Source organism: Protopterus annectens, chromosome 4.part1 (assembly GCF_019279795.1).
Source record: "Protopterus annectens isolate FY-2018-M chromosome 4.part1, PAN1.0, whole genome shotgun sequence".
Lineage (NCBI taxonomy): Eukaryota > Metazoa > Chordata > Ceratodontiformes > Protopteridae > Protopterus > Protopterus annectens.
Genome location: NC_056734.1, coordinates 224,487,290 through 224,775,647, shown reverse-complemented (window position 1 = coordinate 224,775,647; position 288,358 = coordinate 224,487,290).

Genomic DNA, 288,358 nt, shown 5'->3' with positions numbered 1-288,358 from the left:
GTTAACTATTTGCAGTCTATATTCTATTGCAGCCAGGTTATATGGTCAGTTTGGAGGTTGGATAGGAGAAGATAACATTTTGGCTCCTACTTAAGGTACTGATTTAAGATAAACTAATAAACGTAGATAGAAAAAATTGACAAAAGCAAAACACAACATAAATAGTAAATACTATAAGACCAGCCTTAGATGTGCAATGATGTACCCCTGCTTAACTCTTTGATTTATATACATATAACTGGGATAGGGAGTCCAAATAGGATACCGAGTGCCAGGCATTTATAAGCTACCATAGTCCATAAGGGACATGGGTGCAAGGACTGGTGAAATTTTCCTATTCCCCATACTCTGGTTCAGGTTGAGCTTAAATTGGCTAATTGATGAACTCAGCTTTACGTGGATGGGAAACCTGTTCCATAGCAGGGGTAGTCTCTGTGACACATATCTGTCTCCCCAGCATGTTCTGTTTAAGTCAAGGGCACAATTCTTGCCCTTAGATCTTGTATTTCTTGACCTGCTTGACTTACAAACATGCAGGCGATTCATAAATGTGGAGCTTGCTGATGCCTTGTAAGCTGGGCATAGATCACCCCTCAGCAATCTGTAGGAGACTAAGTAGAGGGAACGAGTTTTAAGGTGCTCTGTAAGTCAGGTTTGTTAGGCCTCATATTCTTTTTGTAAGGAACTCCAGAGGTCGCTATAGTTGCTGCTTATGCCTGGTCAGTACATATTGAACGGAGCATTGTACTTTATGATTGGTCTGATAAGGGCAGAGTATAGTGTGATGATGACCACCTTGGACCTAGATGCCATTCCCATACTTATAAGCTGTGAAACATAAATGGATTTTCTTATCACTGTGGCCACATGGTGGTCAAAGGTAAGGCTACTGTCTTTGCACTTACCCAGATCCCTGATTACTGGCTCAACTTTTAGCAGCATATTGCTAACATGGTAATTAGCCAGGATTAAATACTGAACAACAAAGAGCAAAAAATGAATATTGTATAATACAAAAAAATCATGCAAAAATTATACAAAACATTTCTATGAGGAAAGAGGAAAAAGCAAATAGCACAATGAATTATCTTTGTAAGATCCTTAATTTAAGAACACAAGACAAGGAGCACAAGTCATTTAGTCCAGGGACATTATAGGCATTTGACATAGTGGCTCACATAAGTCTAATTTCAGGGTAAAGGGTCCCCCCCTAGGATCTTGTTCAATCTGATATATTGCCCTAAAAGTGAAGTTATGCTCAGGTGATCAAGAACATGCTTGGCTAACGCATTTTCTAACTTAGATTTTCTAATACTATGCATATATTCATAGAATCTGTCCCTGAATCTATGATCAGTCTTACTGATATAGAAACAGGGACACTGTCTGCAGCTCGCCAGGTACACCACTCCTTTGGATGCACAATTAATTCTTTTGTTTATGAAATATTTTCTATTCCTGATGATGAAGGCATTGCCAACCTCCATGTGTCTACAGTGGTTACAACTCTCACATTTGTACATACCTGGAGCTCTTACTACTGGGGTCATATGTCTTTCTAACAGACTTTTAAGACTAAAACCTCTTCTATAAACAATTCAAGGTTTTGACTCAACAATAGCACCCAAATGTTCATCTGAACTGAGTAAATTCCAGTTTTTGTGCAAAATTTGTCTAATACTAGAGGCATCCAAACTGAATCTAGTGATGAAAGCCACTTTAAATGAATTAGGCCTATCAAGTTTGTTTTGCTCACTGAAAAATGATGTGGTGTTACTAAGTCCTGATCGTAATGTTAAAATTGGTTTAAATACACCTTTCGATCTCTTATACTGTACTTCACATATCAATTCATTCAATAATTGGAGAGGGTACCCTCGCTTCAAGAGCATGTCGTATAGAGTTTGACGTTCCATAATGAAATCATTATCATCAGGCATCATGCCGGCCACTCTCACGAGCTGGTCCTTGACGACTGATCTCTTCTGCTGGTGTGGGTGACTACTGGTGTAATGAAGGAATGAGTTGATATAAGTATGCTTTCTATGAATTTTTGCTTTGAAAGCCCTATTCACCCTATCCTTATACAGGTCTACTTCTAGACAAGATATATTTTTTGTGCCTAAATGGTAAGCGAAGGATAGGAATTGTGTTGTACCATTCAAATAGTCAATACATTTGGGAATAATATCCAAGTCCCGTTGAAACATAATAAACATGTCATCCAGATATCTAGTGTAGTAGACAATGTTGTCCCTGAACGTGTTGTTAAAGACAAAATGCTGCTCCCAATGGGCCATCACAAGTTTGGCAAAGCTTGTCCCACAAGGAGAGCCCATTGCAACACTAGTCTTTTGCAAGAAGTACCTCCAAATAATTATTAGTTAGAATCAAGTCCAAAAATTCATGCACAAGTTTGATATCCCTCACAGTACTGCCCTTATCCAGCATAAAACTAGACACCCATTCAATAGCTGTGTCCACACGTATTACCGTATAAATGTCTTTCACATTGATAGTCAAGAATACAATATGGTCCCTGTATTCAAGACTACTGATGCTGTTTAGGAAGGACCAAGAATATTTACATATATGGTTCACCCGTTCGACTAATTTTTTTAGGACTGCGTCTACGTATTTTGCTATGGGATAAGTGATAGAATTTCTCCTGTTCACAGTAGGGTGCAAAGGGGAGGGGGGTCCTCGAGATTTTTATGGATCTTCGGGATTCCAAAAATAATCGGTGTAAGTGGGGCAGGCAAATAATTGTACAAATCAAGGGAAATTCTGGATTGCTATAAACAAGTCATTCAGAAAAACCTTCACTTTCTGCTGAGCATTGTTTACCTCATTTAATGATGCTGACACATAACTATCTGTATTAAGTAATTTAAGCATACGGTCCTTGTAGTCAAGCTCATCAAAAAATACAAGGCCACCTCCTTTGTCAGGCTTAACTACTCGTACATTTTGAAGGTGTAAAGAATTCAATGTATTCCAATCATTCTCATTGAAATTCAAAGATTTACTAGATAAAACTGATCTATGACTATCTAATACATTACGTAAATCTAATTCACATACACGTTCCAAAGTTAGCAAGACAGAAGATAAAGGTGGATTAAAGGAACTCAACACACTATACTCTCTAGTTACCACTGGTTGATTTCTAAACATGCTTTCTAAATTTAATTTCCATATAAACAGTTTCAAATCCACTATTGTCCTTGATATAATCGCCCTTTGATCAGGTACAAATGTCAAACCCTTAGCGAGTAGATCAGCTAAAGGTGTGTTCACAACAATCTTAGAATAGTTAAAAATCTTAAAATCATGATCACTGTTAAAAGTAATTATATCCTTGGAAGGTTTAGAAAAATCAGCTACGTTATGACTAGCTGGGTACATAGTTACCTCTGGGTTGGGTTGTTGCCCCTCGGGCCATTGGAGTTCAATACTCGCGGGTTGCTCGTCGAATTGCTCTGAAAACAGCCTCCCTTGCAAAAATGTTGAGCTCTATTGTTGTAGTTGGCTTCCCAGTTGAGGGGGCAATTGAAACTGCAGCTAGAGATTGTTTACTTCAGTGAGTGTTAACAGTGGCTCCAGGTACTGAAAGGTTTAAGATCCTGGCACTTTCCAACAGGATTAGTGTGTAACTCTGCATTCCATCACAAGCTAATTTCCCTATTTGATAAGCAAGGTCTTGAGCTTATAGAAATGTTCATAAAACACTATTCTACTATCATAGAAACTCCAAATGAGGAGATTAGTATATTGGACATGAATATTAAGAATGATCGTGATTTCATTAGATGCAAGTTTGAATATGAACGCATATTCACTAGTATCACTGGACAAATAGCTAAATTCAAGTTAACTAAAAACAAAAAGCTTGGATGTGATAGTCTTGATTATGGTAAGGGCACTGCCTGCCTGAAGCCTCCACCCACACAGGAGCGACTCGATCCCTCGCCTCCTCCCATAGCAATGAACATCATCAAGCCCCTGATAGGCTGCATGATCAGTCTCTGCGACACAGCTTTGCAGAAGCAGTAGGAGACATGGGTGAGCAATATTTAGAGAGTACTAGCTGGAATGGCTGGCTGAGAAATTATAATAATAATAATAATAATAATAATAATAAAAATCCGATGAAGAATGTCAACAGCAATGCGAATGAAGGGAATATTAACCAGGACAATCACTCCCCCCAACTGGGAAGCCAACTACAACAATAGAGCTCAGAATTTTTGCAAGGGAGGCCATTTTCAGAGCAATTTGATGAGCAACCCACGAGTATTGAATGCCAATGGCCCAAGAGGCAACAACCCAACCCAGAGGTAACTGTGGACCCAGCTAGTCATAACCTAGCTGTTTTTTCTAACCCTGCCAAGGATATAATTACTTTTAACATTGATCATGATTTTAAGATTTTTAACTATTCTAGTATTGTTGTGGACAGACCTTTAGCTGATCTACTCACTAAGTGATTGACATTTGTACCTGATCAAAGGGCGATTATATCAAGGATAATAGTGGATTTGAAACTGTTTATATGGAAATTAAATTTAGAAAGCATGTTTAGAAATCAACCAGTGGTAACTAGAGAGTATAGTGTGTTGAGTTCCTTTAATCCACCTTTATCTTCTGTCTTGCTAACTTTTGAATGTGTATGTAAATTAGATTTACGTAATAAATTAGATAGTAATAGATCAGTTTTATCTAGTAAATCTTTGAATTTCAATGAGAATGATTGGAATACACTGAATTCTTTACACCTTCAAAATGTACGAGTAGTTAAGCCTGACAAAGGAGGTGACCTTGTATTTTATGATGAGTTTGACTACAAGGACCGTATGCTTAAATTGCTCAATACAGATAGTTATGTATCAGCATCATTAAATGAGGTATACAAGGCTCAGCAGAAAGTGAAGGTTTTTCTGAATGACTTGTTTATAGAATCCAGAATTTCCCTTGATTTGTACAATTATTTGCCTTGTTTAGCCCCATTTACACCGATTATTTTTGGAATCCCGAAGGTCCATAAAAATCTAGAGGACCCCCCCCCCTCTTGTGACCTATTGTGAACGGGTGAAATTCTACCACTTACCCATAGTGAAATAGGTAGACACAGTCCTAAAAAAATTAGTCGAACAGCTGGACCATATATGTAAAGATTCTTGGTACTTTGGACCATATTGTTTTCTTGACTATCGATGTAAAGGACCTTTAGATGGTAATACCTGTGGACACAGGCATTGAATGAGTGCCTAGTTTTATGCTGGATAAGGGCAGTACTGTGAGGGATATCAAACTTGTGCATGAATTTTTGGACTTGATTCTAACTAATAATTATTTCATGTTTGAAGGAAGGTACTTCTTGCAAAAGAGAGGTGTTGCAATGGGCTCTCCTTGTGGGGAAAGATTTGCCAAACTTGTGATGGCCCACTGGGAGCAGCATTTTGTCTTTAACAACACATTCAGGACAACATTGTCTACTACACTAGATATCTGGATGACATGTTTATTATGTTTCAACGGGACTTGGATATTATTCCCAAATGTATTGACTATTTGAATGGTACAACACAATTCCTATCCTACGCTTACCATTTAGGCACAAAAAATATATCTTGTCTAGATGTAGACCTGTATAAGGATAGGGTGAGCAGGGCTTTCAAAGCAAGAATACATAGAAAGCATACTTACATCAACTCATTCCTTCATTACACCAGTAGTCACCCACACCAGCAGAAGAGATCAGTCATCAAGGGCCAGCTCGTGAGAGTGGCCTGCATGGTGTCTGACGATAATGATTTCATTATGGAATGTCAAACTCTATATGACATGTTCTTGAAGAGAGAGTACCCTCATCAATTATTGGATTAATTGATATGTGAAGTGCAGTATAAGAGATTGAAAGGTGTTTTTAAACCAATTTTACCATTACGATCAGGACTTAGTAACACCACATAATTTTTCAGTGAGCAAAACCAACTTGATAGGCCTATTTCATTTAAAGTGACATTCATCACTACATTCAGTTTGGATGCCTCTAGTATTAGACAAATCTTGTACAAAAACTGGAATTTACTCAGTTCAGATGAACATTTGTGTGCTATTGTTGAGTCAAAAATTTGAATTGTTTATAGAAGATGTTTTAATCTTAAAAGTCTGTTAGAAAGATGTAAGACCCCAGTAGTAAGAGCTCCAGGTATGTACAAATGTGAGAGTTGTAACTACTGTAGACACATGGAGGTTGGCAATACCTTCACCATCAGGAATAGAAAATATATCATAAACAAAAGATTTAATTGTGCATCCAAAGGAATGGTGTACCTGGTGAGCTGCAGACAGCGTCCCTGTTTCTACATCAGTAAGACCGATCGTAGATTCAGGGACAGAATCTATGAACATATGTATAGTATCAGAAAATCTAAGTCAGAAAATGTTTTAGCCAAGCATGTTTTTGATCACCCCTAGCATAACTTCACTTTTAGGGCAATTGATCAGATTGAACAAGATCCTAGGACGGGACCCTTTACCCTGAAATTGGAGTTATGTGAGCTACTATGGCAAATAAAATTGAATGCCTTTAACGCCCCAGGACTAAATGACTTGTGCTCCTTGGCTTGTGTTCTTAAATTAAGGATCTTACAAAGATAATTCATTGTGCTATTTGCTTTTTCCTCTTTCCTTATTGAAATTTTTTGTATAATTTTTGCATGATTTTTTTGTATTAAACAATATTCATTTTTTTGCTCTTTATTGTTCAGTATTTAATTATGATCACTGTTTTACAATGATTTTAACATTAGCCTTTTTACTAACATAATGTATATAATTTAAGAGACCAAGTTTATAAAAGGTTTTACAAAGTTATTAATATTATATTTTTTAGTAGTAATGCTTTAGCGTTTTTATGTTGATAGCCTATACCTGCTATAGTCAACCTGGTTTCGTATAGCATACTTTCCATTTGAGGTGGACTACTCCTTTTAGATTTTTAATTTATGTAGTCATGTGATAAATCTTAATGTAGTTTAAAATGGTTGTATTTTGTTCTTTTGGTTGTCTGAAGAAGTCTTGCTCATTGAAGCAAGATGAAAGTGCTTACAATTACAGTCTTTTGTAATAAACCTCTTTTTAGAACTTGTGTGCTGCTAGTGGCCTTTTTGCCGTATTTTGTACTAACTTTTTCCACTAGTCTGAGTGTCAGTTAGCCAGGATGGCTGACTTCCCAAAGGGCACAATTATGCATTTCTTAGTATTTGGTTTGAGATCATGGTTTGGCACCATTTTAGTCAGCGATAGCACTTCGTGAAGATTATTAGTGTTGGCAGGAAAGTTGAAGATAAACCCCAGCTTGCAATCATCTGAAAACTTAGTCAGCCCTAAACCTTCAGTGTTTTCTGAAACTTCTGAGAAATAGATGCCAAAAATCAGTGGGCCCAGTAATGAGCTCTGGGGGACTCCCCCTAGTAATTTACCTTGTACTGGAGGTGGTCTCACCGCTTTTGACCTTCTGGGTCCTATTATTGAGCTGGCTGGCTACCCTGCAGGTGATGAAAGGGTTTATACTTAATTTAGTGAGCTTGTCTGTAATGCCTGAGTGGGTTATTGGATCAAAAGGCTGGGCCAGGTTGAGGTAAACTGTGTGCACATTCTTGCCCTCATCCATGACTTTAGTGACACTCAAAGAAGTCTACCAAATTTAATAGGCAAGATCTTCTTTTAACAAAGCCAATCTGTGATGGGTTCAGTGTTTTCAGGTTATCTAGGTCCTCATTTATTATGTTCACAATGATAATTTCCATGGCCTTACACATGAGGCTTGTCAAATGTATGGGCCTGTAGTTAACCCTGGATCAGAGGTTAGATTTCCTTTGTGTGGGATAAATGAGTGTAGCCATCTTTCATTCCTTGGGGACAAAACCTGACTGTAGGCTCCAGTTGAAAATTGATTCAAGTAGGCCACAGAGGTCATGTATCATGCTATTTAGTAAGTATCCTGGGATGTTAGTGGGGCTCATAGATGGAGTATTTTTCACCTTGGAAAGAGCATTGAAGACCTGTTTCCTAGTAATGATCGGGGGTGTTGTAGTATGTTGTATATCTTTTGGATTATTGGGGTAGTGGGGGAGAAATTTGAGATGAACCTGTCAGCCAGAAGGTTGGCAATGGCTTCTTTTTAAGTGTGGGTTATGCCATTTACAATAAGTTCTGTACATTGTTGCATATTTCTCTTTGGGTTTACGGACATAGCTGTAAAAAGCTTTGTGGTTATCCTTTGCCTCATAAGCTATTTTTTCTTCAAATGTAGCCTTTGAAGTACTAATTAACCCTCTTAGCTGCCTATTTAGATTGGTCAGAAACTTTTTAATATGTTGGGCTTTTCTTCTCTTACACTTGCCCAAGATTTATTTCTTTGATTATATAACTAATTGATATTATGATTCACCGGGTCTATATTGCGAACGCGAAAAACTGTATGAGCTAATACGAAAACATCAACACCTATTGCGCGAAGTATGGAAATCCTGAATATACAAAACCGCAAATTCTGAAATGTCGAATTGTTTTGGTTGGCCCATCTCCGGTATGGCTTCGTAAGGTAAGTGTGCGATAGATAGGACTTTTGTGTTAGGATTTGGGTTAAGGTAAGTGTATAGATAGGTAATGTATGTAAGGTTTAGTGTAGTGTTAGAAGTAAGGTTATTTTAAGTGTATGTATGTGCATTGTTTATTTTGTTTGGGTGTATGTCTGTAGGAGAAGTGTGCAGCAGTTATGGACCTTAGGGTTAGGGAGGGGTTAAGGATAGTGCATAGATAGTTGTGTATGTGGGGTTTAGTGTAGTGTTGGAGGTAGAGTTTTGTTAAATGCATTTATGTGGATTATTTATTTTGTTTGGGTGTATGTGTATAGGAGACATGTGCGGTAGTTACAGACCTTAGGGTTAGGGAGGGGTTAATGATAGTGCATAGTTAGTTGTGTATGTGGGGTTTAGTGTAGAGTTAGAGGTAGGGTTTTGGTGCTTTACCTTAGGTTAGAAGTAGGGTTTGGTTAGTGTATGTGTGTGGTTTATTTATTTTCTTTGGGTAGGTAGTGTGTAGCGGGTGGTGGGGTTGGCCGAATATGACAGTTCTATATTTTTTTTTTCGTGGTTTAGTGCGTTCAGGATTTCCGTGGTTCGCGATATAGGTGTTGATGTTTAGGTATTCGGGAATAGGGTTTTTTGCTTTGGTAATATAGACCCGATTCACCAGGGTTGCTTGTCATTTGAGTTTGTTCTACTCTTAATATGGGTGGATATAGCTCACTTTATACAGCTATCAAAATGTCTGTACAGGGACTTTATAAATAAGCTAGGGTGTTTACTGGATTTGGGGTTGCTTGCAATTTAGTCAAGATGTCACTTAGTGGAGAGATGTTAGCTTTTTAATATTTCCTCAAAGTTTTTGGTTTCATTGGGTCCCTGGATTTAATTTTTATTTCAAGCAATACTGCCTTATGGCCAGATCTGATGTGCTCCGCCATGTTTGTGAGTACAAGGTCAAAGATATTTATACCCCTGGTAGGAGACCAAATGTTCCAGGATGCTGCTATTAACAATGTTTAGGAATTGCTATGCTTGTGCATTACAAGTAGTATATGATTCCCAATATATAGAAGGGTATTTGAGATCCCCCATGAAGATTGTATGGGGTTGAACTGTAAGGGACTCTAGTACATTGAGATAGCTGGTATGGATTTCCGGGGACATGTAGGTGAGACTAAGAGAAGTTTCTCTACTAGAATCAAGGAACACATTAGAAATATTCAGAATAATGTTAAGGACAGTCCTTTGGCAGTTCATTATAATGAATTTTATAAGACAATCTATTTAATTTAGGGGTCACTATTCTGGAACAACTAGTATTTAGGGATGGGAATGATATGTTAATTAAAAGATGGTTGCAGTATAAGGAAAGTATTTTTATTATTGAAATTTAGCTCTATTCCTAATGGTTTGAATCAGGTTTGTAAATGGACATTTTTTCTTAATCAATTGTTGAAGCATTTGTTAATTTGATTAGCTGATTATATTTAACCAATTGTGTTATTTAATGTCTGATTATTTGTGAACTGTATCCACCCTGGAAGGCTTGAGAGCCAAATCTCTAGCAGAATAAACATGCTGGTGTGAACTAGAGTCATTTCTTCTTCATATTATTTTTTTGTTTCATTATTATGTTCAATGTTGCTTGTTCCCCATGAATGAGACACCTTGAATGTTATGAGGAGATACTGATGGTGCTTCTTGTACCCAATGCAGTATGAATGACTATGTGGCTATTCCTGCCATTGGGATTGTTCCAGAACAAATTACTGATGGTCTTCTGCATGGTTATAAACAATCGGGAGACGCATGCTTTAATAACATATTTGCTTCTTTTGTGCCTTCATGATTATTGGAACTAACAGTGAAGCATCAAAAATTATGTGATGAACTTGAAAAGTGTCTGTATTCAGAGACCTGGTTGTATTTTAATGTTATTATATTGCAAAAATATTTGGAGTTTAATTTAATGCCATATGGCCTCAGAGCTTTTACATCTCCTACAGCTTTGTTTGATGTTAGCAATGCTGATGAAGTAAGACTTTCTAAATGATGGATTGCTGCTGCCCATCAATGTGCTTTGGAATGGGTCCATATTTTGATTGAATGTGATATTGTTAAAGTTCAATCAGTGTCATAATTTGGGACCTACATTCACATTTAAAAGCAGAACTTGGACAGACTGCTTTTTGTCTACTAAATTATATGAACTTCAAACTAAAATCAAGAAGTTTGAAGATAAATTAGAGGCTCAGAAGGAAAAGAAACTTTAAAGGGATAGCCATTGTTTTGCTTCCAAAGAGGGTTTTTTATGGTGGAAAGATCGACCAGTAAGTATCATGCTGTTATGTCAGATGTACTGGATTATTTGGATGCTGTGTTTTCTGCGGGGATTTTCATTTCCATTGTTTTAAGCTCTGCAGGAAGCTTCCTTTATTGTATTATTTTTTATTGTTAAAAGTGTTGGTAATTTTATTCACACGGACTCTGATTCTTATTCTAGTTGTGACTCTTTTGAGTCCACTTCTTGGAGTTCTTCCCATAGAGTTTCAGTGGTTAAGAGTATAGCAACTTTGGCTAATCATAGGTGTACCAATGGGTCTACTAATTTCAACAACAAGAGGACTTGAACAGTAATGCTCCACATTATGGTTTTCAAAGTAGTGACAATAATTTTTGCCATTTTGGGCACACGAGAGGATATGAACAATATGAATAGAGATGTGGTTATTTTCGGCAGAACAGGAAAAGTCAAAGGAAAACTGTATCCTTTGCTCAGCAGATAGAAACTGACATTGAACTTCCTATTGTTTCAGAATTTTCACATTCCTCTTTCAGGTAACTGAATTTAATGACAGCTTGGTTGTTATTTCTGGTGTTTCCCTTTCTACAATGAATTGGCTGTTTTAAATTTGGAACTTAAATTTGTAATTACACTACATCTGCAGTTATACAAATGTAGAATATATTGTTTTAAGCTCTGCAGGAAGCTTCCTTTATTGTATTATTTTTCTATTGTTAAAAGTGTTGGCAATTTTATTCACACGGACTCTGATTCTTATTCTAGTTGTGACTCTTTTGAGTTATTTTATTCTTGCTGTGATGAAAGATTTGTACAAAATGCATATTCATTGCTTGATACCAGTATCCTTTCTAGTTACAGGAAATTTATTCCACCTTTTGTTAATGAATTTATTAAAGCATTTTCTATTTCTGTAAATAGTGAAATAGATGGCTTATTTTCCTTGATTCAGACACATGGAAAAATATTAAATGCAACATGAGTAAAGAACAGTGACAGGCACTTTGAAATGTTAGCAAAAATCCTAATTTGTTTAATAAACTCTGATAAAGGGAAGAAAGTAGTCGTTATGAATATTTATCAATATTATCAAATTTGTTTTGACCATTTAAATGTATCCTCAGTGTATGAATGTACTTTCTTTGAGGTTTACAAACAAATGCTAGACTCATTTTTGTTATTGTTAAGTAAAGGTCAGCAGCTTGGATATTTTACCCAAGTAGATGTAGAAAAAAAAATGTTTAATTCTTATCCTTAGTTGGCTATTTTCATTGTATGCCTAAAATTTATAAAGATCTTGTTAATCCCCCTGGAAGACCTATAATTTCTAGCAGAGATATTCTTTTTTAGCTGGCTATTTTCATTGTTTGCCTAAAATTTATAAAGATCTTGTTAATCCCCCTGGAAGACCTATAATTTCTAGCAGAGGTATTCTTTTTTAGCTGGCTATTTTAATTGTTTGCCTAAAATTTATAAAGATCTTGTTAATCCCTCTGGAAGACCTATAATTTCTAGCAGGGATACTGTTTTTTTTTTTAAATTTAAGTAAAGTTATTAGTAATATTCTTAATAAGACCATTGTTTAGTTGCCATTGTATGTTTGGGATACCACCCTTTTGCACAAGTTATCTGGTTTGAGATGAGAGCAAAACACTTGTTGGTTAACTTGATGTGGTAAGGTTGTATACCACCATAGAATATCAGTTTGGTATTGAAGCTAGTATTTATCATTTGGATGATACACCTTTTATTTTGTATTTGCTTGAATTATTGGATGTTGTCTTATTAATATATATTTTTAATTTGGTGGTAGAGTTTATAGATATTGAATGTCACAGCCATGGCGGCTTCTTTTGCCCCTGCTTATGCCTATTTGTTTATGGGTTTGTTTGTGAAAGAATATATTTATTGTTCTTTTTTTACTCAACAGGTTCTGTATTATTTTTGATTTATTGATTATTTAATTTGCATTTGTTATGGTGATTCTAGACAAACTTTGGATTTTATTGGTCACCTTACAAACAATTGTTTTGGTTTGGATTCTACTTTTGATAGTAATTTTTCTGTTATTAACTATTTGGATGTTTTTTTGACAAGAATTCCTAGTGAGCTATTTGGGTCTATATTATGATATTGCACACTCAGAAGAGTGAATGACACATAATCGACCCCATGTAAGCAAAAGCTTACAGCATCAAAACCTCAGAACAGTGATTTTTTTTCCCTTGGAAAAAAAATCGCTGTTCCGACATAAAAAAAAAAAAAAACTCTAAAACATTACATAATGTGGGAGGCTTTGGCCCCCACACCCTATATTTTGCCTTTTCACACTTTTCAGTTCGACAAAGCCGCATTCGACAACCTGTGTCTGCAACAGCGTAATAGGGAACCAGCTATTCAGTACTAAGATTTACAAAACAAAACAAAGAAAAAAAAAACTAATAGCTTTTTGAATAATCCATTTGGGTCTAGTTTTCACCTGGACCATCTTATGTCTTCTCTTCCCAAAGGAGAATTTCTTCAAGAGATTATGCTGTAACTGAGCGAACATATTAAATGAAACATATCAATTGATTAATATGTTTGTTGAGAGGGGTTATAATGGAGAAGAAGCTTTCTCATCTTATTTACAAGCCTCTTATATGTCTAGAGAAAAGTTGTTATGAATGCAAGTGAAGAATAATCAAGTAACATCTTACAATAATAAATATGAGACAGATAAGAAACATATTATTTGTGTTATGAGATATATTCTCTTCTCAGATGAAACGGTGGCTATTTTTAAAAGGAACCAGAATATTTTAATGATGGCTTCCACTTTGAAAAAGATTTTTGTGTAAAGTTCCTCTTGTGTCTTTTTACAGCGCTGAGAATACTGATAAATACACCATCATCCTTCATTTTTTTTATTTTTGTTGCTAGGCTTTGTCTTGTTCATGTACTCTTGATTTACTTTTCTGATGTTGAGTTTGCACACACTCACTTCCAGTTATGTGCTTTGTCATGCACACTCTTTGTTTACATCATGTACATAGATATGACTCTGTGGTTGCTTAACAACATCACCACAAGCATGTTCTGTGAACTCAAAGTAAGGCTGCTCATCATGGTATGTGTTTTGGCTGCATGCATATTTGGTTAGCAATACTGCTCATCTTGCTAACACAGTTGTGTTAGCTTGAGTGCAAGGTGGACACAATGTTAATGAATTACAGAAGATGTCTAGGTGGCATAGTTTCTAACATGTGAAATGTTGTTACTGAAAAGTCAGGGGGAAATGTAATTCTGGATTTTCTGTATTATAATGCATTACAATTTTTTATAAGGTTTTAATGATATTGCTGCAGTCAAATGCATGACTATCCAATGAGCTGAGTGTTTTCTATTGTAAAATATGTACAATTGCATTATCTTAGAAACTGCTAAAGAAAATGATTAGTCAGACTAGGATGCTGGGTTCATAAACGTTCAACCTCTTAGTGCAAGAATCAGGGACAAAGACAAAATAATGGGGAGGGGGATAAAATTAGGGTATATTTTAAAAATTGTTACAAATTTACAAAGTTGTTAGAATAATAGGTTTTGCTTTGGGATGCATTTTCTGAAGGACATGAAGTTTGAAACTCAAATGTCTGTCATTATTTATTGACTGTCACCTCAATGGTTTGCTAAAAAACACAAATTTTATGAGGAACAGACCAAAAATATGTAGCAAAATCTGGACATTCTGTGAAATTCTGGAAAGTTGAGAAGTATGCTATATAAGGAGTGACTTAGGTCCACACTGGTATGCAGAAACTGTATAATATCTTACAATTTGCCCCAATGAGGTACAGAACTTAGTGCCTTCAAAAAAAAAAAAAAAACAGGCCCAAGGATTTAATAAAATCCATGTAGGCATAGTGTAAATCCTACAAGAAATGAACCATGGTTGTGTATGCAGTACAGCCACAGTAGTGCTCCATGCATATTAATGAAGCCATGTTACTGAGGGGGAGCCATGTAACATGGTTATTGAATCAGTGTAGAGAATGTGTTACTGTGTCTGGAGATGAGTAACACACCCCCTGCACTGTCATATATAATAAAAGGTTTATTGTGTGTGTGTGTGTGTGTGTGTGTGTGTGTGTGTGTGTGTGTGTGTGTGTGTGTGTGTGTGTGTGTTTCCATGGCACAGCGCACAGCAATGGACATGTGCCAGACATCTAATAATAGAAACTGGAAACATTTAATTATGAAACCAAATATCAGGTTTAAGCATAGCTGAGCGGGTTTGCACTGTGCTGCGGTGCTCAGCGGTGTTTAAGCATAGTTGAGAGATATATGTAAAAGTATCACAGGAGTCTACATGGCCACATAGCCAAATGGTTAGAGTGACAGCCTTATGTGCAGTAGGTGCAGGATTCAAGTACAGAGACAGGTTAGTTTGTAAATACACATTATGAGAATAATGTTAAATCCCGATTACATTTTGCATGATTACACAGACAGGCTATTAAATTTACTTTGCAAATACACATTTATGGGAAATACTACTATACCTTGATTGAGTTTTGTATGAATACACAGATAGGTTATTAGTCATTTATGTTGCAAATACACATTATAAGAAGAATGTTTAAACCCTTGATTGCATATTGTACGTATGCACAGACATGTTAGTAAGCATTTATGTGGCAAATACACAATTATGAGATATATTTTTAAATCCTGCTTTGCTGTGCTCAGCTAAGCTCTGCTAAGCACAGCTAAGCCTTGCCAAGCACTGCTTAAACAAGGAATGTTTTAGCTGTGCTTAGCTGTTTTTTTGTATTGCTAAGCAGTGGAAAGCACTGCTCAGCAATGTCTGTTGAAGCACTGCTGAGCCCTCCTAAGTTGGATTGTGCACTACTAAGCATTGTTAAGCATTGCCAGTTAAAGCACTGCTCAGCTAAGCTCAATGGGTTTGTGAAGTGCTAATCAATGTGCTGCATTTTTAAAAATTGCCCAATGGTGGTAAAGGGTGAGAAAACAGGCTTAAGTGCAAAAGGTGGGAATACAGCAGAAGTAATTGGAGTCTGAACTTGGCAGAAACTATGGCAGGTGTTGGTGAGGGTGTGTGCTTCCATGAGCAGTGTTGTGGCATTCTGGAGTGCAGGGTCATAGTGGACTCCTCATTAAATACCATGATGTCTGTCTGCTGCAGAGCTAGTACCACAGATCGGAGTACAAGGTGGAGGCCTGGGACCAGCTGGCATGCAAGCTCACCAGTGCAATTGGTATGCCTCACACAGGTGAGCAGGTGCATCATCATTATGAAGACCTGAAGCATCAGAAGGGGGATCACTTGGCCACCTGGGTCCAAGATGCTGGGTGTGGGAATGCCCCACATGTTTGTAAGTACTGTTTGCATCATTTTACCAACATCTAATCTGACTGTGTGATAGACAGGTATGCATAACAGTGTGTATCTCTCCCTACAGCTGCAGAGGAGAGAGCTCACAACCTAGAGGCCAATGTAGTGTGCCTGGCCAGGTTGCTCCATAAGTGTGATGAGTACAGGTGTATCTTGCAATCTATAGTCATGTAAGCAAGAAAGAGTAATGTATTAACTGCTATTAGTTATATGACAGTTTTGATTGTACTGCAATGAATGTGGTCATAGTCCTGGACTAAAATAAGTGAGTAATGCCATGTACAGTTAAATAAAGATGAAAGCATGAAACCTGATAATGTTAAGGAAATAAAGTTTCTACTGCATTAATTGTAGAATTACATCTGTATTGCAATAACTGCATTATAGGCATTGTTCTTCATAAAAAATGAAATGAAAAATATCAGGAGAAAACAAACAAGTTTAAATTTAAAGTACAAAAATTATATTAAGTTAAAAAGCTATTAAGTTTATGCAAATCTGTCTTTCTTTGTGAACTTATTAGCGTTATTTTTTTGTGTTGTTTTAAAATTTGTTTTTATTATCTTGCTGTATTTTCCTCTTCTTCGTTTTTGGTGCATTTCGGAAGTTCCTGCTGTTTGTGGTTATTGTTCTTCATAAAGACTGGAAAAATATACCAATCACTGCATGGAGTCACCCCTAATAAAGATGTTTTGTGCAAGTGTGTACTTTGGGCTGTTGGTCATGAAATTGAGTATTATATCAGCTGTGAACTAAAAACACAAAGAATACCACTAAGTGACTGACAGTTAGTTAATAAAGAGTGTTCTGCTAAACTCTAGATGTGGAGCTGTACTACAAGATATAATGCATTATGATATTTGTTCTGCACTAAGATCTGAAGCAATAATAGGAACTCCCAAGGTATATTGTGCATATCAGGATTGTCTTGTGTTAACCATTGCATTTCAGCAAAATGCATTCCTGCTCTTATGTACACTGCTGCAGGCAAGTATGAAACTGTAATAGCTGTACACTGCAAATATACCATCTGCAACTGTATATGTGTCAGGTAGCCAACTCATCACTCTGATATGGTTTGTACACATAACAGATATTTCCACCCATAATTGCTACATTGTCTACACCTGCATTCCATGTATTAATGCACAGTTCACCTACTATCTCTATCATGCATGAATTTCATGCATGTGTGTTCATGTGTCACTGTAGTCTTGTATAACACTCTACCTCTATTACCAGGTCTTATTTTGTTACCAGTTGAGCTCTAGGCACATTATCAGTCAATCAATATGCAGCAGTGGCTCAGTTTGATAAATGCCTAATGTGATGTACATTTTGTCACACACAGACCAGGGCTTGCATCCAGTGACAATTACTACTAAATATTATTCAATCAGTTATGTATTATTAACAGATGTTCTCCCCACTGGAATGACAGGTAAATAAATGGCTGTAGTAGCCGTTAGAATGGGTTAAACATTTCTGTGTTCAGATGTACCAGAGTGTTAACTGCATTGTTCAACAATGTTATAAGACATCAGAAAATAAAGTCAAAAATAGCAATACTAATAAAAGTTAATACAATAAATAAAATGTGTAATCTTGGTATGGCTGTATGGCTGGTGTATCTGTGAATGTTTGCTGGTAGTCTAACCCCATGCCTGCCAAGGATGGCATGTTAGTCATAAACTCTCTGTACTGTGCACAATACATGTCTCTCAAGTGTCATGCTCTCACAGACTGTGATCACTGTTGCCTAATCCCATGGTCATGGATTTATCATTAACATGATTTATGTCAGTAGCACAGTCATACTACATCAGTCCACGGTACACCTTGGTAGTCATATATGTCCCCCTGACATGTAATAGTCCCCTGTAGTTGTATACCTGTAGTTGTTACAGTTTGGCCCATACTGTCCCATATGGATAGCTTGAAAGGTATGTATGTGCTACAGAAGTTATAGGGCACTTGTATACATAAATTAAGGGCAGACCTGTAGAGTATATAGGAGTACTGTTGCAAACAATACAGCCTATACTGGTATTAATGAAATGCATTTCTCTCTCTCCCCCACCCCTTATTTGCATCATACTTTTTTATTGCTATGCATCAGTTATGGTTTACTGTTAACATATGTTGTTCTCAAAATGTTTTTTTGGGCCTTGTGTTTTATTATTGTTATGTATTACAATGGTTGCATACTAACATACCTTGTTGAATTACCTATGTTGTTGGCCTTATGCCGTAACTGTTACTGGCATGCTATTACTACATTGACCGTTGTCTCACTTCTTGTTGTGTTCCATATGCTATGCAATGTCATGTTACTGGGTTATTTGCAACATTCTGGCATGCTTTTATAACTAACTAAATGTTCTGTTCATTACTAACCTCTGCACTTTGAAATATCTGAACACCATAGCTTGACTGGGTAAGCCAGTTCCTGACAATATGCCTATCCTACCTCAGCTGGCTGTGGCACTGGGTCCCAGCAAGTCTGGGACCCAAGCTGGTGGTGCCCCCTCCACTGGCCCTGCACCACCTATGGGTGGAAGTGCCTAAGAGGATGGGGCCTGTCCCCCATAGGGCATGCATGGAAGGGGGGTTGTCACTCAGGCACAGCTATTGGTGATGGTGAGCAGGATCATGCATCATGGCTACAAGGATCACCTGTGCCCGATTGAGGGCAGACTCACTAATCTGGAGGGGCAAGGTGGCCCTACCACACAGCCTGAAGCACAGCCACCTTTGGGGCAGTAAATGAGCAGTGTAGACTGCGCATGGGTGGGAAACTCAGTCTTACTGCTGCTGTCTGGGGGCACATTACTCTCTGATTCCAAAACACCATTCCCATCCAAGGCGTTTATCTCCTCATGTGTCACACGCCAACCTTGTAATCCTGTCTTGTTTGTCTTGTCTGTTTGCAAATGCAACCTCTCCAACTTTACTTACCTCCCCACACGTACCTATATCCCTTCCCCAACATTCCACTCTCTTTTAAAAAAAAAAGGGCATCTGTCCCACACAAAAAAATTGCCCCATACACAGCTCTCCATTTTGCACCCGCATCCACTGGACACAGTCAATTATTATAATAATGAATGCACACGATTATGTTGCCCTCACCAGTCTCTTTGGAGTGTGAGGCTCCAAATTCCAAATTCTCTACAACCCCCACAGCTGTTGCTGTACAAGAAATGAAGAGCTATGGTCCTTTCCTACACCTGTCCTGCACATCCCTACCTGCCTTTCAGTATGTTTTCCCACTGCTTGCCCCCAATTCACCACTTTCCTATCACCCCTTTTTTCTTTTCTTTTTTTTTTTTTTAATTAGAGTGGGTTTAAGTGGAGCTAAGTGGAACGCCACCCAAACCCACTTAAAACTGCCTTGATCACCTTCTCCATTTCTGACACTTTTAGGCACATCTGCAAAATAATCACCCATGCCAACTGTTGAACCCAGGACCCTGTTAACTACAGCATAGTGTATTAGACCACTAGGCCACTCACCTTTGCAGCAACATAGACGTTTCCATAACCATGTCCTGATTGCCAATGACACATTGCTTGTAAATATAATGTGGAAATTGACAGTGTACTTGGCACTGTAATGCAGACACCAAACCAGTAAACAGCCAAATAAATAATGATGGATGTACGTGAGGCCTGGGATAGCAGGTATAGCTGTCAACTGCACAGATTGTTGCAGAATTTCCATAGTTGTGCTGCCTACTTTTGGCATATTTTTCACAAAACCTATTCTGTGTTCTGAAGTATTGGCAAGTCAGTACACATTGAGGTTAGGAAATTATGAGAGACAGTTCAGTGTCACACATCATACCCATCCCACCACAGCTCAGTTTGTTAAACTCTTAACATGCTGTACATTTTGCCACCGACAGTCCTGGGTTTGAATCCAATGTGTTGCACTTCTATGACATGCTTGTGAATACAACAAATTATGACTGTCCTGCAGTTTTAAGCAGAGCAGGTTGCTGCTACTGCATTCACTGCTACCCATGTTAGCACATCAAAGGCCTGTAGGTAGGGATACACTGCACAAATCTGAATAGTCTTTCTAAATGTCACCTGTCACTCTCTGAATGGCACTTTTACATAACATATGTACCTTAAGCACATACCTCACCTGGACTGTTATGGTTGCTCTCACTCTGGCTCTGCTGTAACAACAGAGCTGACACTGCTCCCTCATTGATGCATACATCTTGCGGTCCTCCATTGTGTTCACACTTTCCAGTATAGCCCCTGGGCAAAACACAGCAGCTGCGGTCTGCAACATGTGCAGCAGTATGTTCAGCTACCTGCTACAGACCTACCAAAGCTCACAACCCCCTAGAAAAAGGGATCCACCCAACACCCATACATAAAGGGGTGGGGGTCAAAGGTCAAGTGACAGGAACATGTGTCACAGTCTTAGTCTACAAACATAAACAGCTGATAGGCCAGCAGCTACTGTAACATCATGCACATTCTGATGCTTATGACATATGACACTCACATCTGTCTTCCTCCTTACTAACCTCAACCAACATTGTTTAACACTGAACTGCCACATAATCAGAATGTCATTTCACAATGGCCAAACACAGCATGCAAAACTGTGGCCATATCACATAAATCCCAACAGTGGACAGTATTTTTACCTACCCTCTGCAATGCTGTAGTCTTCACACCTCAATAATGTCCATCTCACAAACTAGGAAAGGGGCCAAGGCCTACATGAAGGCCTTAAATATAGCACTGATGTGCCATGCCATTGGCTAAAGAAAGTGCAAAACAGCTGTTCTCGATGAAATTAGCAAGTCTGAGCCATGGACTGGTGTACGAGCAATCATCTGTTAATGACCATTACCTACAAGAGGCAAGCAGCTGTCTATGGTAAACAAGTCTGTGACTTTCTTTACCAAGACAGAATGCAATTTCAGAAGCATTTTTCTTCAGGATTTCTGCACAAAAAGAGTTTGGCACTCTTCCAGCTATGTAATAGAAGTCCCCATTTAATGGCATGCAGATCTGAGGATGCAGTTATGGGAAATAGGGATTACAACAGTAGGCTTGTAGTACATCTCTAGGACTGACAAGTTAGTGATAGTATACTGTCCAGCACCTACAGGCATGCCTTTCAACTCTGCCTGCTGTGAAAGGCATACCTGTAGGTTCATAGGTTCATAGGCTGGTACTAGGCTATTGGCCCTAGGGCCTATACAAGCCTAGCCATAACAATTCCCTGGATATTTCTTCCCACAATATGTACTTCTCTGGACCCCTGTCTAGCAGGGTGACTGACATGATCCCAGGGGTGAATTTCCTATCTCCCATCCAATCGTCAAGGTTCCTTTTGAAGAGAGCCAAGGAGGTGCTCTGCTTGACATGTATGAGCAGTCTATTCCAGAGTATGTGGCATCTCTGGGTCAGGAACCTATCTCTCCAGCATGTTTTGTTCATTGTGATGACAAGGTTCAGATCCCTGGAGTGTGTGGCTCTGAGGGATTGGGATTTCTTTAAGTGGAGCATGTCCAACAGCTCAGGGTTTGACATGGCCTTATATGTTAAGCAGAGATCGCCTCTGAGTAAACGATATGCCACAGAGTATAGCTGGAGTTTTTTAGACAGTCAGCATATGGTATCTGCTTTAGGCCTGCGATTCTTTTAGTGAGGTATTTCTGTGGCCTTTCCAGCTGTTGCAGATATCTTGTGAGGTACATACCAAATGAGACATTATACTCTATAATGGGTCTAATGAGGAATGAGTACAGTGGGACAATGACATCCTTTTTTCTGGATGAAAATCCCTTAGTGATGAGGTGTGCCACATAGAAGGATTTCCTGACTGTTGTGGCGATATGGTAATCAAAGGTGAGACCACTGTCCACCTGTGTCCTTAAGTCTCTGATCACACTTTCAATGTTTAGTGTACTGCCACCTATGTGGTAATTCATGGGTACATGTTTTTTCCAAAGGAGATAACTATACATGTCTTGGTATTAAGCTTGACCCCATGGCTCTGGAAATAAGCATCTGTTTCTGTAAGGCCCTTTGAGAGAATATCCACATCATTTGGGGATTCAATAATGCCTCCCAGTTTGCAGTCATCTGTGAACATTGTTAGCCAGAGTCCCTTAATGTTGGCCTGTACGTCAGAGAAGTAGATACCAAACAAGAGTAGTCCGAGGACTGAACCCTGAGGTACTCCACTTGTCACTTGTCTGGAGTTGGATTTGGAGTCGGCTACATTTACAGTCTGGGTTCTGTCAGTAAGCCAGTTGGCAACCCATCGAGTGATGTAGGGATTTATGCCCAGCTTAGTAAGTTTATCTAAGATTCCAGAGTGGGGGATGGTGTTGAAGGCCTCGGCGAGGTTTAGATAGGCTGTGTGGACCACCTTACCCTCATTCACAGCTCTGGAGACTGATTCAAAGAAGTCTATAAGGCTCAAAAGACAAGATCAGCCCTTCATGAACCCAAACTAGTTGGGGTCCAGTGTTTGAAGGTTGCCAATGTCTTTTTTTAGTTCAACTTGAAACCATTGAATGTTCAGAACATCGAAGTTCTAATCATCGAGACCAGAACATCGATGTTCAGAACATTGAAGGTTCAAAGTGGAAGTGCCCGGTAAGTAAAAATGGTAATTTTTGGGTGTACATGCAGGGCAGCAAGGTGCCCTGCATGTTGTGTGTGTGTGTGTGTGCCATCTGAGTGTTGCATTGCAGGTAGGGTATGGGAAATCTCCCGTTTAGCGCTACCGCATATAGTGGTAAACGGGAGATTTCCCTTACCCCACTGTAGTGCGATCTTGGAGTTGGAATATTAAAGTAGGGGGGTGTGGGGGGCACAGCCCCCCACATGGGGGGTGCAGGGGGGCAAAGCCCCCTCCATAAAATAGTTTTTGAATGTTTATTTCTTTTTCTGTGGTTCACTTTGAACCTTCGATGTTCTGAACATAAATGTTCTGGTCTCGATGATTAGAACTTCAATGTTCTGAACATTCGATGGTTTCAAGTGGAACCCTTTTTTTATAAGTTCCATGATAATACGTTCCATGCCCTTGCAGATCAGGCTCATCAGACTGATGGGATGGTAAATCCCAGGATCCAAGATGGATCCCCCCTTGTGGAGTGGGATAACTGTAGCTGTGTGTCACTCAGTGGGCATGAAGCCTGTGGTGAGGCTATGATTAAACATGCCACTTAGGTGAGGTATCAGTTCATTTTGTAGTTCATGTAGTACACAGCTCAGGATGTCATCTGGACCATGGATGCTGTATTCTTAGATTTGGAGAGTGCAGTTTCTACCTGTGTGGCCATGACTACCAGAATTTGGCAATCTTTTGGTATTAAGATGGGCCCTTTAGGGGGTGAGAGGGGGGTGAAGTTGGCACTAAATCGATCTGCCAAAATATTGGCAATATCCTTGGGATCAGTATATTTAATGCCATTCTGTTGTAGCACAGAGCAGGTCTGAGCATTGCCATTTAGATTCTTGACATAGGTATAGAATGCCTTGTGGTTGTCTTTGGAATCTTTGGCAATTTTATTTTCATAACTAGCTTTGGAGGATTTTATGAGGGATCTCAGCTTCTTACTGAGGCTGGTAAGGGAGTTTTTTTGCATCCTGGGAATTTCCTCTTTTCTGCAACAGTTTCTTCCTTCTGTTGTATAGTTTGTTTATATCAGGGGAGCACAAGTTTGGCTTCCTTTTTTTGGAGGAGAACATCTTGGTTTTATTTTGGATGGCATGATTCATGCACGAATGGATGTGCTTGTACAGTGCCTTAGTGTGAGATTCAGCAGTCGAACTTTCAGATCCTGTCTGCATGGGTGTCATGAAGTTTGTCACTTCTGACTTGAGTAGCATGAAGTTGGCTTTGGAGAAGTTTTTTTACGGAGGTTTTCTTACTGTGGGGTGGGGATGGGATGTGGATGTCAAGGGTGATTTGTTTATGGTCAGACCTGACCAATGAGGGGGTGACTACTGGTGTGGAGCATGTATCTCCTATGTTGGTAATGATCAGGTCTAGGATATTGGAGCCCCTGGTGGGGCAATGGATTAGTTGATCCAGGGCATTGGAATTTATGAATTACAAGAACCGTTGGGAAAAGGTGTTGGTACCCGAGTAGTTTTTCCAGTTAATGGCAGGGTAGTTGAAATCACCCAGTATTAGGGTGTTTGGTGGTATCCTTATATTTTCCAGTATGTAGAAAGGTGTAGTGAGAATCTTGGGGCATGGTGGTGGATCTGTAGCAAGCTACAATTTGGATTGTAGTCTTAAATAGTGTTAGTTGTACCTGGAGAATTTCAGATGCATTGTGTTGGGCAACTGGCCTGGAGGTGTAAATATCCTTGGTGAATATGGACACTCATCCACCTTTAGTGTTTCGGTCTTGATTTTGTGGCCAAAATGTGTGGTAAGAGTTGTAGCCTGGTATTGAAGGGTTGATCTCTGGACCCTTGAACCAGGTCTCAGTTACTACACAGATATTGATGTTCTCCATTTTTAGGAGTGCCTCGAGGGAGTGCATTTTGAAGTTTAGACTTCTAGCGTTGAGTAGCATTACCTTCAGATTTTGCATGCTTGTATCTGTTACAGTGGTGGTTTTATCCTTTGAACCTTGCCTAAAAAAGGCTCTATAGCGGTGTCATGAGCTTTAGCCAGTAACCTGAATCCCAGCGGTGACATGTGCAGACCATCTCTGGCAAAGCATCATGGTTTGTCGATCATGTCTTCCCAGGCAGACAGATACTGGATTCCCTTTGAATGTCACCAGAAGCTTAGCCAATTGTTGAAGTCAATCATTTTGTCCTTATACTGTGGTATCATTCTGAGCAAAGGCAGGATGCTACTCAGGGCTAGGGTCACACCTGCCTGGGCCACATGATCCGAGAACTCTTTCATGTCTCTTTTCATGTAGTCCATGGAGGTACGTCTCAAGTCATTCACTCCAACATGGACAATGACAGAGTCGTATTTGTACTTGTTGCAGAGTGACTTGAGTGCATGGGTTATGTGGCAGATCCTGGAACCCGAGAGGCAGCTGACTGTAATTTTCTCCTTGTTCAGCCTGGTGAGTGAGACATCAGTCTGCCTGACTATAGAGTCACCTATGACTAAAGTGTTGGGTACATTGTCTTGCCTTAGGGGCTTTTGCTGAGTGGCAAACTGGTGTTGTGAGCTATGTGTCACTTTGGTTGTGACTGGTGTTTGTTTGCATTTCAGCTTCTGAGGTCCTTGTTGCTTGGGCAGGTTAATGTTAAGGGCCTCTGCATATGTGGGTTTAGTGTTGCTATGTGTGGGTTTTGATGGTGTGGGTTTTGAAGGGCTATGAGTTGCTTGAGGTGTAGTGCAGGTGTTAACCTTCTCCTCTTGACTGCCTAGCACAGACTTGGCCGGAGTGAGCTTTGCTTCCAATTTGGCTATGTAAGTGCATCTCTCGCAGGTTGTAGTGTTGGGTAGTAGGAGGAGAGGTTTGTTTGTGTACATGAGGCAGTTGCTGCATTGCCCCAGTATGCCCAGATTCACCAGGTGGACAGGAGAAATCACCAGAAGCTGACCCTTGGACATGCCTGTTTAGGTGCTTTTTTTGTAAAGTACAAGAGCTGTTTTCCCTTACCTTTGCAAGGTACTTTGCAATTATAGGCTGTTTAGTGCATATGATTAATTTCTCCTTATTGACAAGGAGAGTTGAGTGCTTGTATCAGTTTCAGGCTTCCTAGTGCTTTCCAGCAGGTTCTAGAGCAAGTGCTAGTCACAGGGGGTTCAGATTTTAGTGCTACTATTGAGAAACCAGCTAGTTCTAAGGGAAAAGTTAAAGAGCATTCTTTCTGGCACCTGGAATAGTTTAACTGTAGCCACGCGCTGCTGAACGATGTGAAAAATGCACAAACCCATATGTTTTTAAGCCAGAAAGCTGAAAGGGATAAAAATCAGCCCAAAAAGACTAATACAATTACAATTTCAGTGCTGGAAACCAATCTGCTAGTGTTAGATAGGCAGTACAATACTCACCACTCACCACTCCAGCAGTAGGACTTCCCTCTACCACAGCAAGGTCTGGATAGCTCTGAACACAGAAAATAAAGTCCTGAGACAAGCAAAGCCTGGGATCTGGACTATACTGTCTAGGAAAGGTGGAGAACGAGCAAACAAGACAGTATTTTTATTTTTTTATTTTTTGGTTAAAACAGGCTAAACAATGCAATAATGCAGTAAATAAACACAGAAAAGGCTAATACACTTGAGTGCATAGTCCTAAACTGTAAATGCAATTAAAACTCTACCAAATTAGCAATTTAAATCTTTTTAAATGAAGCAAGGCAAGTGCACAACTGAAAAATGATTTAAGAAGCAGAAATACAGTAGAATAAGTCACTAGTCTGCATATACAGAGAAGACTATATATACAGAAAAGCAGCTAAAACGCACAAACAATTCAGATGCAGTGCAACCTAGATTATTTGAGTTGTAGCAATATTAATGCAAATACAGTTTTAATAAATGCACTAAAATATACTCTATATTTCCAAAATGTTTGAGAAGCACAGTCAGAACACAAGGAGATTCAGGCAAATTATGTTTTACTTTTTTTTTTTTAAGAAAGGGAGAAAGGAGGAACAGAAGGCCTTCTCAGATGTTCTCTCTGTATTAAGTAGAATGAGCTAATGACACTAGACTGGGGGAAGTGTCCCAGATCAAGTTTACAGTAGGAGCGAGCAACTGCAAAGCCACCCAGTATAACAACAAGACATCAACAGGGAGGGAGTGTGGGGACCAATACTAAAGCTATTAGCCTACACTCTTTTAGACAGTAAACACTACATAAATCTTTATGACAGCAGTGAGCCACAAAATGAAAGTTTTTAACAAGATAAAGGAGCAAAGAGACTCTACAGAATGCTTTTAACTGCAAACAAATCAGTTACCCGTGCAGATTAGTTAATAGCAATAAAATACAGTAAAAAGTATGCAGCAGGCAATAAAAAGTGCTATATATAAATTGCTAGAAGAAATAACCAGTATAAATAAGTCAAAAAAACAGGATACTTATATATCTCAGATCATAGTTGTAGTCAACGCCCCTCCTCCATTCTGCTCAGTGTGTATAGACCCTGCTGTTTAGCTGTTTAGCACCTACAGGCATGCCTTTTATCTCTGCCTGCTGTGACGTTGATCACAGCTCTGGCACTCTCAGTCCCTCCTACAATGGTCGGCTCCTGTATAAATCCTACTGGATTATCTGTGAAATACCATGATGTCTGTCTGCTGCAGAGCTAGTACCACAGATCGGAGTACAAGTTGGAATCCTGGGACCAGCTTGCATGCAAGCTCACCAGTGCAATTGGTATGCCTCACACAGGTGAGCAGGTGCATCATCATTATGAAGACTTGAAGCATCAGAAGGGGGATCACTTGGCCACCTGGGTCCAAGATGCTGGGAGTGAAAATGCCCCACATGTTTGTAAGTACTGTTTGCATTGTTTTACCAACACCTAATCTGACTGTGTGATAGACAGGTATGCATAACGGTGTGCTTCTCTCCCTTCAGCTGCAGAGGAGAGAGCTCGCACCCTAGAGGCCCATGTCGGGTGCCTGGCCAGGTTGCTCCATAACTGTGGTGAGTACAGGTGTATCTTGCAATCTATAGTCATGTAAGCAAGAAAGAGTAATGTATTAACTGCTATTAGTTATGTGACAGTTTTGATTGTACTGCAATGAATGTGGTCATAGTCCTGGACTGAAATAAGTGAGTAATGCCACGTACAGTTAAATAAAGATGAAAGCATGAAACCTGATAATGTTAAGGAAATAAAGTTTCTACTGCATTAATTGTGGAATTACGTCTGTATTGCAATAACTGCATTATAGGCACTGTTCTTCATAAAGACTGGAAAAATATACCAATCATTGCATGGAGTCACCCCTAATAAAGATATTTTGTGCAAGTGTGTACTTTGGGCTGTTGGTCATGAAATCGAGTATTACATCAGCTGTGAACTAAAAACACAAAGAATACCACTAAGTGACTGGCGGTTAGCTAATAAAGAGTGTTCTGCTAAACTCTAGATGTGGAGCTGTACTACAAGATATAATGCATTATGATATTTGTTCTGCACTAAAATCTGAAGCAATAATAGGAACTCCCAAGGTATATTGTGTATATCAGGATTGTCTTGTGTTAACCATTGCATTTCAGCAAAATGCATTCCTGCTCTTAGGTACACTGCTGCAGGCAAGTATGAAACTGTAATAGCTGTACACTGCAAATATACCATCTGCAACTGTATATGTGTCAGGTAGCCAACTCATCACTCCGATATGGTTTGTACACATAACAGATATTTCCACCCATTATTGCTACATTGTCTACACCTGCATTCCATGTATTAATGCACAGTTCACCTACTATCTCTATCATGCATGAATTTCATGCATGTGTGTTCAAGTGTCACTGCAGTCTTGTATAACACTCTACCTCTATTACCAGGTCTTATTTTTTTACCAGTTGAGCTCTAAGCACATTATCAATCAATCAATATGCAGCAGTGGCTCAGTTTGATAAATGCCTAATGTGATGTACATTCTGTCACACACAGACCAGGGTTTGAATCCAGTGACAATTACTACTAAATAATATTCAATCAATTATGTATTATTAACAGATGTTCTCCCCACTGGAATTACATGTAAATAAATGGCTGTAGTAGCCGTCAGAATGGGTTATACATTTCTGTGTTCAGATGTACCAGAGTGTTAACTGCATTGCTCAGCAATGTTATAAGACATCAGAAAATAAAGTCAAAAATAACAATACTAATAAAAGTTAATACAATAAATAAAATGTGTAATCTTGGTATGTCTGTATGCCTGGTGTATCTGTGAATGTTTGCTGGTAGTCTAACCCCATGCCTGCCAAGGATGGCATGTTAGTCATAAACTCTCTGTACTGTGCACAATACATGTCTCTCAAGTGTCATGCTCTCATGGACTGTGATCACTGTTGCCTAATCCCATGGTCATGGATTTATCATTAACATGATTTATGTCAGTAGCACAGTCACACTACATCAGTCCACAGTACACCTTGGTAGTCATGTATGTCCCCCTGACATGTAATAGTCCCCTGTAGTTGTGTACCTGTAGGTGTTACAGCTTGGCCCATACTGTCCCATATGGATAGCTTGAGAGGTATGTACATGCAACAGAAGTTCTAGGGCACTTGTATACATAAATTAAGGGCAGACCTGTAGAGTATATAGGAGTACTGTTGCAAACAATACAGCCTATACTGGTATTAATGAAATGTATTTCTCTTTCTCCCCCACCCCTTATTTTCATCATAATTTTTTATTGCTATGCATCAGTTATGGTTTACTGTTAACATATGTTGTTCTCAAAATGTTTTGTTGGGCCTTGTGATTTATTATTGTTATGTATTACAATGGTTGCATACTAAAATACCTTGTTGAATTACCTATGTTGTTGGCCTTATGCTGTAACTGTTACTGGCATGCTATTACTACACTGACCATTGTCTCACTAATTGTTGTGTTCCATATGCTATGCAATGTTATGTTACTGGGTTATTTGCAACATTCTGGCATGCTGTTATAACTAACTAAATGTTCTGTTCATTACTAACCTCTGCACTTTGAAATATCTCAACACCATAGCTTGACTGGGTAAGCCAGTTCCTGACAATATGCCTATCCTACCTCAGCTGGCTGTGGCACTGGGTCCCAGCAAGTCTGGGACCCAAGCTGGTCGTGTCCCCTCCACTGGCCCTGCACCACCTATGGGTGGAACCGCCTCAGGGGATGGGGCCTGTCCCCCCCAAGGCATGCATGGAAGGGAGGTTGTCACTCAGGCACAGCTACTGGTGATGGTGAGCAGGATCATGCATCATGGCTACAAGGATCACCTGTGCCAGATTGAGGGCAGACACACCAACCTGGAGGGGCAAGGTGGCCCTACCACCCAGCCCCCAGCACAGCCACCTTTGGTGCAGTAAATGAGCAGTGTTGACTGCCCATGGGTGGAAAGCTCAGTCTTACTGCTGCTGTCTGGGGGCACAATACTCTCTGATTCCAAAACACCATCCCCATCCAAGGTGTATACCTCCTCATGTGTCACACACCACCCTTATATGCTGTCTTGTTTGTCTTGTCTGTTTGCAAATGCAACCTCTCCTACTTTACTTACCTCCCCACACATACCTATATCCCTTCCCCAACATTCCACTCTCTCTTTAAAAAAAAGGGCATCTGTCCCACACAAAAAAATTGCCCCATACACAGCTCTCTATTTTGCACCTGCATCCACTGGACACAATCAATTATTACAATAATTAATGCACACAATTATGTTGCCCTCACGAGTCTCTTTGGAGTGTGAGGCTCCAAATTCCAAATTCTCTACAACCCCCACAGCTGTTGCTGTCCAATAAATGAAGAGCTATGTTCCTTTCCTACACCTGTCCTGCACATCCCTACCTGCCTTTCAGTATGTTTTCCCCCTGCATGCCCCCAATTCACCACTTTCCTATCACCCCTTTTTTTCTTTTCTTTTTTTTTAATTAGAGTGGGTTTAAGTGGAGATAAGTGGCGCCACTCAAACCCACTTAAAACTGCCTTGATCACCTTCTCTGTTTATGACACTGTTAGGCACATCTGCAAAATAATCACCCCTGCCAACTGTTGAGCCCAGAACCCTGTCAACTACAGAATAGTGCATTAGCCCACTATGCCACTCACCTTTGCAGCAAAGTAGATGTTTCCATAAATATGTCCTGATTGCCAATGACACATTGCTTGTAAATATAATGTGAAAATTGACAGTATACTTGGCACTGTAGTGCAGACACCAAACAAGTACACAGCCAAATAAATAATGATGGATGTACGTGAGGCCTGGGATAGCAGGTATAGCTGTCAACTGCCCAGACTGTTGCAGAATTTCCATAGTTGCGGAGCCTACTTTTGGCATATTTTTCACAAAACCTATTCTGTGTGCTGAAGTATTGGCAAGTCAGTACAAATTGAGGTTAGAAAATTATGACAGACAGTTCAGCGTCACACGTCATACCCATCCCATGACACATGCTTATGCGAATCCTATGTAATAGACTGTATGCATGGACATATATCTTGCAAATGCATGTGCTGTAGTATTGACTCAGTAGCTCAGTTTGTTAAACTTTTAACATGCTGTACATTTTGCCACCCACAGTCCTGGGTTTGAATCCAATGTGTTGCACTTCTATGACATGCTTGTGAATACAACAAATTATGACTGAGTCCTGCAGTTTTAAGCAAAGCAGGTTGCTGCTACTGCATTCACTGCATCCCATGTTAGCACATCAAAGGCCTGTAGGTAGGGACACACTGCACAAATCTGTATAGTCTTTCTAAATGTCACCTGCCACTCTCTGCAATAATGCAGTAAATAAACACAGAAAAGGCTAACACACTTGAGTGCATAGTCCTAAACTGTAAATGCAATTAAAACTCTACCAAATTAGCAATTTAAATCTTTTTAAATGAAGCAAGGCAAGTTCACAACTGAAAAATGATTTAAGAAGCAGTAATACAGTAGAATAAGTAACTAGTCTACATATACAGAGAAGTCTATATATACAGAAAAGCAGGTAAAACACACAAACAATTCAGATGCAGTGCAACCTAGAGCATTTGCGTTGTAGCAATATTAATGCAAATACAGTTTTAATAAATGCATTAAAATATACTCTATATTTCCAAAATGTTTGAGAAGCACAGTCAGAACACAAGGAGATTCAGGCAAATTATTTTTTCCTTTTTTTTTCTTTTAAGAAAGGGAGAAAGGAGGAACAGAAGGCCTTCTCAGATGTTCTCTCTGTATTAGGTAGAATGAGCTAATGACACTAGACCAGGAGAAATGTCCCAGATCAAGTTTACAGTAGGGGAGAGCAACTGCAAAGCCACCAAGTATAACAACAAGACACCAACAGGGAGGGAATGTGGGGACCAATACTAAAGCTATTTGCCTACACTTATTTAGACAGTAAACACTACAGAAATATTTATGACAACAGTGAGCCACAAAATGAAAATTTTTAAACAGATAAAGGAGCAAAGAGACTCTACAGAATGCTTTTAACTGCAAACAAATCAGTTACACATGCAGATTAGTTAAGAACAATAAAATACAGTAAAATGTATACAGCAGGCAATAAAAAGTGCCATATATAAATTGCTAGAAGCAGTAACCAGTATAAATAAGCCAAAAAAAAATGATACTTATATATCTCAGATCAGAGTTGTAGTCAATGCCCCTCCTCCACTCTACTCAGTGTGTATAGACAGAAATTTTCTCAAAGTTAGGGCTTAAATACCAGAAGATACAACCTTAGACAACTTAAAAAAAAAAAAAAAAAAAAAAAAAAAGCACAAAATAACCAGCCCCCTCTAGCCAGCAGCCAATCAACTCAATCCAGCCACAAAGGTAAGGAAAGGTTTCGGCTAATTCAAGATGGCCTGTTCATATTCTTAGAACAATCACTACAAAAACAAACAGGCCCAGAGCCAGCAAATCTGAACTGGGACAATACTAAAGCTATTAGCCTACACTCTTTTAGACAGTAAACACTACATAAATCTTTATGACAGCAGTGAGCCACAAAATGAAAGTTTTTAAACAGATTAAGGAACAAAGAGACTCTACAGAATGCTTTTAACTGCAAACAAATCAGTTACCCGTACAGATTAGTTAATAGCAATAAAATACAGTAAAAAGTATGCAGCAGGCAATAAAAAGTGCTATATATAAATTGCTAGAAGAAATAACCAGTATAAATAAGCCAAAAAACAGGATACTTATATATCACAGGTCAGAGTTGTAGTCAACACCTCTCCTCCACTCTGCTCAGTGTGTATAGACCCTGCTGTTTAGCTGTCTAGCACCTACAGGCATGCCTTTTATCTCTGCCTGCTGTGACGTAGATCACAGCTCTGGCCGTCTCAGTCCCTCCTACAATGGTCGGCTCCTGTATAAATCCTACTGGATTATCTGTTAGACAATAATGACAGTAAATAATGGTAGACACAGCTGGCATATCACATGATGTACTGTCATTCAGCTCTTCTCATTCTGTGAATGTCACACAGGAATAGTTCAAACATTGTACAGGTGTCCCTGACTGTCCCTGATGTACTCTGGCTAAGTCACTGTTTAGTCGGCATTTGTATCTCATCACTTAAGAGCTATGGCCAGCATACCTGGTGAACCCTACAGCAGGACTTCAGGTCATAGCATGTAGTAGTGTGGGGACACAGGCCTGACCTTAGTGACAGAGTGTATACATTGATCATACAAATTAAGGGGATGAATACAGTAACAAATATTACTGTAGCATAACTGTTTTCTGAGGGTTCTGGCATGTGACAGCCAGATTCTCCACATTCTAAGATCAACCATTAAGTATTGTCCAACCATTTGCCAGACATCCACATGTTTCTGGCAAAGGGTCCACATATATCAGGCACATGTACACATTTCACAAACATCTGTGTATTGCAGAAGTCGGACACCTACACAGAAGATACCCTACAGCATGTTTGCAGTGCTGTCTGTCATTGCGTCACACAGATATTACTGGACTGTCCCCATATATTTGTAGTAACACTCACCTATCTGTCAGACAGTGACTGTATGGCATGGTACTGAGATGTTGCCCATAGGGGACACAGTAGATGGAATTGATGGGAGTGGAGACATAGAAAATACTCTGTCACAACACACAGGGACATAACTGGTATTGCCACTACATTGCTGATAGCCACATACATACTGTGTGGATAGATGGAGGGGTATGATGTGGGAGATAGCAGAGGATAGTGCAGGCCAATGTGAATGTGCAGGGTATGTAGCTTGTGGCGAGCAATGTATATGGTCCTGTGATGTGTTCTCCTCTTCTTGTTTGTCAGAAAGGATGTGTATAGGGAGGCACCCCCCCCCCTTTTCAGCTGTGGAAAATTATGTGATCCTGGATGGCCTCAGACTGCATCACAACATAATGATGTCCAGGAGTCACCAGAATTGTGAGCAACATGCTGTCCTGCCGGCTGACCTTGTCACAGCAGTAAAACAAGTAGGGCTACAGGAAAGAAGCTATGAGCAGGTCCAACATTGGGTGACAGATATGATAAATGCTGCACGGCAAAGGGCCACTGCTGTGACCAGGGACCATGCTGCCACCCATGGAGGGCCTGCAACAGAACAACCACTCTCAGCCACAAAGGAATTCCTGGTGAACCTGGGAACAACCGCAGCTCCCAAGCATCATCACTCTATACATTGTGGAGGTGGGTGCCACAGCTTCCACAGCAGAGGAGTGTCCAGGTAAGCCTCCTGCGTTCATCACTGTAATACTGTATCAGTCATTGTGACAGCCTCTGCATACCAGTACACAAATGTCAGGTCAATCTGCATTTGGGGGAGGGTTTGTTTGTAATGCACATTTGTGCACACATACTCAAAATGTCAGAAATGTGGGCAGTATCACATTTCCTACTCTACATGTTGATATACGCTCATACTATCCTTGTTGTTTTTGCTGACAATACCTCTCCTTCACATTCCCATAGATATGTCAGGTGTGGACGGATTCCAACATCTTGTAGGTGGTGAGTGTGAAACTGTTTTTGTATGGATCATATATACCCTAAGAATGTTGAGGAGTGCCATTTTGCTGTAGACACAACTGATATGCTTAGCCAGAGTATAATACTTGTATTTTCAGTTTCACTGGGGTTAACTGAAGTGCATTGAATTGATAATCACAGTAGTGTATTTTCAGGAGCTGTAATGTATTTTCACTTAGTTTTGTGAAGGTCTATGCAGTCTGCTATACTGGGGCAATAGTATGGTCAAGATGGGTGCACTGTGTTTTAGGTGTAGGTCTATCACATACACTGACATATCGCTTATCTCACAGGTGTATGGTAGTGGCAACATTAACAGAACATAACTGCAGTGCATGTTATAAAGGGCCTGTCTTGTCTGTGTATGTTGTAGTCTGCTTGTATATTTTGCATGGGGTCAGAAATACAATGTGGTATGTGTAATGCAGTCATGATACCTCACCTGTATGTGTATGTGGATCACCAGACATAATAGTGCAGGTATTAATGTACTTGTGTTGTCTTCCTCTTCACAGGTGACCATGGGGGTTGGAGTGTGTCCCCCTCACAACCTGCTGTCAGTGTCTCATCAGACTCTGATGATGATGGTTGCCATAGTGAGGCACAGGTGGGGTTATTGGGGGCTCAGTCTGTCCCATGGGTTGACATCTCACTTCCTCCTGCATTGTCTCCGCACACAGTCAGTATGCCCACACATACCCAGTCCCCTGAGGCCCCAGATATTGGACGGTCAGAGTGTGGCAGCATCGAACAGGAGAATGTGGCAACTATGGCATCAGTAAGTGTAGATACTAGCCATAGCTGACAAAGTCCCACACAGGCAGATTGACAAGGTTGCTCAAAGTAGGACTGCTGCCCATCCACCACCTGCCACAGGCGTCACATCATGAGTCACTCGATGCATGTTTCAGTCCATTATAGGGGCACAAACACATTCCAAATGCAACACCAGATGGATGCTCAGGATCATGGATGCATCACTGCCTGACATCTGTAACTCCCTCCACCACATTTGTGATGCCATGCAGCATTTCACTGATGTAGTGGACAGACGGTGGAGTGAGACATTGTCAGTCCTTGACAGCACATTGTGCTAGAACATGTGGTGGGAGTAGGGAGTTGGACCATGTGGTCATGCACACTCACGCTCCCATAGAGGGAGTACCTCCAGCACTACAGATGGGAAGGTGCGGTCCACACCATGACATTACAGGCCATGGGCACATGGTCCTGGGTGGTCCTGTGAGGGACACGGATACAGCATACACCAGTCACCATCAGCAACTAGTACCGCATCTGACCCTGGGCATGGTGGTGCCAGTGCCACTCCTGGCAGAGTCAGTTCCCATGCTCATAGCTGAAGTCAGTGAACTGTCCATTCTGCCATATACAGTCCACTGCTGTCCAACATACATACGTGTAGGGCTAGGACTTGACATGACTGTGTACACGCACATACTCAAACATCACTCTCACATACATGTCACCAACAGACACACACAACACCTTTTCATGGCCCAGCTTACCAGCACCCCTTCCTGACTCGCACACACACAATCTCAACTGTTTGGCATAGCCTAGGCCTCTGGCACCCCCAACACCACACCCTATGCATGTGATGATACCTGTGCCACATCTCTGACATGCAAATATGGGTCTGATGCAGTACACATCAAAGTATTTGTACGTTTGTTACATGATGTTAGATTGGTGTTAGTGTTGCAGATTGACAAGTGTCTCTCAGACCTTTGTATGTTTCGACCTGGTGGCAATACAGCGGCTGAGGATGGCATGGTAGCAAAGCAGAAATATGACATCAGCAAGGTACAGCTGTATATGTGTATGGTTACCTAGGTAAGTATGTATAGAACAGTGTGTCAGGGGCATTGGGAGCAGGCAGCATAATCCTGCATGCATACCTCGTGGCAAGGCATGCTATCCTTGATACGTGTCACCTGGGTGTTCTGTACCTACAAATGTAGCCTTAAAATGTGCAATCATTGCACAAAGACACACTGCTTCAAGGGGATATATTTGCACGCCCACACACATAGTTGCCCTTTTTGAGATTAGAACCCCTACCTATCTATTAGTATATAGTATAACACTAAGAACTTATCGCACATGCCACAAAGCTTATGTGCTTTGAAAGTGTCTGCCAGTGCTGTTAAGGTGGATGATATCAGCAGGCCCTGTAAAGGAGGCCAATGGCGGGGTTGACAGGTAGACACAAGGCCTTAAAATGAATAACAATTGCACACAGATAGGTGAGACAGGCACACTGCTGCAAGGGGATATATTTACAAACACACACACACACACACACACACACACACACACACACACACACACACACACACACACAACTGCCCTTTCTGAAATTAGAATCCCGACCTATCTAGAAGTATATACTACAGCACTAAGTACTTATGGCATGTGCCACAGACCTTATGTATATTGAGAGCATCTGCCAGTGCTGTTAAGATGGATGACATCAGCAGCTATTGACAAGGAGACCACTGTTGTGGAGGACGCTAGTCACAGGACCATAAAATGATAGACCATTGCACAAACATATGCCTGAAGGGCACGTCTGTATTACTGCATAGGAAATATCGACATACATACACACAAGGTGGCTGATGTCAGATTAGAACCCCTATGTACCTACTATTACACACTACAGCTCACAGTACTAGTTGCACGTGCCACCATTTACATGTGGTGTACAAATTGCTGCAGCACTACATCACTCTACACCTTTATGTGGCTTTATATATCTATCTGTTACCACTAAATATATATATATATATATATATATATATATATATATATATATATATATATATATATATATATATATATATATATATATATATATATATATATATATATATATATATATATATATATACACATACACATATACACACACACACACACACACACACACACACACACACACACACACACACACACACACACACACACACATATATATATATATATATATATATATATATATATATATATATATATATATATATATAGATACATATATATATATATATATACACATATACATAGACAGATATATGCCACATACTGATAGATAAGGGTAATCATGTCTGAGGGCAATAGGGAGAGACAGATACATATACATAGGTGTCTGTATACACAGGGATATATATACATCTCTGTTCTTTAGGAAGATGAGGCACCAGACAGGAATTAGCTAAGTGTAGAAGCATGCCCAGTGTGAACATCAGTACTTCCAAGGTGACTCCAGGCTAGACCTACCTGTACTCCAGTCAGGGATTTTGTGTGCTACAGCCAATTGTCTGCTGCACCTGATTCAGCAGTCCAGCACCTCTCTGATATTGCATCCAAGAGATTCCCTGGCTGTGAACTGCACGTGATATCTGAGTCATACCTAGGGTTTGTTAAGACTGTAATAGACTGTACAGGGTTTTGCATCATACATCTGGTCTGTTTTACATAGCATTGTGATTTTCTGGTACATCACTGGCAAATCATTATAGACTGACATTAGGAACTGATGAGAGACATTTGAGGTACTGACTCCATACACAGCAGGGAACTCATGCTACTGCACAACCTGTTATCCTCTGCACTTTTTATATTCATCTGTCCATTAATTCATCCTTCTGCTTATATGTGGGCCTATGTCCCACTCCTGTTCATGGCTTTGTCCATATTTCCTGCTCTAAGTAGTTTTAGGTTTGCTGTGACTGAGGTACATGATGTAACCCACACACAGGGTTACAGACTTCACACCTCTGACTGTACATGTTTAACAGGATATCCAGCATTCTGCCCCATATGTCTGCTCTACTCCTCAGATAGTTGTGCATTTTGGGTCATATATTACTACATGGTGCCCACTGACTTGTTGTAGGTACTGACGCAGTTATGTGATGGCCTTTCCATCCTGCTGTTACTCTGACTTGTTACAACCTGCTGTAATACTAGCCACCTTTTAGGTTACTCAGAACATGTGTAATTCCCATAGCTGTGGCTCCCTGTCCCTCCATTGTCTCTGGCTTTCTCCAGCTTTCTTGCAGTAACAAATATTGACATATTGGCAGTCTGTGGGACTCCTACCATAGGAGTACCTCACATGCAAAATTGCAGATACAGCCAGCTTTGAACCATGATCACTATCAACTATGCTAATGTGCTTAGCCCAATAAGCCACACCAGCCATCAGAAAGTGAAGTTTAATTCCTGACACTATCAACATCAGACAGACATACACTTTCACCACTGCATATTGAGGAAATAGAACATGTTGCCAGGTTGTTTAGGACATCCCTGGGATTGTGTATTCTGCTGCTATAACCTTGCAAACATACTGTTACTGCAGTTGTATGGGAACATGGCTGTGTTGGGGTAGGGGACTCTAGCATTGATAGCCATGCTTCTGTCCTATGACCCCGCTGTTTTGCATTTTCCTCACATACTGCAGTGCGTTTTCCTGCCTTGTGGGGCAACCAGGATTGGACAATGAGTTCCTGTTGTCCCACACAGATATTAGTTCTCTGCAGGTAGCCCAGTAGCCCACACTGTTATCTTGCATACATGCAGCAGGTCCATACATATGCTACCATAGTCCAGTACCCCAAACATTTGTTATGAAGAAGAGTGACCTACCTTGTGAATGTACCAGTTGAGATAACAGTGCTTCAGCGCTGACTCTGTCTGATGCACACAGTACACAGCCTGTACACAGTAAGGTACAGGTTGTGTGGTGTAGCTGACATCCTTTTACTATGTATGTAAGTCAGACTGAGGTGTCGGTCTCTAGGACCTAGGTTGTCAGTGCATGTGCCATGTGTTGCCTCTTTGTCAAGGCCAGGGAATACTGCGCATGCCTTCATCTGCCTGAAGTGACAGGATCAGTGGGTTCCTCCTCTGAGTCCACCTGTGGGTGTGGCTGTGAGGACCTTGGCACTAGTGGGGGGCTGTGTGTCACTTCCCCATGATGATTATGCCGCAGCTGTTTCCGCAGGATCATATTGTGTAGCATGGCATAAACTGTGAACATCTGTGCACATGTGGCTGGAGAATACTGCAGGGCTCTACCAGATATATCGAGGAAGCGGAACTGTGACTTGAGCAGCCCAAACACATGATCTATGATGTTCCTAGTTTGTGCATGTGCCTCATTATGGCATTCTTCAGTAGGTGTGTGGGCATTTCTCATGGGTGTCATCATCCATGGTTCCAGTACGTAGCCAGCATCCACCAGTAGATGGCCATATGGGATGTCCCCCCTGGCAAACATGTGGTACAGCTGTGATGCATGCTAGATATGGGAGTCATGATAACTGCCATGGCTACCAGTACACACACACTTACAATAATGCCCTGGCCATTGCACATGACCTGCCAGTTGATGGAGTGATACCCCTTGTGGTTGATGTAGACTCTACCCTCCTCACCAGGCGGTGCTTTGATGTGGACATGAGTGCAGTCTATGGCACCCAGTACCTCAGGGAAGTGTGCTACATGGTGGAAGAGATGCATACTGCTGGCCCTCTCCTCAGGGATGTGGGGTAAATAAATGTTCTCACTGGCATGTGTTTTCATGGCAGCCAGGAACTGGTGGAGAACCTTGCATGCAGATGCCTGTGAGACTCCCATCATGTCCCCAGCTGGTCTTTGAAAAGCACCTGAGCTAGTATTCTAAGGGCTACACATACCTTTGTTTCCACTGGGATGGGTTCCCCTCTGTTGGCTTAGGGTTTGAGTTGAGGGTGAAAAAGCTCAGTGTGTTCTTGTAGTATGTCCCTGTATACCCTGTGGTGCTCTACAATCTCCAGCTCATGTAGCTCCTGGAAAGGTACCCTGGGCCTGAACACTCTTCTCCTTCCCAGTCTAGGCCTATTGTCAGCAGCAGCACCAGCACTGACCTCACCATCTAGCACATACAGATGTAGCAGAGCAACAGCAGCCCCTAGCATTCTGTCAGTTAAAATTCACAAGTCTGTACTCCAATGGTGTAGAGTATGTGGGAAAAATCAGATTGTAAGGTGTATGCATTCTTTATAGTGGTGTGCTGCAGATGCAGCCTGTGTGATTGGCTTACTATGATGCATTCCACCTGCCAGGTATATCATTGAGGGGTTTGAATGGCCCAGTGTCAGTGGAACAGGGCTTAATAGTAATTTATGCATGATTGTTTTCCCAAGCTATTTAAATGGCTTCCTTGCTAAACACTGTGGCACTGCACACATACCCGCAGCACTGGTGTAAACATTGCTTAGCAGTTTGTTCACAGACCCATGCACAGACACACTCAGCATAGCTTAAGAAAGCTAAAACATGCTCCCCGCAGCTCAACAAAGCTTAGCAGCACTAGACAACCCCTCCCCCCTGCTCAGCTGAGCTGAGTGGTGCACAAACGGGTGGCTCTGAGCTCCAATCTGCATAAACTTAAAGTGACACACCCCCTTTTTATGTCAGCTACCTGTTCTGCTGACACAAACACAGTTCTGGGGCTACACAGGTTTTATCTGCTGACACAGTGGCCCATTTTTGCTATTCAGTAACCCCAGCTCATTTGCATACAGATCCTTGTACATAACCTGGATACATCACTATTCTAGGGCCTGCCTCCTTAGCAACCACTGAAATCTGCCATTATACATACTGAATGCAGGGCCCTATAATGCATTATTCTCACATATGTCTTATTTTTAGTTTTTAAACATCGTAATATTTTTTTTTTTTGCATAATGTCATGTTTTCACATTGCTGCACGCCATGCAAATATAATATGGGCATAAAAAATACATTATTTTATATTATTTTGCATTAGTTTTTGGACTCACAGGGCATAGTTTTGCACATATCTATACCTACTATGACAATTCTCACATTCTAATTGGACTTTTACAGCCTCTGTTCAATTTTTACATTTCTGTACATGGACATTTTCCTCTACATTTCTAACACCAACACGGGTTCTGCAGGGATACCTGTCTACTTCTTGGATCACAAAACACCCTTATTTGCATGCATTTCACCTGCGTATGAGGTGATTTGCATGCCACATACACTTCCATGTCCACAAACTCATACATGCCCCTCTGCTCTTTTTACTGGATCGCACAGCTGCTAGATTCCGTGTTAACTCTGTGCCACTTTGCCTACACGGAAAATCCATCCATGTAGGCTTTATTGATTCCCCCAGTCTTAATTCCTTCAAGAAAACTTGACAGAAATTTAAAACTAATTGATGATTTAACCATTAAGCACTGCACTGGATTAAATAATTCTGTTAGTAGATTATATTCACCTGCATTTTCCTCAAAGCTGTAAAAGTAATGTTTATACTATTTTGAGCCACCACATATCTACATCTTAGATATGTGAAAAATCATCCTTAAATCTGACAGAATGGTTTCTATCTAATTGTGTTCACAATTCTTACTTCTTTGAAGATACAGGGACATTTATACTGGATGCATTCCTCATAGTGCAAGAAAAATATTACATCCTACATTTGAAGAGTGATCCGGCAACTAAGAGACTTCTCTAAATGAACAAAAATATTTAGTTCCATAAGTTCCAGGAGACCATATCAAAGAATTCTTATGAAGATGTGAGACACTGAACCTAACTTATTAGCCATATCTTAGCAACTGCTATGTATAACTTCTGATTATAAACTAAGAGGCTGATTGTTTTAGACCAATTCAGCTAAGATTCTGCAACTAAAATAATATTTGTCTAGTTGGTGACAGTACTTGGAATGAAACCCAGTGAAAGAAAATGAAAAATTGGGATATTTCAATGACTGTCATTATGTTTGTCTAAACATGACATATCACTATCTACAAGCAGACTGGTCTAGATTTTTTTCCTTTGGACATATTATGCCAGCAATAAGATTTTCTGATGCCTTTCCAGATAGAAAAAAAGCCAAACCAACTGTTGCGTTTAATGGGAACTACTACGAACATACAAGGTAAATCCACCAATATGCTGAAGACCTCTGTGTCTTGGAATAAACCACACAGCTCCTCTATTTGCTCTAATCAAACCAGCGGCGCCAGCAAAATACAACCATAAAATGACGTTGAGAACTCGAACAGTTGAAATGAATCCAAAAGTAGTTGTAAAAAACGTTTTAATATATTAAGCAATTAATCCATAAAAGGTTAAGTGCTTTCACTTGTATAACAACAAGCTTCTTCAGAACACTGAAGTTAAACCAAATAATCCTTTAAATAACTTTTTTGGTGCCAATACAATTCATACTTATCCAATTAGTTTAAAGTCATACACACTATATTTCAAGCGCAGAAACAATTCCTTATAATGATTGCTGTTAATACATACATATTTAAAATTGAAGCATAAAAAATAATAATAAGAATACTAAAAACAACCCAACTACTCTAATCAATAAAACCATATTAGTGAGATGTTGTCCAAATGAAATATAATAAATGACAATAAGAACACTGTTACCCCACCTGACCTTAATGATTTTATATCTATCAAGCCACTTTTGGCTCTGAAATGATATGTAACATATTATGTTTATTACAATTTATTGTAGCATGGTAACAGTGTTCTTATTGTCAGTTATTATATTTCATTTGGACAACATCCCACTAATATGGTTTTATTTATTAGAGTAGTTGGGTTGTTTTTAGTATTCTTATTATTATTTTTATGCTTCGATTTTAAATATGTATGTATTAACAGCAGTCATTATAAGGAATTGCTTCTGCGCTTGAAATATAGTGTGTATGTCTTTAAACTAATTGGATAAGTATGAATTGCATTGGCGCCATAAAAGTTATTTAAAGGATTATTTGGTTTAACTTCAGTGTTCTGAGGAAGCTTGTTGTTATACAAGTGAAAGCGCTTAACCTTTTATGGATTAATTGCTTAATATAGTAAAACGTTTTTTACAACTACTTTTGGATTCATTTCAACTGTTTGAGTTCTCAACGTCATTTTATGGTTGTATTTTGCTGGCGCCGCTGGTTTGATTAGAGCAAATAGAGGAGCTGTGTGGTTTATCCCAAGACACAGAGGTCTTCAGCGTATTGGCAGATAGAAAAAAAGGAGAAATGACTCTGACATATTTGTGACAAAATACGTTTGCTCTATTGTTTTTCCAATGATTAGAATAGTTCAAATAATGAGTAAAATAAAAAATATTGTACAACTTGTTTGAAAAAAATGAGTAATGAAAATGTAGATATTTTGAAGAACATTAATGGGAGAATGATAGCCATGTGGGTGTCCCCTTCAAAACTGCATGGCATTGGGTTACATCTTTGCAAGCAAGTGGCTATTTTGTGTCCATATTAGTAAGCAATATTGTCTATAAATTCTAGATAGTTTGAGAGACATTTTGACCATGTTGCTAATGTAGGTAAATTAATAGCTCACCTCCACCAGAATTGGTTTTGGACTTTCTTACACCTGTTTGGAGATCTTGTAACTATGTTTTAGATTATTTTATGTTAGGTTTCATAAAAAAAAAAAAAAAAAAAATTCTAAGCTTGTTTCCTGCCTCTCCTATAACTAGTCTAGTTCAGCTACAGATTTTCTGTATCCAGGACTGTAAGCTTTTGAGCCCCCAAAGCCTTTCTGTGCTGGAGGGAAGCCTTCTAGCTTATCAGTGGGAGTGGTAAGAACTAGGCAGCTTATCTACCACAAGAGTGGTTTCTGGCTCTGAAATTGTAGTTTATTGGCCTTTTGTGCAGTTTTTTCATTTCTTTCAACTTTCTGGTTTAAAAGCTGCACTTGCTCTTGTGTCTCACCTTTCCTGTAACAAGTCTAGTCCAGATACAGATTTGCTGTATCCAGGACTGTTTGTAAGCTTCTGAGCCCCACAAGCCTTTCTGTGTTGGAGGGAAGTCTTCTAGCTTATCAGTGGGAGTGGTAAGCACTAGGTAGCCTATCTACCACAAGAGTGGTTTCTGGACCAGAAATTGTAGTTTATTGGTCATTTCACAGCATTCCTTCTCTTTCAACCTTCTGGTTTAAAAGCCTGCATTTGTGCTCGTTTCCTACCTTTCCTGTAACTAGTCTAGTCCAGATACAGATTTGCTGTATCCAGGACTGTTTGTAAGCTTCTGAGCCTCCCAAGCCTTTCTGTGTTGGAGGGAAGCATTCTAGCTTATCAGTAGGAGAGGTGAGCACTAGGTAGGCTATCTACCACAAGATCCAGGTACAGATTCTTAGTTTCAGCACTTGAATTTGCTTCTTCCTGCTCAGCACTTGTTCAGAACTTGTTAGCAGTAAATAAGCTACAAATTACTACAGCACTCAGCCTTCTTCTTTACCTAGAGGAAAACTGTTTTTGTACTTACTTTCCTCACTTGCCTAGAGAAAAACAGCTCTTGTACTCACTTTCCTCACTTGTCTAGATGAAAGCAATTTTTTTATTCAGGCATGTCCAAGGGTCAGCTCCCAATGTTCTCTCCTGTCTATCTGTGAGAAATGAGATTCAGAGAAAGCTATGCTGCAAAAAGAAGGAATGTATTATTGGCTCATTAGCATATCTCTGAATTGCCATTGTTTAACTATAGCACTGCCAGACCTGTTTTCCCTGGTGGCTATTGTGCTGGTAAAAGCACTCCACCAATACACACACACACACACACACACACACACACACACACACACACACACACACACACACACACACACACACACACACACACACACACACACACACACCTGTCAGATTTATGGTCTTACTCACCCAATCTCCTAAACATAGAGGCACATACATTCATTTGGCTTCATTCATGTCCCTGCAGCCATGCACACAATTCCACACATGTACATCATTGTCATAGTAATTTAGAATGGGTGACATACTCATTTATTGTGTTGGGAAGAGATGAAATTTTGATAATAAATGTCTGACTGCTAGTGTTACTTGAGTTAAAGAGAATACATTTAGCTATTGTGCATTCATATCAAAATAAATTCTTTTAGACACATTTCTATGATGTGAAAATAATTTTGAGTTAGTTTGTAATTGTAATAATGCCAAGGCTGATTATTTTAGTATAGGATGCTTTTTGCACTTGCCATTGATAAATGTGACTAATAAACCTCACTGACTTAAATAAATGTATGACCTTATTGTGGCCCATATTAGAGTGAGTAATGTCAGGTGTTCTACAGAATGGGAGATGCAGCGACACATGACTGAACTCTCTTTCCATGTTTCTGAGAGCAATAAGGTTCTATTTTAAGTAGTAATCTACTTTAACCAATAATGAGGTCCAAATAAAAATAATAAGATAATTGACTAAAACAATAGAATGGTTAACCAGTGTCAATTCAGGGGAGTCTATTGCATGTCAGCATGGAAGGAGATGTTTGTCAACCTTTTGATCTGTATATCTCCTCCCATGGCTTCCTCTTACAAGCTGAACATTTTGAAGGGATCATTCTGACTATTTTTAGGCAAGGTTCAACTTCTTAACATTTTAATGTACCAAATTCCAGTTTAAACAGTATGAAGGCAGTGTTGCTTAACTCGACACATTGTGATTGTGGAATGTCACAGGTCCAGTAGTCAAAACACATTATTGGATTCGTCAGCAATTTCTAAAAATCAGTTTAAAGAACATAAGGCTAACAAATGTTAATATCTTATGAACAGTAAACAGTATTGAAAAGGTGAAAATAATATTTCTTTTGGCAGGATGTCCTCTTTATAATCATAAACAGTGCATTTACAGTTTTTACATCAATTTCTTAAAACAAAGTTTTGACAATGGTCAGAATAGAAGTGAACAATTTCAGTGTACAGATTACAGTTAGTAGCTCTTAATCTTGTCATTTGGTGCTTCAGTGCAATAGCTCTCCTGTTATACTTTAATGGCTAAAAAGAGTGCTAGTCCTTTGCAGATGTAGCTCTCATGCTTTCACCTTCAGAAATGCTCGCTGAAAACCCCATTCCCTCTCGGGGACTGCTTCTCTTCTGAAATGAAAACCCAGAATTCTCTTAGCATATGCGGATTCTCACTTAGTTATCCCTAAGGCCTCAGTGTACAGTCTAGCCTTAGTACACTATCTATGCTACCAACCACCAGCTTATTTTGCTTCTTGTTTCACTATCTGCTTGTTTCTCCATGATGAGACCTGATCACATAGCTTTTCTCACAATTTTACGTTCTTTTACTTCTGTTTTGTAAAGCGTGAGCAGGGAGTTTCCCTCCTATACTAAGGAATGTCAAGAGCTCCCTCTAGCTCTGAAAACCTCTTGCTATGCATTTTAATGTCCCAACTCACACATCTAAGGGGGTCATCAGGATTATGAACTCCTACTTTTGTCTGATGACTTTCATCCCATGTTGTCACTTTGTCCTAATGACAGTCTGTCTTCTTCTGTCCATGACTACCATGATGACTACACCAAAAGTACTACCTTTGAGTTTAGTTTTGTTACTTTAACTGTTGCCAGACTCCTTTCCATAGCTATGATCTATCTCTTTGATCTGTATATTATTATTACATTTTCAGTTGGCAACCTTTTGCACTTTTGTTTTTATTTTTAACAGCAGCAAGCAGCTTGCTACATTTGTAGCAATTACAGAAGAGAGATTTTTTATTGGTGTTTGACTTTGAGAAGACTGTTTTTTTTTGTTCTTAACTTTGAGTTGAAGGGTGCCAGAAGATGTGTCCAGAGTTCCAGATATCTCAACAATGGTTCTGAATTTTGCATTTCGTTTAATACTGCACTTTCAGATGTTTTCTTCCTTGAAGTTTCTTTCACAGGAATTGTCACTTCTTTCTGATGAAGAGTAGATCTGCTTCTGTTCTTACATGTCTTTTTTTACCCTTTCTGTTATCTTTGACAGCTTGCAAATCTAAGATTAAATTTTTGTCGTTTTGAAAACATAAAGTCACAACATTGATCTGGCATTGACTTCTGTCTTTCAAGTTTTTGCATCAAACTTTGCTCTTTTTCCATTGTAGACATTGTTTTCCTCTTTACTAGGAAAGCACATTTTACTTTTGTCTAATCTTAGTTTGCCTTTAGTCCAGCTGTTCAGTTTCTGTAACCTTTCCATTCCTTCCATATCTCTCCATATCTCTCCTTAATTGTTCCTTCTACTTTTTTCAGTGAATCCAAACTCTTTTGACATTAGTTTTCTAAGCTCTTCACTTTAACACAACCACATTTGCATGTATGATTATGATATTTCTTTACTTAGAGCTTTCCAGACTATGCCTCTGTCTCACTACTCCAACTTGTTCCAAAAGCTCATAAAGTCTTTTGAGCAGACCAGAAACATAAATTTCATTATATATTTCATTTTGACATCTTTTTTACTGGTCAGTATTAGCCAACATTTTTTAAACCCTTTGTCATTGTATTTCATTTTTTTAAAAGTCACCTGTTTCAAGTTTACTCCTTGCTAAGAGATAGCTCCCCAGCTGTGTTTTCACTTATACACTGATTGTCAAAGTACTTACTTTTTCTTGCATAACTTTAAAACTCTGTGAGAGGGTTTCACTTTATCTTGTTCTTTGTTGTACATTTACTGTACTTGAACATATACTGAAATTGCATCTGCTATCTTTATCCCAAATATGATCTTTTTAATAACATTCTCCAATTTAAAGAAAAAAAAAGAAAACAAGCAAGCTACACTCATCAGCATTACTTATCAACTTCCACACTCATTTACCTGTTTGTACCTGTTTGTAACAATAAAACAATCTTGATTTTTTTCATTCATTATACTTCACACACAAATATTAGTTTCATAAAACGTCAAGAGTTGTGGCAAAGAAATTTCACAATATGCATTTTATGTTGAAAGTGTGAAGTGTAAATGGAACAGAAAATAAATCAGCTCACTACCACGGGGACCTGTTTTTTATTGCTAGGACAAACTGTCATATATGCAAGAATGGTTCTATTCCTTTTGTAGGTAGAATATCATCTTAGTTTGAACAACTTAACACTTACTTTTTGATTATGCTTTACATACATTTTGCCACAGCTCACTAAGGAAAAGTATTTTCAGACAATACTTATCTGTACTCAGCTATTATCAGTTTTATGTAAAGTCACATATACCTCATTAGCCACATTAAAAAAAAACTTTAAAAGCCCCAAGCATTCAAAATGTAATTGCTTACCAAGCAAAATTTATGCAGGTTTGAAAAATACAAGCAAAGGACTTTTCAGGTAGTTATTCAGAACCACATTTTGTAAAAAACAAATTGTTTTTATGCCCACAGCAACCAACCGATGTAGCATTAAACTGTGAAATTAAAGGGAAACTAGCCTCTTTAACCAAATTCCATGTCATTAAACTCAGAATAATTTACAAAGGAAATGGAAAATGGAATAAACAGCAGCAGAAACAATCATGCTCACAGCTGAGTTCAAGATAATTTCATGCATTGTTCAAATTTCTTAAATTAAGCTCCATATCAGTAATTCAGAGCAAAACAGTCTTTCCCAAGACACAAGATGATGCAGAGGCAAGTAGTTCCAGTATATGTATTACTCAGTTACTCAAAGCCGCTCTCAGTATTGTCTTCCTTAAAATTCATAAGGCATTTCAGTAGGATAACTTACCAGCAATCCCCTTTTTGTGGTGCAAAACAGTCTCAGGGCTGAATTCATGAAAATCTAATTTTTGCACAGCTATCATGTTTGCATAGGGCTGGAACACACACACACAGTAGCACACTGTTTTGCATTCATTAAATAGCTTTACATATTGTATAGAGCTGCCAAACAAAGGTAAAGACCAGAGTATGCTAAAGAAAGCATAATCACCTGAATTGCATGCTAATCAGTGAATCCAATATGGTGGAACCATTCAAAAGCTATAAAATAACCATGTAGAGATGCTGTAGCCCTTTGCAATGAACAAGAAAACATATTGGAATACAGTCACCATCACACTTAGAAAAAATAACAAAGTTAGGGGCTGCTGCAGCTCACCTGTATGTTATGTGCAACAGGCTCAAATCTATGCTACTGGTGCTGCTGATAGACGTCATCCAAGGAGAATAAGGGTGTTCAAACCCCATTTATCTGCATGATATTGAAATAGTAGAGTGATATAGAGTTGACAGAGAAACACAGGAAATCTGCAACTACTGCCACCCCCACCTCAGACCCAGGGAGAAATCAAGGAGAACCTATATCAGTGGAAACTAAGGTATGTGTAGCATTAAGGATATTAGCTATTGATACATTCCAGAGACCCACAAGGGATATACTAGGGGTGTCACAGGCCTCAGTTTCCAAAATATACCACCAGTATCTCAATACTATGCTACAACATTCAAGGGTGTACATCTACTTTCCATGCACACCAGAGGAGAGAGCAAGAACAAGCAGGAATTCCATGCTGTAGCACACTTCCCTGAAGTCTTGGGGGCCACAGACTGCACTCACATAGAAACAAAAGCTCCACCTGGTGAACAGGGAAGGTCATTCATCAACAGGATGTGGTTCTACTCAATTGCCAGGTTGTCTGTAATGCTTGAGAGATCATCCTCAATGTCTGTGCAGGCAACCTAGGCAGTTATTATGACTCACACATATGGCACACCTACAGCTTTACACAAGGTTTGCTAGTGATGATGTTCCATAAGGCCATCTAATGGGTGGTGCAGGTTATTCACTGGAACTGTGGCACCATTGGAAATGCACCCACACCCACAGAAGAAGGATACAATGATATCCACACTTAAACTTGAAACATCATAGGGATGTATTTGGCATGCTGAAGTCACAGTTCTGCTGTCTAGACATATCAGGGGATGCCCTGCGGTATGACCCAGGCACCTTTGTATAAATTTTCACAGTCTGTGCCATGTTGCACAATATCATCTTGAGGAAACAGCTGCAACAGGGACAGCAAGAGCGAGGACCACATATTCCAAGATCACAGGCAAGATCCAAGACCACAGGAAGGGCCAGCACCTGCCACACATACAGACAAGGAATCTGAGGGGGAACCTCTAGCTGCAGAGGTAGCCGTAGATGTAGGAGTGCACACTATGCCCTTGTGCTGGCTAGGAGGCAAAGGATAGCACATATACTCACCACCTCAGACTCAGTAGCACACATACTCACCAGCTTAGACTCAAAGGTCAGCACTCACACCCAACAGCTAAGTGGCAGATGATAGCACACACAGTCACCAGGGAAGGAATGTGCATAACAATGCAACAATGTGACACTATCCCATATCCAGAAACATTACTTACCCATGTAATGCCTGTACATGGATAGCATCAGACAGAAAAAGCTCCAAAGCACATGACTCCTAACTGCAGTAATGTCAAGGTAAGTGTGGAAACAGTAGTATATGAACAAATGTGTATGAAGCTAAACTACCTGCATACTATCAGTCTACCACCTATCCACTCTGTACATCAGACATATATGCAACCCTAAGTCAAACCCAAATAAACAAAGCCCATGGCACTGTCATCATCATTGTCACAGGGTGGGGGGGGGTGGAGTAGACCAAAGGTGACACAAGATATATGTGGTTGCTGGCTGTCCCCTATAATATGTAGCATCATGGGCACTAATCCATCCAGTGTGTTACTAATCTTATCCAATGAATCACCCACGCAATTGCAATAGTCACACATTTGCAAATAATAACACAATACTGTGAAATAACTATACTAACATGGACAGTAAGGCAGGAACTGTTGTATGTAAGGTATAGCAGCAGTGAAGTTTTTTTTTTTAATTACATAAATTGCAATTTTTTTTTGCAATTGCATATTGAAATACATTCAAAATATGAACATGTAAGCAGTGTTTAGAGGACAAACATACATTATGAAATAGGACAGTGATTTGTAGAACAACCTGCTTCAACCAACTAGCAACAATGCTCTATCTGTATCCAGTCTCATCTTCTTCCACATACATAACTACACCATTAACTTTCCATAGTGCAGATTTAGCCCTATGAGCACTGTGAGGGTGCAAATGAAATGCAAAATCATTGGCATTCCCGAATACCAAAAAAATCACTTGGTGTAGGGATGTAAACATGATGTAAATTGCTACATGATTGCATGCACACTCCCTAGGACTGCAGGGACAAGAGCAAGCGATACTGAATTGACTGTTCTCTCTGACATGTTTATATCATAATTAATGTTTTTCAGCTTTTCCCAGTTAGGGGTTGACACAGCAGAACTCTGGTACACTAATGATTGGCAGTGGATTTTTATGGTGCCAAGGTGCCAGCCAACCTTCAAAGAAGGCACACCCAGTCATGCACACACCTACTTGCATGACTTTAAATGTCACTCTACCACAGGGAAGACATGCAGACTCAACACAGAAGGTGTTTTCGCCAAGAATCGAACTGGAGAACCTCTTGCTGTGAGGTAACAGTGCTAACCGCCACACCACCAGGCATGTTTATATCATGCAGAGTAGATTTACAATAAAAAACTGTAAGCACCATGAGAGCTATGAGAAAAACCTTAACAACATTGGCATCCTTGAAGTAGCAAAACACTGTCCATTCTCTGCTTAAAATGTGTCAGAAATGGTGATCAGCTATATTACACAGTAAAACAAAGATGCAAATAAAAGGCCATGACATTGCACTTCTGTAGTTAAGCCAAGAGGAGAGGAAAATGTTCAAAAACTAAAGAGAAGAAATAGATGGCAGTGTTGGCAACCTAACATTAAAACTGTGTGGACCATTATTACTGTAAAGTATTGCACAATATAACTTTGATCTAGACATATTCATGCAAATTTCAAAGTAAAGTTTTTCTGGTCATGTGATGGTGGTAAACAGGGATAAGAAGCACAACTATGTGTTGCTATTGCACTGAATCAATGGTTCAGTTCCAGATACTGCAGTGTCTGGTAGAGTTAATACATATTTTCTGAGCATATGATCAGGTTGTACCACACAGAGAAATCTGGGAAACTTCACAATACTGCTTTTTAATATTTATTACCCTATATGTGTTACTACTGACAATTGTCTATTTTTTCTTTTCTTTTTTTTGTGTTACTTATTTGAATGTGTTTTGTCAGAGTACACTCTTGATTGGCAGCATTTTGAGGCAGTGAACAAGAGTCAACTGTCCAAGGTATAAACTGAGAAATGTAACTGGTCTTGCCATTAGTAGCGCATTTCACATTGGCACAGGTGCACTTTACTACAGCACTCTGAACAGCTGTAAGAGATGACATTTTACAAAATTCATCTGGAGTTTAAATTTATATAATGTGAAGGGAATGTGGAAAGTATTACTCCAGATGTAGGAATCACTTTCATCATAACTTTATATGCTTTTTTTTCTATTTCTTGCCTTGTGTATTTGCTCCCTGATGAGCAGCTCACAAACAAGTTCACCTGCTTAAGCAAAAAGTGAAAAATGCTATTTGGCCAGCCTTCTGCAGTGCAAGCAGGCTTAATGGCAATGCAGGAACATTAGCAGTCCACGCAGTCCAGAGTGTAGGACATCCAGCTGCTATGTAACTGTCTCGTTGGCACAAGGTATAACTGCTCTACCCTTAGAGGAAGAACACAGGTGATCCAGGGTTCAAATACAGATAACATTAATCTTTTGTAAAATATCAGAATGCAGTTTCTAACAGCAATATGACTAGGAAGGTAACACTACATATAAATGGTACCATAATTATGTTTATTGCAAGAAATGTCTCATTATTGCTTTGATACTTGCATTTTTGTAAGTAGCATATCTCATTAACAATTTAGTTATGAAACACAATGGATAAATATGGTAAGGAATTAAATATGCACTTGCATATCTCTGATGGGCAGAATACTTAAGTGACAATCATATTCTCTCCTCACAAAGTCCAAGTCTATGTTTAGGATAGTATGTGTTTTGAGGTATGCATGTATCATACCCCAATCTGTATTAATCAGTTCATGAAAGTCAACCCATCTGACATACATTTACAAACAGTAATAATGGCTCTTTCATGGGAATGCTTTTCACAGGGCTTCCTAAAGTCACACACACATACAGATCTGTCTGATGTATATCTCCATTCATATTCTCCTGTATCACTGACAAGTAATCATCTTGATTAAAAGTTTTGCATTATTTCTTTCTTAGGGTTTGATTTAACATTGGTCATCTAACTTTTTACAGTGTGTATTTCCAGGAAATTAAGTGCCAATTCATCCTATTTACCCTCCAAAGCACCAAAGATAACAAGCCGAGCCACTGAGGCTGTCAGTGTTGACCAGCTGCAAATGTTTGAATATGTTCACTCACACATGGCAAATAACATTGCCGTGTCTCACACTTTTGTTGTTGTTTGATAAAATACATTTTGCTGTTTGATAAAATACATTCCACCTTTTTTCACACATTTAATCTGGTCAGAAAATACAATCAAACACAGTAGACAGCCATAAATGGTCATAAGAAAGCCTTCCCATTTTGCCCTCAGCCTTTGAGTCGAGTTTGGCATCAAGCACCATTGTTGAATGACAGTGAATGGCTGGCCATGTCCTATGACAGAACCTAGTTACATGAGGGGGGGGTGCAGGGGGGCTTGCCCCCTGCCTAAACCCTTTTCTTTTTTTTTTATTTTATTTTTACTATTCAAACATTTAAATGTTCGATCTCTAAAGGTCGCCCTTTAGAGATTCAAACATTTAAGCGTTCAAATATGAATATGTAACATAGACCCTTAATTTTTATCCATTAACAAACTTTCATGAACAGATTTTGAATACTGTTGCAAAAAAAGTATTTGCAAACACATCCAAGCCCATAAGGAAAAATATTAAACCACCCTTACTATACCCATGTTATCATCAGCTTTTGCCTGTCCTACAGCTTCTTCACCCCCACAGCCATCACTTACTGATACAGAGCATGACTGATTAATACTGATGACATATGACTGCAGACTAGGAGCCATAATCAAAACTCCTAATGATGTGGACATCCTACAAAAGGGCCTAACTGAGACAGATGCCTGGTGTCAAAGCCATGGCCTCAAGCTCAATGCCAAAAAGTGCATTGTCATCCCCTTTGTTAAAAACTCTGTACCCATGAACTACCACATAGGCGGTAGTCTACTTAACACCCAAAGTGTGATAAGAGACATTGGGACACAGGTGGACAGTAGTCTCTCCTTTAATAATCACATCACCACAGTGGTCAGGAAATCCTTCTACGTGGCACACCTCATCACAAAAGATTTCTCATCCAGAAAAAAAGAGGTCATTGTTCTCGTCTACTCATCACTCATTCGTCTCATTATAGAGTACAATGCCTCTTTTGGTATGTACCTCACAAGACATCTACAACAACTGGAAAGGCCACAGAAATACCTCACAAAGAGGATTACTGGCCTAACAAATGCCCTACGCAGACCGTCTAAAAAACTCCAGCTTTACTCCATCGCATATCGCCTACTCAGAGGTGATCTCTGCCTAACATACAAAGCTATGTCAAACTCAGAGCTGCTGGACATGCTCCACTTAAAGAAATCCCAATCCCTCTGAGCTACACGCTCTAGTAACCTAACCCTTGTCACCACAATAAACAGAACATGCTGGAGGGATAGATTCCTGTCCCAGAGACTTCCCATACTCTGGAACAGACTACCTATCTATGTCAAACAGAGCTCCTCATTAGAACTCTTAAAGAAAAATCTTGATGATTGGATGGGAAATAGGAAATTCACCTGGGGGTCATTTTTGTGGGTCTGCTTGACAGGGGCACAGGAAATAATTTTCTTGGGTTGCAAAAGCCAGGGTACCTTTTTGACTAGGCTTATATAAGCCCTAGGGCCAATAGCCTAGTACCTACTCATGAACCTATGAACCTATAAAGATGTACATTAATTACTCATAACCCCACCCTTTCATATATGTCTCTATATCTGTGTCTATCCCCCCACCCCACCCATTTGTACTGCTGACTATTCATTAGGCTGATGGATGTAAGTATCATGCTATGGCATTTTCTGTCTGCCATTGCTTTGCTGAAAAAATAGGGTATAATTGTTTCTCCATAGGTGTGCTTTTGACGTGTGAAGTAGGATTTCCTTGGAGGTGTCTAGAGATTATGATCAAGTCTGTGAACTTAATTTTTCATCTTGACAATGGTTCATATACAGCATCAGCTGAAAGTTATATTGCCTGTTTTGAGTTGCCTATGTATATCTATAAGCCCCTTCTGTTTTTTCAGTGTTAATGCTTAGTAGTAATGCAAGGTCTGGCAATGAGCCACTGTAGTATGTCATGCTAAATGACATTTTACGTGTTAGTGCATAATGCGGTGAGTGTTCGCCTTACACCTCATTTGGCCAGTTAACTTGTGATTTCCCACAAAGTGTGTCTGGTATGCAGTAGCTATAAAAGATTATTTCAGTAGCTATTACATGCACAATTTTGACAGGCAACATATGTAAAACAGTCATTCATAGGTATTCTCAAACTCATAATAAAAAGTTAATATAATTGCATGCTGACAACCTTTATAGAATCTTCTGCATACTGGAGTCACAGCCTGCTTCAACTCTGCTTTTTTATTTAGCTCACAGAATTTATACCTTGTGCCACAGTGAAAGCTAGATTAACAAGAGTTTTGTTTTCCATTAAAACTCTCCAGAGTGCTGCCAGCTGTGCATCACCACTAAGCCTCTTTGTGCTACAGATGGCATACCAAATATAGTGTTTCACTGTTTCCTCCAGCAAACTCTGTTTGCTCATAGCATACCATTACACAAAAGGGGAAGGCAAGCAAAACATTTCATTTCTGAACTGAGCTTTGAAGCTATAATTGAAAGGTAAAACAAAACATGAGGAGCCTATGTATGCAACATGTGAAGATAAAACCAATCTGTTGTAAATGTAATCAGAATCACAACATTTCCTCTGTTAAATTTATTTGTGCAAAGGTTGCCAAGGAGCACCACTGAACACCACTAAACATGGGTACTTCACACTCTGAGTTCAACACATCAAACAGCACTACTACTTTGTCAACATTCACACAAATATAGTTCTCAGCATTGTGCCTTAGGGAATCATTTTGAACAAAACAAGTATTGCTACTGTATGATATTACTTCATTACATGAAAACTGTGTAATGTATTCTTGTGAAATGCAGTGAACCATGTGGTTAATTGACCACTTCACTCTGGACAGTTGGGTCTGCACTGCAGCACTGACACTTACATATGATACACAACCACATACAGCCTTGACAAACAGAAATGATTTGTTATCCCTCTTGCATTGGAACATTAAGCAATTTCTTGGTATTAACAGTCCACATTGCCCACACATGAACACATACCATTGTTAATATCAGTACCACTCATTAAGAGTTATATACCATCATCATAACCTGATAATCTATGAATGATTCATACCCTTTCTGTGTTTCACAAGTGTGTATGGTTCATAGAGGTTCATAGGTTCATAGATTAGTACTAAGTCAACTGCCCTTTTGAGCTTAGCCAATTACCCCTTGTGAGAATCAAACCCTGCACCTTGTGTTTGTAAGGCAAATACCTTAACCATTAGGCCACACAAGGCAGGTAGGTACACATCACTCTTAGTTCTGCAATATACATTAATGACAGCATAGCTGACATACGTCAGTAGTATGTGTTTATTATTGATGATAACATTGACCTTACTCTGTCATATCAACAAATATAGATTTGCACAAAACCTTCAACATCACAATATATTCTCTGACACAGGATGAGATGTTAATCCTATCTGCACTGCACTGTCAAAGTGTAAAGTCAGATTTCTGCAGTGGTGCTAGTGTTAAGTACTGTGTCTTCTAGACTGGATAGCTAGATAGGTAGGGGATTCTAATCTTACAACAGTCAGTGTGTGTGTGTGTGTGTGTGTGTGTGTGTGTGTGTGTGTGTGTGTGTGTGTGTGTGTGTGTGGAGTTATGCAAATATGAATTTATCTACTTCTGTTCAAAATACAGTAGTATCCTAGAGTTAATTTTACGCTGCAGCTTGAACCTTTTCTCGGCACCATCTTCTCTGCAACATCATACTGATGTTACTCTCTATAAACTGCACTCAAACAGTATGAAAGTCAGACTTTTTCAGTGGTGCTTGAATTAAGTATTGTGTCTTCTAGACTGCATCACTCTTATAAACCTAGAAAGTTGCTACAACAGCAGACCTTGCTATATCATGAATTTTCTGAAAGATATAAAGTCTAAAACTCAAATGTCTGTCATCATCTAGTGACATCAGCCATCAATGATTTGCAAGAAAACAACAACTTTTATGAGGAACAAACCAAAATTATTAGGCAAAAAACGGTACATTCTGTGAAATTCTGGGCATTTGGAAGTGAGCTGCATGCTGATGTGTTGCCAAATGTGAAATATAGAATTTAATAGTGAGAGCAATTTTAGTGAGATATGAAGATTAACAGTAGCTGTTTGTCATCGACTATAGGAGTACAAGTGTAGTTAGAGCTGTGCTCTGAGATTGCCTGTAGGAGGAAGGTGTAGATAGACCAGGTACTAAAGTGAGTGTTGGTAAAATGATATTGCAAATCCAGGGCCGAAGTGTAGTTCAATATGTTGTACTGGACAAGAAGTACAGTGGAAGGTATAGGTACAATGTATGAGCTCATGCAGTTTAAGTAACTGATGCAACTAAGCTAGAAGGAAAGGTGGAGAATAGGAACTGAAATGAACTGGGTGATGAATGATGTCTGAGGAAGAGGAGCTGTTAAGGGTATGATTGCAGAGATTGTTCAGGATAATAATAATAATACTAGTAGTAATAATTTATTTGTTAACCAGGCAGGCCCAATGGACACACAGTCCCTTTTCAGGGGCATGCTGAGAGCAATGTCTGGTTAATTGACTTCCTCAAGGTTACAGAAGAGGAAAATAAGGGATGATGGAATCAAACCCTGTTTCACAGCAACAGGATGTGATATCAGAGATAGATGATAGCATTTGGGTAGGGGATGAGGTGCAGCTTTATAAATGTAATGATGACTGGAATGGGTTGGATAAGAATAGGGTAGGGGAGTGAAGTGAGCTTATCCCCAATGATTGTAACCTTATCCAAAAATACAACAATCTGTGGAAATTAAGTTAAGGCTTCCTGAGAAAGCTCAGCAGCTAAAATAAGGGTAGCAAACAGTGATGACAACTATTGCACTTGTGATAAAATTATTATTAGTAGCTCTTAAAATATATATAAGGTGAATACAGTTATTATCTGTTGCACATTGATGATGAATAGAGAAATGTAGAAAATGTGATAAAAATATTCCATCTGAAGGGGAAGAGGAATACGGATGGACTAACTGGTACATAAGGATGTTTAGAAAAGTAGGTCCCATAAACTTATTGTTGTAAAAGTATCCTTCTAGACATGCGTGCTTCATGGTTTAGCATAGGTTTCTCCAATTTTATATCTAATTGCAGTTGTCTTTATACTCCTTGACCCTATCTCAATAGTGTAGTGCAGCAGGAGTCTTCACTGATCTGCCGACTGCTGAGCTGATGCGCCATTAACTGGGAGTGTGAAATAGGGAGGGTTAAAGGGAGCAATCTATTGTTTTGTGCCAGAGAACCTAGCAACATCACTATCCAAGAATTTCCCCACCTAGTGCAATACTTTAAGGTCTTCTTAGCTGATTTCTAACATGATTTCTAACATGAGATAACAGGACAGGAAAGGCTGTGCATATGTAGTAGTGCTATAAAGCCCATTGGTGTATTCATAGAACACTTGGACAATGACAATGCACTTCACTTTTGTATATTGCTATACTCTTTGCTGCTTTTTTTTTGTAATTCACTGGCTAACAACTTTTTGGTAGGGAGGTTTTCTTCCTGTGTAAATTATATAAAACAAATTATGGCTTAGTAAGCTGATTACCATGAGAGTTACATGAAGATAATATATTCACATATACTGGCTAAACAATCTGATCTTATCAGCCAAGAGCTGGGTCAGAAGGGCAAGGGTAAATACAATACATGCAGACAATTTTAGACTAGCATGTTTTAAGGAGATGGAAGTGAGCCAATTTATCTGGAAGCAATCCAAGTAGACACAGGGAGAACATGCTTGCTCAATATTGATGATTGTGGACTTGACAAAATTCTGTCTCTTGAGCTGCAAGGAGGAGAGCTTGTTAATGAACCATTATGCTACACATGCATAATGACAAAGAAGCACATTAGTTGACTAATGATTTGCACTATAGACCTCCTAGCAATTTATAGAACAGGACTTCTAACATTCATGGGCAAATCAGTAGTACAAGCAGCTAATGACTTGATGGCTGCATGTGTGTAACATCTTGGCCACAGGATGCTTGGGAAACCCTCAACTTTATTAAACCTCTGGAAGTTTTTTGCACAGTTAGTATCCTTGCTGTGGCATCCACTCTGGTCAGCATTACTTGGCAGCAGGACACTGAAGAAACATGACAGCAATGTCCAAAATGCACTTGCTGCTATGTTGTTAGAATTGACACCTAACTTATTCTGTGTTTGGTATGACAGCTGTCATCCTAGTTTATGATGTCAGTCTAAAACCCTGCTCCCACTCAATATTAGTGCTACTGTGTGAAAAGTACAATATTTCACATTAAAGGCTAATATGCCTCATTAACATTTTTTCTGTAATAGTTTATCCAATACAGGCTGCTGCAATTTTCAGTCTGTGCCATTATGTAATTTAGCCAGATGGAATACCATGTTCTTTAATGTCTTTGACCACATCCCTTACTTTCAAGTACCTGCTTTGTAAGTATTCAGTTAGAGGCACGAGTGTGTGGCAGTGTATGTTAGGTCAAAAATTACTTCCCATGAATTATGTCTTTATGTTTGCAGTTTGCCCTTGCCCCAAACTTTGTGATTTCACAGCTAATTATAAGTTCAAAAGAGCAGGAGACAAAGCCTCCAACAAAGCATTGATGGATACTTGTCCCCACAAAATATGTTGAGCCTTCAACTTTTGATCAATGCAGTTTTGAAAACATTGATTTTCTGCTTTTGACACTGAACCCCCATCATAGTCTATTATATGAGAAGTCTCTGCTTATTTTTAATTGACAGGCAGACAAGTGAGGAGAAGCATATGTCATAGTTAAATGAGTCAGATTGTGCTCTAGTCAGATTAATACAAACTTGTATGTTCACAGTTAGAATCTGTCAGTTCAGAATACCAAATAAAGTAGCTCTAAGTGGTGAGTAGGATACCTTTCACTCTCAAATATATAATTGCCGGTGCCACTTCTACAGCAGCAAAAGTTAGCAGTGGTGTACCACACAGCTGGGACATCTTCTGTTTGTTATATTTTTCTTAAACCTTCAGGCCAACACTCCTGGCCTATGATTAATTATTTATTTATGTTATTTATTTATTGCATTTGTTTACCAGGAAAGTCCATTGGGACTGAAATGAGTCCATTTTCAGTGGAGGCCCGGAGAGAAAAGCTCCACATTTAATTACATACAAGGAAATTTTACACAACAATACAGAGTATATAAAACAGTAGTAGTACATTAAAATAAAATAATAACCACATAAAATAATTTGATGATAACACAGAATACATTTGATACTGAAAAATTGTTTTACAATCATGGTCTGAATGTAGGAATAGACAAAAGTGTAAATATATAAGTATTTTATTAGCAGTGAAGGAGGCAGAAGGCTTAAGGTAGGGATAAAGCAGGCTAAAGTGGCAGCAGAATGAGTTAGTGTGGTAGAAAGAAGGGGAGGATAGACCAGTGATTGAGTGGAGAAGAGTAAGGATTCTGAGAAGGAGTCAGTTTTGGAGGTTGACTGTTGGGGTCTAGGTGCATATCCAGTGTGAGGAGAGATGAAGTCTGAGTTTATCTAAATTTATCTAAGTTTGCAGATGACCGTAAATTGGGTGTTGCTATTTAATCCTCTCCAGATTCACAATTGCTCCAGTATGGGTTAGGCCATGTTAATAACTATTGAAAGGACAATAGTCTCAAATCAAATGTGAGAAAATGTAGTTCATTTTGGTAGCCAAAACATCTTCACATATCATCCAGGTGATACACTTCTCCAATCGGATACTACTGTAAGGGATTAAGGCACTCTTGCTGAAATTCCTTATCTTTTAACCATCACAACTCTACAGTAGTATGGAAAGCCTTACATCATTCTCATCTAGTTTCCTAGTAAGGTATCTCCTCTAGATCCAGAAACAGAAATCCCTTTTATTCATATCTCATCAGACCTAATATTGAATAAAATACTCCTTTGGCATATATTTGTCTAAACATGTCATTCAACTTGAGATACCTCAGAGATTCATTACTAAAACTATTAGTGGCTTCAGACATGTTAGTTGTCAAGACAGACTGGCAGACGTTTCTGTCTCTCTCTGCAATCGGTCTCATATAGACTCTTCCATGGGAATCTGTGTCTAGTTTGACGAGCCATGAAAAATATGACTAGCTTTTACCTCCTATTACTTCGCAGAACAAATATTTCCTCAAACGCCTGTTAAAGAAATGCAACCTACATCAAAAGATAAATAAGATATGCTGGTGTGACAGAGTCATATCCCAACATTTCACAGACCACTGGAACAATCTTCCACTACACATCAAGTGGACTGAGATACCTACCAACTTCAAGGTCAATCTATATAATAGGTTAAGCAGCCTCAGATTCTCCCTTGGTCCATTTTATTTTTCCTAAAGCTGGGAGTATTGGATAGGGCTGTAGTGGTCTACAGATTGACTGCTTAGTGCTTACCTATAAACCTATGAACCTACTAAATATTGATTTAAGATCTATTATAGATTAAACAAGTTTTAAATTCAGTTTTATTGAATTTTAACCAATAAAAACAGCAGACAGCTGCAACTGGACTCCAGCCAGTGTCACGGCAAAGAAAACTGCAAACATCAACATTATCATCATCAGCAACATACTTTTTCCTATTTTCAACAAGAGATTTGAGTTTCATATTAACTGTTACCATCTCTATCTATTAAATTTCAATGTCCTACCTTCATCAATAGTCAATCCTGTCTGTCTCAGGTTTTCTGTCATGCAGTCCAACCATATCTTGACTGGACGTCCTTATTTCCTCATTCTTTCCTCCTGTCTCTCCCAAATCTTCTTCACGAACACCTCTTCTGCTTTCCTGCCAGTTTGACTGAAGCACTGCAATCTGTTTTCTTGACATTTTCTGCAACTGGAGCTACTTTAGCTTCTGCTCTGGTGCCATCATTTCTTCACCTTTCCCACGGTACATATCCGACCACCCATCTCAGACATCTGATCTCCATCACCTTTAGCATCCTCATCTACTCTGCCTTCATTGCTCAGGTTTCTGTCCCATACAGAAGTACTATACAGAAGTACTGGTCACACCACTGATTTGTATGCCTTACTTCCAGATTCTTTGGTATTCTTCTCACACACTACCTCTGACACTCTTTGCAGATTGACTGCAAACATTGATTCTAGCTTTGGCCTCCTCATTCAGATGTCCCTTTTCCTCAACCATCTGTCTCAGATAGTTAAAGTTGTTAAAATGCTTCACTATTTCCCTTCTATCTAATTATCCAGCTTCTACCGATTTCCCTATTTGGTGTCATGATGACTATCTTGTCTGAATAGTAACTTTGTTGATCTGCCCCTACAACGTATTTGGTAATGCAGTTCATCACCAGTGTGGGCAACAGCGGGCTTTGAGCTGAAACCTGATGCACTCCCACTACCAAAGGGAACCGCTCAGTGAGTCTGGACACTTTACTTACTGGTTCCTTATCCATAGTCTGCAGTAATTCTGCCAGTGTTTCCCAAACTTTGTATCATCACAGGACTGACCAAATCAGCTTTCCTGGGGTGTTGTCGTATGCGTTCCCCATGTCTAGGAATGCCCAGCTTGACTCCTTCTTCATTTCTAGCTTCTTCTTTTCTACCTGTCTTACTGCAGACTTTGGGTTGGTTCTTATGTTTCCTGATCTGAGCCTGAGATGATTATCTGCCCTCTTATTTTCCTGCTCTTCTGTGTATTCATATATTAGTCCCCACTCCAGCACTTTCATGCAGTTTGATAAAAGATCGACACCTCTGCAGTGCCCACATCTGTGAATGTCCCTTTTGTTCTTATACACTGGCACTAGAATGTCTATTGCCTAATCATGTGGCACATGGCTTTCTCTCCATTCTGCTATGACTGTCCTCATTTAAACCCACAGAAGCTATGCTGTCCCGTATATAGTCTATGATGAAAGAGGAAGAAGAAAACTGCACTAAGTAAAATGAAATCATGGAAAGCAGCAGGTTCAGATGATGCCATATCAGAAAATTAAACTTACATAGAGTTCAAAATTAAATGGATTTTGTAAAAAGTAAAATTAAGTAAATTCAACAATTTCTAACTCCTGCATACTTTTTGCTGATGGCAGCTGTCATATAGACTTTACTGTGCCTTTTCATCTTCATCTGGATGAGTTTCCATCTGAATGAGTTTACCTCACTGATGTTGAGCTCCCTGATTATTATCTTCCATAGGAAATCGCTGATTGTGCAGTTTCTAAGTTATGTGCTAGCAGGGATTCCTTTTTTTTTTAAGTTTTTTTTTTTTTTTTATTTTGCGAGAACATGTAGTTTTTATATGTAAGTTTGCTACCTATGGGGATGCAAAAATAAACAAAAAAAAGTTTGATATATCTATTTATTTATTTGGTTAGAATTAATCCCTGACCTCTTTAACTTCAAGAAAAAAAACAGTCAAGCTAGATTTTCCACTGTGAGATTCCTTAAAACCTTTTGTGTTAGAGGTAACATGGGATATATGCAAATGACCCCTTAAGGATATCAGGTGTTTCAGCTATATGGCAATGCTGCATGCCCATGACTTTTTTTCCTTTTTAAATCTGTTATGGACAAATTCAAGCCAATAAAGCCAAACCCCACTATCTGTGTACATGCATGTTTCAGCCTTCACACAGTGGAAACTCTAGCTTGGCTAGGTTTTCTTGTAACTTTCCTGATTGGTTTGTCTGTGTGACTTTGTTACTCATTGTTTTAGTTTGCTAGTTGGGATATTTTGCAGGCATCTTAATAGTTTTGGACATCAGCTGGGTACAACAACCATACCTCTCCACTGTAAAGATTTTCCCAAAATGTCCAGATTCTTGCCTCATATTTCTGGTTAATTTTTCATAAACTTGTGGCAAATTAGTGGCAAATCATTAAAGACTGAAGTTAGAAAATAATGACAGGCATTTCAGTTTCAGACTTCATGCTCTTCAGAAAATGCATGCTAAAGCAAAATCTTTTATTTTATCAAATTTCTAAGTTTGTAAGAGCAATATTTAAAAATTGTACCTATTTTGGGTCTTTGTCTCACTTTTATTTGTGGCTTTGTCCAGATTTCTTGCTCTAGGAGGTTGAGAGGTATGACAACAGGCCTGTCTTTCCAAATTTTAGCCAAACAGTCCACTTATGCTGTTTTGTCAAGGCCATAAGAAGGCTGAAACATGCATGTGCACAGCTAGTGGGGTTTGGCTTTATTGGCCTGAATTGGTCCATAACAGACTTAAAAAGGAAAAAAGTCATGGGCATTCAGAAATGCCATATTGATGAAACACCTGATGTCCGGGGTCATTTGCATATATCCAGTGTTACAAGAGGTTTTAAGGAATCACACAGTGGAAAATCTAGCTTGTCTAAGTTTTTCTTGTAGTTTTACTGATAGGTTTATCTGTGTGACCTTGTTACTCAACCTCTTTAACGTAACAAATTGCATCCTTTTTAAGCTGAAATTCAAGGTTACATAGGTGGTACTGCCCAGTATAACAATGAAATATAAATGCTAGAACAGCTAAGAGTGGTAAGTAACTTCCACTAAATTTAAAAACTGATGCAGTGAAAGTTTTATTTTATGACTAAGAATCAACAGTGATTTGAATGAGACTGTCATTCAATAGGTTGTAATTTTTTCCTGATGCATTGCAGGCAAACATTTGTTAACATCTTATTAGAAAGTTCTGTCAAAGAACACAGAATGTATGACTTGAGTGCAGCCAGTGTTTTCAGTTCTTAGATGATTAAAGGTTTCTGTGACTGTGCTAAATCCTAAAAAAATGCATACTTTAAAATTATTGCTAGTAATTTTTTTTTTTTATCACTAGAAAACAAATTTAGTTACATATTGTTTTAACTACTGAAGCAAATAATATTCTATATGGGAGATTCATCTCAGAAGCTTTCCCTTTAGTCAAGTAAGCCTGTCTTACAAGGAATCCACAAACTCCATACTTATAAATCTCCTGCATATTTGTAAGTCAAACTACTAGAAATACAAGGTCTAAGGACCTGAATTTTTTCTGTGACTTTAACAGAACATGCTGGAGAGACATATATTTGTCCCAGAAACTGCACCTCTTATGCAACAGGCTTCCCATCCATATGAAGCTGAGTTCATCTATTATCCAATTTAAGTGCAACCTAGATCAGTGAATGGGGAATAGAAAATTTACACCAGTATTGGCACTCATGTCCCTTATGGACAGAGGTATCTTATAAATGGCTGGCTCTGAATTTCTTATTTGGATACTGGACATTACTATTCATTTGAGAAAACTAGACTAGACTAAGAAATACCCAGAGTCATTAGCCCAGTAAAACGCTATGAATCTATGAATATGTGTGATTCCTGGTCAAATATTGAAGGCATGTGAGAAGAGTACAACTGTGCATGGAATTCTTTGGCAATGTTATTAACAGCTGCTGCATCAGTGGTTCAGGTCTTGTTATGGATAGTGGGGCTGATGGTCCAACTTGTTTTCCATTGTTTTAAATGATAAATATTTCGGTATTCAGAAATGCAAAGCAGTCCATTTAGGAATAATTAGAAATGGGCTTTTATGAGTAAGGCAAGTCCATTCTTCAGTTTAGGATAGGCATGTAAACAGCCTTGCTTTAAACTGAGTAATCCAACATTCCTCGTGGTCTGCATGCACCTCAGTTGTTAAGTCAAATTCTTACATTCTTCTTATTGAGCAGGCCAGCTTTGTCAGCATTGCAACTGGAACAAACTTCAATTTTAAAGTATTTCTAACATATAGTGATAGAGAATTAGTTGAACAAGCTGTACTGAATGAATTTCCTAACCTCAGTTTTTATTAAAATGACAGGTATCAGAGTAAAGAAAAATGAAGAATTCAGTTCTGTCTTTGGGACTGGCTTCTGTGCATGTAAGGGAGGTGGAAAAAGTTACCTCACTATAATTAGGAAGGGCTCATGGTTCATTGATTATGTTTGGAACACTGAGAATAATTTGGCAGAATGGCAGAAATTAAAAAAAGTAATCTCATCTGCTGTTACTCGATTAAAATGGGATTACAAAGATATGGACAACAAAAGTTACAGTGTGGAACTGTCAAGCACTAGACATAAATAAATCATGGAAGAGTTGTGCAATAACTTTCATGCATCTAAGATTTTTTTTTTTTTAAGTTTAGAGGTATGTCCTGATTATTGCAGAATTAAAGATAGCATCAATTACAACTGGCACTGTGGAGACAAAATAATAAAACATGGAAGGGGAGTTGTTGTTAGCCAGTATAATTTTCTAATTAAGGAAGGGTTGCATGGTGTTAAAAATTTAATGATAAGCTACATACCTTCTTGGTAATAATGATCTGCTAATTTGTAGCCAGTCTTGTTAGCCAATAGAACAGTCCCTCCACATTTGGCTTTCTGAGCTAAACTTTTGTTTTTCTTGAGACAAAGCCATTTCAGTGACTCCAAAGGCATCTTGAATGTTTCCTATTTAGCTTGGCCTCTTGGAATAAAACAAATGCCAGCGTTGGAGCTTGTATACTGCCACATGTCTATAATTTGGATATTTTCCGTTATAAATTCTGGGTTATCCCTGAAATATCTAACCCTTGTAGCAGGCTGTTAAGCAAACATAAAATACTTAAAACTGTTAACAGTCAAAGGAAAACAGCTATATGCTCCTGAATAGCAAAAAATGCATACAGTAATAAGTGAAAACTATTGACTAACTGCAACAACTCAGCTTTTCCTCAAACAAAAACATTATTCATTTTGAATCAATAGTGGAGATCGGCTATGGCTGTAGTTATCTTGGTCAAATTCACTTTCCAGGTTGACAAATGTAGCATAACTTTGGCTAAATACCTATTTGGGAAATTTTAATAAAACATTGTTTTTACAAGGTAACCTGCGGTGGTGGTGCTGCGGTAGCATTGTCGCCTCACAGTAAGATGCTGTGCGGTTTGATTCTCAGCTAGAGCATCTTCTGCGTGGAGACATGCGTGAATGGGCTTACCTTTGTTGAAGGTTGTGCATCAGGGCTGGTAACTCGGCACGTAAAAATCAACTACCAATCATTAGCAGACCAGAGTTCCGCTGTGGCGACCCCTAACCGGGAAAAGCCGAAAGACACAACAACAACATTGTTTTTACAAGGTGATTTCACCCCCACATATCCCAATAAGAAGATTGTACCTCTTTTCCTCTGATACTTGTTACAGTCATCTTGGGGACTACCAACTCATACCAATGAACATGGAATGTCTTCAGAGGCAATCACCTAGGCAGGGGACAAGGTTAACCTTTAAAGATAAAAATTTGATTAATTCAACCCTCCTCATCTGTAAAATGCATTATCACACTACAGTGTAAGAAGTGGAAACCAACAGCTAGAAAGTTCATTCATGAAGATGCTAGACTTATCTTACAAAAATGGGGGAGGGTTGGTATAATGATTAAGGTTTCCATCCTGTAGTTAAGATACAAGATTTGATTCTGACCTTGTGTTATTGGCTAAGCTTAATAGCCCTTTTGGGCAGTTAACCTAGTATTTGCTAATGAAACAAAAAAAGGGTACTTTCCTTTAAATGAAGCAATATATTATACAGTAGTACCATAACTATACAAATGACATACTTGCCTGTTTTGCTTATTTACTTCACTAGCACTACAAACTGTTTCTTCCCAGTTTACTTTAAGTACTAAAATGCTGTCACTTAATCTGAAATGTTTTAGGCATCTTACATTTTTTTATTTTCAGTTATATGATGAGGGTCCATTAGTATTCAAATATGTGCATGCTGATTGCAAGGTCCAATCAATGTATCCTTTGTAAATCCAGTTTATACTAACAGTAACAAGTCCAGACACCAAAGCAGTTTATAACAGCGGAACCAATGGTTTGTAATGCTACAGACTTCAGCAAACTGGTCTATTTCCTTTTGTCCCCCAAAGGACTTATTTTCTAGTAAATCACCCAGCCAGTAAACAGATAGAGATATTCTAATCATGTCTGCTGATACCAATTAATTCTATCAATTCATCATGTTCTGCTAAGCAGAGACTGGGAGATTTCAGACCACTAAAAAATGTTTCCCCACAAGAAAATTAATTGTTCCACAGAGCAAGAAATTAAAAAGACGCACAATGCCCAGAGTTACCCTACAAGCAGCTCAATGGCATTCCTAAAAACTCAAATTGAGACTTCTGTCATTTTTAGGTACTTCAGCACCAGTGATTTCTCATAAATAAATAATTAAAAAAGCAGCTTTTATTATTAACAGACCAGCAGCATTTGGCAGACACCTAGACTTTCTGCAAAAATCTAAACAGTTGAATGTTGCCCTACTGGAGACTTAGAACATGTGTACTACATATCTTGGATGGCCCAGACTACTTGAAAAGACAAAGGAAGAACACTAAAGTCTGTTTATACAATGGCATCATTTAGAAAAGGTAAGACTTTTTTTCTTAAATTATGTCATTGTATTACAGCAATAATCTACTCCTGTGTGTGGATAATGCAGGATTTACCCATAGCTACCTTTGTTTAATCACTTGGGCTTCACCGTCATGATCAAACTACACTAACCATGGGTAAATCCTGCTTAACCCACACTGATCGTGGATTTTTGCTAAAGTAAACTCTCTATTGTAGTAGTTAATATTTCTTATTCAAAACACTTGCTTTTCTGGTTCATTTCCCAGCTGAATTAACTTCAGTACAAAGGATGCATGTCCTTCCTGAATCCATGTGGATTTTGACCAGTGTCTATGGTTTCCTCCAGTTTTCCAAAAACATGACTATTTCAACTGTTTATCCCTTAAAGTCATTGCAAGTGACTGTGCTTGCAACCCAGTAATAAACTGGTGCCATCTCCAAGACCAATTCCATATGGGGAAACAGCAGGTAATTGTATATAGTTTTGCCATGTCAAACGAAATCACAAGGCAAGGATTGTGGTCAGTGTGTCCGAGATGGTTCTATTGTAGATTTTTGTCTTTACTCTTTGTTTTCTACAACTTGCAGAAAATGATAAATGTAACTTTTCTACCATTCCATTCTCTCAGGTTTCAATTACCTCAGAGTTGGTGTATATAAAGGTTGGAGGTGTGGGAGCTTGCCTCCACACAAGACTCCCTAAAACATAATTGCTAAGAAGTGTTGTGTGACATTTTGAGTGCTGCATCATGGCTGTACATTATTTTTGTAGGTTTAGATTTTTTTCAGTGGTTAGTGACATGTTTATTTTATTAACATGGCACTGAGCATAGTAAATCCATTCTATGTCACCTTACATCCAGTGTTTGAATAGACTCCATCTCCCTCAGCATGCTAAATAAAATAAAACATGTCAAAAATGGATAAATGAATAAAGGAAATGTAATTATTAATTTTACATTGTAAATGTTTTCTGTTAAAATGCCGATATACCTTATATATGCCTCCATGCTATAAAAATTCCCCAGACTTGCGAGAATACTCCATTCATTTATTTATTATTTACAAATATTATCTCAGCAAAAAGTAAATATTTAACGTTTTATTCATACATATTTGTATTTTTGAAGAAGTGTGTATAAAATATGGAAGCATCAGTGTCTTTAGTTTTATATTCCTTGGTGTTAGCGCTCTCCTTCCCATAGCTGGATAACAGCTCTCATAATTAATACATTAAATGCAGTGCACACATACCACAAATTTTCTTTAAAAAGTGAACTAAGACTTAGGCATCACTGGATACATTTTTCAGAAATCATTTCATCTGATGTAAAAAATGCATTTTTTTCAGTAAATTATTCAATACCCAGTTTTGACAAGCTTGGGAAAGAAAAAAAATCAATGAAACCATGTCAGTTTTCTGACAGTCTTCGATTTTGTTATACTTTATGTGCAGATCTTCAGAATCTATAAGTCTGAAACTTCTGATTCTAGTTGGTAACATTCTATCTTTTAAGTAAACCATCAACACAATGCTGCTTTGTACTTATGTCACCCCATTTCCAGTGCTCTATATTTTACCCTGTTTTGATTACTGCCACTGATAGCTGTTCTATATTTCTCTGTTCTGACATCGAATATGCTTTTATCTTTATATTGTTGTGCATTCTGCCTAGCTTTGCTGCAAAGGTTCAAATGTTAAATAAATAAAAAAAAAAATTATGATAGTTTTGACTCTACATTTTGTTAAAAGAATTACATTTACTTTTATAGTTCTCTGCACGAGTTTCATAGTGTATCATACTTTTGTGAAACAGCTAGATGTGCAGAAGAAATGAGACCAGGGAAAAGTGGAAGAAATTGACAACTACAAACCCAAAGACCAGCATTGCCAAGACAAAGAAGAGTCATTTGTGATCTGCACAATGAAGAAAAGGACTGATGCCTTTATATAAATTTGTTGTATTTATAAGGAAGTAGAAGACCTGTAAGTTTGTCTTGAAGGCAAAGTCTGCCTACTTGACAGGCATGTAATCTATTTCATAGTTTTTTATTTGTTTATTGAACATTTGTTGATTGGACAGTAAGGCTGATCCATGTGAACCCATTGTCACAGTCCAGATAGACAATACTAATATCCATGCACACACAAATCGTAAAGTACAGATTGTTGTACAGTTATACATGAAGTTATATGACACTGTATTGATGTACACAAGTTTCACAGCACACAAGATCGATGCCAGCATGTCAAAAGCAAACTTACTAACAAAAATATATATATATATATATAGAATGTTCAAAATATTACGAACTTTGTGACTGCTTATTGCTTAACCAAAATCCTACTACTAACTTCAGACACAATTTGTCTCAATAGTGGTGGTGTTAATAAAATATTTTTAATAAAGTTATGGGTACCTTGCCAAAAAACGTTTTTCCTCTAACCACCACAATATAAGACACTCACACACACTCTTCACATACTGCAGCACAGCTGACCCAAATTAAATTGATCCTTTTTTCTAGCGATTACTCTTCCCTTAACCTGCACATTCTTGTGAATCACACATACATGTGCTCACACATACACACACACACACACACACACACACACACACACACACACACACACACACACACACACACACACACACATACTCATACACAGTCCTGCTACTAATGCCAAACTCTTTGATCTGTCCAGATTTTTTGGTATTAAAACACAATTCCAACTTGCCATAACTACAAACATTCAATCTTCCTCGTTTCAACATATGAAGCAATCAAGAAAGAGCACATCTAAATCTTTGTCCACAATAGAACACTCATTCAACAAAATTGTTAGTCAACAGAGTGCTATGTGTTGGTACATGACTATATATACCTTTTCATAGATGCAGTATACATTGCAGGTGCTTTTCCCATGCAGGATATTTGTGAGATATATACATGATGATAAGTTTAACAGTAATGCTATATTTCTTTAATCCTGAATAATACATAGGGTAGTATCTACTCATGATACTACAAACTGTATACATACATGACTTACACTTTGGGTCAGATTCATTAACAGCTACACGAAGTATAATGATCATGCTGTTGACACAGCAAGCCACCAGCATGATAGTATGCTATTTGACATTCATTAAGTGGCACACAAATAAATAGCAGAATATGCTAATGAAAGTATAAACAGCCTAAGTACATGCTAATTAACCAACCCAACATAGGAAAGCTATTCAGGAAGCTTTAAAGTTATTGTGTATGCTCAGTGTAAGCTTTTGCCATGTACACCAAAACTCTTTGGAATACAGACATAATTATACTTGGGGGGGGGCATGTCAGGGGTTACTGCTGCAATTATTATGCTGTATGTACAACAGACTTTAAATCAGGGTGCTACTGCTACTGCCAGATCTCAGCCAAGAAGAAGGGTGTTTAGACCCCATTTGATTTATCATAAACAGCATGAAACAGAAGTGATTTAGAGATGCAGGGTGGACAGGAAAACACTACCACCCCCTCTTCAGACCCCAGTGAAACTGTGCAGTACTCATCCCAGTGGAAACAAAGGTATGTTTAGCATTACATATGCTAGCTACTGGTACATTCCAGAGAGCCACAAGGGATATATTAGCGGTGTCACAGGCATCAGCCTCTAGAATACTGCATCAGATTTTAAATGTAATACTGCTATATGCAAGGGAGCATATCTGTTTCCCACGAACTTCACAGTTGAGAGAAACAACACTAAGCAAGGATACAACAAAGCCCATGCTCAGACTAGGAATATCATAGAACATTTGTTTGTGTTTCTGAAATCACAGTTTCATTGTCTTGACACATCAGGAAGTGCACTGCCATACAGCCCAGGCACCTCTGCTGAAATACTTAAAATCTGTGGCATGTTGTACAATATAATACTCAGGAAACAGCTTTAACAAAAACATCTAGGGGCTGGACACCAGTTTCAGGGACTACAGGTAGGGTCAGCAGCTGCAGGTACAGATGAAGAATCTGAGGGAGAACTACCAGCTGCAGATGGTGCTAGCAGATGGAGGCGTGCACTACACCCTGGCTCTGACTAAGTGGCAAAGGACAGTACACACAACTCACTACCAAGATCAGAGCCTAAGATACCCACAATAAAAATAGGAAAATGTATGCATTTCAAACACCACAACTTTACTTAACCATGTAATGGCTGTGGTTTGATGAGCAGACATGGACAACCCCAAAGGCACAATTTCACCTGTACTAATAACAAGGTAAGTTTGGAACCTGCAATGAAAAATAAATATGTTTAAGAACTGATTGCTCTCATATGGAAATATATACAGGTATGCCCCTAAGCAGAACATTTCTCTAAGGTTTACAGTTATGTCAGTAATATCTCTACTGTCAGAGTTTTGGTGTATTCATGTATGTATCACAAATAATACTGTACATCAAGCATTTCAGTTGACCATCATCTGTAAAACATGGATCAGGTCAATTATGCCCTCATTTGCACAACTATAACAATAGTCAAGTCTGCAGTACCTAATGCTGCATTGTTGTTATGACTATTCTAACTGAAATACAATGAAGTTCAACAATTGTAGAAGCAATCATTCACAAATGAGTATGAACAAATTTTCTTTTGCATTGCCTATTGATAAATCCAGTCTTGTAATTAAGCAAGCATTAGCTATCCACTGTGTACATCAGACATATTTGTAACCCTAAGTCACATAGACATGTGCAAAGTGCAAGGCACAGTCATCATCATCATTTTCACAGGGTGGGTAGGGAGGTGGGATACAAGGGAAAGGCTGATACCAAAAAAGTTTGTGTGCAAGTAAGAAACAACTGTTTTCCAGAGTACACAGTGTTCAAGGCCATTAACAACAGATGTATAGGTTCATAGGTTCATAGGTTCATAGGTTGGTACTAGGCTATCAGCCCTAGGGCCTATACAAGCCTAGCCATAACAATTCCCTTGTTATTTCTTCCCACACTATTTACTTCCCTGGACCCCTGTCTAGCAGGGCGACTGATGTGATCCCCGGGGTGAATTTCCTTTCTCCCATCCAATCGTCAAGGTTCCTTCTGAAGAGGACCAAAGAGGCACTCTGCTTGACATGTATGGGCAATCTATTCCAGAGTCTGGGGAGTCTCTGGGTCAGGAATCTATCCCTCCAGCATGTTTTGTTTATTGTGTTGACAAGGTTTAGATCCCTGGAGCGTGTGGCTCTGAGGGATTGGGATTTCTTTAAGTGTAGCATGTCCAACAGCTCTGGGTTTGACATGGCCTTGTGTGTTAAGCAAAGATCGCCTCTGAGTAGATGATATGTGACAGAGTATAGCTGGAGTTTTTTAAGGCAGTCAGCATAGGGCATCTGCTTTAGGCCTGTGATTCTTTTAGTGAGGTATTTCTGTGGCCATTCCAGTTGTTGCAGATGTCTTGAGAGGTACATACCAAACGGGGCATTGTATTCTATAATGGGTCTAATGAGGGATGAGTACAGTGGGACAATGACCTCCTTTTTTCTGGATGAAAAGCCCTTAGTGATGAGGTGTGCCACATAGAAGGATTTCCTGACTGTTGTGGTGATGTGGTTATCGAAAGTGAGACCACTGTCCACCTGTGTCCCTAAGTCTTTTATCAAACTTTCGGTGTTTAGTGTACTGCCACCTATATGGTAATTCACGGATACATGTTTTTTCCCAAAGGGGATAACTATACATTTCTTGGCATTGAGCTTGAGCCCATGGCTCTGGCACCAAGCATCTGTTTCTGCAAGGCCCTTTTGTAGAGTATTCACATCATTTGGGGATTCAATAATGGCTCCCAGTTTGCAGTCATCTGTAAACTTTGTTATCCAGAGTCCCTTAGTGTTGGCCTGTACTTCAGAGAAGTAGATGACAAACAAGAATGGTCCCAGGACTGAACCCTGAGGTCCTCCACTTGTCACTTGTCTGGAGCTGGATTAGGAGTCAGCTACTTTTGCAGTGTGGGTTCTATCAGTAAGAAAGTTAGCAACCCATTGGGTGACGTAGGGATTAATGCCCAGCTTAGTAAATTTATCTATGATTCCAGAGTGGGAGATGGTGTCAAAGGCCTTGGCAAGGTCTAGATAGGCTGTGTGGACCACCTTACTCTTGTCCATGGCTCTGGAGACTGATTCGAAGAAGTCAATCAAGTTGAGGAAACAAGATCGGCCCTTCACGAACCCAAACTGGGTGGAGTCCAGTGGTTGAAGGTTGCCAATGTCTTTTTTTATAAGTTCCATGATAATATGCTCCATGGCCTTGCAGATAAGGCTTGTCAGACTGATGGGACAGTAGTTTCCAGGATCCAAGGTGGATCCCCCCTTGTGGAGTGGGATAACTGTAGCTGTGCACCACTCAGTGGGCACGAAACCTGAGGTGAGGCTATAATTAAACATGACACTTAGGTGAGGTGCCACTTCATATTGTAGTTCATGTAGTACACAGCCCAGGATGTCATCTGGTCCCATGGATGCTGTATTCTTAGCTTTGGAGAGTGCGTTTTTTACCTGTGTGGCCGTTATTACTGGAATTTGGCAATCTTCCGGTATTGAGATGGGCCATTTAGGGGGTGAGAGGGAGGTGAAGTTGGCACTGAATCGATCTGCCAGGATATTGGCAATATCCTTGGGATCAGTGTATTTAATGCCATTCTGTTTTAGCTCAGAGTAGATCTGAGCATTATCATTTAGATTCTTGACATAGTTATAGAATGCCTTGTTGTTGTCTTTGGAATCTTTGGCAATTTTATTTTCGTTACTAGCTTTGGAGGATTTTATGAGGGATCTCAGTTTCTTAATGAGGCTGGTAAGGAAGTGTTGTGCATCCTGGGATTTTCCTCTTTTCTGCAACAGTTTCTTCCTTTTGTTGTAAAGTTTGTTTATGGCAGGGGACCACCAGATTGGCTTCTTTTTTTTGGATGAGAGCATCTTGGTTCTATTTGGGATGGCACGATTTATGCATGAGTGGATGTGCTTGTACAGTGCCTTAGTGTAGGATTCAGCAGTTGAACTTTCAGCTCCCGTCTGCATGGGTGTCATGAAGTTTGTCACTTCTGACTTGAGTAGCATGAAGTTGGCTTTGGAGAAGTTTTTTATGGAGGTTTCCTTACTGGGGAGTGGGGGTGGGATGTGGATGTTAAGGATAATTAGCTTATGGTCAGACGTGACTAACGAGGGGGTGACCATAGGTGTGGAGCATTGATTTCCCATGTTGGTAATGACCAGGTCTAGGATGTTGGAGCCCCTGGTGGGACTATGGATTAGTTGATCCAGGGCATTGGAATTTATGAATTCCAAGAACCGTTGGGCTAAGGTGTTGGTACATGAGTAGCTTTCCCAGTTAATGGCAGGGTAGTTAAAATCACCCAGTATTAGGGTGTTTGGTTCTAACTTAATATTTTCCAGTATGTTTAGAAAGGTGTAGTGAGAATCTTAGGGTATGGTAGGGGATCTGTAGCAAGCTACAGTTTGGATTGCAGTCTTACCTAGTGTTAGTTGAACCTGAAGAATTTCAGATGCATTGTGTTGGGCAGCTGGCCTGGTGGTGTGAATATCCTTGGTGAATATTGACACTCCTCCACCTTTAGTGTTTTGGTCCTGCTTTGGTGGCCGAAAAGTGTGGTAAGAGTTGTAGTCTGGTATTGCAGGGGTGCTCTCTGGAGCCTTGAACCAGATATCAGTTACTGCGCAGATATCGATGTTCTCCATTTTTAGGAGTGCCTCGAGACAGTGCATTTTGAGGTTTAGACTTCTAGCATTGAGTAGCATTACCTTCAGATTTTGCATGCTTGTACCTGTTACGGTGGTGGTTTTGTTCTTTGAACTTTGCCTAAAAAAGGCACTATAGGGTTGGCAAGATCCTTAGCCAGTAACCTGAATCCCAGAGGTGACAGGTGCAGACCATCTCTGGCAAAGCATCGTGGTCTGTCAATCATGTCGTCCCAGGCAGACAGGTACTGGATCGCCTTTGAATGACACCAGAAGCTTAGCCAATTGTTGAAGTCAATCATTTTGTCCTTATATTGTGGTATCATTCTGGGCGAAGGCAGGATGCTACTCAGGGCTAGGGTCATACCTGCCTGGGCCACATGATCTGAGAGCTCTTCCATGTCTCTTTTCATGGAGTCCAGGGAGGTACGTCTCAAGTCATTCACTCCAACATGGACAATAACAGAGTCATATTTGTACTTGTTGTGGAGTGACTTGAGTGCACGCGTTATGTGGCTGATCCTGGCACCCGACAGGCAGCTGACTGTAATTTTCTCCTTGTTCAACCTAGTGAGAGGGACATCAGTGTGCCGAACTATAGAGTCACCTATGACTAAAGTTTTAGGTACATTGTCTTGCCTTAAAAAATTGCCACATTGTTTACATGACTAATTATATATTTTTTTATTCTACAAATTGATTTTAAATACCATTTTAAATCAGTTGAAATGTAAGTGCATATTTTATTTCCATCATCACACATACATTTTGTCTTATTTTTATTTTTTTCTGGCTCTTTTTTCCACTTTATTCAAAATGATGTGTAATAATAATACTAACTAATTATACAATTATATAGGTTTTTAAGGTTCTTGTACACAGACCTGAAGAAGTCTAGAAGGACAAAAGCGATCTTTGTTAACAATAGGTTATGAAAATAGAAATTGATTATTACATGCAAAATAATATATGTATATATTTATATATATTTTTGATTGCCAAATGAACTAAGGTTGATATATTTCCAGCTATGTAATATATTGTCTTGGATAAAATCACAGACTTAATAATTTGGTTAAATAAGAGGTACCACATCATTATAAATTTTATTTAAAGTACATAAGGGTTATATATTACTATGACAGCTACTAGGTAGGGCAGGACCAGCTCAAATGTCACACTGATGGGGGAAGGGATGTGAATTTAACATGTGTACCAATAACACTTTGTTTTACAGCACAATAAACCACTCCCATGCCTGATAAGAAGTATATATATATATTTAGAAAGCTTGTGATGAAATTATTACTCGATTTTTGTTTTACTTGGATCACTTGTCTGTGTACTTAATAAAGGATTTTCGACTGGAAACAGACTGCCTGCCTTGTTTGGATTACTTTTGAATACTTAGTAATGCTGTACAATTATATATTTTCTATTATTACTTTTTGTTTTGTTTTGACTTAAGACGAGTTTATGTTCACTACTTCTACTACTATTGTCTGATCTGGTTAATATACAGTGACTAACTGGAAATATATGGACTGAAAATCTTCTACACAGAGAAGTTTCTTACACTGTTTTGTTTTTGGACCCACTACACTTTAGTGGGTTGTTTTGACACTTCAGAGATACCTCGGAGATTACTTGTTTTTTGTTAACATCCCAATTATCCAGACATTAACTGTCAAATGTGAAAAGGTAACTTGATACAATGTCACATTATCAAAACTCAAAACTAGCAACTGCTGTTGTAAAATGAAACAATCACAACTGCCCCAAATTGTAAATAAAAAAGCACAGACACAGAATCTTAGCACTTTCATTTTATTACATGTGAACTTTCTCAGAAACAATGAGACCACCCCTAAAGACAATTTATATGATCAGAAAATCACGATTAATGATGTCATTCATTCAACCACACTGAGCTAATCGAAGGAAGGACACTGAGCAAACTCGGATCTATAATATATAACATTAAGTATCCTTTTTTTGCTTATTTTGTTAGAGGTATTTATAACACATTGTGTACTGTATATTTTTCCAGCTAGTTTCACTGTGTGTGAGGTATTAACTGGAAATTGTCCACTTTTATTAAGCATCTGTTGGGTTGGTTGTTTCTGATAACTTGTTTGCAAATGCTTTCTCTAGAGGCTCCTTTAGCTGTTTAAAACACTCATTTAAAGGCTCACTGCTGCTTTTCTGCTGTGAGAAATATTTCAGTATAGTAGTTTGTTTCTAAGCAGTGTGGATATTTGTAGCATTGTCCATATTCAGGCTTGTATTTGATCCTAGTGTTTGTGGAGGCTGTGTGTCTGAACACATATTCAGGGACATCTTGATTTAGCCAAAGTTATTAGGCATTTCAGTGAGAGAGAATTGTTTAAGGTCATTGGCTGACTGAGGTCACCTGGACTACAGCTTAGACTAAGCACCTCATTGGTTCTTTTTTGCTTTTTTTTTTCTTAAAAGTTGTCTCAGGTTTCAACTTTCTGTTACCTAAGAAGTTAAGTTTTAAGTGTTTCTGCCATTTCACACGGAGCTAATCCAAGGAAGGACAGTGAGCAAACTCAGATCTATAATATATAACATTAAGTATCCTGTTTTCTTGCTTATTTTGTTTGAGTTATTTATAGCACTTTGTGTACTGTATCTTTTTCTAGCTAGTTTCACTGTGTGTGAGGGATTAACTGGAAATTGTCCACTTTATTAAGCATCTGTTTGGTTGTTTGTTTCTGATAACTTGTTTGCAAATGCTTTCTCTAGAGGCTCCTTTAGCTGTTTAACACTTTCATTTAAAAGCTCACTGCTGCTTTTCTGCTGTGAGAAACATTTCTGCAGTTTGTTTCTCACCCTCCCTCCCTATTGGTATATTGTTCTTATAGTTGCTGGCTTTGCAGTTGCTCGCCTCTACTGCAAATTTGATCTGGGACCCTCCTCCCAGTCTAGTGTCATTACTTCATTCTACCTAATACAGGGACAACATTTGAGAAAGCCAATCAGCTTAGTTTCTGGTACTCCTTTCTCTCTTGCCACTAAAAAAAAAAATTCTAAGCTTGTTTCCTGCCTTTCTTGTGGGTCGTCTAGTCTGGATATAGATTTGCTGTGTCCAGGACTATTTGTAGGCTTCTAAGCCGTCAATCCTTTCTGTGTTGGAGGGAAGCCTTCTAGCTTAATTTTGTTTCTTAGAACTAGCCAGTATTTTTGTTTCAGCACTCAAGTCTGTTTCTTTGAGCTCAGGACTTATTCAGAATGTATTCTAAGCACTAAATAAGCTACAAATTACTACAGCACTCAACTTTCCTCACTGTCTTGAAAAAACAGTTTCTAGTACTTAACAAATAAGCACCTATCCAGGCATGTCTAAGGGTCAGCTCCTGGTATTTTCTCCTGTCTACCTGATGAGTCTGGGCATCTTGGGGCAATGCAGTAATTGCCTCATGTACACAGACAACCCTCTCCTCCTACCACCCAACACTACAACCTGTGAGAGATGCACTTACATAGCCAAACTGGAAGCAAAGCTCTCTTCACCTAAGACTGGACTAGACAGTCAAGAGGAGAAGGTAAACACTTGCACCACACCACACTCAGCACATAGTCCCTCAAAACCTACACCACCAAAACACACACATAGAAACACAAAACACACACCTACATTCGTGGAAGCTCTCAGTAAAAACCTGCCCAAGCAACAGGGACCTCCAAAGCAGAAACACAAGCAACCTCCACCCCCCCCAACACAACCCAAATGACACATAGCCCACAAACTCAGTATGCCACTCAACCACAGCCCATAAGGCATAAGAACGTACCCACCACTCTAGTCATAGGTGACTATATAGTCAGGCACACTGATGTTCCACTCACCAGGCTAAACAAGGAGAAAGTTACTGTCAGCTGCCTGTCAGGTGCCAGGATCCACCACATAACGTATGCACTCAGGTCACTCTACAACAAGTACAAATATGTCCCTGTCATTGTCCATGTTGGTGTGAATGACCTGAGACGTACCTCCTTGGACTACATGAAAAGGGACATGGAGGAGCTGTCCAATCTTGTAGCCCAGGTAGGTATGACCCTAGCCCTGAGTATCATCCTGCCATCACCCAGAATGATACCACAGTACAAGGACAAAATGATTGACTTCACCAATTGGCTAAGCTTCTGGTGTCATTCTAAGGGGATCCAGTATCTCTCTGCCTGGGATGACATGATCGACAAACCACAATGCTTTGCCAGAGATGGCCTGCACCTGTCGCCCCTGGGATTCTGGATATTGGCTAAGGCTCTAGCCTGCCCCCTATAGTGCCTTTAGGCAAGGTTCAAATGACAAATTCACCATCCTAACAGGTACAGGCAAGAAGAATCTGAGGGTATTGATACAAAATGCTAGAAGTCTAAACCTCAAAATGCACTCACTCAAGGCACTCCTTAAAATGAAGAACACCATCTGTGCAGTGACAGAGACCTGGTTCAAGGCTCCAGAGAGTACCCCTGCATTACCAGGCTGTAATTCATACTGCACCTTTCCGCCACCTAACCTGGACCACAACACTAAAGACGGAGGCATGTCCATATTCATTAAGGATATCCACACCTCCAGGCTAGTTGCTCAGCATAATGTATCCGAGATTATCCAAGTGCAACTAACTCTGGGCAAGACCACAATCCAAATTGTAGCTTGCTACAGATCACCCACCATGCCCCAGGATTCACACTCCTCATTTCTTGATACACTGAAAAATATTAGGGTACAACCTAACACCCTAATAATGGGTGATTTCAACTACCCTACCATTAACTGGGAAAACTACTCATGTACCAACTCTTGGCTCAACATTTTCTGGAATTAATAAATTCCAATGCCATGGATCAACTTATCCACACCCCCACCAGGGGCAGCAATATCCTAGACCTGGTTATTACCAACATGGTCAACCGGTGCTCCACACCAGAGGTCACTTCCTTGTTGGTCAGATCCGACCACAAGCTAATCACCCTAGACATCCACATCCCTCCCCCACCTCCCATTAGGGAAACCACAGTAAAAAATTTCTCCAAAGCCAACTTCACACTTCTTAAGACAGAAGTGGCAATCTTCACGACACCCATGCTGATGGACAATAGAGGTATGACTGCTGAATCCTACACAAATGCACTTTATAAGCACTTACACGAGTGCATGGATTGTGCAATCCCTAACAGAACCAAGATGCTTTCCTGCAAAAAAAGGAAGCCAACCTGGTGGTCCTCTGCCATAAACAAACTCTACAACAGAAGAAAGAAACTATTGCAAAAAAGAGTAAATATCCCATGATTGGAGAAACTCCCTGGTCAGCCTCAGTAAGAAGCTGAGATCCCTCATAAAATCCTCCAAAGCTAGTTATGAAAACTAAATCACCACTGACTCTAAAGACAACCACAAAGCATTCTATAGCTATGTCAAGAATCTCAATGGCAACACTCAGATCTGCTCTGAGTTACAGCACAATGGCACTAAATATACAGAACCAACTGATATTGCCAACAGCCTTTCAGATAGGTTCAGTGCTAACTTTACCACCCCTCTCACCCCCTAAAGGAATCATCTCTATAACAGAAGAATATAAAGTTCCTGCAATCATGGCTGTATAGTTAAAAACCACACTCTCCAAACATCCTGGCAGATAGGTTCAGTGCTAACTTTACCCTCCTGTCATCCCCTAAAGGGCCCATCTCTATACCAGAAGAATGCAAAGTTCCTGTAATCACGGCTACACAGGTAAAAAACACACTATCCAAAGCCAACAACACAGCATCCATGGGACCTGACAACATCCCAGGCTGTGTTCTACATGAACTACAGAACGAACTGGCACCCCACCTAAGTACCATGTTCAATCATTGCCTCATCTCAGGCTATGTGCCCACTAAGTGGCGCACAGCGACAGTTATCCCACTCCACAAAGGTGGAGCCACCACACACCCTGGAAACTACTGCCCCATTAGCCTAACGAGCCTGGTCTGCAAGGCTATGGAACGTATCATCATGGAACTTATAAACAATGACATTGATAATCTCCAAACTCAGGACCCCACCCAGTTCAGGTTTGTAAAAGGCAGATCATGTCTCCTAAACCTGATAGACTTCTTTGAAGCAGTCACCAAAGCCATAGATGAGGGTAAGGTGTTTCACACAGCATATCTAGATATCTCCAAGGCTTTCGACACCATTCCCCACTCTGGAATTATAGATAAACTCACTAAAAAGGTATAAATCCCTATGTCACAAGATGGGTTGCCAACTTGCTCACTGACAGAACCCACACTGTGAAAGTAGAAGACTCCAAATCCAATTTCATACCAGTGACAAGTGGAGTACCACAGGGTTCAGTCCTGGGTCTTCTCCTGTTTGGTATCTACTTCTCTGAAGTACAAGCCAACACAGAAGGTCTTTGGCTAACGAAGTTCGCAGATGACTGCAAACTAGGAGCCATAATCAAAAGTCCAAAAGATGTGGACATCCTACAAAAGGGCCTCGCTGAGACAGATGCCTGGTGTCAAAGCCATGGCCTCAAGCTCAATGCCAAAAAGTGCATTGTCATCCCTTTTGGTAAAAACTCTGTACCCATGAACTACCACATAGGCGGTAGTCTACTTAACACCAAAAGTGTGATAATAGACCTTTGGACACATGTAGACAGTAGTCTCTCCTTTGATAATCACATCACCACAGTAGTCATGAAATCCTTCTATGTGGCACACCTCACCACAAAAGGTTTCTCATCCAGAAAAAAAGAGGTCATTGTTCCCCTCTACACGTCACTCATTAGACCCATTATAGAGTACAATGCCCCTTTTGTTATGTACCTCACAAGACATCTACAACAACTGGAAAGGCCACAAAAATACCTCACAAAGAGGATTACTGGCCTCAAACAGATGCCCTACGCAGACTGTCTAAAAAAACTGCAGCTTTATTCCATCGCATATCGCCTACTCAGAGGCGATCTCTGCCTAACACACAAAGCTATGTCAAACCCAGAGCTTTTAGACATGCTCCACTTAAAGAAATCCCAATCCCTACGAGCTACACACTGTAGGGACCTAAACCTTGTCACCACAATAAACAGAACATGCTGGAGGGATAGATTCCTTTCCCAGAGACTTTCCATACTCTGGAACAAACTACCTATCTATATCAAACAAAGCTCCTCATTAGCACTCTTCAAGAAAAATCTTGACGATTGGATGGGAGATAGGAAATTCATCCTGGGGATCACGGCTGTGGCTCTGCACGAAAGTGGCACAGGAAAATAATTTTTCTTGGGTGGCAAAAGCCAGGGTACCCTTGGCTAGGCTTATATAGACCCTAGGGCCAATAGCCTAGTACCTACCCATGAACCTATGAACCCTTTTCTACTATTTTTAAATACAACATATAAAAAAATTAAATAAAAACTTTTTGCTCATTACTCACAAAACATTTTTTGTTATATTCTAAAAGTATCAATTTTTAACTCCTAACTAATATGGTTACTTGTATTGTAAAAAAACATTTGATTTTGATATAATCATTTAAACCTGGTGCTTGATCTGCACCCAAATGTGTTTGCCACAAAGATTCCTTGCACTCTAACTGTGTTTTATAATCCCCGTGTATAAACTCTGGCCAGCACTATCTATAACAAGCAAAAAATTAGTCCACGACCTTGAAGAAAGGAACTGGAGCTCTGCTAAAGTCCACAAAGATATAATTTATTTCTGAAATGTTCCAAGAGTCACAGATAAAATCACACAAGCGCTTTCGCTCAGGCAATCCTGAGCTTTATCAAGTGAAAACATGTTGCAGTGTATGGTAACCTCCATTAAATACCCTAGCAATTATACAATTAATTAATAAAATGTGATGTTAAAGTGCTCTGATAATTTAAAGTTATATATTAAAAAATGATTATCATTACAACCACCCGAAAATGAAATGTTTGCAATGACATGTGCATATGTATAAAAATGAAATAACCATAAAAAACATTTTAAAATGCCAGTTGCCTAGGTTTCTGGGAATACAGATCTGAATTCTCGTTAGGGTTGAAGATTATTAAAAAATATTTAAAAATGCGTTTAGATTAGTAATGAATTATTGAATATTTGTTTTACACTGTTAAAAGTGCAGTTAAATATGCATAAGGTATTATTAATGCCCATCTATTTAAAATTTCATGTTGAATTTGATTTATTGGTTGAAGTCATGTAGCCGTGGGTGTTCAATAATTTAGTGTGCTGTGGGGAGATGTTGTAATGTAAAAGGGGCTCAAGTATAAGAGTTACAACCTAGCCCTCCTGAGCTTGAGGACCGGTTTAATGCTGATCATCCCATTCAGACCTGGTGGCTTCCCTGCATTCAGCCTCAACTGCCATAATAGTTCACGGTAGCCCAAGGTGGATTCCCAGTCACCACCCCTTGCATCTGGTTCAACTTGTTCCAGGACCAGGAACTGGATTTTGGGTTCTGGGCAGGAGAGTGAATGTTTATAGAAGGCATTGGTTTCCTTCTTCTTGGTCATGTCGTAAAGATGTTCATAAATACGTTTTCTTAATTCCCTCTCAGTTTTGCCCACGTAGAAACTTTGACAGTTGGTGCACATCCCCAAGTATACAACCCCTCTGGTGGCACAGGTGTAAAATCCAGTAGGGTGTATCTTGAAGTTTCTAGACGGGAGCTAGGGTGCTGTCTCTTTGGATATGGCATGGCACTGGGCGCAGGCGCCGCATTTGAATGAGCCCAGTCTTGGTTGTTTTACCTTCATCCTGTTTCCTTGATTTCTTTCAAATATTTCCTTTAAATTAGCACCTCTTTTACAAACGAAACTGGGTTTAGATGGTATGTAGTCCTTTAGTTCTTCAAAGAGGGTTAAAACTGGCCAGTGATGTAAAATTGTTTCTTCCAGTTCATAGGAATTTGATGAGTATGTGTATGCAAAACTGTTAATGTGAACAGCATCTTTGTTTAGTGTGTTGTTGGTCGTTGGTACAAATCCCCCCCCTAGTATTGGTTTGTACAAAACAGTTTTGCATACACATACTCATCAAATTCCTATGAACTGGAAGAAACAATTTTACATCACTGGCCAGTTTTAACCCTCTTTGAAGAACTAAAGGACTACATACCATCTAAACCCAGTTTCGATTGTAAAAAGAGGTGCTAATTTAAAGGAAATATTTGAAAGAAATCAAGGAAACAGGACGAAGGTAAAACAACCAAGACTGGGCACATTCAAATGCGGCGCCTGCGCCCAGTGCCATGCCATATCCAAAGAGACAGCACCCTACCTCCCGTCTAGAAACTTCAAGATACACCCTACTGGATTTTACACCTGTGCCACCAGAGGGGTTGTATACTTGGGGATGTGCACCAACTGTCAAAGTTTCTACGTGGGCAAAACTGAGAGGGAATTAAGAAAACATATTTATGAACATCTTTACGACATGACCAAGAAGAAGGAAACCAATGCCTTCTATAAACATTCACTCTCCTGCCCAGAACCCAAAATCCAGTTCCTGGTCCTGGAACAAGTTGAACCAGATGCAAGGGGTGGTGACTGGGAATCCACCTTGGGCTACCGTGAACTATTATGGCAGTTGAGGCTGAATGCAGGGAAGCCACCAGGTCTGAATGGGATGATCAGCATTAAACCGGTCCTCAAGCTCAGGAGGGCTAGGTTGTAACTCTTATACTTGAGCCCCTTTACATTACAACATCTCCCACAGCACACTAAATTATTGAACACCCACGGCTACATGACTTCAACAATAAATCAAATTCAACATGAAATTTTAAATAGATGGGCATTAATAATACCTTATGCATATTTAACTGTACTTTTAACAGTGTAAAACAAATATTCAATAATTCATTACTAATCTAAACGCATTTTAAATATTTTTTAATAATCTTCAACCCTAACGAGAATTCAGATCTGTATTCCCAGAAACCTAGGCAACTGGCATTTTAAAATGTTTTTTATGGTTATTTCATTTTTATACATATGCACATGTCATTGCAAACATTTCATTTTCGGGTGGTTGTAATGATAATCATTTTTTAATATATAACTTTAAATTATCAGAGCACTTTAACATCACATTTTATTAATTAATTGTATAATTGCTAGGGTATTTAATGGAGGTTACCATACACTGCAACTTGTTTTCACTTGATAAAGCTCAGGATTGCCTGAGCGAAAGCGCTTGTGTGATTTTATCTGTGACTCTTGGAACATTTCAGAAATAAATTATATCTTTGTGGACTTTAGCAGAGCTCCGGTTCCTTTCTTCAAGGTCGTGGACTAATTTTTTGCTTGTCTTTGGTTTTTTGTGCATTACTTCCTCTGGTTTTGTTCGCCATGGCTAATGGAGAAGAAACCTTTAATCCAGGAGAAACTCCTGAAATTCTGAAGATCACTACAAACGACCTTCCGGTGAGCAGAGCGGAGTTCAACCAAGTATTGGTTGCACTCAAAGAGCTCACTAACTTGCTGAAACCAACCGCGGCTGCTTCACCAGCGCTAGCTTGCAACCAGCAGCAAGCACTACAAAGCAACTTTGGATTACCGGTTATTGCGGACCCGGAAGAGGGTATAAGCTCCACATTATCCTCCACGGACATGTCTGGCGCCGGATCCAGAAGAAACAACTTCACTCGTCGCCATGAAGCTATTAGAGCTCCTGAAACTAATGCACATCTAGGAACCAACGGAACTAATAATCCTGCTTTGAAACACAAAAATAAGGATGTAAACTTTGCTAAATGGGCTGGTCAACGCTTCACTTTTTCTAAAGGTAGTAATAACTTTAATAACTTTTCAAATTTTGATCAGAACATGGACTTGTTCAAGGACAAATTATACTCCTTACGGAGTACACAGTTAGAGATAGACTATTTGAATGAATGTTTGAGAGTGAAGCGTGTCCCGAAAGGGCTACGCTTTTTTAAATTTCCAAACAATGTCCAGTATGGTACTGATTATTATTTTAATTTGTGTGAGATTTTTGATAAAGCTGGATTGGAAATGTTGCATGTAATGGTAGGGGAATATGAATTGAAAGCACAAACATTAATGAATGAACTAGACACTTTAAACAATGAATTAACATCTAGTACTGATTTTAGTGCTTTTAAACCAAACTATGACAAGGTTTTCGACAATGTTGATGTTTTCTGTGATAAGATTCTTAACAGAAAATTAAGAAAATTAGAACGTGATCTCATTGAATATAGGGATGGCTTAGCCTACCCTAGCCTCAATGGTTACAACAGAACTTCTTCCAAAAATAACACCACAAACTTAGATAGGGCTAGTGATACACATGACAGACAAGAGGAACCCCCTAGAAGAAGTGAAAGGCTAGCAGAGAAGAACAGAAAGGGTACCAACAACCAGGATTTTCAACAGAACCCCGGCCAGACCGGGGTTTGGGGACAGAGACAAAGGCAGGCACCGAGGTCTTGGAATTTTGTTCACTAACAAACCACCATACATCATCTGCTCCAACACCCCTGAATGATCCTATAACTGACCAAGCCCCAAACCTGGGTTTATATAGTCAAAATTCTACTCACATTGAGGGTAACTGCACTATTTCAAGGAGAAACAACTTTGCCATATACAATTACACTGACATGAACCTTCCCAAAAATGCTTTTGATGTTTTCACCCGAGGGCTACATTTTGTCCCAACTAAACCTATGAATTTAACACAAGCTTTGATAGATTTAAAAATGTTTACCAGAGCTCTAAACTTAAACCTGATTTTCAAAGGTCAAACATTTAATGCAACAGGCCCAACGCGTACAAGCCTCTTCAACCCCCCACTACACCCAATAATCCTCTTTTTTGAAAAATTAGTAGAAAATGACTTTAGGAAAGTATACAATAATCAAGAAATTTTACTTCATCCAAACTTTTCTGAACAAGAAATGAATTTTATAAAACATCTGCACGAAGAAAAAATCAGGGTCATGAAACCTGACAAAGGAGGAGGAATTGTCCTTATGTTTTCAGAGGATTACGAAGCCCATATACACACCATGTTACAAAATGATGAACAGTATGAGACGGTTTCACGAAACGAGATTAATATCGCCTTCGCTGGGATTAATTATTATCTTAGTGACCTTCTATTGCAACAGGCCATCAATGAAAAGGTCTACAACTACTTACACGTGGAAAAACCCAGGATACCAGTCATCTTCGGGATACCTAAAACCCATAAAGGAATTAACCCATTACAATTCAGGCCGATTGTATCAGGAGCAGGTGGAGTGACTGAGCCCTTGGGAAAATTTATTGATTACATGACTAAGGAATACACGTCTCTACTGTCCAATGTCTGCAAGGATTCCTGGCACTTCCTTCGGGACATTCCCACCTCTTGCTACTCACCAGACATTTTAATGGTCACAGTGGACATCAAAGATCTTTTTTCTAGCATCCCTCACCAAGAAGGTTTGGAATGGTTTGCCCAATTTCTAGGCCAGAAAACAACTCTCAGCAACAAAATGTCCAACTTGCTTACCGAGATGATGGAAATGGTTTTGTCCAATAACTTCATCTTTTTTAATGGTGAATTGTACCGGCAATGCAAGGGGGTTGCCATGGGGGCATCTTGTGCATCCTTTTATGCAAATGTAGTATTGCACATGTGGGAGCATACATTCGTTTTGATACCTCCATGGGAAGATCACATTCTTTTTTACAGACGTTATTTGGATGACATCTGTATTTTATGGTCTGGCTCTGAGGAGAACCTATCGGAATTCCTTACACACATTAATTCAACAACGAATTTTTTACAATTCACGCACACAGTGGATCAGCACGAACTTCATTATCTAGACAATACCCTCTACAAGGACTACAATGAGAAAACCTTTCATTCCAAACTACATCGCAAGGACACATTCTCTAACTCCTTTCTACACTTCGAAAGTGCCCACCCACAATATCAAAAGAGGGGGATTATTAAGGGGCAGCTCATCAGAGCAAGTAGAATATGCAGTACGCAGAAAGATTTTGAATCCGAGGTGGAACTTTTGAAAGACCTTTTCCTGGAGAGAGGTTACCCCTTGGAATTATTTTCAACTCTAGCAGCAGAGGTAAAATCTGCACGACACTCCCTCTACAAACCAATACTAGGGGGGGGATTTGTACCAATGACCAACAACACACTAAACAAAGATGCTGTTCACATTAACAGTTTTGCATACACATACTCATCAAATTCCTATGAACTGGAAGAAACAATTTTACATCACTGGCCAGTTTTAACCCTCTTTGAAGAACTAAAGGACTACATACCATCTAAACCCAGTTTCGTTCGTAAAAGAGGTGCTAATTTAAAGGAAATATTTGAAAGAAATCAAGGAAACAGGACGAAGGTAAAACAACCAAGACTGGGCACATTCAAATGCGGCGCCTGCGCCCAGTGCCATGCCATATCCAAAGAGACAGCACCCTACCTCCCGTCTAGAAACTTCAAGATACACCCTACTGGATTTTACACCTGTGCCACCAGAGGGGTTGTATACTTGGGGATGTGCACCAACTGTCAAAGTTTCTACGTGGGCAAAACTGAGAGGGAATTAAGAAAACGTATTTATGAACATCTTTACGACATGACCAAGAAGAAGGAAACCAATGCCTTCTATAAACATTCACTCTCCTGCCCAGAACCCAAAATCCAGTTCCTGGTCCTGGAACAAGTTGAACCAGATGCAAGGGGTGGTGACTGGGAATCCACCTTGGGCTACCGTGAACTATTATGGCAGTTGAGGCTGAATGCAGGGAAGCCACCAGGTCTGAATGGGATGATCAGCATTAAACCGGTCCTCAAGCTCAGGAGGGCTAGGTTGTAACTCTTATACTTGAGCCCCTTTTACATTACAACATCTCCCCACAGCACACTAAATTATTGAACACCCACGGCTACATGACTTCAACCAATAAATCAAATTCAACATGAAATTTTAAATAGATGGGCATTAATAATACCTTATGCATATTTAACTGCACTTTTTAACAGTGTAAAACAAATATTCAATAATTCATTACTAATCTAAACGCATTTTTAAATATTTTTTAATAATCTTCAACCCTAACGAGAATTCAGATCTGTATTCCCAGAAACCTAGGCAACTGGCATTTTAAAATGTTTTTTATGGTTATTTCATTTTTATACATATGCACATGTCATTGCAAACATTTCATTTTCGGGTGGTTGTAATGATAATCATTTTTTAATATATAACTTTAAATTATCAGAGCACTTTAACATCACATTTTATTAATTAATTGTATAATTGCTAGGGTATTTAATGGAGGTTATCATACACTGCAACTTGTTTTCACTTGATAAAGCTCAGGATTGCCTGAGCGAAAGCGCTTGTGTGATTTTATCTGTGACTCTTGGAACATTTCAGAAATAAATTATATCTTTGTGGACTTTAGCAGAGCTCCGGTTCCTTTCTTCAAGGTTGTGGACTAATTTTTTGCTTGTCTTTGGTTTTTTGTGCATTACTATCTATAACAAATCTTATATAAAATTTATCTCTCTATCAAAGTATAATTATCAATATAAATGAATATCTACATTGATTGCAATTAATTCCTCTAAACGTCAGATGTAAACCAGCTATAAGACTTTGCAGCAGCTCTTCAAACTCTCAGCTCACTCTACTACTAGGATAAAATTAGCATGAAAGGCTCAGTAGACTGGAACAAAGGGTCACACACACACTGACACATAATTTGATTTATTGTAACAACAGAGAATGGCTCTCCTATTAGAAGTTTCATAAACATGTATTAATCAGTAATTTTCTATCTCTGTCAGAAGCATTCTCAAAACATATGGGTAAAAGAACATAGAAAATGTAAATACACATGTTAAATGTACATATATATCTACAAACATCAAAAGATAAGAACATGTATATTGCTTTTACTTTATATGTTGTGTATAAAATGAATGACAGGGACAGATGCTGTGTCTTGAATATTCATGCTGAACTGCAGACTGATTATACAAAGCTCTTTTTTATTAAGCTTTTGTATTACTTCATATGTTGCAAACTTTAATTCTTAATTGAATAGTTATAGCAAAACAAATATCAAATGTAGGTATAATAATAAGGAAAAATAGTCTCTTTTATTAGAAAAACTATAGAAATAATAATATCACGATAAAACTGAGCAATGAATGCTTGCATCTGCATCCTTTACAAAACTAAAGTGTCTCAGCAGCATTTTTGAAAATAACTGCATGACCAGCTTAGGACACAGTGTAGCAATATACTCTGCCCATTCCAGGAAGAAAAGATAAAATTATTTTGTCCATGACAGCATTGTGTAAAATAGAAAGACAGGACTGCATTCTTTAAGACAGTATAAATACTTTGTGTCAAGTTGTAATCCTTATCAGTTGCATGGAAAATACACTGTACTGACCCAGCTGTGTGCTTTGTTTGATTGCTTGTTATTCTAACTGCTTGTTATGTTTCTTCATAGATGCAGTGCTTGTACATACTTGTACAGACTTTTGGTGCCAAAACCTGGCAGGAAATAAAAGCAGAGAGTGCAGACGCTGGAGCAAGAAGAGAAGGTTAGGGGATGTAACAGAGATAATCTGATTTCCATAAAAGAGGAAACAGAAAAAAATCTGAAATCTGATTTCCATAAAGAAGGAAAGAGAATATGGAGATCTGATTCTTATGAGGAACCCATCCCCATGTGATAAGAGGAGGACAAAAGGATAGTTAGCGATTTCTAAAGGAACATCCACAATGATCATAGGGCAAGGTCCTACCTTTATCTTGATTCGTAATATAGAAGCACTAAGACATTGTTCTATAGTTAACTGTGTAATCTGCAATTTATGAGGCATTCAGTTGTTAAATGTATTTGTATATTAATAACCGTTTAAATGTGGGGAAGCAAAGCACCACAATTATTACAACTAGAAATAATACCTGAAGAGTTATAAAAGTAACAGTATTAGAGACTTAAAACATGATATTATACCAGGAAAAGTACCTGTAACTAGACCTAGAAGTAGATCATCATCCTCTTTTGGCTTTTCCCGTTAGGGGTCACCACAGCGGATCATCTCTTTCCATTTCTTCCTATCCTCTGCATCTTGCTCTGTCACACCAACCACCTGCATGTCCTCTCTCACCACGTCCATAAACCTTATCTTAGGCCTTCCTCTTTTCCTCTTACCTGGCAGCTCCATCCTTAGCATCTTTTTCCCAATATACCCATCATCCCTCCTCAGCACAAGTCCAAACCAATGCAATCTCGTCTCTCTTGCTTTGTCTCCAAACTGTCCAACATGAGCTGACCCTCTAATATACTGATTTCTAATCCTATCCATCCTAGTCACACCGAGTGCAAATCTTAACATCTTTAACTCTGCCACATCCAGCTCTGACTCCTGCCTTTTTGTCAATGCCACTGCCTCCAACCCATATAACATAGCTGGTCTCACTACCCTCTTGTAGACCTTCCCTTTCACTTTTACTGGTACCTGTCTGTCACAAATCACTCCTGACACTCTTCTCCACCCATTCCACCCTGCCTCTACTCTCTTCTTCACCTCTATTCCACATTCACCATTACTCTGAACTGTTGATCCCAAGTACTTACACTCGTCCACCTTTACCAACTCTACTCCCTGCATCCTCACCATTCCTCTACCCTCCCTCTCATTTACACACATATATTCTGTCTTAGCCCTGCTGACCTTCATTCCTCTGCTCTCTAGAGCATATCTTCACCTCTCCAGAGTCTCCTCAACCTGATTCCTACTCTCACTACAGATCACAATGTCATCTGCAAGCATCATAGTCCACGGGGCCTCCTGTCTGATCTCATCTGTCAATCTGTCCATCACCACTGCAAATAAGAAAGGACTCAGAGCTGATCCTTGATGTAATCCCACCTCCACCTTAAATGGATCTGTCACTCCCACTGCAGTCCTCACCACTGTCACACTACCCTCGTACATATCCTGTACCACTCTTACATACTTCTCTGCCACTCCCGACTTCCTCATACAATACCACAACTCTTCTCTAGGCACCCTGTCATATGCTTTCTCCAAGTCTACAAAGACACAATGCAACTCCTTCTGACCTTCTCTGTATTTCTCCAATAACACTCTCAGAGCAAACATTGCATCTGTAGTGCTCTTTCCTGGCATGAAACCATACTGCTGATCACTAATCATCACCTCCCTTCTTAACCTAGTTTCTACTACTCTTTCCATAACTTCAAGCTGTGACTGATCAGTTTTATCCCTCTGTAGTTACTGCAGCTCTGCACATCACCCTTATTCTTAAAAATAGGTACCAAAACACTTTTTCTCCACTCCTCAGGCATCCTCTGACTTTCCAAAATTTCATTAAACAATCTAGTTAGAAATTCCACTGCCATTTCTCCTGAGCACCTCCATGCTTCCATTGGTATGTCATCTGGGCCAACAGCCTTTCCATTCTTCATCCTCTTCATAGCTGCCCTTACTTCCTCCTTGCTAATCTGTTTCACTTCCTGATTCACTATCCCCACATCATCCAACCTTCTCTCTCTCTCTCATTCTCTTAATTCATCAGCCTCTCAAAATACTCTTTCCATCTACTCAGCACTCTCTCCTCGCTTGTGAGTACCTTTCCCTCACTATCCTCTATCCCCCTTACCTGCTGCACATCTTTCCCAGCTCTGTCCCTCTGTTTAGCTAATCGGTACAGGTCCTCTTCTCCCTCTTTAGTGTCCAATCTCTCATACAACTCTCCATATACCTTATCCTTAGCTTTTGCCACCTCTCTCTTTGCCATACGCTTCATCTCCTTATACTCATGTCTACTTTCTTCATCTCTTTGACAATCCCACTTCTTCTTCGCCAGCCTCTTCCTCTGTATACTCTCCTGTACTTCCTCATTCCACCACCAGGTCTCCTTGTCCTCCTTCCTCTGTCCAGATGTCACACCAAGCACCTTTCTAGCAGTCACCCTTACTAGTTCTGCTGTAGTTACCCAGCTATTCGCTAACTCTCCACTGCCTCCCAGTGCCTGTCTAAACTCTTCCCTAAACTCTACTTCACAATCACCCTTTTTTTAACTTCCACCATTTAATCCTTGGTACAGCTTTCACACTCCTCCTCCTCTTCTTGATCACCAACGTCATTCTACAGACCACCATTCTATGCTGCTTAACTACACTTTCCCCTGCCACCACTTTACAGTCTCCAATCTCCTTCAACCTAGAAGTAGATATTTATTAAAATTTGCTAAACCATTTCAAGAGAAAAAGTCTCAAAATATATCTGAAAGTGTTATTGAACCATCTCAAAAAGGAAAGTTTCAAGGAAAATCAGAAGGTTTTTTTAAAATTCCCCAAGGGAACAGAGATGCTGTCAAATCTTAAAAAAAAAGCTACCCTAGAAAAAATAATGACATCAGGGTTAATTTTATCTCCTAATTTTTCCAGATTTGAAGACATTATAACACAAGCAGGAGAAGATAAAGGTGGTAATAGTTTACAAGATGGGGCTCCATAATTTTTATTAGATATTATTCATGAGTGGTTAAGTCAGAAGCAGCAAAAAATAATGGATAAAAATATACCAGAAGGATGGAAAAAGAGAAGTCCTATTTACAAACTGCCATCTTTGATTTATGAATTTACTGAATGGGGAAAACCAAATCAGAATAAAAGAGATCTTATTAAGAAAACATTAATTCCAGCTATTCTACAATATTTTTTTGTGTGTACATTAGAGCAATACAAAACTATAGATTATATAGACATGTAGAAGAATCAGACAGGTAAAAGAGAAAGCAGAAGAAATAAAAACTTTGTATAGTGAAAGAAAGGAAAAGGAACGACAACATAAAGGCATATCAAATAGAACAGTTAGAAGAAAAAGTGAGGGAACAAAAAAACAAATAGCTAATTTAGAAAAAGAAGTGGAATTCAGGGATCATGAAAAACAAGCATTAAAAACAACTCTACAGAAGCCACTAGATTAGGAACACAGCTTGGTCAAAAAGTGGAGGATGATGGGGAAGAAGTTTGGAAAATCTTCTAAGGATTAAAAAGAGAACAGCAAATAGCCTCTGTATGGGGATATCAGTTACCGGAACCAGATTAGGATACGTGTACAGAAATCACTCTTAACTCTAATTTCCAATATAATAGACCCATAACATCTAGCTATACTTTTTTCAGTTATGGTTACCTCTCCAACATGGAAAGGAAACATTTCAATTAAGACAATGTGTCCAGTTACACAGGCATTAGATTATAATGCATCTACCTACAGATCATTAACTCCTCAAGAATTTCAAGCAAGCAATAATGCCCAAGATGGTGTGTGTTATTGTGGAAATAACGCCCACCAAGGGATGTTCTGAGGCCCCACACCACAGGAATAGGACATCTACACCTCTGGAAGGGCATTAAATCCCCAATAACACACACTCTGGAGGGCATTATTGCACTTAGAGAATGGGCTGTCTGCAAAATTGTTGTGTCTTACTTAGTTATTAATCTTTTTATTACTGTTATTTTATATATATATATATATTTGATGTAAAATAGTTCCTCTGCATAATGTTTCATACTTGCTGTAGTATATGTTAATGTTGCTGAAAGAAGCATTTTATATCCAAAATATAATACTTTAGATACATATCCAGGTATTTACTTTTTTTTTTTTTTTTTGGTTCTTTACTCCTAAAACATCTGGTTTGTCACCTACCAGTGGAGATTGATGTCACTAAATAATGACATACATTTGAATTTCAAAATGTTATTTCCTTCAGAAAATGCTTGCTATCAAAAATCCAGTTTTTTAAGTAAGTTTGTAATTTTATAAGACTGATAATTAAATTCTGTTTATATGTTTGAGCCTTTGTTCCCTCTTTATTTTAGTCTTTATTCAAATTTCTTCAGCTGAAAAGCCAAGAGGTATGCAGATGACGTAACTGCTGCTGCTGCCACTGGTCAGTCTCACTCAGTCACACACACACACACACACACACACACACACACACACACACACACACACACACACACACACACACACACACACACATACCTGCATTAGAAAATGCATGCTAACACCAATTATAATATTCATGTAATGTTGTGAATTTATAACAGCAACATTTAAAATATTTTCCTATTTGGGCCTTTCTCTCCTATTTATTTTAGGTTTATCCAGTATACTTTTCAACCTCTTAGCGCAAGAAATCCGGAAAAAGCCAGAAATAATGGGGGGCAAAGGCCCAAAAATAGGAGCAGAGTTTAAATATTCCTCTTATAAACTTAAAAAGTTGCTGGAATAATACGTTTGATGTTACCATGCACTTTCTGGAATATATGAAGTCTGAAACTCCTATTTGTGTCATTTAGTGAAATCAGTCCTCAGTCATTTGACAGAAAACCATGAATTTTATTAGGAACAGACCAGAAATATGCAGTAAAAATCTGTAGATTCTGGCAAAAATCGGGATAGTTGAGAGGTATCCAGATATGTTGAACTAAGAGGTCAAGAGGTACGCAAAACTCTTTACTGCTGCTGCCAGGGATCACTTCACTCTTTCTCTCTCTCTCTCTCTCTCTCTTCCACACACACACACACGCACACACACACACACACGCATGCACGCACGCACACACACACACACACACACACACACACACACACACACACACAGTCACTCCTGCTTTTATGCATGCATTCACTCACAGACATAGATAGAAATATATACACAATCATATACATACATGCACATACACACACACTTTCTGTTTCATTTATTTTTTACACTCACTAAGAAGCAAAAGTGCTGCTTAGTCAGGGTAAAATAGCTCAATTGATCTCTCTCACTCTCACACTCATACATGCATACACTTTCACACACATACATGCACTTTTTTATTTTATTTTACTTTTTATTTTACACTTGCTAAGCAGCAAAAGTGCTGCTTAATGAGCTTAAAGTAATGGCGGCCATTAGGTTTTTTTCCAATCTGAGCTCTATGGCAGCTTGATATGCTGCCCTGAAGCAATGGACTCATTTTTCTGAAGGCATTAGCTGTAGCTTAACACCCTGTTGGAGAATATTCGTTCTCCAGTCAAGGTGTGATCTACAGGTCACCCTTTCTCTAAACAATATTAACATACTTGGGACGAAAATGGGATGCCTATAAAGAACCATGGACTGAGAGAAGAGAAAAACTTGAACAGAAGCAAAGAATATTTGGATGGTCCAGAGAAGAATTATGTTCTGTAACTATTGCAATGATGCCAGTAGGGAAAAAGGATATCCAAAAAATGTGGGAAGGTAGACCCACTTGGAATGAAATTCAAGAATTTCTACAAGATATGTCACCTCATCCTAGAATTGATTGGGGAAAATACATGAAATAAATTTAGGAGAAATAGGAGATTTAGATGAATATATTCATAAAAATGGGGAGCTTATAGATTGTATAGTGGTCAAGAAAGGCCTGAAATGGATAGTTTGACCTTTGTAAGAACAGTATTATAAGGACTACCAATTTTGTTGAAAAGGGCCATCCTAGTAAGGGGTCACCCTTATACTTATGATCCTTATTATCAGTATGGGAAGTGAGAAAAGAACTAATAGTTAAATCAAAGGACGTGAAAACAGTACAAAGAGAGAGAGATGAAAAACTGTAATAAAGAAGGATATTGCTGGTCACAAGATGGGGGTCAAGTTGGACAAGGACCTAATCAAAAAAGGAAACAAGAAGAAAAAGAAAAGGTGGATAAGGATGGAGTACCTCAAATTTATCTGGAAAGATTGGAAAATCTTGAAAATAAGATAGAAAAGCCTTTATCCAGTTAGGAATCTGGGGTCTCCATAGCCTCCCTAAAAATGGCTTTCATGGGAGGCCACATGCTCAAATATGGGTAGGAGACAATTTAGATACATATTTAATAGATACAGGAGCCACATTTATCGTCAGTACAAGAACATTCCCAGGAACAAGAGCCATAAGTTTGCAAGGATCAGGAGAAGAAATTTCTCAAGCTTAAGTAAGTATCCCTGTAGAAACAAAGATAGGGAAGATACTTTCCAGCATTCATGATTGTCAGGTCCTCAACTACAGAACATTATTGGTAGTGATATTTTGAAACAGACAGGTTACATTATAGATTTGTGTAACAAGGAATTGATAAAGAGATCATTAGCTGAAGTGTTAGTCATTCCTGAAGCTTTACACAAATACAGTGTCAAGGATCCAGGACAATATGATTTAGCTGAGTTATTGAAAACACCAAATAAAGAGTTGGCTCAACTAATCTATTGTTATTAGGGTATTTTTGCTAAATGTAGGAATGATTGTGGACACATCTGTAATTTATTCTCAAAGTAAGAGGCAGCCCAAGAAACATATAAAACAGTATCCAATCAAGAAAGAAGCATAACAGGCAATACTGTATACTGTAAAAGCTTTAGAAGCTCAGGGTCTATGAGAAAAAATAATTTACCAGCTATTGGCCCATACAGAGGCAAGATAGACATTATCATCTCACTATTACTTACAGAGAATTCAATAAGGTAGTGCCTCACCTTTTGCCGTTATTAGGTAGCATGCTTGATCTTATTGCTCAGATTTAGGAAAAAATGAAGATGTTCTCCACATTGGATGTGAATAATGGTTTCTGGAGCATCATCTGGGTGAAGTCTCACCGTGGAAATTTGCCTTTACTGTAGTAGCTTAACAATATACATGGACATGAATGCCTCAAGGCTTTCATAATGCTCCAACAGTTTTTCATCATGTAATGCAGGAAGTAATAAAGCAACTGAAATGTAGATCCTCTATTATTGACTATGTATATGGCATGCCTGTAGGAAAAGAGACTGAAAAGCAACACTTGAATGACCTGGAAGAAATCTACCAAGCAATAAGACAAACAGGATTAGAGCTGAAACTTAAAAAGAGTCAGTTCATGATGACTTCTGTAATTTTCTTAAGTATTGCAATATCAGCAGGAAAGATAAATATTAGTGAGTACAAGAAGCAATTGATTAGACAGTTACTAATTCCAGCTACTGTCACAGGGTTAAGGCAATCCCTAGGAATCTTTTTATTCTCAAGGGAATGGATACCATATTACACAAATAAAAAACAAAACCCTTGACTGATTTGCTTAAGGGAAACAAAAAGGGAGATGAACCTCTTAACTGGAATGATGAATCACTAGTAGCTTTCTCTAAGGTCAAAGAAGAACTGTTTCTCCACCTGCATTGGGTGCCCCAGAAAGAGACAAATACTTCATTGTACAGTTTGGATACAATGGTGAAACTATAATGGCTATAATGTTGCAAAAAAGAAGATCTCAATATAGTTCTGGGTTGTTATTCCTGAACTATGAGACCAGATGAAAAAGAAATGAGGAAATGTGAAAAGCATGCCACTATACCAGAATGGTCTACTGAAGTGACACACCATATGACTCACGGTTCTTAAATTGCGCTACAGACCAAACATAATGTACAACTAACAGTAGAATCACTACAAGTTTCACAAGTCTGGAGGGATGGATTAGAGTAGAAGTCCCTTGGATTAAGTTTTTACCAGAATTGTTTAATTACCAAAGGGCATCTCACTGACTTGAAAAATGAGGAGGAAGACTTAAGGGTAGGCAAAACCATTGAAGGAGCTTCAAATTGGTACACAAATGGGTTTGGATACTGGAGCTCTGAAAGTGGGTGTTTTGTGACATAATGGGCAATTTACAATGCAAAGACAAAAGAACAAAAGAAGGGCAATCTCCTAGGGGATGCTCACCACAATGAGCTGAACCAGAAACAGCTAAGCAAGCTTTGCTATGACCCAGACCTCTAAACATTTATACAGACAGTGAATATGTAATCTAAGTTTTAATATCATCTCTTCCCATTTGGGCAAGAAGAGGTTTTATTACAGCTGATGGTAAACCAATTAGCCATTAAGAAGTATTAACAGAAAGAAATTTGTGCCCTGATAAAAGATCCTTCTACAGTGGGCATAAATAAGGTTGAAGCACATACCAAAACTGACGTGCATAGTCCAGATAATAAAATATTAGATCAGCTAGCAAACAAAGGGGCTCTCAGTGCTAAACAAATATACCCAATACAAAATGTTCCTCAATACTGGGCATGGGAAGTATCACAGAAGAAAAGCAAACAAGAGAAATGGTTCAAAAGATTTTGAATAAGTGACAAATACAAATGGACTGACCAATAAATCCTTTTCCTTTACATTGCACAGCTTACTTTTTAAATACCAGTGTGCAGAGTATGAGCATAAAGTGAAAAACAAGGTGGATAAAATCACTCGGATTCTGTGTGACGGGATCATTATGACACCTACTGTGTGTCGATTAACTGTTGTGGGTCAAATGAAATGAAGCCATTATGAGGTCCAGAATTTAACACTTTGTTCATATGACCTTAATTGCAAAAACAAGCAAAGATATTCAACAGTTAGGAAGCTTAGTAAAATGTCTGAGAGGACAGCCAAACATTATCAAGAAAGACAAAATGGAGGAATTTCAAATCATACAAGGGAATGCATAGACATTGGTTATGTTCCCAGAACTTTGGTCAGTATCAGGAGAATTCAAAAAAGGTACTCTACATGGAGTAAAAAACAAGTGAGCCTGAGAAAGGAAAATGTTGTTAACTTACTATCACAATTTCCTAGGTCATCCAGAAAGAGAAAGATTACAACAAATTGTTAGTTCTAAATTCAAATAGAAGGTATGACAGCAAACATTAAAAATCGTGTTGATAGATATGACACTTGTGAAAGGCACAATGTAGGGAAACATAATAGAAGGAAACAATACAGACTCCCACAAGCATTGGCACCTTAATAAAATAAAATAAAATGAAGAGCAAACAACCAAAACCTTAAGCCTAAGAAAGCATTGGGACCTAGGGAAAAGATACAAGTGGATTTTGTAGGACCTCTTCTAACTGCACCAGATTCCATCTCTTACTCACCTTAATAGATGAATATATTGGATTGGTGGAGGCTTGTCCAACAAAAAAGGAAGATGCAAACTTAATATTCAGAATAATGAGTGAAAGGATTATTCCAACATCGGGATTACCTCAAGAAATACATAGTGATCAATGGACTCACTTTATTGGGAGGGTAACAAAACAAATGTGCCAAATTTGGGGAATGAAGTAAAGGTGTCATACTCCTAACCATCCTCAGAGTTTTAGGAGGAGTGAAAGAGCTAACAGAACTCTAAAAGAAGGATGAAAGAAAATGATCACTGAGTATGGGAATCTTTGGGTAAAGCATTTACTTACCCTAATAAATAGTCAACATTCGAGTTTCTGAACTTTCATGATTTTTATCTTGAGATTTTGAAAGTCAGTCATCTGAGAGTCAGGCTTTAGAAATTGACAAGAATATAATGCAGGCTGGTAAATGAATAAGCCAACAAACTAGAAAAAGTAAAAACTCTGCCACGGCAAGCTGTCGAAGTAAAAACAAGTAATTTAATGGTACACAAGTGATTTTGTTTTAAGCGCTTTTAATTTGCCAAACAGGTAAACTTCATCAGAAACAAAAAAATAAATTCAAATCTGTGTTTTATAACAACAGGTGGTCTTAGTAACCAATCAGTAGTATTTTAAAACTGAAAAGTTTGCAGAGATGAAGTAGTAATGTGCAAGCATTTTTACTTCTTGTTTTATACATTGTTTACCCATATTTAATTAGTGATCAGTTGTGTGTTTTTAAGCTATTTTTAGCTATATATGTTTATAAGAATAGTAATTTAACAACACGTTTGGGTTTATTTCCATTTAAAGTATTGTTGTTAACTGTAAGGTTGTTTAGATATTTATTCATTTTTAACTTCCGTTTGTTACTAATTTGTCTGTGACACTCAGTATAAGTGAGTTGCTTTCTAGTATTGCGTTTGCCTTTAAGAAGTTGAAGGTATAGGCAACGTTGTAACTTGATTGGTTACTAAGACCACCTGTTGTTATAAAACACAGATTTGAATTTATTTTTTTGTTTCTGATGAAGTTTGCCTGTTTGGCAAATGAAAAGTGCTTAAAACAAAATCACTTGTGTACCATTAAATTACTTAGTTTTGCTTCAACAGGTTGGCATGGCAGAGTTTTTACTAAGAATATAATACAGCTTATATTGGTTATAGTTGGCATTTTAGGTTGTGTATGCCTAATAATTATTGCCATCAAATGTGTAATTGAATGTGTGAAATGTCAAGCAGTGCAAATTTTGACAATGGACCAAGTGCATCAGGTCTAGGCAGTGCAGATTTTGACAGTGGACCAAGTGCATCAGGTCCAGGATATAGTACAATTTATGAAGTACTCTGAGCTAATGAAGACTGAATATTGATGATATCCAGTGAATAAAAGCCACAAACATGAGTCCTCATGTCTGTTCAGGAAGAACACTCTTACAGTATCGGTATCCCAATCAAATGTAAGATACCAGCTCACAAAATCTTCTCTGAGCAACATGTGTGAACAATCTTTTATATAAATATCAGTGACTGAAAACATAACAGGAATTAACAAAAAGGATAAAAAAGCTGTAAGAAAATGCAATGCTTGGCACAAAGGGCACCAGGTAAGATAAGATAATGCTTATATAGTATTTGTCTCTCTATCAAAGCCATGTTTATCAATATAAATGAATATCTACATTGATTGTTATTAATTCCTCTAAAAGTCAGATGTAAACCACTTATAAGACTTTGCAGCAGCTCTCATAACTCAGCCTGCTACTAGGACAAAATTAGCATTAAAGGGTCACAGCAGACTGGAACAAAGGGTCACACACTAATACATAATTTGATGTAATATACCAACAGGGAATGGGTCTTCTATTAGATGTTTAATAAACATATATTAATCAGCAATTTTTTATCTCTATCAGAAATATCCTTACAACATATAGGTAAAAGAATGTACATAGATATCTACAAGCATCAATAGATAAGAAACTGTATATTGCTTTTACTTCATATGTTGTCTATAGAATAAAGTGCAGAGACAGATGCTGTGCCTTGTATATTTGTGCTGTACTGCACTCTTGATTATATGAAGCTGTTTTTTTTATTAAGCTTTTGTATTTCTTCATATGTTGCAAACTTTCATTAATTCTTAATAATTGGATAGTAATAGCCAAATAGATATCAAATGTAGCTATAATAATAATAAATAGTCTTTCTTATTAAAAAAATTAGAGAAACAGTAATGTCATGATAAAGCTAAGCAGGAAATGCTTGTATCTGTAGTCTTTACAAAAATAAATTGTCTCAACAGCATATCTGAAAATAACTGCATGACCAGATTAGGACGCAGTGTAGTAATACATGCTTCCTATTCAAAAATGTCAAGATAAAATGATCTTGCCCATGATAGCATTATGTAAAATAGAAAGACAGGACTGCATGCTTTAAGAATGTATAAATACCTTGTGTCCAGTTGTAATCCTTGTCAGTTACATGGAAAATAAACTGTACTGGCCCAACAGTGTGCTTTGCTTGCTTGCTTGTTATTCTAAATACTTATTTTTCCTCATAGATGCAGTTATTGAACATACTTGTAGACTCACTATTTGGAATTGCACACCATTGATTGACACTGTTAAACAGTACTAAATTGCATTTCACTTTCCAGTGTGAAAATTGACATATTTTGCTTGCACTGCCATCAATAATGCAAAGAAGACTGACATTGTTGCACTTTACTGAGTGGTTTGAACAATACTAAGAGAATAAATTAAAATTGTTACATTCCTATCTGTGTGGCATAATGTATAAAGATATTCAACTTAGAGAAACAGTACATGTGTCACAGGGATCAAACCCTGATCTCAGATCATGTAACTGAGGGAGTTCATACTATATTTTGATACTCATTTTACTGTATGACTGTGTTGATCTAGGAAACTCGAGTAAGGTCAGTTTTGACTAAAAGTGACAGACAGGTAAGTCATTTGAAAAGATGTAAATATTAATTATGTTTGCTGTGTGAATATTGAAAGCATTTCTACTATTCCCTGTGGTCTTTTCCATTACCATGGCATTAGCTGAAGTCCTGATATTGTGAGACATACATGATAATATTGAATGTGGCAAGGAGATGTGAGATGGCTGACTGTATCACTGCAATGCATTACTAGCTGTGCTCATTGCTACATATACAGTGAGAATAATTTCATATGTTTTCAAGTTGTTATTCCCCAAAAGGTGTTTGAATGCTTCTACTAGGTATTGCATTCTGCTTTTATGAGCCACTTGGCAGAGTGAAATTCACTTTCACGGCTTAAGGAAGAAAGCAGAAATTTTAGTTTTGGGTGCCGTATGTAGCTCAAACCAGCCCAGTGGCATTGTGCAGCCATCAGCAAGCTGGATAGTGCTCACTAAAGAAAATAAACCTAACAGATAACTTTCTCTGTGACACAAGGTGTAAGTATAGTGAGCTTAGAAATAAAGGACATGATACATGGTTCAAATCCACTTAAGTAATACTTTTACAGAGAGTTGTTTGCATACATATTTAATCACATGTTGTGATTAAACAACCACTGTTGTGACTATTGCTAATGATATGTGATCATAACTCCATTAACTTTCACACTATTTGTCACTAACTACAAGTCCAATAATCTGTTCCAAAAAGTACACGTCAGATGTTGCAATGAGATGTGAGTAGGTCATTGTTACATATACCCATGAATTGTATTTAATTTACTTTTTGTATTTTTAATACCATGTTTTCATTTTCTAATGTCTTTTCAATTTGCTCTCCCCTTGGCATTTTACAAACATGGTTCACCACCTAAGGGAAAAGTAAAAAAAAATAGTTTAAGCTGCCTTAGGTAGCACAAATATGCCTGGTATCGTTGCATGGCTCTCAGCAACAGGGATAGTACTTACTTCATAAAATGCACATGGCGCTTGTCAAATTCTGTAGTAAAACGTGTAACTGATGTGAATTGAGAGAAATAAGGCCCATGAAGCATTGTTTGAATCCTGTGTAGAAATCACATTGCAATTATTCACAATGTGTAATTTTTTTCTTATTTCTTCTTTTTAAGCTTCATTTGGCCTCAACTTGGCAGCAAGCAAGCATGGTTCACTACCTAAGGAAAAAATTAAAACATTTAGTTGAAGCAGTCTTATGCAGTGAAAACATGTCTGGCAATGGTACACTTTCTTCAGCACTCTGGGCAGTAATGAGAAGAGACATTTTTGCTGGCATAGAATTGTCTCTGTTGTACAAGGTGCAAGGACAATGACTTTAGATAAAAAACACAAGGGTTTGAATCTAGCTTAAAGATGCATTTTACTAAGGGTGTTGTGGTTGTGTCTTTCGGCTTTTCCTGGTTAAGGGTCACCACAGCGGAACTCTGGTATGCTAATGATTGGCAGTAGATTTTTATGTGCCAAGTTGCCAGCTCTGATGCACAACCTTCAACGAAGGTACACCCATTCACGTGTCTCTACACAGACGACGCTGTAGCTGAGAATCGAACAGGACAACATCATACTGTGAGGCAACAACACTACCGCAGCACCACCACCTCAGTCATTTTACTAAGGGTGTAAGAAGCCTATTTCTCAGAATAATTGGATTAGGACTGTAACACTACAGAAAATTGATAATGATAAACCTGTTTTTGCAAGCAATGTATCAGTAATCCTTCCATAATGAAACTTTTCTATTTAGCATATGTCGTTAATGTCTTGCATATAACTCAAAATAATGTGCGTCCAGTTTCCTAGACATGACAGTGATTATATATCATTTTAAATTCACTTGCATATGTATGATGGACACATTACTTTTGTTATAGTCATCATGACTCATCATATAACCCAGCTGGTTTACCTTTGAATGGCTGAAAATCAAGAATGTGAACAGCTATATGTGCGAACCATTTAACTGAAAAATTGCATTACTGATTCACAAAATGTCGAAATACAGATAGTGAAAACCCATTTTCGACATTTTTCGAATGTGTGCATATACCACGTAACTCCTTTGCATATAGAGATAAATAACAGACCCAAACACCAACCACTTGCAGATCAAAGAACTGTAGAGAACGGTAATTGGTTCCGCAAACAGCACGTTACATTTACTTCACATAACTGCTTACAGTCCATATTCAAAGTGCAATCACATCTAGTGACAAAAACCTTCCACCTCCATAAATGCTTCATACCCTGGTATGCTCCAAGTCAAACATCTTCTAAATAAATTTGAATCAGTGCACTGTGTTTAAAATGAACAGTGTTTAGCAATTAATTTCACAAACCCTCATGAAGTAAATTCAGCCCTGTTGCAGAGAAGCCTTTCAAAGGAAGCTTCCTTATCCATTAGCCTTTTCCTTTTAGGGGACAATGGTACACACAACTCATGCCTAATACATAGATCATCCACATGATTTTGCTGCAACTTGATGGCATGCAACACATCTAACAAGTATAACTGCTTTTTCCCCATCAAACTGCGTAACCTTCTATGCCATCCTTCTACGGCATTTTGGCTATGAGGATAGCCCATTGTACATGTGTCATACTGATTCCAGAAGGGAATTTCAAATGTAGGTGGCAACCTTTTGGAGGTTGTACCATGCATACCATATCTACATGGTCTACCTAGGATATAATTTTCTTTGAAGAAAGTACATAGTGGCTTACCATTATCTGGCATATCTGCCTCAATCTCCACAAATGTGCATGCAATATCCTCTGGGGAAACAAATGCCAGTGCTGGGATTTCCTTGCAAAGCACAGCAAATGCAACATTGCTTCCAAATTCAGAAGCCAAATGTAACTTCTGAATCTGACGCCAGACAATCTGGCAGAAGTGAAACCAGTAGCCCTTTGCAGCAGACCCACTTAGATGCCTTTTTATACAATTTAAGGGTTCTCTTTCAAAATCAGTAAGGACCATGTTAGGCATTAATCTCAATTGTGCCGCATACATAACTCCAAAACGATACTCCAAAACATATCATAGCATTGTTCAGACTTGCTAGGCAAAATGCCATACACCACTGGGACAACTTTCCTACAATTTGTATTATCCAAAGCACAGTGTATATTATATACCTGGTGACATTCAGAGGTGTTGATTGGAAAAGTGCCATCTGCCATAATGTACTCAGAGTTACAGAGCATGCTCAGGTTATCCACAGTAGTTATTACAACTGAGTGACCAGAACTATCATTGTCACCACTGCTGTGATGTACTATAAAGGAACCCGATTTAATGGGTAGCATGTCAGGGCTCAAATCTCTCAATGAGGGCATAGCTTTAAAGATGGTCACTTCTTTTTTATATCTATGTCTAGTGATACTTTGTTTTAATGCAGTCATGTTGGGTAGTTCATGAATTATATCCAACGAGGTAATGGCTAGTACTTCTGATACCACCTTACAGGGGTCCTCTATACAGTGTTCCACCCATCTTTTCAACTGATCACGTACACTGAATATCTCTGTTTTAAGGACATTGGGAGCATGATAGTGCTCAGTGCTCTTTAACAATTTATAACCATCACACTCCACTTCAGTGACACACCTGCCTTTACACTTTTCCTTATTTTTCCTTGTGCAACATCAATACTGCTTCACATTTACAGCCTTCTCCTGATGCTATTAATACCCATCCACTACCAACAATTTCCTCCCCTTCTGTGTTGTGGTTGTGACATACACAGCATTGAGTATTGCAGGCTTATAGTTTGACATACCTGCTTCATCACCCCCCTGTAAATATACAGATATCATACTGTTACGGTAAACCCACTAATCATTCATTGCATGTTGTGAAACTTTCTCTTTACTCCTTACCTGCATTGTGGCTTGAGGAACTGTTACTTATTTCACACTCTGCTATTCACACTAAGCAGATCAGGGAAGCTATGAATGACTACTTAATGGAATGGATACACTTCCTAATATCATGACAACTCATATGCTCGCATTCATATATGCAAAACCTAATACAGTGAATTGCAGAGTGCATTTGCATTCTTGTTGTTCGCACATTATATATTTGCACACGTGATCTTGAAAATGTACTTCCGAATATTTGCATTTCGACCTTCTGCATATCTACCAAGTAAAGGTAAACCAGCCCAGCTATGTGTTTAGGACAGTTATGCTGTAATGTTATGCTATGTGAAGTAGGTATGTAAGATAAACCAACCTATATTAATCAGCAAATTCAACTGCATTCATCTGAAATGTATTTACAAACAGAAATAATGACTTTTACATAGGAATGCATTCCAAGAAAGAATTACAACCACACACATATATCATATAGGCATCTCTGGTGTCCCTCTATTCATTCTGAAATTACTATATGTCTAATTTCCATTTTGAAAAATGTGTCTGTCTTTGGCAATGTCAATTAAAAGAGTATATTACACTTTTTGTATCCTTTATCCCATGGGTTCAATTCCCAGGTGTTACAATAATATTTTAACCTTGTGTAATTCCCAACATAACAATATGTCAGAATTCCTCATCTTTCTTGCTCCAAACCTCAAGTCTTTAAAGCCATTCCAGTAAGCACTGGAAACTGTGTTAATGGGTTGAGCATCACACATGGCAAATGGCAATGCCATGTTTCACCCCTTTACTGCTATGTGATGTAAGTAGTGCAAATGTGTCTGCTAAGGAGTCCATCTGCTTTCAGTTGTGCAAATACTGTGGGCAAGGCTGTGCATCTTTGTGCATAAAGGTGGGTTGTTGAGGAGTCCAGGATATTTGTGGGACTCCTTGTGAAGTGCTACAGCCATAGGTTGCTGCAAGGTATTGTACTGGTTCTTAGTATAAGGTTAAGGCTTGGAATAGCTTAGTCAAGGTTGTCTCCAATGCAAGATCCATTCCACTCAGTGGGGAACAATGCTGTCACCACTATAGTGACCTTAAAAAGCAAAAGCAGGAACTCATAAGCTGATGGGAGGTAGAATTTCGATTATGAACTCTGCTCAGTTGTGTAAGTATAATGACATATAACCTGTCCATTATATGGCATTAATGATCTGCCAGCCATCACAGATGCTCCTTATACTTTCATATGCATTTCTTTTCTTCTTGTATTATACAGCTCAGAGGAGATAGCTGCAAACCATACAGCTCACCAGGAGAGATTAACTCACCTCAAAGAGGCACAGGGTAAGTATGACTCATGTCAAATGCACGCCATTATGTTATTTTCATTCCCTCAAGCACTAACAGTTTGAGCAGGCATACCTCAATCTTCATCTCAAGCAGGTGTGCTTTCCCCAGTAACTTCTGCTGTTTGCATTAGGCAATAAGCACACCAGCTTAACTGTATGTGGGTTCAGTAAACAGAAACAACAATAACTTGTTATTAGCTACCCTCTGCTTGCTAACCTCATTTTCACCACTGTCCTATCAACCCCTTTTTTTCACATTTAATCTGGATAAAAAATAGATTCACACAGAACACATGGCCAGACATAGCCCATAGAGAAGTCTTTGCTTTATCTCCTCAACAATTGCACTGAGTTTGGCATAGTGCAGCAATGCTGAGTTACAGTGAATGCTGTTTTTCTTATTGCAAAAGATGAAGATTTCCATTTAATCTGCAGTGGTTCAGTTACAGTCACATAAATGTGCTTAAATCCACTGAGCTATGGGAATATACAGTAAAGGCAGACTAAAGGTAGTAAATGTGGAATAGTAACAGTTTTGAGATTGCTGGATGTTTTATAATCGAAGTTTCTATGTGGTGTATTGAGATAATTGCTATGTTTGTAGCCTGATGTTTTTGTATAGTGTCATGGGTTCGATTACAGCTCTATGTCAATTTATTACTTCAGGACATTTCATATTTCTATCATATTTTTAACTGCAGATGTACGTACTTCTCTCCGTATAAAACATTTTCTTAACATAACATTGTAATAGTACAGCAAGACATCATTTTATTTATTTATTTTATTTTACATTTGTTAACTGGGATAGTCCGACTGGACACAGGTCCATTTTCAGCGGAGGCCCGGGCAGAAAAGCTCCACATGTGGATAGTTACATAAGAGTTAAACAGTACCAGTTTTATGCAGTCACATATAGATACCAGTACAGAATTATAAGATTATATGCATACTTGAAATATATACATACTTAAACTTAACATTGTAGTTTTCTTGTTCGAACATTAACATTTGTTAACCAGGAAAGTCTGACTTGGAACAAAATCAATTTTCAGCGGAGGCCCAGGGAGAAATGTTCCAGATGCATGTCTTTGTAATGTGGGAGGAAACCAGAGCACATGGAGGAAATCCACACAAACACAGGGAGGACATGCAGACTCTGTACGAAGGTACCCACACTGAGAATTGAAGTGGAGAACTTCTTGCTGTAAGGTGACAATGCTTCCACTGCACCACTGTGCCGAACACTGCAGCCCCAACAGGGACACTTATTAAGTCTACCTTATCTGGGTTAGGTATTCATGTTTATTTCACTCTCCAACCCCCTTATTGCTATTTTAAGCACACACTTTATTGTACAGAGCATGGCAGATTAATGATGATTTAATCAGTAAGACTAAAACACCATCCATACATACATACATATCCCACAAAACATATTTTTGCTATTCCAGCCTGTATCGGTCTCTATTTTTCCCTGTTCACCCCTTCTGCTTCATTAAGTTGTCACTGTATGTCAGTTGTGAAGCAGTAATTCCTTTGAGGTGCAATGAGCTAATGTTCACATGATTTGAATGATTTCAAGGGTTCTAATCCAATCATTAGCTAAGTGCTACTGACTGTTTTTGGTACACTAATTTATGTGCACCAGTTGGCTACATATTGGTCTGAGCCATTCTTCTTCTTCTGCTGTCATAATCTACTTTGTCCCCAACTCCATGTCTCCTTTCATCATTAGTCTCCCACCTCTGTATTTGCACAATGTCTGGTGCTGGGCAGTAAATGTAACTAAGGCTAAGTGAAAGAACACAGCTTATGGCACTATCTTGCATTTGATTGCCTTTATCCACATTACTCTATGACACTTCATGCCACAGTGCTATACGTAGTCAGCTTCGGGTACCTTTGAACAAGATGAAGAGCTGGGTGTACAGATTACATTGTTCAGTAGGGTAATGAGGATAAATACATACATTCACATTTGCTGAAATCTGCTGTCAAATAGTAACAATCACAATTATGACTTTCTATGTGCTGTGCTTACAATCCCATTTTCAGTGGACACCCAAGGGGAACTGCCCCAGCAAACAAAAGTAAAAATAAAGTGACAATATACAACTATCAAATAACAATCACAATACAAAATATTTGTAAAATAGAAAAGGGTATTAAATATTTACATTGCATTGATAGTAAGCAACCCATTTTCAGTGGAGACCCAAGGGGAAAGAGTCCCAGCAAACATAAGCAAAGATAAACATGCAGGACAAAAACTATTAAAAACAACACTGCAAATGCGAAATTAATTATAGGAAAAATGAAAGGGAAAAAATTATGAACATTAAGGGGTTGCACTGATAGTAGTGGACTAAAATTTACTACATATGAGAGTAAAAACAAAAATATAATTGTTCAAAAGAAGGACAATCCGCCGGATTCACAAATCCTCCATATAAGACTTAATAAGTCTTACTCGGAGGCTGCAGTTGAATGGTATGACATCAGCATGCCATGAATATGCATGAGGGCACGCTGACCCAACCGTAAGTCCTACATGGACCGTGTAAGAAAGCATGGGGTGTGTCCAACTGCCGAGCAGTCTGAATGTCCATGCCCCTGCAAGTATTGAAAATAAAAGGAAATAAAAAAGAGCGAGTCCGCTCAAATATCCCTGCACCCAACACCTCACTGTGTGATATTGTAAACCCCCATCATACATCTAAAATGCATAACATTAAAACATTTTTAAAATACCCAATATAGCTGCCCGTATTTGCTCATGCGTGCACATTGCTTAGCTACAGTTAGCAATTCTGACAAGGAAGAACATAAGAAAGAATGTTTATACACATCACACCAAATAGCAACAGCGTAATGGTAGAGCATTTGCACAAAGAAGAGGCATTCATGGTTTGAGTCCCACCACTCCCTTTCATATTTATTTTTTAAATAAGTATATGGAATAATACCCAACATATATGTTTAAACATAACTAAAAAGCAATGAAATGGCCAATGTATCAGTGAATAAAATAAATATTTTAAAGGATCCCAATATAAAATTGCCCCCAGTTAAGCAGCGTGTCACCCAGCGCAATATAGTTGCCCCTAGCTAAGTCGCTCTTTACCCAGCACAATGTAGTTGCCCATAGCTAAATCGCGCTTTACCCAGTGCAAAATAGTTGCACAAAGCTAAATAGCGCTTTACCCAGCACAATCAGTTTGTGCGGAGGTGTGCGCCATGCCAACCAGCGTATCATCGGGCAACGTGGAGCAATGTAGAGCAAAGTTGCTTAAACACAGCCATGCCCCCTAACTTGTCTGGACAGTAGTAAAATAAAATGCAATGATAAGGTCTGAACCCAAGACACTGTGCATCATAATCAAAGTACTGAACCACTACGCCATGACAGCTTAGGATAGACATCCACTGTTAACATATATATAGTAATAAATGTTTGATTAACCATTGCTAAGCAGGTCTGCAGTCAGCTGAGAATATTCAAAAACAGTCAATCACAGAAAAGTGTGGGAAACGTGGCATATTTAAGCCACATAGGCGGGAATACTCGCCATAACTGATTGTAGCTCCCATCTGCAGTTAGAATGTCTGGTGCTGGAGAGGGTACACGCTTTTGAGCACAACGCTAGGGCATCGAGGAGTCAAGATATATGGTTTGGCTCCTAGTCCATCGGCATGAGACTCGACTCCTGCAGGGCCAGCTCCAAGGAATGGAGTATAAGGCGGAGGCTTGGAACCGGTTGGCTCATGAACTCACCAGTGCCACAGGCGTCCCTCGGACTGGTGAGCAGGTCCGTCACCACCATGCAGACCTGAAGAGGCAGAAACAGGACCTTCTGAACCAATGGATCCAGGAGGCCCATCAAATGCAGGATGCCCCACTACTAAGCAGGTAGCCATGGAATGCAGTATGTAAGATAAGATAATATAGTCTAAATAATGGATAGGTATGTCTCAATATCCCTTTATTTACTCCACAGCTGCAAGTGCTCGCGCTATGAATCAGTAAGCCTAGGCAGATAGGCTGCTAAGGCTGCGCCACCAGGCAGGTTAGTAAATATTCTGCATGTATTGTTACATGATATATGTGAGTGAGCATGAGAAAAGTGTTTAAGCCCAAAAATACAGCAATAAAATGTCCTGATTAAATTCTCTGCATGTACTGTTATATAACAAACGTCAGTGAGCCAGAAATAGAGTTTACTAACCCACCAATCAAGGTAAAAAAATTCTGGAATACTATCCCTGCATGTACTGTCATAGCATATAAGTGAGCAGGCCTGAAAAAGAGTGTTGTAACCTATCAAGAAAGGTATAATATGTCCTGAATATGTCTTCCTTATGCACTGTAATAACAAGTAAAGGAGACAGCCTGTAGAAAAGAGTGTTCAATGTAATTAATAAAGGTATAAAACTTGGAGTATGTCTGTTTCACTAACTTTGAAATGTTGTTGTACCCTTGCAATAAAAAATAGTACTGTTGTATTAGGTGCTGTCAACCCACAGTTGTGCAGTCCCATAGGAAGTGGATGAAGGAAGTGGCAGTAGCTGTGAAGTATAAAACATTAATTCCTTGAATAAATCCTCTGCATGTACTGTTACATATCATAAGTCAGATAGCCAGGAATAGAGTGTAGTAACACATGAATAAAGCAAAAACATATCTGGAATACTATCTCTACATGCACTGTCATAGATAAAAGGTGAGTGAGCCTGTAAAACAGTCTTGTAACCTATCAATAAAGGTATAACATGTCCTGAATAGGTCTACTATATGCAGTGTAATGTCAAATACAGGAGAGAGCCTGTAGAAAAGAGTTTTAATGTAAATAAGAAAGGTATAACACTTGCAGTGTGCATGTGCCAGTTACTCAGAAATGTTGTTGTACCCTTGCAGTGAAGAAATGTTACTCTGTTGTAGTGAGTGCTGACAACCCCCAGTAGTGCAGTCCCATATAAAGTGGATGAAGGAAGTGCCAGTAGCTGTGAAGTATGCAACAGTCCTAAACAGTTGTGAAATGGCTGACATGCATAGGTAAATCTGGCATACGAGTAGCCTGTCAAGGTGTTCCCCAGAAATGTTAGTGTGTTACCTGAAAAGTAGGGTTGTACAGAATACAAGTGAAAAAGCCATGTGAACACATCCAGATGTACAGATACATAAACAAGTCAATTTAATACAAGTATGTAGCAGTAACATCTGCATCCTAGACAATTACCATGTCAGATATAGGCCAGGTATATCATGAAGTAGCAAAACCCATAACGCAATCAAATGCATGTTGCCTAGTGTAAGAATTCATGTAGGGGATATACACCTGCAGTCAATAGGAATGTAGTGTACAGTTAAAGTACTAATAAGATGTTAATGGAGGTTTCTTTTTACACCCTACTCCATGTGCATAAACAATGCAATTTCACAACTCAATGGGTATGCCTAATCTCATAACATTTGTTGGGACATATGTCCTATTGTTATATAAAATCTGCACTTACTTTGATACATGTCCCCTGTTAAAACACCACAATCTTGGTGGCCTGTTGCCACCAATCATCCCCACATGCTGTTGGAATGTCCACTGTCGTTCAATACATACATGTGTTATGCTTGCTGTTCAACTGTTGTAACCCTGGTGTGCCGGGTTAATGGGAATATTGCTGCATGCTGTTACAACTAACTTGGAATGCTGTTGTCTATGTTGTAATTAAACACACCTAATCACAGAACATATGGGAAGGCTGGTCCCAGTGGACCCACCTGTCCCACCTCAGCTGGCAGTTGCACCTGGCACCAGCAGGTCTGGTGCCCAGCCCGGGCCACCCTCCTCTGTAGGTCCTGTGCCACCTTCGGGTGGAAGCACTGCAGGGGATGGGGCTCACCCCCCCCTGCAAGCATGGATGGAGAACGGCCTCCTGTCACCCTCCGAAGGGTCTGGGTTGTGGTGCATAGGGAGATCCAGCGTTTAGTCGCTGATCCCTTACGCCAGCTCGAGGCGAGAATGGCACAACTCACGGGTGAGCCTGCCCCTCCTACGCAGCCCCCAGCACAGCGACCCTCGGGTCTGTGAAGGTCCAGTGGTGACTGCCCATGGGTAGGGATTTCAGTCCCACTGTTACCATCTGTGGGCTCAAGGGCTTGCGATTTCCAAACATCCGTCCCCGTCAGTTGTGTTCACCCACCCCATGTGTTATACTCCATCCCTGTATGCGTCTTGTTTGTCTTGTCTGTTTACCTACCCAACTTACCTCCCTAAATATACCTACTTCCTCTAACTCACTTTCCACTCTCCCCTGAAAAAAAAAAAACAAAAAGGGAAATCTGTACCCGAAACAAAATTTCACCCCACACATAGCTTCCCATTTCGCACACATGTCCATTGGACATGTACACTGATAATTCTAATTGGCAGTACAACAAACTATATTGTCCTCACCCCTCTCTCAGGGGTGGAAGTTTTCAAATTTCACTCCAAATTTCAACATATGCACAGCTGTTGTTGGTAAAGAAATGGGCAGCTATGGACCTTCCCTACACCCGTCCTGCACATCCCAAGCTTGTTTTCCTACTGTCTTTCCCTCTCTGTGCCCCCTTTTTCACCATTTTCCTATTTCCCCATTTTCTTTCAAAGAAATTAGCGTGGGAGTTAGTACTTTTAAGAGGGATTAAGCGAGAGTGCGCTTAGCATCACGCAAACCTGCTTACAACTGCCTTAGTGACGCTATGGCAGGGCCCTTGTTCTGCTGAGCAGCAAACCAGTCTTGAGCCCCAGACCATTGACCCAATAGACTGTACGAATTACCACTAAGCCACAGCCGATATACCAATAACTTGGTTCTGAAATAAATATATCATGCAATACAATGAGGGAATGTAAATGGAAATTAGGAATGGTATAACACAAACCCTTTTCTGTGGGTCTTTACCAGCAGTGGTTGTGGAATTGCATGACATGACTGTGAAAGGAGAACCAGCCATCCTAGCAGGGAATAATGTTACAGTAGCACCTTACAAACACCACACAGTATCAGACCAGGATAAATACTGGCCACAGGAATACAGTGCAATAACCACATTTGTATGGCAGTTAATTGTGTAAGTGAGAAAAAAGTACATACTCCCATGTATCCTGTGTTAGCATTTGGAGGGGTGCATAAATGTCTACACTGAGATGTGTGTATTGGAAGCCACAACATGCAGGTATGAGTACAACATGCAAATAACTGGCTACAACCCTAGCATCAGATAAGAGACCTATACCAACCTTCAGACTGACACAACGGTGTCCAGAGCAAACAAGAATGGGCCCCACCTTTGAAATCTGAAAGGGCTATGCCTACCTAACCTAGCATTTTATAGCAGTGGGCTGCAGTCACAGTGAGTAATGCAATCACCAAACAGCAGGCTGCATGCAATTACTGAATGGTGGGCAGCAATTGATGCAGAGACTGTCACATGCACAAGTGCAGATACCTAGAAAAGCAGGCTGTACCTGCAGTCCACACATGCAATTATATTATTGCAGGTGCTTTGAGATAGAGAGTGAGGGAGAGAGAGAGACACGGACACAGACTGAGACAGAGTCAGAACAGAGTGAGAAACAGAGACCGAAGGTTAAATAGGGGGCAAAAACCCAAAACAAACCACCAATAAAAAAAAAAAACTACAAAACCGTAACACACGGAGCAGGGAAATACAAAGGTAAGGTATGTAACTCACATGTATGTGTTGGCATGTTGTAGATGTTCCCACAGAGTACTCTACACACTGCAAATCATCCATGTGTGGCAGCAGTATGTATCTATCTGTATCTGCACATGTGCATAGGGCAAGGGACATACTGCCACTGTTAGTGAAGGGTGGACATCTATCTGTCAGTGAAGGTTGATATGTGCATATATCCATGTAGGTCATAGTGTGTGGCCTAGAAGACAGCATGCAGTGTGCAGGAGTGGCCTTAGGTCAACTGGTGCCCTAGGCAAAAGGGCCCCATGGTGCCTCCTACCACACTTACTGGTGCCCCCATCCTTGAGTCCACATAAATAGTGGAAAAGCACCACTGCTAGAGTGGTGCCCTAGGTGGCCGCCCAGTAGGCCTATGCCTAAGGCCAGCTATGGTAGTGTTGATATATGTCATGTGGTGGTTAAATGCTGTGGGACAGATTTGTCAGATCTGATGTGTTACAGACAGTTAGGCCTGCTAATGCTACAAGGGCTGAGGACACCCACATGCATTTTGCACAACACAGTGCAATTTAATCACATACCTGTACATCCCACAACTGTCGCATAAGTGATATCCCCACCATGAAAGGTGGACTGTACATGTGCCTATATGTACATCCATGTGCACAGCAATGGATGTGTACATGTATGTGTATAGATATGCATATACATATATATATATATATATATATATATATATATATATAGATAGATATAGATAGATATATAGATATATATATATACATATAGAGTGAGAGAGAGACAGAGAGACACAGGGTTATATGTACCGCAACAGGTGTGTGGTGAACAAGGCATGGACTGTAGACAAGTGTTGATACTGCAGTGCCATTCCACCTTCCCAAAACAGTGTTCCCATTAACTACCGCATAGGCAGAGATCTACCTAACAGTGAAGGTGTGATAATGGAACATGGGACACAGGTGGACAGTAGCCTCCACTTTGATGAAGACAGTGCCACACTACACCTGTAATCTGTCTGTGTGGTATGTGTCATGACAACAGGTGTGTCATCTATGGAAGTATAGGGTAGAGTTCCCCTCTACTCATCACAATGCCCTGTGTGGTATGTACTTCACATGACAACTACACCAGGTGAAGAGGCCACAGACAGACCTCCCAAAGGGTAATACTGTCCGCAAACAGATGCCCTATGCAGACTGACTCACAAAACCACAACTACACTGTATTGCATACTGGCCACACAGAGGTGACCTCTGCCAGACATACAGAGGTATGTCACACCCATAGCTGGGTGATAACCACCATGGCAACATATCACAATTCCTCAGGGATACACAATCTAGGGCCCTAAACCTTGTCAGCTCACTAAACAGCACATGCTGGAGGGATAGATTCCCATCTCAGAGATATGCCATACACTGGAATAGACCACATAGCAATAGCAAACAAGGCTCCTCCTTAGCAGTTATTATAAATACCCCTGATGTTTGTGTGGGAGATTGTTAATACACCCCAGGAAACACCTCTGTGGTTCAGGTTGGCAGGGGCAAGTGAAATCAAAGTACATGTGTGTCAAAGGCCAGGGTAGCATATGGCTAGGCTGCCATAGGCCCTAGGGCCAATAGCATATTACCTACCTATGACACTATGCACTCACACATGTACTTAATGCAATAGCTGCTATGTGAGGTTGAATAAGTGTAACGCTGAATGTGTGCAAGGTCTGTAAATGTGTGATAGCTTAGTGTGATGTTGTATCTGACATGGTAGTGCCTATCCTAGCTGTGAGGACAGCAACTGATGTGTAATGTACTGTTAGGCAGACATAGTAGTACAGCATATGATGTGACGTAGTTCTCCGTTGACGAATGTGGTGTCTCATTGTAGGCTAAAGCAATACATGTATGCTTAGTGAGTGGTACTGCTGGTGAATCCATCACCAATATGAACTGTAGTGCTACCTGAAGCTGTAGGCCTAAACAGCACAGTATGGTGTGCGTTCACATTGCTTGGAAACAATGTCATGTGTGTTACCTGTAGTATGCACAGAGGACAGACTGCTGGCATAAGGGTGTGTAAGTAGTGGCACACAGCACCTTATGGTACACAGGTAATGCTCATCTGTGTTGGTATACAGTGGTGCGTTGTGTGTTTGCCTGATGTGTGTGTGATTATGCCTGTGCAATGGCTGCAATCATATGTGTGTTACAGGGTTAACGTGTGTATCCAGCAACATATATAGTCTGTTACAGCAGTATGTGACCTATAGTAACAACTGGACACATCTGTTAGGCAGGGCTATGGCAACAATGACTAGGGTGGTTGATTGGTACTACTGTACCTGTACTTTACATCCATTGCAATGGATGACATCTCTGTTCGTGCATTGATGTGATATACAGCCCTGTCTTGAGGTTGTGCAATGTGTCACAAACAGTGTGTCGGGTACTGTTGTATAGTGGTGTGATATATAGAGTCTGCCAGGCAGTGTTAGTTAGTTGTGGCCTGAGAACCAATAAGTGTTATTGAACGTGTGTAACCTCTGACAGACAATAGGATGGTATATATGTCAGTAAAGTGATATCTGTGGGTAAAGGTGTAAAGTGTGCCACAGGACACTCTCACACATATTGTTCATATCTTTTTCATCCAGATGGCCCACCAATGCAACCCAGTGTACACAGCGGATGAGGAAGAGGTGATACACAACAGTCTTTTGCAGCAGTACACAATGCTCTTCTCCAGAAGCAGCCAGCACCAGCAGGAGTGGACTGCACTGCGGCAGGAACTTGTTAGTCAGGTAAATGACATAGGCATGCATAACCGGACATATGAGCAGGTACGCCATCACTGCATTGATTTAATTAGACAAGTCCGGTGGCATGCGTCTGATATCCAAAGACAGCAGCTTGCCACAGGTGGTGGAGTGGCCATTCATCCCCCCTCACCAGAGCAGAGGAGCTGCTCCTAAGCATGGTGACTCCTGGACAACAACTACAGCAACCTCTGACATGTGTTGTAATGGAGGCCGGAGCCACCCAGCACATTCACCTAGAGCAAGCAGGTAACATGCCCTATATGTAGACTATAGTTAACTGTATTGTTAGATTATGTGTACGTGAGATGTATACTGTGTGTTTAGCAGTTCCACTGCCTAGTGTTGTACAATACGGATAGTTTGAATAATATCCCTACACCTGTGACTGTTGACTGTTATACTGCAGTTCATCATACCCACTGAAGCAATGCCACAGTTGTGGCCACTGATGAACCCTCTCATATTCTCGTAGGTCCCTTTGGTGTGATGGCACTGCAGCTGATCCACGCTGGTGAGTGTGTTATACCTGCAATGTTGGTAATGAAATATGCATGTCATAGGTGAGGTGTAGGCCATGTACACGTAACACACCTATGCATAATGCATGCCATGCATGTTTGCTGTGAGACGTTGCACAGCTCAGTAATATCAGTAGCTGCCTCAATGACATGCAATATATAGAGCATGACACACAGTTGTGGCAACCCCGTACTGCACATTGGATAGGCATAGTTGCAACACCTGTACACAACATAAGATATTTATCACATGCAGTACACAAAGTCATGCTACATGTGGCATACCCACACACCCGGTGTAAGGTCACATGTCAGTATCCACATGTCATCCACACACACATGATGTACCTCAGGGGTAGAGACCTATCATGGGGCTGTGCAACACTCTTCAACACATAACACAGACATGTTAGGCAATGCTCCCTACTGGGCACCTCATACACCCATGTACAAAGTGGCTGTGTAATAGTGAATGTATCCATGGCACTGCAGTTCAGGTACAGCATGCTAGGTGGTGGTCTGTCACACAGTAGTAGCCGTGAGTGACCACAAGATGCATGATGATGATGATGGCACATGGTACTACACCCCATCCAGTTACAGTGACCACAGTACTACACATAGCAGTCTTTGCTGTGCACCTCATTGTTCTGTGTGTGCAAACATATGAACCTATACACACCATGCATAGCATGTTGTGTGTGTGCTTACATATGCTAGTATACACATTTTGCACAACAGTCTCCATCTGTACAAAGAGTCACATATATGTCCTGGAATGCTACTGGGTATATAGGTCACATGACACACATTGGGTATGTGTAGTGTTTAATGTTGCAGTTGTGTAGCATGCCATGTCATGGCTGGCAACAACATAACTGCAATATGTCCCACATGCACTATAACCACTGTGCAATGTCCATGTCGTACTTTGGGATTCCTTCACATCTACATGCACCACTCATCCCATGTCTGTACATTGCATGCATTTGCTACACCTGTGCCCACTATTATGTGCTATGGACACAGACACTGTCATCAGACATGGCAATCTATGTGTCACACAGATAACACATGCAGCCATGGTATGTATACCATTGAGTGATGGTGCACATGACATTGCAGAGCAGATAATACTTGCACATCAATGTTATGTCCATGTACACATTGTGTTCCAGGGTGTAGCCAATCACTGAACAACTACATACCTGCATCAAAGCCATGTATAATGTCATTAGATAGGGCTGTCTACACTTGCACTGCATGGTGTTGAGCAACACATGGTCTGCCTGCTGACATGTATGTGGTGACTGTTTGCCTTATGATACTGCCACCCACCATCACCCACTATTGTGTATGTGTTGGATTTCTGGTGTGTGTGTATGTGCTGTGGTGAGCAGTGAATTTCTGTTCATGTGTGCATGTGTTCATGTGTGCATGTGTTTATGTGTGCATGTGTTCATGTGTTCATGTGTGCATGTGTTCATGTGTTCATGTGTGCATGTGTTCATGTGTGCATGTGTTCATGTGTTCATGTGTGCATGTGTTCATGTGTTCATGTGTGCATGTGTGCATGTGTTCATGTGTACATGTGTTCATGTGTTCATGTGTGCATGTGTTCATGTGTGCATATGTGCATATGTTCATGTGTGCATGTGTGCATGTGTGCATGTGTTCATGTGTTCATGTGTACATGTGTGCATGTGTGCTAACATCATGTACAGATTGTAAAGTGCGTTTTCAGTCTTCCTTCCACAGGTGCTGAGTTAGGCATGGCTGAATGCAGCAGGGAAGCTGATGTCACCACCCCTAATAGTGGAGATGATGACACATGTATTGTTGCACAGGAAGGTCTGAAAGGGTCTGTTGTTGGTCCACCAATCGACAGTACACAGCGGTCAACCCCATCTATGTGCATACTCATATTGCCAATACATCCCTCGTCACCAATGGCCATAGCTGAGGGACAGCATACAGTTGGCATTGACCAGGAGAGTGTGGTACCTATGGCACGTGCATCCCCTCACAGCAGCCATGGCCGGATTACCGGAACGGTACCACATAGGCAGATGTCCAGGGGTTCTCGGGGGAGCACCACTGGTCATATTGCCCCTGGCAGACGTGCCCCCGGAGGTATTACAACCTTCAGTATGTTCCGGGCTGTAATGCAGGCACAAGCACGTATGGAACGGTACACCAGACAGAGACTAAGGGTGCAGAGGGCCCATTACACTGCTATCAATGACGGCATCCGTGACCTTGCCGGGGCCATCCGGAATTACACCAAGGTCATTGATAGCCATTGGAGGGAGACATTAGATGTCCTCCACAATGTGTCAGCCATGAGCCAGAACCTTGCGGGAAGGATGAGAAGCTGACGCGGACGCATGCCAGCAACAGCATCAGCTGTCAGTCGTAGCAGATGGACCATGGATCACAGCCATTCCCGTAGTGGCAATACCAGCCCCAGCAATGCTGGGGCTGGCCTGTCCATTGACCGTCCTACTAGACCACATGCACGTGGTGCTGGCCAGTCCCAGCAGGGACATTGATCCAGTCATTATACCTCTGCATCTGATGATAGCACCCAGTCAGGTTTGGTACCCGATACTGCCCGTAGCACCCCTGCTAGGCACAGGTACGGTGTCCATGGCTGGAGACAGTGATCTGTATGGCCTAGCAGGTACAGTCTGTGGCTGTCCCACAATTGCCCGTATATGGCAGCCACATGGTGGAGTTGTATGCATGCAGACACACACACATTTACCATACAACTAGGGTTCACACATGCATACACACATTACATCAACATTGGCCCATGCAGTACTGTTGTCCCACACACACACACACACACACACACACACACACACACACACACACACACACACACACACACACACACACACACACATGCTGATTGGATGGGTCAATGCCGGGTTCTGGCAAACCTACAACACACCTTGTGCATATGATGACACCTGTGCCTCCTCCTGTCATCTGTCACATTGATGCAGGAATAGGCTAACATGGTTCTGATGCACAGGTTGACATTATAGCAGTGTAGCAATAGTAGCAAGTTGCCAACAGGAAGGTGTACTGATATCCTTGTCGGTATATCTGAGCAGGCATTATGCATCACAGCTGTGATAGTCATTGTAACATTGTTTGCAACAGTGTTAGGTCTGAGTATGTATTGTCCACCCATGTGCCACTTGGCTGAAGTGTACAGTGTTGCCAGCATGTGTTAGTGAGTGGACAGTACATGTGTGATGTGTGCATTACAAATTAGTGGGTGTACATCTGTGAACATGGTGTGTGCACACTGTCTGCATGTACATGCATAGTGGACATGTGGGATGTGTGACATACCCTGTTCTATACATTGTTAACATCTCATGGTATCTTTCAATGGCCAGTATGCATTCTACTACAGATATGTACTAACATGGGTACACATGTGTGTATGACATGGGTTGGCACTATGCTGTGGGTGATACCGTTGATATCTGTCAATGATCTGCAGTCTGGCAGTATACACCACCTCAACAGCATGACTATAACCAATCATTAGATGATGTCCTGACAAATGACTCACAGTTGTAGGGAACTCACTAACAGTTGGATCCTTCCAGTACTGTACTATAACAGCAACCAGTGTTATTGACCGCCACACATTCCTGGGACCACACCTGTGTGGCATAAAGCCCTTCTCAGTACATGCAAACATACTAGGGATATGTCCATCCACATCTGGAAATGCATGCATTGGCCTACACTGCATTCCCCAGATGGGACACATATCCTACACAGGGGTATCATACCGACAGATACCTGTTGTCCAATACATGCTGTATAGCAGTACGCTGTCTATGGCATAGTCATCCACATTTACTATACATACTATCCTGACAGTACCACATAGGTGGTAGCCCTGAACATGTATGTTGGGTACCGATGTGTACAGACAGACACATGTTATCTCATCTGTCCCTTGGTATTCACATATTCATAGGTATTGTGGGGTCCCTCTGTGTTTCACATAACACATTAGGGGTCTGCATGCATATCCACAGAGCTGGTGCACACCTATCATGACTGTCCATTATTGCCAGTCGTTGTTGTGTATGAACATGTCTGACATATACCCCAGCAATTACCCTCACTCACAGTACTCTATAGTACGTGTCATGGGTGTGTGTGGCAGGGATGTCCTTGGCCACGGATCACTACATTGGCCAGTCTTGACGCATACATACATATGTGACCTATGATCTGAGAAGCAGCGGCACAATCTGTCGAAGGTTACAAATGTATTCATGTAGTATGCAGGCTTCACACCTATGTACTGATTGAGGTCACATGTACACAAATCTATTTGACATGCAGATACCCGATGTTTGCAATGCACATACTGTTTGAAACATATGTCATACTGTAGTTAAAGCAAAACCCACACTGCATTGACCACCTGTGGAACACACACACTCAGCATTTGCAGGACTCAAACCCCTACCTAGCTACATTATGATATTAGAGAGATACGCATTAACACGGCATGCTGTATGCATGATTGGGTGGCTTCTGTTCTCCTTGAATAATTGTAGGATGCTGACATCATCAGACTTTCCGAAGAGGAACGTACCTCCTTTAAAATGTGTTTTCACAGTCTCCAAAAAGGCTACTCCTCTCAAAGGAAATTACACACATACAACCCCGCATACACACTTGGTGTTTGCAGGACTCAAACCCCTAACTGACTATGTTATGACATTAGTGAGATACGCATTAACATGATGCACTATTTGTTTTACTGTGAGTGTTCATTTTCAAAGCTCTATTTGTAGGATGCTGACATCATCACACTTGACACAAAGGTATTCACCACTCCTAATGTATTTCCACAGTCTCCACAAAGGCCACTTCTCTTAAAGGCAGTTTCACACACACACATTCATAGGATTCAAACCCCTATTTGACTATGTTCTAACACTAGTGAGATACGCATTAACATGATGCGCTATTGGATTTACTGGGCGCAGCCTTTTCCAAAGCTCTATTTGTAGGATGCTGACATCATCACACTTGGCAAAGAGGTATTCACCACTCCTAATGTATTTCCACAGTCTCCAAAAAGGCCACTCCTCTCAAAGGCAGTTTCACACATTCACAGGATTCAAACCCCTATCTAAGTATGTTATGATACTAGTGAGATATGCATTAACATGACATGCTATTTGCTATACTGGGAGCATTTTTTTCCAAAGCTCTATTTGTAGGATGCTGACATCATTACACTTGGCAAAGAGGTATTCACCACTCCTAATGTATTTCCACAGTCTCCAAAAAGGCCACTCCTTTCAAAGGCAGTCTCACACACATCCATACTCAGTATTTGCATGATTCAAACCCCTACTTAACTAGGTTATGACATGAGTAAGATACGCATTAACACGACGTGCTATTTCCATTACTGGGCGCATTCTTTTCCAAAGCTCTATTTGTAGGATGCTGACATCATCACACTTGGCAAAGAGGTATTCACCACTCCTAATGTATTTCCACAGTCTCCAAAAAGGCCACTCCTCTCAAAGCCAATCTCACACACACACTCAACAATTGTAGGATTCAAACACCTACCTTACTATGTTATGATACTAATGAGATACGCATTAACATGACATGCTGTATGCTTTACTGTGTGGCTTCTATTCACATGCTATATTTGTAGGTTGCTGACATCATCAGACTGGACATGGTAATGTGTGTGCACTTAGTGTTATGCAATCCCAGGAATGAACTTTGTGGGTCAGCAGGTGTGAATTTCTTGAACAGGAATACACAATTCATACCTGGTGTGATCTGTCTGTGGACATATTACCATTCCTTCATATGACAATACATATTCATGCACAGATTGTAGGTTTTGTGGATACCACATGTGTCTGTGATGTTGGTAAAGGGCTATTCAAAGTCTGTGTGGGACCTGTGTTGCTCCCGTCAGTGATGTATGTCCTGGGTGGCTGCCTTGCAAGATATCTAGCAGGTTTGGGGAACATGATGTGCTCATTAACATACAACAGATGTGATGTTTGGGTTGTGTGTTTGTCGGTTAACAATATCTCTGTTCCTGTCTGCAATCATGATGGACTCCATGGACTAGCATTTCGGACTTTGTAGGCTTATAGGAATATAGTTCCCATGGTGTGTTGTGCACCAACACTTGTGGGGTGTGCCACATGTTGCTGTAACACATTCAATGGTGTAAGATCCTGTAGATAGTGTGAGGCTCAACAGACTGTTCAGGTGCAGTGTCTGTTTGTCCTGTCGGTCACTTATGACACATATGGGGAAACAATGTTATCCATGTGATGGGATTCATTTGGCATTTGGAGGACCAGTTTACACATTCTACATGTGATATCTCCTGGTATGATGTTAGGGCCTTTTGTCACTGGGAGGTGGGTATGTCTGTATGGGCCTGTCTGACAGGATGTTGACATTGTCAGTCAGGTATAGTTGACCCTGACTCAGGACATATATGACTGTACATCAATATTTCTGACATAGCTGAAGGAGGTGTACTGATTTTGTCTGTACTCCTTTGCAGATTATCTTTCCACAGCAACAACAAACCTGAACACTAAAACCCTGTTATACTCTTTTACACACTTGACACACTACTGATCCTTTGTGATCAGTCAACAGTGTATGTCATCATCATATCCTGGCATGTCCAAAGGTCGGATTTGAGTGTACTCTCCAGTCCAGCTGGTGCATATTGGAATTCTGATGCATTGTTACAACTGCTTTATGTACACAGGTAACACTGTCCCCCTACCAACAAACTCAGATATCTGTGAGAGGTGCAACTGTATAGACAGGCAGGAGGCTGAGCTCTCCCAAGCCATGACTGGCACAGTCTATCAGGTGGTGAAGGTAACCACACACCACAAATACAGTCGCACATGCACCTATGACAACAGCAAACCATATACATTGACACACAATGACATACTTGGAGCATCTAAATATACTCTGCCTAAGCAGCTGAGGCATCCAAAGCAAACACACAAACAACTACTAACACACAACCATACACATATATCACATAGTTCACAAAGTCATTGTGCCACACAATCACTGCCCTTAGGCCTACACAACACACCTCATACATATGTATTAGGTGAGTGTAATTGTCCATCACACTGACATCCCGCTCACCATTCTGAACAAGGTGAAGGTCACTTTGTGCTGTGTGTCGGGTGCCAGGATATGCCACATGACACATGCACTGTTGTCAGTCCACTGCAAGTACAAATATGGCTCCATCATTGACCATTCTGGTGTGTAAACCCTCAGATGTTCCTCCCTGGACTACATGACAAGAGACATAGAGGGGCTCTCTGATCATGTAGCCCAGGACAGTATGACCCTGACCTTGTGTAGCATCTTACCCTCACCAAGTACTATGTCACAGTATACAGATGACATGATCACTTTTAACAGTTGCCTAACATATTGTCATTCACAGGAGATCCAGTGTCTGTCAGCCTGGGATTACATGCTCAACATGCCATATACATTTGCTATGGACGCCATGCACCTGTCACCCCTAAGCTTTCACAGACTGCCTTAGGCTCTTGGCACACACATAGTGGCTGTTTGAGGTGAGGGTCAGAAGACATAACCACAGCCATAGACGTTGCAGGGTACAGGAAATGGAGAGTGATGGTGCTCAACAACTGATGTCTAACCCTCAGAATGCATGCACTCAGGACTCACATCAGTATGGAATCTGTCAATATATGTGCAGTAACAAACACCTGGTTCAGGCTCACAAATGCACAGCAGCACTAACAGGTTTTATGTCATACCATGGTTTTCAGACACAAGACTTGGACCGGACAACAACAATAGGGGGGGAATCCATATACATCATTCATACACACACCTCCAGGTTGGTAGCAGTACACAAAGCATTGGGGAACGTACATGTGCAACTGAGAGTAGGCAAAACTGCATTTCAGTTTGTAGACTGTTAAAGACCACACTCCCAAACATGGGCACAACAGTCATTATTCCTGGGAACAATGGGGAATGTGAAGGACTCACCAAACACCATTATATTGTGTGACTTCAAATACACAAATATTGACTGGGTATACTACTCAAGCAGTGACACCCTTGCACAACAGTTGCTAAGATTGTTACACTCAAATGCTAGGGCAGACCTGGTCACCACACCCACAGGGGGTTAAACATGTGGGACCTGATCATCACTCACATGGGGACTCTATGTTCCACAACAGAGGTATACCTGTAATTGTTAAGGTTGGAACATACATTCATCTCACTAGACATACATATCCCATACACACACACATCCTATGTGATCTCAGTGACATATTCTCATGAGCAAACGTCACACCTGTACAAACTGAGGTGGTATCCCTCAATGACCATGGGACAGTGTTAATTATGGCTCAGACAACTTCTTACTTTACAAGCACATTCTATGGACAACTACTGGAATTCACGGATCATGCTATCCCAGATAACTACAAGACTCACTCCTCCAAAGGCAGGGGACCTGTCTACTGGACCATGGCCATTAGCTATACAGGGACAGGAGGAGGCTACTACATTATAGAGCACAATCACAATCAGGAATGCATCTCTGATCAGTACTATGGTATAGCTACGATCTCTTGTTGATTCATCTAAGGCCCACTTCTAATGGACACTTGAAACAGACACTATGGACAATCACAATGCCTTATTTAGTTATGTTAGGGACCTGGATGGGAACTCACAGATATGCTGTGAGTTACTGCATAATTACAAATGATACAGTAAACCCACTGACATTTTGAACATCCTGGACAACAGGTTCAGTAGGAATGTTTCCCCACCATCCCCCCTGCAGTGCACATGTCCATCACAACAGGGTGTAGCCTCCCTGACAACCCAGATGAACATGTGTGTGCTGCCCTCTCCATAGCAGACAACACAGCATCAGTGGGACCAGATATTGTCCCAGACTGTGGCATACACGAGATTCATGACAAACTTCAAACTCACATTATGTCACTGTTCAATATCACTGTTACTACAGGATGTGTACCCATGGAATGGCATACAGCTACAGTGTACATGCTCCACAGTGCTGGTGCCACAAGGGACCCTGGAAATTATCACAATATATGCCTAACTATCCTGGTCTGCTATGCTATGGAGTGTATCATCATGGAACACATACACATACACATTGTGAACCTACAGACACTGGATCCTACACAATTTGGTGTTGTTGTGGGCATATCTTGCCTCTTGCAGATGTTTGATGTCTTTAAACAGTTAGCAGGTCCAGAGACATACACAGGGTTGTCCTCACAGCCTACCTGGAGCTCGCACACCACTTCTACACAATACGCCACTTGGCCTTTACACATTAGATCACCAGATTAAATATCTACACATATGTCACAAAACGGATTGCTAACTGGATAATGGATAGCACACACATGGTCAGTATTGCAGGTGCCATGTCTGACTATACACCAGTTACACGTAGCATCCCGCAGGGCTCAGTCCTGGGACCTCTCTTTTTCTGTATATATATTTCTGATACATACTGGCTAACACAGGAGGAATATGGATGACCATGTTTGCAGATGACTGCAAACTGTGTGCCATAATCGACTCCACAGCTGGCACAAGCATCCTCAGAAAGGGTGTCACAGAGATGGATGACTGGTGCCAGAGCCATGGCCTATAGCTACAGCATAGTAATCACCTTTGGTAGTAACATCGTGCACACACATTACCACATAGGTGATGACACATCATGTACAGTGTGTGTGATTTGTGATTTGGGGACATGAATACTTAGTACTCTTGCCTTTGACATTCACATTGCCAATGTTGTTGGACACACCTTCTATTTAGGCAACCTTATCCCATACGGTTTTACATCCAGATCAGGTGGGGTCATTGTGACCCTATAGTCATCAGGCACATGCTTGGATACAATGGCCCATTTCGGATGTACCTTACCCAACACCTGCAGCAACTGGAATGTACACAGATTTACATAACCAAGTGGATCTAGGGACTCACACAGATGGTATGCACAGTTTGGCTATAGTCACCCCAGCTCTCCTCAGTTGCTTACTGCCTACTTGGATGCAGTCTGTGCCTTTTGTTTGATGCCATGACCATCACAGCATTGATGGACAGGCTCCACATGAGGATATCAAAGTCCCTTACAGCTACATGCTCCAGGGACAGGTACATGAGCAATGATGTTAATAGGGCATGCTCGAGGGGCATATTACCATCACAGAGGTTCCACTCACACAGGAATGTGATCACAGTCCCACATATGCACAGACCCATGCTGACCACCTACAGGTGACATCTTCACAGGTGGACGGGTGATTGTATGTTTAGCCCTGGGATATGTTATGGGTCCTTGCTAGACAGAGGCAGAATGAAATGAACATATGTGGGATATCTTGTGTGACCTACTATTAACAGGCACAGTCTACTGATCTAGCGTGATTGCAGAATACAAACACACTGTGGCTAAGCTTCTACATACCCTAGGGCAGATAGCCTAGTGTCAACCTCTGAACCTATGCTAATGTTCGGGATGCACATTGTTCAGTGATGGTACTGATTGCAGGTTTTGTTTCTTCTTTGCTTTACCACTTCCTATGAACAACCTAGGTTTCTGCATAACATATTTGATTGTGACAGGATTTCACTATATTATATTGTGTCTGTTGTCATATCACTGTGTGCACATGGTGGATTGGTGAATAGTGCGAGGGTCCTTGGTTGACATTTGCAACTGAGGGATATGTGTGGCCCACTGCTGCACTCAAACCTGCCCTAAGTGTGTGAGCATGCCCAGTTCAGACTTTCAGTGTTTTGTTGCCTGACATTTGTCTCATAGTTTCAAGTGTGTGAGCATGCCCAGTGTGACCTTGCAGTATGTTGCTGTCTGAGGTCCACTACGTTTGTTGATGTGTGTGAACATTACCAATATTAACATTTATACTATATGTGTGGTGAATATCAGGTTCTATTATTACTGCAGGCCTCACCTTTGTGTCTTAACTCAACAGGGATTATGCTATGCCTGCAAGGTTTCTATGAGATACTTAGCATTGACTTATCAACATTTTTTCATACAAGCTGACCATTGACAAACTGTCATGGTTTAGTGGTTCTGTACTCTGACTATAGTGCACTGTATCTTGGGTTCGAGGACTGTCACTGCTTCATATTTTCATACATGCCAGAACAGACTGCTTCAAGCAAAGTGAAGCAAATATGAACTTGTTAACCTGCTTTTGATGAACTATACCCACATTTGACCAGACTTGCACAACATTGGTCAATGTTGTCCAACATTGCTGGACAGTGCACAATATTGCTGAACATTGCCTGTAGTTGTGCTACTTAGAGTGTGCAATTTTGTTTACATATACTAAATAGTGGTGAGAGCTGTTTAGCAGTGCTTTATATTGCTTAACACATAGCAATCATGCCTCAGGTGGTGCTGCAGGGCTGCCTATGTCGGATGCACATTTTACACTCCCTATACATGTTTGTTAACAGGTAATGTCAAGTTAGGCATCGCTTTTACTATATGTGCGAGTCAGATAGAGGTATCATTTCCAGGGTTCCTACTGAGCCAGTGTATATGCTATGCGTTGCCTCTTTGCCAAGGCCAAAGCATATTGGGCACGCCTCCTTCTGCCTAATGGGGCAGGCTCAGGTTGTTCCTCCTCCGAGTCACGCTCTGCCTGTGATGGCCTTGGCAATGGTGGGGAGCTGTTGTGCCCGGCCCTATGCTGCTCCTGCTGCAGCTGTTTTCGCAGGATCATATTGTGTAGCATAGCACATACCATGACTGTTTGGGTACATGTAGTTGGTGAGTACTGCAAGGCTCCACCAGATGTGTCCAGGCACCGGATCCATGACTTGAGCAGCCCGTACACACGCTCAATTACATTTCGTGTTTGTGCGTGTGCCTCATTTTGGCATTTCTGTTCAGGTGTGTGTGCATTTCTGATGGGTGTCATCAGCCACGGCTCGAGTGCATATCCAGCATCCCCCACTAGATGACCATGAGGGATGTCCCCACTGGCAAATGTCTGGTACCACTGTGTCAGATGCCAGATATGGGAGTCATGGTAGCTTCCAGGGCAGCCAGCACACACATTCATTATTATGCCCTGGGCATCACACACGACCTGGCAGTTGATGGAGGGGTAACCCTTGCGGTTATAGTAGACCCTACCCCGCTCACTGGCTGATGCTTGGATCCGAATGTGCGTGCAGTCTATTGCACCCACTACCTCAGGGTATTCCGCTATTTGCTGGAAGAGATGCATATTGCTGGCCAAAAACTCGCGGGAATTGGGGAAATATACATGCTCACCAACATGTGCTGCCATGGCATTCAGGAACTGGTGCAGTACCGTAGATGCTGATGCCTGTGAAATCCCCATCATATCGCCAGTTGGTCTCTGGAAGGTACCTGTTGCTAATATTCTTAGGCCAACACATGCCTTGGTTTCCACTGGGATGGGTTCCCCTCTGTTGGTTCTGTGTGTGAGGCGTGGCCTGCACAGCTCAACAATTTGCTGCATGAGGTCCCTGTCCACTCTATAGCGCTCCACTATCTCCAGCTCATGTAGCCCCTGGTAGGTTACCTTAGGTCTGTACACTCTTCTCTGTCTCCTCACTGTGGGTTGCTCAGCAGCATTTGCATTGTCACCACCCTCAGCATGTTGCATATGTCACCTTATAACAGCAATAGCAGCCCCTAACATTTCTTTGTCTCAGTAAAGCTTTTTCAGTTTTCAGTTCTATTAGCTTACTGCCGTGTGTCTGAGAAAAACATACTGGAATGTCTTTTTCTGAGTTTTAAGTGCTGGGCTGGGCTGGGCTAGTGTAATGCCTGTGTAATTGCCTGATTCTGATTGTTTTCACCTGCTAACTCTGCTAGTACTCCCTGGTTAACTTCCTACTATTTGTTGTGCTTCCTTTTCCCTTTCTGTTTCCTCAGGGGGCAGCGCCGCGCAAACAAGCACTAACACACGCACACCAGCTCACACGTGCGCACACATGCTTACATGGACTAAAACTTGCTTATTCTTGTTAAAACACGCGCACACCGGCGCAAACGTGCTTACAACTGTTTACACAGCCTTACATATATTTACTCATGCCTACACACACACGCTTACACTCGCGCACACTGTCTTACTCAGTTTACTGGTATGCACACGCGCGCATGCACGCTCAGCAAGAAACTTTGGTGTTATCCACAGCATACACCTTTGATTTCTTGACTTTACCTGGCCTATCTGTTGACACACCTTTTTCACTATTATGTAAATATAAGCTGACACATGTCACTCTGCTCCAATGAGCTGCACTCCTTTCATACATACCCCCCTCATGATGTCACCTATCTTCTACTCTGTTACTCCCCTTATCCTGCTACTACACTCCACTGACTGTGCTCATTTGCTATGTAAACTTGTGATTCACTGTCATAACTGTCATTTGCATAGGATTGCCTACCAATGCTTAGTTACATCTCTTAGACTGAGCTTCCCCCTTAGCAACCTCTACTCGGTGGCCATGTTGTCTTCAGCCTGCCATTCCCTTGCATTGTAAATTCATTTTAGCTATGAAATCCACATTTGTGGATCTTAATTATTAATTTTCTGCTTTGGGCGCTGTTCTACGGTTAAACCCCGGAAATCGGGATTTTAAAAAAAGTTATTTTATTTTTAATTTGCATCACTTCCCATTGCCAATGGCCATATTTTTGGCAATTGGCATGCTTCCTCCTGTGAATGCATGCTTTTTTTCCAGCTGACACGGCTCCGTTTTGCTATTTGCAGGACCGTACTCAGTTATCAACTGAGTACATTTCTGCAAATAACATTACTCTTACTCAGACAGGTTCAGGTTTCCTGGATCGTAAATTTTACCTCATTTGCATGGCTTTCGCCTGCAATTTAGGTAATTTGCATATCCCAACCCTGCCCCTGTAGGACCAGTTTGGAGAGCTCAGTTGCATGCCCCTGCTGGCTGTTCCTGGATCGCTTGGTGGACATGTTGGCTTGCTGGAGTCTTACTCTACTCTTAGACTCCGTGCAAGCCTTCATGAATCCGGCCCAATGTATAGACATCGATAGGAAGTGGAGGGGGAGATAGTGTTGAGAATGGGAGGGGGCTATAGTAGGGCTATAGTAGTAGAGTTGAGGATTGAGGAGATTAGTTTAAGCAGAAATTACTAACAAAGAAAGAAAGTTAGGATATGCAACAGGTCATAGAGTGGGAGAGACTAAGACTACGTGTGGTCAATGCAACAACATAATTTTGAGTTAAGTACGTGGGATTTAAGCTCCTTTTTAAAACAGGGAACGAAAGGTTGGATCTAATATGGAGAGGGAGTTTGTTCCAATTTAGTGAGACAGAGTGTTTGTAAAGTCATTTGCCAATATTTCTTTTGGGTTTATAAACTGAGAGAAGATGCTGATCAGCACTCTGGAGAGGCTGGGGGGAGAGTAGGGAGTAACATGGGAATAACATGTTTTTCTTGTCATACTGTAAATGTTCAAATACATTTGGGAAAAAAAATATTTCAGGATGTGTTGTCTGACTCCTGTGGATGTAAATGTCGGCTACAGCTTTACTTAACAAATCATTGCCATGCTGTTATAGTAATGTGCCTGATACCTATTCTGTAGCCTGTGTTGCACAGATGTTTGTACAGAAGTCAGCAAAAAGCCATCATAGATTCACACTAATTCCCATTCTAAGTTCAACACTTCCAAATATGATTATGAATGTGCTAACACTGCCATCAGCAGTGCAATTCAGCTTATCAGCACTGCTCTCAAAGAGTACAATAAAAAAGTGAAAATAAAATAATTATAGTTTTGTCGTGCACAATGTTTGTATATGTGTATTACTTTTGTCAATAGGTACTCTTGATTCCAAAATGATGTTGTCCCACATAATTCATACATTGGCATGTCTACTCTACAGTATTTACACTTGCACTGTGTTACAAGTTTGTTTAACCTATTCACATATAATCTGTCACAGTTATTCTGCACGCACTATCCTATGTATGATTTGCATGTTTGTCTTGGCAATGCACATAGTGCATGTATGAAACAATACAAGTGTGCAATCAGCCCAACATGAAATAACAGAAATGTTTGATTGATAATCCACTGGTGTACTACTTTCAATGTGTATATCATCCCATTATGTGGAACATGTCACTGTCCCTCACAGTAACACAATATACATTAAGAACTGTATCAACATTTCAGTCAAGAAGTATGTCATTATATTTGACAGTCATAGTGATGTTACAATGAGCTGTGCTCACATATGCATTTGTTGCACAACCTGGGATGCACAGCACCATCTGTTCAAAACAGTGTTTTTTTATAAACATTCAACTGTCTTATTTCACACTGATAATGTCAGTCTTCTGTGGCACTTGCAGCTAAGACCATGCTGTCTACATCGTGTAACTAGATAGGTAGGATATTTGATGCCCAAAATGGAAGACTTATGTGTCTATGACTGTGTGTAACACTGGGTGCTGTATCCAAATCCCCTAAGAAGAATACATTTAGCTATTCTCACAGATCCTTATCCCAGTTTTTATGGAAACATCCTCTATGAGATACACTGATGAGGTCATCCTAACAAAAGTGCATTCTCTACTCTTACAAGTTAGACTTTTCCTGTGGCACTTGTGACTAAAACCATGCTCTCTTGATTATGTAACTAGATAGGAAGGAGGATCAATGCCCAGTATGGAAGACTTCTGTGTGCTGCATTCACTTTCCCTGAGAAGAATGCATTGACCTGTTGTCACAGTGCCCTTAACCCGGTTTTTACTTGAAATATTGTCTATGAGACTCAAGGATGAGGTCATTCTGACAAAAGTATACTCTCTACTCATCAGAATCAGCCTTCTCCTAACGCAATTGTAATTAATACATTGCTCTCTAGATTGTGTAACTAGATAGGTAGGAGGATCGATGCCCAACATGGAGGATTTGTGTGTGTGAGTGTGTGAGGCTGTTTGTATTGCTTATTGCTGTATCCACATTCCCTGAGCAGATTACATTTAATTGTTCACACTGCTCCTTTATCTCACTTTTGGATGATGCATCCTTTGTGAAATACGTTGATGAGGTCATCCTGACAAAAGTGAACTCTACTTTTAAAAGTCAGATTCTCCTGTGACACTTGTGACTAATACAATGCTCTTTAGATTGTATAATTGCAGCGGTAGGAGGTTCAACACCAACATGGAAGATTTGTATGTATGGGGGTACACAGTGCTTACTGCTGTAGCTACTTCCCCTGAAAAGAATGCATTTAAATGTGTACACATCTCCCTTACCCTAATTTTTACAGAAACATCCTCTATGAAACACATTGATGAGGTAAACTTGACAAAAGTGCACTCTCTAAATTTATGAATGATATGAATATGTGGTGCTTGCAACCAATACCATGTTCTCTTGATTTGATAACTTAGGTTGGTAGGAGAGTCAATGTTTAACATGGGAAATTTCTGTGTGTGAGCTTGTGTAAAGCTTGTTGCTGTATCAACTTCCCCCGAAGAAAATTCATTTAAATGTGCACACAGTTCCCTCATCCCAGTTTTTACAGAAACATCTGCTATGAAACACACTAAGGACATCCTGACAAAAATACACTCTCTTCCCTTAACTAGCAGACTTCTCCTGTTGCACTTGTGACTAATATGTTGCTGTTGAGATTGTGTAACTAGGTAGGTAGGAAGTTCAATGCCCAACACAGAAGACTTGTGCATGAGGGTGTTTACAGTTAAGTGAGCATGTGGTCAACAAACTTTTACTCTGAATAAATGTTTTAAAGTGCTTTATGACTCCGCCATCTCTTAATCCACAGCTTCTTTGCAACACAAGAGTGTAGCTATGCATACTGCTTATACTCTAGTGAGTACAACTTTCTAGACATTATTTAAAGAAAACTTTGTTTTTAGGCAATACTCTATCCACAGACGTGCACTCTTTCCCTTTCACTGTCAAACTTTCCAGTGGCACTTGTGACTATAACCATGGTCTAGAGATTATGTAACTAGATAGGTAGATGGCTCAATACCCAACATGAAAGACATATGTTCATGTAACTATGGATACCCTCCCTCACACATACACTGGTCTCCCATGTTGAGCATTGAACCTACTATCAATCTAGTTACACAACCTAGAGTGTCATAGACTGAAAACATATCCATTTAATGCTTTTAGATAAAAAGTGATGCAAACATTTGCTAAGTGGAGTAGGAAATTCGATGCCTAACAGGGACGACTTGCATGTGTGCGTGTAATGCTTGTTGCGGTCTCCATTTTCCCTGCAGAGAATTCATTTAAATGTGCAAACAGCTCCCTTATGCCAGTTTTTATAGAAACATCCTGTATGAAACATATTGATGAGGTCAGCCTGACAGGAGTGTGTTCTCAAGAGTCAGAAATCTCCTGTGGCACTTGTGACTAGTACATTGCTCTTTAGATTGCATAACTAGATAGGTAGTAGGTTCAATGCTCAATGTAGAAGACATGTATATGTGTAATAGTGTTTGCAGTTAGGTGAGCATCTGTCAAATCAACATTTACTCTGGATAAATGTTTTAGAATGATAGATGACTACACCATCCCCATAGCCCACCTTTCACATCCACAACTTCTTTGGAACACAGGGATGTAGCTATGCATATTGTTTGTACTGTAATGATTCTGATTGTCTATGCATTATGTAAAGAAAGTGTTGCTTCATTAGCCAATACTACACCCAGTAATTTGCAATCTAATGCTTGATATAATAGTGTCACTGGTTGAAAAATATCCATTTAATGTTTTTATAGGGAAAGTGATGCATGTTAAATGGAGTAGGGGAGAAGATTTCCATTGTTCAAATGGCAGGTGTTTTGTGTGGCATCAGTAAGAGCACATGATCTCAAAATTATATTATCTGCCTACAACACAGGTTCAACACAATGATGAAGTCATTCTTTCAGAAGTGAACTGTGACTATTTAAATGTCAGATGTCTCCAGTGTATACTTGCATGTCTTACACTATTCTCTAGAACGTGTAACTAAATTGATAAGATGTTCAAATACAGGAGTCCTTAACCTATACAAATGTGACTGTAAATTAATTCAGGATTGGTTTGCACACAAGTTTTTATTGGCAACTTTTACATGCCCAAATGGCTGTAAAACTAATGTTACCAGATAAATTTCCTTGGCAATACACTGCTGATGTCATCACTTCATAGACTGTGTATGTTGCGGCTGTACTCATTATTCTCCTGTGGCCCTGTCTGCTCATAATGTGCTGTATAGATGGTGTAAGTGGTTCAATTCCATCACTGCTTCAGTAGTGTGACTGTGATTACTGTCATATACTATTGGTCACCTTGCAACCTCCTTTATATGTACTTCTAATTATGACATTGAATTACAGTGACACTCTGGGACACTAGCAAATCCTAGCATCCACAGGGAAAATAACGTTTTGAACATGCAATGATTACATAATGCTAATTTACCTGCAGTATGTCACATTTGGAGTGCAAATTCTCCTGTGTTGCGTGATTTTGATACTGTGCTTTGTACATTGTGTAACTACATATGTAGGATATTTGAGGCTAGCCGTGAGTGTGTTTTTCAGCCTCATACTGTGCATACTATTTTTCAATGACATATATGGTGTGTAGCTGTATAGTGTTACTGTGCACTTCAAGCAGTTTTAGCATAAACAGGGAGCTTATAAACAGTGGTGATGCATATCCATGTAATGGTGCACTGCACAGTTGTACCTCAACTTGTGGTGTGGTGCTTGCAATTCAGGCATTAATGTTTACCTTGTGATCTTGGATAATTAGTTCAGCTTCATGCATTAGCACTTAGACTACATTGTGTTAGTCATATTGTGCCTGTAAATGTCGCTAACACAGTTATCAAGCACATTTGCTTTGTACGCATATAAATGTTGATCCCTCTTACTGAAAGCTATGTCAATTTGTCACATAGCAATGCTTTTATTACAGTAACAATGACACATGATTATATTTCCCTTATGCAACATACTTAGGACGTTTTATGATATGCCACAAGGGAATGAGACCACAAGCTGTCTGTTGTTGATTTACTACAGCAGTTACAGACAGCTCCCTTGCAATAACATGATATAATGCCTTCACATAATGACATATCTCACAATTGTAGTGACACCTCTACCATGACACATTCATCCTGTACATGTCATCTGCTTTGTCTTGTCATTTGTCACTTATGTATGTTGTTTGTTATTTGATTAGCATTTAGCATTTAAATAACTATACAACACTTGCTTGGATATTACATGTTTGTAGGTGATTAACCCCTTTCTTATTGGTGCCACTATCATTTATTTGCAAAAACATGTCTGTTTCTGATTTACTTGGCATTACAGCTGTAAGGTCCTTTAGTTCTTGTGTATATATGCTGAACTGGATAATTGCATACAATGAATTCCCTATATACACATCTCATATGCAATAACTACAAGCTATACAGTCATCACATAAACTGTATTCTGTCCCTGCTAATGTTTATCTCGTCAACATTTAATAAACATGTATATCACATTTTCACTCCCCGTTGTTACACTGCAGCTTTATGCTACATCACTTCCTTTATTAGCATGTCCATTTTTGTTTATGTGCATAGCTGCAGGATTGTCATTGACATTAATTAGTATAACATCAATATTACAGTATTTATGTCAGAAATGTTTCTTACATATCTGTTACATTTCCCTGTGGCATGTGAACACATTTTCCCTTCAACATTAATTATTCAGTGCACCTATTCCCTCATTTCACTTCCCCTCATTCTGTATTCTTTCCCTGTACTTTACCTTAATATGTCTGGGTTACAGCGCATACTCATATCTGAGCATTGTTTATATGAAATCTGTTTTGTTTACATTGGCTGCTGGTGTTTGTAAGCACCTTTCCATGGCTGCTAACACTATTGCTGGCCAGAAAAAAGTTATTGCTAACATGTAAGCTAATTTAGCTCTGCTACTCACTGCACTGACACACTTACATCATGTAGGAGTATTGCATCACCTACGTAGTTGTTAATGAGTCCCAGGGTGTATGGTAGTAGCAAACAGTAGCACATATGCTCATGGTTAGGTAGCATGTCAAAATCAGTATGACTTAGTGCAACTGAATTTAATGTACAGTTTGTATGTGTGTATGTATTAATTCATTCATGTATTTACTTTTTCATGTCAATCTTTCTACATAACTAAGCAATGAACATAAAGAATGTAAAATAAAGATAGCATGAAATTCTATACAAAATATATATGACAGAGAAAGATAAATGTTTAAAACATATTATGATAAGAACCTATAATCTCTACTAAGATTTAAATAGAAGACATTATAGGGACCTTCTGAAGAAGGCTTTGGAATCGCTCATCCTTGTTCAGGATGGTAGTAGTTGATTCTTCTGGACCAGATCTATTGTCACTGCTATCAAGTGCTATACAATCAAATAAAATGAACAAAATAACTTTTGTTGACAGTGAAGTTTTCTTTTTTTCTGTACTGTTGTGCAATCCCAGAGTAGGTATATTTAAGATTAGGAGCATAGGGGTGTCCTCCACATCACCTGCAACAAAAAGTTACCTATTTGCACCTGCAACAAAAAATTACCTATTTGCTTCAATAAAAGTGATTTCACTTTATTTTTTTTTGTGATCATTCAGCACTTGATAATAGTGCCATTGATCTATCGACATATATCTATTAGTCAGATGAGTGTGAGATGCTGATGTCTTTACTATCATTTATGCTAAGCTACCATGTTATTTGTAATAAAAGTAATTGTTTGCTGAAAATGATGAGCGTGGCAAATGGGGATAGATGGGCAAAGGCTGCCAGCCTAGTCAAATGAATTTGATATATAATTCTGGCATTTGTAAATAAATGTAAAATACAGGCATGTTTTCGTGATACTAAATGTAAAATACAGGCATGTTTCTTGAGTGTAAAGAATACTGTGAAATGTGGAACTGCAAAATATGTGACAACATTGCACTCTACTGGCCCAGTGAAGCATGTTGTGACCCTTTCATGTTAGAATTCAGCTACAGTGCGGCTGGATGAAGATTTCACGCCCATTGTTTAAGGCTAAAGTTTCTGACCAGAATTTAGATGTGGAATGTGCTTTATTGCTCTAGTTTCTGTTAGAATATACATGTGAAATGTCTTCTATTGTAAGTCTCAGACCAGGTGTTAAGATGGTGCAATATGAATACTGGGAAAACCTAAGTGTCATAAATTATGTAATTTCGGAGGGCCTTAGAGACATGTTTGTTAGTAATGTTTAAATACTATTTCTCACAAGAGACTGGAAGCATTTTGATCTTGGATATCCAATTAATCAGCACTCTGCCTTATACTCACATGTAAGTTTTAGCACTGTGATTTCTTGTAGGAATAGTTAAAGCTAGTAAACTTAATTAGGTATTTTTCTTTGAAATCAGACCTGTCCTACTGCATTATTTTAAGTTTCTGTGTGATCTCTGAACTCTCAGATATCTCTGTGGTGTAATAATTTTGTCTTGTGTTTTAATTATTTATTATTAAATATTTTTAAAACCTTCTAACTGTGGCTGGTTTATGTAGAGATAGGCTATAGAGTACATTGTATATTTATAGAGGTTATTGTAATAGGCCACTCTAAAGTAAGCCTTGACTATTAGTCATACTACCATTGGATAATAATATTGCACAATAATAACTGGACACCCTTTTAAGGGCCTTTTAGTAGCTGATATTATTAGCTGGGTGGTGGCAGGGATTACTATCGTATGGTCTGGGTAAAGGGGCGCAGCTGGAGAATCTGTGTCAGACTTTCCCAGGAGTGCCTGTAAAGTTGTATAAATACTTATCTCGAAGTGTGTGTGTGTTGTGTCAGCTACTTGGCAGGGACACGAATCACTGGTTGGACATAGAGGGTACTGGAGGTTCTAGTTTGCCCAGCTAGGCTGAGACCTGGACCCTATAGCTGTGCCAGTGGGGAGTCTTATTGGGGACCTGGTGAGCAAAGGATCAACCAGTCCCAGACTGACTGTGATCTCTGTGTGCACTTAAGGGAAATTGTACTTTACTGTGTGCATTAGTTATCATTTCTTCTCTTCTATGACATGCCTTCCTTGGTGTTAGTGGTGAGGATTGAGGCTCCTTGATTGCTGGGCCAGGGCACAGTCATCACAATGAGGAATCCTGTCTTTTCTGAAATGCCCATCAAAGACAGCAGCATGTATTTCAATGTGATTATAACACACAATTACATCTCTCATAAATTGGGAGAATTGCAGACAATTCCCAGTGTAAAAATAAGAAAGAAAAGGATGGGATATGTGAGGTGCATATGTTGTCAAATTCAGACTTTCCTTCTTCTGGATGATTTCTAACTTTATTTGTAAGAAACCACACAATGGTATACAGGTAGGGTTAGATTTACTCAATATTTGTAAAGCCTTTGACTCACTATAATGGAGCAGTGTTAAATAAATTAGAGAAGAGGAATTTTGCCACTAATTATACAGGATAGTTCAAGCTTTTAATATAATGTACCCAAATTTCATGTTTTAATTAATAGGAGGGAATAAGATGATGGTAATAAAAATAGAGGTGCTATGCAAGCATATCATCTATTACCTTGATATTTAATTAAAGAAATTAACACATTAGCCAAGGGATTGCTTTAAAACCCAAATATGAAAACATGGTAAAGTAAAGATGGTTATACTGGTAAAGAACAAGGGGTTCTGTCAAAAGTTTTAAATAAAAGCATGGAGCCAAATCTTATCTGAAGAATCATATATGGACACAGGTTACAAAAATCAAGACATTTCAAAACATTAGGACACCATTTATTGTACCTATCTATCAAGAGATTGGCAATAACTAATTAGTCAAACAATATTTAATGAGAATACAACAGAACATAGGTTCATAGGTGTGTACAAGGCTAATGACCAATGGGGACTTTTTAAGCATAGCCATATAGCCTAAATCTCTTTCAGGTTTTGGTACCCTTGGTAGTGTAAACATGGGCTCTGGAGATGAACATTTACCATCAGTGGCCTGGGTGATTAACATTTATAAGTAGGGGCCATTTACATGCCACCTCTGCCCATTAGAGACAAAGGTGCTTAACCAAGGGTGAATTTTTGGTTCCTCATCCAATTGTCCAAGTTATACTTGAATTGAGTTAGGGAAGAACTCTACTTTACATTGATGGGAGCCTGCTCTAGAGAGAGGGTAGTCTCTGAGTTATATACCTGCGTCTCCAGCAGATCCTACCTATATCACAGGCAATGTTTAAATCTTTAGAATTTGCAAGTCTGTTTGTTTAGCAAATACGCAGGAGGTCTATCAGAGTGGGATCCAGTGATGCCTTGGATACCAGACATTAATCTCCTCTTAATAGCATTTAAGAGAAAGAATAGAGAGATTGAGCTTTGAGGCAGTCTACATATGAAATGGACATTGTAATTGTTGGATGTGCCTAGTTAGGTACATACCAAATGAGACATTGTACTCAGTGACAGTTCTGATGAGTGCCAAATACAGTGGACCAATGACCCCCTTGGACCTAGATGCCATACTTTTGTTTATAAATTTGGCAATGCAGAATGATTTCCTCATTACCATAGACACATGATGCTCAAAGGCTAGATTACTGCCTAGGTCTCCCCAAGTTCATGACTTCTTGGTCAATTCTTAGCGGTGTGTTGTCAATATGATAACTTTCAGGGATGTCTGACTTCATGAAGGATACTATGATACATTTCCTGGCATTCACTTTTAGTCTATGGCTCTGACACCAGTTATTCATCTGTATCAGCCTTTCTTAGAGCATTAGTGCTGGTTGGGGATTCAATGACTACTCCTAATTTGCAGTCATTTACAAATCTGGTCAGCCAAAAACACTTGATGTTGGCCTTGACTTTAGTGAAGTAGATGTCAAAAAGGAGTGGCCCCGAGATGGATTCCTGAATGGCTCTGCCGGTGTCTGTCTTCTTTGTAGAGGTGGACTCCCCAATTCTAACTTCCTGAGTTCTGCCTGTGAGCTAGCTAGCCATAGAATGACATAAGGATTTATACCTAGCCTCTTGAGTTTATGAACAATGCTAGAGTGAAGTATTGTATCAAATGCCTTGGCCAGGTCCAAGTAGGCAATTTTGCCCATGTCCCTTGCTTTGGTGATGTTTTCAAAGAGTTTACCAGGTTGAATAGGCATGACCTTTCCTTGATAAAACCAAACATGGATGAGTCCAATGACTGGAAGATTCCTATGTCAGCATTTATTATTTCATTGACCTAAATATAAACTGTTTTTTTTTCTGTAACTACCAATAAATGTAGGTTAGTAACTTGGCATAAGATTTCCATGTGGGACAAATCCAGATTGGATTGCTTGAGGATGCCAGTAGTCAAGGTTCAATTTACAGAGCAAAAAAAAAAACACCTTTTCTCAAACTGGTCCCAGTAATTTAAGGCAAGTTTTAATCAATCAAGCAAGGCCTTGGTCAAAAAAAGACTGCCTAGTAAAAGTCAGGATTTTTTGTTTAAGTACCACTGCAATAATTTGAGGGGAATTTTTTTTGGAAGAATGCCTACCAAGTATCAACATCCATATCAGCAAGGTACTATACATTAGTCTCAAACAAAAGGAAGAATAAAACATAGGGGAAATTAAATCTGTGCAGCACACAGCCAACGAAACACTTGGAAGAGCACCACTGGATGATTACCATGAGCAGCATAACTGGGGGAGAGGCCAGGATGAAAACACCATGCCAAGCCAACCTGGAGGGGTACCTCTCACAGTAGTCAGACACCTCTGTGGCTGACACTAGGAGTGGGCTTTGCCACCAGTGGACAAATGGTCAAGCCTGGGTGCCTGTGAGTAAGTCATATGGCGAGATATTCTAGGGTCCCAATCCAGGCATCAAGCTGCACGTTCACCTCAGTCCTCAAGATCTGCCAACTCCTATTTCATGTAACCTTTGCTTTGAGTGCCCTTCCACATCACTCCCTAGTCTAGTGAAGATCTTTTGCCGCAAACCAAAGAAGCAGAACCAGATACTATGCAAAACCCTCCTGATCACCTTCTACAAGTTGACTTTCATCAGGCAGGCCAAGAGACTATAAGGGATGCAGAAGTCACTGCAGTTGCTGATGCAGTATTTTATGGATGCTGTTTCCTGTTGCCTATTCCTTAGCTAATGATGAAGAAAAAAATGAAAATAAATGGTGAAAAATAAAAACAACACAGTAACATATTTATAACAAGAGTGAGAAACAGAACAAAAGAGGCCACAAATAAAATGGTCAGTGTGATGTCATAAAAGGTTAATTTAATAAGACAGCCTTGAAGAAGAAACAACAGTCTGACCAACAATGTATATCAATGACTGGAAAATACATATTACATCACTAAGGATAATTGCAAGTGATATGAATATCAGGTGTGTAAGACAGTATCACAGTACATTGATGAGTAGGGTCTATATTATATAGTCGAAGTTTCAAACTTTGAACCTCACATGAGCGAACTCATATGAGCGAAGTGCGACACATCGACTATATAATAAAATAAAATTAAAAAAAAAACTTACTTTACCGCTCTGAGCAGGGGGCAAGCCCCCCTACACCCCCCCACCCCCTTACTTAAATATACCAACTCCGAGAACACACTTCAGCGCAGAAAGGGAAAATTTCCCATTCTGCGTATGAAAAGCCATTGACTTTCACCTTCGACCTTTCCGATGTTCGATCATATGATGGTGACCATCTATGATTCGAACATCAGAATGGTCGCTCATCTAATATAGACCCGATGGGTACCAGTGTACACATACAGTAAACAACAAGGTAATGGTGAAATTATTAAACTGAAAAAAATGGTCACTTCTATTTGTAAAAAGGTTAACTAGAGAGGTGCCATTCACAAGGCAAGTGCAGGGATAACCGCCACAGTTTAGGACATTATTCCACATAACACAAGTAAATATATAACCTATATAAGTTGTGAACAACAAAGCCAATGTTGGCATAGAAAAATGAAAAAGAAAATTATCAAAGTGACATAAACAGGTTAGTGCATGTTATAAACATTGCAAATGTAGTGATAGCCATCACTGTTTAATACAACAGCATGAATAACATGGCTAAAACCTTGCAATCTGCACAGGCAATAAGAACTGACAAAATAGTCAAAAGAATAAAACATTTCTCACTGCTGATATAAATAGGTTTAGTACAATTGCTATACACATGGCAAATGCAGGAATAAGTGGCAAGTTTGAACATCGCAGCAGTAAAAATGAGTGAAAACTATCAATCTATAAAGCCAGTGAACAGCTAGGAATTGATGAAATAACAACATTAAAAAAAATACTCAGGCCTCTGGTAAATAGTTTATGATGATGGCAGCAATACAGTAGACTTACCCCACTGCATGGAAAGTCTGTCCACCTTCTCTGGCAGGCTATTCTGTTCACTGTTTCATTCTGTGTTGCAAAACAGAAATAACTCATTAATGAGTACAGCATACCCATGACATCAGAAAGATAAGACAATACTTTCAGTCCTACTGTATGACTCAGCAAAAACAGAAAGTGTATTGTATTAAGAAATCTGTCTGTCCCAAGCTTCTTTAACCCACAATCAGAGAAGCTCTGAGTGATGTCTTGGCAGGTCACTATATTTATAGCATATGGCATTACTCACCACCACTGCAAGTCCACCTTAGACATTATCCCTCATAGTCTGCCAGCAGGTGCTCCATATGCTGCATGTGCAGCACATGTAAAAAGATGTTGTATTACCTGATTCACTGTGCAGGAACCCTGGCAGTGTCAGATCTTGTCGAGGCCATGTTAACTCAACAGGCCATTTCCAGGAGTGAAAATGATAGTTGTGGTATAATGCCACACTGGAGAAAACATGCACTGTACATTGATAGGTCACATAGTGTTGCAAGGCACATCAATAACAGAGTGATGCATGTGATTAATAGGGCAAGGAAGGGTGATAGTTGTGCAGCAAGGCTCCCCAGACATGCACACCCTATGTGACTTACATTCCCAAATGCAGCCATGATGGGCAGCTGGGTATTGTGATGATCATGGTCATTAGACTGATTCAAATCTTTAGTAGTGTGGCCAGGTTTCACTGCTACACATACTTTGATGTCAGTGCTCATGTGTGGGCCAGATTAAGCCACATAGTATGAACCATAGCCAGTAATACCTTGCATTATAGGAGGTACTCAAAGACAATTGTAAAAAATCATCTCATTAGCATAATAACTGTGTTACAAGCCCTATTGCAGTGCAGTAAAAAACATAGTCTCTATTTAGAGGAAGACTACACTACAGCAAGGAACACAAAATGCAGAGGGAAGTGAATATCAAACTATACTGGCATACAGGAAAAGTGACAGAAGACAGGACTCCTGACAGTACACCCTTAAATGCAGTGATCGCTCTGGGTAACATGCTTCCCCCCAACATACACAATTGTCACACAGTGGAGCATTACATAAGCAGTATTACAGTGGTCATGCCAGAGGTTGAACAGAATATGCATGAGGGAGTGCAACCACCAGGGACAAAGGTAACAGCTAGTCAGCTTGGCCAGTCAGCTTGCAGTATTAGTGTGGGGCCACATCCAGCCAGAGCTCATGGTACAGGTAGGACAGCTAACAGTCGTAGAGGCATTATACAGTCTGCTATGCCATGGACAACAAACAGGACAGCAGGAAAACTTGTGAGGGTATACAGACAGGGTAAAGACACTTTGCTGTCAGCACTGATGCAAGAAGCAGTGCACATGGCTTACATAGTCATAGGGGTGTATATTATAACACTGAACGTTCAGAATTTCGAGTGTTCTAATATTGACCATTTTCAGCGAATGCTGAACATATCAAAGAAACAGAAAAACACATTTTTTTCCTAGGGAAAGAATTTGGTTGTCCATTTCTGTTGCTTCGGTATTTTCAGCAATCTGGTGGAAAGTTACAGGTCGGGTTCAGGTAAGTGTGCGATTGTGTGGATGTGAGGTTTAGGGTGAGGTAGGTGAGTTAGGGTTAGGGCGCGAGTGAGGTGACTGTGTGATAGTGACGGACCTTAGGGTTAGGGTTTGGGTTAAGGTAAGTGGATAGTTAGTGGTGTAGGTATAGTTTAGTGTTGGGTTAGGTGTAAGAGTTTAGGTGTATGTGTGTGGATTGCTGTTTGTTTGTTGTGCTTGTGTTGTGTGTATGTGTTTTGGAACAGTGAATTTTTCCCTAGGAAAAAATCCGCTGTTCTGAATGTTCGATGTTATAAATTTTTGATTCATAGGGTTCGATATTAGAACACTCGACATTTTGAATGTTCTATGTTCTAATATAAACCCAGTCATAGCTATGCCATACTATGACACACTATGGCTCAGTGTCAGAGCACTTACCTCATAGCAGTGCACAAGGCTGCACCTACCACAAGGGTAGTAGTGGCAGTGAAGTTCATGGTGTTGGCTGAGATGGGCAGTCCAGCATGCACATATTAATCCACATATGTACTCACAGTAGACCTGAGGTATCATGGCACCAAAACAGAAGCATCTGGAAAAGTAAACCCCCAGGAGACTAAGGGACTGCTGCAGGTCCTACACATACATGGGAGGAGAATCTTGTAGAAGGTAAACAGAGACAAGATCTTCCAGGACCAGAGGAGACAGGAACTGGTGTGTGATATCTAAGTGGTGGATGGTCACAACTGAATGTTGCTGTAAGTGCTTTTCAGTCAAGACCAATGTACAGGACATAGCTACAGAGTGGTTGACAACTGAGGGTGCACCACCAACACAGCAGCCGCAGCTCACTGGCACTGAGGAGTATCAAACATCTTTCTGTGGGGGCACAGAGAAAATACTAATAGTTCATGGTGGATTGGACATGGGAATTTTACTGCTCAGAACTGCAAGGGTATCTGTTGGGGATGCCCCAAGTGAGCAGGTGCAAATTCTATTCTCAAAGGAAATTTATATCATATTATTATGGTGTACCCATGCATGGCCGTCATCATTATTAATGTCAAAAGGAACATCAGAACTGCAATAGAGAACAACTACAATGCAAGATATTACTGTCAAAATGTTTGTGGAGTATGTAGCATGTAAGTAGTTGCACATGCCATGTATTTCCTAGCACTTCTGCACAATTTACTGAAATACACCATTCTGGATTTCTGTCTCCCAGGGACAATGGTACTGCAAATGTCAAAACCTACATTATAATGTTTCTGTGAGCTCATAGGCTATGTATATGCTGGGCATATGGCAGACTGCTAATATACAGTAGTGGTAGTCACACTTGTAGGAGCTTACATACTGCTATATTATCTGTATACATTCCCCATAGAACCAGTGAATGTGTACTGGTATACTATCTGTATACATTCACTGGTTCTATAGGGAGAGATTCTGGCACTATGTGTTAGCATGTCTGATGTCTGATGTTATCATGTCACTAGAGGATAATGCAAATGGCATCATGTAGCTGTCACATTCTGAGGACACAATGATACTGTCAACAACTCTTACAGTGGAGGGAATATTCTCCTTCCCACAACTGAGGGGACTGCAGAAGCATATGATGTGCCATGCACATCAGCCCCACAAATAATACACAGTCAGTGCCAATGCAGCAAGCATCAAAGAGCCACTCTGCCTTTGAGGTGTGCACACATCATTAGGGACAGGAATGTAAGCGGCCATCAGCAACATGATGATTGATTATTTCATGATGTGGGCATTACCCATGGCATTAATCAGTGGATGTGCAGGGCTGTCATCCAAGCACAGACTGCCAATAATCAGACCTTGCCAGAGATGCTCAGTGGGCTTTATGACCTGCATAAAAACCTTCATCCACCGTACAAAATGTGGTAGGGAAGGTGATAATGTCAGCCTGTATGGCAGCCATTATTGTAACCCTGCTTCTGTTGGGACTTCTCCACCATAGCCAAGGTAGGTGATGGGAATACACACACATACACACAGACACACACACACACACACACACACACACACACACACACACACACACACACACACACACACACACTCACAAAAGCATACACTGCACATTAATGCAACCACTCAGCATAGCTGCACTGTCCATAGTTCCATCCAGCCCTGGCCATAGATGCTCACATGACCATGGCTGATGGTCCTCTGGCTTCAGTCAAGGTTGCTCACTGTGACATGGAAAGTGATTTACTGGCTCCATTGTGGCCTCCACTCCTGACCATGTACAATTATTTAGCATGTGGTTTATGCTCATTTTGGTCCACTGTGTCCTCCAACATTGGCAATAGCTGTTTACATGGGCATGGCTGAAATTTGTCTGCCTCTTTACAGGTACATACCATGAGGCCTCCCACTCAGGGACCTAAGGTTCAATGCTAGCCCATTCCACTGTATATGTCTCATGCCTGAGAAGTACCTATGCCTGGCATATGACAAAGAAAACCATCCATCTGCTAGAACCACACAGCAGAGGCCGACATTCCTTCACACATAACCAATATGCTCTACCACACCCTTGACCACAAGCCTCCAAATCTAACCCTGCAAGGCCACATAGTACATACAGCAAGCATTCCATCCTTGGACGTTCCACATCATCAGAGAACATGATCCCTGACACCTCATAACACCCCAGCAATGAGTGTGCCTATCATAAGCACCACCACTAGAATAACTGTCCATTACCACTATGTCCCACACTAGTAAAAATGATGGTAGCTGTGCCCTGCCCTGCCCTATAACTAACATGGGCTTGGTAGTGCCTAATGCGTAGTGTGGCCAGTCAATGACGTGTAATACAGGCTGCTTGGATTTGCCATTGCATGCTTCTGTTTTGTTCTGTGCTGACTTGTCATGGTCCATAATTGTGGGCCAGATGTCATCTTTTTGCCAGTGGTTCAATGCATTTCAGTCTCGTTTGCCTTTATAAAGGGTCTGCTGCAGCTATGTCCTCTATTGACTCCTTAACTTCCTCCTATCCCTCTACTGGCACATGTATGTCAGCCAGTGCTAAGGTCTTCCTTCCTGCAACAGTTTCTGTAGCAACATGTTGTGTAGCATGGTGAATGACACAAATATCTTGCTACAAAGTTCTGGAACATACTACAGTGCACTGCCAAATGTGTCCAGGCAGCAGAAGCAGAACTTTATAACTCTTAATACACACTCAGCAGTCTTCTATATCTGCATCTGTGTGGTGTTTTATCTCATCTCTTCCAATGGCTGAAGGCAGCAGGTGGTAGGCTTTAGCTATTGCTCCAAGGCATATGGAGCATCACCTGCAAAATGTATTTATGAATGTTCTGATACCTAAGCTCATGGGACTGGATCTTGATGGTCTCTTGAGTTAATGATATGTGCACCTAACAATCAGATGATCCTGTAGAAAGTTCCCCACAAGAAACACTGATATAAATCATGTGTGCCAGATGTAGGAATAATTTCAACTGCATGGATGGTGTACAGACACATGATATATATAACACCATGTGAGCTGAACTGCATAACACCTGGCAGCTGATGGAGTGGAAGCGCTTTCAATTAATATACCAGATGGTATGTATAGTTATTGGACTTTAATAACAGTGTGGGTGCAGCAAATCACTCCCAAAACCTCAGGGAAATGGGCTATTTCATGGAATGCCTGAAGAGTGGTGATTCTCTATTCTACTGATCATGGGAATCATATATGTTCCTACATATTGAACAACAGAACATCTAGAAACCCATGTAGAATTCATGAGATTGACACCTGTTAAACTCCTAGCAAGTCACTAGCCAGATAGTGCATGGTCCAAATAGCAAGGATAGTTAGTGCTACACAAACTTCACATCTACTAGGATATACATTCCCACACATCCCTCTTGATCCCTTTTGCAGATGGTACACATCTCCTAGCTCTCACATGATGTCTCCACCCAATCATAGTGGTTGTCTATGACCTTGATGAGAAGGTGATAATATGTCCACTGATGAAGGAGTCCTGTGTGATGCAGACGGCAGCAGCAGCATGCAACACCTAAGATACTGACACACAAAGTAACTAATAACAAATGCTAACAAGGTAACATAGGCACGGATCGTAGCATCTTATCATGAGTGTGACATTTTTCCCACGAGAAGAAGTAGTGTACAAATAAACGGATCACTATGGCTCATTGCACACATATATTTTGAATCATACTACCATATTTGATGTCATCTTGTACATATATGTTACCTCTTATTACCATGTTGACACTCCTTTGCATGTAATGTTGTGGTCATTTGCATGTGATGCTTACAGTACTGTACTATTTTCCCTCTAACACAGTTATGCTATATGTATTTCTGAGTGGCCCTCTTCCCACTCTTCTCCAGTCACTGTGCTTTTTTGCCTAATATGGTATGCTTCTTGTTTCTAACACTCAACTTTTTTTGCTAGGTTAAATAATGGCTACAGTGCAAAACTCAAGAAGAATATTTGCTTTAGTTGTGATAAAAGATAAAGGAACACTTTTATGTTGGAGGAACTGGCAAAAGAAATCAGTGTCAGACTGGAAATAAATTGAGTTGTTCAGCTAAAATATGTTTCAGGAGTTTAAATGGTGCAAGAAGTGTTTGACCTCCATGAGGTAGCATTCTGAGAAGAACTAGGACACTATGTATCCAAAAGTTATTATTTTGGTGACTCGGGATATGGCACAAAAGTTTTACAAAAGTTGAGCATTTCCATTTGCAATGAAATGAAAAGTGAATAATAATCTTGAGAGGCTTGAAGGAGACTGGGTCATCAGTCCTGTAAAGCAGAGCAACTTAGCAACTCCAGTTTTTCCTGTTGTAAAAAAGTAATGATGCATGTATCGTTGATGTAATACAATGAGGATAAGTACATTGCAAGCATTGAAATAGAGCAAATAGTAGAACAGCAGATGTCACAGTAACTGGTGGAACTGTGTTCTCCTAAATAGTCTAGCAGTTGCTCATCAACTTGTTTTACTTGTTAATGACTTTAAAAATGTTGCCATGATTAATATACATAGAGGTCAGTTTGTATGTAACAGGCTAGCATCAGATATCAGACCTACACCATATATTGTTAAAACAGTATTGGAAATTGTTTGATGACTGTAATTGTTTACCTACAAGGGCAGCAGCAGAAATCCAGAGATTGGTTATAACATTATATGATTAGCAAATGGACTGTAAAATATACAAGAGTAATTAACACTGGCTGATTTTCTAGAATTCCATTAACTGAAATTGCAGAGGAAGCCACAGAAAGAATCATATAATATGCAAATAATTTGAGAAGCATTGTTGTTGACATTTCATCTAAAACTAACGTGGTAACACTTGTAACTAGGCATGACCAGGAATCATTTCAAGTCTTTAGACTTGTGATAGAAGGTTGATCAAAGAAATTATATGAGATATTAAATATTCCACAAAAGGAGATTCAGATGATTGGTGGAAAATCCTGTGGTGGATTAGCATAATCATTATATGATAAATGAAAATATTAATTCTCTGGAAATGAAAAGAGCTATGTCGGACAAAATGTCCATGCAGGTCACACTGGTGTCATTGACATGAAAGCAATAATTAGGAAATTTATGTTGGCCAGAGCTAGAGAAAGGCATGAGAAGTATGTGTAAAAACATGGGAGAAGTCAGATGAAACAGAAGAAAGATGAAACAATAGATGCCCAGACAAGCATCATTATATGCATGCATACTTCCAGATGAAAAGTGAGAAATGATTATGCATTGATTTTGTAGTACCTTTATGAATAATGTATCTGACTGCAGGAGATGCATATTCAGTCCTGCTAGAAATACTTTGTGTAAGAGAAATTGCATCTCAAACTACCATTTGCAGTTCTGGAAAACTGTTTATTACTTACGGTTACCTGAACGTATTGTCATTGAGAATTTATGTCAGAAGAACTTTGTTGCTATAAGCAAAATGGGACAATCAAGCAGGAAAAAAGCACTCTCATCAAACTAAACAAACATCTCAGATGACAAATAAAGTCTATCAAAGCCAATTTTCAGGTAAGTATGGCCTCACAGGCCAAGGAAAACCACAAAGTATTCTTTAACTATGTCCGCAACCTCAAAGGCAATACACACTTGTGTGCAGAGATTATTGTAAATGGAGCCACCTATACTAAACCAGATGATATAGCAAACCTCCTGGCTGATACACTCAGCTTCAACTTTACCCCTCGCTCCCCCTCAACCTTCCCTCAGGAAATACCATCTAATATAACTGCCCTGACTATCACTAGGAAACAGGTCCATAATGCTCTCTCTAAGACCAAGACCACTGCATCAATGAGCCCATACAATATCCCGGATCTCTTCTAAATAGCATGAAACATGACCTATCAGGGCCTCTGGAATTACTGTTTAACTGTAGCCTCCAAAGAGGCTTCATGCCTCATGAATGGAGAAAGGCAACAGTCATCCTTCTGCACAAAGGTGGGCCATCTGCAGACCCTGGAAACTACAGACTCATAAGTCTCACTAATCTTATATGTAAAACTATGGAAATAATTATCATGGAGATGATCAACAGAGATATAGCATACCTCCAAACACTGGACTCAACCCAGTTTGGTATCGTCAAGGTCAGATCACGCATACTCATCTTGGTGGATTTCTTTGAGAAGGTCACTCTCGCTCGTATAGTCAGGATGTAATAAATTAATCTTTGTAGGTTCTGTTCAAGTAGCTTTATTACATGCAAACACATCACGATTAAAGTTTATTAACTTCAACTTAGGTAACATATACAAACTAGCTACATTCATTCTTACATGCTCAGTCTCTGGCTGTGCTTTCTAAATGGCACTGAGAATAGCATGTGCTTGCTATTTATATATGCACGCTCAGTCCTTGATATACTTCTTAAAGACATAGCACACACACTCTGTTCTACAGTCACCAAAGCAATGGATGAGAGAAAATCATTCACACTGCCTACCTTGACTTGGCCAAGGCATTTGACACAATACCCATTGGCATTGTTGACAAACTCAAGAAGTTAGGTACAAATCTGTATGTTACCCAGTGGATAGCCAACCGGCTCACAGACAGGACCCAGGAAGTTAAAATTGGGAGTCCACCTCTACAAAGAGGCCAGTCACAAGTATTGTCCCTCAGGGATCAGTCCTTGGACCACTCCTTTTTGGCATTTACTTCTCAAAAGTCAAGGCCAATGACAGTGGTCTCTGGCTGACTAAATTTGTAGATGATTGCAAATTTGCAAAATTGTGCTCTTCCAATACAGAAAAAAACTCTGAATGCTCCTGAACAGACATGTCAAAACTAGATAGGACCTGATGAAATTCAGTATGAAAATACCTGTGAGAGAAACATTTGCAAAAGTTCCAGCATGACAATGTGTAGAGAAAAGAACATTAAAAAAATTAAGTATAACTTTTGAGATATTATTACAAGGGAGTGTAAAGGAATTTCAGGAATAATCAAGGGAAAATAATCTGTCTCAGTGATGTACTAAGTTAAAGGAACTGATTCTTTGATGATTATGGGTGACATTCTGTCCCTTTGAGAGCTAGTCCTGCAATGGTTTTGGAGGCCAGTATTCCTAACGAACAGAATCCAAATACCAGAGTATGGACAATTTTTATTACTCTATACACAAATCTGTTGGGCATACTAATGAGTCTGATGTACTAATGAGTCAAAAACTAGATCATGATCTGGTGAGTTAATTGAGGAAATTCTGAACCTATGTAGGAAAGGAACTATCAATGCACCCTTGTTGAATATGTTATGTCATTTAATTGACATTATTGTATGTACACTGAAATATCATTTTACTAAAGATATTAAACAGGTCAAATTTAACAAAGGCCTGATGCAGTGTACTACACAGTACATATGAAAATAAATAACTAACACAAACTGTAGTAACCCAGGCAGGAAAGCTGTACTTTAAACCAGAAATGTAATGGCCAGGCTGGCAGCCCCACAGAAGACCAAGATGCTGTTTCTTTCCACTAGTTTATTGAACTTAGAAGTAAGTTGATTTAGCACTTTAGTCATTCAAGTGAAGACTTTATCTGTATGAAAACATAAGATAAAAGAAAGTCAGTATGTAAGTATATAACATGACTGAAAGTGTGTGCAGTGCTCACTCTTGTCTTGGTCTGTGCCTGTTAAAAAGCAGCTTCAAATTGTAAACTTGGTCCCCATGTGAGTTTCTTCAAAAAATATAGCATTTGCTATGCAGCATAACTGGGATTAGCCAGAGTGCTGTAGTTGTGGTCTTGACTGGTGTGTAACCATGTTTATACCTCGCAACCTCATAGAGGAAGAAATCTAGACAAAGCCATGCATAATGGGGAGACAAAGACCCAAAAACAGGGATTTTTTTAAAAGATTTCTCTTACAAACCTAAAGTTGATTGGACAACAGATTTTGCATTAACATACCTTTTCTGAAGGGTATGAAGTCTGAAACTCAAATGTCTGTTATTATTTTTTTACTTCAATTCTCAATGATTTGCCAATAATTTGTCAGAAAACCAGCATTTTATGGGAAATAGAACAAAATTATGAGGCAAAAATCTGGACATTCTGTGAAAATCTGTACAGTTGAGAGGTATTTCTGTGTTGCTTGCTAACATGTATTCCATATTTATCAAACTATACTTGTATTTGTAGGGCTGTTTCCAGTAGAAGCAGGGTATATATCTGACTGCAATTTTCTGGGTGAGTCGGAGTTTATATTTTGGATTTAGCGGCTACAATGGTATCTTTCCCCTGCAAGGAAGCAATGCCTTTTGTAACAGACCCATTACCCTCTGCGTAATTTCAGCATTAAGGATATCAGCTATGATTTTAAGTACTTTGTCTGACATTTTTTTGTCTTAACAATTTGTATATCAAGGCTCTTGTTAATTATGTATAGCAGACAGGGCATTTGCAGTGCTCTTTGTCAGGGGGTGGAGCTTAGGAGATGATGCAGCCACCATGTTTATTGCTATTAGTGATTAAGGCTTCAGCCACCATGGTTGGGCTTCAATATATTTCACAAGAAGGAATTTAATGTTTATTAGACCAGTATGGATATTTGTACAGATTTCTAGTGATATATTGGTTCTTTCTGATTTTCTTCCTGTATGTGTCAACTTTATTTCAGAAATATTTTAAATCATTTGGGCTGCTGCTTGGTCTAATTTCAAGGATGTTATTTTATGGTCTTTGGCAGTATTTCACGCAAGTCTTTTATCTTAATAAAGTGTTCCTCAGCATTATGATGTCTCTTCATCACCCATCCTGTAATTTCATTACATACTTTTCTACTACACTGAGCAACTGTTTGAGTGCCACCCCTCTGCCTTGTGATCATTGCTTAATGTAGTGCTAATAATGCAAAATGTTGGCAGGATATATCATGACATAGAACCCAGGATGGTTGATGCCAGGCCAAAGAATAATGAATATTTAGCTTGACTATTTTCCCTTAGTTGTGATATATTGATTCAGCATGATTTTTTATTTATTTATTTTTTTTTGTGGGAGCAGGGGACTGGAATAGAAGTTGACAGTAGTTATTTATTGATGGTGAGTTTTGCAGATGTTGAAGAGTTTAAAGTATGTTTATGAATACCAGATGAAGAAGTGCATGCTATCTGTTTATCTCTGTCTGGTGTTCTCCCATTCATCTTGGCTGCAATTAATGATTTTAAACACTAATGGAGTATCCCTAATTATGCTCACATGTACTTACAAGTCGGATGGCAATCTCTCTGACACAAAAAATATTAAATATGTAAGAGAAAAATTAAATTGAACAAATAAAGTAGCACTTTGCCTTACATGCTCACTTCAGTCCATTTTTATTTATTTAATTAGTTTAGTCACACTACCAAATGCTGGCTATGCATTACTTCATTTATGTTGAGCTTCTGTAATTGCAGTCTGCCTCCAAAGTACGCTACAGCTGTGGAGGTACAAAATTATCAAAGCTGCTTTTTAGAAACAACACTGTAGATTGACGCGGGCAGAGCACACACAGACTCTCCGGGTGTAAAAATGCAACCAATGTATTTTTTTATTGTCAGGATTTCACTAACGCAGTTACCATATATTATAGGTGAGCTGAGGTGTATGGCAAAGTGAAAATCAGTTTGATATGTAAGTTGACGACTACAGTAACAGTAGTCCATTTGAGACTAGATGCATATGGCTGATGGATTCTTTGTTTAACATTCCTACAGATCCTGAAATATTTATAACTCACTAGGACTTGGGAAGTTACAAATGCAGTAACATACACCAGGGCTACAAGACCTAAAAAAGTCCATGATACCCCTGATTTTGTCAGGAATGCTACAACAACTGGTTGTTGTACACTTTTGGGTTAATTTATATAAGTCTGGTAGTTATTTCTCTGCAAAATGTTATTTATTCATAGTTCATAGGTTGGTACTAGGCTATCAGCCCTAGGGCCTATACAAGCCTAGCCATAATAATTCCCTGGCTATTTTTTCCCATACTATTTACTTCCCTGGACCCCTGTCTAGCAGGGCAACTGATGTGATCCCAGGGGTGAATTTCCTTTCTCCCATCCAATTGTCAAGGTTCCTTTTGAAGAGGGCCAAAGAGGCACTCTGCTTGACATGTATGGGCAATTGATTCCAGAGTCTGGGGAGTCTCTGGGTCAGGAACCTATCCCTCCAGCATGTTTTGTTTATTGTGATGACAAGGTTTAAATCCCTGGAGCGTGTTGCTCTGAGGGATTTCTTTAAGTGTAACATGTCCAACAACTCTGGGTTTGACATGGCCTTGTATGTTAAGCAGAGATCGCTTCTGAGTAGACGATATGTGACTGAGTATAGCTGGAATTTTTTAAGGTGGTCAGTGTAGGGCATCTGCTTTAGGCCTGTGATTCTTTTAGTGAGGTATTTCTGCGGCCTTTTAAGTTGTTGCAGATGTCTTGAGAGGTACATACTAAACGGGGCATTGTATTCTATAATGGGTCTAATAAGGATGAGTACAGTGGGACAATGACCTCCTTTTTCTGGATGAAAAGCCCTTAGTGATGAGGTGTGCCACATAGAAGGATTTCCAGACTGTTGTGGCGATGTGGTTATCGAAGGTGAGAGCACTGTCCACTTGTGTCCCTAAGTCTCTTATCGCACTTTCGGTGTTTAGTGTACTGCCACCTATATGGTAATTCACAGGTACATGTTTTTTCCCAAAGGAGATAACAATACATTTCTTGGCATTGAGCTTGAGTCTATGGCTCTGACACCAAACATCTGTTTCTGTAAGGCCCTTTTGTAGAGTATCCACATCATTTGGGGATTCAATAATGGCTCCCAGTTTGCAGTCATCTGCAAAGTTTGTTAGCCAGAGTCCCTTAGTGTTGGCCTGTACTTCAGAGAAGTAGATGCCAAACAAGAGCGGTCTCAGGACTGAACCCTGATGTACTCCACTTGTCACATGTCTGGAGCTGGATTTGGAGTTGGCTACTTTTACAGTATGGGTTCTATCAATAAGCCAGTTAGCAACCCATTGTGTGAGATAGGGGTTAATGCCCAGCTTAGTAAGTTTATCTATGATTCCAGAGTGGGGGATGGTGTCAAAGGCCTTGGCAAGGTCTAGATAGGCTGTGTGGACCACCTTACCCTTGTCCATGGCTCTGGAGACTGATTTGAAGAAGTCAATCAGGTTCAGGAGACAAGATTGGCCCTTCACGGACCCAAACCATGTGGGATCCAGTGTTTGAAGGTTGCCAATGTCTTTGTTTATAAGTTCCATGACAATACGCTCCATGGCCTTGCAGATAAGGCTCGTCAGACTGATGGGATGGTAGTTTCTGGGATCCAAGGTGGATCCCCCCTTGTGGAGTGGGACAACTGTAGCTCTGCTCCACTCAGTGGGCATGAAACCTGAAGTGAGGCTATGATTAAACATGACACTTAGGTGAGGTGCCAGTTCATACTGTAGTTCATGTAGTACACAGCCCAGGATGTCATCTGGTCCCATGGATGCTGTATTCTTAGCTTTGGAGAGTGCGTTTTTTACCTGTGTGGCCGTTATTAGCGGGATTTGATAATCTTCCGGTATTGAGATGGGCCATTTAGGGGGTGAGAGGGGGGTGAAGTTGGCACCGAATCAATCTGCCAGGATAATGGCAATATCCTTGGGTTCAGTACATTTAATGCCATTCTGTTTTAGCTTAGAGCAGATCTGAGCATTGCCATTTAGATTCTTGACATAGTTATAGAATGCCTTGTGGTTGTCTTTGGAATCTTTGGCAATTTTATTTTCATAACTAGCTTTGGAGGATTTTATGAGGGATCTCAGTTTCTTACTGAGGCTGGTATGGGAGTTTTTTGCATCCTGGGATTTTCCTCTTTTCTGCAACAGTTTCTTCCTTTTGTTGTAAAGTTTGTTTATGGCAGGGGACCACCAGATTGGCCTCCTTTTTTTGGTTGAGAGCATCCTGGTTCTATTTGGGATGAATGGATGTGCTTGTTACAGTGCCTTAGTGTAGGATTCAGCAGTTGAACTTTCAGTTCCCGTCTCCATGGGTGTCATGACGTTTGTCACTTCTGACTTGAGTAGCATGACGTTGGCTTTGGAGAAGTTTTTTATTGAGGTTTCCTTACTGGGGGGGGGTGGGATGTTCATGTTAAGGGTGATTAGCTTATGGTCAGACCTGACTAATGAGGGGGTGACCATAGGTGTGGAGCATCGATTTCCCATGTTGGTAATGACCAGGTCTAGGATATTGGAGCCCAGGGTGGGACTATGAATTAGTTGATCCAGTGCGTTGGAATTTATGAATTCCAAGAACCGTTGGGCAAAGGTGTTGGTACATGAGTAGTTTTCTCAGTTAATGGCAATGTAGTTAAAAATCACCCAGTATTAGGGTGTTTGGTTCTATCTTAATATTTTCCAGTATGTTTAGAAAGGTGTAGTGAGAATCTTAGTGTATGTTGGGGGATCTGTAGCAAGCTACAATTTGGATTGCAGTCTTACCTAGTGATAGTTGCACCTGGAGAATTTCAGACGCATTATGTTGGGCAACTAGCCTGGTGGTGTGAATATCCTTGGTGAATATTGACACTCCTCCACCTTTAGTGTTTCGGTCCTGGTTTGGTGGCCAAAAAGTGTGGTAAGAGTTGTAGCCTCATCTTGCAGGGGTGCTCTCTGGAACCGTGAACCAGGTGGTCGAATTCTGCATGTGCAGAAAGAAAGCCAGTATAGCTTTTTTACATCAGATCCTCCCGTACCATATATCTTAACTGTCTAGATTTGTGCCTCATATTTTGGTCTCTGTGTTTTTCTGCCAAATCATTGAGAACTGAAGTCAATGAATACAATGACAGATATTTGAGTTCCAGACTTCATATCTATCACAAAATTTATGCTAAAGCAAAAAGTTTATTCTACCAAATTCCTAAGCTTATTGTATCAATATTTAAAATTTATCTCAGATTTTGGGCCTTTGTCCCCTCATTATTTTTGGCTTTGAATAGACTTCTTGCACTAGGTGTTTGTGAGGTGTGTCCTGCACTCATACAGGGACTAAACAGTGCAAAGCAGTAACTCCATTGCTCCATATTTCAGCAGGATCGCCTATGACATATCCTGATGCATGCAGTAATATACCTTTTGCATGTGCATAAAACAGGCGGTATAGACTTCAAAAGCAAAATCCATTGATGTCTCACACTCGAGATTAAAGAGCTGGTCTATTCTTCTAGAATCTTCTTCTATTAACCTCCAAGTTTCATTTCTGGAGCCCTTCCATAGGTGTATCCAGACAAACATAGGAGGATGATTCCCCTTTTTTGAACAAAAAAAAGGTTCCTTTTTTAAAGATAGCAACTGTAACAGCAAATGACACCTATGAGATAATTTTACAGAATGCTGTAGAGGTGGTACTATCCAAGCCATACTTATTGTCTTCAACATCTTTAGTCAGATTCAATCCATACCTTCAGTCTTTCCACTGTGAAGGGTTTTGATTCCATGACTGGCTTCAGTCAGATGCATTGCTAGGGCAGATGGTAGATAGGGTGGTGTGAAGGAGTAGCCACCCCAGGCACAAAGTGTTTGGGGATGTTATCATCATGTCCTAATCACTCTTCAGTGTATACCTACATTTAAAAATAAATATAGGCATTGAATTTATAGTCATAACTGAAGCTTTCCATTGCTGCTTGTGTGGCACAAACTGTAGCAGCTGCGTAGAGCAAATGTTCTTCAAGTCGAAGGAGAGGAGTCTTATTTTATTTATTTTTTTGCCTTCAAGGTAAACTTCACTAGAGACTTCAAACATTTCTTCCTGATATAGGATACACAAATGTTAAGGAGTTCCTGAAATTAAGAAAAATAGGTGCAGCAGTGGATGATGAGGGAAAGAGTATAGGGATGGATTTGGCAAGGATGCCTAAGTGGGTAGAAGCACTGCAGTTAGTAGTCAGTATAAAAAATGCAAAGTACTTCACCTGGCACTCAAAACCTCTTGCTTAATGTATCAGGTAGGAGAGTGGAACTGATGACAACAGAGCAGGAACAGGATGTTGGGATAGTAGGCCGACCTGGATGGTACCACCAGAAGTACACTGAGATTGCAATAGCAGTGGCAAACAGAACACTGGGGTATATTTGAGAGGTGCAGACTCCAAAAGCAAAGAGGTAAATGCTGTGACTCCATAGGCCACTGGTTAGACTACACCTTGCGTAACCTGCTTCCCAGTAAACGTCTCCCAATAAGATTACAAAGTCAGTATGCAGTCACCATCAACTACCTCATGCACTTTCTCTAAGAAGACTGGACATCCAGTTGTTCAACGTATGACTACAGACAACTGTAACAGTTTACCTTTATGCAGCTAGCAACCTCATTGAGGCAACTGTCTTGTCCACTAGAAGAAAAGTCCAGTGTTGCTTCTCTCAGCCTTGGTGTTGTGAGTATCCCTACACCCCTCAGGATATTGCATGAGTAACAACTCCAGAATATGTGAAATACTGCAAGTGGTCATGAAGTCTTGTCACAGTGTCCATCCTGTACAGATTGTTTACCTTTTAGCTGGTACATTTCCACTCTCTTACACTAGTATAGATTTCTTCTCTGGCACTGAGATGTATGTAATTAAAGCCAATGATCTCTGTTAAGATGTAGGTTTCCACAATCCATCATGCTCATGCTAATCATCCAGCTGGCACTGCACCTAATTCCCACAGTTCAACTTACAATGGAACAGCCCACCTGTGGGCTCATCATAGTGATTTTGGATTGAGCCTGTTAATGTTTTCTAAGTGAGCTAGCCACCAAGAACACACAAGTAAATAGTAACCTAAGGCCTGGTTTACTGGAAGAGTACAAGTAACTTTTATCTAAGAAAGTTCCTCTTGTAATGAAAAAAAATATCTCACCAGCCCCATTATGCAGCATTATATACTCATTTATTAAGTAACAGTATATAGTGTCTTGCCTGTAGCTTTCAAAGCAAGGCTATGTACAGAATTATTAAATTCTGCTTCACAGTAAGTGATTTAACGATGGTAAATATCAGTGTGGATTTGTCATTTTCTTTGTTCCTCTTAGATTGTTTCTAGACTGTATTGATGGTCTTTCTCTTTGGGTTATTCTTTGGCTTATCAACAACTTCAGAGCTATTCATCCAGGAAGGCCCAAACAGAAGTACAAAACTCCAAAAATCATAACTGTGAGGTTCGCCAGGTCAAACAGGCCCCATCTTTGTTGTTAATATGTCACTTAACTTTTATAAATTGGGTGCTGCACTGCTAAACTCTTTTTAACTAAGTACTTTTCTCCCTGCTCACTGTAACTCATTCTTTCTATCTCTCCTGTGTCCTGTTCCATTCTTTCTGAATTCACATGCTTTCTGACTTAGTGTACATACAGTAACATCAGCTGTATTTGCTAGTAAATCTCTATATTTATTATATGAAATCTTTACTATTATAGATTATTGTTATTAACTTTATATAGAACTTGGTTGTTTTAATATTTTACTAATTTACTAGTATTAGTAATAGTATTAATACTATAGTATAGCAATAACCAGTGACTGGGTGTGATATATTGAATATTTACCCATGGTTGGTGTGGTTTAATCATGAGTGTGAAGCCTGAATAATTAAACAAAGGCAACCATGGGTAAATCTTAAATATATCACACACAAGAGTTAGTTATTGCTAGTATACAATGACATTATTTAAGAAAATAATTACTTACTTTTCTTAAATAATGTCTTTGTATAATGGCTCCATGGTATTCCTCTGCTTTTTTCAGATATCCTGCTGCTTTTCTGATGTCCTGAGAAAGGGAGATCTTTGTTGCTTCTTTCTTTATTAAAAAAAAAAAAAACTGTGGACATCTTGGTTTTATAGTATACCAGATGTGTCACTTCAATTTAAATTTACCAGTATTCAGTAATTTATAATTCTATACCTATAAGAGGTCCATTAAAGACTTAAAAATCAGATTGCCATGCATTTGTACAGCAACAGGAAGAGAAGTATCCAACAAATGTAAATAAATGGTTTGAAACTGCTGCAAACCTATATAGACGTAATAAGGAAGTTTCAGATTTTGAAATCCGGATAGTTCGCAGGTATGAAAGAGATGGGGCAGAAATACAAGGATAATCAGATACGTTTCTTTAGTTTTGCATAACGTACCTGATTTTCTTTGTATTTCTGCCCTGTCTCTCGCATACCTCTAAACTTTCCAGATTTCACATTTCGTACTTCTTGACCTGAACCACAGCATAAATCAACAGAAGAAAGCCCGGGCGACTGGTCTTTTTCATTGGTATATGCTGGATTTTACAATGGGCATGCTGGTTGACCTGACCAATCAGCATGCATGTTTTTAAATGTTAATGGCCAGTCATTATATAATTATTATTATCACCTGTGACTTGATATGCTTCTGATGTAAATACTGCTATGCTGATTATATGACATTGGTTATATAAGTATATAACACCTACAATGTTACCATGATGCAACTACCTCTATTACAACATATAAAATAATTCCTTTGTCTCAGTTCATATCTGAAAACATTTGTCAGATGAGTTTGCCTGTCTGACTAATCAAACTAATCAAAGAATGATGAGAGGCCTCACTGTAAGCCAAATCGACATTATCACTGTTTTCCTGAAAACATGGCTATATTCATTAAAAAAAGTTATATCTGTTCACTGTGATCTTCCCCACTATGAATCCACATGTTCTTCAGTGTTGTGGTTGAATACATTTACAGCATACTACTTTTGCTTGTTTTATTGTCATTGTATTAATGTTCTATGTAATTGAAGCGAGAGCAGTTTGTCTGCTGATTGTGGGGTACATTTTTACATTAATCTCTTTTTATCTTCCCTTTGCACTCCATGCCTATTGCAGCTGTGAATTTAGCTTACTGAGTTGTGATGCTGTGATGCTTATGACTGATAATTTTCAGTTGTATCGTTTTTTTCTTTCAGGATGTGTCACGTTAACCACCTTCAGTTTAACTAGTTACATTAGATTTTTTTCTTCAGTAAATGTCCTTCTCTCTCCTCTCTGCTTATGTCATCAGCGTCATCTAATGTCTTTGCCCTCAAACATCCTTAGACAGAATCCACTGAAAATAAAGGTTCATGGTCAGCTATGTATAATCACTATTACCTCTTTAAGACATAAATATGAACAATTTGATGGCATAATGTTGTAGCAACATTATGGATAATCCTCTTATTTCTTGTGTTAGGCTGAATGCCTTCTAAAAAAATTAAAATTTAAATAATTTGTCTGTGAGTTAATCATGTATTAAAAAGAATGGAACAATAATAGAAATTATTAACCAAAATAAATAAAATATATCTGCAGTAGTCCTCCATTAAAAAAATATTGGCAATACCAATCTAAGTGTTAAACTGCCCTGAATAATAATTATATTATAAATAAGCAGTATTTTATTATTAAAGCACTGTTAAAAAGAAGCCCTTATGTTTTCATAGCCAAAATACTGTGCTGAATGTCACAAGTCATGTGTGAACCGAAAGGAATTTTTTCTCATCTATGATTTTTTTTGTGCTCTAGACAGTATCTCTGCATCCAAAGTAGCTCCTAGTGTCACACTCTATTTCAGTATTTCTTCTTGTGGCCCCACACACCTACACACACACACACATGCATATGAACACGCGCACACACACACAAACACACACACACATACACACACACAGATACACACACACACACACAGGAACACACACATACACAGACACAAACACACACACACACGCGCACACAGATATGCACGTCAATATCCACCTACACATTCTATTGAGATTATGCCTTTCAAAAGAATAGTCTGATTACACAAGCATCCAAGTCACTATGACTAAAGAGGACACTTAATTAATTAATATCTTTTACCCAGTATTGCATTTCAAAATACATAAGGAGCAATTCAAGAGCAGTAGCAAAGTAAGAGATTGTCAGTATAATGGTTAAGACTTTTGCATTCCTAGCACACCATCCACTGTATGAACTTTGTTGCTTTAAGCAAAATGGGACAATCAAGCAGGATAAAAGCACTCTCATCAAACTAAACAAACATCTCAGATGACAAATAAAGTCTATCAAAGCCGATTTTGAGGTATGTTTGGCCTCCCAGGCCAAGGAAAACCACAAAGTATTCTTTAACTATGTCCGCAACCTCAAAGACAATACACAATTGTGTGCAGAGCTTATTGTAAATGGAGCCACCTATACTAAACCAGATGATATAGCAAACCTCCTGGCTGATACATTCAGCTCCAACTTTACCCCTCGCTCCCCCTCAACCTTCCCTCAGGAAATATCATCTAATATAACTGCCCTGACTATCACTAGGGAACAGGTCCATAATGCTCTCTCTAAGACCAAGACCACTGCATCAATGAGCCCAGACAATATCCCCGGATCTCTTTTAAATAGCATGAAGCATGACCAATCAGGGCCTCTGGAATTACTGTTTAACTGTAGCCTCCAAAGAGGCTTCATGCCTCATGAATGGAGAAAGGCAACAGTCATCTCTCTGCACAAAGGTGGGCCATCTGCAGACCCTGGAAACTACAGACCCATAAGTCTCACTAATCTTATATGTAAAGCTATGGAAAGAATTATCATGGAGATGATCAACAGAGATATAGTAAACCTCCAAACACTGGACTCAACCCAGTTTGGTATAGTCAAGGTCAGATCACGCATACTCATCTTGCTAGATTTCTTTGAGAAGGTCACTCTCGCTCATATAGTCAAGATGTAATAAATGAATCTTTGTAGGTTCTGTTCAAGTAGCTTTATTATATGCAAACACATCACAATTAAAGTTTATTAACTTCAACTTAGGTAACATATACAAACTAGTTACATTCATTCTTACATGCTCACGCTCTGGCTGTGCTTTCTAAATGGCACTGAGAATAGCATGTGCTTGCTATTTATATATGCACGTTCAGTCCTTGATATACTTCTTAAAGACATAGCACACACACTCTGTTCTACAGTCACCAAAGCAATGGATGAGAGAAAATCATTCACATTGCCTACCTTGACTTGGCCAAGGCATTTGACACAATACCCCAGTGGCATTATTGACAAACTCAAGAAGTTAGGTACAAACCTGTATGTTACCTGGTGGATAGCCAACTGGCTCACAGACATGACCCAGGAAGTTAAAATTGGGAGTCCACCTCTACAAAGTGGCCAGTCACAAGTGGAGTCCCTCAGGGATCAGTCCTTGGACAACTCCTTTTTGGCATTTACTTCTCAAAAGTCAAGGCCAATGACAGTGGTCTCTGGCTGACTACATTTGTAAACCAATACTCAAAAATTCTATAGCAATCCAACAGATCATAAAAATAAACTCCGCAGGTGCTGACCACAGTCTTCTTTAATAAACCAAGAATAAAATTCAAGAATTCAGCGCTATCGTCTGCTGCAGGCAGACTTCATCAGAATAATTAGTTCACAGTTCCTCTCCTTTTTATATGGTTAAGTTAAAACAATTTACTACATAATTGTTGTTAATAATCAATCAAATCTGTTAATTAAAACAATTGTAATGCTTATATTCCATGACTGCTTTACTTCCTTATATGGTCATGACACCAAAAGGCAGGAAGTATCTGTAAACATGAACCATCAAATACGTATTTTTCTGAATACTTTACAAAATTCCGTTCAGAAGTTCATTTCCTATTCTTTTTTTCTTTCAAAACTTGTTAATGCTTGAATTGAATTAAATTAAATTGAATTAGTTACATAATTTTCTATTTTCTTGGTAAAATATGTTAGGGTCAATATACACAAAAATATAATATGTATGTTCTCATAATATATAAATTAAATATATGCACATTAAATGTTACTAACAATTTTTTACAAATTTCATAATTAGGAACTTGTTTCATATATTAAATTTACTCTAATTTCATACTTGTAACATATAGTAATAAACTATGAAACTTTTCATTAAAAATTTCCTATTAAAAATATCCCCCTTCTTAATAAATACCTATTGTTATGGCATAACAACTTCTTGTCTTATTAAATTTTCTTACATGTTTAAAAATAATTAAATACAAATCCTTCATCATCTCATTTTCTAAAAAAAGTTGTTAAAAATTGTTATTAAACATTTTTTGTCAACTATGTTGTTAAAATCATCAAATGAATGTTCTTATTTTCATTATTTATAACAAGACCACTCACCAGAGAACTAAATTATACAAAATGTAAACTTATAAAATTGTGAACCTTTGATGTGAAACTACTGTGGCTTAATTAACAGTATATTTTGCGTAATTTTTGTACAGGGTATGAAATTAATTTATGTAACCAATGAACATAAAAAAAAAATTATGTAACTAAAAACACTAATGCTTGAGATCATATACAAGCAATATAATATAATATAAGGTGTAATTATGTACATTAGTATATCCCTTGGTTGAAAAATGTTGTAATTTAAATCAACAAATTTATTGTTGTTACTAATTTGTTGATTATACTTCTAAATCCTTGAGGCCTTGTCTATTAATGTGGGTTTAATGCTTATGTATTCATTAAGTCCTGGAGGGGTATTAGATCTTAACAAAAGTTGCCATCTCATTTCTTTCTGCAACAAAACATTTTTAATGTCACCCCCCTGGTGTCCTTTTTGACTATTTCCACAATACCAAACTTATAATCTGTAAAATTTTCACACTCCAAAGAATGTTTAAACAAGGCACTGGTCTCCTTTCTCCTTTTTATATCATGGGTATGTTCAGAATTCTCTCTCTGAGAGTCCTCTCAGTCTTACCCACGTAAAACAAATCACATTTAGAACAGGTAGCCAAATACACCAACATTCAACTCCTACAGTTACCCTTAGTAAATGTTATCTTACTTTTCAAACTATTCTGTAGTGTGATTACTACTAATGGATTAATATATGCACACTGTCTGCATCTGCCACATTTTGTAGTACCTTTCTTCTGATCTTTGTTGTTAACCTCGGTCTCAAAGATTCTTTTAAAATTTTTGGCAGTTTTATATGTAAAATTTGGTTTTTTTTCCAACCACTTCATAAATGTCCTTGTTGGTTTTGAAAATACTCCAGTTATTTCTAATGATCCCAGTAAAACAATCTGAGAAATCATTATATTCCACTATGCAAGCACTGTTGTAATCTATCTTTTCATCAGTGTTCATATTTTTGGGAATAAATCTTTCACCCAATAATGGTTTAAATTTTGTACCCCATCCTTGATACACTTCTGTTAAAATATCACCTATAAATTGTAACGGATATCCCCTTTCTTTAAATTTTTCAAATAAAAGGAAAACTCTTTCTCCAAATCTTCTTTTGGGAAGTCATTCGGGCAATCCTTACAGCTTGACCCTTGACTATACTTTTCTTTTGATGTAAAGGGTGTTGGCTGTTGAATTGCAAATAACTGTTACACCACGTTTCCTTTCGAAAAATGTTAGACTTAAAACCACTGGTTGTCTTACTTAGGGTGATATCCAAATAGTTTATATTTTGTTGTTTGATCTCATGGGTGAAGGATAAAAAAGTAGTGGTTTGGTTTATATAAGACATAAAGTCTTTTAAATCTTCTAGGGTGTCTTCTTCCCATAATAAAAAGATATCATCTAAAAACCTCAGATATATCTTTATGTTTTTCATATATGGGCTTTGAAAAATATTTTCTTCCTCCCATCCAAGAAGTACCATATTTGCATATATGGGGGCACATGCTGCCCCCATAGCTACTCCAGTAACTTGTTTATAGTATTCTCCTTGAAACGTTATGAAATTATTGTCGAGGACCATTTCTGTCAACTCTAATAGTAATTTTCTATTGTCATCTGTTGCATTATAATATTTATACACACTATTCTCAAAGTATTCAAACCCTTCACTTCTCGGAATACAAGTAAATAAGTCTTTCACATCTATGGTCACTAATTTTATTGTTTCAGACCATAGGTTGTTGGTAATTTTTCCTAAAAAATCCCATGAATCTTGTACCAAATGACTTTGATTCTTCACTATTTCTTTCAAATGGTAATCAATATAAACTGCTAAAGGTTGGGTTTTCGATCTTTTTGCTGACACTATAGGACGAAAGGGAGGTTTAAAAATGTTCTTATGTATCTTAGGGGTTGCGAAGATGTGTGGTATATAAGGATATGTCTGCTTTAAAAAATTATATGTTTCCTTCCCAATTCTAGTATCTATTAGATATTCCTCCAACCAGCTATCAATTCTGCCGTAGGCAATTTGTATTTCATTATACGATACTGTGGTGTAGGTCTTTTCATCCATTAATAATTCTGTTAGTGTATTGTTATAAACTTCTTGACTGAAAATGACCATTCCACCACCCTTGTCAGGTTGCATGAACCTCAAATTTGTATCTTTTATTAAATTCTTCATCAATGTTGTTTCTTTTTCATTTAAATTCATATTTTTATACAACTTTTTAGATTTTTCATACGTATCGTAAATGTCATTAGTTACTATAGCTTCAAAGGTCCCTATCAAAGGATGTAATGGGGGATTGTAAATACTACTTCTACTGGGACCTTGGCCACAACTTGGGTATTCATTTCGTAATATATCTCCAGATTGTTTCTGTTTACACATTAATTTCAAATTGAGTTTTCGTAAAAATATTTTTAACTCCAATAATATATTGGCTAAATCCCCACATGTTGTTTTAACAAATTTAAACCCCTTTGAAAATAAATCAAAGTGTAATTTTTCCACTTTCAAATTTGTGTAGTTGTGAATTTTAAATCCTTTGTATACCTGTGTTATACCATTCTCCTCAATATGTATCCCTTCTATCTCCCTTTCCTTAATCTGGTTCTCCATGCTGGTTCTCCCCCTTCCCTCTCCTCTGTAAAACCCTGTGGACCCGGATCCGAGGGGTTCCGTTGCTTGTTTGCTAACCTTTCCGACCTTCGTGGTCCTAAAAAAGTTTCAATATCCTCTTGAAATGTATCTAATTCATCCAGGTGGCCATTTCTCTTCTCAAACCTTTCCTGGATTTCTACCCTCCTATTTCTTCCTACTTCTTTATAGTGGCCATTTTTAACCTTATGTCCACTTTTTTCTTTCTGATTAATTTTACTTTTCTGAAAAGGAAGTGGGTAACTATTGCCTTTCTTGTATTGTTCTCTATCTCTGGTCAATTTTCCTTGTTTTCTCAAATACACTTTCTCTATTTTTTCTTCTACTCTCTTTAAAATTTTCATATACAAGTTTTCATAATCTTCGAACAACAAGTCCCTAATAATACTATTCTGACATTCATTTACTTCTACTAATAATTTCTTAAGTTTTACTTCATTATATTTCATCAGTTTGGACATCAATGCAAAGCCACAATCATCAAAAAAAGTTTGCATGTCATTTATCACATTCTCAGTATAATGAATCCCAAAGGGGTATTTGTAAAATCTAAGTCCCTGTGGGACTATTTTATATGTCAAACATTTGTGCAAATAATCATTGTCAATTTGTAAACATTTATAGTTGTGCAATATTTTTTCAAAATAGAACAATTTGTCCCTTAGGGTCATTTCCCATTCAATGTCTTTGTTGCCTGGACATTCACCGTTAATAACATTAACATTTGTTGTTCCTTCGAAAGAAAATACTTTCTCTAAAATGTTCTTGTAACTGTCTTTAACACGCCCGCCATGCCGGCGGGTTTTGGTAGCATTTTCTACCATATTAGTAGAACTGTGCAAGCTAGTTGGAACAGTACCTTTTTGTAGATGTTTCGTTTTATCACCCCCACCGGCTGTATTTCCTTCCATTGGATTGTCTTCCACGGTGTCAACCTGGATATGTACCCGGCTAGGTTCCCCTTCAAACGATTGTCCACGATTTTGCGCTTCTGGTCCTGCCCCGGTCTTCTTACCACCATAACTCCGAACCTCAGAGCGTGGAGATGACGTTAAAGGCTGCGCTGCTTGATGACCAGGAATACCTGTGTTTTTCCTTCTCACAGTTGCCGGTTCTTCTTGGGAAAAAAGTTCTATCAATTTAGTGAGATCTCCTCGTAGTGTTGAGATCTCTTCTCTCAAACGGGAAACTTCCCTTTGAGTATCCATAATGTTTCCGCTTTGGTTAAACGGAATGTCCAGACCTACCAAAGTAGAATCATTCAGGGTTTGTTCCATTTTTTGAAAACAACGCAAAAGTTTTATAGCAGACAAAATTAAAATCTCAGGAACTGTATGATTGTAGTTAGAAAATTGGGTCACGTCACACACGGAAGATATAAACCAATACTCAAAAATTCTATAGCAATCCAACAGACCATAAAAATAAACTCCGCAGGTGCTGACCACAGTCTTCTTTAATAAACCAAGAATAAAATTCAAGAATTCAGCGCTATCGTCTGCTGCAGGCAGACTTCATCAGAATAATTAGTTCACAGTTCCTCTCCTTTTTATATGGTTGAGTTAAAACAATTTACTACATAATTGTTGTTAATAATCAATCAAATCTATTAATTAAAACAATTGTAATGCTTATGTTCCATGACTGCTTTACTTCCTTATATGGTCATGACACCAAAAGGCAGGAAGTATCTGTAAACATGAACCATCAAATACGTATTTTTCTGAATACTTTACAAAATTCCATTCAGAAGTTCATTTCCTATTCTTTTTTCTTTCAAAACTTGTTAATGCTTGAATTAAATTAAATTAAATTGAATTAGTTGCACAATTTTCTATTTTCTTGGTAAAATATGTTAGGGTCAATATACACAAAAATATAATATGTATGTTCTCATAATATATAAATTAAATATATGCACATTAAATGTTACTAACAATTTTTACAAATTTCATAATTAGGAACTTGTTTCATATATTAAATTTACTCTAATTTCATAATTGTAACATATAGTAATAAAATATATAACTTTTCATTAAAATTTTCTATAAAAATCCCCTTCTTAATAAATACCTATTGTTATGGCATAACAACTTCTTGTCTTATTAAATTTTCTTACTTATTTAAAATAATTAAATACAAATCCTTCATCATCTCATTTTCTAAAAAAGGTTGTCAAAAAATGTTATTAAACATTTTTTGTCAACTATGTTGTTAAAATCATCAAATGAATGTTCTTATTTTCATTATTTATAACAAGACCACTCACCAGAGAACTAAATTATACAAATTATAAACATATAAAATTGTGAACCCTAGATATGAAATTACTATGGCTTAATTAACAGTATATTTTATGTAATTTTTGTACAGGGTGTGAAATTTATGTTGTAACAAAGAACATAAAAAAAATTTATGTAACCAAAAACACTAATGCTTGAGATCATATACAAGCAATATAATATAATATAAGGTGTAATTATGTACATTAGTATATCCCTTGGTTGAAAAATGTTGTAATTTAAATCAACAAATTTATTGTTGTTACTAATTTGTTGATTATACTTCTAAATCCTTGAGGCCTTGTCTATTAATGTGGGTTTAATGCTTATATATTCATTAAGTCCTGGAGGGGTATTAGATCTTAACAAAAGTTGCCATCTCATTTCTTTCTGCAACAAAACATTTTTAATGTCACCCCCCCTGGTGTCCTTTTTGACTATTTCCACAATACCAAACTTATAATCTGTAAAATTTTCACACTCCAAAGAATGTTTAAACAAGGCACTGGTCTCCTTTCTCCTTTTTATATCATGGGTATGTTCGTAAATTCTCTCTCTGAGAGTCCTCTCAGTCTTACCCACGTAAAACGAATCACATTTAGAACAGGTAGCCAAATACACCAACATTCGACTCCTACAGTTACCCTTAATAAATGTTATCTTACTTTTCAAACTATTCTGGAGTGTGATTTCTACTAATGGATTAATGTATGCACACTGTCTGCATCTGCCACATTTTGTGGTACCTTTCTTCTGGTCTTTGTTGTTAACCTCGGTCTCAAAGATTCTTTTAAAATTTTTGGCAGTTTTATATGTAAAATTTGGTTTTTTTCCAACCACTTCATAGATGTCCTTGTTGGTTTTGAAAATACTCCAATTATTTCTAATAATCCCAGTGAAACAATCTGAAAAATCATTATATTCCACTATGCAAGCACTGTTGTAATCTATCTTTTCATCAGTGTTCATATTTTTGGGAATAAATCTTTCACCCAATAATGGTTTAAATTTTGTACCCCATCCTTGATACACTTCTGTTAAAATATCACCTATAAATTGTAACGGATATCCCCTTTCTTTAAATTTTTCAAATAAAAAGGAAAACTCTTTCTCCAAATCTTCTTTTTGGGAAGTCATTCGGGCAATCCTTACAGCTTGACCCTTGACTATACTTTTCTTTGATGTAAAGGGTGTTGGCTGTTGAATTGCAAATAACTGTTACACCACGCTTCCTTTCAAAAATGTTAGACTTAAAACCACTGGTTGTCTTACTTAGGGTAATATCCAAATAGTTTATATGTTGTTGTTTGATCTCATGGGTGAAGGATAAAAAGTAGTGGTTTGGTTTATATAAGACATAAAGTCTTTTAAATCTTCTGGGGTATCTTCTTCCCATAATAAAAAGATATCATCTAAAACCTCAGATATATCTTTATGTTTTTCATATATGGGCTTTGAAAAATATTTTCTTCCTCCCATCCAAGAAGTACCATATTTGCATATATGGGGCACATGCTGCCCCATAGCTACTCCAGTAACTTGTTTATAGTATTCTCCTTGGAACGTTATGAAATTATTGTCGAGGACCATTTCTGTCAACTCTAATAGTAATTTTCTATTGTCATCTGTTGCATTATAATATTTATACACACTATTCTCAAAATATTCAAACCCTTCACTTCTCGGAATACAAGTAAATAGGTCTTTCACATCTATGGTCACTAATTTTATTGTTTCGGACCATAGGTTGTTGGTAATTTTTCCTAAAAAATCCCATGAGTCTTGTACCAAATGACTTTGATTCTTCACTATTTCTTTCAAGTGGTAATCAATATAAACTGCTAAGGGTTGGGTTTTCGATCTTTTTGCTGACACTATAGGACTAAAGGGAGGTTTAAAATGTTCTTGTGTATCTTAGGAATTGCAAAGATGTGTGGTATATAAGGATATGTCTGCTTTAAAAAATTGTATGTTTCCTTCCCAATTCTAGTGTCTATTAGATATTCTTCCAACCAACTATCAATTCTGCCATAGGCAATTTGTATTTCATTATACGATACTGTGGTGTAGGTCTTTTCATCCATTAATAATTCTGTTAGTGTGTTGTTATAAACTTCTTGACTGAAAATGACCATTCCACCACCCTTATCAGGTTGCATGAACCTCAAATTTGTGTCTTTTATTAAATTCTTCATCAATGTTGTTTCTTTTTCATTTAAATTCATATTTTTATGCAACTTTTTAGTTTTTTCATACGTATCGTAAATGTCATTAGTTACTATAGCTTCAAAGGTCCCTATCAAAGGATGTAGTGGGGGATTGTAAATACTACTTCTACTGGGACCATGGCCACAACTTTGGTATTCATTTCGTAATGTATCTCCAGATTGTTTCTGTTTACACATTAATTTCAAATTGAGTTTTCGTAAAAATATTTTTAACTCCAATAATGTATTGGCTAAATCCCCACATGTTGTTTTAACAAATTTAAACCCCTTTGAAAATAAATCAAAGTGTAATTTTTCCACTTTCAAATTTGTGTAGTTGTGTATTTTAAATCCTTTATATACCTGTGTTATACCATTCTCCTCAATATATATCCCTTCTATCTCCCTTTCCTTAATCTGGTTCTCCATGCTGGTTCTCCCCCTTCCCTCTCCTCTGTAAAACCCTGTGGACCAGGATCCGAGGGATTCCGTTGCTTGTTTGCTAACCTTTCTGACCTTCGTGGTCCTAAAAAAGTTTCAATGTCTTCATGAAATGTATCTAATTCATCCAGGTGACCATTTCTCTTCTCAAACCTTTCCTGGATTTCTACTCTCCTGTTTCTTCCTACTTCTTTATAGTGGCCATTTTTAACCTTATGTCCACTTTTTTCTTTCTGATTAATTTTATTTTTCTGAAAAGGAAGTGGGTAACTATTGCCTTTTTTGTATTGTTCTCTATCTCTGGTCAATTTTCCTTGTTTTCTCAAATACACTTTCTCTATTTTTTCTTCCACTCTCTTTAAAATGTTCATATACAAATTTTCATAATCTTCGAACAACAAGTCCCTAATAATACTGTTCTGACATTCATTTACTTCCACTAATAATTTCTTAAGTTTTACTTCATTATATTTCATCAATTTGGACATCAATGCAAAGCCACGATAGCGCTGAATTCTTGAATTTTATTCTTGGTTTATTAAAGAAGACTGTGGTCAGCACCTGCGGAGTTTATTTTTATGATCTGTTGGATTGCTATAGAATTTTTGAGTATTGGTTTATATCTTCCGTGTGTGACGTGACGCAATTTTCTAACTACAATCATACAGTTCCTGAGATTTTAATTTTGTCTGCTACAAAATTTTTGTGTTTGTTTTCAAAAAATGGAACAAACCCTGAATGACTCTACTTTGGTAGGTCTGGACATTCCGTTTAACCAAAGCGGAAACATTATGGATACTCAAAGGGAAGTTTCCCGTTTGAGAGAAGAGATCTCAACACTACGAGGAGATCTCACGAAATTGATAGAACTTTTTTCCCAAGAAGAACCGGCAACTGTGAGAAGGAAAAATACGGGTATTCCTGGTCATCAAGCAGCGCAGCCTTCAACGTCATCTCCACGCTCTGAGGTTCGGAGTTATGGTGGTAAGAAGACCGGGGCAGGACCAGAAGCGCAAAATCGTGGACAATTGTTTGAAGGGGAATCTAGCCGGGAACATATCCAGGTTGACGCCGTGGAAGACAATTTATTGGAAGGAAACACAGCCGGTGGGGGTGATAAAACGAAACATCTACAAAAAGGTACTGTTCCAACTAGCTTGCACAGTTCTACCAATATGGTAGAAAATGCTACCAAAACCCGCCGCTATGGTGGGCGTGTTAAAGACAGTTACAAAAACATTTTAGAGAAAGTATTTTCTTTCGAAGGAACAACAAATGTTAATGTTATTAACGGTGAATGTCCAGGCAACAAAGACATTGAATGGGAAATGACCCTAAGGGACAAATTGTTCTATTTTGAAAAAATATTGCACAATTATAAATGTTTACAAATTGACAATGATTATTTGCACAAATGTTTGACATATAAAATAGTCCCACAGGGACTTAGATTTTATAAATACCCTTTTGGGATTCATTATACTGAGAATGTGATAGATGACATGCAGACTTTTTTTGATGAATGTGGCTTTGCATTGATGTCCAAATTGATGAAATATAATGAAGTAAAACTTAAGAAATTATTAGTGGAAGTAAATGAATGTCAGAACAGTATTATTAGGGACTTGTTGTTCGAAGATTATGAAAATTTGTATATGAAAATTTTAAAGAGAGTGGAAGAAAAAATAGAGAAAGTGTATTTGAGAAAACAAGGAAAATTAACCAGAGATAGAGAACAATACAAAAAAGGCAATAGTTACCCACTTCCTTTTCAGAAAAATAAAATTAATCAGAAAGAAAAAAGTGGACATAAGGTTAAAAATGGCCACTATAAAGAAGTAGGAAGAAACAGGAGAGTAGAAATCCAGGAAAGGTTTGAGAAGAGAAATGGTCACCTGGATGAATTAGATACATTTCATGAAGACATTGAAACTTTTTTAGGACCACAAAGGTCAGAAAGGTTAGCAAACAAGCAACGGAATCCCTCGGATCCTGGTCCACAGGGTTTTACAGAGGAGAGGGAAGGGGGAGAACCAGCATGGAGAACCAGATTAAGGAAAGGGAGATAGAAGGGATATATATTGAGGAGAATGGTATAACACAGGTATATAAAGGATTTAAAATACACAACTACACAAATTTGAAAGTGGAAAAATTACACTTTGATTTATTTTCAAAGGGGTTTAAATTTGTTAAAACAACATGTGGGGATTTAGCCAATACATTATTGGAGTTAAAAATATTTTTACGAAAACTCAATTTGAAATTAATGTGTAAACAGAAACAATCTGGAGATACATTACGAAATGAATACCAAAGTTGTGGCCATGGTCCCAGTAGAAGTAGTATTTACAATCCCCCACTACATCCTTTGATAGGGACCTTTGAAGCTATAGTAACTAATGACATTTACGATACGTATGAAAAAACTAAAAAGTTGCATAAAAATATGAATTTAAATGAAAAAGAAACAACATTGATGAAGAATTTAATAAAAGACACAAATTTGAGGTTCATGCAACCTGATAAGGGTGGTGGAACGGTCATTTTCAGTCAAGAAGTTTATAACAACACACTAACAGAATTATTAATGGATGAAAAGACCTACACCACAGTATCGTATAATGAAATACAAATTGCCTATGGCAGAATTGATAGTTGGTTGGAAGAATATCTAATAGACAGTAGAATTGGAAAGGAAACATATAATTTTTTAAAGCAGACATATCCTTATATACCACACATCTTTGCAATTCCTAAGATACATAAGAACATTTTTAAACCTCCCTTTCGTCCTATAGTGTCAGCAAAAAGATCGAAAACCCAACCCTTAGCAGTTTATATTGATTACCACTTGAAAGAAATAGTGAAGAATCAAAGTCATTTGGTACAAGACTCATGGGATTTTTTAGGAAAAATTACCAACAACCTATGGTCCGAAACAATAAAATTAGTGACCATAGATGTGAAAGACCTATTTACTTGTATTCCGAGAAGTGAAGGGTTTGAATATTTTGAGAATAGTGTGTATAAATATTATAATGCAACAGATGACAATAGAAAATTACTATTAGAGTTGACAGAAATGGTCCTCGACAATAATTTCATAACGTTCCAAGGAGAATACTATAAACAAGTTACTGGAGTAGCTATGGGGGCAGCATGTGCCCCCATATATGCAAATATGGTACTTCTTGGATGGGAGGAAGAAAATATTTTTCAAAGCCCATATATGAAAAACATAAAGATATATTTGAGGTTTTTAGACGATATCTTTTTATTATGGGAAGAAGATACCCCAGAAGATTTAAAAGACTTTATGTCTTATATAAACCAAACCACTACTTTTTTATCCTTCACCCATGAGATCAAACAACAACATATAAACTATTTGGATATTACCCTAAGTAAGACAACCAGTGGTTTTAAGTCTAACATTTTTCGAAAGGAAACGTGGTGTAACAGTTATTTGCAATTCAACAGCCAACACCCTTTACATCAAAAGAAAAGTATAGTCAAGGGTCAAGCCGTAAGGATTGCCCGAATGACTTCCCAAAAAGAAGATTTGGAGAAAGAGTTTTCCTTTTTATTTGAAAAATTTAAAGAAAGGGGATATCCGTTACAATTTATAGGTGATATTTTAACAGAAGTGTATCAAGGATGGGGTACAAAATTTAAACCATTATTGGGTGAAAGATTTATTCCCAAAAATATGAACACTGATGAAAAGATAGATTACAACAGTGCTTGCATAGTGGAATACAATGATTTCTCAGATTGTTTTACTGGGATCATTAGAAATAACTGGAGTATTTTCAAAACCAACAAGGACATTTATGAAGTGGTTGGAAAAAAACCAAATTTTACATATAAAACTGCCAAAAATTTTAAAAGAATCTTTGAGACCGAGGTTAACAACAAAGATCAGAAGAAAGGTACTACAAAATGTGGCAGATGCAGACAGTGTGCATATATTAATCCATTAGTAGTAATCACACTACAGAATAGTTTGAAAAGTAAGATAACATTTACTAAGGGTAACTGTAGGAGTCGAATGTTGGTGTATTTGGCTACCTGTTCTAAATGTGATTCGTTTTACGTGGGTAAGACTGAGAGGACTCTCAGAGAGAGAATTTACGAACATACCCATGATATAAAAGGGAGAAAGGAGACCAGTGCCTTGTTTAAACATTCTTTGGAGTGTGAAAATTTTACAGATTATAAGTTTGGTATTGTGGAAATAGTCAAAAAGGACACCAGGGGGGGTGACATTAAAAATGTTTTGTTGCAGAAAGAAATGAGATGGCAACTTTTGTTAAGATCTAATACCCCTCCAGGACTTAATGAATACATAAGCATTAAACCCACATTAATAGACAAGGCCTCAAGGATTTAGAAGTATAATCAACAAATTAGTAACAACAATAAATTTGTTGATTTAAATTACAACATTTTTCAACCAAGGGATATACTAATGTACATAATTACACCTTATATTATATTATATTGCTTGTATATGATCTCAAGCATTAGTGTTTATAAATTTCACACCCTGTACAAAAATTACGCAAAATATACTGTTAAGTAAGCCATAGTAATTTCATATCTAGGGTTCACAATTTTATATGTTTATAATTTGTAAATTTAGTTCTCTGGTAAGTGGTCTTGTTATAAATAATGAAAATAAGAACATTTATTTGAAGATTTTAACTACATAGTTGATAAAAAATGTTTAATAACATTTTTTGACAACCTTTTTTAGAAAATGAGATGATGAAGGATTTGTATTTAATTATTTTTAAATAAGTAAGAAAATTTAATAAGACAAGAAGTTGTTATGCCATAACAATAGGTATTTATTAAGAAGGGGGATTTTTTTATAGAAAATTTTTGACGAAAAGTTATATATTTTATTACTATATGTTACAATTATGAAATTAGAGTAAATTTAATATACGAAACAAGTTCCTAATTATGAAATTTGCAAAAAATTGTTAGTAACATTTAATGTGCATATATTTAATTTATATATTATGAGAACATACATATTATATTTTTGTGTATATCGACCCTAACATTTTTTACCAAGAAAATAGAAAATTATGTAACTAATTCAATTTATTTTAATTCAATTCAAGCATTAACAAGTTTTGAAAGAAAAAAAGAATAGGAAATGAACTTCTGAACGGAATTTTGTAAAGTATTCAGAAAAATACGTATTTGATGGTTCATGTTTACAGATACTTCCTGCCTTTTGGTGTCATGACCATATAAGGAAGTAAAGCAGTCATGGAACATAAGCATTACAATTGTTTTAATTAATAGATGTGATTGATTATTAACAACAATTATGTAGTAAATTGTTTTAACTTAACCATATAAAAAGGAGAGGAACTGTGAACTAATTATTCTGATGAAGTCTGCCTGCAGCAGACGATAGCGCTGAATTCTTGAATTTTATTCTTGGTTTATTAAAGAAGACTGTGGTCAGCACCTGCGGAGTTTATTTTTATGACTACATTTGTAGATGATTGCAAATTTGCAAAATTGTGCTCTTCCAGTTATAATACAGAAAAAAACTCTGAATGCTCCTGAACAGACATTTCAAAACTAGATAGGACCTGATGAAATTCAGTATGAAAAGACCTGTGAGAGAAACAACATTTGCAAAAGTTCCAGCATGACAATGTGTAGAGAAAAGAACATTAAAAAAATTAAGTATAACTTTTGAGATATTATTACAAGGGAGTGTAAATGAATTTCAGGAATAATCAAGGGAAAAAATCTGTCTCAGTGATGTACTAAGTTAAAGGAACTGATTCTTTGATGATTATGGGTGACATTCTGTACCTTTGAGAGCTAGTCCTGCAATGGTTTTGGAGGCCAGTATTCCTAACAAACAGAATCCAAATACCAGAGTATGGACAATTTTTATTACTCTATACACAAATCTGTTGTGCATACTAATGAGTCTGATGTACTAATGAGTCAAAAACTAGATCATGATCCGGTGAGTTAATTGAGGAAATTCTGAACCTATGTAGGAAAGGAACTATCAATGCACCCTTGTTGAATATGTTATGTCATTTAATGGACATTATTGTATGTACACTGAAATATCATTTTACTAAAGGTATTAAACAGGTCAAATTTATCAAAGGCCCGATGCAGTGTACTACACAGTACATATGAAAATAAATAACTAACACAAACTGTAGTAACCTAGGCAGGAAAGCTGTTCTTTAAACCAGAAATGTAATGGCCAGGCTGGCAGCCCCACAGAAGACCAAGATGCTGTTTCTTTCCACTAGTTTATTGAACTTAACAGTAAGTTGATTTAGCACTTTAGTCATTCAAGTGGAGACTTTATCTGAATGAAAACATAAGATAAAAGAAAGTCAGTATGTAAGTATATAACGTGACTGAAAGTCTGTGCAGTGCTCACTCTTGTCTTGGTCTGTGCCTGTTAAAAAGCAGCTTCATATTGTAAACTTGGTCCCCATGTGAGTTTCTTCAAAAAATATAGCATTTGTTATGCAGCATAACTGGGATTAGCCAGAGTGCTGTAGTTGTGGTCTTGACTGGTGTGTAACCGTGTTTATACCTCGCAACCTCATAGAGGAAGAAATCTAGACAAAGCCATGCATAATGGGGAGACAAAGGCCCAAAAACAGGCATTTTTTTAAAATATTGCTCTTACAAACCTAAAGTTGATTGGACAACAGATTTTGCATTAACATACCTTTTCTGAAGGGTATGAAGTCTGAAACTCAAATGTCTGTTATTATATTTTTGCTTCAATTCTCAAAGATTTGCCAATAATTTGTCAGAAAACCAGCATTTTATGGGAAATAGAACAAAATTATGAGGCAAAAATCTGGACATTCTGTGAAAATCTGTACAGTTGAGAGGTATTTCTGTGTTGCTTGCTAACATGTATTCCATATTTATCAAACTATACTTGTATTTGTAGGGCTGCTTCCAGTAGAAGCAGGGTATATATCTGACTACTGCAATTTTCTGGGGGAGTCGGAGTTTATATTTTTGATATAGGGGCTACAATAGTATCTTTCCCCTGCAAGGAAGCAATGCCTTTTGTAACAGACCCATTACCCACTGCGTAATTTCAACATTAAGGATATCAGCTATGATTTTAAGTACTTTGTCTAAAATTTTTTTGTCTTAACAATTTGTATATCAAGGCTCTTGTTAATTATGTATAGCAGACAGGGGATTTGCTGTGCTCTTTGTCAGGGGGGGTGGAGCTTAGGAGATGATGCAGCCACCATGTTTATTACTATTAGTGATTAAGGCTTCAGCCACCATGGTTGGGCTTCAATATATTTCACAAGAAGGAACTTAATGTTTATTAGACCAGTATGGATATTTGTACAGATTTCTAGTGATATATTGGTTCTTTCTGATTTTCTTCCTGTATGTGTCAACTTTATTTCAGAAATATTTTAAATCATTTGGGCTGCTGCTTGGTCTAATTTCAAGGATGTTATTTTATGGTCTTTGGCAGTATTTCACGCAAGTCTTTTATCTTAATAAAGTGTTCCTCAGCATTATGATGTCTCTTCATCACCCATCCTGTAATTTCATTACATACTTTTCTATTACACTGAGCAACTGTTTGAGTGCCACCCCTCTGCCTTGTGATCATTGCTTAATGTAGTGCTAATAATGCAAAATGTTGGCAGGATATATCATGACATAGAACCTAGGATGGTTGATGCCAGGTCAAAGAATAATGAATATTTAGCTTGACTATTTTCCCTTAGTTGTGATACAGTGATTCAGCATGATTTTTTATTTTTATTTTTTTGTCGGAGCAGGGGACTGGAAAAGAAGTTGACAGTAGTTATTTATTGATGGTGAGTTTTTCAGATGTTGAAGAGTTTAAAGTATGTTTATGAATACCAGATGAAGAAGTGCATGCTATCTGTTTATATCTGTCTGGTGTTCTCCCATTCATCTTGGCTGCAATTAATGATTTTAAAAACTAATGGAGTATCCCTAATTATGCTCACATGTACTTACAAGTTGGATGGCAATCTCTCTGACACAAAAAATATTAAATATGTAAGAGAAACATTAAATTGAACAAATAAAGTAGCACTTTGACTTACATGCTCACTTCAGTCCATTTTTATACATTTAATTAGTTCAGTCACACTACCAAATGCTGGCTATGCATTACTTCATGTTGAGCTTCTGTAATTGCAGTCTGCCTCCAAAGTACGCTACAGCTGTGGAGGTACAAAATTATCAAAGATGCTTTTTAGAAACAACACTGTAGATTGACGCGGACAGAGCACACAGAGACTCTCTGGGTGTAAAAATGCAACCAATGTATTTTTTTTATTGTCAGGATTTCATTAAGGCAATTACCATGTATTATAGGTGAGCTGAGGTGTATGGCAAAGTGAAAATCAGTTTGATATGTAAGTTGACAACTACAGTAACAGTAGTCCATTTGAGTCTCTAGATGCATATGGCTGATGGATTCTTTGTTTAACATTCCTACAGATCCTGAAATATTTATAACTCACTAGGACTTGGGAAGTTACAAATACAGTAACATACACCAGGGCTACGAGACCTAAAAAAGTCCATGATACCCCTGATTTTGTCAGGAATGCTACAACAACTGGTTGCTGTACACTTCTGGGTTAATTTATATAAGTCTGGTAGTTACTTCTCTGCAAAATGTTATGTATTCATAGTTCATAGGTTGGTACTAGGCTATCAGCCCTAGGGCCTATACAAGCCTAGCCATAACAATTCCCTGACTATTTCTTTCCATACTATTTACTTCCCTGGACCCCTGTCTAGCAGGGCAACTGACATGATCCCCGGGGTGAATTTCCTTTCTCCCATCCAATTGTCAAGGTTCCATTTGAAGAGGGCCAAAGATGCACTCTGTTTGACATGTATGGGCAATTGATTCCAGAGACTGGGGAGTCTCTGGGTCAGGAACTTATCCCTCCAGCATGTTTTCTTTATTGTGATGACAAGGTTTAGATCCCTGCAGTGTGTGGCTCTGAGGGATATATTTAAGTGTAACATGTCTAACAGCTCTTGGTTTGACATGGCCTTGTATGTTAAGCAGAGATCGCCTCTGAGTAGACGATATGTGACAGAGTATAGCTGGAGTTTTTTAAGGCGGTCAGCCTAGGGCATCTGCTATAGGCCTGTGATTCTTTTAGTGAGGTATTTCTGCGGTCTTTTCAGTTGTTGCAGATGTCTTGAGAGGTACATACCAAACGGGGCATTGTATTCCATAATGGGTCTAATGAGGGATGAGTACAGTGGGACAATGACCTCCTTTTTCTGGATGAAAAGCCCTTAGTGATGAGGTGTGCCACATAGAAGGATTTCCTGACTGTTGTGGCGATGTGGTTATCGAAGGTGAGACCACTGTCCACCTGTGTCCCTAAGTCTCTTATCGCACTTTCAGTGTTTAGTGTACTGCCACCTATATGGTAATTCACAGGCACATGTTTTTTCCTAAAGGGGATAACTATACATTTCTTGGCATTGAGCTTGAGCTCATTGCTCTGACACCAAGCATCTGTTTCTGTAAGGCCCTTTTGTAGAGTATCCACATAATTTGGGGATTTAATAATGGCTCCCAGTTTGCAGTCATCTGCAAAGTTTGTTAGCCAGAGTCCCTTAGTTTTGGCCTGTACTTCAGAGAAGTAGATGTCAAACAAGAGCGGTCCCAGGAATGAACCCTAAGATACTCCACTTGTCACTTGTCTGGAGCTGGATTTGGAGTCGGCTACTTTTACAGTGTGGGTTCTATCAGTAAGCCAGTTAGCAACCCATTGTGTGACGTAGGGATTAATGCCCAGCTTAGTAAGTTTATCTATGATTCCAGAGTGGGGGATGGTGTCAAAGGCCTTGGCAAGGTCTAGATAGGCTGTGTGGACCACCTTACCCTTGTCCATGGCTCTGGAGACTGATTCAAAGAAGTCAATCAGGTTCAGGAGACAAGATCAGCCCTTCACGAACCCAAACTGGGTGGGGTCCAGTGTTTGAAGGTTGCCAATGTCTTTGTTTATAAGTTCCATGACTATACGCTCCATGGCCTTGCAGATAAGGCTCGTCAGACTGATGGGACGGTAGTTTCTGGGATCCAAGGTGGATCCCCCCTTGTGGATTGGGGTAACTGTAGCTCTGCTCCACTCAGTGTGCACAAAACCTGAGGTGAGGTTATGATTAAAAATGACACTTAGGTGAGGTGCCAGTTCATACTGTAGTTCATGTAGTACACAGCCTGGGATGTCATCTGGTCCCATGGACGCTATATTCTTAGCTTTGCAGAGTGTGTTTTTTACCTGTGTGGCTGTTATTAGCGGAATTTGGCAATCTTTCGGAATTGAGATGGGCCATTTAGGGGGTGAGAGGGGGTGAAGTTGGCACTAAATCGATCTGCCAGGATATTGGCAATATCCTTGGGATCAGTATATTTAATGCCATTCTGTTTTAGCTCAGAGCAGATCTGAGCATTGCCATTTAGATACTTGACATAGTTATAGAATGCCTTGTGGTTGTCTTTGGAATCTTTGGCAATTTTATTTTCGTAACTAGCTTTGGAGGATTTTATGAGGGATCTCAGTTTCTTACTGAGGCTAGTAAGGGAGTTTTTTGCATCCTGGGATTTTCCTCTTTTCTGCAACAGTTTCTTCCTTTTGTTGCAAAGTTTGTTTATGGCAGAGGACCACCAGATTTGCCACCTTTTTTTGGATGAGAGCATCTTGGTTTTATTTGGGATGAGTGGATGTGCTCCTTACAGTGCCTTAGTGTTGGATTCAGCAGTTGAACTTTCAGTTCCTGTCTGCATGGGTGTCATGACGTTTGTCACTTCTGACTTGAGTAGCATGAAGTTGGCTTTGGAGAAGTTTTTTTATGGAGGTTTCCTTACTGGGGGGGGGGTGGGATGTGGATGTTAAGGGTGATTAGCTTATGGTCAGACCTGACTAACAAGGGGGTGAGCATAGGTGTGGAGCATCGATTTCCCATGTTAGTAACGACCAGGTCTAGGATATTGGAGCCCCTGGTGGGACTATGGATTAGTTGATCCAGGGCATTGGAATTTATGAATTCCAAGAACCGTTGGGCAAAGGTGTTGGTACATGAGTAGTTTTCCCAGTTAATGGCAATGTAGTTAAAAATCACCAAGTATTAGGGTGTTTGGTTCTATCTTAATATTTTCCAGTATGTTTAGAAAGGTGTAGTGAGAATCATAGGGTATGTTGGTGGATCTGTATCAAGCTACAATTTGGATTGCATTCTTATCTAGTGTTAGTTGCACCTGGAGAATTTCAGACGCATTCTGCTGGGCAACTAGCCTGGTGGTATAAATATCCTTGGTGAATATTGACACTCCTCCACCTTTAGTGTTTCGGTCCTGGTTTAGTGGCCAAAAAGTGTGGTAAGAGTTGTCACCTGGTATTGCAGGGGTGCTCTCTGGGGTCTTGAACCAGGTGTTCGAATTCTGCATGTACACAAAGAAAGCCAGTATAGCTTTTTTACATCAGATCCTCCTGTACCATATATCTTAAGTGTCTAGATTTGTGCCTCATATTTTGGTCTCTGTGTTTTTCTGCCAAATCATTGAGAACTGAAGTCAATGAATACAATGACAGATATTTGAGTTCCAGACTTCATATCTATTACAAAATTTATGCTAAAGCAAAAAGTTTATTCTATCAAATTCCTAAGTTTATTGTATCAATATGTAAAATTTATCTCAGATTTTGGGCCTTTGTCCCCTCATTATTTTTGGCTTTGAATAGACTTCTTGCACTAGATGTTTGTGAGGTGTGTCCTGCACTCATACAGAGACTAAACAGTGCAAAGCAGTAACTCCATTGCTCCATACTTCAACAGGATTGCCTATGACATATCCTGATGCATGCAGTAATATGCTTTTTGCATGTGCATAAAACAGGCGGTATAGACTTCAAAAGCAAAATCCATTGATGTCTCACACTCGAGATTAAAGAGCTGGTCTATTCTTCTAGAATCTTCTGCTATTAACTTCCAAGGTTCATTCCTGGAGCCCTTCCATAGGTGTATCCAGAAAAACATAGGAGGATGATTCCCCTTTTTTGAACAAAAAAAAGGTTCCTTTTTTAAAGATAGCAAATGTAACAGCAAATGACACCTATGAGATAATTTTACAGAATGCTGTAGAGGTGGTACTATCCAAGCCATACTTATTGTCTTCAACATCTCTAGTCAGATTCAATCCATACCTTCAGTCTTTCCACTGTGAAGGGTTTTGATTCCATGACTGACTTCAATCAGATGCATTGCTAGGGCAGATGGTAGATAGGGTGGTGTGAAGGAGTAGCCACCCCAGGCACAATGTGTTTGGGGATGTTAACATCATGTCCTAATCACTCTTCAGTATATACCTACATTTAAAAATAAATATAGGCATTGAATTTATAGTCAGAACTGAAGCTTTCCATTGCTGCTTGTGTGGCACAAACTGTAGCAGCTGCTTAGAACAAATGTTCTTCAAGTCGAAGGAGAGGAGTCTTATTTTATTTTATTTATTTTTTTGCCTTCAAGGTAAACTTCACTAGAGACTTCAAACATTTCTTCCTGATATAGGATAAACAAATGTTAAGGAGTTCCTGAAATTAAGAAAAATAGGTGCAGCAGTGGATGATGAGGGAAAGAGTATAGGGATGGATTTGGCAAGGCTGCCTAAGTGGGTAGAAGCACTGCAGTTAGTAGTCAGTATAAAAAATGCAAAGTACTACACCTGGCACTAAAAACATCTTGCTTAATGTATCAGGTAGGAGAGTGGAACTGATGACAACAGAGCAGGAACAGGATGTTGGGATAGTAGGCCCGCCTGGATGGTACCACCAGAAGTACACTGAGATTGCAACAGCAGTGGCAAACAGAACACTGGGGTATATTTGCAGAGGTGCAGACTCCAAAAGCAAAGAGGTAAATGCTGTGACTCCATAGGCCACTGGTCAGACTACACCTTGCGTAACCTACTTCCCAGTAAATGTCTCCCAGTAAGATTACAAAGTCAGTATGCAGTCACCATCAACTACCTCATGCACTTTCTCTAAGAAGACTGGACATACAGTTGTTCAACGTATGACTACAGACAACTGTAACAGTTTACCTTTATGCAGCTAGCAACCTCATTGAGGCAACTGTCTTGTCCACTAGAAGAAAAGCCTAGCATTGCTTCTCTCAGCCTTGGTGTTGTGAGTATCCACACATCCCTCAGGATATTGCATGAGTAACAACTCCAGAATATGTAAAATACTGCAAGTGTTCATGAAGTCTTGTCACAGTGTCCATCCTGTACAGATTGTTTACCTTTTAGCTGGTACATTTCCACTCTCTTACACTAGTATAGATTTCTTCTCAGGCACTGAGATGTATGTAATTAAAGCCAATGATCTCTGTTAAGGTGTAGGTTTCCACAATCCATTATGCTCATGCTAATCATCCAGCTGGCACTGCACCTAATTCCCACAGTTCAACTTACAATGGAACAGCCCACCTGTGGGCTCATCATAGTGATTTTGGATTCAGCCTGTTAATGTTTTCTAAGTGAGCTAGCTACCAAGAACACACAAGTAAATAGTAACCTAAGGCCTGGTTTACTGGAAGAGTACAAGTAACTTTTATCTGAGAAAGTTCCTCTTGTAATGAAAAAAAATATCTCACCAGCCCCATTATACAGCATTATGAACACATTTATTAAGTAACAGTATATAGTGTCTTGCCTGTAGCTTTCAAAGCAAGGCTATGTACATAATTATTAAATTCTGCTTCACAGTGATTTAACGATGGTAAATATCAGTGTGGATTTGCCATTTTCTTTGTTCCTTTTAGATTGTTTCTAGACTGTATTGATGGTCTTTCTCTTTGGGTTACTCTTTGGCTCATCAACAACTTCAGAGCTATTCACCCAGGGAGGCCCAAACAGAAGTACAAAACTCCAAAAATCATAACTGTGAGGCTCACCAGGTCAAACAGGCCCCATCTTTGTTGTTAATATGTCACTTAACTTTTATAAATTGGGTGCTGCACTGCTAAACTCTTTTTAACTAAGTACTTTTCTCCCTGCTCACTGTAACTCATTCTCTCTATCTCTCCTGTGTCCTGTTCCATTCTTTCTGAATTCACATGCCTTCTGACTTAGTGTACATACAGTAACATCAGCTGTATTTGCTAGTATATCTCTATATTTATTTAATGAAATCTTTACTATTATAGATTATTGTTATTAACTTTATATAGAACTTGGTTGTTTTAATATTTTACTAATTTACTAGTATTAGTAATAGTATTAATACTATAATATAGCAATAACCAGTGACTGGGTGTGATATATTGAATATTTACCCATGGTTGGTGTGGTTTAATCATGAGTGTGAAGCCTGAATAATTAAACAAAGGCAACCATGGGTAAATCTTCAATATATCACACCCAAGAGTTAGTTATTGCTAGTATACAACGACATTATTTAAGAAAATAATTACTTACTTTTCTTAAATAATGTCTTTGTATAATGGCTCAATGGTATTCCTCTGCTTTTTTCCGATATCCTGCTGCTTTTCTGATGTCCTGAGAAAGGGAGATCTTTGTTGCTTCTTTCTTTATTTAAAAAAAAAAAAAAACTGTGGACATCTTGGTTTTAAAGTAAACCAGATGTGTCACTTCAGTTTAAATTTACCAGTATTCAGTAATTTATAATTCTATACCTATAAGAGGTCCATTCAAGACTTAAAAATCAGATTGCCATGCATTTGTACAGCAACAGGAAGAGAAGTTTCCAACAAATGTAAATAAATGGTTTGAAACTGCTGCAAACCTATATAGACGTAATAAGGAAGTTTCAGATTTTGAAATCCAGATAGTTCGCAGGTATGAAAGAGATGGGGCAGAAATACAAGGATAATCAGATACGTTTCTTTAGTTTTGCATAACGTACCTGATTTTCTTTGTATTTCTGCCCTGTCTCTTGCATACCCCTAAACTTTCCAGATTTCACATTTCGTACTTCTTGACCTGAACCACAGCATAAATCAACAGAAGATAGCCCGGGCAACTGGTCTTTTTATTATTGGTATATGCTGGATTTTACAATGGGCATGCTGGTTGACCTGACCAATCAGCATGCATGTTTTTAAATGTTAATGGCCAGTCATTATATAATTATTATTATCACCAGTGACTCGATATGCTTCTGATGTAAATACTGCTATCCTGATTATATGACATTGGCTATATAAGTATATAACACCTACAATGTTATCATGATGCAACTACCTCTATTACAACATATAAAATAATTCCTTTGTCTCAGTTCATATCTGAAAACATTTGTCAGATGAGTTTGCCTGACTAATCAAACTAATCAAAGAATGATGAGAGGCCTCACTGTAAGCCAAATCGACATTATCACTATTTTCCTGAAAACATGGCTATATTCATTAAAAAAAGGTATATCTGTTCACTGTGATCTTCCCCACTATGAATCCACATGTTCTTCAGTGTTGTGGTTGAATACATTTACAGCATACTACTTTTGCTTGTTTTATTGTCATTGTATTAATGTTCTATGTAATTGAAGTGAGAGCAGGTTGTCTGCTGATTTTGGGGTACTTTTTTACATTCATCTCTTTTTATCTTCCCTTTGCATTCCAAGCCTGTTGCAGCTGTGAATTTAGCTTACTGAGTTGTGATGCTGTGATGCTTATGACTGATAATTTTCAGTTGTATCATTTTTTTCTTTCAGGATGTGTCACATTAACCACCTTCAGTTTAGCTAGTTACATTAGATTTTTTTTTCTTCAGTAAATGTCCTTCTCTCTCCTCTCTGCTTATGTCATCAGCGTCATCTAATGTCTTTGCCCTCAAGCATCCTTAGACAGAATCCACTGAAAATAAAGGTTCATGGTCAGCTATGTATAATCACTATTACCTCTTTAAGACATAAATATGAACAATTTGACAACATAATGTTGGTTTCCTAGCAACATTATGGATAATCCTCTTATTTCTTGTGTTAGGCTGAATGCCTTCTAAAAAAAACTAAAATTTAAATAATTTCTGTGTGAGTTAATCATGTATTAAAAAGAATGGAACAATAATAGAAATTATTAACCAAAATAAATAAAATATATCTGCAGTAGTCCTCCATTAAAAAAAATATTGACAATACCAATCTAAGTGTTAAACTGCCCTGAATAATAATTATATTATAAATAAGCAGTATTTTATTATTAAAGCACTGTTAAGAAGAAGCCTTTATGTTTTCAAAGCCAAAATACTGTGCTGAATATCACAAGTCATGGGTTAACCGAAAGGCATTTTTTCTCATCTATGATTTTTTTTGTGCTCTAGACAGTATCTCTGCATCCAAAGTAGCTCCTAGTGTCACACTCTATTTCAGTATTTCTTCTTGTGGCCCTACACACTTACACACACACACACACACACACACACACACACACACACACACACACACACACACACACACACACACACACACATATGAACACACACACACACACACACACACACACACACACACACACACACACACACACACACACACACACACACACACACACACACAAACACACACACACACACACACACACACACACACACACACACACACACACACACACACACACACACACACACAGGAACACACACACACACACACACACACACACACACACACACAAGCGCACAGATATGCACGTCAATATCCACCTACACATTCTATTGAGATTATGCCTTTCAAAAGAATAGTCTGATTACACAAGCATCCAAGTCTCCATGACTAAAGAGGACACTTATAGGTTCATAGGTTCATAGGTTCATACTAGGCTATCTGCCCGAGGGCATTTACAAGCCTAGCCCATAGTTTTTGGCTTACACGCCACCCCTTTGAAGTATGGGGAACTATACCCATTATTTGCTGTGCCTCTGTCGTCGAGCAGTGACACTGAGGTAATCCCTGGGGTATATCTCGATCTCCCATCCATTGGTCAAGATTTCTCTTGAACAAGGCCAGCCAGTGCTCTGCCTCACATATACCGGGATTTTGTTCCACAGCATAGGGAGTCTTTGGGTGATGAATCTATCCCTCCAGCCGCGTCCTATTAATAGCCGTGTCAAGGTTTAAGTCTCCTGTGGCTCTGATGGATCTAGATTTTTGAGGTGAAGCATATTCATCAAATCTGGGTTTGACATGGCCTTGTATGTTAGGCAAAGGTCACCTGAGCAGTGGCGACTGAATAGAGCTGGAGTTCTTTCAGTCGGGCAGCATAGGACAGATGTTTGAGACCCTTTATCCTTTTGGTGAGGAACTTTTGTGGCCTCTCAAGCTGCTGCAAGTGTCGGTTCAGATACATTCCGAATGGGGCATTGTACTCAATCATTGGTCTGATGAGTGATGAGTACAGGGAGACCATGACCTCCCTTGATCTAGATGAGAATCCCTTCATGATAAGGTGGGCAATGTAGAAGGTCTTCCTAACTACTTTGGCTACATGGGTGTCGAATGACAGACTACTATCAACTTGGGTCCATAGGTCCCTGATAACATCTTCTGTACTCAGTGGATTGCCACCTATTTGGTAGCTAGGGGTAACCTTGTTTTTCCCGAAGGGTATGACTATGCATTTTTTGGCATTTAACTTTAGGCCATGGCTCTGGCACCAGTTATCCGTTTCTGTGAGACCCTTCTGAAGGATATCTGTGTCCGATGTGTTTTCTACTATGGCGCCCAGTTTGCAGTCATCTGCAAACTTTGTCAGCCATAACCCTCCTGTGTTTGCTTGTACTTGGGAAAAGTAGATGCCAAACAAGAGTGGGCCCAGGACTGAGCCCTGTGGTACACCACTTGTGACAGGCTTTGAGTCTGACATGGCGCCAGCAACTCTTACCCTGTGTGTTCTGTGTCACCAGCCAGTTTGCAACCCATCTTGTGATGTATGGGTTAACATTTAGGCTGATGAGTTTTCAATGATACCCAAGTGGGGTATTGTATCAAAGGCCTTCGCCAGATCGAGGTAAGCTGTATGGACTGCCTTTCCCTCATCAATGGCTTTGGTGACTGTTTCGAAAAAGTCAACCAAGTTTAGAAGGCATGATCTGCCTTTGACAAAGCCAAACTGGGATGGATCCAAAGTCTGCAAATTCCCTATGTCTTTATTTATGAGGTCCATTATGATCCTCTCCATGGCTTTGCAGATAAGGCTTGTCAAGCTAATGGGCCGGTAATTTCCAGGGTCGGTGGAGGCACCGCCTTTATGAAGTGGGACCACAGTTGCAGTGCCACATCCTGGGTACGTATCCAGAGGTAAGACTATGATTAAACAGCTGTCCTAGCTGTGGGTTTAGTTCCTCGTTGAGTTCGTGGAGCACACAGCCGGGGACACCATCAGGTCCCATGGATGCTGTGTTTTTTGCTTTGGAGAGAGCAGTTCTCACTTGGGCTGGAGATGTTTGGGGGCTGCAATCGCGTATAGATATCTCTCCTTTTTGGAGGGGAGTTTGCACTGAACCTGTCAGCCAGTATGTTGGCAATGTCTGTAGGATCAGTAATCTTCACATCATTATGAACTAGTTCAGAACATATCTGGGAGTTTCCTCCCAGGTTTCTAACATAGCTAAAGAAGGCCTTATGATTGTCTTTTGAGTCTTTAGCTATTTTTTTCTCAAAATTTGCTTTGGATGATTTTATGAGAGCTCTTAGTTTTTTGCTTATAGTGATCAAGGGTGTCTTACCTTTTAAGGATTTTGCTCTATCTTGTAGTAGCTTCCTCCTTTTGTTGTAGAGTTTGTTTATGGCTGGGGTCCACCAGACTGGATGCTTGCCTTTGGTACAAAGAGTCTTTGTTTTGCTTGGGATTGCCTTATCCATGCAGTCCTGCATTAATTAATATCTTTTCCTCAGTATTTCATTTCAAAATACATAAGGAGCAATTCATGAGCAGTAGCAAAGTAAGAGTTTGTCAGTATAATGGTTAAGGCTTTTGCCTTCCTAGCACACCATCCACTGTATGATCCTGACCTCCACCCAATTCCTGTGTGGAGTTTGCATGTCCTCCCAGTGTCTCTGTGTGCTTTCTCCCACTTACCGAAAACATGTTGGGTGTTTCTACCTCAAATGCACAAGGAAATTCAATGGTGTTCTGAGCAGGAGTACAGACTCAAAGAGAACCCTACATGGAAGAGTTGTATAGAGGAACTGCTTTAGGCTTCATCAGTGGTGTATAGTTTCCTCTTGATAGGAGGATATGGATTATAGACCTTGTGTCATGTCAGGCCTATCCCTAGACATTGTAAAATCTGTCTTAAGGTAATTTGGTCATGCTGAATTTCTGTAGCTGTAGATATGTCCCTTTGACCTGAGCATAACTATGAAATTGTCCACTGAGGTACTTTCTTCGGGATCTGAAAAATCCATTAGTCTGATAATGTGACTGCTGGAGGAGACACCACAACTCATGCTATGACCTAAACAAAGCCTGAGGTTCACACCCTGTGGCATATGCTATATAAGCCCCACCACCAACTTTGCTATTAGATGCTGTGTGCAGTTCAGGTTGTGTACCTTTACTGGCTGCACAGAGTGGTGCACCAGTGTGACCTGTATTGCATTTAGTACTGTGTATGATCTGCATGCTATGCTACTCCCCCTGCTGCCCCCCCATGCCACAATATGTTACTGTTCCCGTTATCATGATGCATCCTGCACTGAGTTCCTCTGTTCTCAGCTTTCTATTTCTACAAGGAGGGTGGCCCAGCAAATATGTTGTAAGCAGCATTTTTCTATTGCTCTGACCAATCTATTCTATCCTTTCAATATTTACTTCAACTAGAAGTCTTTAATATCCTGAGATTATCACAATAGGATATGTGTTTTATGTGAAAAGCCAGAAGCTGCTATTTTATTTATTTATTTTATTCGTCTTTTGATAACCGGGTTAGTCCACTGGACTGGTAGCCCACTTTCAGTGGAGACTCGAGGAGAAAAGCTCCACACACAAAACAAACAACAGAGTTTACATAGCAGTATTGAGAATTTAGATAGATAAGTACATATATTAGTGTACATATACAAGTACATGTACATGTACAAGGCAACAGAATATTAATACAATAATGAACATTAACAAAATAAATAAAAATTGTAAGTTTACAGTATGTCATCAGACAACAAAGCACTTACAAAACAGATTCTAAAAATAGACCATGTTGCTAGAGAGGGAGAAAAATATTGTATAGCATGGAAGAAAGAAAATAATAATAATAAAGGGGTGAAGAGTACAAAGAGTAAGATAATGCCGTTGAGAGAAAGGGGTGAGTAAATATAGTAAAGGAAGAGAAAGAATAAGTGTATGTGGAAACATTACATAGCGGTTCAGCAGAGGGTCCACAGTGCTGATATTAATAAGAGATATATTTGTGTCAGGAAAGGAGTACTTGACATGCTCAGAAGAGATTGGGTGGGTAAAATTTAGATAGGGTGGTGACAGGTGCAGGAGGGAGAGTTTGCAATGCAGCTCTTCAATTCTTTTGTGAACAGAGAGGAAGATTGGATGGAATGTAAATTGATAGGGAGTTTGTTCCACATTTGAGTTTGTTCCACGTTTGAGTTTGTTCCACATTTTTGCATTTAAGTTACCTGTAACACATTGCATTTAAGTTACCGGGCATTTGCTCACTAAGTCAGCACTAGAAAATTAAAAGCACTACACCCTCACAAACTCCCCTTGAGTACCTTGTTCCCCATTGGCCCTTTTTTTCAATTATAAAGGAATTCCCAATACTATTCTAGCATGTCCAAAGGTCAGTTGTCAATCTCCTCTCCGGTCCAGCTGGTGAATCTGGGAATCTTGAGGCAATGTTACAACTGCCTCATGTACACAGACAACCCTCTCCTCCTCCCAACAAATTCCAACACATGTGAGTGATGCAACCATATAGCCAAACTGGAGGCTAAGCTCTCTCAACTCAGTACTGGTGTAACCAGTCAAGAGGAGAAGGAGACCACACTCACTACAATTCCAGTCTCACATAGACCTACCACAACAGCAAACCAAACACATAAACACACAAAAACATACTCAGAAGCTCTAAATAAAAATCTGCCTAAGCAGCAGAGACCTCCAAACCAGACACCCAAGCAACCACTATCCCAAAACAAAACACGTGCAACACATAGCTCATAAAGCCAGTGTGCTGAACAGTCACAGCCCTTAAGGCTAAACAACACACCTGATGCACTTGTAATAGGTGACTCTATCATCAGGCACACTGACGTCCCGCTCACCAGGCTGAACAAGGAGAAGATCACGGTGAGCTGCCTGTTGGGTGCTAGGATCCGCCAAATAACACAAGCACTCAGGTCACTCCAAGGCAAGTACAAATATGACTCAGTCATTGTCCATGCTGGTGTGAATGACCTGAGACATACCTCCCTGGACTACATGAAAAGAGACATAGAGGAGCTCCCTGAGCATGTAGCCCAGGCCGGTATGACCCTGACCTTGAGTAGCATCTTACCCTCACCAAGAATGATGCCACAGTATGAAGACAAGATGATCAATTTCAACAATTGGCTTAAGTATTGGTGTCATTCAAAGGGGATCCAATGCCTGTCAGCCTGGGATGACATGCTCGACAAGCCACGATACTTCACTAGGGACAGCTTGCACCTGTCACCCCTGGGCTTTCAGATATTGGCAAAGGCTCTTGCTACCCCCATAGTGTCTTTTTTAGGCAAGGCTCAAAAGACAAATCCACCTCCATAGGTATCACAAGGGATAAGAAACTAAGAGTAATGCTACTCAACGCCAGAAGTCTAAACCTCAAGATGCATGCACTCGAAACTCTCCTTAGCATGGAGAACATCGATAACTGTGCAGTAACAGAAACCTGGTTCAAGGCTCCCAAGAGCACCACAGCACTTCCAGGTTATACCTCATAGCATGCTTTTCGGCCCCAAAACTTGGACCGAACCACAAAAGGAGGGGGAGTATCAATATTTGTCAAAGATACCCACACCTCCAGGTTGGTGGCACAGCACGAAGCATCAGAGACTATCCATGTGCAACTAACAGTGGGTAAAACTGCCTTCCAGTTTATAGCCTGCTACAGACCACCCTCCCAAACCCAGGAACCCCACTCGGCCTTCCTGAGAACACTGGAAAATATGAAGGTCTCTCCAAACACCATTATATTGGGTGACTTCAACTACCCAAACATAGACTGGGAGCATTACTCTAGCTCCAACACCCTAGCCCAAAGGGTCCTAGAATTTATAAACTCAAATGCTATGGAACAACTTGTTACCACTCCCACAAGAGGGGAAAACATACTGGACCTGATCATCACCAACATGGGGACTCTATGCTCCAGACCAGAAGTGTATCCCTCACTGGTAAGATCAGACCATAAACTAATCTCACTGGATATTCACATCCTGACCCCACCCACTGCCCAGAAAACCACAGTGAAAAACTTCTCTAAAGCAAATTTCACACTCCTCAAAACCAAGGTGGAATCCTTCAAAGCCCCCGGGCCTGTGGAATATACGGCCCAGACCGCAGAATCCTTTATAAACACATTCTATGAACACCTTCAGGAATGCATGGATCATGCAATCCCAAATAAAACCAAGACCCAATCCTCCAAAGGCAGACGTCCTGTCTGGTGGACCCCAGCCATAAACAAACTATTCAATAGAAGGAGGAAGCTACTACATGATAGAGCAAAATCCCAAAAAGGGAAGACATCTCTGATCAGTATTAGCAAAAACCTACGGGCACTCATAAAATCGTCTAAGGCCAGCTTTGAGAGAAAAATTGCACTGGACACTAAGGATAATCACAAGGCTTTCTTTAGTTATGTTAGGAACCTGGGTGGGAATTCCCAGATATGCTCAGAATTAGTCCAAAATGACAAAAATACACGAACCCACAGACATTGCCAACATCCTAGCTGACAGGTTCAGTGCAAACTTCTCCCGCCCCCACCAAAAGGGCAAATATCTATCCCAGCAGAGTGCTTCCCCCCTGACATCTCAGATGCTCAGGTAAGAGCCGCCCTCTCCAAAGCAAAAATCACAGCATCAATGGGACCAGACGGTGTCCCGGGCTGCATCCTACATGAACTCCAAGAAGAGCTAAACCCAAACATAAAACTACTGTTCAATCTCAGCCTTACTACAGGATATGTACCCAAAGAGTGGCGTACAGCAACAGTGGTCGCTCTCCACAAAGGTGGTGCCTCAACGGATCCTGGAAAGTATCGCCCCATAAGCCTGACTAGCTTGGTCTGCAAAGCTATGGAAAGGATCATCATGGACCTCATAAATAAAGATATTGGAGACCTACAGACACTGGATCCTACCCAGTTCGGCTTTGTTAAGGGCAGATCCTGCCTCTTAAACCTGGTCGATTTCTTTGAAACAGTCACAAAGGCCATTGATGAGGGGAAGGTGGTCCACACAGCCTACCTGGACCTTGCAAAAGCCTTCGATACAATACCCCACTCGGGCATTATAGATAAGCTCACCAGCTTAAATATAAACCCCTGTGTCACTAGATGGGTTGCAAACTGGCTCAAGGACAGAACCCACATGGTTAGAATTGCTGGAGCCATGTCAGACTCCAAACCAGTTACAAGTGGCATCCCACAAGGCTCAGTCCGGGGACCTCTCTCGTTCGGTATATATTTCTCGGAGGTACAGGCCAACACGGAAGGACTGTGGCTGACCAAGTTCGCGGATGACTGCAAACTGGGCACCATAATTGACTCTCCAGCCGACACAAGCATCCTCCAAAAGGGCCTCATAGAAACAAACAACTGGTGCCAGAGCCATGGCCTCAAGCTAAACGCCAAAACGTGTATAGTCATCCCCTTTGGCAAAAACAAAGTACCCACAAATTACCACATAGGTGGTAATCCATTAAGTACAGAAGAAGTAATTAGGGACCTGGGTACCCAAGTTGATAGCAATCTCTCATTTGACAACCACGTGGCCAAAGTGGTTAGAAGAACATTTTGTATAGCCCACCTAATCATGAAGGGATTCACATCTAGATCAGGGGAGGTCATTGTGCCTCTTTACTCATCCCCCATCAGGCCCATAATTGAGTACAATGCCCCTTTTGGGATGTACCTTACCAGACACCTGCAGCACCTGGAAAGACCCCAAAAGTACCTCACCAAGAGGATCAAAGGGCTCAAACTGATGCCATATGCTTCCCAGTTAAAGAAACACCAGCTCTACTCAGTGGCATATCGCCTGCTCAGAGGTGATCTGTGACTGACGTATAAACCAATGTCCAACCCGGAATTAATGGACATGCTGCACCTCAGAAAATCCAAATCCCATCGCGCTACATGCTTGAGAGACTTGAACCTCAGCACTGAAATAAATGAATAAATGGGACATGCTGGAGGGACAGATTCATAACTCAGAGGCTCCCTTCACTCTGGAATAAAATCCCAGTCCAGGTTAGGCAGAGTCCCTCATTGACTCTCTTCAAGAGGAATCTTGATGAGTGGATGGGAGATCGTAGGTTTACCCTGGGTATCACTTCTATGTCACTGTTAGACAGAGGCACAGTATACTAACCTCGAAAAAGGGCATAGCAAAATTAATTTAAAATGGGTGGCGAAAGCCAAACACACTCTGGCTAGGCTTATAAATGCCCTAGGGCAGATAGCCTAGTATGAACCAATGAACCTATGAACCTATAAGAGCATTTCTAAAGTAATTTACCTATAGTTTTGTTAGGCCTGCAGGTGTTAAGTACCTGTTGATCAGTGCTAAGGAGACATCATGAGGCTACGTTTGTAGGTTTGTAAAGTAGTGAATGTGTCATCTGTAGCTGAGAAAGTTGTAGAAGTTGAGGGTATTTGAGCCAATGTAGTTGTTTAAGGGCAAGGCATTGATGGGATCTGTAGGAGAAGTTACAGGCAAATCTGGCTATCTGGTTGTATGATTGCTCAAGTTTGGTTAAAAGATCAGATTGGAGGTGAGTAAATATAGGGGAAGCACAGAGTAGGCAGGGGAGGAGGTAAGCTTGAACTAGTATAGTCCTTGAGGTGATGGATAAGATTTTTTTTGTTTCTATACAAAATGCCAAGTTTTTGGTTGGTCTTTTAGATGGAATGTTGGATATGAAGGTTGAATTTTACTTGATCGTTGATTGTCATTCCTAAAAGTTTGGTATGGGTATCTGCATGCATGATAGTGTTGTCTAGGGAAGTGAGAGTGAAGGAAGTTTTGAAATTAGCCATAGATTTTGGCAGTCAAAGAAGAAGCTTAGTTTTCTCTTGGTTAAGGATGAGCTGGTTGTTAATTAGCCAGTGTTCTGTGTTGTTAAAAGAAGACTGTGTAAGAGAGAGACAAGGTTAGTAGGGTTGTCAGAGAGGGTAATACGAGTAGAATCATCAGCATATTGGATCAGAGATGAGGTGCTGCAGGCAGAGTGTAGATTGTTAGTAAAGATATTAATCAAACAGCAACATTTTGTCACCTACCCAAACAGCATTCTTTAGCTTTGAATATGTCTGGAAACAACATGAGTGGAATACCAGCTCTCCAATCAGCTATGAAACTAAATGCAAAGCTGGATAGACTAACACAATTAGTGCCAAAAATCCTGGTAGAAACCGCTGAGATAAGAAAAGAGAAAAACCCTCACAACAAACACAGGATGCATGCAATATCCTCACATCTCCCCTAGAGTGAGCATTATATACACAACTGGTTAAAGCTCAAGAGAAGATTGCAAACTATGACAAACATGACAAATATTGGCAGATATACTTTCAAGCTTGAGAACATGAAGAACAAATAAAACTAAAATAACCAGAAGCAGCTGGAAGAAGCCAATATGTTGGAAACCAAGCTTTTTTTTAATAAGAAACATCTTTATTAAATTATCACTTATGACATAGGCAATCATAAATTTATATAAATTAAAACAAACCATACTGACATATGTTCAATTGTAAACATTATACTTTACATATAACCTTTGATATGGTTATTGTTATTCGATCATTACATGGCTCATTCAAGTCTAGCCTACTTTAAAACCCATTCATTTTCCAAAACATTAGTCTGCATGTATTCTTCCCACAGTTGCCACTTTTTGCAATGCAATTTGCTCCAACTCTTTTCTAAAGATCCCAATTCCAGTTCTTTTATCCCTGTTACAATATTCACAACTTCTACCTTAACCAAGTGCTTAGTATTCTCCTAAAGCACCTCTCCCCACAATACAGTGGGCTCACTGAACTCTCTTGCCTTACTTGTCCAAAGTGGCATGTTACTGGTATTAGATGGACATCCAGATCTTACATTAGACTCCTCAAGAGTCAGAACCAGTTCTTCAGTAGAAAACATAGGTGTGCATAAAAGGTAACATGCTAATCAATGGAAATCAGTAGTTAGTTGATTTTCTCGTAGGCAAAGTCACTTTCACTACCCCATGGAAATGATCAACCTGTAAGCTCTACTACTAGATGTTATCAAAAAAAACATGTGTGTTCAGTGGAGGGCATTGATATTATCCCCCCCCCCCCCACAGATCACACAGCCTTAGTGCTGCAGTTGCAATTACAGAGAGAAGATATCGCCATTTCAGAATAAAAAAATGAATTCCTTAATATTGCATGAACCAGACATAATCTAGACTGATGTTCAAGTTTTACAGATCAGAAGCATTTAGTAAACCAATAAAGTAGGTTAGCTGTCCGGTTCGATTCACAGCTACAATGAAGTGAACAGGTGAGAAGATAGTGATGTTAATGGTTAAAATGAAGATATATGAAAATAATGTAATGTGGTAAAAGTCACAAATGCATAAATGTTGCATTCCTATAAACAGACACACCAGCAGTGGCATTAGAGAGAGCAGCTCACCCATGAGGATAGCCCTATCAGGAGGGAAGAGGTCTGACAAGCACATCCCACTGAAAGATAATGTATTGCACAATTAGAGAACTCAGTTCAGGAATTTTGGTTGTCCATGCATTCTAGAACCGTATTTCCATATCCTACAAAACAACCCATTTAATTTATTACACACAAAGACCCACATACCTTGAAAAGCAGTCATTGGGATGTAAACCTGCCTATGTGAGGGTGCAGGGATTACTAGAGTTTGCTCTTGCCACTGTTGGAGTGTGAAGAGGGCTATTCTGTATTTTTGTTCTCTTTAAGTACTGCTTTCAGTACCAGAAATAAGTTGTTGGCTCATCATTGCCAGTACATTTACAATTTATATATCTCAAGAGTACTTTTGAACTCACATAAATCTACAGCTATACTTTGCCATGCACTTGTAGTAATGGAGCTGGTAGCAATGGTTCTCTTCTCTGGATGGTTTATGCATTTCACAGATTGGCACATTAACAGAAGCTCTTCAATGTACTTCTCAATATCAGGCTGTAATACTGATATTTTCTTCTTTTGCCACACCTTTACTCAACCCGCATAATCACTAAATATAATGCTCCCTTTAGCGTGTATCTGTCCAGATACATGCAGGGACATGCAACAACTGGTATGCCCAGAGAGACACCTTGCTAAAAGGATACAAAGCCCTGTCACTGTACTTGACATCCTACAGACTGCTAAGAGGTGAACTGCGTCTGGCGTATAAGGCATCCTCTGACCGAATACTGATGGATTTACTGCACATTAACCTGTCAGATAGCATCAAAAATATTCAGTCTAGGGATCTAAACCTCTTCTGCAACATCAGCATTATGGTTTGGTGGGACTGGTATATCTCAAAGAGGATACCATTGCTCTGGAACAGAATCCCCTTCCACATAAAACAAATTTAATCCCTGTCCATATTCAAGCACAACTTGGATCTAAGAATGGGAAACAGAAAATTTACCCCAGGACTGCTCCCTGTACTACTAATGGACAGAGGCAGCTCCTAAATGCTTTAATCCATGCATGTATCCCCTCAAATTACCTATGGTGTGATCCTAGTTATTCTCATTAGGGGTAATATATATGACAAACTTGGGTGGTACAGTGGCACAGCAGTTAGTGTTGTCACCTCACAGCAAGAGTTTCCCTGATTCAAATCTGGACTGGGGTGCCTTCTGTGTGGAGTCTGCATGTCCTCCTTGTGTTTGCATGAGTTTCCGCCAGGTGCTCCAGTTTTCTACAACATTCTAAAGGCATGCAATAGGTTGATTGAACAACTAGCCATAAGTACTAGTGTGCAGGTAAGTGTGTAGTGTGGGAGAACTACTGTAGTCTAGATGATTGTTTCTGTTGAAGTGGCACCATGACCCCATGGTTGTGGATGGATGGATGGATGGATGGATGGATGGATGGATGGATGGATGGATGGATGGATGAATGGATGGATGGATGGATGGATATAACTATCAACCATGGGACAGTTAAGGCTGTTTTCTAACCAAATGAGATACCTTACTGTGAGCACAAAATGAGAAACTGTCTAGGTGGGATGGATATAGCTATCAAGCATGGGATAGTTAAGGCTGCTTTCTAACCAAATGAGATACTTACCGTGAGCACAAAATGAGAAACTGGCTAGGTTTAAAAATGGCTTGCAAGGGCAGCTAGCATAGTAGTAACCTATGAACCTTACTCGGCCCTTCATTTTCTCTATGTATTTGTTTGCTCATTTCAGCTCATTGTGAAGAAGTTGCAACAATTTTGTCTTTGTACCTATTATTTTCAGACCATTGTGCTCTGAATGTATAGTATTTGTACATCAGATACATTGTCCATGTCCGTCATTTCAGACAGTCATTATTTACATATTTAAAGAACATCTGTGGTGCATTCTCATGCTTGATGGTTTGTTTTAGTTTGTCAGGCCTTTTAGTAGTTACTGATTGATTTGTCAGTGCTCTGCACAAATGCAGGCAAATCTTCAATATTAAATTGTGTCTGTCAGGTATTGGGTCAACTTTTTATAGGTATTGGGTTTCTTGATAGCATGCTAACCACATTTAGTTGCTTTCCAGGTACATGGCTCACTCTGGCATTGAACCATCTGAGTCTCATAAGTAAAAGTGACACTTGGCATGTTTGTGTTCTTTTGTAAAAATCATATGAATTAATCAGAAAACAAATGATCGGAAATCAGTCTGGATAAGGAAAGTCTGTAGCCCCATTAAGTGTCTTGAGAACTTCTCACATGTCCATGCATTTACAATGCAATTTTTTTCTATATGTGGATATCTTTTATCTGTACTCCCCTGACTGCAGTGAAAAACACAAATACCTTACTAATGAAAACAGCTTTACCTTTTAACCTGTCACTGTAAACTTGATTAAAATATTACTCAAATTGCTAAAACCAACCACACTGGCTACAGATGAACTCCCAGATGAATTTTTAAAAATTAACACTGACGTAATAGCATATCCAGTAACCATCCTCATCAACCGCTCCATCTCCAAAAAACTAGTCCCTGACCTCTAGAAGGTCTCTCATATTATTCCCCTTCATAAAGGGGGCAACTCAAAATAATTAACAAATTACTGCCCCATAGCTATACTGTCTCCCCTCTCAAAAATACTGGAAAGGTGTATTCACATACAAATTATGGAACACCTCAATGCACAGAAAACTGCTAACACTCAACATGGATTCAGGCCTTACCATAGCACAACCACTGCACTCATGTCAATCACTCACATAGATAGTTGGCATAGAAATGATGGTAAATACATTTCAGCCATCTTCCTAGACCTTTCCAAGGTCGTTGATATGGTTCCTCATAACAAGCTTATAAAAGTTCTATCAAAACTAAATCTTAGCCATTCCACTATCGCATGGTTTCATAGTTACCTAACAGGAAGACAGCAAGCAGTTAAATGGCACCAGGAACTATCACTTCTGCTCCCAATAACAATAGGGGTTCCACAAGACTCTGTTCTTGGGCCTCTGTTATTTACTGAATTCACCAATAAGCTTTATACCTCTACTTTCTACTCCTCAGTCATCTAATACTCAGATGGCTCTACATTAATCTGTGCCTCCTCTTCCCTCTAGGAACTACACCAGCAAACTCAAGCTTCTTTTCTCTCTGTCAAATCTTGGCTCACTAACCACCAGCTAATACTCAACCCAAACAAAATAAAACTTATCATCTTCCAACCTAAACAGCATACCAATCCTGACCTCTCATTTAACATTTTATCCAATAACAAAAGTATCATTTCTCCTGTTACCCACACAAAACTTCTTGGGGTTGTGACTGACTGTAACATGAAATTCAATATCCGTATCTCTCTCTCTCTCTCTCACCATAAAGAAAATCCATATAAAAGGGTTCATATTACATAGTCGAACTTGTACAAGTTCAAACCCCATATGGTCGAGACCATAAGTTCGTACTTGTACAAGTTCGAGCATTTAAATGGAAATCTCCGTAAGGGGAGGTTTCCATTCATTTCAATGTGGTACGATCTTGGAGTTGGTATATTTAAGTAGCGGGGTGCGTGGGGGGTGTGGGGGGTGCAAGGGGGCTTGCCTCCCTGCTTACAACAGTTTATTTTGTTTTTACTTCTTTTTTCTTTTATCCGTAGTCGAAGTTTCATAACTTTGAATGGAATGGTTCGAACATTCCGTGTTCGAAATTATAAAACTTCGACTATGTGATATAGACCCCATAAAAAACTAGGTACCCTATATAGAAACAAACAGTTCATAAACACTGCTCGAGCCACTATTGCATACACATATCTCATCTCTACACTAATATATGCCTCTCCAATCCTCACCAACCTTAGAAAATCTGACTTAACCAAACTAGAAGCCTGCTATAATAAAATCACCAAATTCTCTACTAACAGCTCTTACAGATTACATCACTGTCTAGCTCCCAAACAACTCAATTGGCTTGAACTTCCTCACCTACTTCTATATAATCAACTTACCCTGTCACATAAAATATTATATATCAACCTGAGAAAACCCCATCACTACAAGATCTGATAATTCCATACTCCTATATCAGAAAACCCCTCTCCACTAACAAACTTCTCCTCAAAGTAACTAAAGATAATAATGCTGCTGGTTCATCCCTCTTCTCTAACACAATAGCCAAACAATGGAATAAACTTCCCCCTCTCATGACAGCTATAGCTTTCATATATTATAGGGTTTCCACTTATCTGTTTTTTTCCAGAAACAGACTTTCGGAGTTTGCTAAATCTGCTGATTTGCTATGCTTTTTTACTGAAAAGCATAGCAAACTAGCTGAAAGCAGGCATCAGGAATGGAAAAAGAGGGTGTTTCCACCTGCTGACATCACATTGACATCACAAAATGGGTGGAAAATGGGTGGCAGACTGGGCAGGAATGGGCGGGGTTACAGGTTATGTGAGGGGTGCAGCCTTACTCCAGTTTTAGCCACAATGATAGGTGGCAACCCTAATACATTAATTTAAAAAGTTCTTAAAATCACATTTGTTGAACTCATAGCCCTGCAACTGCTACAGTGCATGTTAATACTAGGACCCCTCCCTTCTCTCACTCTATTTTAATACTAGGACCCCCTCCCTTCTCTCACTCTATCTCCTTATTACTTTACTCAGCAATCACACCTTCACCCCATACTTAATCTCTCCTCACATCTCTTATGATTATACCTACCTGTATCTTACCCTTGCTGTACTTAATGACAGCTGCTAAAATGTAGCAACTACTTTCTGTTGAAACTGATATTTTAAATTGCTGCTGCTATTATATAATTTTATGTCATATGTTAAATAATGCTACTTGTCATTGATATGGTCTACTGTGTGAATTCAAATTGAAGATTATTATTGGGTGTGCAAATGTTAATTGTGGAACTTTTCTCCTCAGGTCTCTGTTGAAAAAGGACCCATGTTCAGTCAGACTTTCCCAGTAACCAAATGTAAAATCAATAAATAAAATAACCATATCAGTTAGCATATTGGTGCAACAAGCAATGGGTTTTATGATTGTCCAGCCATCTGAGGTAAAACAACACCTAGTTCATAACTACTGACGTCAGGGCTCAAACCTGTTGGTTTTGTGATACCATGGTACGTAGGGTTACCACCTTTTCAAATGCCCAAAGTGGGACATTTTTTGTAGAAATTGAGAGTTTGCAGGACAAAACATACCCATGGTCAGTGCAAAGGACAGAACTTCACTTTTTGCCAAAATAAAAGTTTAGCTTTGTAGCATTTGAGTTGCTTATGCTATTTTATATAATATCTATGTGTTCCAGATGCAAAATAACCATTTTATGCAACTATTAAAGAAAACTTAAGAGATATGTTTTGTCTTAAAATCTCAGGATATTTGCCATTTTTTAGTTTTTTCCACAGGACACAACTGCCCAAAGTGGGACTGTCCCTCGCAAAGAGGGAGAGGTGGTAACCCTAATGGTACATAAACACTGGAGCAGATTTCTCCATTTGTTTAATTTTGCTGAAGGCATTTCAGCCAGCTTAGGGGCAATATCTTCAAGGGTAGATAGCATAAACCTCTCCCTCATGACTGGATCATTTATTTATTTTCAAAATGACACATATTTTCATATTGCTATTATGTTAATAGCCAGAAATAATGGTGTACACCATTCACTATGTTTGGTTCCAATTTTGAAAACAGCAAATGTTTAGGTGCACTTGAGTTTTGCCTGCCATTTAGAGAGTATTGAAAATGACACCATTCTGCAAGCAGTCTAGTTATATGGAGTGACTTTATTTTTTCGGAGTCATAGTTAAGCAGACCAGCTTCTCCAAGCACACTCTCTTTAATTTCATTTATTTTGGCAAAAGGCCCCAACTTGCATACTGCAGCTCTGTTGAGCCAATTATTCGTATATGGACATTTCAGCACACTGATCCAAAACTCATATTTGTGCAACCGTCCTCTCAGTCATTGCTAGGAATCTTCCTTTGCATTTGATTTTTTTGTGCAATTTTGCCCCTGCTGCCAGCCAATTAATAGCTCCTTATCTGCCGCTGTCTCTTTTACTCTCAAGTCAGACTGAAAGGAACCATCATTATAGTATTCATCAGGGGATCATTCATTTTTATTTAACTTTAAGCCTTAAGCTTTGTGAGCACCCAATGATGTATTTTGGTTAGACATGTGTCAAGTGTCAGCCCTGTGCCAACTCCTACTCCTGTAAAAGTCTGATGGCATCAGGATTCCTCCAGCCAGAAAAGGCACCATGTGGTGTTTTTCTGGCCACTCCAAGAAAATCTAGTCTACAAACATGTGACCCTAGGCATGTGCAGTGCCTCCCCCATCGGAATGAGCATGGCTTTCCTACCTGTCTGCATCATCAAGCAACAACAGCACTAATCAAGCTCAGGTCATGTGAGCCACAGTCAGAGCTTTATCCCTCTATGCCACTGATGCAGGTATTTACATATGAGTTTGCCTGCAGAGCTTTATATTTCTATTTCTTCTTCATATAACTGTGCACACCTCCAGATGTATTTTTAAGTACCACATGGTATTATGGTAACATTAGCCCCTGTATCACTCTCTGTCTCTTCTGCCCATAATGCCATTGACTGGCACAAAGGGACAAGAACAAGGATATTGGTCTTTGATGCTATTTTCATAAAGAAATTCTGGCCTTTTATATGGGACAGGGTTGTTATTCCTGTACTCAGACCGTCCGCACAAACAGTTATGACCAGTTTAGATATCCAATACACCTACTGCATGTCTTTGGAATGCGGGTAGAAACTGAACACCCTGGAGAAAACCTAAGTGAGCACAGGGACGACATACAGACTCCACAGAGATGGCACCCCAGCTGAGAATTGAAGCTGAGAACCTGTTGCTATGGGGAGACAATGCTACATGCTGTGCCATTGTGCTACTGTGCCACCCTTTAACCTTACTAGGTTTCATGTACTGAGAATTTTACTTACCAGTCTGATTCAATACTTGCCATAGCTGTCACCAAACTCCGGAATAACTCTTTCTGAACAGTTTTCTGTTTTATTCTTAGTTGATGTTTTTTTAATTAGCTTAATTTTACACACAACAGCAAAACTTCCCATCTTGTTGCCGTTCTTGTCTTAGCCAGTACATAAATAGTTACATTCATTCTGCTTCTCATGTACATACTTATTTTAACCGTAATTATACTTTTTACTGAAGTTGACATTTTCTTTTCATTTTACATTGTTCTATGCTGTTACCATTATAGTTTTTTTCCTAAAGTGAGCTGAGAGCTATATGAACTAAGGGTACTATGCATTCTTAAAAATACAAGTACGTTATATTTATATAGGTTCATAGGTGTTTACTAGGCCAATGGCCCTGGAACATTTACAAGCCAAGTCCACAGAAGTGCCCTGGCATCATGCTGCCGTTAGTTCCCAGTGCCTCTATCAAGTAGAGCCACCAGGGTGATCCCGGGGTGATCTTTCTATTTCCCATCCACTCATCAAGATTTCTCTTGAAAAGGTTCAGTGAGGTGCACTGCTTGACATGTATGAGAAGTCTATTCCAGAGCATGGGCATTCTCTGGGTTATGAATCTGTCCCTCCAGCATGTTCTATTGTGTGTGGTAATGAGTTTGAGCTCCCTGGAGTATGTGGTGTGGAGGGATTGGGATTTCTTTACGTGTAACATTTCTAATAGGGCTGGGTCAGACACGGCTTTGTAATTCAAGCAGAGATCGACACTTAATAGATGATATGAGACAGAGAAAAGCTGGAGTTTTTTGAGTCTGTCCATGTAGGGCATTGTGTTTAAGGCCTAGGATCCTCTACTTGAGGTACTTTTGTGGCCTTTCCAGCTGTTTCAGGTGTTTAGTGAGGTACATGCCAAATGCGGCATTATACTCGATGATTGATCTAATGAGGGAAGAGTAGAGAGAGATGATGACCTCTTTCTTCCTGGATGCAAAACCCTTGGTAATGAGATGTGCCACATAGAAGGGCTTTCTAACCACAGTGGCAATGTGGTGGTCGAAGGAGAGGTTGCTGTCAACCTGTGTCCCCAAATCTCTTATAATGCCTTCAGTGTTCAGTGGGCTACCATCAATGTGGTAATTAGTGGGAACTGAGTTTTTCCCAAAGGGAATGATGACCCATTTCTTGGCATTAAACTTAAGACCATGGTTTCAACATCAGTCGATGGTCTCAGTGATGCCTTTCTGTAGGATGTCTACATCACTTGGGGAGTTAATAATGGCTCCCAGCTTGCAATCGCCAGTGAACTTGGTCAGCCAGAGTCCCTCCATGTTAGCCTGAACTTCTGAAAAGTGGATGCCAGACAGGAGAGGACCCAGGACTGATCTCTGTGGGACTTAACTCATGACTGATCGGCAGTCTGAATTGGAGTCTGCTTCTTTCACATTGTGGCTTCTATCTGTGAGCAATTTGCAACACGCCTAGTGATATAGGGGTTGATGCCTAGTTTGGTGAGTCTATCAATAATTCCTGAGTAGGGAATGGTATCAAAGGCCTTGGCCAGATCGAGGTAGGCTGTATGAACTGCCTTGTCCTCATCCACAGCTCTGGTGACTGACTCAAAGAAGTCAACCAGGTTGAGCAGGCATGATCTACCCTTCAGAAAACCAAATTGCTTGGGATCCAGAGTTTGGAGATTCCCTGTATCCTTGTTAATTAGGTCCATGATGATGTGCGCCATAGTATTACATATCAGACTCATCAGGCTAATGGGGCGATAATTCTCAGGGTCTGTAGTCACTCCCCCTTTATGGAGAGGGATGACTGTAGCAGTGTGCCATTCTCTAGGGGCAAAGCCTGAGGTGAGGCTGTGATTGAACAGGACACACAGGTGTGGTGCCAGTTCACTTTGTAGTTCATGTAGAACACAGCCAGGGATATTGTTGGGTCCCATGGAAGCTGTATTCTTGGCTTTGGGCAATGCAGCTTTAACATGTGCTGCAGTAATGCTGGGTGCCTGGCATTCTTCTGGTATTGTGATTGTTCCTTTAGAGGGGTGAGGGGGGTAATGTTGGCACTGAATCTGTCGGCCAGTATGTTGGCAATATCTGTTGGCTCAGTATAGGAGGTACCATTGTATAGTAACTCAGAGCCAATCTGGATATGGCCACAGAGGTTCTTGATATAACTGTAGAAGGATTTGTGGTTGTTTTTAGTGTCTGATGTAATTCTGCCTTCATAGCTAGCTTTAGAGGTTTTGATGAGGGATCTCAACTTTTTGTTAAGGCTAATAAGGGAATTTTTCCAGTCTTGGGACTTTATCTTTTCCTGCAACAGTTTTTTCCTCCTGTTGTAGAGTTTGTTAATGACAGGTGACTACAAGATTGGCTTCCTTTTTTTGGAGGAGAGCATCTTGGTTCTGTTGGGTATGGCTATTTCCATACATTTATGTACATGTTTGTACAGTGCATTGGTGTATTATTTGGCAGTTATGCACCTATTTTCCATTTGCATGTGTGCCGTGAAGTTAGCCACCTGTGTTTTTAGGAGCCCAAAGTCAGCTTTGAGAAGTTTTTCATGGTGGTTACCTTTGCTGGTGGTGTGGGTGAGATGTGGATTTCCATGGTAATTAGTTTGTGGTCGGATCTAACTAGGGAAGAATTGACTATTGATGTTGAGCAATGGTTCCCCATGTTAGTAATAACCAGGTCAAGGATTTTGCTTCCTCTAGTGGGGGTAAGAATGAGCTGATCCAGAGCATTGGAATTAATGAATTCCAGGAAGCGCTGGGCAACTGTACTGGTGCATGAGTAGTTTTTGCAGTTGATGGAGGGTTAGTTGAAGTCACCCAGTATGAGAGTGTTGGGTTGGACCCTAATAATTTCCAGGGTGCTTAGGAACATGGAATGAGAGTTTTGCAACATGGTTGGGAACCTATAGCAGGCTACAACTTGAATTGCCATCTTACCCACTGTTAGTTGTACATGAAGTATCTCTGATGTGTTATGCTGGGCTACTAGCCTGAAGGTGTGCATATCCTTTATGAATATGGAGATGGAGATGGCACTGCCTTTGGAGCATTGGTCCATTTTCTGGGGCCGAAAGCTGTGGAATGAGTTATAGCCTGGTAGCACAGGGGTGCTTTCTGCTGCTTTAAACCAGGTCTCCGTTACAGCACAAGTGTCAATGTTCTCCATTTTGAGGAGTGCTTTGAGTGAATGCATCTTGAGATTCAGACTTCTAGCATTGAGCAGGATGACCCTCAGATTGCATTTATTTATAACTGTTATGGTGATAATTTGGTCTTTGGAACACCACCTAAAAAGGCTCTATAGGAGTGGCAAGTGCATTGCCCAGTATCCGTAAACCTAGGAGTGGCAGATGCAGGCCATCTCTGGCAAAGCATCGAGGTCTGTCGGTCATGTCATCCCAAGTAGACAAATACTGGATCCCCTTAGAATGACACCAGAAGCTTAGCCAATTGTTGAAGTCAATCATATTTTACTTGTCCTGCTGTATAATTCTGAGCAAAAGTAGGATGCTGCTCAGGGTTAGGATCATACCCGCTTGGGCCACATAATCCGAGAGCTCCTCCATGTCTCTTTTCATGTAATCTATGGAGGTATGTCTCAAGTCATTCACATCCACATGGGCAATGACAGAGTCATACTTGTACTTGCTGTGGAGTGACCTGAGTGCGTGTGTTTTGTGTCAGATCCTGGCACTCAACAGACAGCTGACTGTTACCTTCTCCTTATTCAACCTAGTGAGTGGGACATCAGTGTGCCTCACTATCAAGTCATCTACGATTAGTGTATTGGGCAAGCTGTTTTGCCTTAGGGGCTTAGGTTGAGGGGCACACTGTGTAGGTGAGCTATTTGTCTTGTGATTTGTGCTGTGTTGTGGTTGAGTGCATTTCTGATTTATAGGTATCTGCTGTTTGGGTAGATTTCTATTGAGAGCCTCCATGAGGGTGGGTGCGTGGTTTGTGTTTTTATGTGAGAGCTGTGATGGTCAGTGCTTTGGAGGGCTATGTGCTCCATGTGGTGTGGTGCAGATGTTGATGTTCTCTTGACCAGCTATTCCAGTCTTGGCTGGAGAGGGCATGTCTTCTAGTTTGGATATATAAGTGCATCTCTCAGAAGACTGAGTGTTGGGAGGTAAGAGGAGAGGTTTGACTGTATACATGAGGCAGTTGCTACACTGCTTCAGAATGCTCAAGTTCACCAGGTTAGTAGGAGAAAGCACAGGGAACTGACCTTTAGACATGCCAGGAGGGATGGTCATTATTAATAAGTACTGGAGCTGTTTGCTTATAGGACGTTTAGTGCTGTTAGCACTTATGTGTGCTACAGTAATTGCTACAAGAAACCAAATGAAGTGCTAGGCGAATAAGCAAGTTAAATGCAAGAGAGAAGAGAACTAACAAGATTTAAAGGAAAAAATTGAAGAGCAGACTTTCTGGCACCGGTAATAGTTTACCCTAGCTTAGTGGCACTGCACGGCATGCAAACCCATGCAAACACTGGCTTTTAAAGCAGAAAGGTGAAAGGGAGCTAGAAACCACTCCTCTTTTGGTAGATAGGCTACCTAGTGCTTACTACTCCCACTGATAAGCTGAGAGGCTTCCCTCTATCACAAAAAGGTCTGGGGAACTCAGAAACTACAATACAGTCCTGAATACAGAAGTCTGTATCTGAGCTACTCTAGTAACAGGAAAGGCGGAAAAACAAGCTAGAACTTTTTTTTAAAAAATAACAATTAACCAATAAAAAAGCTCAAAACTGAGCCTTGTTCCAGCAGTCTTCAATCAGAAAAGCACCAGCTGCACACTCCTGCCACTAGGGTGCAGGGGAACCTTTTCCAAAAAAGATGGCCTGGATTAGTGTTCAAGTTATACAAACAAAGCTATATTCAGCAGGTATGAATCTAGTCTATGCTACAGCAAACAAGCAACATCAATTTTAGAAAGAAGCAGTTCAAATAAGCAGGCACAACAAGCCTTTAACCAAATATTCCCAGCTCAGAAGGGTAGAATCTACCCTCTCCTGCCACAAGAGTACAGACCACAAACCTTCTTAATGTGAAAAAAATGACCTGAAGCCCAAGTGTTTAAACCAAAAGGCTTAGAATAACAGTTAACAATTTAATCAGGCTACTAACAAGCATTAATAAATGCAGCAGAATAAATGCAATTGAGTACTTTTAAGAATAGGCAACAAAAGCAAAATAAAGCAACAAAGTAGGAAGAAACACAAATACAGTAAAAGTAGTTGAATAAAGTGCAATTTTTTTTAATATAACAGTAGCAAGCGAGCAAACTGACTTAAACAAATTACCCAATTAACCAATAAAAAAGCTAAAAACTGAGCTCCGTTCCAGCAGTCTTCAATCAGACAAGTTCTAACTGCAAATTCCTGCCACTAGGGTGCAGGGGAACCTTTTCCAAAAAAGATGGCCTGGATTAGTGCTCAAGTTATACAAACAAAGCTAGATTCAGCAGGTCTGAATCTAGTCAAAGCTACAGAAAACAAGGCACTCCAATTTCAGAAAGAAACAGTTCAAATAAGCTGGCACAATAAGCCTTTAACCAGAAATTCCAGTCCAGAAGGGCAGAATCTACCATCTCCTCCACAAGAGTGCAGACCTCAAACCTTCTTAATATAAAATAACTGGCCTGAATCCCAAGTGCTTAAACCAGAACTAAGACACGCTTAGAATAACAGACACTAAGCATTCAATCAGTAACTCCCAACTTAGAAGGATGTAAGCTACCTGTCCTGCCATAAGACTCCACTTTGGAAAGTAGTACATATTAGTGTTATCATTACAGTTTTAGTAGTAGTTATGTGATGAAAAAATAATTTTGTAGATGGGATTGGGGGAAGTATCATTAACTTGCAATGTAAGAGAATTGCGGTTATTTTATTGCAGTTTGTATCTTTATGGTCCTACTTATAGCTAATGCTGAGTTCTGATTTGCTGGATATGGACTATATTTCCATTTGTCACTTTTATTTTGTTTATTTTAGTTGTTGCATATAACTGGATTTGGGATTGTTTTAGGGGGCCTGAGCAACTTTGGAGTGTATTTTTTAAGTGAAGTGTATGAAATCTTATCTTTGAGCTTTGAGCTTAGCACACATGCCTCAAAAAAACAGGTTAAAATTTCAAAAAACTCAGGCCTCACAACCCGAAAATCACGGCTCAGACAGAATCCCAGAATAACCAAAATTCAACGGTACACACAGAGAGGAATGCTGATCATTCGTTGTAATCATCTCAGGAAAATCCCACCCAAAAATCCAACCCAACGATCGCACCAAGTGACTCAAACTCCCAGCCATAAACAAACTATACATAAGAAGGAAGAAGGACAAAGTTACTACATGATAGATCAAAAAACCAAATGGGAAGATATCTCCCATCAGTATTAGCAAAAAAAGACAAATAAAACTGGGCTGAGCCAAAATAAAAACTTAGAATTGCACAGAGAAATAATACTAAAACTTCAAGCTTCTTGTTCAATTTTTCAGGAAGTTAGAAATTGGGTGATGTGCTCAGAATTAGCCAAAAATGACAAAAAATAACAGAGCCCACAGACAGCCAACAGATCAACTTCCACAGGTTCAGTGCAAATCCCTCCCCTCTCCCCAGGGCAAATCCAAATCCCAACAGATTGCCGGGCTGCCATCTGTCATCCCCAGCCCTCAGGCCCTCAGCGCCTTCCAAAAGCAAAACACAGGCATCACTGGACCCCAGGCGGTGTCGGGATGACCGGGCTCACTTCACTCAAAACACAAACAAAAAAAAAAACTAAAATAAAACCTACTATTCTAACCTATATTAGGATATGTATACAAAGACAAAATGGCGACAGCAACAATGGTCAAACTGGGGTGGTGCTCCAAGAACGGATCTGGAAGCTATCCCCCCAACTAGGGCACTTGGTTGGAAAAGCGCGAAATGGAAAACATATACCTGACTAATAAAAATATTAAACACCTACAGGCGATGGATGATCCTACCCAGCTTGGCTTTGCTGGCTGCATCCTGGATCCTCCAAACCTGCCCTTTTCTTTTGAACAGACACACAGGCCATTGATGTAGGGAAGGGCCTGGACCTCCCTACTTGGACCTCGCACAGAAAACATACAATACCCCACTGGCATTATAGATAATACATTATAAAATATATAAACCAGCTTATACCCACTTGATGATGGGCAAACTAGAACTGCAATGACACCTACATGGTTAACCCAGCTGGAGCAGACTACCACTACAAACCAGTTACAAGTGGCACCCCACAAGGCCCAGTCCTGGACTCTCTGGTATATATTATATATTGGCACAGGCCAACACGAGGGGGGACAGTGGACCAAGTTTGCAGATGACTGCAAACATTTGAAGCCTAATCAACTCTCCAGGCCACACCAGCATTCCAAAAAAAGCATCATAGAAAAACAACTGGTGCCAGTGCAGCAACTCACCAAAAAGTGCAAAAAGTCTAAATAGTCCCAAAAGAATGTATAGTCAGTGCCCACAAATTATCAAAGTGCCCATAAATTACAAAGTGGTAAGTAATGTCTAAGTCAAAAGGGGTGGGACCTAGGGGGATGATGTTGATCTCAACCAACCACGCAAACCATTGGCCAAAGAAAACATTTTATATAGCCCACCTAATCATGAAATCATGAAGATTTCCATAGGGGTCATCACTCATATTTCCCCTCTTTACTCATCCCTCATCAGGCCCGTGAGTGAGTACCTGCCCTTTTGTAAGCACATCAGACACCTGCACAGCAACTGACCTAAACCCACTCTTAGTCTCTCTCCAAGAGGGTCAAAAAAATCCCACATATGCCGCGCGTTAATTAAACTCCAGCTCTACTCAGTGGGCATAACACCGCTCAGAGGCGAGTCTGTGCTGCCGAGTAAGCGTAGCCATGTGCACCCTGGAAAATCCATGCTGCACCTCCTCAGAAAATCAAATATCGCTAGCTACCTCGACCGAGAGACTTGAACACAAATAAATAGGACAATACATGGGGGGGGGGGACCAGAGAGAGCCCCCAGACTCCCTTCACTCTGGAATAAAATCCCAGGCAGTTTCCCACATTGACTCTCTCTTCTTCTCTGGAATCTGAGTGGATGATGGGAGATGGGTTTACCCGCCCCCGGCTCACTTCTGTGTCACTAGACAGAGGCACAGTATACTAACCTCAAAAAAAAGGCATAGCAAAAATAAATTCAATTGGCGAAAGCCAAACACACTCTGGCTAGGCTTATAAATGCCCTAGGGCAGATAGCCTAGTATGAACCTATGAACCTATGAACCTATAAATATGGAAACAGATACAAGATTAAAAACTGGGTTTGGCATAAGGGTTAAGGTCTTTGCCTCATAGATGCAAGGTGCATGGTTTAATTTTTGACCTTGGGTTATTGGCTAGGATTGAAGTGACCATTTAGGGCAGTTAGCTTAGTATTCTACTATGAACTATATGCATGTTTTCTCGTGATATGAGTAAGGTGATAATAAATAAAAATACATACATACATTTTACACCAGATAAATATTTTTATTCCATCCCCATACCTAAATCCTTTATTAGTACAGGTTAATGTATACACACATATACATGGCACAGCCTCATGTGCACACACTCACACACATACACACACACACACACACACACAGCACACACACACACACACACACACACACACACACACACACACACACACACACACACACACACACACACACACACACACACTTCTTACATAACATGGAGGCTACTTGGTGACACATACACAGAAACCATAAGTGATGTAAAAGTGTGATACTGCTTTGTTATGGAATATCTCTACACATTCCCACCTGTTTGAAGGCACACTGGGAGTATTAGAGTAATGTTTCCTTGCCTAGCATTATTGTTGTTTTGTGGTTACTTCTTTTGTTAGCCCATGGAGCTTCCTGCTTATTACTTAACTCTGGGAGCCCAGGAAACAAGAAGCTACAGAGAATTATGGCTTTAATGTACTGTAGGAACAAAAAGGATGACAGTGTGTAGAGAGGTGCCACTGGTCATTTATCATCCTGAACACCACTAATTTCAACCACTGGTCATTTGTGTATGATCTATCATTAGGATCTTTATGTTCTATGTCTCAAACTAATGTCAAAATTGTATGCAAACAAAGGCACTTAGAATGGTTGTATAGCACTGTGCATGATGTTTATGAGTAACCCATCTCAAAAACAGTTTCATTCTTTTGAAAGAGTCACTTTGTATTGCCTTATGGAAATTGTCTTTATGAATGAATGAATGACTCTGCATGAAATCTACATTAAGGTATTCTGTAATTAGCCTACTCACAAAAATCACTTGTCTAACCATTAAATGTGCTCCAACATCACTCTACATAATTGAATTCTTAATGTAGTCATCAGTAAGCCCTTTGGTTTTGAAACTACAATTTGTATGACCTTGGTTCTTTATTTGCACCACACTCGTACAACCATCCTTCCAAACACGGGTCATTCATTTTACATGTTATGTAATTTCTTTCTTTTTCATTTTTTTTTCACATCACACAGATTTTGTTGGTCATAGTTCAGCCAAACTACTGCACATACAGGCCAATGTCACTGTCAATTTGTTCTGTCCTTGCAGTCAGACAAAATTACTCATACTGTTATAGGCAAATGGAGCCAGAAGGAAACCCCATGGTGTCATTTTCTTGTGTTTTGACTGCCAAACAAGCATATTTCCAGTTAAGTGTGGGCATATATGCAACAGACACAGTGCTATCTAACTACACCTTTAATTGTTTTCATTTGAAAAAGGTTAGAGTATTCCTCTAAAGGGGGAGGGGGAAGGGTGGGTAAACACCATTATTTTTTTTTCAGAAATGGAAGCAAATTTTTAGTGTATTGCCCACTTTCACAAAGATGTGGTAACCTTTGGAAGCAAATTCTTAGTGTATTGCCCACTTTCACAAAGATGTGTTAACCTTAGTGTTTTTACGTTGTTGAACAAATGCCATATTGACAGGAGGAGGCTTGGTAAAAACAATTATCCTTGCAAAAAAGTTACGGAATTTGTGAATGTGTGTATTTTGTCACAGTGTCAGTAAAACAGCACATGATTCTTACTATAAAATAGTCTGGTGCTAGTTAATTTTATTGCAAAGCATTTATCACAATGACAAATAAAAAAGTGATAGCATACATTTGAATGGGAGAGTGCTCTGGATGAATAGCCAATTCCCATAAACAAACAATCAGTGATACCAGTTTGTTTTTCATCCAGAGTATTTTATGTGATGGCACTGATAATCAGCAAGTGAATGTCTTTCATGGTAATCAGCACCAGTACATGCTGAAATACACCTGTACCTTGTAAAATGTCAGGTGCACACCACTGATTAAAAAAATTCCCTCTGTTCAGCAACTTTCCACGCACAAAGCATCATGTCCTGTTAAGGTAATATGCTACTTTTGGAAGTGAAGACTGTGATATGATACAAGGCTTAGTGTTACCCATGAAAGGAGGTATGGAAGCGATGGTAGTTGTAACTTAAATTCAAATTCAGTTTTATTTCAGTTCTACTTTTCTAATACTTAGTTATAAAACTAAATGAAATGTAAACGATAAAAACAAAAACCAGTAAGGACACAACCACGGCTGCTGCTTCGAGTATAAAAACTTTACTAGTGCACAGAACAAACACAAGCGCTTTCACAAAGTTGCTTCATCAGGTGTAATGAAAGTACACTTCAGAAACACACCCTTTTTTAAAACAGTTGATGAAATCACATGACAACTCCAGTTAATACATTTAAAGAAAAAAACTCTTTAAAAAGTGAAATACATTAATGCATAAAACATATATATAAAAAACATCCATAAAAGTAATAAACATTATCATCTCATGAACTCACTTAAATAGGACTACCTTCTAAGGGGTCTGGACTTCAATTTAGGTTTCAGTGGTACACACTCATTTAATCCACTCCCTGCATCAGCTCTCATCCTAACTATCCATGTAGACTCTAACTTTTCTGTTCTTAGCCGTATATCATCTATTCTGACATTTACATAAACTCTTCCTATGACTAAAACTTAAAATGATACGTAGAATCAGTACTGTTAACATGTTTGGCTAAGGCATTGACACAGTTTAGCTTACTGATATAATAAATATGTTCCCTAATACGATCTTTAAAGGGCCTGTCCGTCTTGCCAATATAAAATTTATTACATTGTATGCAGTGGGCAGGATATATAACATGTTCAGTTGTACAAGTGGCTGAAATATTAAATGTATAAGTCTTCTTTTGGTCTGGATGATAAAAACTGCCTCTGGTATCCAAAAACTGGCAATATTTACATTTGCCACATGGTGTAGTACCCACACCCTCCACACTCTGCTGGCCATCCTTAGGATAGCACAGTCTCCTCCTTAGAGACCTACTATTTGTAAACATAAATTTGGGCTCAGAATCAATAAAAGGAAGCGTCAATTAACATACCAGTCATTTTTGCTATATACCAGGACCTATCCAGAACAACTAAGGGGCCACCTTTATCGGCTGACCGAATAGTAATATTAGAATTCAACTCTAAACTTCCAAGGGCCATCCTTTCATCTCTACTCAAGTTAGAGGCATTCTGACCATATTTCACATCAGTATGTCTTAAGTTAAGATCATAAACATCCTGTACACATAATTTCTCAAAAGCAGTTATAAGAGAATTCATTTTTGGCACAAATGTCCTCGGTTACTTAAAAGTAAAATCATTAGTAGATGATGAATTATCATTATTTGCATTACATTTACAAGAAAGGGGCTATAATGATCAAGTGATTCTACCTAATGTTTCAGCAGTTGTAGAGAAAAGATGTACACATGCCTTAACATATTTTTCTGTAAGGGGTGGAGTTATGAATAGTTTTAAAAATAAAAAGAAGAACTTGAACAGTACTAAACTTAAAGTCCTTTTATGTTCATAGGTTCATAGGTTCATAGGTAGATACTAGGCTATCTGCCCTAGGGCATTTATAAGCCTAGCCAGAGTGTATTTGGCTTCCGCCTCCCTATTAGATTAGCCTACTGTGCCTCTGTAAAGTAGGTCACAGAAAGTACCCTTTTAAGATTAGTTTACTGTGCCTCTGTCTAGCAGGGACACAGAAGAGATCCCAGGGGTGAATTTGCGATTTTCCATCCACGCGTCCAGATTTCTCTTGAAGAGGGTCAGTGAGGGGCTATGTCTAACATGAATTGGGATTCTATTCCAGAGTGAGGGGAGCCTCTGGGAAATGAATCTGTCCCTCCAGCATGTCCTATTTATTTTTGTGCTGAGGTTTAGGTCCCTGGAGCATGTAGTTCTAAGGGACTTGGATTTTTTGAGGTGGACCATGTCCATTAATTCTGGGTTTGACATGGCTTTGTATGTCAGGCATAGATTGTCTCTGAGTAGGTGGTAAGCAACTGAGTAGAGCTGGAGTTTCTTTAGTTGAGCTGCATAGGACATCTGTTTGTAGCCCATGATCCTCTTGGTGAGGTACTTTTGGGGTCTCTCCAGTTGCTGCAGGTGTCGGGTAAGGTACATCCCAAAAGGGGCATTGTATTCAATTATGGGCCTGATGAGTGACGAGTAGAGGGGCACAATGACCTCTCTTGATCTAGATGTGAACCCTTTTGTGATAAGGTGGGCTATATAGAAGGTCTTTCTAACCACTTTGGCAATGTGATTATCAAAGGAGAGATTACTATCTACATTGGTCCCCAAATCTCTAATTACTTCTTCCATACTTAATGGATTACCACCTATGTGGTAATTTGTGGGCACCTTGTTTTTCCCAAAGGGGATGACTATGCACTTTTTAGCATTTAGCTTGAGGCTGTGGCTCTGGCACCAAGCATCCATCTCTGTGAGACCCTTTTGGAGGATGCTTGTGTCAGCTGGAGATTCAATTATGGTCCCCAGTTTGCAGTCATCTGCAGACTTTGTCAGCCATAATCCCTCCGTGTTAGCCTGAACCTCAGAGAAGTATATACCGAACAAGAGAGGTCCCAGAACTGAGCCCTGTGGGATGCCACTTGTAACTGGTTTGGATTTGGACATGGCACCTGTGATTCTGACCATGTGGGTTCTATCTCTGAGCCAGTTTGCAACCCATCTTGTGATATAGGGGTTGATATTTAAGCTGGTAAGCTTATTTATAATGCCCGAGTGGGGTATTGTGTCGAAGGCTTTTGCAAGGTCCAGGTAGGCTGTGTGGACTACCTTGCCCTCATCTATGGCTTTGGTAACTGTTTCAAAAAAATCAACTAGGTTTAAGAGGCAAGATCTGCCCTTAACAAAGCCGAATTGGGTAGGGTCTAGTGTCTGGAGGCTCCCAATGTCTTTGTTTATGAGTTCCATGATAATACGCTCCATAGCTTTACAGACCAAACTAGTCAGGCTTATGGGGTGATAGTTTCTGGGGTCCGTTGTGGCACCACCTTTGTGGAGTAGGACCACTGTAGTTGTACGCCATTCTGTGGGTACATATCCTGTAGTAAGGCTAAGTTTGAACAGTGACTTAATGTGAGGGTTCAGTTCTTCTTGGAGCTCATGTAAGACACAGCCTGGGACACCGTCCGGTCCCATAGATGCTGTGTTTTTTGCTTTGGAGAGGGCAGCTTTCACCTGTGCATCTGTGATGTCAGGGAGGTTACATTCAGTTGGGATAGGCATTTGCTCCTTTGGAGGGAAGGGGGGGAGAAGTTTGCGCTGAATCTGTCTGCCAGGATGTTGGCTATGTCTGTAGGTTTGGTATATTTTGTACCATTATGCAACAATTCAGAGCATATCTGGGAGTTTCCGCCCATGTTCCTGACATAACTAAAGAAGGCCTTTTGATTATCCTTAGTGTCTAGGGCAATTTTTCTTTCGAAACTGGCCTTTGATGATTTTATGAGGGATCGAAGTTTCTTGCTAATACTGATCAGAGATGCCTTCCCTTTTTGGGATTTTGCTCTGTCATGTAGTAGCTTCCTCCTTCTGTTGTATAGCTTATTTATGGCTGGGGTCCACCAGACTGGTCTCCTTTTTTTGGAGGAGTGAGTCTTGGTTTTATTTGGGATAGCACGATCTATGCATTCCTGCAGGTGCTCATAGAATGCATTTGTAAAGGATTCTGGATTGGGCTGTATTATCCTCTGGCCCAGGGGCTTTGAAGGATTCCACCTCAGTCTTGAGAAGTGCAAAGTTGGCTTTTGAGAAATTCTTTACAGTGATTTCCTTGGCTGGGGTGGGGACGGGATATGGATGTCCAGGGAAATTTGTTTATGGTCTGATCTTACCAATGAGGGGTTTACCTCTGGTGTGGAACATAGAGTCCCCATGTTGGTGATGACCAGGTCCAATATGTTGTTCCCTCTTGTGGGAGTGGTGACCAGTTGTTCCATTGCATTAAAGTTTATAAATTCAAGGAACCATTTGGCGAGGGTGTTTGGGCTTGAGTAGTTTTCCCAGTCAATGTTTGGGTAGTTGAAGTCACCCAATAACATAGTGTTTGGAGAGACCTTCATATTCTCCAGTGTTCTCAGGAATGCCAAGTGGGGTTCCTGTAATAGGGAGGGTGTTCTGTAGCAGGCTACAAACTGAAAGGCAGTTTTGCCCGCTGTTAGTTGCACATGGATGGTTTCCGATGCTTCATGCAGTGCCACTAACCTGGAGGTGTAGGTATCTTTGATGAATATAGATACTTCCCCTCCTTTTGAGCTTCGGTCCGAGTTTTGGGGCCGAAACGCATGGTATGAGTTATAACCTGGTAGTGCTGGGGTGCTCTCAGGAGCCTTGAACCAGGTTTCTGTTACTGCACAGACATCGATTTTCTCCATACTGAGGAGAGCCTCAAGTGCGTGCATCTTGAGGTTTAGACTTCTGGCATTGAGTAGCATTACCTTTAGTTTTTTATCCTTGGGTTGTCTATGGAGGTGGGTTTGTCCTTTGAGCCTTGCTTAAAAAGGCACTATGGAGGTGGCAAGAGCCTTGGCCAGTGTAAAGCCTAAGGGTGACAGGTGCAAGCCGTCCCTAGCGAAGCAATGTGGCTTGTCGAGCATGTCATCCCAGGCTGACAGACACTGGATCCCCTTTGAATGACACCAATACTTTAGCCAATTGTTGAAACTGATCATTTTGTCTTTATACTGTGGCATCATTCTTGGTGAGGGCAAGATGCTACTCAAGGTCAGGGTCATACCAGCCTGGGCTACATGGTCAGAGACCTCCTCTATGTCTCTTTTCATGTAGTCCAGGGAGGTACATCTCAGGTCATTCACACCAGCATGGACAATGACGGAGTCATACTTGTACTTGCTTTGGAGTGACCTGAGTGCTTGCATTATGTGGCGGATCCTGGCACCCGACAGGCAGCTTACAGTGACCTTCTCCTTGTTCAGTCTGGTGAGCGGGACGTCAGTGTGCCGGACAATAGAGTCCCCTATAACAAGCGTATTTGGTGTGTTGTTTGGCCTTAATGGCTGTGACTGTGAGGCACACTGATTTTTTGAGATATGTGATTCATGGGTATTGTTGAGGGGTGGCTGTTGCTTGGATATCTGCTTAGGAGGTCTTTGCTGTTTAGGCAGATTTTTATTTAGAGCCTCTGAGTATGTTTTTGTGTGTTTATGTGTTGGGTATGCAGATGCAATAGGTCTGTGTGAGACTGGATTTGTGGTGTGGGTGGTTACCTTTTCCTCCTAACTGACTGTGCCAGTCTTGGGTTGAGAGAGCTCTGCCTCCAGTTTGGCTGTGTAACTGCATCTCTCACATGTATTAGAGTTTGTTGGAAGGAGGAGAGGGTTGTCTGTGTACATAAGGCAATTGTAACATTGCCTCAAAATTCCCAGATTCACCAGCTGGACTGGAGAGTAACCTTGAAAATGACCCTTGGACATACCAGATTAGTATAGGGAACTGTTTTTTTTACTGATCAGAATAGGGAAGGGAACTGATTTTTCACTTGATCAGGAAGGACCAATCGGGAGCCTAATACTTATGAGAAGTCAAGGAGGGTGTAGTGCTTTAGTTAGTTAGTGTTTCCTTATAAGAGCTGAGCAAGTGCAGGGCTTTAGAAAGAGAATAGAGTGATTACTTTGAGAGTTTGAACAGTTCTAAGGGAAAAAGTGAAGAGCAGACTTTGTGGAGCCTGGAATACTTTAAACCTGTTTAGGCGGCACTGCCCGATGCTGCTCAGTGTGCAAAACTGTGCAAAAAGAGAGTTGTAGGGTTTTAAGAGAGAGATCAAGGAGTTTAGAATTGACCCAAAATGGCCAATAAAACTACAGCTTCTAGGTAGTAACCACTCCTCCAGGGACAGGCAGGCTGTTCAGTGTTAACCACTCCCACTGGTGAACACAGAAACTTCCCTTTAGCCCAAGCAAGTACTGGCCTTCTAGAAACTTCCAAACAGTTCAGAACAGCAAATCTGTAACTGAACTTTCTTAACTTTCAGAAAGTGGGAAAAAAGCAAGATTTTTTTTTTTTTTTTTTTGTTGTAGTTTAAAGTTATACATTGGATGTGGATAACTATATGAAAATAATAAGAAAGCACTGTAACATTCTTACCAGGGATGCTGATGTGGCTAATTTTATTGATTTAAAGGACAGGCCCTTTAAAGATCGTATTAGGGAACATATTTATTATATCAGTAAGCTAAACTGTGTCAATGCCTTAGTCAAGCATGTTAACAGTACTGATTTTATGCATCATTTTAAGTTATTAGTCATAGGAAGAGTTTATGAAAATGTCAGAATAGGTGATATATGGCTAAAAACAGAAGAGTTAGAGTATATGGATAGTTAGGATGAGAGTCGATGCAGGGAGTGGATTAAATGAGTGTGTACCACTGAGACCTAAATTGAAGTCCAGATCCCTTAGAAGGTAGTCCTGTTTAAGTGAGTTCATGAGATGATAGTGTTTATTACCTTTATGGATGTGTATATATATATAATATATATATATATATATATATATATATATATATATATATATATATATATATATATATATATATATTAAAGAGTTTTTTCTTTAAATTTATTAATTGGAGTTGTCATGTGATTTCAACTGCATTAAAAAAGGGTGTGTTTCTGAAGTGTACTTTCATTACACCTGATGAAGCAACTTTGTGAAAGCGCTTGTGCTTGTTCTGTGCACTAGTAAAGTTTTTATACTGGAAGCAGCAGCAGCAGCCGTGGTTGTATCCTTACTGGTTTTTGTTCTTATATATTTTGTTTCTTTGGACACATTTATTGGGTTGTTGGTGGTATTACTTCTGCAATTCAGAAATGTAAATGATAATCAATATAAATATAAGGCAGTGAAATAATATTAAAGTGATCAGTGTGCCATGATAAAAAATAAAACTTAACAGTTAAATTGCATAAGTAATAAAACAGAATGTGCACACAGATACATAAAATGCAGAACCAATAAAGCATAACTTCCATTCAAAAGATCCACACAAAAGGGACTAACTGTCCATAGAGAGCTAAATAGACATTCTGTAATACAACATGATAATTCAAAGTGTTGAAGAATTGATTAGCCAAACAGATGGAAATACAAAAATATGTCTAATTTCCATCAAGCCAAAAGCAAGCAAACAGGTTCAGCCACCTGCATTAGTACATGCTAAACTACAGCAAATATGGTCTGCTGTATTTATTTGATCAAGCCAAGCCATCTGTTCATCTCTGCAAAACTTAAGTAGAAATGATCACTGTATATTGCACTTTTGAACTGAATTTTTGCCATACAACTGCTTATTTGAACTGTGTTTTTTTCTGAAATTGTTGCACTTTGTTTGCTGTAGCATAGACTAGAGTCGGACCTGCTGAATCTAGTTTTGTTAGTATAACTTGATCCCTAAACTAGACCATCTTTTGCTGAAGAGGGTTCCCCTGCACACTAGTGGCAGGAGTGTGCAGTCAGAACTCATTTGATTGAAGGTTGCTGGACACAGGGCTCAGTTCTGAACTTTTTTATTGGTTAACTTGTTTAAATCAGTTTGCTCTCACTTGATACACAAGCACTACATTTGCATGGGTTTGCATTTCACATCACACACCGCCGAGCAGCTGTGGGCACCGTTGGTGGTTATAGATGCAAAAACTTCCTCCTGCAAATTTTCACTTAGCACTCTACTCGTGCTCTATCAGAGAGTTCTCACAATTGTCCCTCACTTACAGGTGATACATTCAGCAAAGCTCCTGAGGTACGAACACAGATTGTACACTCTAGCCCTTTATATTTTTGTCCACTTCTCTTGTCCTCTACTTTACCTGGTCCTTCCTATCCTCCCCCTATTTTCTGACCAATTCAACTTACCTAACATTATGGATGGACAATTTCCCACAGTTTTTTCAGCCAGCCTGGTCAACATAGGCATCCTGAGGCAATGTAACAATTGCCTCATGTACACTGACAACCCACTTCTTCTAGTACACATAAATTCATTATGTGAGCATCTATATCAAGAACCTAGAATCCATGCCATCTTGCTCACCAGTTAGTTCATCTGATAAAAATCAGGTTGTCAGCATGCACACCTCACCTCCTGCACCTACCAAACTAATAAAACATAAACCTACATATGAGGAAGTCCTTACCAGAAGATTACTTAAACATCAGAGACCTCCCAAACACAAACACAAGCACACATAAACCTACATATCAGGAAGTCCTTACCAGAAGCTTACCTAAACATCAGAGACCTCCCAAACACAAACACAATGCACATAATACATCCTCTGCAGAACATAATACACATAATATATCACACACCAGTGTCTCACCAGTCAAGCCCCTAATGCATAACACAAAAACAAACATCTTAGTCATTGGCGACTCAATTGTGGGACATGCAAATGTCCCTCTCACTAGGTTAGATAAGGAAAAAGTCACAGTCAGCTCTCTGTCAGGGGCCAGGATCCACCACATTGCACACATGCAGTCATGTTTCTCAACAAAAGGCTCTGTTATGACTCTGTTACAGTCCATGCAATGTTAATGACTTGAGACATACATCATTGGACTATATGAAGAGAGACATGACTGAACTCTCTGATTATGTTTCTCAGGCAGGTATGTCCCTAGTCTTAAGCAGCATTTTACCTTTGTCTAGGATGATACTTCAATACAAACAAAAATGATTGACTTCAACAATTGGCTTAGTTTCTGTTGTCATTCAAATAGGATCCAGTACCTGTGAGCTGACATGTTCAACAGACTTCAATGCTTTTCCAGAGATGGTCTTCATCTGTCACACCTGGGATTTTGGCTACTGACTAAGGCTCATGCCACCCCCATAGTGCCCTTTTTGGGCAATGCCACAAAAACAAAATTCATAAAGTAAAAATACCCACTAAAAACAACCACAAGGTTATGCTGATAAATACTAGGAGTCTAAACCAGAACCTGCCTTCACTGGAAGCAGTCATCACCTTGGAAGATGCTGACATTTGTGCAGTCACTGAGATCTGGTTTAAAGCTGTGGAATGCACCCCAGCTATACCAAGTTACTTTTCCTTCCACACATTCGACCACAAACTGAAGGCATGAGGACTAAAGGAGGTAGTGTATTGATATTCCTTAAAGATAAATACACCAATAAATTGGTTAAAGAGCACAATTCCCTTAATTTACGTCAGGTATAATTGACTGTAGGTAAGTTTCCTCTTCAGGTCATTGCCAGCTATAAGACCACCCTCCATGAATCAGAACATCCACTCAGCCTACTTGGATCTACTTAAGTAAATCAAGATACAACCATACACCCTGGTTTTGGGTGACTTTAATTAACTGTCCATTGACTGGGTAAATTATATCTATTCTAACTCACTAGCCAAAATGTTCCTGGACTTTGTTAACTCCAATGCCGTAGACAAGCTGGGAGCACACCCACAAGGGGCTTAAACATTATGGATCTGGAGCTCAACAACATGGGGAACTGCTGCACCACCCCCAGTGTGTGGCCATCCCTGGTGAGATCTGACAACAAATCAGTCTCGCTAGAAGTAACTAACACAAGACCCCCCCCCTCCCAGCAACAAGTATACTAAAAATCTTCTCAAAGGCTTATTACAACCTATTACATGACAACATAAATAGCTTCATAGCCCTTCCCCCCACTGATGGAACAGACCCTATGCTGAGTTTTACAACAATGTGTTATACGAGTACCTGTACAATTGTACTGACTCTGCTGTACCTAATAGAACCAAAGCAAGATCTTCAAGGAAAAACAAACCTGCCTGGTGGACAACTACCATTAAGGAGAAAGAAATTGCTGTCTAAGATTAGGAAGGAATGGTCTCAAAACTGGAAATGCTCCCTTCTCAACTTAAACAAGCAAGTAAGACTCCTAGTGAAGTCCTCCAAAGCTAACTACGAATCCAAATTAGCTTTCCTAACTAAGGATAACCACAAGGCATTCTTTAGTTGCATCCATAACCTCAAAGGTAAGGCCCAAATTTGCTCTGACCTCATAGTTAATGGTACTACATACACAGAACCTGTGGATATAGAAATCCTGCTGGCTGACAGGTTCAGTGAAAACTTCACTTCCTGTCCCTGCCACATATAACCCAAAGCATCCTTAACACCTGTCCCTCACCTAGTATCTCAGAGGAGAAGGTCTTAAATACCCTCTCCAAGGCCAAAAACACAGCCTCTGTTGGACTAGACAACATCCCAGGCTGTGTTCTACATGGGTTAAAACAGGAATTAGCATCACCACTGGGCATGCTTTTCAATCACAGCCTAAGCACTGGCTTCATTCCAGTGGAATGGAAAATAGCTACCATCATCCCTTTGCATAAAGTGGGTGCATCCACGGATCATGGGAACTATAGACCCATTAGCCTGCCCAGCATAATCTGCAAGGCCATGGAATGTATCATCATGGACCTTTTAACAAAGATATAGGAAATCTCCAAACAGTCGACCCCACCCAGTTTGGCTTTGTCAAGGAGAGATCATGGCTGTTAAACTTAGTGGACTTCTTTGAGACAGTCACCAAAGTCCTAGATGAGGGCAAATCTGTGCATACAGCCTACCTAGACATAGCCAAGTCCTCTAACATAATCCCCCATTCAGGCATCATTGATAAACTCACCCAACTGGGTATCAACACATATATTGTCAGATGGGTTGCAAACTGGCTCACTGATAGAAATCATACAGTCAAAATAGAGAACTCCACATCCTCCAGCAGACCCATAACCAGTGGTGTTCCACAGGGATCAGTTCTGGGACCCCTACTGTTCAGAATCCACTTCTCTGAAGTACTGGCTAAAACTAACAGACTGTGGCTGACAAAGTTTGCTGATGCCTGCTAACTGGGAGCGATCATTGAAACCCCTAGCGATGTCAGCATCCTTCAAGAAGGTTATATGCAGACTAATGACTGCTGCCAAAGTTATGGTCCTATATTTAATGCAAAACAATACATTATCATCCACTTCAGCAAGGGTGATGTCCCTGCAAACTACCACATCAATAGCAATACCGTAAGCACACAGTCAGTGGTAAGAGATCTAGGCACTCAGGTCAACAGCAACCTTATCTTTAATCACCATGTCTCCACAGTGAGAAGAAGGGCATCTAATACTGCTCATCTCATAAGTAAGGGCATTGCCTCCCAAAAAAAAGAAGCTATAACCCCTCTTTACTCTTCCCTCATCAGGCCAATAATACAGTGCAATGCTTTATTTGATATGTTCTTTTCAAACACCTGCAATGATTGGACAGACCACAAAGGTTCTATACAAAGAAAATTCTGGGTTACCAAGATCTGTCTTATGCAAACAGACTGAAATCATTGTCACTTTACCCTGTGTACAGACTGCTCAGAGGCAACTTGTGCCTTCCATATAGAGCAATCTCTGGCACAGCTTTAATGGAAATGCTGCACATTTCCAAGTCAAATGGCACACAGGTCACTCAGTCAAAGGACCTTATCATGGTATGTGACATAAACAGAACTTGCTGGACAGACAGATTTGTCTCACAGAGGTTGCCCTACCTTTGGAACAAGCTTCCTATTCATGTTAAACAAAGCCCCTCACTGGCCCTTGTTAAGTGTAATTTGGACGATTAGATGGGCAACTGAAAATTCACCCTGGAGCTTCCACCTGCGTCCCTCTTGGACAGGGGCAATAGGTGCTGATTTCAGTGTCTGCTTGAACCAGACATCCTTAGCAATATGGGTTAAACTTGGCTAGGCCTGTAAGGGTCCTGGGACCATTAACCTAGTAACCGCCTTTGATCCTACAATCCTATATAGTACCAGACTGTTAGAAACTTTATGTCTTACCTCAGTCTGATCTCACTAGTACATTGCCCCCCCACCAAAAAAAAACAGAGACCACAGTTTTCACAGTGAGCAAGTGTTCAACAAATTTGAATGTAGTGTTGTTCTGCTGATACATAGCTGAGAGTTTGAAATGAATGGACCTCTCAGTTAGTATATACTCCATGGCCAAACTGTGCAGAATCACAGATGACCCTGACAGGTAGGTGGTACTCAACAGGTGAAGTCTAGCAGAGGTATTAACAGATCTTCCAGGTAATGCACATTCATTTAACAGAAACACAATAAGAATGCACATACTGGAACTCCAGGTCCACCATATTACAAAAGACAAGCACTACAGTAAATCAAAACTTTCAAAGCAGTGAAGTGCTACAAAACCCAGATGAGAAATATGACAATAAAGACTGCAGTAGACATGCATCCAGATTGGACATGTTTTCTCTCTGACTTTGGCATGACTGATATAATCAGCTTATGTCAAAATGTCATTAATGTAGAGAAATATTTCTAGAAGTCAACCATGCTGCGTCCAGTTATGTTCAAATGAAGCCAAACCCATTAAATTAACTATCAGTATTTAATGCAGCATGATTTCATTAAGGAAAGCTATTTCAAACTAAGCTAATGAACTGTTCATCGGGTCTATATCACATTGTCGAAGTTTTACAACTTTCAACGCTATATGGTCGAACCCATATGTTTAAAGCTGTAAAACTTCAAAAACTTAAAAAAATAAAATAAAAATGATAAATTACCTAGCGGTTGTAAGTGAGGGGGGGGTCAAGCTGCCATGCAACCCCCACACCTGCCACTCTTTAAATATACCAACTCCAATACCACACTACAATGTAGTACAGCGCGGAAAGGGAAGATTTGCCTTTACTACACTGTAGCGCGATCTCGAGTTGATATATTTAAAGAGTGGGGGGTAGGGGGTGCAGTGGGGCTTGCCCCCCTTCTTACAACCATCAGGTATGTTTTTTATTATTTTTATTTTTTTAAATTTTCAAAGTTTTACAACTTCGAACATGTGGGTTCGACCATGTATCGTTCAAAGTTGTAAAACTTCGACAACGTGATATAGACCCCTGTTCATCATATGGGTAACAAAAAACCCAATTCTAAACTTTTGAACTGCATACTGGGTAAGGCATACTAAGGCTTTAATGAAGCTTGTTATACAGCCTTTCTTCACTGAAGTTTACTTATAACTTTTTTCAAAATGAAAAGAATGTATTGTATTTTTTTCCTACTTTGGGCGGTTTAAATATCCAGAATTTTTAATTGGTGCTTCATTTACTTTTTGAATAAAAACTGGGAATCTTTATGGAATGTTTTCCCAATGAGTGATATTAAAAAACAAATGCTTTTGAAATGCTTAATATAATTATTTAATTCTCCAAATTGCATTTTGTCGAGATACATTAACTTTCGGAATTTTTTTTTTTTTTTTTTTTTTGCAAAAGCCCTATAAACCTTTTTAGGACAAAGCACAGCTATAATGCTCTACACATCATATTATAAAGAGAATACTGGAAGTTTTTAAATTTTAAAATGTATGTTTCCTGTTTAACAAACTGTTGTCCCATTGCTACCTTTGAAAGAAAATAACACTTTTGACAGTTTGCCATTCTTATTGAGTAATCATGACAACCTGTAAACTGTGAAACTGTGCTTTTTAATGTTGCAAACCTGGGGAGCTGTGTCCTATTCTCTGCCCTTCTTATTGCTCTGAAGTCAATGGCAGGGTTCTGGAATGGGGAATTCATCAGATAGCAGAAGCTATGATTTGGGAGGAGTAAAGTGGATTTAGACTTTGTCATGGAACACCAATCATTTTTTTTTGCTTCATAGAGTTTCGGAAGGAGGTAATAGCACTCTGCCAGATCCATCTACATGTGTTTTGTGTACCTGGAGAAAACATATGACTGTTTACTCTAGAATGTTTTGTGGAAGATTCTACAAGAATATGGGGTACTGGGGCTGTTGCTAGATGCCCTTTGAATCTTTAATTTTGGAGCAAAAGTTATGTTCACAATTCACATTATTTGCCGTAAGTTAATCATATTTCCTCAAATATTTTTTATTTATTTTCAATTAAAATAACTTTTACATAATATTTTTAAATATCATTTTACACAACTGTATACGATATTTACAATAGCCTGACTTTCAATAATATACACTGTATGTTATTAAATATAGAATTAACAGATCAGTTATCAGAGATACAATATTGATTATTGCAGAGTGTCCAACAAAGATATAACTTTCTTCCAAGGATTATTTACCAATGGCCTGGGATCGATTCCTAGTTCTTTGATTTTTATTTTCATTGATGCAGTTGTCTTCAGTAAAGTGTAGAATTCTTACAAGGTTGGGGGTGTATTTGAATTCCACCTTCTTTTTATGCATTTCCTAGATATAGCAAGTATTGTCCATACCAAATGCATATTTGTCTTATTCAGGTAGGGACCTTCATTTACATTTAGTATAATCAATAGTTTAGTTAAGGTAAAGAATTCATTAAATAAAGCTTGTAAAAAATGATTGATTCCATTCCAATATGATTTAATTGTATTGCATTCATAAAAAATATGAATCCAGTCTGATTTATTTGACTTTTCATACCTACAGCAAAAACCATTTGCAGTAGTATTGATCTTTTTAATTCTATCTGGTGCTAAAATGCTCTTTGCAAGTATTTTCAGTTAAATATTTTCCAGTATTGTGTGTTAGAGGTGTAAGTAACTAATTGTAAGATGTTAGTTTTAATTTCTTCTGTTAACTGCAATGACTGATCTTTTGTTAAGAACTGCCAGTATGATGGTTTGGGAATTGTTTTATATGTTATTAACTCTTTATATACATTTAAAATGGATTTTTTCTTTTCACAACTACTATATATAAAGTCATACAGAAAACTTATTAGATTTGGAATATCTTTAAATGAGGAATTATTAATTAACCTGCATAAATCTTGAGTGTACATTAGAATGCGTTGTAAGGTTAACCAGTCCTGTGTTGGAATATTGTAAGCGTTTTTTATCATATGTATATCTAAAACATTTCATTTATTTACACAATGAAACCAGCATAAGAATCCATTTTGTTCCCAGGAGGTTATTGTTTCCCTATATATTTTGTGAGGAAAGTTCTTAGTGATGGTAAATGGGGTTAAAAGGTCAAACCAAAGTTTTAGATCTATGTTTGCATTGCTAGGTTTCCTAAAGGAATTGGTGTAATGATTAATCAGTGTTGTTTTACAATGTTTTATTATATTATATTGTATATTTATGCATAGTATGTACCAGGGTTTGTTTGATTTGCCTACTATTAAATTTTTTTTAACAGATTAAATTCATTTGTTAATATAGCCATTGTTAATTCTTTCCAGTTGGCAAAATAATTTGGGTTTATCGAGTCTATTGTAGTTGCGTTTATATATGTTTCTATTTCTAGGAAGTTCAATCCTCCTTGTTTCCAGGGTCTAATGTGATGAGTTAAAGCTACTCTATTCTTTTTGGATACCATAAAAATTTTATTAAACATGAGTTTATTTCTTTAAGAATGTATCTTTCAGGAATTACTGTATTGCCAATGCTACATATAGTATTTTTGGCAATAAGACCATTTTTATTAATTGCAATCTGTCATCAAAAGTTAATATAATTTTGTTCTACTTTTCTATATATATTTTTATTGTTTCAATAATGTTTTTATAATTTATTAATATTGTTTTGTTTATATTTTTGCATAACACTATTCCTAAATAATTTAGCGTAAGTTCTTATGGATTTATCTGTAACTTGTATTTCTATTTTCCTATTTAAAAATGGAAATTTTGATTTTGATCTATTAAAGTGTAGACCTGAAATTTTATAAAATTTCTCCATTACTTCTTCTAGCTCTCCTAAGGACTCTCTGGAGTTTGATAGGTTTAATAAAATATCATCAGCAAAAAGCATTATTTTAGATATGTACTGGTCATAGACTTCTATTCCTTTTATTCTTGGATTATTGCGTATTATTTCTGCAAGTATTTCTATAGCCAAAGCAAATAAAATAGGAGAAATCCTTGTTTAGTACCTTTTGTTATATGGATAGATTCTGAGGTGAAAGGACCTAATTTAATGTAGGCTAAGTTATTAATATATATGTTTTTTAGTAATAAGATGAAGGGAGGAGTAAATTCAAATAATGCTTAAGTTTTAAATAGATATTCCCAGTTGAAGGAATCAAAGGCCTTTTCTATGTCTAATCCGATTACAAGTGTTTCTCTATCTTCTTTATTCACATAATCTATAAGAGTAAGTATCCTTTTAATATTATCATGTGTGTGCCTGTTATATAAAAATCCAGTTTGATCATTATTAATTGTCTTTGAAAGTGGGATTTCCATTCTGTTAGCTAGGATTGACATGAATATTTTGTAATCATTATTCTGTAATGATATAGGTCTGTATGAGGTGCAAAGGTCTGATGGTTTATTATCTTTTAGAATTGGTGTTATGAGAGAATATTTTCATTAGGGTGGTATTTTTTCTTCTGACTGGACTTCTAGCAACGTTTTATGAAAAAGGGAGATTACTGTTGAAGAGAAGAGTTTGTAAACTTCCGTAATTATAACATCTATCCCTGGAGCTTTGTTAGATTTACTTTCTTTTATCTTGTCAGCAATTTCTTTGTAGGATATAGGTTTTTGTAGGTCTAGTTTTAAGTTTTCGGGAATTTTTTTTATATTGATAAGGTTTGTATCTAAGTTTATTTGGCTGGTATCTAAATCTTCTTTTTTGAAGTGTCCCATATGATGGAACCAAAGTGCTTCAAGGACGTCTCCTATATCTGATACTTTTTTCCATTTCTTTTCATAATATATAATGCCGATGTTATTTGCTTTAGACTGTATTTTAATTCTTGTAGATAAGTTATGTAGATATCTGGGGGAGGTGGCTAATGAGTTTATTTTTAATTTTTTCAAGGCTAGACAAGTTTTGTGCGTTAGAATTTCATTATATTTTTTATTTAATTCCTCTATTTCTTTTTTGACTTCTGGACAGTTCTGATTTGTTTTTTTTTTTTTTTAGATTTTGCTGTCAAGAGTCTGGTTTGCAAGTCTAATGATTCAGTTTCCCACTCTCTAACTTTGCTTTTGTACCAGCTAAGGGTCTTCCCAAATAAATATGCTTTTAATGATTCCCAAACCATGACTCTACTGATTTCTGTTGTATTATTAATTTCAAGAAATAATTGTAGTTCTGACAACATCCAGGGTCTGAATTCTTTAATTTTCATGATATATGATGGAATTCTAGTTGAGAGGATTAAAGGTTTAAACTCTATTTGGAGCTTCATTATCAGAGAGTCATGATCTGAGAAGGGGCATGGAACTATTGAGAAGTTGAGGATTTTTGTTTGTAACTCTTGAACTATGAATAATTTGTCTATTCTGGTTTGTGTTCCAAATCTATGGTCTTTATGGGAAAATAATAAGGATTTATCATCTTGTACTTTAAAAGTGTCTATTAAATGAAATTAATCAATCCATCTTTTAAGGATTTTGAAATAGTTGCTATGCAAAAAGACTTCTTGGTGGTTTCAGTAGCTTCTAAGGTACAATTAAAGTCTCCTTCCAGTATAATATTTCCTTTATAATTATTGGAAATAAAATCTAGGTGTTTTTTAACCGTTCCTGCTCCAGTTCATGGGAAACAATATAGATTAGGTAAGGTCCATATTCTGTTATTAAATTTAATTATAACAAATGATAGTAGACCTTCTTTGTCTTCATATTTATAAATAACTTTTGGAGTGATTATGTTTCTCTTCAGGAGAATTGATACTCCTTTTGTCTTTGTTCTATAGAAGGATTGAGCTAAAACTGTATAGTCCTTAGGACTCCAAATAAAACTATCATTAGTCTTAAAATGCATTTTCTGGAGAACTACTACTTGTGTCTTATTTAGATTTAAATATTTTAGTAACTTTGATCTTTTATTTGCATTATTTAAGCCATTAATATTTAATGATAAGAATGTTAAATCCATTTCAAGTTATTGTTAGAAGACAAATTTTGCTTCTTTTTTTATTTTGATTACAGTAGTTATACCATATTCTCTGATAACATTGAATGCTATTTTTATGTGTGTAAACTTGGGAGTGTAATTTAATCTTCTTTCTTCTTTAAATACAAGTAGGTGAAAATTCTGGCCAGGCTTTAAAAAGTACTTCTATAAAACATTCATTCTAAAGTATCAAATACAAGTAAATATGAATTTCCCATTAACAGGGAATGAAAGTCATCCTAATCCAATAGATAAAGATAGATCTATTGGAGTATCACTCATACCTTTAGCCAACAATATCAACTGAGCTCCATATGTTAAATTATTATATGGAGATTTTTCTTAACAGAAATATGAAATTCTATATTATTCTATTGTTGTTCTATAGTATTTTATATATCAGGATGGAATGTTAGTATTGTAAACAATTATTATGTTGACTTAGAAAATATACAATATTTAGTTACCCTTAAGAGATCCCAAACATGTCAGATATGTCATTTTAGATAAATTTAATGCAACAGAGAAGCATACACTAAATAAGCCAACAACAAATCGATTATTAATAAAATAATTTGACTAAAAGGACTCTGCAGGAGACAATGAGTGATTACCAATGAAATATGTTTTTACTATAGGTGTACTGTCTTCCTTTAGCTTCCCACTCTTCAGCTCACCAATTTCAACTTACACTTATGAAAAGACATGGCTTGTCAGGGGTATCCTGACTCTGAGTAGAGGCACCCTACATTCTAGTGTACAGTGCTTTTACATATTTACAGATTTACAAATCAAAGTCTAAGAATGAACTATTATCACACTCACAATTCCCATCATGCATAGGGCACCTCCTGTTTCCAGAATGGGTAATCACATCAGGTCTAGAAGAATGTGAAGGTACCTATATGATAACCAAGACTTACCTTAGGTAAGTATTAATCAAATAGTATTTAGAGCATCTTAGAGAGTTCTCAGGGCAGTTATAATACTCTTAAGCCTCTCCTCCCTTGACCAAAAACAGAGATTTCCCTTCCCTTTCTTTCCATTGTTTTAAATCAGTACTAATAAAAGAAATTCAGCAAACATAGGTAAACAGAAATAACATTCTGTAGTCCAGCTTGTACATAACTCACAATCCATTAAACAAGTCAGTGACTAACATCACTTTAGTAAACATTATAAAGACAAATTAGAAATAATTTCCTAGCTCTTTAAATTTTCTGATAAAGCAAAAAGTTAACAATAAGCTATTTTAACTAAAAGCATAAAGCATTTCAATTTTCCTTGCATGTATACATTTCTACTTATATTGTAGTGTCAATAGCTGTCTTTGAAATCTGTACAATACTTCACTTCTTCAAATCATTCCTTTTTCAATTCAGGTTTTGTTTTTCCAAAACGGCAACAATATTTCAAGGGCACAATTAATATTTAGACTGTTTCAAATAAATAACTTGTCAGTTGCCAATTGAGTTAGTTTAGAATGTATGGTTAGTGCAAATATAGCATGTTGCAAAAATAATATGTATTTTTTCGTGTGCTCTAGAGACTGCCATATGCAAGTGACATATATACTGTAGCATATATAGAGCAGATAGATAGCTTATGGATTCAGGTTGTTAAAGTAAATTATGCTTATAAATCAGGCAGTTTCATTTAAATTCACAAGTAATTTGGGGACATTTCAGTTGAGTTTCCAGGAATGTGTAGCCCAATGTGAGTAACTGAGTCCACTTTTCCTCATAAACATATGTCACAATTCATTAAACAAAGCAGTCTAACATCTGTTTTGTAATCATTATAAAGACAAATAATAGTAATTTCCTAGCTCTTCAAACTTTCTGATAACGCAAAATGTTGACAGTAAGCTATTTTAACTGGAAGACTAAAATATTTCAATACTTCATTGTGAATATATTTTACTTTTACTGTAGTGTCAAGAACGGTCTTTGAAATCTATGCATCACTTCACTTCTTTCAAGTCATTCATTTTACAGTTCAGATTATATTTTGTTAAAATGTCAATAGCATTTCAAGGGCACATTTAATATTTAAACTGATATTTTAAATGAATAGCTATCCGTTACCAAGTGAGTTTGTGCAGAGTGTGAGGTAACTGCAAAAATAACATGTTGCAAAAAGTAAGCTGTATCTTTTCATGTGCACTATAGACTGACAATTTCAAGTAACATATAACATGTAACTTTTACAGTACAGACAGCTTGTGAAATTAGCATGTTAAACTGAGTTGTTGTTGTGTCTTTTGGCTTTTCCTGGTTAGAGTTCGCCACAGTAGAACTCCGGTCCGCTAATGATTGGCAGTAGATTTTTATGTGCCGAGTTGCCAGATCTGACACACAACCTTCAACGAAGGTACGCCCATTCACACATGTCTCCAGACAGAAGACGGTATAGCTGAGAATCGAACGGAACAACGTCTTACTTCCAGGTGACAGCACTACCGCAACACCTCCACCGCAGTACAGCTACATTTAAGTGCACATGCAGTTTGGGAACATTTCAGTTGTGTTTCCAGGAATATGTAATCCTATGAGGATAAATCATAAAATATTTACCAATAGTCCTATTATGTATTTATTTTACCTTACTTAGGTTGTTTTTCATTTTAATAACTAAACAACATTACTTTTTCTTATTATTTGTTATCTGTGAGTCTAAATGCACTTCACAGGTTCACAGTGTCCTTAGGAACTGCAGCAATTGTTTACTGCTGCTATGGCAATGCAAATAGAATATGTGAAGAAAGCTTCACTTCTCTTAACCAACAGTACATTTTTCCCTCTTTTTTTTTTTGATATATTTGTTAATACTAAAAAGAAATAATTCAAAGGACATATGTACATGAATGGAACATTTTAAAGTTAATAACAAACATGTCCCCAATCCCAATAAGCATAACAGTGACTATCATTAATCTAATAAATATTGTAATAACAATTAATTAAGTTTACTATTCCAATGAGTCTAACTTGGGCGGCCACAGTGGTGCAGCGGTTAGCATTGCCACCTCACACCAAGAGGTACTCTGGTTCGATGCTGGGGTGCCTTCTGTGCGGAGTCTGCATGTCCTCCCTGTGGTTGCATGGGTTTCCTCTGGGTGCTCCGGTTTCCTCCCACATCCCAAAGACATGCTGTAGGTGGATTGGACACTCTAAATTGGCCCTAGGTGTGAGTGTGTGCATGTGTGTGCAGTCTGTGGAAGGTTGGGCACTGAGCTGGCAAACTCAACACCGTAAAACTCCACTGCCAATCATGAGCAGACAGGTGATCCACTGCGGCGAACCCTAACTGGGAAAAAGCCGAAAGAAGAAGAAGATTCCAATTAGTCTACCTTAAAACTAGATTATTTTTAGACTATTATTTATCTATGTATAGATAGTGAGTTATTAAATATATACAGACTATATTAGTATAGTAAATAGGAGAACATTTAGAAAGGGAGACAAGATGCAGTTAAAATAAATAATGAGAAGAGAGAGAAAGAAAAGATAAAATTAAGAGAAAATACACATATACTATGTATATTGATTTACAGTATAAATATTTTATGGACTATATATCCCTCCTTCTGTGAATGAAAAGTACCCTGTTTTACATACCTGAGGTTATGTGAAAATTATCACGTGTCATCTATTTTCAAAAAATATAGATAAAGATTCCAATAGTTAGTTACCATGTTTTAAAATTCTACGCAGTAAAACTGGTCCTTTAAAGTAATGTTAAAACAATTCATATCATAGTAGATGCTTTGAGAGATTTGGCTGTAACAGTATCAGTCTTTTGCTTCTTCATTTTGACATCTGTCCAGACATTTGTTTCTTTTGTTCTTTTGAGAGAAGGTGACATCCAATCCATATCTTCTGGTAAAGTAATCACATTATTAGTTTTAATAAATTAAGAGGCTTCCTCTAAGTCAATAAAAGTCCTCATCTCGTTGGCCTACAGTATTCTTATCTTAGCTGGATATGCAAGTTGCGCCTTGATGTTATTTTGTTTCAGAAACTTTATCATTGGTCACACTTTTTTCCTTTGTTCCATTATTCTAGATGAATAGTCGTTATCAAATCTTATCAGGCTCTGTTTATATTTTAGAGGTGTCTTCCTCCAAGCAGATCTTAAAATCAGTTTCTTGTCCAAGTATGAAAGAAATTTGATAATTATTGACCTAGGAGGAGAGTTTGAGTTAGTGGTATGTTTCTCAAGAGCTCTGTGTGCCCTGTAATGCCAACAGAAAGTCTTACTTTTAAATTTAAAAAGTCAGGGATCCAGCTTGATAAAAAGGAAATAATATCCTTACATTCTTTGTTTTCAGGTAATCCAAAAACCATGATGTTATTTCTCCTCCCCCTATTTTCCAAGGTGTCTGCTTTATTAACCAACTAAGTGTTTTGTTTAAGAAGCAGTTCTTTCTGTGTTTCCTATTCCTTAAGTCTGCTTTCTAAGTCATTTAGAGAAACTTCTATTCCTGTTATCCTTGTCTGGTGTTGTTGTAGCATTTCCTTGAGGGTGTCAGCCTGTTTTTGACTGCTTGTTTTAAGATTTTCTAGGTTCTTTTTAAAATCATCCATCTTCAAAGACAACTCCTGCAGGGCAGATGTCATCTGTTGTAGTTCTTTCTTTAAGGCAGCATCATGGTGACAATTCCTTGAGTTACTCATTTTAACAAGTGAATATATCTCCAAGCTTTTTGACAAGAAATTATTTGTAAAACTTCACCAAAGTTTCTAATTATGTAAATTAGTCCTTCATCTATAAGATTTTATACTTTGAAGAAAGAAAAATAGAATATTTTTTCCTGTCTTATTTAACTAGTCATATGGAGCTCTAAAATACTGCTGCTTTCAGTTAGCCATTCAGGCTTCGCAAGTTAATCATATTAAGTATAGGGGATGCAGTCCTCCAAGGGTGTATCTTTTCTCCCCTCATGTTTCTGATTTACATGCAGTATATTAAGGTGTAGCTGAGATCTAGATGCTGTTTGGTTTGGGGATGTAAGAATTGCATCTCTGCTGGTTGCAGATAATGTATCTTGTATCTTAGTTGCTACAAGTTACTGTGATCTTCTGGTATGTTCGCACTATTCACTGAGGACTATAAACATGTGAAATGAGAATCCATACCTCAAAATAAGAGGCCATGGTTCTTTTATAGGAGAGATTGCATTGCTCTCTACAGCTCAAGGGGAACAGCTACCACTAGTCCAGGAACTTTATTATCTTGGGGTCTTGTTAAAGGCTGAGACTAAAGAACAATGGGAGATGAGCCAGTCATTTGGTGCAACAGTGGCAGTACAGCAGGCCTTGTAATGGACCATGGTGGTGATGCAGGAGCTAAGTCCCACATGGAACTTTCAATTTCCAGACAGCCTGCATTCCTAAGCCCACATATTGTTCTGACCTTTGGGTTATGAGCAAAAGGATGCCATTAGGGTAGAAAGAGAAGAAATGACATTCCTTCAGAATGTTGCTAGAATCATTCCCAGGAAATAGTGATGAGCTCTGAAGTACTAGAAGATCTTAAAGTAAAGCCACTGCTCATCTGAATCATGAAGATATAGTTGAACTTGTTTGGTCACCTACTAAAGATACTCCCTGGTCTTCTTCAATGGGAGATGTACAAGGCACAGCCAAAAGTGAGGAGAGCATGAAACAGATTCAGAATATATTGAAGAGATTATGATTCTCAGCTGACCTTTGACCCCCCCCAGGATGCCACAGGATGAACTAGAGACTGTTGCTGATGATATGAATGTCTGCTCCATGCTTCTATTGCTATATAAAATAAAGAGTTATTAATGTTTTGTTCAATACTTTAAAATGTGTGTGACCAGATAACAGAGTTTAGTATATGATGAGAATAAGTCTTATGTAAAATGCAGAAGTATGACAAAAGAACTAAGGTCCTGGTAGACAGCAATTTGACTCAATCTTTCCCCTTCAATGCTTTAAACCATATAATTATAAAGGATTGACAATATGCCAACACTGTTGCATGGTTGCCAATTGCAGTTCTGAACTTAAATTTTCACTATTGCCAACAAAGACCATCTTATTGGAAGATGAATTATTTATTGAATTTGCTAAGGACTTTGACTGTACTAATCTCACACAATTGCTTAACTCCCTATCACACTCCAGCTTAGAGTCTTCCACAATACAATGGTTGTCCAGTTACACAGCAAACAAAAGGGATCTGTTAAAATTTTCATCCCACATAAAATTATTACAAGAACCCCATAGTCCCTCCTGGCCCCCATTCTGTTCTGAAATTTCATCAACACCCTGCTCTATAACCTAAAAGTAACTAATCTCATTCTTTATGTAAATAATCTGATCTTTGACAGCTCCTCTCCTAACTGTAAAACTAGATTACAGAATCTCTAAGCTACCTTAAACACCATAGGGTCCATTAAACAAACAACCAAACAACCAAAAAACACACACACACACACACGCACACACACACACACACACACACACATATATATATATATATATATATATATATATATATATATATATATATATATATTTATGGGTTTACTTTGTTTCATTGAATCTCATTTCACTGAATTTCATTTCACCCTGACCACGTCACTAAAAACTCAAATTACTGAAAACTCATTTCACTGAACTGCAGTTAGAATATATGGCACTGTGTGGAGTAATGTAAGGCAAGTAAAAGGTATACGCCCTTTCCCCACTGCAGTGTCATCCTGGAGTTAGCATATATAGTTAGAGGGGGTATTGGGGGCACAGCCCCAACACATTGGGGGGGGGGTGTAGCCCCCCAGCATAGTTTGAGTACATATTGTCTTCTGGAGAGAATTAGTCATTGGTGTTGCAACTATGCATGTCTATTGTTTAAAATATATTGTTTTGAAGTTTTTGGTAAAATGCAATATAAAACAAACAAGGTAGGGGCCTACGCCCATGCACCACCCAGTGTGGGTGGCTGTGCCCCCCACACCTTCCCTAACTATATATACTAACTCCAGGATTGCACTACAGTGGGGAAAAGGGCATATATATTTTACTTGCCTTACAGTGCTCTACACAGTGCCATATATAGTAAGTTCAGTTCAGTTAAATGAGATTCAGTGAAATGAGTTTTCAGTAACTTGTGTTTTCAGCGAAGTGATCGGGCTGAAATGAAATTCAACTAAACAAAGTCCACACACACACACACACACACACACACACACACACACATACACATATATTATATATATATATATATATATATATATATATATATATATATATATATATATATATATATATATAAAAGGTCCAACAACTGTAGCAAGAGAACAGAGGCTCCAAGTGGAAAACACAAGAAACAGGAGCACACCAAATCCACTGGATACACCACACAGAGGAATCCACAATGTAGAAAACTTCTTTAATGAAGAACTGGAACACAAGCGCTTTCGCATAGTAACACTATGCTTCTTCAGGTGTAATAAAACATGAAATTGAGCAGCCTTTTATACAAAAGCTCTTGGTGCTCAAAACTGGCTAATCAGAACACTAATTGAATAATTATAGCATTCAAGCTAAGCTAGTTTAAAGGGGTATCATTAACAAATTCAAAGATGTTAAACATAGACAAAAGAGAATAAAAACATATGAAAGAGCATGAATAAAAACAGTTAACATAAATGCCAAAGCGCTTTAAAACAATTATGCTGTCACACCAAAAAACAGCAACTTCTGGCCTAAGCTGACAGTGCAAGCCTGCTGAAAACTCAGAGATGCTTATAAAACAAAGCAGCAAGTGTCAGTGATCAAATACATAATATGGTCCATATTTCAAAAAGTTCACAAAATATGAGCAAAAGAACCACGAATACATTAATAAAATACTTTAATAAAAATAAAATAGATAATATCCCTAGAGGTAGAATCGCTCAACAGAGTTCATCGTGAGCCCCTTATCATAGAGCAAATAATCAGAGCTAATGCATCAGAAACACCAGATGATCATATTGTTGTATCAGTAAGGGCAAATGGTATTATCAAACTCTGCCTAGCAGAAATATCCATGTAATAAATATTGTCAAGAAACGGCAGTGTAGTGTCATTAATGAATAGTGCAGAACATGCCGGTTAATAAAATCAGCTTAATATCGCCTTCTCAATGAAAAAACATCTATAGAACCTACTAATGCACAAAATCCTAGACCTATATAACATAGTTGACTTACACAAAAGGTAAGTAATAAAACTCACCAGTAACGGCAACAATGAAAATAGGAATAAAACCGTTGTAGCATCCTGTATGCACGGAAAGCCATATGACGACAGTCAAAACAACGAAAACTGGTCCGACAGTAAAAAACATCCTATAACCAACAGCAACTGTCGGACTAAACAAAGAAGGACACACCTTCATCATAACCATCTGATCAACGGCTTTACGTAAAACCAGGAAAACCAACAACCAGAACCAACTGAAAAATCAAATACTGAGTATTGATACAAGTATATGAAAATATATAATAAAGCATCAGAGGATCTGGCGGAATGCAAAACACTATTTGCCACTATAAAGATGGTGCACATAAAAGTGGCAGCGTAAGCCCCAATAAGATGTAGACACCCAACGGGGATCTCACCATAGCATATAAATATAGCGACTGAAATATGGTGTGAATATAATGCAAATCTACCATAATAAAAAGGCAACAAAGAGAGACACAATGATTACAAGAAAAATATATATAAAGGAATATACAAAATGGATATGTATACAAGACGTAAAACCAACTGCAAGTTAACTGCACACATAATATTGTCCAGTTATACAAAATACCAGAAGACTTATATAAGCCAAGCAGCAGTATGTAATGACATGAACTGGGAAATGAAAAATCATAAATGTTATGGACACAATATGGAGGGCTTAGAAGTGCACGCAACTGGTTAATAAACAGGTGTAGTGTAATGTGGCACTCCTAAACTTACCTAAAGCCACTATGACATAGAATATACTAATTAATACAATTGGAACATGATGAACAGTTATAGGGAGTCAAACCATAGTTCAATCATGCCTCAAGGGGGCCTTAGCAACATCACATTAAACATAACTAACAGATAGGTATGTAAAATTACGGACAGACCTAAAACTCAGTGTAAGAAAAATGGAAAGTGCATGATACATGCGGCATCACCAGGAAAAGGTGAACCCATGGGAAAGCACTAAACAATCTCAGAGAGTATAAGTGCAGAACCAAGATGCACTGAATAATGTATCAGACAAGGTAACCAATAAACTTATGCTTACTTCCTCATATTGAGAACTGGTTTAACTGAGACATATTGGTTAATGCCTGGATGTAAATGTGCTTTCAGGGTAAAGATCCACTTAAGCTCCCTGAGAGCCAACTGGTTCATATTGTCCCCTTCTCTATAATTGATTGCCATCAATTCCAGAACCATAAACTTGAATCTATGTGTACTAAATTCCAAGACGTGTTTGGCCAAGGCACTACTGTCATTACCTTTGTTGATATCATAATAATGGTTGTACACCCTATCACGAAGTCTTCTCTTCGTAAGCCCTGCATAAAAGCCTGACAGGAATCGCATATGGCCAAATAGATTAAGTTAGTACTATTGCAATCGCTGTAAAACCTGGTGTAAACAGAAAAGAACCATCGGGATGGGTGAAACTAATAGCATCTGATATATGTTGGCACATATGACAGTGGCCACAGGGGAACGTCCCTGTCGACCATTGTGAAAGTGATTTGTTGGACGATGCCGCTCTATACACAAGGTTTGCTTCAAATTATCACAGGTCTTATAGCTGAATGTTGGATGAGCACCCACAATATTCCTGGTAAATGGATCTGCGACCAGCACATTCCAATTTCTGCTGATGATTTTATTATGTGCAACTACATCACTGGTATATCTGGTGACATAAGTGAGTGTATCATGACGCCCATGGTTACCAAAAGCACAAACAGAGGCATTGCGCCTGCCCTCACCGGCATTGTTGCTTAAGCCAAATAATTTCCTGAAGACCTCCTGTTTGCATTCATCTATTAGTTTAGAGGGATAACCTCTTTCTTCAAATAAGCCTACGAGTGTATCGAGCTCAGAGGCCAAGTCACTTTCATCATTACAAATCCTACATATTCTATATAATTGGCTCAAAATGATGCCTCTAAAAGTGAACCTGGGATGCATACTTTCGAACCGGAGCAAAGAGTTTCTCCAGGTGGACTTCCTGTGTAATGACGTAACTATCTTATTGCCAGTAAATTGCAGCTTTAAATCTAAAAACTGTGCTCGAACAGGGGAAATATCTGCTGTGAACCTCAAGAACGTAGAGGTCGCTTCTAGGGCAGAAATGAAGCTGAGGCAGTCTGCTTCAGTTCCTTCCCACAAAAAAAGGACGTCATCAACGAACCTTTTATACATTTTGACATTTTTGTAATCAGGATGTTTAAAAAGATGTAACAATTCCCAGTGATGGACCACAAGGTTGGCATAACTGTTTGCACAGGGAGTGCCCATGGCAACTCCCCATTTTTGAAGGAACAACTGATCCTGGAATATAAATATGTTGTTCTCTAATATCATCTCTAGCAGGCAATTTATCAAAATCTGCCTGCTATTGCTGTAACTAGAATTGCTAACCATGATCTCTCTGATGGCCAACATCCCTAAATCATTGGGAATACTCTTAAAAAGATTCTTGACATCCATGGTAACTAGCAACATATTTGTTCTACTTCTATCCAGCTCAAACCCTTTAAGAAATTCAACTAACTGATATGAGTCCTTCAAGATGACAGGAATATCATCCACTAAGGGACGTAACAGCCCTTCCACAAAGGAAGAGATAGTGGAGGTAATCCAGCGTTCACCAGCAACAATGGGTCGCATGGGTACTGGTGTAACCCCCTTATGGATTTTGGGTAGACCCTTAATGATGGGCAGAGTAGGAAATTCAATTACAAAATGTTCATAGAGTTCACAGCTGATCTGTCCACACATTAAGAGGTCGTAAAGATTATCATGTACTACCTTCACAACTCTACTGACCTGGTCTCTAGTGATGACCTCATATACTTTGTCATCTGACAGCATATCCGTCATGTTGGCAATGTACTCAGAAGAGTCCATAACAACCACTGCTCCTCCTTTGTCAGCTTGTTTGACAATAATGTTTTCATTATTCTTAAGGGAAACAATGGACTCCTGCTCAGCTTTGCTAACATTATAAAAGTTGCATCTCTTCTTACTATTGTTTAACTTAAACCAATCATAAAAATCACTCTCACACATTTTCTGAAAACTCTCAACGTTATGCGGCAACATAGGTGTAAAGCTGCTCTTGGTCTTGAAAAAACTTTTTACAGTATTAGTGTCCAACACCTTGCTGTCTTTAAAGAAGACTTTAAGAGCAACATTACGACAAAACAGTCTCAAGTCTATTAGGATGTCACTTAAATGACTGACCTGTGAGGGAATAAAGTTCAATCCCTTCTCTAGAATGGACATGTCTGGAACAGACAAAGTATAACTAGATATGTTGTGGACAAGGGAAGAAGATCTCTGAGTATTTGGGCATGTCGATATGATGCTCAGTTTCTTCGTCTCCTGTTGTTTGGAAAATTTTCTACTGACCCCTTTCTTTTCCTTGGGCCTCTGCTGCTTGACCGGCCCCGCCATGCTAGCTGCTCCTTGACTGGAAACGGTAAAAAATGGTTGCTGACGGAAGACGAGTCCTTCGGTCTAGCACCTGTTGTCAAAGACATCTTGGCTGCCTGCTGGTTAGGGGGCGGTGCTGTTGTCAATATCACCCCCACCAGTTGTCGTGGTAGAAAAAACAGAAGGCACCGGTGTAGAATTAATGATATTAGTGACTGAAGGAGGGGCTGTTTGAACAAAACAAGGTTCAGTGTTGGAACTGGCTGTAGATATCGCTGAAGGACCAGCATTGTGGATGAACCCATCATTGGATCTATGCTGGTTGGAGGTAGTCTCAGTTCTGGGCCAAACAAAGATCTGCCCATTAGCAAAATCATTGGCATCTCTGGTCAGTTTCTTATGTTTGATTTCTTTGAGTCTCTCACTATAGGATTGTACCTGGACCCAAAGGAGTCAAGCCACCTAGTGAAGTGTTCAGTCTTAAAGCATTCAATAATTACTGCATACTGTGAGTCAATCTTGTTCCTGAGCTCAACTTCCAGTGGTGAAAAATATTCTAGCAGTAAATTAATATAGCTGAAACCTAGCTGTATGTTAAGGTCCTGCCATTTCCTTAACAACAGGGGGTGACTGTTGCCATACGAAGGCATGCAAAATACGCGCATCCCCCTAGGCACTATCTTAAAATGTAAACATGCCTCTAGGTGCAGCCTCTGCCAGGCTAACCTCTGCAGCTGATATAAATCGTCTTGAAGTATCTTAAACAGTCTATTGAATTCAGTAACATTACCACCATTTGGTGACGTAGGTTGCACACTCGGTTGGTTGTTCAACTCCAGAGCCAATAAAGGATTTTCTTTACAGTGCTTGAGAGAATCCCAAGTAAAAGTACCATTCATCCTCGTCTCTGGGCGAAATCCAACTCAATGTTGCTAGACTCCATGTGTTTCACTTGCTAACAGCACAACAGCAAAATAAAAAAAGGTCCAACAACTGTAGCAAGAGAACAGAGGCTCCAAGTGGAAAACACAAGAAACAGGAACACACCAAATCCACTGGATACACCACACAGAGGAATCCACAATGTAGAAAACTTCTTTAATGAAGAACTGGAACACACAAGCGCTTTCGCATAGTAACACTATGCTTCTTCAGGTGTAATAAAACATGAAATTGAGCAGCCTTTTATACAAAAGCTCTTGGTGCTCAAAACTGGCTAATCAGAACACTAATTGAATAATTATAGCATTCAAGCTAAGCTAGTTTAAAGGGTATCATTAACAAATTCAAAGATGTTAAACATAGACAAAAAGAGAATAAAAAACATATGAAAGAGCATGAATAAAAACAGTTAACATAAAATGCGCCAAAGCGCTTTAAAACAATTATGCTGTCACACCAAAAACAGCAACTTCTGGCCTAAGCTGACAGTGCAAGCCTGCTGAAAACTCAGAGTTGCTTATAAAACAAAGCAGCAAGTGTCAGTGATCAAATACATAATATGGTCCATATTTCAAAAAGTTCACAAAATATGAGCAAAAGAACCACGAATACATTAATAAAATACTTTAATAAAAATAAAATAGATAATATCCCTAGAGGTAGAATCGCTCAACAGAGTTCATCGTGAGCCCCTTATCATAGAGCAAATAATCAGAGCTAATGCATCAAAAACACCAGATGATCATATTGTTGTATCAGTAAGGGCAAATGGTATTATCAAACTCTGCCTAGCAGAAATATCCATGTAATAAATATTGTCAAGAAACGGCAGTGTAGTGTCATTAATGAATAGTGCAGAACATGCCGGTTAATAAAATCAGCTTAATATCACCTTCTCAATGAAAAACATCTATAGAACCTACTAATGCACAAAATCCTAGACCTATATAACATAGTTGACTTACACAAAAGGTAAGTAATAAAACTCACCAGTAACGGCAACAATGAAAATAGGAATAAAACCGTTGTAGCATCCTGTATGCACGGAAAGCCATATGACGACAGTCAAAACAACGAAAACTGGTCCGACAGTAAAAAACATCCTATAACCAACAGCAACTGTCGGACTAAACAAAGAAGGACACACCTTCATCATAACCATCTGATCAACGGCTTTACGTAAAACCAGGAAAACCAACAACCAGAACCAACTGAAAAATCAAATACTGAGTATTGATACAAGTATATGAAAATATATAATAAAGCATCAGAGGATCTGGCGGAATGCAAAACACTATTTGCCACTATAAAGATGGTGCACATAAAAAGTGGCAGCGTAAGCCGCCCCAATAAGATGTAGACACCCAACGGGGATCTCACCATAGCATATAAATATAGCGACTGAAATATGGTGTGAATATAATGCAAATCTACCATAATAAAAAAGGCAACAAAGAGAGACACAATGATTACAAGAAAAATATATATAAAGGAATATACAAAATGGATATGTATACAAGACGTAAAACCAACTGCAAGTTAACTGCACACATAATATTGTCCAGTTATACAAAATACCAGAAGACATATATAAGCCAAGCAGCAGTATGTAATGACATGAACTGGGAAATGAAAAATCATAAATGTTATGGACACAATATGGAGGGCTTAGAAGTGCACACAACTGGTTAATAAACAGGTGTAGTGTAATGTGGCACTCCTAAACTTACCTAAAGCCACTATGACATAGAATATACTAATTAATACAATTGGAACATGATGAACAGTTATAGGAGTCAAACCATAGTTCAATCATGCCTCAAGGGGGCCTTAGCAACATCACATTAAACATAACTAACAGATAGGTATGTAAAATTACGGACAGACCTAAAACTCAGTGTAAGAAAAATGGAAAGTGCATGATACATGCGGCATCACCAGGAAAAGGTGAACCCATGGGAAAGCACTAAACAATCTCAGAGAGTATAAGTGCAGAACCAAGATGCACTGAATAATGTATCAGACAAGGTAACCAATAAACTTATGCTTACTTCCTCATATTGAGAACTGGTTTAACTGAGACATATTGGTTAATGCCTGGATGTAAATGTGCTTTCAGGGTAAAGATCCACTTAAGCTCCCTGAGAGCCAACTGGTTCATATTGTCGCTGTCTCTATAATTGATTGCCATCAATTCCAGAACCATAAACTTGAATCTATGTGTACTAAATTCCAAGACGTGTTTGGCCAAGGCACTACTGTCATTACCTTTGTTGATATCATAATAATGGTTGTACACCCTATCACGAAGTCTTCTTCGTAAGCCCTACATAAAAAGCCTGACAGGAATCGCATATGGCCAAATAGATTAAGTTAGTACTATTGCAATCGCTGTAAAACCTGGGTGTAAACAGAAAAGAACCATCGGGATGGGTGAAACTAATAGCATCTGATATATGTTGGCACATATGACAGTGGCCACAGGGGAACGTCCCTGTACGACCATTGTGAAAGTGATTTGTTGGACGATGCCGCTCTATACACAAGGTTTGCTTCAAATTATCACAGGTCTTATAGCTGAATGTTGGATGAGCACCCACAATATTCCTGGTAAATGGATCTGCGACCAGCACATTCCAATTTCTGCTGATGATTTTATTATGTGCAACTACATCACTGGTATATCTGGTGACACAAGTGAGTGTATCATGACGCCCATGGTTACCAAAAGCACAAACAGAGGCATTGCGCCTGCCCTCACCGGCATATATATATATATATTTCAGCACTCATCATGAGCCAGACAACCTATCATCTCTTCTATACCCCTTAACTTGACTATAACCAGCCTAATAAGTGCATCTCGTTCATGAAAAGTATGTTGTCATATTGCAATTTTAAGTATGTCCCTACAAATTACACACATTAAAAGTAAGGTCAGCTCTGTCTGTGTTTAATTTCTCCTTTTTTTTGCAAAACTATTGGGAATGGATCTCATTCCTAAGTCAGGGTACAATTAAATTCATAAAATCAATTTTACTTTAGTCTTTGATGTTTGCAAAGAGTGCACTTCTCAGCACATACAAAATATCCAAATTTGCCTCTTTCTGCAGTCCGTACAGGGCTGCTTATATTGCTGCATCTCTAAACTTGCTTGAAAATTCAACTTGTATTAGCCCAGTCGATCCTACTGCAAGTAGGATTATCTGTGTATCTTTAGTCTATACTGCTATAGTTTCTGCATGCATGACTTGGTATTTTACAACCTTACGCCCTTCAAGACATAACATGCTGTAGTTTCAGGGTATAACAATTTCATTAATGCTGATTTTGTATTTTTCTCTTGCTCTATAATAGCCAGTTTCCTTGCTTCTTCCTTCTTAACTGTTGATAATGGATGATCCCACATGATCGTTACTTCATTGTATTTACAGGATCAACTCTACCTTGTGTGGCAGCTGCAAAATCTCAGAATATCTGCCTCCTGAAAGAAAAAACACTGCAGGTAAAATATTTTACAACCTCTTTAAGGTATGATCTCCTACTCCTTACTTATTCCTCAAAGAGGAAAAAAACTGCAATGTACTCCAAACACTATCCAATAAAATCTGTTGTTGTTTCATCCTTTTCAATCCGCAAAGAGCCAACTGGCTTCCAGTTGAAGTGTATACTGATTTTGTCTTCCTAATCCTTACATATAAACCCTATACATAACAGAGAACAAAGTGGCATAATATAGTAAATACTTGCTAGTAGAAAATGGAGGCTAAAGTGACCTACCAAAGAAATACCTTCTCAAACAGTCAACACCATTACAGTAAAATGAGAGATGAAAAGGATGTGAGACTTAGCAATCATAAAAATGTATTTTACGTATAACTAGTTGTACTCAAGAAACCTCCTGCCTGATTATGCAGCATATTCAGGACTGAATGCCAACATTAAGAAGAAACAGAACAAGACTGCTGATAAAATTAATAAACGTCTGTTAGTTTAGTCTTGTGTCCAAGAAGTCACAGACCTGGACAGCCACAGAGCTCTAGAACCTACCTGTTAACGTCTAGCCTCTCTGCTTTTACAGAAATTTAATATAGCCTTTACAAATGTTTGCTACACCTTCTGAGGAAGTGCTTGAAGCCAGCATAATGACATCACCTAATGGCTGCAGACATTGAGTTAAAAAGTTGTTAATTAAGGTGTCTAGTGATACAGACAGCCTTCAAGTTAAACAGATCATACAAGTAATAGGTCTGAAGAAGCCCATGGGAGTGAAAGCGCTAACCTGAATTACTTTATGTACGACTAATAAACTTCTGGTTTACATACTTTTTTCTGTGGTTGGATTTTGCTGCAACATTGAACTTGGATTTTGCATGTGCTCCGCCGGTCGCCTTGGAGTGCTCTGGTGCTACTTTTTATCAGATCATACAAGTAACCTAGTATATAGTATTTAAACTAGGGTCTGACATTGACTACCTTATTAACAAAATAAAACTGTATGTGTACCTGCACAACATTATACCTCTTGATGTTTCACAAAAGCTTACATATATTCATGCTTTCAAGAAAAAGAAATGCAAGCTGAACACATTTTGTGGTTTGCCATGCTGCTCTGTATTTAGTTATATAACAGAGAAAGACATATTCTTCAGATAAGTAAGAGCAACACCTGTAATCGCAACTGTGGAAAACCATAATACCTAAATGTTTGGGACAAGGTGACAACCCGCTATCTCTAACCAGTCTACAAATTACATTTATGCATCTTCAAAATGGCATAAACCATTATTGTCTCATTTCAGCTTTGTGATACAGATAATCAAAAGTAGCATTTCTTGGAGATACTGCAACACTAAACACCTCATCTGGTACAAAAGATAATGCCATCCTGAGAAAAGCATGCAGCTAGTTTTAACTGGGAATTTGATAGTAGTACCAATCCCAAGACTTACAATTTAAGTATAAAACAACATGTTTCTGCTGAAATGACAGCCTTACCTCTTTAATATGCAAAGCTCAAACAAGAACAATGACTTTAATAGTACCAGCAGACTCTGATTTACAAGACATCATATTTTGCCATGTATTTACTAGATTATTAAAAGTGCACTGTGACACTTTAAGAAGAGCAAGTCACTGAATGGGTGGCAAGATGCCAGGATCTATGCATATCCTAATTAACATACATAGCAGTGACAGTGTCACAGTAACACCAACCATTACCCATGTGAAATGTCTACAGTGTGACATTTATCAGAGAGAAGTAAAACTGATTACAGAGTCAGAGAAGCACATCTGTTACATATATTACCAAAGAATTTCTCAGGCCATGTTTTTTTTTTCAACTTGATGAACCCTCATGGCCCAGTCTTGTTTAAAAAGATGTGATATTTCCTGCTGCAATAATTATTGACGTACTCTTGTCAAACTAGTTGTCACTTGAAGAAGGACACTGTCTCATCTCAGTTGAACAGAAGTATTGGATATTGATAAAATTTGCACAGTTAAAAATGTGTTGCAATCCTGTAACACTGCATAGTTGTCTGATATGAAGTCAGAGATGAAACAGTAAGTAGCCATTATCAGATACAGATAGTTTAAAAAGTGTATTTTGCCTGTATCAGTGTAACATGTATATTTCATACTAGAGTCTGTTGTAGGCATTTATAAATTTGGTAGCATTTTCCTATATTTTCCTATAAATTCAGACTGCTCACTGCATATTATTTATTAATTTTGATTGACCTATTTGTTATTTATCACTTGTTTTGCGTTTTGAATTCATTGCATTTGTCACACATCAGTACAACTTGTCCTGTAGCCCCAAAAGTAAGTAAATACACTCATAATGCTCAGAGGGAAATACTTACAGTCCACTAAAATCTGTCTCACTCATCTCATGATTAATGTTATTAATTAGTGCATTTTTACAGCTGGGGCAGAAAATGTATTAAAGCCGAAATCATTTTAATCTGGAGTGTTTGGATGAGGGGTGTACAATTAGCATCATTACAAAGTGACCAGAGGAGACTGTCATTGAACAAAGGAGTAAGTAGTAAATGAGGTTAAGAAGCCTTGCAATGCCAGAATGATGGATACTAAGTGACATATAGTGACATCTGGATGCAGGAAGCATTCTGATAAATGGATTCAGGAACTACAGAAAGGACAGACGAAGCAAGCAGGAAAATGCAGTAGTGATACACATTCAGAGAGAGGTTCCTTTACTCCCCATGGAACCAAGTGGTACAGCGCAGCCTGGAGGAGTTTTATTTATTTAGTAGTTTGTTTGCTTGTTTGAATGTTTATTTATTTTACTTTGGTTAACAAGGGTAAGCCTAAAGAAGGTAGAGTTATACTATAAATAAATTGACATGAACATGAGCATAAGTACAGTAAAGCAAACTTAGAATAGCTAATTATGGTACAACATACCATCGCAAACATCCTGACTGCTGTTTTACATAGTAAATCAGTGTCATTGCAATTTTGCAATTTCTGAGTCTGTATCACCAGAAATTCGAGACTTCTCCCTTTTTTTGTGTTTGTATTATTGGTTATATCTATCTATACATATATATATATATATATATATATATATATATATATATATATATATACATACATATATATATGTGTGTGTGTGTGTGTGTATATATATATATATATATATATATATATATATATATATATATATATATATATATATATATATATATATATATATATATATATATATATATATATATATATATACTATAACTCAACCTTCTTCAGGCTTACTCTTGTTAACCAAAGTAAAATCTGAAGGTAATGCTACTGAATGTTAGAAGTATAAACCTCAAAATGCACTCTCTCGAGGCACTCCTAAAAATGGAGAACATCGATATCTGTGCAGTAACTGAGACCTGGTTCAAGGCTCCAGAGAGCACCCCTGCAATACCAGGCTACAACTCTTACCACACTTTTCGGCCACTAAACCAGGATCGAAACACTAAAGGTGGAGGAGTGTCCATATTCACCAAGGATATTCACACCACCAGATTAGTTGCCCAACACAGTGCATCTGAAATTCTCCAGATGCAACTAACACTAGGTAAGACTGCAATCCAAATTTAGCTTGCGACAGATCCCCCACCATGCCCCAAGATTCTCACTACACCTTTCTAAACATACTGGAAAATATTAATATACAACCAAACACCCTAATACTGGGTGATTTCAACTACCCTGCATTAACTAGGAAAACTACTCATGTACCAACACCTTTGCCCAACGGTTCTTGGAATTCACAAATTCCAATGCCCTGGATCAACTAATCCATAGTCCCACCAGGGGCTCCAATATCCTAGACCTAGTCATTACCAACATGAGAAATCGATGCTCCACACCTATGGTCACCACCTCATTGGTCAAGTCAGACCATAAGCTAATAACCCTTAACATCCACATCCCACCACAATCCCCCAGTAAGGAAACCTCCATAAAAAACTTCTCCAACACCACCTTCATGCTACTCAACTCAGAAGTTACAAACTTCATGACACCCATGCAGACGGGAACTGAAAGTTCGACTGCTGAGTCCTACACTACGGCACTGTACGAGCACATCCACTCAAGCATGAAACGTGCCATCCTAAATAGAACCAAGATGCTCTCCTCCAAAAAAAAGGAAGCCAATCTCATGGTCCCCTGCCATAAACAAACTTTACTACAAAAGGAAGAAACTGTTGCAGAAAAGAAGAAAACCCAGGATGCAAAAAACTCCCTTACCAGCTTCAGTAAGAAGCTGAGATCTCTCATAAAATCCTTCAAAGCTAGTTATGAAAATAAAATTGCCAAAGATTCCAAATACAACCACAAGGCATTATATAACTATGTCAAGAATCTAAATGGCAATGTTCAGTTCTGCTCTGAGCTACAACAGAATGGCATTAAATATACTGATCCCAAGGATATTGCCAATATCCTGGCAAATGATTCAGTGCCAACTTCACCCCCATCTCACCCCCTAAATGGCCCATCTCAATACCGGAAGATTGCCAAATTCTGGTAATAATGGCCACACAGGTAAAAAACCCACTCTCCAAAGCTAAGAATACAGCATCCATGGGACTAGATGACATCCTGGGCTGTGTACTACGTGAACTACAAAATGAACTGGCACTTCGCCTAAGTGTCATGTTTAAGCATACCATCACCTCAGGCTTCAATGCCCACTGAGTGGCACACAGCTACAGTTATCCCACTCCACAAGGGGGGATTCACCTTGGATCCCAGGAACTACCGCCCCATCAGTCTGATGAGCCTGATCTTCAAGGCCATGGAATGTATTATCATGGAACTTATAAACAAAGACATTGGCAACCTTAAAACACTGGACCCCACCCAGTTTGGGTTCGTGAAGGGCCGATCTTGTCTCCTGAACCTGATTGACTTCTTCGAATCAGTCTCCAGAGCCGTGGATGAGGGTAAGGCAGTCCACACAGCCTATCTGGACCTGGCCAAGGCCTCAGACACCATCCCCCACTCTGGAATCATAGAAAAACTTACTAAGCTGGACATTAATCCCTACGTTACTCGATGGGTTGCTAACTGGCTTACTGACCGAACCCACACTGTAAAAGTAGCTGACTCCAAATCCAGCTCCAGACAAGTGACAAGTGGAGTACCTCAGGGTTCAGTCCTGGGGCCTCTTTTGTTTGGCATCTACTTCTCTGAAGTACAGGCCAACACTAAGGGACTCTGGCTAACAAAGTTTGCAGATGACTGCAAACTGGGAGCCATTATTGAATCCCCAAATTATGTGGATACTCTAAAAAAGGGCCTTACAGAAACAGATGCTTGGTGCCAGAGCCAGGGGCTCAAGCTTAATGCCATGAAATGTATAGTTATCCCCTTTGGGAAAAAACATGTACCCATGAATTACCACATAGGTGGCAGTACACTAAACACCAAAAGTGTGATAAGAGACTTAGGGACACAGGTGGACAGTGGTCTCACCTTCAATAACCACATCGCCACAACAGTCAGGAAATCCTTATATGTGGCACACCTCATCACTAAGGGCTTTTCATTCAGAAAAAAGGAAGTCATTGTCCCACTGTACTCATCCCTCATTAGACCCATTATAGTATACAACGCCCCCTTTGGTAGTACCTCTCAAGACATCTTCAACAACTGAAAAGGTGACAGAAATACCTCACTAAAAGAATCATAGGCCTAAAGCAGATGCCCTATTCTGACCGCCTAAAAAAACTCCAGCTATACTCTGTCAGATATTGTATACTCTGAGGCGATCTCTGCTTAACATACAAGGCCATGTCAAACCCAGAGCTGTTGGACATGCTACACTTAAAGAAATCCCAATCCCTCAGAGCCACATGCTGCACGGATCTAAAACTTGTCATCACAATAAACAAAACATGCTGGAGGGATAGGTTCCTGACCCAGAGACTCCCCAGACTCTGGAATAGACTGCCAATACATGTCAAGCAGAGCGCCTCTTTGGCCCTCTTCAAAAGGAACCTTGATGATTGGATGGGAGAAAGGAAATTCTTCCCGGGGATCCCGTCAGTCGCCCTGCTAGACAGGGGTCCAGGGAAGTAAATAGTGTGGGAAGAAATAGCCAGGGAACCTATATATATATATATATATATATATATATATATATATATATATATATAAGTCTACTGGAAAACACCAAAATTCCACTTGTTCAAAAATGAACAGTGGATTTTCAGTTTTGTGAAAGTGCACTTAAGCGAAGGTGCACTTCCGTGAAGAACGGTTCAATGAACCATTAAGAAACATGGGTGCCGAAGCACACTACACTGGGGAAAGGGAATTTAGGTTTTTCCCACTGTAGTGCAATCTTGGAGTTTGTATATTCAAGTATGGGGGGTGTGGGAGCAGGGGGGCTTGGCCCCCTGCAAAAATAATGTTTTAAACGTTTTTTATCGGTTCATTGAAGCGATGTTCGCGGAAGCGCACTTTCACTTAAGTGCACTTTCATGGAGGTGTGGGTCTACTGTCTAATTTCAAAGATGTGTGTTTTTGAAGTTATACAATAGACCCATATATAAATATATATATATATATATATATATATATATATATATATATAGATATAGATATATATAGATAGATAGATATATACACACACATGGGTCTACTTGATATGGTCAACATTTCACAATGTCGAAATTCATATCACCAAGACCATATGATAGACATTTGAAATGTTGACCATAGAAACAGAACATGAAAAACAAAACAAAACTTACCTTAACACTGCTAGCAGGGGTGCTTTGTCCCCCTGTACCCCCTGTGGGGGCTCTAACCTCACACCCCCCAGAACTTAAATATACCAACTCCGAGATCGCATTACAGTATGGTAGTGGAAATCTTTCCATTCCTCACTGGAGGGAGATGCCGGTTCCCCATGGTCAACATTTCAAATGTCGATCATATGGTTTCAGCCATATGAATGTCGATATTGTGAAATGTCGACCATTCAAAGGGGACCCATATACATATATGTATGTATATGCGTATATAAGTATATATCTACATATCAGGTGGTGTGGAGTACTTGCCAACCACACAAAGGATGTGGGAAGTGGCTTGACTTCCTGGTAAAAATTATTACATTTAATTTGTTTACAGGTTTGATTGCTTGAGCAATTGTTCTTGGCAAGTTGGTTCCTTGGGGATATGTAAGTTGGGGGAGTCATAAAAAATATGTAGGAATGCATGAAAGTTAATATGGAGCAAGACTATAATAAATAAAAGGAAGGGAATTATTTGATCTTATGGTTGGGGGGAGTGGGGGACATTAGTGGATACCTACAATTTATAGTTTATGCATACAGAACAGCAAATATAGAAAGGACTTATTATGAGACATATAAAGCAGAATTAGTAGGTAAGCAAAACAAAGAAAAGTCACAGTCATCAGGGACTTTAATTTTTACTGAGGAATTCCATCTTTAATGTGATTCTGTGAAGAAACTGTCACTGTACCTCATTTTGCTGCAACTGTTAAGTAAAAGCCTCAGTGCTATTTGATTTACAGACTCCACTTTCAAAAACAAAACTGTAGAATACATAAAATATTATTTATGTTACAATTTCTGAGGTACTGGGCCTTCTGAACAGTGTGATGACTGTCATTTTACTCCTGACCTCTGGATTCAAGACTTGACAGGACCACAGTGATGGAAGCACTGTCAGTAAAGAAAATGAATATTATAATTGTTCCTTAATTTAATTTGTCTCAGTCATTACAAGACCACCTTGTAAAATGCACATCTCATGATTTTTCTGTGGAATGAACTAGGATAGAAGTTAATGTACTGATCTGTAACGACAGCTGCAATTTAAAAAATGTTGTTACATTTTCCATTTCTTTCTTGCTGAGGAGATGTTTGTGCCTGTGCTACTTTTTAATTCCTATAGTATTTTTTTGTTACAATTGGAAGTACATGATTCTAAAGATTCGTTTCACCTTTCAATAGTTGTAGAGAGGGTAACAATTTGTTTGATTTTGCGAGTAATCTGACTGCTACAATCTGACTGTATAAGGTTAAGAACTACTTTCAGAAAAGCTGTGTTAGCCGGACAGAGAGCTTCAGAATTAAAACTCATTGTATAATAAGAACCACAGGTTGTGAAGCATTAGGAAAAAGGCAGCAGAAGATTAATTATTATATGAAAATATGATATGAACCAATCAATGGCTACAGCTAACAAAACTATAAAGAGGTTACCCCTAAGGGGAGATTACAGCTTGCATATAAGAAGCATGGACACTAGCAGACAAGATCTTAATTAAAGTTAGGAAGAGGGTGGAAGAAAACTGGAGTAAGAAAAATCAATACGAGACTAAGAAGATACATAGTAAATAAAAAAGCATGACTATCAGCCCAAAGGAGAATTAATGAGGTTCTGGACACCAATGCTGCCATTCCAAGTTTGAGTGGCAGATTTGGATATGGTAGATCAGAGATGGGGATAAAAGCCAGTAAGCCACCTCTCTCCCCTTTGGAACAGTATGAGAGTTTATTTCTACAGGAGTGATTCCTGACACAGAGACCAGGTAGTAACCCTGAGTAATGTATGAGTAGGTTGACAGTGATGGGGACATGATGAGAAAGACTGCAATGGAGCAGTGGTGGTAAACATAAATGGAAGCCAGAATGCAGACAACTGCACTGCATATCTCATATTATCAGAGTGAGTAGGGGTAGTTAGGGAAAAAATCCCTAAGAACAAAAAGAACATTTGCAGCCATCTGTCTTATGCCTCTGGAATCTCTGAACTAGAAAATATGAATAGTAAGGTAACTATCCTCTAAAGAGAGAATTATTGACAGGAGGATGAAAGCTACTTGATTGCTGGGATAATTAAAGGAAGGAGGGAGATGAGAACCAGTCCTCAGAAGTGAGGGGCCAAACATTTTACATAAATGAAAGCTGATCCATAAACCAATATTTAAGTAGTCTAAGTGATTAAGAAAAGGAGAAAATTGATAAGTTTGAATATCAATGTGAGCCGAATTGTGAAAGAAGCAAACTAAAAAAAATAAAAAATGAAAGAAACATGGACATGGGAAAGGAAAATATATCTGATGTAATGCTATATATATACAAGGAACAAAGCCAAACTAATCAATATAAAATACAGTCCCAAGGATATTTGAAGAAACATACAGACAAATGAACCTAGAAATGAAATTTTCAGGATACAAAAATAAGAACACAAATAGGGAATGTAGAAAAGTGGGTTAGTGAGATAGTAGTTAAAATTAAAAACTAAAGTTTTGAATTATCTGTGAATAAAAGGTTTTAGAGTGTAACATCCAACACAAGCAATGTCACAGCATGTTGGAATTATGGGTCCCCAAATTAAGGAGCAACAGGTGGAGCAGCAGACGTCTGAAGAGTTACTCCATGGTCATGCTCTGGAGCTTTCTGTAATAGACCAGTGCAAACGTCCAGCTGAAGATGCATAGCATTAATGGAGCAGAAAACAGTGGCAACTCTGATGTAGGTAGTGTTGTGGAGTGATGGATCAGTGGGTTCCCATATGAAGAAGCAGCAGATGAAGTGGAATGCATCTGTAGAGGATATGTCACAAGAAGATGTTCTGGAACTTTCTGTAAAATAGTCACAAGAACAGACAAACTCGAAAATATTATTCGTTAAGCAAGTTTAAGCTTTTCATTAAGCTATTTACTTAACAGATAAGGCTATGGTTAGAATTTGGCACCTAGAAACCAAATTTGTTTAAATATTTCTCATCTTCTTTTTGTGGATCACTTGAAACTGCCTAGATCATCAAATGAGCAGTTGAAAGCACAAATACAAAGGTTTAAACTTTCTCAGGTTGTGTACGAATGACATTTGGTTTTGACAGATGTGCAAAAGTAGCATTAAAAAAATGAAAGCTACAGCACAAAGAAAATATTAGCCTGAAGGAAAACTGTGATATAAAGGAACTTGACCGGGAGGGAGTGTATAAATATTTGGGAATAGATAAAGATTGTCAATAAAATATGAATAAATGAAAATAAAGCTTAGTAAAAAATACTTCAGAAGACAAAAACTAATATTAAAACTTTTGAGTTATAAATCAATTTGCTCTTCCTGTTCTAGCTTGCAGTTTTGATGTGATTGGCTGGCCCTAAAAAGTATTGGATCAATTGGACATAAAAACAAACAAAAAATGCTTCATGCTTATTAAATTATATATAAAAATCAATGTATACCAAGACTGTATTTTTCAAAAAAGCATAACATACATTGCAGTCACCAAGAACACTAATCAAAAAATCCACAATGTGGGAGCTGAAGTAGGAAAAAATAATCCACTAAACACATGGCAATAAATCCACTTGTGATTTATTAGTTCATAATTGGATTTATTGGCACATAGTCAGTGGATGCATTTTCCTAGTTTGGCTCTAATGTTGTGGATTTTTGTATTACGATTATATATTCCTCACGCTAAAAAAGGCATAGGTCTCCTCAAAAGTGATTAGATGTAGAGCTCTGTATTTGTGAGACTCCATACATAATACATATCTGCTGGGACCATCAAAGAAAAACACGGTGAAAGTTTTAAAACATGGAAATGAAACCAGAAGTAGACAAAAATGAGAGCAAATGAATGTGCCAGAAAAGGCAGTATTAAGCAAAAAGATCAGACAAGGATGAAAAAAATGGAAACTCCACAAAGAAGTCGCAAGTACAGAGACAATCTTGAACAACCTCTTGTTGACTAAGATTTGACAGAGGAATTGTTAAGGTGAGGTGAATTGAACCCAAAAGTTAAGAGGCAAATAATAGAGGCACAGGATATGTTGGTTTACAAAGTACATTGAAAGGTGGGAAAAACAGGCAAATCCAGGTTCTATAAACCAGAAGTGGAAACAGTCATACAGCTTGTTGCCAGGTGTGATATACTTATGACAGAAGGTACAGTAATATGGCAAGGCTGTTTCATTAGGGATTGTGCAAACACTACAATAGTACTCTGTGAAAAAAGACAAGTAGTATTGATAATTGAAACTGCTATACCCAGTGGTTACAGCATCTTGTGTACAGGGTGCTATACCCAGTGTTTACAGCGTCTTGTGTACAGGGTGCTATACCCAGTGGTTACAGCGTCATGTGTACAGGGTGCTATACCCAGTGGTTACAGTGTCTTGTGTACAGGGTGATATACCCAGTGCTTACAGCGTCTTGTGTACAGGGTGCTATACCCAGTGCTTACAGCGTCTTGCGTGCAGGGAGACACAAAGTCACAAAATACCAGGATTTGCAAGTAGAAACAAGAATATTGTGAAAGAAGATTTTCAGACTCTTTCAACAGTAACAAGTCAAATGCAAAATAATTTGCAGTTGTACTTAAATATGTTGCCAATCCGTATAACCCCATACGAATTACAAAAATATGCAATTCTGGGCACATTGCAGGTGCTGAGAAGAGCACTCTTATTTAACATCAAAGACTGAAACAATACTTATTTCCTGAACTTTAATTGTACCCTGAGTTAGGAATGGGGTCCATTCGTATCATGGTATTATAAACCCAAAACACTTAGAGAAATTCATCTATAGGAGAAGTAACAACAGGTGACAAATGATGCAAGGTGAAATTATAAACTGACAAAAGAAACTGTTTCAAATGCGTTTTGAAGATTGACTAGAATACCATATCCCTTATTTGGGTCAAAAATTAAGACTCACTGCATTCTAAGCTGACATTCTGTTGGATCTAAGTATCACTAGAGAATTCTGGGAATTACTGGAAGATAGTAATGCATGTTTAATTAGGGTTGTGATTTGTGGGGTTCAGTAGACATATATAAGCAGGTATTAATGTAAAGGCACTCATATTAGAGAACAGGTAGAAACAGTACCCTGTAGTGTACTGCTAACAAGTCTGGTCTGCATTAGTGCAATGAAGTTTGTAGTTTTCGAAGGTCTTTTGTTATCAGGAGAAAGTGGAGGTTGTTGGGGCTAAGAACATCCCATTCCACTGCACTTTTCAGAGACTATAATCTAATTGTGGTGAGAGTAAACTTTGGCTAAATTAATGTAGACTTCAGTTATTGTATTGCGATTATGTTTAAATGGGCTTTGACTTGATAGCTTATCCTCCACTGCAGCTTGTTAGTGAAGCCATTTAAATCATGATGGGTCGATTTAAGTTAATGCTGTTTTTCTGGGAGGGGCAACACAATAACATGTTACCTGCCTACTATCAGGAACATGTAGTTGGCTTCCTTGAGTTCTAAAGATTATTGCCCTGGTTGTAACAAGGTTGTTTGATAGTTTTCTTGTACTGGGAAACTCTTTGTTATAAGATAGTGCTTTACTTTCAGAGTTTTGATAATGGCCAGTCTTGAGTTATTTCAAATTTAGGAACAATCCAACAGCATAAAAAGTGACTGAGTTGTGAGTTCTCAAAGTAAAGAACTGTATTAATAAAGATAACATTAACAGATAGGTTGATAGATAGCTATGAGGCATGCAGTCCAGAAGACCATTAAGAAACCTAGCCCAAATCCCAATTTCTCCCAAGCATTGCCTGGATATGTAACTTGGTCAGGGTCATTCAGTAGACAAAGGAAAGCTGTGGGAATCAAACACTGTATAACAGGAAACAGCTAGTCCACAGTTCATGGGGTTATGCCTCTGTGCCAACTGCCAGACTAAACTATTCAAATCCAGTATCCTCTGTGCTAACACAAGCATGTTGGGCCTCTGCATCACCACTAATCCAAGACTGAACTGTGCAGCACATTAGTCTTAAAAAACAGGGGAACAGGTTTGTAGAGAGACAACCTCTTTTATATTAACAAGCATACTTCTGTGTGTGAGGTAGATGGAAAACCCTTCTAATGAATCTAAACCATCTTATATGCACTCTGCGTAGCAGTGAATGATCCACTGCAATAACGGTAGTATTCATTCCACAGATGTTCTTATTGGCAACTTTCCTTGGTCTATATTACGGAAGATGAAGCTAGTGACTGAGGAATTAAGAATACAGTTGTTCTTGTGCTGTATCTCACTCTGGAACTGCATTGGTTTTGAGATAATAAATCTTATTAGATTATGAAAGTATTTTGAGCACAGATAAAGTGCCTCCATTTCTGAAACTGGAAGAACCTAGAAATGTGCCAGTATGCTACAGGACTTTATTACTACTGAAAAAAGACTAAACACTCCGTATGGTAATTGGAAGTGCCTCTTTCTTGTTTAGCTATGTATAACAGTCACATCCACTCTGTATTACCTTTACCACACTGTTAAAGCAAACTATATCATCACATTCTTCTTTCTCTGCTTTGTGTGAATATATTATTATGAATGTACGCAGCTGCCTTTCTGGTCTCATATCACACATTGTACTTTGACAGCTGTCACCGAAGTGTTCGTTTGATGGTTACTGACATTGTATTGTCTGAGAGGTACATTAAGACAGGGAAAACCTGAATGCATTCAACTATTAACTGCAGTTTGAATGCCTGCTTAGTCATCCATCAAAACAAACTACAGGAAAGCAAGAAATTGTACATTTATATTCACTGACGTTTGCTAATGGCATGAGACCAAATGCACTGTCTTCCATTTCAATACAGTTACATATGAATATTTCACAATATTATTCTGCTTTCTTTCAGCCTACACAGAAGTAGGCTGTCCTGAAATTATTTTCTCCTGTGCTAATGTTGTTTTCACGAAGTAGATTTTAACTGCCATAAAATATAGCAGAGTAATCAGAAGGAAGATGCTAGCAGTAGTATAAATGAAGTCGCAGAGTTATAATGCTTGGCTTTTCAAATGGACTAAGTACATCTAATGTTTGCATAGTAGTTCTAGGGCCCATGCATGCTGTATATCATCCAACTTAGAATATAATACACTTGCATTTCTTTTTTTAATGCAGCTGTAGCTCTGTGTAGCATTCCAAATCCTTTATATGAACCTATTCTTGCTTTTATTAGTGTGGATTACTAAATGTAGCCTTTTTTGGCCAAAAGAGCCACTGACAGAAGGTATATATTGATCATAGTACCAGCAAGCGCCACTTACTGTGACAGAGGTATAACACTAAGATATGCCATTTGTGGTTATTGATTTCCTAGAATAGTGGGTAACAGAGGAACAGCTAGGGTAGGATAAGACTCTGAGCAACTGGTACAAGTTCCCCTTAATAGGGTATGAGTTTGAGAGTGCACATACCTGCATCTTGTTGGAGACCAGCCCAAAAAAAGTCAGTTGCTTCACATATGCCGCAGACATGCTAGGACTCCTGCAGTAAATCAGTGTGCACAGTACAGTATATATTGTTTCAGGTTTGCATTGTACATATTCTTACTACCTGCCTTCCATTTAAATTCTGAGGCCAAATAAAAAAAAATTTCTTTAACAATAAAATAATGACTGTTTTCTACCATCTGGCCAGACTGCTTCTTGAACAAGTAAAAAGGAAACTATTTGAGTCATTAAAGTAAAGTATGTGACCAACAAGCAGTTCTGAGTCAGGGTGAGAAGATAGTTAATAAAGAAAAAAAAAAAAACAAACATTTCCCTCTAGTTTGCAAACTAAATATAGTAACAAGAATAGCCTACAGCTGTGATTTAAGCCAGGGTAATTCACTTCCATATAAAATGTCTTAAATAATGGTCAAAACATGCATCTATATCCCACTGGAGAATGAACATTCTCCAAGAGGGAAGTTACAGTTATCACCTGGGAGAAAGAAAACAAGCCCACCAATTCATGGCTGCATATTAACGGCTACCATGAAGCATGGTCTTAAGAATTAAAAGCAAATGGCCAACATCTTTTTTAATCTTGATAAATTCAGTTTTATTGTTAAGTAAGTGTAAAATAATACATATACGCACATATATATCTAAATCTATCTATCTATCTATGTGTGTGTGTGTGTGTGTGTGTGTGTGTGTGTGTGTGTGTGTGTGTGTGTGTGTGTGTGTGTGTGCGTAACTGTCAAAAGCAGCACTATCACCATGGAATAAAGCAGAAAACCAAAACTTTAATAGATAAACATAAAAATCAAGTAAAAACAGCCATATTACAAGATAAGCATTTTCAGGTGTAATGTCACCCTTTTTCAGATCTAGTTCACTCACAAAACAACCGTCCATTTAAACAAGGCACTACCAATCAATTTTATTTAAACAGTCTACACCTCGTTAAGGTGGGTTTCAGTGGAATACATGTGTTGAGGCCAGGAAGTGTGTCAGCCTGTAAATCTCCTATCCAATTGGCTTATGCCAGTTCTGTGATCAGGACCATGTCACCACCCCTTACATTCTCCTGAATCATTTGTATTACCATGAATGAAAAGAAATGTGCATTATCCATAAGAATATATTTCACTAATGGATTCCTGGCATCCTTTAAACGTAAATGTATGGCCATTCTCTCTTTTAACTGCCTGTTTGTCTTACTGGCATAAAAACATTCATATCTCTGATAGCAGGTAATATAAACAACATTCTTCATTTTACAATTAGCATAGTCTCATAGTGAATAGACCTGCCAGTTACTGGATGTTTGAAATCTTGCTTCTTAGAAATGTGTTGCAATAACTACATGCGAAACATGGATTGTGCCCTGTTTCAGAGGATCAAGCCCCTCATTACTTGACTGGGCATGGCATAATAGATCTTTTAAGCTCCTATTATTTCTGAATGTAAAATATGGAGTTTCGCCCACTACTCATTTGATATTATCATCACACATAAGAATGTGTCAGTTCCCTCTAATGATATCACATGTAAAATTAATGTCATTGGAATAAGTAATACTACTCTGGCTTAGGAATTCAAATGGGTAATTCTCTGCTCATTAATACTGCTCTCACCTCTGCACATGAGAAGAAAAGTCTCCCTTGAGATGTTCTTGCAATTCATTGTATAGTATGATGTGATGTACCTCTTTCCTCTCATAACCTCTTTGAATGAATTCTGCATTCCGAATCTGGTTTGCTTGTAAAAAATCATTCTCCCTGGTGTTAAATCTAGAGTTCTTTAATGCTTGACCTTTTAAAATATTCTGGTAGACATGTTTAGGATGCATACTAGTGCAATCAAGTAAGGTGTTCTTCCTGCATGCTTTATGAAAAACTCTGGTATGAATAACATTTACCATATCTACATCCAGAGAAATATCTAAAAAGCTGATACTTTCATGGGAGAAATGAACAGTAAACCTCAAAAAATCCATAGTCGACTATAGATATTGTACACATCAAATAACTCTTCTGTTGTTCCTTGCACAGGATAAACAGGTCCTCAACAAATCTTTTATAATATTTGATTTTAGAGCTGAAATAATTATTGGCCAAAACATATTCCAGTTCCCAGTCGGCCAACACCAGGTTGGCATAACTATTTGCACATGGGGTTCCCATTACAACACCCCTTTTCTGCCAGTAAACTTGTTTGATAAACAAAAACATTATTTTCAAGCAGCAATTCCAGAAGTGAACATATCAAGTCAAACTTCTTTAAGGTGTAATGTGTGTTATTGTGTAACACCTATTTAATGGCTGTTATTCCATATCCATTAGGAACAACAGTAAACAGACTAGTTATGTCCATGGTAACAATCAAGAAGGAAGTAAAGTCAGTGATACTAGCAGAAAAATCAAAATTTGTCTCCAGGAATTGTATGGTATCTCTTAAGACTGTATAAGCCACAGATAAAGCTTCTCTTAATTGCTTCTCAATATAATCAGTATTGGCTCAGTCACCCATCCCTTGTCTGCAACTATTGGGAGAAGTGGGGGGGAGGCTGATATTGTCCTTATGAATTTTGGAAAGGCCTTTTAAGGATGGAATAAGTTGGTGTGTTACAGTTAAGTATTACGTTAAAGTTTGGTTGTGTTTATGACACATAAAAAGATCATAAATTGTGTCACTACTGGTCTTAGTCATTGCCCTTACCCTTGTATAATCTATAGGCATATAGGTGCTCGATGTATCAAGCATAGCAAACATTCTGGCATCACAATCTGTTGAATCCATGACTACTATGGCCCCTCTCTTATCAGTAGGAGAAATGATAATTTTGTTGTTACTTTGCTGTTCACATATTGCTACTCTTTCTTGAGGGGTTAGATATTCTGGTACTATCATTTAGGCTGTTTCAATGATTTAAAGATCTCTGTCTGACAGACTCTTAGAAAAAGTCTCCAAAACCAGATTATTCTGGGGTATGAACAGGCTTGGCTTTTTAAAGCTCTTCATGTTAGTGTCATCGTTATCTGCAAAAAAACTCTTTAGCATGACATTCCTGCAGAACAATTTCAAGTTGACAGAGACATCACTCAATTGTGATGGAGTGGCAGCAATAAAAGTCAAGCCCTTATTACGCAAAGTTGCGCTGTTGACTGTTGATGTTCACTTAAATTCCCTACTACTCCAGTTTGTGCTGTTTATAAAGATGCATTAATTACTGGTCAATAGCGACCTTCCTCCTCTTCCTGCCCCAGCTTTGCAAGTGGGGCCATCTGTGTACATTCATCAATTTTACTTGAAAAGAAAGAGCTTAAATAACCAAGGATAAAAAAAAAAAACAAGGATAAAACAGAGTTATCCTTATGTCTCTCTCCCAAGTTCGCTTCTGGTTCTTTAGGTTTTGTGAAAGATGTGTTCTCCTATTCATTGATAATATCATCATGAAGTGTGGTTGCATTGCTCTGAGAATGCTGCTTATCATCTGTTAAATCAGAATCATTAGACACAGTCAGTGAATCACTATTAGCACCTCTTCTCTCATTAGCAGCACTTTCTTCTTTAGGACAGACAAAAATCCTTTCATTCTTAAAGTCTGTGGAGTCTGTCATTAATTTTTTAGATTTAGTACATTCTAAGCATGCATCCAATGCTGAAATATTAGAGTATAGCTCCTCAAGTTTATCTGTAAAGACATCAAAAAGGAACTTACTTTCTATTTCTTTTTGTTGTTGCTCAACCAGTTTCTTCATATCATGTCTATAGGTTCAAAATACTCCAAAGTTAGCTTCATATAACCAAAGCTGGTTTCCAAGTTTAAGAGCTACCATTTCTAAAGTAGTTCAGAATATATAGATCAATAGGTGGGCATACTAGAATCTGCAGACCCCTCTGGTTAACTTTATGATGGGTACAAGCCCCCATATGGAGTCGCTGCCATTGTAGTTTCTTTAACTTGTACAACGAGTTTTCAAATGTATGAAACATTGCCATAAACGTATCTATATTGTGACTCATTTACTCCATTCCTTCCAGTGCCTCAGGTGGCCCATCCAAACTCAAACATAACAGGGGGTTGGTCAAAACCATGGTGGGATTCCTCCTGTTAGTGGAAATATTCATTCTCTGGTTCAATGATGGACGATAATCCAATTCAATACTGTGTGCAGTAGATATACCATCTTCTGCCATGGGAGGTCGTTCACTTAAAATGTACAAAACAGCAACCAAAGGTGACTATGTGACCAATGTTCCTCAATTTTTATGTTTATTTATTAAAGTTTGGGTTTTATGCTTTATTCCATGGTGACAGTGCTGCTTTTGACAGTTTTTATGATAATTACATTGTAGCATTTATCTTTAGTGGTCACATATTCACCTTTCATTGTTGTTTTATACAAATATATATATATATATATATATATATATATATATATATATATATATATATTTGCAAATCTAGAAAAATCAACTAGCAGAAGTAACAGCAGCAGTTACATGGACTTGCCATTTTGCTTTACCTTGCTAAGTGTGGCTTAAAAAGCCATGTTTAGCAATATGGAAAACATAAAGAAACCATAATGCGACTGTCTGTGTGTGTGTGTGTGTGTGTGTGTGTGTGTGTGTGTGTGTGTGTGTGTGTGTGTGTGTGTGTGTGTGTGTGTGTGTGTCTGTGTGCGGAGAGAGAGAGAGAGAGAGAGAGAGAGACAATGAAAGAGAGGAAGACTGGGTGAATGAGAGAGACATAGGGCCGGATTCACGAAGGCTTGCATGGAGTCCAAGAGTAGAGTAAGACTCCAGCAAGCCAACATGTCCACCGAGCGATCCAGGAACAGCCGTCAGGGGTGTGCAACTGAGCTCTCTAAACTAGTCCTATACGGACAGGGCTGGGATATGCAAATTACCTCAACTGCAGGCAAAAGCCATGCAAATGAGGTAAATCTGTGATCCAGGAAACCCAAACCTGTCCGAGTAGGAGTAGTGTTATCTGCAGAAATGTACTCAGTTGATAACTGAGTATGGTTCTGCAAATAGCAAAACGGAGCCGTGTCAGCAGTAAAAAAAGCATGCATTCACAGGAGGAAGCATGCCAATGTCCAAGAAAATGGCCATTGCCAATGGGAAGTGATGCAAAATAAAACTAAAAATAATTTTTTTTTTAATCCCAATGTCCAAGGTTTAACCATAGCGCAGAGCCGTGTAAACGCGCTGCACCCTAAAAAGCAGAAAATGAATAATTAAGATCCACAAATGTAGATTTCATAGTGAAAATTAATTTGCAATGCAAGGGAATGGCAGGCTAAAGACAACATGGCCACGATTAGAGGTTGCTAAGGGAGGAAGCTCAGTCTAAGAGATGTAACTAAGCATTAGTAGGCAATCCTATGCAAAGGAGAGTTATGATAGTGAATCGCAAGTTCACATAGCAAATGAGCACAGTCAGTGGAGTGTAGGAGTAGGATAAGGGGAGTAAAAGAGTAGAAGATAGGTGACATCACGAGGGGGGCATGTATGAAAGGAGTGCAGCTCATTGGAGCAGAGTGACACGTGTCAGCTTACATTTACATAATAGTAAAAGAGGTGTGTCAACAGGTAGGCCAGGTAAAGAAAAGAATTTGAAGGTGTATGCTGTAGATAACACCAAAGTTTCTTACTGAGCATGCATGCACGCGTGTGCGCACCAGAAAACCCAAGTAAGACAGTGTGCGCGTGTGTAAGTGTGTGTGTGCGCGTGTAGGCTTGAGTAAGCATATGTAAGACTGTGTAAACAGTTGTAAGCGTGTTTGCACCGGTGTGCGCACATTTTAACAAGAATAAGCAAGTTTTAGTCCGTGTAAGCATGTGTGCATGCATGTGATGTGGTGTGCACGTGTTTGCGCTTGTTCGCGTGGAGCTGCCCCCTGAGGAAACAGAAAGGGAAAAGGAAGCACAACAAATAGTAGGAAGTTAACCAGGGAGTACTAGCAGAGCTAGCAGGTGAAAACAATCAGAATCAACCAATTACACAGGCATTACACTAGCCCAGCCCAGCCCAGCACTTAAAACTCAGCAAAAAAACATTCCAGTATGTTTTCTCAGACACACTGCAACACTGCAGTAAGCTAATAGAAGTGAAAACTGAAAAAGCTTTACTGAGACAAAGAAATGTTAGGGGCTCCCATTGCTGTCATAAGGCGACATATGCAACATGCTGAGGATGGTGGCAATACAAATGCTGCTGAGCAACCCACAATGAGGAGATGGAAAAGAATGTACAGGCCCAGGGTAACCTACAAGGAGCTACATGAGCTGGAGATAGTGGAGCGCTATAGAGTGGACAGAGGCCTCATGCAGCAAATTGTTGAGCTGTGCAGGCCACGCCTCACACACAGAACCGACAGAGAGGACCCCATCCCAGTGGAAACCAAGGTATGTGTTGGCCTAAGAATATTAGCAACAGGTACTTTCCAGAGACCAACTGGTGATATGATGGAAATTTCACAGGCATCAGCATCCAGGGTACTGCACCATTTCCTGAATGCCATGGCAGCACATGTTGGTGATCATGTATATTTCCCCAATTCCCTTGAGTTATTGGCCAGCAATATGCAGCTCCTATAGCAAATAGCAGAATACCCTGAGGTAGTGGGTGCAATAGACTGCACGCACATTTGAATCAAAGCACCAGCCGGTGAGCAGGGCAGGTTTACTATAACCGCAAGGGTTACCCCTCCATCAACTGCCAGGTCGTGTGTGATGCCCAGGGTATAATAATGAATGTGTGTGCTGGCTGCCCTGGAAGCTACCATGACTCCCATATCTGGCATCTGACACAGCTGTACCAGACATTTGCCAATGGGGACATCCCTCATGGTCACCTAGTGGCGGATGCTGGATATGCACTTGAGACATGGCTGATGACACCCATCAGAAATGCACACACACCTGAACAGGAACGCCATAATGAGGCACATGCACAAACATGAAATGTAATTGAGCATGTGTTTGGGCTGCTCAAGTCATGGTTCTGGTGCCTGGACACATCTGGTGGAGCCTTGCAGTACTCACCAACTACATGTACCCAAATAGTCATGGTATGTGCTATGCTACACAATATGATCCTGCAAAAACAGCTGCAGCAGGAGCAGCATAGGGCTGGGCACAACAGCCCCCCCATCATTGCCAAGGCCATCACAGGCAGAGCATGACTCAGAGGAGGAACAACCTGAGCCTGCCCCAGTAGGCAGAAGGAGGCAAAGAGGCAACACATAGCATATACACTGGCTCAGTAGGAACCCTGGAAATGATACCTCTCTCCGACTTGCACATATAGTAAAAGCAATGTCTAACTTGACACTACCTGTTAACAAACATGTATAGGGAGTGTAAAATGTGCATCTGACATAGGCAGCCCTGCAGCACCACTTGAGGCATGATTGCTATGTGTTAAGCAATAGAAAGCACTGCTAAACAGCTCCCACCACTATTTAGTATATATGAACAAAATTGCACACACTAAGTAGCACAACTACAGGCAATGTCCAGCAATATTGTGCACCGTCCAGCAATGTTGGGCAACATTGAGCAATGTTGTGCAAGTCTGCTCAAATGTAGGTATATTTCATCAAAAGCAGGTTAACAAGTTCATACTTGCTTCACTATTCTTAAAGCAGTCTGTTCTGCCATGTATGAAAATATGAAGCAGTGATAGTCCTCGAACCCAGGATACAGTGCACTATAGTCAGAGAACAAAACCACTAAACCATGACAGCATGTCGATGGTCAGTGTGCATGAAAAAATGTTGATAAGTCAATGCTAAGTATCGAATGGAAACCTTGCATGCATTGCATAATCCATGTCGAGTCAAGACACAAAGGTAAGGTCTGCAGTAATAATAGAACCTGATATTCAACACACATATAGTATAAAAGCTAATATTGGTAATGTTCACACACATCAACAAACATAGTGGACCTCAGGCAGCAACATACTGCAAGGTCACACTGGGCATGCTCACACACTTGAAACTATGAGACAAATGTCAGGCAACAAAACACTGAAAGTCTGAACTGGGCATGCTCACACACTTAGGTAAAGTTTGAATTCAGTAGTGGGCCACACATATCCCAAAGTTGCAAGTGTCAACCCAGGAACCTTGCACTATTCACCAATCCACCATTTGCACACAGTGATATGACAACAGACACAATATAAAATAGTGAAATACTGTCACAATCATATATGTAATGTAGAAACCTAGGTTGTTCATAGGAAGTGGTAAAGCAAAGAAGAAACAAAACCTGCAATCAGTACCATCACTGAACAATGTGCATCCAGAACATTAGCATAGGTTCAGAGGTTGACACTAGGCTATCTGCCCTAGGGTATGTAGAAGCCTAGCCACAGTGTGTTTGTATTCTGCAATCACGCTAGATCAGTAGACTGTGCCTGTCAATAGTAGGTCACAAAGATATCCCACATATCTTCATGTCATTCTGCCTCTGTCTAGCAAGGACCCATAACATATCCCAGGGCTAAACATATGATCACCCGTCCACCTGTGAAGATGTCACCTGTAGGTGTTCAGCATGGGTCTGTGCATATGTGGTACTGTGATCACATTCCCGAGTGAGTGGAGCCTCTGTGATGGTAATATGCCCCTCCAGCATGTCCTATTAACATCATTGCTCATGTACCTGTCCCTGGAGTATGTAGCTGTAAGGGACTTTGATATCCTCATGTGGAGCCTGCCCAGCAATGCTGTGATGGACATGGCATCAAAGAAAAGGCACAGACTGCATCTAAGTAGGCAGTAAGCAACTGAGGAGAGCTGGGGTCACCATAGCCAAACTGTGCATACCATCTGTGTGAGTCCCCAGATCCACTTGGTATGTAAATCAGTATACATTCCCATTGCTGCAGGTGTTGGGTAAGGTACATCCGAAATGGGCCATTGTATCCAAGCATGTGCCAGATAACTACAGCGTCACAATGACCCCACCTGATCTGGATGTAAAACTGTATGGGATAAGGTTGCCTAAATAGAAGGTATGTCCAACAACATTGGCAACGTGAATGTCAAAGTCAAGAGTACTAAGTATTCATGTCCACAAATCACAAGCCACACACACTGTACATGATGTATCATCACTGATGTGGTAATGTGTGTGCACAATGTTACTACCAAAGGTGATGACTATGCATCTAAAGTAAGGTAGTTGTAGGCCATGGCTCTGGCACCAGTCAGCCATCTCTGTGAGACCCTTTCTGCGGTGGCCTGTGCCAGCTGTGGAGTTGAATATGGCACACAGTTTGCTGCCATTGGCAAACATGGTCATCCATATTTCCCCTGTGTTAGCCAGTATGTATCAGAAATATATACAGAACAAGAGAGGTCCCAGGACTGAGCCCTGTGGGATGCCATGTGTAACTGTTGTATAGTCAGACATGGCACCTGCAATCCTGACCATGTGTGTGCTATCCATGATCTAGTTAGCAATCCAGATTGTGACATATGTGTAGATATTGAATCTGGTGATCTAATGTGTAAAGGCCAAGTGGGGTATTGTGTAGAAGTGGTGTGCGAGCTCCAGGTAGGCTGAGTGGACAACCCTGTGCATGTCTATGGACCTGTTAACTGTTTAAAGACATCAAACATCTGCAAGAGGCAAGATATGCCCACAACAACACCAAATTGTGTAGGATCCAGTGTCTGTAGGTTCACAATGTGTATGTGTATGTGTTCCATGATGATACACTCCGTAACATAGCAGACCAGGATAGTTAGGCATATATGGTGATAATGTCCAGGGTCCCTTGTGGCACCATCACTGTGTAGTGGGTACACCGTAGTTGTATGCCATTCCATGGGTACACATCCTGTAGTAACTGTGATATTGAACAGTGACATAATGTGAGTATGAAGTTTGTCATGAATCTCGTGTATGCCACAGTCTGGGACACTATCTGGGCCCACTGATGCTGTGTTGTCTGCTATGGAGAGGGCAGAACACACATGTTCATCTGTGATGACAGGGAAACTATACCCTGTTGTGATGGACATGTGCACTGCAGGGGGGATGCTGGGGAAACATTCCCACTGAACCTGTTGTCCAGGATGTTCGCATTGTCAGTGGGTACACTGTACCATTTGTAATTATGCAGTAACTCACAGCATATCTGTGAGTTCCCACACAGGTCCCTGACATAACTAAATAAGGCCTTATGATTGTCCACAGTGTCTGTTGCAAGTGCCTGTTAGAAGTGGGCCTTAGATTAATCAACACCTGATCATAGCTATACCATAGTAGTGATCAGAGATGTCTTCCAGATTGTGATTGTGCTCCATAATGTAGTGGCCTCCTCCTGTCCATGTACAGCTCAGTAATGGCCATGGTCCAGTAGACAGATCCCCTGCCTTTGGAGGAGTGAGTCTTCTAGTCATCTGGGATAGCATGATCTATGAATTCCAGTAGTTGTCCATAGAATGTGCTTGTAAAGTATATAGTTGTCTGAGCCGTAATTAACACTGTCCCAGGGTCATTGAGGGATACCACCTCAGTTTGTACAAGTGTGATGTTTGCTCATGAGAAGTATGTCACTGAGATCACATCAGATGTGTGTGTGTATATGGGATATGTATGTCTAGTGAGATGAATGTATGTTCCGACCTTAACAAATACAGGTATACCTCTGTTGTGGAACATAGAGTCCCCATGTGTGTGCTGATCAGGTACCACATGTATAACCCCCTGTGGGTGTGGTGACCAGGTCTGCCCTAGCATTTGAGTGTAACAATCTTAGCAACTGTTGTGCAAGGGTGTCAATGCATGAGTAGTATACCCAGTCAATGATTGTGTATTTGAAGTCACACAATATAATGGTGTTTGGTGAGACCTTCACATTCCCCAGTGTTCCCAGGAATAACGACTGTTGTGCCCATGTTTGGGAGTGTGGTCTGTAACAGTCTACAAACTGAAATGCAGTTTTGACCACTCTCAGTTGCACATGTACGTCCCCCAATGCTTTGTGTACTGCTACCAACCTGGAGGTGTGTGTATGAATGATGTATACAGAATCCCCCCCTATTGTTGTTGTCCAGACTGATTCCTGTGTCTGAAAACCATGGTATGACGTAAAACCTGTTAGTGCTGCTGTACTTTTGTGAGCCTGAACCAGTTGTTTGTTACTGCACGTATATCGACAGATGCCATACTGATGTGAGTCCTGAGTGCATGCATTCTGAGAGTTAGACATCAGTTGTTGAGCACCATCACTGACCGTTTCCTGTACCCAGTAATGTCTATGGCTGTGGTTATGTCATCTGACCCTCACTTCAAACAGCCACTATGTGTGTGTCAAGAGCCTAAGGCAGTCTGTGAAAGCCTAGGGGTGACAGCTGCATGGCGTCCATAGCGAATGTACATGGCATGTTGAGTATGTAATCCCAGGCTGACAGACACTGGATCCCCTGTGAATGACGACAATGTGTTAGGCAACTGTTAAAAGTGTTCAAGTAATCTGTATACTGTGACATAGTACTTGGTGAGGGTAAGATGCTACACAAGGTCAGGGTCATACTGTCCTGGCCTACATGATCAGAGAGCCCCTCCATGTCTCTTGTCATGTAGTCCAAGGACTACACACAAAACCGACCTTTGGACATGCCAGGATATGATGATGACATACACTGTCGACTGATCACAAAGGGTCAGTAGTGTGTCAAGTGTGTAAAAGAGTATAACAGGGTTTTAGCATTCAGGTTTGTTGTTGCTGTGGAAAGGTAATCTGCAAAGGAGTACAGACAGAAATATTACACCTCCTTTAGCTAGGTGAGAAATATCGATGTACAGTCATATATGTCCTCAGTCAGGGTCAACTGTACCTGACTTGACAATGTCAACATCCTGTCAGACAGGCCCATACATACATACCCACCTCCCAGTGACAAAAGACCCTAACATCATACCAGGAGATACCACATGTAGAATGTGTAAACTGGTCCCCACAATGCCAAATGAATCCCATCACATGGATAACAATGTTTCCCCATATGTGTCATAAGTGAACGACAGGACAACAGACACCGCACTCGAACAGTCTGTTGAGCCTCACACTCTCTACAGGATCTTACACCGTTGAATGTGTTACAGCAACATGTGGCACACCCCATAGGTGTTGGTGCACAACACACCATGGGAATATATTCCTATAAGCCTACGAAGTCCCAAATGCAAGTCCATGGAATCCATCATGATTGCAGTCAGGAACAGAGATATTGTAAACTGACAAACACACAACACAAATGTCTGTGGTATGTTAATGAGCACATCATGTTCCCCAAACCTGCTAGATATCTTGCAAGGCAGCCACTTAGGACAAACATCACTGACAGGAGCAACACAGGTCCCACATAGACCTTGAATAGCCCTTTACCAACATCACAGACACATGTGGTATCCACAAAACCTACAATCCATGCATGAATATGTATTGTCATATGAAGGAATGGTAATATGTCCACAGATAGATCACACCAGGTATGACTTGTGTATTCCTGTTCAAGATGTTCACACCTGCTGACCCACAAGGTTAATTTGTGGGATTGCATAACACTACATGCACACACATAACCATGTCCAGTCTGATGTCAGCAACCTACAAACATAGCATGTGAATAGAAACCATGCAATAAATCATGTAGCGTGTCATGTTAATGCGTATTTCACTAGTATCATAATATAGTTAGGTAGGGGGTTGAATCCTGTAATTACTGAGTGTGTATGTGTGTGATTTCCTTTGAGAGGAATAGCCTTTTTGGAGACTGTGGAAACACATTAGAAGTGGTGAATACCTCTTTGCCAAGTGTGATGATGTCAGCATCCTACAAATAGAGCTTTTGAAATAAATGCATTCAGTAAAGCAAATAGTGTGTTGTGTTAATGCGTATCTCACTAGTATCAAAACATAGTCAGGTAGAGGGTTGAGTCCTGCAAACGCCACGTGTGTATGTGTGTGATTTCCTTTGTGAGGACTGGCCTTTTTGGAGACTGTGGAAACACATTTGAAAAGAGGTGCATCCCTCCTTGGTAAGTCTGATGATGTCAGCATCTTACAAATATTCAAGGAGAACAGACAACAACCAATAATGAATATAGGGTGCCGTGTTAATGTGTATCTCTCCAGTAGCATAATATAGTTAGATATGGATTTGAATCCTGCAAATGCTGAGTATGAATGTGTGTGTGTGAGACTGCCTTTGAGAGGAGTGGCCTTTTTGGAGACTGTGGAAATACATTAGGAGTGATGAATCCCTCTTTGCCAAGTGTGATGATGTCAGCATCCTACAAATAGAGCTTTGGAAAAAAATGCTGCAAGTAAAACAAATAGCGAGTTGTGTTAATGCATATCTTCCCTAGTGTCATGACATAGTTAGGTAGAGGTTTGAGTCCTGCAAAGTGTGTGTGTCTGTGTGTGTGTGGGGGGGGGTGTATGTGTGTGATTTCCTTTGTTAGGAGTGGCCTTTTTCGAGACTGTGGAAACACATTTGAAAATAGGTACATCCTTCTTTGGTAAGTCTGATGATGTCAGCATCCTACAAATATTCAAGGAGAACAAAAAGCACCCAGTGATGCATATAGTGTGCCATGTTAATGCATATTTCTCCAGTAGCATAACATAGTTATGTAGGGGTTTGAATGCTGAGAATGAATGTGTGTGCGACTGCCTTTGAGAAGAGTGGCGTTTTTGGAAAAACATTAGGAGTGGTGAATCCCTCTTTGCCAAGTGTGATGATGTCAGCATCCTACAAATAGAGCTTTGGAAAAAAATGCTGCAAGTAAAGCAAATAGCGTGTCGTGTTAATGCATACCTCACTAGTGTCATAACATAGGCAGGTAGGGGTTTGAATCCTGCAAATGGTGTGCGTGTGTACCACAGCTGGTTAATGCAGTGTGCGTTCTGCTTTTACTATGGTATGACATATGTTTCAAACAGTATGTGTAATGCACACATCGGGTATCTGCGGGTCAAATAGATTTATGTACATGAGACCTCAATAAGTACATAGGTGTGAAGCCTGCATACTACATGAATACATTTGTAACCTTCGACAGATTGTGCCGCTGCTTCTCGGATCATAGGCCACATATGTATGTCTGCGTCAAGACCGGCCAATGTAGTGACCCATGGTCAAGGAGATCCCTGCCACACACATCCATGACACGTACTGTAGAGGACTGTGAGTGAGGGTAATTGCTGGGGTATATGTCAGACATGTTCATACACAAGAACGACTGGCAATAATGGACAGTCATGATAGGTGTGCACCAGCCCTGTGGATATGCATGCAGGCCCCTAATGTGTTATGTGAAACACCGAGGGAACCCACAATACCTATGGATATGTGGATACCAAGGGACAGATGACATAACACATGTCTGTACACATTGGTACCCAACATATGTGTGCAGGGCTCCCACCTATGTGGTACTTTTGGGATAGTATGTATAGTAAATGTGGATGACTATGCCATAGATGGCGTACTGCTATACGGCATGCGCTGGACAACAGGTATCTGTCTGTATGATACCCTTTTGTAGGATATGCATCCCGTCTGGGGAATGCAGTGTAGGCCAATGCATGTATTACCAGATGTGGATGAACATATCCCTAGTATGTTTGCATGTACCGAAGAGAGCTTTATGCCACACAGGTGTGGTCCCAGGAACATGTGGCGGTCATTACCACTGGTTACTGTCATAGTATAATATAGTAGTGGAAGGATCCAACTGTTACTGAGTTCCCTACAACTGTGAGTCATTTGTCAGGACATCATCTAATGATTGGTTATAGTCATGCTGTTGAGGTGGTGTATATTGCCAGACTGCAAATCAGTGACAGATATCAGTAGTATCACCCACAGCATAGTGCCAACCCATGTCATACACACATGTGTACCCATGTTAGTACATATCTGTAGTAGAATGCATACTGGCCATTGAAAGATACCATGAGATGTTCACAATGTGTAGAACAGGGTATGTCGCACATCCCACATGTCCACTATGCACGTACATGCAGACAGTGCGCAAACACCATGTTCACAGATGTACACCTGCTAATTTGTAATGCACACATAACACATGTACTCTCCACTCACTAACACATGCTGTCAACACTGTACACTTCATCCAAGTGGCACATGGGTGGACAATACATACTCAGACCTAACACTGGTGTAAACAATGCTACAATGACTATCACAGCTGTGATGCATAATGCCTGCTCAGATATACCTACAAGGATATCAGTACACCTTCCTGTTGGCAACTTGCTACTATTGCTACACTGCTATTATATCACCCTGTGCATCAGAACCATGTTAGCCTATTCCTGCATCAATGTGACAGATGACAGGAGGTGGCACAGGTGTCATCATATGCACAGGGTGTGTATGATGACAGGAGGTGGCACAGGTGTCATCATATGCACAGGCTGTGTTGTAGGTTTGCCAGAGCCCAACACTGACCCATCCAATTGGCATGTCTGTGTGTGTATGTGTGTGTGTGTGTGTGTGTGTGTGTGTGTGTGTGTGTGTGTGTGTGTGTGTGTGAGGGACGACAGTACTGCATGGGCCAATGTCGATGTAATGTGTGTGTGTATGTGTGAGCCCTAGTTGTATGGTAAATGTGTGTGTGTCTGCATTCACACAACTACACCATGTGGCTGCCATATATGGGCAGTTGTGGGACAACCACAGACTGTACCTGCTAGGCCATACAGATCACTGTCTCTGGCCATGGACACTGTACCTGTGCCTAGCAGGGGTGCTACGGGCAGTATCGGCTACCAACCCTGACTGGGTGCTATCATCAGAGGCAGAGGTATGATGACTGGACCCATGTCCCTGCTGGGACTGGCCAGTGCCATGTGCACGTGGTCTTGTAGGATGGTTAATGGACAGGCCAGCCCCAGCATTGCTGGGGCTGGTATGCCACTACGGGAACGGCTGTTATCTGTGGTCCATCCGCGATGAATGCCAGCTGATGCTGTTGCTGGCATGCATCTGCGTCAGCCTCTCATCCTTCCCGCATGGTCCTGGCTCATGGCTAACACATTGTGGAGGACATCTAATGTCTCTCTCCAACAGCTATCAATGACCTCGGTGTAATTCCGGATGGCACCGGCAAGGTCACGGATGCTGTCTTTGATAGCAGTGTAATGGGCCCCCTGCACCCTCAGTCCCTGTCGGGTGTTCCTTTCCGTACATGCCTGTACCTGCATTACAGCCCGGAACATACTGGAGGTTGTAATACCTCCGGGAGCACGTCTGCCAGAGGCAGTATGATCAGTGGTGCTCCGCCGAGAACCCCTGGACATAAGCCTATGTGGTACCATTCTGGTAATCCAGCTATGGCTGCTGTGAGGGGATGCACATGCCATAGGTACCTCACTCTCCTGGTCAATGCCAACTGTATGCTGTCCCTCACCTATGGCCATTGGTGACGAGGGATGTATTGGCAGTATGATTGTGCGCATAGATGGGGTTGACAGCTGTGTACTGTCGATTGGTGGAACATCAACAGACTCTGTCAGACCTTCCTGTGCCACAATACATGTCTCATCATCTCCACTATTAGTGGTGGTGACATCAGGTTCCCTGCTAAACTCAGCCACGCCTAACACAGCACCTTTGGAAGGAAGACAGGAAACGCACTTTACAATCTGTACATGATGTTAGCACACATGCACATATGCACACATGAACACATGCACACATGCACACATCAACACATCAACACATGCATACATGAATACATGAACACATGAACACATGCACACATGAACACATGAACACATGCACACATGCACACATGAACACATGAGCACATGCACACATGCACACATGCACACATGAACACATGCACACATGCAAACATGCACACATGCATAGAAATACACTGCTCACCACAGCACATACACACACACACACACACACACACACACAC